We start from the raw sequence: 288358 nt of genomic DNA on the forward strand, positions 1-288358 counted from the left end.
GGGAGGGGAGTGGGGGAGGTGAGTGGGAGGGAGTTGTTGGGGGGAGTTGGGGAGATGAGTGGGGGAGGGGAGTGGGGGAGGGAAGTTGGTGACGTGAGTGGGGTAGGGGAGTGAGGGAGGGGATTTAGGGAGGGGAGTGGGGGAGGTGAGTGGGAGGACTTAGTGAGGGGAGTTGGGGAGGTGAGGGGGAGGGGAGTGGGGGAGGGGAGTTAGGGATGTGAATGGGGCAGGGGAGTAGGGGAGGGGAGTGGGTAAGGGGAGCTGGGGAGGGGATATGGGTAGGGGAATAGGGGAGGGGGTTTGGGGAGCGGAGTGGAGTAGGGAAGTTTGGGAGGCGAGTGGGGGATGGGAGTGGTGTAGGGGAGTGGGGGAGGGGAGCTGGAGAGGGGAGTGGGGTAGGGGAGTGGGGGAGGGGATTGACATAGGGGAGTGGGGAGGGGAGCTGGTGAGGGGAGTGGGGAGGGGTGTGAGGGAGGGAGTTGGGGAGGGGTGTGGGGGAGGGGAGCGGGGGAGGGCTGTGGGGTAGGGGAGTGGTGGAGGGGAATGGGGGATTGGAGTGGGGGAGGGGAGTGGGGGAGGGGAGTGATATTGTGCTGTGGGGAAGTGGAGTGGGAGGAGTGGAGTGGGGGAGGTGAGTGGGGTAGGGGTGTGGGGGAGGGGAGTGGGGGAGGGGTGTTGGGGAGGGGAGTGGCGGAGGGGAGTGGGGTAGGGGTGTTGGGGATGGGAGTGGGGGAGGGGAGTGATATTGCGCTGTGGGGAAGTGGAGTGGGAGGAGTAGAGTGGGGGAGTGGAGTGGGGGAGGGGAGTGGGGTAGGGGTGTTGGGGAGGGGAATGGGGGAGGGGAGTGGTGGAGAGGAGTGGGGGAGTGCAGTGGGGGAGGGGAGTGGGGGAGGGGAGTGGGGTAGGGGTGTTGGGGAGGGGAGTGGGGGAGGGGAGTGGGGGAGGGGAGTGGGGTAGGGGTGTTGGGGAGGGGAGTGGTGGAGAGGAGTGGGGTAGGGGAGTGGGAGGAGTGGAGTGGGGGAGTGGAGTGGGGGAGGGGAGTGGGGTAGGGGTGTTGGGGAGGGGAGTGGGGGAGGGGAGTGGGGGAGGGGAGTGGGGGAGGGAGTTTGGGGAGTGGAGTGGGGGAGGGGAGTGGGGGAGGGGAGTGGGGTCGGGGTGTTGGGGAGGGGAGTGGGCGAGGGGAGTGGTGGAGAGGCGTGGGGGAGGGGAGTGGGGGAGGGGAGTGGGGTAGGGGTGTTGGGGAGGGGAGTGGGGGAGGGGAATGGGGTAGGGGTGTTGGGGAGGGGGGTGGGGGAGGGGAGTGGTGGAGAGGAGTGGGGGAGGGGAGTGGTGTAGGGGTGTTGGGGAGGGGAGTGGGGGAGGGGAGTGAGGTAGGGGTGTTGGGGAGGGGAGTGTGTGAGGGGAGTGGGGGAGTGGAGTGGGTGAGGGGAGTGGGGGAGGGGAGTGGGGGAGGGGAGTGAGGAGGGGAGTGGGGTAGGGGTGTTGGGGAGGGGAGTGGGGGAGGGGAGTGGGGGAGGGGAGTGGGGTAGGGGTGTTGGGGAGGGGAGTGGGGGAGGGGAGTGGAGTGGGGGAGGGGAGTGGGGGAGGGGAGTGGGGTAGGGGTGTTGGGGAGGGGAGTGGGGGAGGGGAGTGGTGGAGAGGAGTGGGGGAGTGGAGTGGGGGAGTGGAGTGGGGGAGGGGAGTGGGGGAGGGGAGTGGGGTAGGGGTGTTGGGGAGGGGAGTGGGGGAGGGGAGTGGGGGAGGGGAGTGGGGTAGGGGTGTTGGGGAGGGGAGTGGGGGAGTGGAGTGGGGGAGGGGAGTGGGGGAGGGGAGTGGGGTAGGTGTGTTGGGGAGGGGAGTGGGGGAGTGGAGTGGGGGAGTGGAGTGGGGGAGGGGTGTTGGGGAGGGGAGTGGGGGAGGGGAGTGGGGTAGGGGTGTTGGGGAGGGGAGTGGGGGAGGGGAGTGGGGGAGTGGAGTGGGGGAGTGGAGTGGGGGAGGGGAGTGGGGGAGGGGAGTGGGGTAGGGGAGTGGGGGAGGGGAGTGGGGTAGGGGTGTTGGGGAGGGGAGTGGGGGAGGGGAGTGGAGGAGGGGAGTGGGGGAGGGGAGTGGGGTAGGGGTGTTGGGGAGGGGAGTGGGGGAGGGGAGTGGTGGAGAGGAGTGGAGGAGTGGAGTGGGGGAGTGGAGTGGGGGAGTGGAGTGGGGGAGGGGAATGGGGAGGGGAGTGGGGTAGGGGTGTTGGGGAGGGGAGTGGGGGAGGGGAGTGGGGGAGGGGAGTGGGGTAGGGGTGTTGGGGAGGGGAGTGGGGGAGGGGAGTGGGGTAGGGGTGTTGGGGAGGGGAGTGGGCTAGGGGTGTTGGGTAGGGGTGTTGGGGAGGGGAGTGGGGGAGTGGAGTGGGGTAGGGGAGTGGGGGAGGGGAGTGGGGGAGGGAGTTTGGGGAGGGGAGTGGGGGAGGGGAGTGGGGTAGGGGTGTTGGGGAGGGGAGTGGGGGAGGGGAGTGGGGGAGTGGAGTGGGGTAGGGGTGTTGGGGAGGGGAGTGGGGGAGGGGAGTGGTGGAGAGGAGTGCCTTGGAACATGTACTGACATTAATGGTGCTATATAAATACAAGTTGTTGTTGTGTTGGACATATATCACCTTTCCTTCATCATGACTGGGTGAAAATGCTGTAACTCCTTCTCCAACACCATTGTGAGATGACCTTCACCACACAGACTGCAGAGGTTCAAGGTAATGGACCAGCATCACCTTCTCAATGGACAACTGGGGATGGACAATATCTGCTGGTCTAGTGACAGACACATCCTAACAATGAAGACAAATATCTGTCTGTGTAAAATGGATGAAAAGTCTTTACACAAAGAGAATCATAGAGAGATACTGCACTGAAACAGACCCTTTGGCCCATCGAGTCTGTGCTGACCAACAGCCACCCATTTATATATCCGACATTAATCCCATATTCCCTACCACATCCCCACCATCCTCCAACCACCTAACGAGACTAGGGACATTTACAATGGCCAATTTATCAATCAAACTGCAAGTCTTTGTCTGTGGGAGGAAACCAGAGCACCCGGCAGAAACCCACATGGTCACAGGGAAAACTTGCAAACTCCACACAGGCAGCACCCAGAACAGAACCCGAGACACTGGAGCTGTGAGGCTGTGGCAGCAAACAGAACCGAACCTAGGTCACTGGAGCTGTGAGACTGTGGCAGTAAACAGAACTGAACCCGGGACACTGGAGCTGTGAGGCTGTGGCAGTAAACAGAACCGAACCCGGGACACTGGAGCTGTGAGACTGTGGCAGTAAACAGAACCGAACCCGGGACACTGGAGCTGTGAGACTGTGGCAGTAAACAGAACCGAACCCAGGTCACTGGAGCAGTGAGACTGTGGCAGCAAACAGAACCGAACCTCGGTCACTGGAGCTGTGAGGCTGTGGCAGTAAACAGAACCGAACCCGGGACACTGGAGCTGTGAGACTGTGGCAGAAAACAGAACAGAACCCAGGTCACTGGAGCTGTGAGGCTGTGGCAGTAAACAGAACCGAACCCGGGACACTGGAGCTGTGAGGCTGTGGCAGTACGCAGAACCGAACCCAGGTCACTGGAGCAGTGAGACTGTGGCAGTAAACAGAACAGAACCCAGGTCACTGGAGCTGTGAGACTGTGGCAGTAAACAGAACTGAACCCAGGTCACTGGAGCTGTGAGACTGTGGCAGTAAACAGAACCGAGCCCAGGTCACTGGAGCTGTGAGACTGTGGCAGTAAACAGAACCGAACCCGGGACACTGGAGCTGTGAGACTGTGGCAGTAAACAGAACCGAACCCGGGTCACTGGAGCTGTGAGACTGTGGCAGTAAACAGAACCGAACCCGGGCCACTGGAGCTGTGAGACTGTGGCAGTAAACAGAACCGAACCCGGGTCACTGGAGCTGTGAGGCTGTGGCAGTAAACAGAACAGAACCCGGGTCACTGGAGCTGTGAGACTGTGGCAGTACGCAGAACCGAACCCAGGTCACTGGAGCAGTGAGACTGTGGTAGTAAACAGAACCGAACCCGGGTCACTGGAGCTGTGAGACTGTGGCAGTAAACAGAACCGAACCCGGGCCACTGGAGCTGTGAGGCTGTGGCAGTAAACAGAACCGAACCCAGGTCACTGGAGCTGTGAGACTGTGGCAGTAAACAGAACCGAACCCGGGTCACTGGAGCTGTGAGGCTGTGGCAGTAAACAGAACCGAACCCAGGTCACTGGAGCTGTGAGACTGTGGCAGTAAACAGAACCGAACCCGGGACAATGGAGCTGTGAGACTGTGGCAGTAAACAGAACCGAACCCAGGTCACTGGAGCTGTGAGACTGTGGCAGTAAACAGAACAGAACCCGGGTCACTGGAGCTGTGAGACTGTGGCAGTAAACAGAACCGAACCCGGGTCACTGGAGCTGTGAGACTGTGGCAGTACGCAGAACCGAACCCAGGTCACTGGAGCTGTGAGGTTGCGGTACTAATACCTGTTACAAAAACAATACTCTGTTACATTGAGAGGCTGATTGACAGCGTCTCCAGACAGAGTTCATAAAAACAGCGAGTGCTGGAAATACTCAGCAGGTCGGGCAACATCTGTGGAGAGAGAAACAGAGTTTTTAAAAACAGAGAGTGCTGGAAATACTCAGCAGGTCGGGCAGCATCTGTGGAGAGAGAAACAGAGTTAATAAAAACAGAGAGTGCTGGAAATATTCAGCAGGTCGGGCAACATCTGTGCAGAGAGAAACGGAGTTAACGTTTCAGGTCTGTGACCCTTCATCAGAACTAACAGATATAAGAAATGTAAAAGATTTTAAGCAAGTAAAGCGGGGGTGGGGTAAGAGATAACAAAAGAGAAGGTGTTGATAGGACAAGGTCACAGACTAACAGACCAGAAGGTCATGGAGCAAAGACAAACAATATGTTAATGTTTTGCTGAAAGACACTTTAATGTAAAGCTCTGTTATCTTGTACCTCCTGGAAGCAGACACTCTGCTCTCTGACCCATGGTGACTGCACTGTGACCCAGAATATGGTGACTTCACATCTTCTTTCTTTCAGTAGGAGATATTCAATTCAGGAATGTTTTAGCATGGTATAGGATGTGTTCATTTGACACCTGTTAGCTTTGACCATTTGTCCTTTGTCCTTGTCAGACAGTTTCAACACACAAAGACCAAGATTTGTTTTCTTTCAATGCCATTTTGGATACATTGTTCATTTTGTAAATTAAAGGCTGATTTTTTTTCCTTAAAGACAAAGATGGTTTCTGGAGCTCTTTGGAGTTATTTTCAAGATTGTTGTATTATCACAGCTGTGGTTTGTGTGACAACTCCATGTGGATGTTAAACTGCAAGGGTGATTGCACTGTCAAAGGCCTCTCCAGTCCTTAAACTGTCATTGTATCCTGCATTGCAAGGTGCTGTCACCGTGCAAGAGGTGATTGAATTACAAAGGACTATTAAACTGTCAGTGTATCCTGCATTGCAAGGTGCTGTCACCGTGCAAGAGGTGATTGAATTACAAAGGACTATTAAACTGTCAGTGTATCCTGCATTGCAAGGTGCTGTCACCGTGCAAGAGGTGATTGAATTACAAAGGACTATTAAACTGTCAGTGTATCCTGCATTGCAAGGTGCTGTCACCGTGCAAGAGGTGATTGAATTACAAAGGACTATTAAACTGTCAGTGTATCCTGCATTGCAAGGTGCTGTCACCGTGCAAGAGGTGATTGAATTACAAAGGACTATTAAACTGTCAGTGTATCCTGCATTGCAAGGTGCTGTCACCGTGCAAGAGGTGATTGAATTACAAAGGACTATTAAACTGTCAGTGTATCCTGCATTGCAAGGTGCTGTCACCGTGCAAGAGGTGATTGAATTACAAAGGACTATTAAACTGTCAGTGTATCCTGCATTGCAAGGTGCTGTCACCGTGCAAGAGGTGATTGAATTACAAAGGACTATTAAACTGTCAGTGTATCCTGCATTGCAAGGTGCTGTCACCGTGCAAGAGGTGATTGAATTACAAAGGACTATTAAACTGTCATTGTATCCTGCATTGCAAGGTGCTGTCACCGTGCAAGAGGTGATTGAATTATAAAGGACTATTAAACTGTCAGTGTATCCTGCATTGCAAGGTGCTGTCACCGTGCAAGAGGTGATTGAATTATAAAGGACTATTAAACTGTCAGTGTATCCTGCATTGCAAGGTGCTGTCACCGTGGAAGAGGTGATTGAATTACAAAGGACTATTAAACTGTTCGTGTATCCTGCATTGCAAGGTGCTGTCACCGTGCAAGAGGTGATTGAATTACAAAGGACTATTAAACTGTCAGTGTATCCTGCATTGCAAGGTGCTGTCACCGTGCAAGAGGTGATTGAATTACAAAGGACTATTAAACTGTCAGTGTATCCTGCATTGCAAGGTGCTGTCACCGTGCAAGAGGTGATTGAATTACAAAGGACTATTAAACTGTCAGTGTATCCTGCATTGCAAGGTGCTGTCACCGTGCAAGAGGTGATTGAATTATAAAGGACTATTAAACTGTCAGTGTATCCTGCATTGCAAGGTGCTGTCACCGTGCAAGAGGTGATTGAATTACAAAGGACTATTAAACTGTCATTGTATCCTGCATTGCAAGGTGCTGTCACCGTGCAAGAGGTGATTGAATTACAAAGAACTATTAAACTGTCATTGTATCCTGCATTGCAAGGTGCTGTCACCGTGCAAGAGGTGATTGAATTACAAAGGACTATTAAACTGTCAGTGTATCCTGCATTGCAAGGTGCTGTCACCGTGCAAGAGGTGATTGAATTACAAAGGACTATTAAACTGTCAGTGTATCCTGCATTGCAAGGTGCTGTCACCGTGCAAGAGGTGATTGAATTACAAAGGACTATTAAACTGTCAGTGTATCCTGCATTGCAAGGTGCTGTCACTGTGCAAGAGGTGATTGAATTACAAAGGACTATTAAACTGTCAGTGTATCCTGCATTGCAAGGTGCTGTCACCGTGCAAGAGGTGATTGAATTACAAAGGGCTATTAAACTGTCAGTGTATCCTGCATTGCAAGGTGCTGTCACCGTGCAAGAGGTGATTGAATTACAAAGGGTATTTCTTTGCAAGAGGCTTCTGCTTTCCAGCACGTAGCTATTGAACTGCAAGAGTGTTCACACTACAAGAAGATATTACAGTGTAAGAGGCCATTGTAATACAAAGTGTTATTGTATTAATTATGGATGCTGTATTGTAAGCCCCCAATGTACTGCTTCAGGTTATTGCATTGCAAAGGGCAATTGCACTCCGATGAGCTATTGCTCTGTAAAAGTCCATTACTTTGCCAGTGTGCAATGTTATCAATGGGCGATTGCATGACTTAGCCCTATTGCATTGCAAGTAGTTGTTTCAGTTCATTGCCAAACATTCTTGGTTTTCTTGCGTTGCATGTGGATGTTGTATTGAAAGGGGCCATTGCATTGAAAGGGGCTCTGACATTGCAAGGATAATAGTCTGCAAGGGAGGGACTGTTGGACTGCAAGTGCTATTGCAATGAAATGCGTGTTGCATTGCTGGAGTTTTTGCTCTGCAAATAGTTCTTGTATTGCAAGGTGCCTTTGCATTTTCATTGCAAGTGGATGTTGCACACCACGCTCCATTGCAAACTCAAAGATCTTTGCATTGGAAGGAGTTATTGCACTACCAAAGGTCCCTGCATTGCAAGCTGCTATTGCACTGCAAGAGACTATTACAATACAAGGATCATGCACACTAATGGTTCCATTACATTGCAACTGGATGTTACATGGCAAGTGCCTATTGCATTGAAAGTCACAATTGCAAAACAAATAGCTATTGCACTGCCGGGAAATTTTGTATTGCGAGATGGTTTCCATTGTGAGAGGATATTATATTTCAATAGGGTATCAAAAGGCAAATTTGCTCTTGGACTGCACCTGGCTTTTGTACCATAAGCATGTTATGCAAAGCATTGAACTGTTGCACTGTAAGGGGAAAATACATTGTCAGGGTCTATTGCACACCAAAGAGCTTTTGCACTGCAAGAGGCTATTGAATTGTCATGGTCTGTTGTGTTCAAAAGGCTATAGCATTTCTTCACGTTATTGCTATGTCACTCTTAGAGACTATTACATTGCATGTTGTTTTTACACTGTGAGTGGAGATTGCACTGCATGGGGCTATTGCTTTGTTAGTGGATGTTGTACTGCAAAGGCTATTGTACGACAAGTTTTTGTGTTGCATTGTAAGGGTCTAGTGCACCATAACTTCAATGGGATTTCAAATGCTTGTTGCATTGCAACATTCTATGACATCTCAAGGTGCTTTTTGCACTACAAGGGGCTGCAGCACTGCATGGGAAATTTGCATTACAATTGGATTTTACACAGCAAGTCCCATTGCATTACATGGGCAAATGCACAGGAAAGACCTCTGCATTGCAAGATGCTATTGTGCAGCGAGAGGTTCCTGCACTGAGAGGGACAATTACACTGTCAGAGGTTCCTGCACTGCGAGGGACAATTACCCTGTCAGAGGTTCCTGTACTGCGAGGTACAATTACCCTGTCAGAGGTTCCTGCACTGCGAGGTACAATTACCCTGTCAGAGGTTCCTGTACTGCGAGGTACAATTACCCTGTCAGAGGTTCCTGCACTGCGAGGTACAATTACCCTGTCAGAGGTTCCTGTACTGCGAGGGACAATTACCCTGTCAGAGGTTCCTGTACTGCGAGGTACAATTACCCTGTCAGAGGTTCCTGTACTGCGAGGTACAATTACCCTGTCAGAGGTTCCTGCACTGTGAGGTACAATTACCCTGTCAGAGGTTCCTGCACTGCGAGGTACAATTACCCTGTCGGAGGTTCCTGCACTGCGAGGTACAATTACCCTGTCAGAGGTTCCTGTACTGCGAGGTACAATTACACTGTCAGAGGTTCCTGTACTGCGAGGTACAATTACACTGTCAGAGGTTCCTGCACTGCGAGGTACAATTACCCTGTCAGAGGTTCCTGTACTGCGAGGTACAATTACCCTGTCAGAGGTTCCTGCACTGCGAGGTACAATTACCCTGTCAGAGGTTCCTGCACTGCGAGGTACAATTACCCTGTCAGAGGTTCCTGTACTGCGAGGTACAATTACCCTGTCAGAGGTTCCTGTACTGCGAGGTACAATTACCCTGTCAGAGGTTCCTGTACTGCGAGGTACAATTACCCTGTCAGAGGTTCCTGTACTGCGAGGTACAATTACCCTGTCAGAGGTTCCTGTACTGCGAGGTACTATTACCCTGTCAGAGGTTCCTGTACTGCGAGGTACAATTACACTGTCAGAGGTTCCTGTACTGCGAGGTACAATTACCCTGTCAGAGGTTCCTGTACTGCGAGGTACAATTACCCTGTCAGAGGTTCCTGTACTGCGAGGTACAATTACACTGTCAGAGGTTCCTGTACTGCGAGGTACAATTACACTGTCAGAGGTTCCTGTACTGCGAGGGACAATTACCCTGTCAGAGGTTCCTGCACTGTGAGGTACAATTACCCTGTCAGAGGTTCCTGCACTGTGAGGTACAATTACCCTGTCAGAGGTTCCTGTACTGCGAGGTATAATTACACTGTCAGAGGTTCCTGCACTGCGAGGTACAATTACCCTGTCAGAGGTTCCTGTACTGCGAGGTACAATTACCCTGTCAGAGGTTCCTGCACTGCGAGGTACAATTACCCTGTCAGAGGTTCCTGTACTGTGAGGTACAATTACCCTGTCAGAGGTTCCTGCACTGCGAGGTACAATTACCCTGTCAGAGGTTCCTGTACTGCGAGGTACAATTACCCTGTCAGAGGTTCCTGCACTGCGAGGTACAATTACACTGTCAGAGGTACCTGTACTGCGAGGTACAATTACCCTGTCAGAGCTTCCTGCACTGCGAGGTACAATTACCCTGTCAGAGGTTCCTGTACTGCGAGGTACAATTACCCTGTCAGAGGTTCCTGCACTGCGAGGTACAATTACCCTGTCAGAGGTTCCTGCACTGCGAGGTACAATTACCCTGTCAGAGGTTCCTGTACTGCGAGGTACAATTACCCTGTCAGAGGTTCCTGTACTGCGAGGTACAATTACCCTGTCAGAGGTTCCTGTACTGTGAGGTACAATTACCCTGTCAGAGGTTCCTGTACTGCGAGGTACAATTACCCTGTCAGAGGTTCCTGTACTGCGAGGTACAATTACCCTGTCAGAGGTTCCTGCACTGCGAGGTACAATTACCCTGTCAGAGGTTCCTGTACTGCGAGGTACAATTACCCTGTCAGAGGTTCCTGTACTGCGAGGTACAATTACCCTGTCAGAGGTTCCTGTACTGCGAGGTACAATTACACTGTCAGAGGTTCCTGCACTGCGAGGTACAATTACCCTGTCAGAGGTTCCTGTACTGCGAGGTACAATTACCCTGTCAGAGGTTCCTGTATTGCGAGGTACAATTACCCTGTCAGAGGTTCCTGCACTGCGAGGTACAATTACCCTGTCAGAGGTTCCTGTACTGCGAGGTACAATTACCCTGTCAGAGGTTCCTGCACTGCGAGGTACAATTACCCTGTCAGAGGTTCCTGTACTGCGAGGGACAATTACCCTGTCAGAGGTTCCTGTACTGCGAGGTACAATTACCCTGTCAGAGGTTCCTGTACTGCGAGGTACAATTACCCTGTCAGAGGTTCCTGCACTGTGAGGTACAATTACCCTGTCAGAGGTTCCTGCACTGCGAGGTACAATTACCCTGTCGGAGGTTCCTGCACTGCGAGGTACAATTACCCTGTCAGAGGTTCCTGTACTGCGAGGTACAATTACACTGTCAGAGGTTCCTGTACTGCGAGGTACAATTACACTGTCAGAGGTTCCTGCACTGCGAGGTACAATTACCCTGTCAGAGGTTCCTGTACTGCGAGGTACAATTACCCTGTCAGAGGTTCCTGCACTGCGAGGTACAATTACCCTGTCAGAGGTTCCTGCACTGCGAGGTACAATTACCCTGTCAGAGGTTCCTGTACTGCGAGGTACAATTACCCTGTCAGAGGTTCCTGTACTGCGAGGTACAATTACCCTGTCAGAGGTTCCTGTACTGCGAGGTACAATTACCCTGTCAGAGGTTCCTGTACTGCGAGGTACAATTACCCTGTCAGAGGTTCCTGTACTGCGAGGTACTATTACCCTGTCAGAGGTTCCTGTACTGCGAGGTACAATTACCCTGTCAGAGGTTCCTGTACTGCGAGGTACAATTACCCTGTCAGAGGTTCCTGTACTGCGAGGTACAATTACCCTGTCAGAGGTTCCTGCACTGTGAGGTACAATTACACTGTCAGAGGTTCCTGTACTGCGAGGTACAATTACCCTGTCAGAGGTTCCTGTACTGCGAGGTACAATTACCCTGTCAGAGGTTCCTGTACTGCGAGGTACAATTACCCTGTCAGAGGTTCCTGTACTGCGAGGTACAATTACACTGTCAGAGGTTCCTGTACTGCGAGGTACAATTACCCTGTCAGAGGTTCCTGTACTGCGAGGTACAATTACCCTGTCAGAGGTTCCTGTACTGCGAGGTACAATTACACTGTCAGAGGTTCCTGTACTGCGAGGTACAATTACACTGTCAGAGGTTCCTGTACTGCGAGGGACAATTACCCTGTCAGAGGTTCCTGCACTGTGAGGTACAATTACCCTGTCAGAGGTTCCTGCACTGTGAGGTACAATTACCCTGTCAGAGGTTCCTGTACTGCGAGGTATAATTACACTGTCAGAGGTTCCTGCACTGCGAGGTACAATTACCCTGTCAGAGGTTCCTGTACTGCGAGGTACAATTACCCTGTCAGAGGTTCCTGCACTGCGAGGTACAATTACCCTGTCAGAGGTTCCTGTACTGTGAGGTACAATTACCCTGTCAGAGGTTCCTGCACTGCGAGGTACAATTACCCTGTCAGAGGTTCCTGCACTGCGAGGTACAATTACACTGTCAGAGGTTCCTGTACTGCGAGGTACAATTACCCTGTCAGAGGTTCCTGTACTGCGAGGTACAATTACCCTGTCAGAGGTTCCTGTACTGCGAGGTACAATTACCCTGTCAGAGGTTCCTGCACTGCGAGGTACAATTACCCTGTCAGAGGTTCCTGTACTGCGAGGTACAATTACCCTGTCAGAGGTTCCTGTACTGTGAGGTACAATTACCCTGTCAGAGGTTCCTGTACTGCGAGGTACAATTACCCTGTCAGAGGTTCCTGTACTGCGAGGTACAATTACCCTGTCAGAGGTTCCTGCACTGCGAGGTACAATTACCCTGTCAGAGGTTCCTGTACTGCGAGGTACAATTACCCTGTCAGAGGTTCCTGTACTGCGAGGTACAATTACCCTGTCAGAGGTTCCTGTACTGCGAGGTACAATTACCCTGTCAGAGGTTCCTGCACTGCGAGGTACAATTACCCTGTCAGAGGTTCCTGTACTGCGAGGTACAATTACCCTGTCAGAGGTTCCTGTATTGCGAGGTACAATTACCCTGTCAGAGGTTCCTGTACTGCGAGGTACAATTACCCTGTCAGAGGTTCCTGTACTGCGAGGTACAATTACACTGTCAGAGGTTCCTGCACTGCGAGGTACAATTACCCTGTCAGAGGTTCCTGTACTGCGAGGTACAATTACCCTGTCAGAGGTTCCTGTACTGCGAGGTACAATTACCCTGTCAGAGGTTCCTGTACTGCGAGGTACAATTACCCTGTCAGAGGTTCCTGTACTGCGAGGTACAATTACACTGTCAGAGGTTCCTGTACTGCGAGGTACAATTACCCTGTCAGAGGTTCCTGTACTGCGAGGTACAATTACCCTGTCAGAGGTTCCTGTACTGCGAGGTACAATTACCCTGTCAGAGGTTCCTGCACTGCGAGGTACAACTACCCTGTCAGAGGTTCCTGTACTGCGAGGTACAATTACCCTGTCAGAGGTTCCTGTACTGCGAGGTACAATTACCCTGTCAGAGGTTCCTGTACTGTGAGGTACAATTACCCTGTCAGAGGTTCCTGCACTGCGAGGTACAATTATCCTGTCAGAGGTTCCTGCACTGCGAGGTACAATTACCCTGTCAGAGGTTCCTGTACTGCGAGGTACAATTACCCTGTCAGAGGTTCCTGTACTGCGAGGTACAATTACACTGTCAGAGGTTCCTGTACTGCGAGGTACAATTACACTGTCAGAGGTTCCTGTACTGCGAGGGACAATTACCCTGTCAGAGGTTCCTGCACTGTGAGGTACAATTACCCTGTCAGAGGTTCCTGCACTGTGAGGTACAATTACCCTGTCAGAGGTTCCTGTACTGCGAGGTATAATTACACTGTCAGAGGTTCCTGCACTGCGAGGTACAATTACCCTGTCAGAGGTTCCTGTACTGCGAGGTACAATTACCCTGTCAGAGGTTCCTGCACTGCGAGGTACAATTACCCTGTCAGAGGTTCCTGTACTGTGAGGTACAATTACCCTGTCAGAGGTTCCTGCACTGCGAGGTACAATTACCCTGTCAGAGGTTCCTGCACTGCGAGGTACAATTACACTGTCAGAGGTTCCTGTACTGCGAGGTACAATTACCCTGTCAGAGGTTCCTGTACTGCGAGGTACAATTACCCTGTCAGAGGTTCCTGTACTGCGAGGTACAATTACCCTGTCAGAGGTTCCTGCACTGCGAGGTACAATTACCCTGTCAGAGGTTCCTGCACTGCGAGGTACAATTACCCTGTCAGAGGTTCCTGTACTGTGAGGTACAATTACCCTGTCAGAGGTTCCTGTACTGCGAGGTACAATTACCCTGTCAGAGGTTCCTGTACTGCGAGGTACAATTACCCTGTCAGAGGTTCCTGCACTGCGAGGTACAATTACCCTGTCAGAGGTTCCTGTACTGCGAGGTACAATTACCCTGTCAGAGGTTCCTGTACTGCGAGGTACAATTACCCTGTCAGAGGTTCCTGTACTGCGAGGTACAATTACACTGTCAGAGGTTCCTGCACTGCGAGGTACAATTACCCTGTCAGAGGTTCCTGTACTGCGAGGTACAATTACCCTGTCAGAGGTTCCTGTATTGCGAGGTACAATTACCCTGTCAGAGGTTCCTGTACTGCGAGGTACAATTACCCTGTCAGAGGTTCCTGTACTGCGAGGTACAATTACCCTGTCAGAGGTTCCTGCACTGCGAGGTACAATTACCCTGTCAGAGGTTCCTGTACTGCGAGGTACAATTACCCTGTCAGAGGTTCCTGCACTGCGAGGTACAATTACCCTGTCAGAGGTTCCTGTACTGCGAGGTACAATTACCCTGTCAGAGGTTCCTGTACTGCGAGGTACAATTACCCTGTCAGAGGTTCCTGCACTGCGAGGTACAACTACCCTGTCAGAGGTTCCTGTACTGCGAGGTACAATTACCCTGTCAGAGGTTCCTGTACTGCGAGGTACAATTACCCTGTCAGAGGTTCCTGTACTGTGAGGTACAATTACCCTGTCAGAGGTTCCTGCACTGCGAGGTACAATTATCCTGTCAGAGGTTCCTGCACTGCGAGGTACAATTACCCTGTCAGAGGTTCCTGTACTGCGAGGTACAATTACCCTGTCAGAGGTTCCTGTACTGCGAGGTACAATTACCCTGTCAGAGGTTCCTGTACTGCGAGGTACAATTACCCTGTCAGAGGTTCCTGTACTGCGAGGTACAATTACCCTGTCAGAGGTTCCTGCACTGCGAGGTACAATTACCCTGTCAGAGGTTCCTGTACTGCGAGGTACAATTACCCTGTCAGAGGTTCCTGTACTGCGAGGTACAATTACCCTGTCAGAGGTTCCTGGACTGCGAGGTACAATTACACTGTCAGAGGTTCCTGTACTGCGAGGTACAATTACCCTGTCAGAGGTTCCTGCACTGCGAGGTACAATTACCCTGTCAGAGGTTCCTGTACTGCGAGGTACGATTACCCTGTCAGAGGTTCCTGTACTGTGAGGTACGATTACCCTGTCAGAGGTTCCTGTACTGCGAGGTACAATTACCCTGTCAGAGGTTCCTGTACTGCGAGGTACAATTACACTGTCAGAGGTTCCTGTACTGCGAGGTACAATTACCCTGTCAGAGGTTCCTGCACTGCGAGGTACAATTACCCTGTCTGAGGTTCCTGTACTGCGAGGTACAATTACCCTGTCAGAGGTTCCTGTACTGCGAGGTACAATTACCCTGTCAGAGGTTCCTGTACTGCGAGGTACAATTACCCTGTCAGAGGTTCCTGCACTGCGAGGTACAATTACCCTGTCAGAGGTTCCTGCACTGCGAGGTACAATTACCCTGTCAGAGGTTCCTGCACTGCGAGGTACAATTACCCTGTCAGAGGTTCCTGCACTGTGAGGTACAATTACCCTGTCAGAGGTTCCTGCACTGCGAGGTACAATTACACTGTCAGAGGTTCCTGTACTGCGAGGTACAATTACCCTGTCAGAGGTTCCTGTACTGCGAGGTACAATTACCCTGTCAGAGGTTCCTGCACTGCGAGGTACAATTACACTGTCAGAGGTTCCTGTACTGCGAGGTACAATTACCCTGTCAGAGGTTCCTGCACTGCGAGGTACAATTACCCTGTCAGAGGTTCCTGTACTGTGAGGTACAATTACACTGTCAGAGGTTCCTGTACTGCGAGGTACAATTACACTGTCAGAGGTTCCTGTACTGCGAGGTACAATTACCCTGTCAGAGGTTCCTGCACTGCGAGGTACAATTACCCTGTCAGAGGTTCCTGCACTGCGAGGTACAATTACCCTGTCAGAGGTTCCTGTACTGTGAGGTACAATTACACTGTCAGAGGTTCCTGTACTGCGAGGTACAATTACCCTGTCAGAGGTTCCTGTACTGCGAGGTACAATTACCCTGTCAGAGGTTCCTGTACTGTGAGGTACAATTACCCTGTCAGAGGTTCCTGCACTGCGAGGTACAATTACCCTGTCAGAGGTTCCTGTACTGTGAGGTACAATTACCCTGTCAGCGGTTCCTGTACTGCGAGGTACAATTACCCTGTCAGAGGTTCCTGCACTGCGAGGTACAATTACCCTGTCAGAGGTTCCTGCACTGCGAGGTACAATTACCCTGTCAGAGGTTCCTGCACTGTGAGGTACAATTACCCTGTCAGAGGTTCCTGTACTGCGAGGTACAATTACACTGTCAGAGGTTCCTGCACTGCGAGGTACAATTACCCTTTCAGAGGTTCCTGTACTGCGAGGTACAATTACCCTGTCAGAGGTTCCTGCACTGCGAGGTACAATTACCCTGTCAGAGGTTCCTGTACTGCGAGGTACAATTACCCTGTCAGAGGTTCCTGCACTGCGAGGTACAATTACACTGTCAGAGGTTCCTGTACTGCGAGGTACAATTACCCTGTCAGAGGTTCCTGTACTGCGAGGTACAATTACACTGTCAGAGGTTCCTGCACTGCGAGGTACAATTACACTGTCAGAGGTTCCTGTACTGCGAGGTACAATTACCCTGTCAGAGGTTCCTGTACTGCGAGGTACAATTACCCTGTCAGAGGTTCCTGCACTGCGAGGTACAATTACCCTGTCAGAGGTTCCTGTACTGCGAGGTACTATTACACTGTCAGAGGTTCCTGTACTGCGAGGTACAATTACACTGTCAGAGGTTCCTGTACTGCGAGGTACAATTACCCTGTCAGAGGTTCCTGCACTGCGAGGTACAATTACCCTGTCAGAGGTTCCTGCACTGCGAGGTACAATTACCCTGTCAGAGGTTCCTGTACTGCGAGGTACAATTACCCTGTCAGAGGTTCCTGCACTGCGAGGTACAATTACACTGCAATAGGCCTTTGCATTCCAATAGTCAAGCATGCTAAAAAGGTCCAGGGCATTGTAAGTGAATGGTGTGTTAAACGTTTCTATTACTTTGCACTTATAAATGTCTATGGCACTGCCAGAGTGAGCGTGTTAATATTAATCTGTGTTCTCTGTCAGTGTGTTAATATTCCTGAGGACAGTGGGGGTGTTTTACACTTCACCGGGTTTATCTGACTGTGGGTCATGATGTACACAGTGTATCAGTGAGTGTGTTAATATTAATCTGTGTTCTCTGTCAGTGTGTAATTATTCCTGAGGACAGTGGGGGTGTTTTACACTTCACCGGGTGTATCTGACTGTGGGTCATGATATACACAGTGTGTAAGTGAGTGTGTTAATATTAATCTGTGTTCTCTGTCAGTGTGTTAATATTACTGAGGACAGTGGGGGTGTTTTACACTTCACAGGGTGTATCTGACTGTGGGTCATGATGTACACAGTGTGTCAGTGAGAGTGTTAATATTAATCTGTGTTCTCTGTCAGTGTGTTAATATTCCTGAGGACAGTGGGGGTGTTTTACACTTCACAGGGTGTATCTGACTGTGGGTCATGATATACACAGTGTGTCAGTGAGTGTGTTAATATTAATCTGTGTTCTCTGTCAGTTTGTTAATATTCCTGAGGACAGTGGGGGTGTTTTACACTTCACAGGGTTTATCTGACTGTGGGTCATGATGTACACAGTGTGTCAGTGAGTGTGTTAATATTAATCTATGTTCTCTGTCAGTGTGTTAATATTCCTGAGGACAGTGGGGGTGTTTTACACTTCACAGGGTGTATCTGACTGTGGATCATGATATACACAGTGTGTCAGTGAGTGTGTTAATATTAATCTGTGTTCTCTGTCAGTATGTTAATATTCCTGAGGACAGTGGGGATGTTTTACACTTCACAGGGTGTATCTGACTGTGGGTCATGATATACACAGTGTGTCAGTGAGTGTGTTAATATTAATCTGTGTTCTCTGTCAGTGTGTTAATATTCCTGAGGACAGTGGGGGTGTTTTACACTTCACCGGGTTTATCTGACTGTGGGTCATGATGTACACAGTGTGTCAGTGAGTGTGTTAATATTAATCTGTGTTCTCTGTCAGTGTGTTAATATTCCTGAGGACAGTGGGGGTGTTTTACACTTCACCGGGTGTATCTGACTGTGGGTCATGATATACACAGTGTGTCAGTGAGTGTGTTAATATTAATCTGTGTTCTCTGTCAGTGTGTTAATATTACTGAGGACAGTGGGGGTGTTTTACACTTCACAGGGTGTATCTGACTGTGGGTCATGATGTACACAGTGTGTCAGTGAGAGTGTTAATATTAATCTGTGTTCTCTGTCAGTGTGTTAATATTCCTGAGGACAGTGGGGGTGTTTTACACTTCACAGGGTGTATCTGACTGTGGGTCATGATATACACAGTGTGTCAGTGAGTGTGTTAATATTAATCTGTGTTCTCTGTCAGTTTGTTAATATTCCTGAGGACAGTGGGGGTGTTTTACACTTCACAGGGTTTATCTGACTGTGGGTCATGATGTACACAGTGTGTCAGTGAGTGTGTTAATATTAATCTGTGTTCTCTGTCAGTGTGTTAATATTCCTGAGGACAGTGGGGGTGTTTTACACTTCACAGGGTGTATCTGACTGTGGATCATGATATACACAGTGTGTCAGTGAGTGTGTTAATATTAATCTGTGTTCTCTGTCAGTATGTTAATATTCCTGAGGACAGTGGGGATGTTTTACACTTCACAGGGTGTATCTGACTGTGGGTCATGATATACACAGTGTGTCAGTGAGTGTGTTAATATTAATCTGTGTTCTCTGTCAGTGTGTTAACATTCCTGAGGACAGTGGGGGTGTTTTACACTTCACAGGGTGTATCTGACTGTGGGTCATGATGTACACAGTGTGTCAGTGAGTGTGTTAATATTAATCTGTGTTCTCTGTCAGTGTGTTAATATTACTGAGGACAGTGGGGGTGATTTACACTTCACAGGGTGTATCTGACTGTGGGTCATGAGGTACACAGTGTGTCAGTGAGTGTGTTAATATTAATCTGTGTTCTCTGTCAGTGTGTTAATATTACTGAGGACAGTGGGGGTGTTTTACACTTCACAGGGTGTATCTGACTGTGGGTCATGATGTACACAGTGTGTCAGTGAGTGTGTGAATATTAATCTGTGTTCTCTGTCAGTGTGTTAATATTACTGAGGACAGTGGGGGTGTTTTACACTTCACAGGGTGTATCTGACTGTGGGTCATGATATACACTGTGTGTCAGTGAGTGTGTTAATATTAATCTGTGTTCTCTGTCAGGTGTTAATATTACTGAGGACAGTGGGGGTGTTTTACACTTCACAGGGTGTATCTGATTGTGGGTCATGATGTACACAGTGTGTCAGTGAGTGTGTTAATATTAATCTGTGTTCTCTGTCAGGGTGTTAATATTCCTGAGGACAGTGGGGGTGTTTTACACTTCACAGGATTTATCTGACTGTGGGTCATGATATACACAGCGTGTCAGTGTGTGTGTTAATATTAATCTGTGTTCTCTGTCAATGTGTTAATATTACTGAGGACAGTGGGGGTGTTTTACACTTCACAGGGTGTATCTGACTGTGGGTCATGATATACACAGTGTGTCAGTGAGTGTGTTAATATTAATCTGTGTTCTCTGTCAGGTGTTAATATTACTGAGGACAGTGGGGGTGTTTTACACTTCACAGGGTGTATCTGACGGTGGGTCATGATATACACAGTGTGTCAGTGAGTGTGTTAATATTAATCTGTGTTCTCTGTCAGTGTGTTAATATTCCTGAGGACAGTGGGGGTGTTTTACACTTCACAGGGTGTATCTGACTGTGGGTCATGATATACACAGTGTGTCAGTGAGTGTGTTAATATTAATCTGTGTTCTCTGTCAGTGTGTTAATATTACTGAGGACAGTGGGGGTGTTTTGCACTTCACAGGGTGTATCTGACTGTGGGTCATGATGTACACAGTGTGTCAGTGAGTGTGTTAATATTAATCTGTGTTCTCTGTCAGTGTGTTAATATTCCTGAGGACAGTGGGGGTGTTTTACACTTCACAGGGTGTATCTGACTGTGGGTCATGATATACACAGTGTGTCAGTGAGAGTGTTAATATTAATCTGTGTTCTCTGTCAGTGTGTTAATATTCCTGAGGACAGTGGGGGTGTTTTACACTTCACAGGGTTTATCTGACTGTGGGTCATGATATACACAGTGTGTCAGTGAGTGTGTTAATATTAATCTGTGTTCTCTGTCAATGTGTTAATATTACTGAGGACAGTGGGGGTGTTTTACACTTCACAGGGTGTATCTGACTGTGGGTCATGATGTACACAGTGTGTCAGTGAGTGTGTTAATATTAATCTGTGTTCTCTGTCAGTGTGTTAATATTACTGAGGACAGTGGGGATGTTTTACACTTCACAGGGTGTATCTGACTGTGGGTCATGATATACACAGTGTGTCAGTGAGTGTGTTAATATTAATCTTTGTTCTCTGTCAGTGTGTTAATATTGCTGAGGACAGTGGGAATGTTTTACACTTCACAGGGTGTATCTGACTGTGGGTCATGATGTACACAGTGTGTCAGTGAGTGTGTTAATATTAATCTGTGTTCTCTGTCAGTGTGTTAATATTACTGAGGACAGTGGGGGTGTTTTACACTTCACCGGGTGTATCTGACTCTGGGTCATGATATACACAGTGTGTCAGTGAGTGTGTTAATATTAATCTGTGTTCTCTGTCAGTGTGTTAATATTCCTGAGGACAGTGGGGATGTTTTACACTTCACCGGGTGTATCTGACTGTGGGTCATGATATACACAGTGTGTCAGTGAGTGTGTTAATATTAATCTGTGTTCTCTGTCAGTGTGTTAATATTCCTGAGGACAGTGGGGATGTTTTACACTTCACAGGGTTTATCTGACTGTGGGTCATGATGTACACAGTGTGTCAGTGAGTGTGTTAATATTAATCTGTGTCCTCTGTCAGTGTGTTAATATTCCTGTGGACAGTGGGGGTGTTTTACACTTCACAGGGTGTATCTGACTGTGGGTCATGATATACACAGTGTGTCAGTGAGTGTGTTAATATTAATCTGTGTACTCTGTCAGTGTGTTAATATTACTGAGGACAGTGGGGATGTTTTACACTTCACAGGGTGTATCTGACTGTGGGTCATGATGTACACAGTGTGTCAGTGAGTGTGTTAATATTAATCTGTGTACTCTGTCAGTGTGTTAATATTACTGAGGATAGTGGGGATGTTTTACACTTCACAGGGTGTATCTGACTGTGGGTCATGATGTACACAGTGTGTCAGTGAGTGTGATAATATTAATCTGTGTTCTCTGTCAGTGTGTTAATATTCCTGAGGACAGTGGGGGTGTTTTACACTTCACAGGGTTTATCTGACTGTGGGTCATGATATACACAGTGTGTCAGTGAGTGTGTTAATATTAATCTGTGTTCTCTGTCAATGTGTTAATATTACTGAGGACAGTGGGGGTGTTTTACACTTCACAGGGTGTATCTGACTGTGGGTCATGATGTACACAGTGTGTCAGTGAGTGTGTTAATATTAATCTGTGTTCTCTGTCAGTGTGTTAATATTACTGAGGACAGTGGGGATGTTTTACACTTCACAGGGTGTATCTGACTGTGGGTCATGATATACACAGTGTGTCAGTGAGTGTGTTAATATTAATCTTTGTTCTCTGTCAGTGTGTTAATATTGCTGAGGACAGTGGGAATGTTTTACACTTCACAGGGTGTATCTGACTGTGGGTCATGATGTACACAGTGTGTCAGTGAGTGTGTTAATATTAATCTGTGTTCTCTGTCAGTGTGTTAATATTACTGAGGACAGTGGGGGTGTTTTACACTTCACCGGGTGTATCTGACTCTGGGTCATGATATACACAGTGTGTCAGTGAGTGTGTTAATATTAATCTGTGTTCTCTGTCAGTGTGTTAATATTCCTGAGGACAGTGGGGATGTTTTACACTTCACCGGGTGTATCTGACTGTGGGTCATGATATACACAGTGTGTCAGTGAGTGTGTTAATATTAATCTGTGTTCTCTGTCAGTGTGTTAATATTCCTGAGGACAGTGGGGGTGTTTTACACTTCACAGGGTGTATCTGACTGTGGGTCATGATATACACAGTGTGTCAGTGAGAGTGTTAATATTAATCTGTGTTCTCTGTCAGTGTGTTAATATTCCTGAGGACAGTGGGGGTGTTTTACACTTCACAGGGTTTATCTGACTGTGGGTCATGATATACACAGTGTGTCAGTGAGTGTGTTAATATTAATCTGTGTTCTCTGTCAATGTGTTAATATTACTGAGGACAGTGGGGGTGTTTTACACTTCACAGGGTGTATCTGACTGTGGGTCATGATGTACACAGTGTGTCAGTGAGTGTGTTAATATTAATCTGTGTTCTCTGTCAGTGTGTTAATATTACTGAGGACAGTGGGGATGTTTTACACTTCACAGGGTGTATCTGACTGTGGGTCATGATATACACAGTGTGTCAGTGAGTGTGTTAATATTAATCTTTGTTCTCTGTCAGTGTGTTAATATTGCTGAGGACAGTGGGAATGTTTTACACTTCACAGGGTGTATCTGACTGTGGGTCATGATGTACACAGTGTGTCAGTGAGTGTGTTAATATTAATCTGTGTTCTCTGTCAGTGTGTTAATATTACTGAGGACAGTGGGGGTGTTTTACACTTCACCGGGTGTATCTGACTCTGGGTCATGATATACACAGTGTGTCAGTGAGTGTGTTAATATTAATCTGTGTTCTCTGTCAGTGTGTTAATATTCCTGAGGACAGTGGGGATGTTTTACACTTCACCGGGTGTATCTGACTGTGGGTCATGATATACACAGTGTGTCAGTGAGTGTGTTAATATTAATCTGTGTTCTCTGTCAGTGTGTTAATATTCCTGAGGACAGTGGGGATGTTTTACACTTCACAGGGTTTATCTGACTGTGGGTCATGATGTACACAGTGTGTCAGTGAGTGTGTTAATATTAATCTGTGTCCTCTGTCAGTGTGTTAATATTCCTGTGGACAGTGGGGGTGTTTTACACTTCACAGGGTGTATCTGACTGTGGGTCATGATATACACAGTGTGTCAGTGAGTGTGTTAATATTAATCTGTGTACTCTGTCAGTGTGTTAATATTACTGAGGACAGTGGGGATGTTTTACACTTCACAGGGTGTATCTGACTGTGGGTCATGATGTACACAGTGTGTCAGTGAGTGTGTTAATATTAATCTGTGTACTCTGTCAGTGTGTTAATATTACTGAGGATAGTGGGGATGTTTTACACTTCACAGGGTGTATCTGACTGTGGGTCATGATGTACACAGTGTGTCAGTGAGTGTGATAATATTAATCTGTGTTCTCTGTCAATGTGTTAATATTACTGAGGACAGTGGGGGTGTTTTACACTTCACAGGGTGTATCTGACTGTGGGTCATGATATACACAGTGTGTCAGTGAGTGTGTTAATATTAATCTGTGTTCTCTGTCAGTGTGTTAATATTCCTGAGGACAGTGGGGGTGTTTTACACTTCACAGGGTGTATCTGACTGTGGGTCATGATATACACAGTGTGTCAGTGAGTGTGTTAATATTAATCTGTGTACTCTGTCAGTGTGTTAATATTACTGAGGACAGTGGGGGTGTTTTACACTTCACAGGGTGTATCTGACGGTGGGTCATGATATACACAGTGTGTCAGTGAGTGTGTTAATATTAATCTGTGTTCTCTGTCAGTGTGTTAATATTCCTGAGGACAGTGGGGGTGTTTTACACTTCACAGGGTGTATCTGACTGTGGGTCATGATATACACAGTGTGTCAGTGAGTGTGTTAATATTAATCTGTGTTCTCTGTCAGTGTGTTAATATTACTGAGGACAGTGGGGGTGTTTTGCACTTCACAGGGTGTATCTGACTGTGGGTCATGATGTACACAGTGTGTCAGTGAGTGTGTTAATATTAATCTGTGTTCTCTGTCAGTGTGTTAATATTCCTGAGGACAGTGGGGGTGTTTTACACTTCACAGGGTGTATCTGACTGTGGGTCATGATATACACAGTGTGTCAGTGAGAGTGTTAATATTAATCTGTGTTCTCTGTCAGTGTGTTAATATTCCTGAGGACAGTGGGGGTGTTTTACACTTCACAGGGTTTATCTGACTGTGGGTCATGATATACACAGTGTGTCAGTGAGTGTGTTAATATTAATCTGTGTTCTCTGTCAATGTGTTAATATTACTGAGGACAGTGGGGGTGTTTTACACTTCACAGGGTGTATCTGACTGTGGGTCATGATGTACACAGTGTGTCAGTGAGTGTGTTAATATTAATCTGTGTTCTCTGTCAGTGTGTTAATATTACTGAGGACAGTGGGGATGTTTTACACTTCACAGGGTGTATCTGACTGTGGGTCATGATATACACAGTGTGTCAGTGAGTGTGTTAATATTAATCTTTGTTCTCTGTCAGTGTGTTAATATTGCTGAGGACAGTGGGAATGTTTTACACTTCACAGGGTGTATCTGACTGTGGGTCATGATGTACACAGTGTGTCAGTGAGTGTGTTAATATTAATCTGTGTTCTCTGTCAGTGTGTTAATATTACTGAGGACAGTGGGGGTGTTTTACACTTCACCGGGTGTATCTGACTCTGGGTCATGATATACACAGTGTGTCAGTGAGTGTGTTAATATTAATCTGTGTTCTCTGTCAGTGTGTTAATATTCCTGAGGACAGTGGGGATGTTTTACACTTCACCGGGTGTATCTGACTGTGGGTCATGATATACACAGTGTGTCAGTGAGTGTGTTAATATTAATCTGTGTTCTCTGTCAGTGTGTTAATATTCCTGAGGACAGTGGGGATGTTTTACACTTCACAGGGTTTATCTGACTGTGGGTCATGATGTACACAGTGTGTCAGTGAGTGTGTTAATATTAATCTGTGTCCTCTGTCAGTGTGTTAATATTCCTGTGGACAGTGGGGGTGTTTTACACTTCACAGGGTGTATCTGACTGTGGGTCATGATATACACAGTGTGTCAGTGAGTGTGTTAATATTAATCTGTGTACTCTGTCAGTGTGTTAATATTACTGAGGACAGTGGGGATGTTTTACACTTCACAGGGTGTATCTGACTGTGGGTCATGATGTACACAGTGTGTCAGTGAGTGTGTTAATATTAATCTGTGTACTCTGTCAGTGTGTTAATATTACTGAGGATAGTGGGGATGTTTTACACTTCACAGGGTGTATCTGACTGTGGGTCATGATGTACACAGTGTGTCAGTGAGTGTGATAATATTAATCTGTGTTCTCTGTCAATGTGTTAATATTACTGAGGACAGTGGGGGTGTTTTACACTTCACAGGGTGTATCTGACTGTGGGTCATGATATACACAGTGTGTCAGTGAGTGTGTTAATATTAATCTGTGTTCTCTGTCAGTGTGTTAATATTCCTGAGGACAGTGGGGGTGTTTTACACTTCACAGGGTGTATCTGACTGTGGGTCATGATATACACAGTGTGTCAGTGAGTGTGTTAATATTAATCTGTGTACTCTGACAGTGTGTTAATATTACTGAGGACAGTGGGGGTGTTTTACACTTCACAGGGTGTATCTGACTGTGGGTCATGATATACACAGTGTGTCAGTGAGTGTGTTAATATGAATCTGTGTACTCTGTCAGTGTGTTAATACTCCTGAAGACATTGGGGGTGTTTTACACTTCACAGGGTGTATCTGACTGTGAGTCATGATATACACAGTGTGTCAGTGAGTGTGTTAATATTAATCTGTGTTCTCTGTCAGTGTGTTAATATTACTGAGGACAGTGGGGGTGTTTTACACTTCACAGGGTTTATCTGACTGTGGGTCATGATATACACAGTGTGTCAGTGAGTGTGTTAATATTAATCTGTGTTCTCTGTCAGGTGTTAATATTCCTGAGGACAGTGGGGGTGTTTTACACTTCACCGGGTGTATCTGACTGTGGGTCATGATATACACAGTGTATCAGTGAGTGTGTTAATATTAATCTGTGTTCTCTGTCAGTGTGTTAATATTACTGAGAACAGTGGGGGTGTTTTGCACTTCACAGGGTGTATCTGACTGTGGGTCATGATATACACAGTGTGTCAGTGAGAGTGTTAATATTAATCTGTGTTCTCTGTCAGTGTGTTAATATTCCTGAGGACAGTGGGGGTGTTTTACACTTCACAGGGTTTATCTGACTGTGGGTCATGATATACACAGTGTGTCAGTGAGTGTGTTAATATTAATCTGTGTTCTCTGTCAATGTGTTAATATTACTGAGGACAGTGGGGGTGTTTTACACTTCACAGGGTGTATCTGACTGTGGGTCATGATGTACACAGTGTGTCAGTGAGTGTGTTAATATTAATCTGTGTTCTCTGTCAGTGTGTTAATATTGCTGAGGACAGTGGGGGTGTTTTACACTTCACCGGGTGTATCTGACTGTGGGTCATGATGTACACAGTGTGTCAGTGAGTGTGTTAATATTAATCTGTGTTCTCTGTCAGTGTGTTAATATTACTGAGGACAGTGGGGGTGTTTTACACTTCACAGGGTGTATCTGACTGTGGGTCATGATATACACAGTGTGTCAGTGAGTGTGTTAATATTAATCTGTGTTCTCTGTCAGTGTGTTAATATTCCTGAGGACAGTGGGGGTGTTTTACACTTCACAGGGTGTATCTGACTGTGGGTCATGATATACACAGTGTGTCAGTGAGTGTGTTAATATGAATCTGTGTACTCTGTCAGTGTGTTAATACTCCTGAAGACATTGGGGGTGTTTTACACTTCACAGGGTGTATCTGACTGTGAGTCATGATATACACAGTGTGTCAGTGAGTGTGTTAATATTAATCTGTGTTCTCTGTCAGTGTGTTAATATTACTGAGGACAGTGGGGGTGTTTTACACTTCACAGGGTTTATCTGACTGTGGGTCATGATATACACAGTGTGTCAGTGAGTGTGTTAATATTAATCTGTGTTCTCTGTCAGGTGTTAATATTCCTGAGGACAGTGGGGGTGTTTTACACTTCACCGGGTGTATCTGACTGTGGGTCATGATATACACAGTGTATCAGTGAGTGTGTTAATATTAATCTGTGTTCTCTGTCAGTGTGTTAATATTACTGAGAACAGTGGGGGTGTTTTGCACTTCACAGGGTGTATCTGACTGTGGGTCATGATATACACAGTGTGTCAGTGAGAGTGTTAATATTAATCTGTGTTCTCTGTCAGTGTGTTAATATTCCTGAGGACAGTGGGGGTGTTTTGCACTTCACAGGGTGTATCTGACTGTGGGTCATGATATACACAGTGTGTCAGTGAGAGTGTTAATATTAATCTGTGTTCTCTGTCAGTGTGTTAATATTCCTGAGGACAGTGGGGGTGTTTTACACTTCACAGGGTTTATCTGACTGTGGGTCATGATATACACAGTGTGTCAGTGAGTGTGTTAATATTAATCTGTGTTCTCTGTCAATGTGTTAATATTACTGAGGACAGTGGGGGTGTTTTACACTTCACAGGGTGTATCTGACTGTGGGTCATGATGTACACAGTGTGTCAGTGAGTGTGTTAATATTAATCTGTGTTCTCTGTCAGTGTGTTAATATTGCTGAGGACAGTGGGGGTGTTTTACACTTCACCGGGTGTATCTGACTGTGGGTCATGATGTACACAGTGTGTCAGTGAGTGTGTTAATATTAATCTGTGTTCTCTGTCAGTGTGTTAATATTACTGAGGACAGTGGGGGTGTTTTACACTTCACAGGGTGTATCTGACTGTGGGTCATGATATACACAGTGTGTCAGTGAGTGTGTTAATATTAATCTGTGTTCTCTGTCAGTGTGTTAATATTCCTGAGGACAGTGGGGGTGTTTTACACTTCACAGGGTGTATCTGACTGTGGGTCATGATATACACAGTGTGTCAGTGAGTGTGTTAATATGAATCTGTGTACTCTGTCAGTGTGTTAATACTCCTGAAGACATTGGGGGTGTTTTACACTTCACAGGGTGTATCTGACTGTGAGTCATGATATACACAGTGTGTCAGTGAGTGTGTTAATATTAATCTGTGTTCTCTGTCAGTGTGTTAATATTACTGAGGACAGTGGGGGTGTTTTACACTTCACAGGGTTTATCTGACTGTGGGTCATGATATACACAGTGTGTCAGTGAGTGTGTTAATATTAATCTGTGTTCTCTGTCAGGTGTTAATATTCCTGAGGACAGTGGGGGTGTTTTACACTTCACCGGGTGTATCTGACTGTGGGTCATGATATACACAGTGTATCAGTGAGTGTGTTAATATTAATCTGTGTTCTCTGTCAGTGTGTTAATATTACTGAGAACAGTGGGGGTGTTTTGCACTTCACAGGGTGTATCTGACTGTGGGTCATGATATACACAGTGTGTCAGTGAGAGTGTTAATATTAATCTGTGTTCTCTGTCAGTGTGTTAATATTCCTGAGGACAGTGGGGGTGTTTTACACTTCACAGGGTTTATCTGACTGTGGGTCATGATATACACAGTGTGTCAGTGAGTGTGTTAATATTAATCTGTGTTCTCTGTCAATGTGTTAATATTACTGAGGACAGTGGGGGTGTTTTACACTTCACAGGGTGTATCTGACTGTGGGTCATGATGTACACAGTGTGTCAGTGAGTGTGTTAATATTAATCTGTGTTCTCTGTCAGTGTGTTAATATTGCTGAGGACAGTGGGGGTGTTTTACACTTCACCGGGTGTATCTGACTGTGGGTCATGATGTACACAGTGTGTCAGTGAGTGTGTTAATATTAATCTGTGTTCTCTGTCAGTGTGTTAATATTGCTGCGGACAGTGGGGGTGTTTTACACTTCACCGGGTGTATCTGACTGTGGGTCATGATATACACAGTGTGTCAGTGAGTGTGTTAATATTAATCTGTGTTCTCTGTCAGTGTGTTAATATTACTGAGGACAGTGGGGGTGTTTTACACTTCACAGGGTGTATCTGACTGTGGGTCATGATGTACACAGTGTGTCAGTGAGTGTGTTAATATTAATCTGTGTTCTCTGTCAGTGTGTTAATATTACTGAGGACAGTGGGGATGTTTTACACTTCACAGGGTGTATCTGACTGTGGGTCATGATATACACAGTGTGTCAGTGAGTGTGTTAATATTAATCTGTGTTCTCTGTCAGTGTGTTAATATTACTGAGGACAGTGGGAATGTTTTACACTTCACAGGGTGTATCTGACTGTGGGTCATGATGTACACAGTGTGTCAGTGAGTGTGTGAATATTAATCTGTGTTCTCTGTCAGTGTGTTAATATTACTGAGGACAGTGGGGGTGTTTTACACTTCACCGGGTGTATCTGACTCTGGGTCATGATATACACAGTGTGTCAGTGAGTGTGTTAATATTAATCTGTGTTCTCTGTCAGTGTGTTAATATTCCTGAGGACAGTGGGGATGTTTTACACTTCACCGGGTGTATCTGACTGTGGGTCATGATATACACAGTGTGTCAGTGAGTGTGTTAATATTAATCTGTGTTCTCTGTCAGTGTGTTAATATTCCTGAGGACAGTGGGGATGTTTTACACTTCACAGGGTTTATCTGACTGTGGGTCATGATGTACACAGTGTGTCAGTGAGAGTGTTAATATTAATCTGTGTTCTCTGTCAGTGTGTTAATATTCCTGAGGACAGTGGGGGTGTTTTACACTTCACAGGGTTTATCTGACTGTGGGTCATGATATACACAGTGTGTCAGTGAGTGTGTTAATATTAATCTGTGTTCTCTGTCAATGTGTTAATATTACTGAGGACAGTGGGGGTGTTTTACACTTCACAGGGTGTATCTGACTGTGGGTCATGATGTACACAGTGTGTCAGTGAGTGTGTTAATATTAATCTGTGTTCTCTGTCAGTGTGTTAATATTGCTGAGGACAGTGGGGGTGTTTTACACTTCACCGGGTGTTTCTGACTGTGGGTCATGATATACACAGTGTGTCAGTGAGTGTGTTAATATTAATCTGTGTTCTCTGTCAGGTGTTAATATTCCTGAGGACAGTGGGGGTGTTTTACACTTCACAGGGTGTATCTGACTGTGGGTCATGATGTACACAGTGTGTCAGTGAGTGTGTTAATATTAATCTGTGTTCTCTGTCAGTGTGTTAATATTACTGAGGACAGTGGGAATGTTTTACACTTCACAGGGTGTATCTGACTGTGGGTCATGATGTACACAGTGTGTCAGTGAGTGTGTGAATATTAATCTGTGTTCTCTGTCAGTGTGTTAATATTACTGAGGACAGTGGGGGTGTTTTACACTTCACCGGGTGTATCTGACTCTGGGTCATGATATACACAGTGTGTCAGTGAGTGTGTTAATATTAATCTGTGTTCTCTGTCAGTGTGTTAATATTCCTGAGGACAGTGGGGATGTTTTACACTTCACCGGGTGTATCTGACTGTGGGTCATGATATACACAGTGTGTCAGTGAGTGTGTTAATATTAATCTGTGTTCTCTGTCAGTGTGTTAATATTCCTGAGGACAGTGGGGATGTTTTACACTTCACAGGGTTTATCTGACTGTGGGTCATGATGTACACAGTGTGTCAGTGAGTGTGTTAATATTAATCTGTGTCCTCTGTCAGTGTGTTAATATTCCTGTGGACAGTGGGGGTGTTTTACACTTCACAGGGTTTATCTGACTGTGGGTCATGATGTACACAGTGTGTCAGTGAGTGTGTTAATATTAATCTGTGTACTCTGTCAGTGTGTTAATATTACTGAGGACTGTGGGGATGTTTTACACTTCACAGGGTGTATCTGACTGTGGGTCATGATGTACACAGTGTGTCAGTGAGTGTGTTAATATTAATCTGTGTACTCTGTCAGTGTGTTAATATTACTGAGGATAGTGGGGATGTTTTACACTTCACAGGGTGTATCTGACTGTGGGTCATGATGTACACAGTGTGTCAGTGAGTGTGATAGTATTAATCTGTGTTCTCTGTCAATGTGTTAATATTACTGAGGACAGTGGGGGTGTTTTTCACTTCACAGGGTGTATCTGACTGTGGGTCATGATACACACAGTGTGTCAGTGAGTGTGTTAATATTAATCTGTGTTCTCTGTCAGTGTGTTAATATTCCTGAGGACAGTGGGGGTGTTTTACACTTCACAGGGTGTATCTGACTGTGGGTCATGATATACACAGTGTGTCAGTGAGTGTGTTAATATTAATCTGTGTACTCTGTCAGTGTGTTAATATTACTGAGGACAGTGGGGATGTTTTACACTTCACAGGGTGTATCTGACTGTGGGTCATGATATACAAAGTGTGTCAGTGAGTGTGTTAATATTAATCTGTGTTCTCTGTCAGTGTGTTAATATTACTGAGGACAGTGGGGTGTTTTACACTTCACAGGGTGTATCTGACTGTGGGTCATGATATACACAGTGTGTCAGTGAGTGTGTTAATATTAATCTGTGTTCTCTGTCAGTGTGTTAATATTCCTGAGGACAGTGGGGGTGTTTCACACTTCACAGGGTGTATCTGACTGTGGGTCATGATATACACAGTGTGTCAGTGAGTGTGTTAATATTAATCTGTGTTCTCTCTCAGTGTGTTAATATTCCTGATGACAGTGGGGGTGTTTTACACTTCACAGGGTGTATCTGACTGGGGGTCATGATATACACAGTGTGTCAGTGAGAGTGTTAATATTAATCTGTGTTCTCTGTCAGTGTGTTAATATTACTGAGGACAGTGGGGGTGTTTTACACTTCACCGGGTGTATCTGACTGTGGGTCATGATGTACACAGTGTGTCAGTGAGTGTGTTAATATTAATCTGTGTTCTCTGTCAGTGTGTTAATATTCCTGAGGACAGTGGGGGTGTTTTACACTTCACAGGGTGTATCTGACTGTGGGTCATGATATACACAGTGTGTCAGTGAGTGTGTTAATATTAATCTGTGTTCTCTGTCAGTGTGTTAATATTACTGAGGACAGTGGGGGTGTTTTACACTTCACAGGGTGTATCTGACTGTGGGTCATGATGTACACAGTGTGTCAGTGAGAGTGTTAATATTAATCTGTGTTCTCTGTCAGTGTGTTAATATTCCTGAGGACAGTGGGGGTGTTTTAAACTTCACAGGGTGTATCTGACTGTGGGTGATGATATACACAGTGTGTCAGTGAGTGTGTTAATATTAATCTGTGTTCTCTGTCAGTGTGTTAATATTCCTGAGGACAGTGGGGGTGTTTTACACTTCACAGGGTGTATCTGACTGTGGGTCATGATATACACAGTGTGTCAGTGAGTGTGTTAATATTAATCTGTGTTCTCTGTCAGTGTGTTAATATTACTGAGGACAGTGGGGGTGTTTTACACTTCACAGGGTGTATCTGACTGTGGGTCATGATGTACACAGTGTGTCAGTGAGTGTGTTAATATTAATCTGTGTTCTCTGTCAGTGTGTTAATATTACCGAGGACAGTGGGGGTGTTTTACACTTCACAGGGTGTATCTGACTGTGGGTCATGATATACACAGTGTGTCAGTGAGTGTGTTAATGTTAATCTGTGTTCTCTGTCAGTGTGTTAATATTCCTGAGGACAGTGGGGGTGTTTTACACTTCACAGGGTGTATCTGACTGTGGGTCATGATGTACACAGTGTGTCAGTGAGTGTGTTAATATTAATCTGTGTTCTCTGTCAGTGTGTTAATATTACTGAGGACAGTGGGGGTGTTTTACACTTCACAGGGTGTATCTGACTGTGGGTCATGATATACACAGTGTGTCAGTGAGTGTGTTAATGTTAATCTGTGTTCTCTGTCAGTGTGTTAATATTCCTGAGGACAGTGGGGGTGTTTTACACTTCACAGGGTGTATCTGACTGTGGGTCATGATATACACAGTGTGTCAGTGAGTGTGTTAATATTAATCTGTGTACTCTGTCAGTGTGTTAATATTACTGAGGACAGTGGGGATGTTTTACACTTCACAGGGTGTATCTGACTGTGGGTCATGATATACAAAGTGTGTCAGTGAGTGTGTTAATATTAATCTGTGTTCTCTGTCAGTGTGTTAATATTACTGAGGACAGTGGGGTGTTTTACACTTCACAGGGTGTATCTGACTGTGGGTCATGATATACACAGTGTGTCAGTGAGTGTGTTAATATTAATCTGTGTTCTCTGTCAGTGTGTTAATATTCCTGAGGACAGTGGGGGTGTTTCACACTTCACAGGGTGTATCTGACTGTGGGTCATGATATACACAGTGTGTCAGTGAGTGTGTTAATATTAATCTGTGTTCTCTCTCAGTGTGTTAATATTCCTGATGACAGTGGGGGTGTTTTACACTTCACAGGGTGTATCTGACTGGGGGTCATGATATACACAGTGTGTCAGTGAGAGTGTTAATATTAATCTGTGTTCTCTGTCAGTGTGTTAATATTACTGAGGACAGTGGGGGTGTTTTACACTTCACCGGGTGTATCTGACTGTGGGTCATGATGTACACAGTGTGTCAGTGAGTGTGTTAATATTAATCTGTGTTCTCTGTCAGTGTGTTAATATTCCTGAGGACAGTGGGGGTGTTTTACACTTCACAGGGTGTATCTGACTGTGGGTCATGATATACACAGTGTGTCAGTGAGTGTGTTAATATTAATCTGTGTTCTCTGTCAGTGTGTTAATATTACTGAGGACAGTGGGGGTGTTTTACACTTCACAGGGTGTATCTGACTGTGGGTCATGATGTACACAGTGTGTCAGTGAGTGTGTTAATATTAATCTGTGTTCTCTGTCAGTGTGTTAATATTCCTGAGGACAGTGGGGGTGTTTTAAACTTCACAGGGTGTATCTGACTGTGGGTGATGATATACACAGTGTGTCAGTGAGTGTGTTAATATTAATCTGTGTTCTCTGTCAGTGTGTTAATATTCCTGAGGACAGTGGGGGTGTTTTACACTTCACAGGGTGTATCTGACTGTGGGTCATGATATACACAGTGTGTCAGTGAGTGTGTTAATATTAATCTGTGTTCTCTGTCAGTGTGTTAATATTACTGAGGACAGTGGGGGTGTTTTACACTTCACAGGGTGTATCTGACTGTGGGTCATGATGTACACAGTGTGTCAGTGAGTGTGTTAATATTAATCTGTGTTCTCTGTCAGTGTGTTAATATTACCGAGGACAGTGGGGGTGTTTTACACTTCACAGGGTGTATCTGACTGTGGGTCATGATATACACAGTGTGTCAGTGAGTGTGTTAATGTTAATCTGTGTTCTCTGTCAGTGTGTTAATATTCCTGAGGACAGTGGGGGTGTTTTACACTTCACAGGGTGTATCTGACTGTGGGTCATGATGTACACAGTGTGTCAGTGAGTGTGTTAATATTAATCTGTGTTCTCTGTCAGTGTGTTAATATTACTGAGGACAGTGGGGGTGTTTTACACTTCACAGGGTGTATCTGACTGTGGGTCATGATATACACAGTGTGTCAGTGAGTGTGTTAATGTTAATCTGTGTTCTCTGTCAGTGTGTTAATATTCCTGAGGACAGTGGGGGTGTTTTACACTTCACAGGGTGTATCTGACTGTGGGTCATGATGTACACAGTGTGTCAGTGAGTGTGTTAATATTAATCTGTGTTCTCTGTCAGTGTGTTAATATTACTGAGGACAGTGGGGGTGTTTTACACTTCACAGGGTGTATCTGACTGTGGGTCATGATATACACAGTGTGTCAGTGAGTGTGTTAATGTTAATCTGTGTTCTCTGTCAGTGTGTTAATATTCCTGAGGACAGTGGGGGTGTTTTACACTTCACAGGGTGTATCTGACTGTGGGTCATGATGTACACAGTGTGTCAGTGAGTGTGTTAATATTAATCTGTGTTCTCTGTCAGGGTGTTAATATTCCTGAGGACAGTGGGGGTGTTTTACACTTCACAGGGTGTATCTGACTGTGGGTCATGATATACACAGTGTGTCAGTGAGTGTGTTAATATTAATCTGTGTTCTCTGTCAGTGTGTTAATATTCCTGAGGACAGTGGGGGTGTTTTACACTTCACAGGGTGTATCTGACTGTGGGTCATGATGTACACAGTGTGTCAGTGAGTGTGTTAATATTAATCTGTGTTCTCTGTCAGTGTCTTAATATTACTGAGGACAGTGGGGGTGTTTTACACTTCACTGGGTTTATCTGACTGTGAGTCATGATGTACACAGTGTGTCAGTGAGTGTGTTAATATTAATCTGTGTTCTCTGTCAGTGTGTTAATATTCCTGAGGACAGTGGGGATGTTTTACACTTCACAGGCTGTATCTGACTGTGGGTCATGATGTACACAGTGTGTCAGTGAGTGTGTTAATATTAATCTGTGTTCTCTGTCAGTGTGTTAATATTGCTGAGGACAGTGGGGATGTTTTACACTTCACAGGGTGTATCTGACTCTGGGTCATGATATACACAGTGTGTCAGTGAGAGTGTTAATATTAATCTGTGTTCTCTGTCAGTGTGTTAATATTCCTGAGGACAGTGGGGGTGTTTTACACTTCACAGGGTGTATCTGACTGTGGGTCATGATGTACACAGTGTGTCAGTGAGTGTGTTAATATTAATCTGTGTTCTCTGTCAGTGTGTTAATATTCCTGAGGACAGTGGGGGTGTTTTACACTTCACAGGCTGTATCTGACTGTGGGTCATGATGTACACAGTGTGTCAGTGAGTGTGTTAATATTAATCTGTGTTCTCTGTCAGTGTGTTAATATTACTGAGGACAGTGGGGATGTTTTACACTTCACAGGGTGTATCTGACTGTGGGTCATGATGTACACAGTGTGTCAGTGAGTGTGTTAATATTTATCTGTGTTCTCTGTCAGTGTGTTAATATTACTGAGGACAGTGGGGGTGTTTTACACTTCACAGGGTGTATCTGACTGTGGGTCATGATATACACAGTGTGTCAGTGAGTGTGTTAATATTAATCTGTGTTCTCTGTCAGTGTGTTAATATTACTGAGGACAGTGGTGGTGTTTTACACTTCACAGGGTGTATCTGACTGTGGGTCATGATATACACAGTGTGTCAGTGAGTGTGTTAATATTAATCTGTGTTCTCTGTCAGTGTGTTAATATTACTGAGGACAGTGGGGTGTTTTACACTTCACAGGGTGTATCTGACTGTGGGTCATGATATACACAGTGTGTCAGTGAGTGTGTTAATATTAATCTGTGTTCTCTGTCAGTGTGTTAATATTCCTGAGGACAGTGGGGGTGTTTTACACTTCACAGGGTGTATCTGACTGTGGGTCATGATATACACAGTGTGTCAGTGAGTGTGTTAATATTAATCTGTGTTCTCTGTCAGTGTGTTAATATTACTGAGGACAGCGGGGGTGTTTTACACTTCACAGGGTGTATCTGACTGTGGATCATGATGTACACAGTGTGTCAGTGAGTGTGTTAATATTAATCTGTGTTCTCTGTCAGTGTGTTAATATTACTGAGGACAGTGCGGGTGTTTTACACTTCACAGGGTGTATCTGACTGTGGGTCATGATGTACACAGTGTGTCAGTGAGTGTGTTAATATTAATCTGTGTTCTCTGTCAGTGTGTTAATATTACTGAGGACAGTGGGGTGTTTTACACTTCACAGGGTGTATCTGACTGTGGGTCATGATATACACAGTGTGTCAGTGAGAGTGTTAATATTAATCTGTGTTCTCTGTCAGTGTGTTAATATTACTGAGGACAGTGGGGGTGTTTTACACTTCACCGGGTGTATCTGACTGTGGGTCATGATGTGCACAGTGTGTCAGTGAGTGTGTTAATATTAATCTGTGTTCTCTGTCAGTGTGTTAATATTCCTGAGGACAGTGGGGGTGTTTTAAACTTCACAGGGTGTATCTGACTGTGGGTGATGATATACACAGTGTGTCAGTGAGTGTGTTAATATTAATCTGTGTTCTCTGTCAGTGTGTTAATATTCCTGAGGACAGTGGGGGTGTTTTACACTTCACAGGGTGTATCTGACTGTGGTTCATGATATACACAGTGTGTCAGTGAGTGTGTTAATATTAATCTGTGTTCTCTGTCAGTGTGTTAATATTACTGAGGACAGTGGGGGTGTTTTACACTTCACAGGGTGTATCTGACTGTGGGTCATGATGTACACAGTGTGTCAGTGAGTGTGTTAATATTAATCTGTGTTCTCTGTCAGTGTGTTAATATTACCGAGGACAGTGGGGGTGTTTTACACTTCACAGGGTGTATCTGACTGTGGGTCATGATATACACAGTGTGTCAGTGAGTGTGTTAATATTAATCTGTGTTCTCTGTCAGTGTGTTAATATTACTGAGGACAGTGGGGGTGTTTTACACTTCACAGGGTGTATCTGACTGTGGGTCATGATATACACAGTGTGTCAGTGAGTGTGTTAATGTTAATCTGTGTTCTCTGTCAGTGTGTTAATATTCCTGAGGACAGTGGGGGTGTTTTACACTTCACAGGGTGTATCTGACTGTGGGTCATGATGTACACAGTGTGTCAGTGAGTGTGTTAATGTTAATCTGTGTTCTCTGTCAGTGTGTTAATATTACTGAGGACAGTGGGGGTGTTTTACACTTCACAGGGTGTATCTGACTGTGGGTCATGATATACACAGTGTGTCAGTGAGTGTGTTAATGTTAATCTGTGTTCTCTGTCAGTGTGTTAATATTGCTGAGGACAGTGGGGGTGTTTTACACTTCACAGGGTGTATCTGACTGTGGGTCATGATGTACACAGTGTGTCAGTGAGTGTGTTAATATTAATCTGTGTTCTCTGTCAGTGTGTTAATATTACTGAGGACAGTGGGGGTGTTTTACACTTCACCGGGTGTATCTGACTGTGGGTCATGATATACACCATGTGTCAGTGAGTGTGTTAATATTAATCTGTGTTCTCTGTCAGTGTGTTAATATTACTGGGGACAGTGGGGGTGTTTTACACTTCACAGGGTTTATCTGACTGTGGGTCATGATATACACAGTGTGTCAGTGAGGTTGTTAATATTAATCTGTGTTCTCTGTCAGGTGTTAATATTCCTGAGGACAGCGGGGGTGTTTTACACTTCACCGGGTGTATCTGACTGTGGGTCATGATATACACAGTGTGTCAGTGAGTGTGTTAATATTAATCTGTGTTCTCTGTCAGTGTGTTAATATTACTGAGGACAGTGGGGGTGTTTTACACTTCACCGGGTGTATCTGACTGTGGGTCATGATGTACACAGTGTGTCAGTGAGTGTGCTAATATTAATCTGCGTTCTCTGTCAGTGTGTTAATATTCCTGAGGACAGTGGGGGTGTTTTAAACTTCACAGGGTGTATCTGACTGTGGGTGATGATATACACAGTGTGTCAGTGAGTGTGTTAATATTAATCTGTGTTCTCTGTCAGTGTGTTAATATTCCTGAGGACATTGGGGGTGTTTTACACTTCACAGAGTGTATCTGACTGTGGGTCATGATATACACAGTGTGTCAGTGAGTGTGTTAATATTAATCTGTGTTCTCTGTCAGTGTGTTAATATTACTGAGGACAGTGGGGGTGTTTTACACTTCACAGGGTGTATCTGACTGTGGGTCATGATGTACACAGTGTGTCAGTGAGTGTGTTAATATTAATCTGTGTTCTCTGTCAGTGTGTTAATATTACCGAGGACAGTGGGGGTGTTTTGCACTTCACAGGGTGTATCTGACTGAGGGTCATGATATACACAGTGTGTCAGTGAGAGTGTTAATATTAATCTGTGTTCTCTGTCAGTGTGTTAATATTACTGAGGACAGTGGGGGTGTTTTACACTTCACAGTGTTTATCTTACTGTGGGTCATGATGCAGACAGTGTGTCAGTGAGTGTGTTAATATTAATCTGTGTCCTCTGTCAGTGTGTTAATATTACTGAGGACAGTGGGGGTGTTTTACTCTTCACAGGGTTTATCTGACTGTGGGTCATGATATACACAGTGTGTCTGTGAGTGTGTTAATATTAATCTGTGTTCTCTGTCAGTGTGTTAATATTACTGAGGACAGTGGGGGTGTTTTACACTTCACAGGGTGTATCTGACTGTGGGTCATGATATACACAGTGTGTCAGTGAGTGTGTTAATGTTAATCTGTGTTCTCTGTCAGTGTGTTAATATTCCTGAGGACAGTGGGGGTGTTTTGCACTTCACAGGGTGTATCTGACTGTGGGTCATGATGTACACAGTGTGTCAGTGAGTGTGTTAATATTAATCTGTGTTCTCTGTCAGGGTGTTAATATTCCTGAGGACAGTGGGGGTGTTTTACACTTCACAGGGTGTATCTGACTGTGGGTGATGATGTACACAGTGTGTCAGTGAGTGTGTTAATATTAATCTGTGTTCTCTGTCAGTGTGTTAATATTACCGAGGACAGTGGGGGTGTTTTACACTTCACAGGGTGTATCTGACTGTGGGTCATGATATACACAGTGTGTCAGTGAGTGTGTTAATATTAATCTGTGTACTCTGTCAGTGTGTTAATACTCCTGAGGACAGTGGGGGTGTTTTACACTTCACAGGGTGTATCTGACTGTGTGTCATGATATACACAGTGTGTCAGTGAGTGTGTTAATATTAATCTGTGTTCTCTGTCAGTGTGTTAATATTACTGAGGACAGTGGGGATGTTTTACACTTCACAGGGTTTTTCTGACTGTGAGTCATGATATACACAGTGTGTCAGTGAGTGTGTTAATATTAATCTGTGTTCTCTGTCAGTGTGTTAATATTCCTGAGGACAGTGGGGGTGTTTTACACTTCACAGGGTGTATCTGACTGTGGGTCATGATATACACAGTGTGTCAGTGAGTGTGTTAATATTAATCTGTGTTCTCTGTCAGTGTGTTAATATTCCTGAGGACAGTGGGGGTGTTTTACACTTCACTGGGTTTATCTGACTGTGGGTCATGATATACACAGTGTGTCAGTGAGTGTGTTAATATTAATCTGTGTTCTCTGTCAGTGTGTTAATATTACTGAGGACAGTGGGGGTGCTTTACACTTCACCGGGTGTATCTGACTGTGGGTCATGATGTACACAGTGTGTCAGTGAGTGTGTTAATATTAATCTGTGTTCTCTGTCAGTGTGTTAATATTACTGAGGACAGTGGGGATGTTTTACACTTCACCGGGTGTATCTGACTGTGGGTCATGATATACACCATGTGTCAGTGAGTGTGTTAATATTAATCTGTGTTCTCTGTCAGTGTGTTAATATTACTGAGGACAGTGGGGATGTTTTACACTTCACCGGGTGTATCTGACTGTGGGTCATGATATACACAGTGTGTCAGTGAGTGTGTTAACATTAATCTGTGTTCTCTGTCAGTGTGTTAATATTACTGAGGACAGTGGGGGTGTTTTACACTTCACTGGGTTTATCTGACTGTGGGTCATGATATACACAGTGTGTCAGTGAGTGTGTTAATATTAATCTGTGTTCTCTGTCAGTGTGTTAATATTACTGAGGACAGTGGGGGTGCTTTACACTTCACCGGGTGTATCTGACTGTGGGTCATGATGTACACAGTGTGTCAGTGAGTGTGTGAATATTAATCTGTGTTCTCTGTCAGTGTGTTAATATTACTGAGGACAGTGGGGATGTTTTACACTTCACCGGGTGTATCTGACTGTGGGTCATGATATACACCATGTGTCAGTGAGTGTGTTAATATTAATCTGTGTTCTCTGTCAGTGTGTTAATATTACTGGGGACAGTGGGGGTGTTTTACACTTCACAGGGTTTATCTGACTGTGGGTCATGATATACACAGTGTGTCAGTGAGGTTGTTAATATTAATCTGTGTTCTCTGTCAGGTGTTAATATTCCTGAGGACAGCGTGGGTGTTTTACACTTCACCGGGTGTATCTGACTGTGGGTAATGATATACACAGTGTGTCAGTGAGTGTGTTAATATTAATCTGTGTTCTCTGTCAGTGTGTTAATATTACTGAGGACAGTGGGGGTGTTTTACACTTCACCGGGTGTATCTGACTGTGGGTCATGATGTACACAGTGTGTCAGTGAGTGTGTTAATATTAATCTGTGTTCTCTGTCAGTGTGTTAATATTCCTGAGGACAGTGGGGGTGTTTTAAACTTCACAGGGTGTATCTGACTGTGGGTGATGATATACACAGTGTGTCAGTGAGTGTGTTAATATTAATCTGTGTTCTCTGTCAGTGTGTTAATATTCCTGAGGACAGTGGGGGTGTTTTACACTTCACAGAGTGTATCTGACTGTGGGTCATGATATACACAGTGTGTCAGTGAGTGTGTTAATATTAATCTGTGTTCTCTGTCAGTGTGTTAATATTACTGAGGACAGTGGGGGTGTTTTACACTTCACAGGGTGTATCTGACTGTGGGTCATGATGTACACAGTGTGTCAGTGAGTGTGTTAATATTAATCTGTGTTCTCTGTCAGTGTGTTAATATTACCGAGGACAGTGGGGGTGTTTTGCACTTCACAGGGTGTATCTGACTGAGGGTCATGATATACACAGTGTGTCAGTGAGAGTGTTAATATTAATCTGTGTTCTCTGTCAGTGTGTTAATATTACTGAGGACAGTGGGGGTGTTTTACACTTCACAGTGTGTATCTTACTGTGGGTCATGATGCACACAGTGTGTCAGTGAGTGTGTTAATATTAATCTGTGTCCTCTGTCAGTGTGTTAATATTACTGAGGACAGTGGGGGTGTTTTACACTTCACAGGGTTTATCTGACTGTGAGTCATGATATACACAGTGTGTCAGTGAGTGTGTTAATATTAATCTGTGTTCTCTGTCAGTGTGTTAATATTACTGAGGACAGTGGGGGTGTTTTACACTTCACAGGGTGTATCTGACTGTGGGTCATGATATACACAGTGTGTCAGTGAGTGTGTTAATGTTAATCTGTGTTCTCTGTCAGTGTGTTAATATTCCTGAGGACAGTGGGGGTGTTTTGCACTTCACAGGGTGTATCTGACTGTGGGTCATGATGTACACAGTGTGTCAGTGAGTGTGTTAATATTAATCTGTGTTCTCTGTCAGGGTGTTAATATTCCTGAGGACAGTGGGGGTGTTTTACACTTCACAGGGTGTATCTGACTGTGGGTGATGATGTACTCAGTGTGTCAGTGAGTGTGTTAATATTAATCTGTGTTCTCTGTCAGTGTGTTAATATTACCGAGGACAGTGGGGGTGTTTTACACTTCACAGGGTGTATCTGACTGTGGGTCATGATATACACAGTGTGTCAGTGAGTGTGTTAATATTAATCTGTGTTCTCTGTCAGTGTGTTAATATTCCTGAGGACAGTGGGGGTGTTTTACACTTCACAGGGTGTATCTGACTGTGGGTCATGATGTACACAGTGTGTCAGTGAGAGTGTTAATATTAATCTGTGTTCTCTGTCAGTGTGTTAATATTACTGAGGACAGTGGGGATGTTTTACACTTCACAGGGTTTATCTGACTGTGGGTCATGATATACACAGTGTGTCAGTGAGTGTGTTAATATTAATCTGTGTTCTCTGTCAGTGTGTTAATATTCCTGAGGACAATGGGGGTGTTTTACACTTCACAGGGTGTATCTGACTGTGGGTCATGATATACACAGTGTGTCAGTGAGTGTGTTAATATTAATCTGTGTTCTCTGTCAGTGTGTTAATATTCCTGAGGACAGTGGGGGTGTTTTACACTTCACAGGGTGTATCTGACTGTGGGTCATGATGTACACAGTGTGTCAGTGAGTGTGTTAATATTAATCTGTGTTCTCTGTCAGTGTGTTAATATTACTGAGGACAGTGGGGGTGTTTTACACTTCACTGGGTTTATCTGACTGTGAGTCATGATGTACACAGTGTGTCAGTGAGTGTGTTAATATTAATCTGTGTTCTCTGTCAGTGTGTTAATATTCCTGAGGACAGTGGGGATGTTTTACACTTCACAGGCTGTATCTGACTGTGGGTCATGATGTACACAGTGTGTCAGTGAGTGTGTTAATATTAATCTGTGTTCTCTGTCAGTGTGTTAATATTCCTGAGGACAGTGGGGGTGTTTTACACTTCACAGGCTGTATCTGACTGTGGGTCATGATGTACACAGTGTGTCAGTGAGTGTGTTAATATTAATCTGTGTTCTCTGTCAGTGTGTTAATATTACTGAGGACAGTGGGGATGTTTTACACTTCACAGGGTGTATCTGACTGTGGGTCATGATATACACAGTGTGTCAGTGAGTGTGTTAATATTAATCTGTGTTCTCTGTCAGTGTGTTAATATTACTGAGGACAGTGGGGGTGTTTTACACTTCACAGGGTGTATCTGACTGTGGGTCATGATATACACAGTGTGTCAGTGAGTGTGTTAATATTAATCTGTGTTCTCTGTCAGTGTGTTAATATTACTGAGGACAGTGGTGGTGTTTTACACTTCACAGGGTGTATCTGACTGTGGGTCATGATATACACAGTGTGTCAGTGAGTGTGTTAATATTAATCTGTGTTCTCTGTCAGTGTGTTAATATTACTTAGGACTGTGGTGGTGTTTTACACTTCACAGGGTGTATCTGACTGTGGGTCATGATATTCACAGTGTGTCAGTGAGTGTGTTAATATTAATCTGTGTTCTCTGTCAGTGTGTTAATATTACTGAGGACAGTGGGGGTGTTTTACACTTCACTGGGTTTATCTGACTGTGAGTCATGATGTACACAGTGTGTCAGTGAGTGTGTTAATATTAATCTGTGTTCTCTGTCAGTGTGTTAATATTCCTGAGGACAGTGGGGATGTTTTACACTTCACAGGCTGTATCTGACTGTGGGTCATGATGGACACAGTGTGTCAGTGAGTGTGTTAATATTAATCTGTGTTCTCTGTCAGTGTGTTAATATTCCTGAGGACAGTGGGGGTGTTTTACACTTCACAGGCTGTATCTGACTGTGGGTCATGATGTACACAGTGTGTCAGTGAGTGTGTTAATATTAATCTGTGTTCTCTGTCAGTGTGTTAATATTACTGAGGACAGTGGGGATGTTTTACACTTCACAGGGTGTATCTGACTGTCGGTCATGATATACACAGTGTGTCAGTGAGTGTGTTAATATTAATCTGTGTTCTCTGTCAGTGTGTTAATATTACTGAGGACAGTGGGGGTGTTTTACACTTCACAGGGTGTATCTGACTGTGGGTCATGATATACACAGTGTGTCAGTGAGTGTGTTAATATTAATCTGTGTTCTCTGTCAGTGTGTTAATATTACTGAGGACAGTGGTGGTGTTTTACACTTCACAGGGTGTATCTGACTGTGGGTCATGATATACACAGTGTGTCAGTGAGTGTGTTAATATTAATCTGTGTTCTCTGTCAGTGTGTTAATATTACTTAGGACTGTGGTGGTGTTTTACACTTCACAGGGTGTATCTGACTGTGGGTCATGATATTCACAGTGTGTCAGTGAGTGTGTTAATATTAATCTGTGTTCTCTGTCACTGTGTTAATATTACTGAGGACAGTGGGGGTGTTTTACACTTCACAGGGTGTATCTGACTGTGGGTCATGATGTACACAGTGTGTCAGTGAGTGTGTTAATATTAATCTGTGTTCTCTGTCAGTGTGTTAATATTACTGAGGACAGTGGGGTGTTTTACACTTCACAGGGTGTATCTGACTGTGGGTCATGATATACACAGTGTGTCAGTGAGTGTGTTAATATTAATCTGTGTTCTCTGTCAGTGTGTTAATATTCCTGAGGACAGTGGGGGTGTTTTACACTTCACAGGGTGTATCTGACTGTGGGTCATGATATACACAGTGTGTCAGTGAGTGTGTAAAAATTAATCTGTGTTCTCTGTCAGTGTGTTAATATTACTGAGGACAGTGGGGGTGTTTTACACTTCACAGGGTGTATCTGACTGTGGATCATGATGTACACAGTGTGTCAGTGAGTGTGTTAATATTAATCTGTGTTCTCTGTCAGTGTGTTAATATTGCTGAGGACAGTGGGGGTGTTTTACACTTCACAGGGTGTATCTGACTGTGGGTCATGATGTACACAGTGTGTCAGTGAGTGTGTTAATATTAATCTGTGTTCTCTGTCAGTGTGTTAATATTACTGAGGACAGTGGGGGTGTTTTACACTTCACAGGGTGTATCTGACTGTGGGTCATGATATACACAGTGTGTCAGTGAGTGTGTTAATATTAATCTGTGTTCTCTGTCAGTGTGTTAATATTACTGAGGACAGTGGGGTGTTTTACACTTCACAGGGTGTATCTGACTGTGGGTCATGATATACACAGTGTGTCAGTGAGAGTGTTAATATTAATCTGTGTTCTCTGTCAGTGTGTTAATATTACTGAGGACAGTGGGGGTGTTTTACACTTCACCGGGTGTATCTGACTGTGGGTCATGATGTACACAGTGTGTCAGTGAGTGTGTTAATATTAATCTGTGTTCTCTGTCAGTGTGTTAATATTCCTGAGGACAGTGGGGGTGTTTTAAACTTCACAGGGTGTATCTGACTGTGGGTGATGATATACACAGTGTGTCAGTGAGTGTGTTAATATTAATCTGTGTTCTCTGTCAGTGTGTTAATATTCCTGAGGACAGTGGGGGTGTTTTACACTTCACAGGGTGTATCTGACTGTGGGTCATGATATACACAGTGTGTCAGTGAGTGTGTTAATATTAATCTGTGTTCTCTGTCAGTGTGTTAATATTACTGAGGACAGTGGGGGTGTTTTACACTTCACAGGGTGTATCTGACTGTGGGTCATGATGTACACAGTGTGTCAGTGAGTGTGTTAATATTAATCTGTGTTCTCTGTTAGTGTGTTAATATTACCGAGGACAGTGGGGGTGTTTTACACTTCACAGGGTGTATCTGACTGTGGGTCATGATATACACAGTGTGTCAGTGAGAGTGTTAATATTAATCTGTGTTCTCTGTCAGTGTGTTAATATTACTGAGGACAGTGGGGGTGTTTTACACTTCACAGGGTGTATCTGACTGTGGGTCATGATATACACAGTGTGTCAGTGAGTGTGTTAATGTTAATCTGTGTTCTCTGTCAGTGTGTTAATATTCCTGAGGACAGTGGGGGTGTTTTACACTTCACAGGGTGTATCTGACTGTGGGTCATGATGTACACAGTGTGTCAGTGAGTGTGTTAATATTAATCTGTGTTCTCTGTCAGTGTGTTAATATTCCTGAGGACAGTGGGGGTGTTTTACACTTCACAGGGTGTATCTGACTGTGGGTCATGATATACACAGTGTGTCAGTGAGTGTGTTAATGTTAATCTGTGTTCTCTGTCAGTGTGTTAATATTGCTGAGGACAGTGGGGGTGTTTTACACTTCACAGGGTGTATCTGACTGTGGGTCATGATGTACACAGTGTGTCAGTGAGTGTGTTAATATTAATCTGTGTTCTCTGTCAGGGTGTTAATATTCCTGAGGACAGTGGGGGTGTTTTACACTTCACAGGGTGTATCTGACTGTGGGTGATGATGTACACAGTGTGTCAGTGAGTGTGTTAATATTAATCTGTGTTCTCTGTCAGTGTGTTAATATTACCGAGGACAGTGGGGGTGTTTTACACTTCACAGGGTGTATCTGACTGTGGGTCATGATATACACAGTGTGTCAGTGAGTGTGTTAATATTAATCTGTGTTCTCTGTCAGTGTGTTAATATTCCTGAGGACAGTGGGGGTGTTTTACACTTCACAGGGTGTATCTGACTGTGGGTCATGATGTACACAGTGTGTCAGTGAGAGTGTTAATATTAATCTGTGTTCTCTGTCAGTGTGTTAATATTACTGAAGACAGTGGGGATGTTTTACACTTCACAGGGTTTATCTGACTGTGGGTCATGATATACACAGTGTGTCAGTGAGTGTGTTAATATTAATCTGTGTTCTCTGTCAGTGTGTTAATATTCCTGAGGACAGTGGGGGTGTTTTACACTTCACAGGGTGTATCTGACTGTGGGTCATGATATACACAGTGTGTCAGTGAGTGTGTTAATATTAATCTGTGTTCTCTGTCAGTGTGTTAATATTCCTGAGGACAGTGGGGGTGTTTTACACTTCACAGGGTGTATCTGACTGTGGGTCATGATGTACACAGTGTGTCAGTGAGTGTGTTAATATTAATCTGTGTTCTCTGTCAGTGTGTTAATATTACTGAGGACAGTGGGGGTGTTTTACACTTCACAGGGTGTATCTGACTGTGAGTCATGATGTACACAGTGTGTCAGTGAGTGTGTTAATATTAATCTGTGTTCTCTGTCAGTGTGTTAATATTCCTGAGGACAGTGGGGATGTTTTATACTTCACAGGCTGTATCTGACTGTGGGTCATGATATACACAGTGTGTCAGTGAGTGTGTTAATATTAATCTGTGTTCTCTGTCAGTGTGTTAATATTCCTGAGGACAGTGGGGGTGTTTTACACTTCACAGGGTGTATCTGACTGTGGGTCATGATATACACAGTGTGTCAGTGAGTGTGTTAATATTAATCTGTGTTCTCTGTCAGTGTGTTAATATTACTGAGGACAGTGGGGGTGTTTTACACTTCACAGGGTGTATCTGACTGTGGATCATGATGTACACAGTGTGTCAGTGAGTGTGTTAATATTAATCTGTGTTCACTGTCAGTGTGTTAATATTGCTGAGGACAGTGGGGGTGTTTTACACTTCACAGGGTGTATCTGACTGTGGGTCATGATGTACACAGTGTGTCAGTGAGTGTGTTAATATTAATCTGTGTTCTCTGTCAGTGTGTTAATATTACTGAGGACAGTGGGGGTGTTTTACACTTCACAGGGTGTATCTGACTGTGGGTCATGATATACACAGTGTGTCAGTGAGTGTGTTAATATTAATCTGTGTTCTCTGTCAGTGTGTTAATATTACTGAGGACAGTGGGGTGTTTTACACTTTACAGGGTGTATCTGACTGTGGGTCATGATATACACAGTGTGTCAGTGAGAGTGTTAATATTAATCTGTGTTCTCTGTCAGTGTGTTAATATTACTGAGGACAGTGGGGGTGTTTTACACTTCACCGGGTGTATCTGACTGTGGGTCATGATGTACACAGTGTGTCAGTGAGTGTGTTAATATTAATCTGTGTTCTCTGTCAGTGTGTTAATATTCCTGAGGACAGTGGGGGTGTTTTAAACTTCACAGGGTGTATCTGACTGTGGGTGATGATATACACAGTGTGTCAGTGAGTGTGTTAATATTAATCTGTGTTCTCTGTCAGTGTGTTAATATTCCTGAGGACAGTGGGGGTGTTTTACACTTCACAGGGTGTATCTGACTGTGGGTCATGATATACACAGTGTGTCAGTGAGTGTGTTAATATTAATCTGTGTTCTCTGTCAGTGTGTTAATATTACTGAGGACAGTGGGGGTGTTTTACACTTCACAGGGTGTATCTGACTGTGGGTCATGATGTACACAGTGTGTCAGTGAGTGTGTTAATATTAATCTGTGTTCTCTGTTAGTGTGTTAATATTACCGAGGACAGTGGGGGTGTTTTACACTTCACAGGGTGTATCTGACTGTGGGTCATGATATACACAGTGTGTCAGTGAGAGTGTTAATATTAATCTGTGTTCTCTGTCAGTGTGTTAATATTACTGAGGACAGTGGGGGTGTTTTACACTTCACAGGGTGTATCTGACTGTGGGTCATGATATACACAGTGTGTCAGTGAGTGTGTTAATGTTAATCTGTGTTCTCTGTCAGTGTGTTAATATTCCTGAGGACAGTGGGGGTGTTTTACACTTCACAGGGTGTATCTGACTGTGGGTCATGATGTACACAGTGTGTCAGTGAGTGTGTTAATATTAATCTGTGTTCTCTGTCAGTGTGTTAATATTACTGAGGACAGTGGGGGTGTTTTACACTTCACAGGGTGTATCTGACTGTGGGTCATGATATACACAGTGTGTCAGTGAGTGTGTTAATGTTAATCTGTGTTCTCTGTCAGTGTGTTAATATTCCTGAGGACAGTGGGGGTGTTTTACACTTCACAGGGTGTATCTGACTGTGGGTCATGATGTACACAGTGTGTCAGTGAGAGTGTTAATATTAATCTGTGTTCTCTGTCAGTGTGTTAATATTACTGAAGACAGTGGGTTGTTTTACACTTCACAGGGTTTATCTGACTGTGGGTCATGATATACACAGTGTGTCAGTGAGTGTGTTAATATTAATCTGTGTTCTCTGTCAGTGTGTTAATATTCCTGAGGACAGTGGGGGTGTTTTACACTTCACAGGGTGTATCTGACTGTGGGTCATGATATACACAGTGTGTCAGTGAGTGTGTTAATATTAATCTGTGTTCTCCGTCAGTGTGTTAATATTGCTGAGGACAGTGGGGGTGTTTTACACTTCACAGGGTGTATCTGACTGTGGGTCATGATGTACACAGTGTGTCAGTGAGTGTGTTAATATTAATCTGTGTTCTCTGTCAGTGTGTTAATATTACTGAGGACAGTGGGGGTGTTTTACACTTCACTGGGTTTATCTGACTGTGAGTCATGATGTACACAGTGTGTCAGTGAGTGTGTTAATATTAATCTGTGTTCTCTGTCAGTGTGTTAATATTCCTGAGGACAGTGGGGATGTTTTATACTTCACAGGCTGTATCTGACTGTGGGTCATGATGTACACAGTGTGTCAGTGAGTGTGTTAATATTAATCTGTGTTCTCTGTCAGTGTGTTAATATTACTGAGGACAGTGGGGATGTTTTACACTTCACAGGGTGTATCTGACTGTGGGTCATGATATACACAGTGTGTCAGTGAGTGTGTTAATATTAATCTGTGTTCTCTGTCAGTGTGTTAATATTACTGAGGACAGTGGTGGTGTTTTACACTTCACCGGGTGTATCTGACTGTGGGTCATGATATTCACAGTGTGTCAGTGAGTGTGTTAATATTAATCTGTGTTCTCTGTCAATGTGTTAATATTACTGAGGACAGTGGTGGTGTTTTACACTTCACAGGGTGTATCTGACTGTGGGTCATGATGTACACAGTGTGTCAGTGAGTGTGTTAATATTAATCTGTGTTCTCTGTCAGTGTGTTAATATTGCTGAGGACAGTGGGGGTGTTTTACACTTCACCGGGTGTATCTGACTGTGGGTCATGATATACACAGTGTGTCAGTGAGTGTGTTAATATTAATCTGTGTTCTCTGTCAGTGTGTTAATATTACTGAGGACAGTGGGGTGTTTTACACTTCACAGGGTGTATCTGACTGTGGGTCATGATATACACAGTGTGTCAGTGAGTGTGTTAATATTAATCTGTGTTCTCTGTCAGTGTGTTAATATTCCTGAGGACATTGGGGGTGTTTTACACTTCACAGGGTGTATCTGACTGTGGGTCATGATATACACAGTGTGTCAGTGAGTGTGTTAATATTAATCTGTGTTCTCTGTCAGTGTGTTAATATTACTGAGGACAGTGGGGCTGTTTTACACTTCACAGGGTGTATCTGACTGTGGGTCATGATGTACACAGTGTGTCAGTGAGTGTGTTAATATTAATCTGTGTTCTCTGTCAGTGTGTTAATATTACTGAGGACAGTGGGGGTGTTTTACACTTCACAGGGTGTATCTGACTGTGGGTCATGATGTACACAGTGTGTCAGTGAGTGTGTTAATATTAATCTGTGTTCTTTGTCAGTGTGTTAATATTCCTGAGGACAGTGGGGGTGTTTTACACTTCACAGGGTGTATCTGACTGTGGGTCATGATATACACAGTGTGTCAGTGAGTGTGTTAATATTAATCTGTGTTCTCTGTCAGTGTGTTAATATTACTGAGGACAGTGGGGGTGTTTTACACTTCACAGGGTGTATCTGACTGTGGGTCATGATATAAACAGTGTGTCAGTGAGTGTGTTAATATTAATCTGTGTTCTCTGTCAGTGTGTTAATATTCCTGAGGACAGTGGGGGTGTTTTACACTTCACAGGGTGTATCTGACTGTGGGTCATGATATACACAGTGTGTCAGTGAGTGTGTTAATATTAATCTGTGTTCTCTGTCAGTGTGTTAATATTCCTGAGGACAGTGGGGGTGTTTTACACTTCACAGGGTGTATCTGACTGTGGATCATGATATACACAGTGTGTCAGTGAGTGTGTTAATATTAATCTGTGTTCTCTGTCAGTGTGTTAATATTACTGAGGACAGTGGGGGTGTTTTACACTTCACAGTGTGTATCTGACTGTGGGTCATGATGTACACAGTGTGTCAGTGAGTGTGTTAATATTAATCTGTGTCCTCTGTCAGTGTGTTAATATTACTGAGGACAGTGGGGGTGTTTTACACTTCACAGGGTTTATCTGACTGTGGGTCATGATATACACAGTGTGTCAGTGAGTGTGTTAATATTAATCTGTGTTCTCTGTCAGTGTGTTAATATTACCGAGGACAGTGGGGGTGTTTTACACTTCACAGGGTGTATCTGACTGTGGGTCATGATATACACAGTGTGTCAGTGAGTGTGTTAATATTAATCTGTGTTCTCTGTCAGTGTGTTAATATTCCTGAGGACAGTGGGGGTGTTTTACACTTCACCGGGTGTATCTGACTGTGGGTCATGATGTACACAGTGTGTCAGTGAGTGTGTTAATATTAATCTGTGTTCTCTGTCAGGTGTTAATATTACTGAGGACAGTGGGGATGTTTTACACTTCACAGGGTGTATCTGACTGTGGGTCATGATATACACAGTGTGTCAGTGAGTGTGTTAATATTAATCTGTGTTCTCTGTCAGTGTGTTAATATTGCTGAGGACAGTGGGGGTGTTTTAAACTTCACAGGGTTTATCTGACTGTGGGTCATGATGTACACAGTGTGTCAGTGAGTGTGTTAATATTAATCTGTGTTCTCTGTCAGTGTGTTAATATTCCTGAGGACAGTGGGGGTGTTTTACACTTCACAGGGTGTATCTGACTGTGGGTCATGATGTACACAGTGTGTCAGTGAGTGTGTTAATATTAATCTGTGTTCTCTGTCAGTGTGTTAATATTGCTGAGGACAGTGGGGTGTTTTACACTTCACAGGGTGTATCTGACTGTGGGTCATGATATACACAGTGTGTCAGTGAGTGTGTTAATATTAATCTGTGTTCTCTGTCAGTGTGTTAATATTCCTGAGGACAGTGGGGGTGTTTTACACTTCACCGGGTGTATCTGACTGTGGGTCATGATGTACACAGTGTGTCAGTGAGTGTGTTAATATTAATCTGTGTTCTCTGTCAGGTGTTAATATTACTGAGGACAGTGGGGATGTTTTACACTTCACAGGGTGTATCTGACTGTGGGTCATGATATACACAGTGTGTCAGTGAGTGTGTTAATATTAATCTGTGTTCTCTGTCAATGTGTTAATATTACTGAGGACAGTGGGGGTGTTTTACACTTCACAGGGTGTATCTGACTGTGGGTAATGATGTACACAGTGTGTCAGTGAGTGTGTTAATATTAATCTGTGTTCTCTGTCAATGTGTTAATATTACTGAGGACAGTGGGGGTGTTTTACACTTCACAGGGTGTATCTGACTGTGGGTCATGATATACACAGTGTGTCAGTGAGTGTGTTAATATTAATCTGTGTTCTCTGTCAGTGTGTTAATATTCCTGATGACAGTGGGGATGTTTTACACTTCACAGGGTTTATCTGACTGTGGGTCATGATGTGCACAGTGTGTCAGTGAGTGTGTTAATATTAATCTGTGTTCTCTGTCAGGTGTTAATATTACTGAGGACAGTGGGGATGTTTTACACTTCACAGGGTGTATCTGACTGTGGGTCATGATATACACAGTGTGTCAGTGAGTGTGTTAATATTAATCTGTGTTCTCTGTCAATGTGTTAATATTACTGAGGACAGTGGGGGTGTTTTACACTTCACAGGGTGTATCTGACTGTGGGTCATGATATACACAGTGTGTCAGTGAGTGTGTTAATATTAATCTGTGTTCTCTGTCAGGTGTTAATATTACTGAGGACATTGGGGGTGTTTTACACTTCACAGGGTGTATCTGACTGTGGGTCATGATATACACAGTGTGTCAGTGAGTGTGTTAATATGAATCTGTGTTCTCTGTCAGTGTGTTAATATTTCTGAGGACAGTGGGGGTGTTTTACACTTCACAGGGTGTAATTGACTGTGGGTCATGATATACACAGTGTGTCAGTGAGAGTGTTAATATTAATCTGTGTTCTCTGTCAGTGTGTTAATATTACTGAGGACAGTGGGGGTGTTTTACACTTCACAGGGTGTATCTGACTGTGGGTCATGATATACACAGTGTGTCAGTGAGAGTGTTAATATTAATCTGTGTTCTCTGTCAGTGTGTTAATATTCCTGAGGACAGTGGGGATGTTTTACACTTCACAGGGTGTATCTGACTGTGGGTCATGATACACACAGTGTGTCAGTGAGTGTGTTAATATTAATCTGTGTTCTCTGTCAGTGTGTTAATATTACTGAGGACAGTGGGGTGTTTTACACTTCACAGGGTGTATCTGACTGTGGGTCATGATATACACAGTGTGTCAGTGAGTGTGTTAATATTACTCTGTGTTCTCTGTCAGTGTGTTAATATTCCTGAGGACAGTGGGGGTGTTTTACACTTCACAGGGTGTATCTGGCTGTGGGTCATGATATACACAGTGTGTCAGTGAGTGTGTTAATATTAATCTGTGTTCCCTGTCAGTGTGTTAATATTCCTGAGGACAGTGGGGATGTTTTACACTTCACAGGGTGTATCTGACTGTGGGTCATGATATACACAGTGTGTCAGTGAGTGTGTTAATATTAATCTGTGTTCTCTGTCAGTGTGTTAATATTACTGAGGACAGTGGGGTGTTTTACACTTCACAGGGTGTATCTGACTGTGGGTCATGATATACACAGTGTGTCAGTGAGTGTGTTAATATTACTCTGTGTTCTCTGTCAGTGTGTTAATATTCCTGAGGACAGTGGGGGTGTTTTACACTTCACAGGGTGTATCTGGCTGTGGGTCATGATATACACAGTGTGTCAGTGAGTGTGTTAATATTAATCTGTGTTCTCTGTCAGTGTGTTAATATTCCTGAGGACAGTGGGGATGTTTTACACTTCACAGGGTGTATCTGACTGTGGGTCATGATATACACAGTGTGTCAGTTAGTGTGTTAATATTAATCTGTGTTCTCTGTCAGTGTGTTAATATTACTGAGGACAGTGGGGTGTTTTACACTTCACAGGGTGTATCTGACTGTGGGTCATGATATACACAGTGTGTCAGTGAGTGTGTTAATATTACTCTGTGTTCTCTGTCAGTGTGTTAATATTCCTGAGGACAGTGGGGGTGTTTTACACTTCACAGGGTGTATCTGGCTGTGGGTCATGATATACACAGTGTGTCAGTGAGTGTGTTAATATTCATCTGTGTTCTCTGTCAGTGTGTTAATATTACTGAGGACAGTGGGGGTGTTTTACACTTCACAGGGTGTATCTGGCTGTGGGTCATGATATACACAGTGTGTCAGTGAGTGTGTTAATATTAATCTGTGTTCTCTGTCAGTGTGTTAATATTCCTGAGGACAGTGGGGATGTTTTACACTTCACAGGGTGTATCTGACTGTGGGTCATGATATACACAGTGTGTCAGTGAGTGTGTTAATATTAATCTGTGTTCTCTGTCAGTGTGTTAATATTACTGAGGACAGTGGGGTGTTTTACACTTCACAGGGTGTATCTGACTGTGGGTCATGATATACACAGTGTGTCAGTGAGTGTGTTGATATTACTCTGTGTTCTCTGTCAGTGTGTTAATATTCCTGAGGACAGTGGGGGTGTTTTACACTTCACAGGGTGTATCTGGCTGTGGGTCATGATATACACAGTGTGTCAGTGAGTGTGTTAATATTAATCTGTGTTCTCTGTCAGTGTGTTAATATTGCTGAGGACAGTGGGGGTGTTTTACACTTCACAGGGTGTATCTGACTGTGGGTCATGATATACACAGTGTGTCAGTGAGTGTGTTAATATTCATCTGTGTTCTCTGTCAGTGTGTTAATATTACTGAGGACAGTGGGGGTGTTTTACACTTTTCAGGGTGTATCTGACTGTGGGTCATGATATACACAGTGTGTCAGTGAGTGTGTTAATATTAATCTGTGTTCTCTGTCAGTGTGTTAATATTGCTGAGGACAGTGGGGGTGTTTTACACTTCACAGGGTGTATCTGACTGTGGGTCATGATATACACAGTGTGTCAGTGAGTGTGTTAATATTAATCTGTGTTCTCTGTCAGTGTGTTAATATTGCTGAGGACAGTGGGGGTGTTTTACACTTCACAGGGTGTATCTGACTGTGGGTCATGATATACACAGTGTGTCAGTGAGTGTGTTAATATTAATCTGTGTTCTCTGTCAGTGTGTTAATATTGCTGAGGACAGTGGGGGTGTTTTACACTTCACAGGGTGTATCTGACTGTGGGTCATGATGTACACAGTGTGTCAGTGAGTGTGTTAATATTAATCTGTGTACTCTGTCAGTGTGTTAATATTGCTGAGGACAGTGGGGGTGTTTTACACTTCACAGGGTGTATCTGACTGTGGGTCATGATGTACACAGTGTGTCAGTGAGTGTGTTAATATTAATCTGTGTTCTCTGTCAGTGTGTTAATATTACTGAGGACAGTGGGGGTGTTTTACACTTCACAGTGTGTATCTGACTGTGGGTCATGATATACACAGTGTGTCAGTGAGTGTGTTAATATTAATCTCTGTTCTCTGTCAGTGTGTTAATATTGCTGAGGACAGTGGGGGTGTTTTACACTTCACAGGGTGTATCTGACTGTGGGTGATGATATACACAGTGTGTCAGTGAGTGTGTTAATATTAATCTGTGTTCTCTGTCAGTGTGTTAATATTACTGAGGACAGTGGGGGTGTTTTACACTTGACAGGGTGTATCTGACTGTGGGTCATGATATACACAGTGTGTCAGTGAGTGTGTTAATATTAATCTGTGTTCTCTGTCAGTGTGTTAATATTCCTGAGGACAGTGGGGATGTTTTACACTTCACCGGGTGTATCTGACTGTGGGTCATGATGTACACAGTGTGTCAGTGAGTGTGTTAATATTAATCTGTGTTCTCTGTCAGTGTGTTAATATTGCTGAGGACAGTGGGGGTGTTTTACACTTCACAGGGTGTATCTGACTGTGGGTCATGATATACACAGTGTGTCAGTGAGTGTGTTAATATTAATCTGTGTTCTCTGTCAGTGTGTTAATATTGCTGAGGACAGTGGGGGTGTTTTACACTTCACAGGGTGTATCTGACTGTGGGTCATGATGTACACAGTGTGTCAGTGAGTGTGTTAATATTAATCTGTGTTCTCTGTCAGGTGTTAATATTACTGAGGACAGTGGGGATGTTTTACACTTCACAGGGTGTATCTGACTGTGGGTCATGATATACACAGTGTGTCAGTGAGTGTGTTAATATTAATCTGTGTTCTCTGTCAGTGTGTTAATATTCCTGAGGACAGTGGGGGTGTTTTAAACCTCACAGGGTTTATCTGACTGTGGGTCATGATGTACACAGTGTGTCAGTGAGTGTGTTAATATTAATCTGTGTTCTCTGTCAGTGTGTTAATATTCCTGAGGACAGTGGGGGTGTTTTACACTTCACAGGGTGTATCTGATTGTGGGTCATGATGTACACAGTGTGTCAGTGAGTGTGTTAATATTAATCTGTGTTCTCTGTCAGTGTGTTAATATTGCTGAGGACAGTGGGGTGTTTTACACTTCACAGGGTGTATCTGACTGTGGGTCATGATATACACAGTGTGTCAGTGAGTGTGTTAATATTAATCTGTGTTCTCTGTCAGTGTGTTAATATTCCTGAGGACAGTGGGGGTGTTTTACACTTCACCGGGTGTATCTGACTGTGGGTCATGATGTACACAGTGTGTCAGTGAGTGTGTTAATATTAATCTGTGTTCTCTGTCAGGTGTTAATATTACTGAGGACAGTGGGGATGTTTTACACTTCACAGGGTGTATCTGACTGTGGGTCATGATATACACAGTGTGTCAGTGAGTGTGTTAATATTAATCTGTGTTCTCTGTCAATGTGTTAATATTACTGAGGACAGTGGGGGTGTTTTACACTTCACAGGGTGTATCTGACTGTGGGTAATGATGTACACAGTGTGTCAGTGAGTGTGTTAATATTAATCTGTGTTCTCTGTCAATGTGTTAATATTACTGAGGACAGTGGGGGTGTTTTACACTTCACAGGGTGTATCTGACTGTGGGTCATGATATACACAGTGTGTCAGTGAGTGTGTTAATATTAATCTGTGTTCTCTGTCAGTGTGTTAATATTCCTGATGACAGTGGTGATGTTTTACACTTCACAGGGTTTATCTGACTGTGGGTCATGATGTGCACAGTGTGTCAGTGAGTGTGTTAATATTAATCTGTGTTCTCTGTCAGGTGTTAATATTACTGAGGACAGTGGGGATGTTTTACACTTCACAGGGTGTATCTGACTGTGGGTCATGATATACACAGTGTGTCAGTGAGTGTGTTAATATTAATCTGTGTTCTCTGTCAATGTGTTAATATTACTGAGGACAGTGGGGGTGTTTTACACTTCACAGGGTGTATCTGACTGTGGGTCATGATATACACAGTGTGTCAGTGAGTGTGTTAATATTAATCTGTGTTCTCTGTCAGGTGTTAATATTACTGAGGACATTGGGGGTGTTTTACACTTCACAGGGTGTATCTGACTGTGGGTCATGATATACACAGTGTGTCAGTGAGTGTGTTAATATGAATCTGTGTTCTCTGTCAGTGTGTTAATATTTCTGAGGACAGTGGGGGTGTTTTACACTTCACAGGGTGTAATTGACTGTGGGTCATGATATACACAGTGTGTCAGTGAGAGTGTTAATATTAATCTGTGTTCTCTATCAGTGTGTTAATATTACTGAGGACAGTGGGGGTGTTTTACACTTCACAGGGTGTATCTGACTGTGGGTCATGATATACACAGTGTGTCAGTGAGAGTGTTAATATTAATCTGTGTTCTCTGTCAGTGTGTTAATATTCCTGAGGACAGTGGGGATGTTTTACACTTCACAGGGTGTATCTGACTGTGGGTCATGATACACACAGTGTGTCAGTGAGTGTGTTAATATTAATCTGTGTTCTCTGTCAGTGTGTTAATATTACTGAGGACAGTGGGGTGTTTTACACTTCACAGGGTGTATCTGACTGTGGGTCATGATATACACAGTGTGTCAGTGAGTGTGTTAATATTACTCTGTGTTCTCTGTCAGTGTGTTAATATTCCTGAGGACAGTGGGGGTGTTTTACACTTCACAGGGTGTATCTGGCTGTGGGTCATGATATACACAGTGTGTCAGTGAGTGTGTTAATATTAATCTGTGTTCTCTGTCAGTGTGTTAATATTCCTGAGGACAGTGGGGATGTTTTACACTTCACAGGGTGTATCTGACTGTGGGTCATGATATACACAGTGTGTCAGTGAGTGTGTTAATATTAATCTGTGTTCTCTGTCAGTGTGTTAATATTACTGAGGACAGTGGGGTGTTTTACACTTCACAGGGTGTATCTGACTGTGGGTCATGATATACACAGTGTGTCAGTGAGTGTGTTAATATTACTCTGTGTTCTCTGTCAGTGTGTTAATATTCCTGAGGACAGTGGGGGTGTTTTACACTTCACAGGTTGTATCTGGCTGTGGGTCATGATATACACAGTGTGTCAGTGAGTGTGTTAATATTAATCTGTGTTCTCTGTCAGTGTGTTAATATTCCTGAGGACAGTGGGGATGTTTTACACTTCACAGGGTGTATCTGACTGTGGGTCATGATATACACAGTGTGTCAGTTAGTGTGTTAATATTAATCTGTGTTCTCTGTCAGTGTGTTAATATTACTGAGGACAGTGGGGTGTTTTACACTTCACAGGGTGTATCTGACTGTGGGTCATGATATACACAGTGTGTCAGTGAGTGTGTTAATATTACTCTGTGTTCTCTGTCAGTGTGTTAATATTCCTGAGGACAGTGGGGGTGTTTTACACTTCACAGGGTGTATCTGGCTGTGGGTCATGATATACACAGTGTGTCAGTGAGTGTGTTAATATTCATCTGTGTTCTCTGTCAGTGTGTTAATATTACTGAGGACAGTGGGGGTGTTTTACACTTCACAGGGTGTATCTGGCTGTGGGTCATGATATACACAGTGTGTCAGTGAGTGTGTTAATATTAATCTGTGTTCTCTGTCAGTGTGTTAATATTCCTGAGGACAGTGGGGATGTTTTACACTTCACAGGGTGTATCTGACTGTGGGTCATGATATACACAGTGTGTCAGTGAGTGTGTTAATATTAATCTGTGTTCTCTGTCAGTGTGTTAATATTACTGAGGACAGTGGGGTGTTTTACACTTCACAGGGTGTATCTGACTGTGGGTCATGATATACACAGTGTGTCAGTGAGTGTGTTGATATTACTCTGTGTTCTCTGTCAGTGTGTTAATATTCCTGAGGACAGTGGGGGTGTTTTACACTTCACAGGGTGTATCTGGCTGTGGGTCATGATATACACAGTGTGTCAGTGAGTGTGTTAATATTAATCTGTGTTCTCTGTCAGTGTGTTAATATTGCTGAGGACAGTGGGGGTGTTTTACACTTCACAGGGTGTATCTGACTGTGGGTCATGATATACACAGTGTGTCAGTGAGTGTGTTAATATTCATCTGTGTTCTCTGTCAGTGTGTTAATATTACTGAGGACAGTGGGGGTGTTTTACACTTTTCAGGGTGTATCTGACTGTGGGTCATGATATACACAGTGTGTCAGTGAGTGTGTTAATATTAATCTGTGTTCTCTGTCAGTGTGTTAATATTGCTGAGGACAGTGGGGGTGTTTTACACTTCACAGGGTGTATCTGACTGTGGGTCATGATATACACAGTGTGTCAGTGAGTGTGTTAATATTAATCTGTGTTCTCTGTCAGTGTGTTAATATTGCTGAGGACAGTGGGGGTGTTTTACACTTCACAGGGTGTATCTGACTGTGGGTCATGATATACACAGTGTGTCAGTGAGTGTGTTAATATTAATCTGTGTTCTCTGTCAGTGTGTTAATATTGCTGAGGACAGTGGGGGTGTTTTACACTTCACAGGGTGTATCTGACTGTGGGTCATGATGTACACAGTGTGTCAGTGAGTGTGTTAATATTAATCTGTGTACTCTGTCAGTGTGTTAATATTGCTGAGGACAGTGGGGGTGTTTTACACTTCACAGGGTGTATCTGACTGTGGGTCATGATGTACACAGTGTGTCAGTGAGTGTGTTAATATTAATCTGTGTTCTCTGTCAGTGTGTTAATATTACTGAGGACAGTGGGGGTGTTTTACACTTCACAGTGTGTATCTGACTGTGGGTCATGATATACACAGTGTGTCAGTGAGTGTGTTAATATTAATCTCTGTTCTCTGTCAGTGTGTTAATATTGCTGAGGACAGTGGGGGTGTTTTACACTTCACAGGGTGTATCTGACTGTGGGTGATGATATACACAGTGTGTCAGTGAGTGTGTTAATATTAATCTGTGTTCTCTGTCAGTGTGTTAATATTACTGAGGACAGTGGGGGTGTTTTACACTTCACAGGGTGTATCTGACTGTGGGTCATGATATACACAGTGTGTCAGTGAGTGTGTTAATATTAATCTGTGTTCTCTGTCAGTGTGTTAATATTCCTGAGGACAGTGGGGATGTTTTACACTTCACCGGGTGTATCTGACTGTGGGTCATGATGTACACAGTGTGTCAGTGAGTGTGTTAATATTAATCTGTGTTCTCTGTCAGTGTGTTAATATTGCTGAGGACAGTGGGGGTGTTTTACACTTCACAGGGTGTATCTGACTGTGGGTCATGATATACACAGTGTGTCAGTGAGTGTGTTAATATTAATCTGTGTTCTCTGTCAGTGTGTTAATATTGCTGAGGACAGTGGGGGTGTTTTACACTTCACAGGGTGTATCTGACTGTGGGTCATGATATACACAGTGTGTCAGTGAGTGTGTTAATATTAATCTGTGTTCTCTGTCAGTGTGTTAATATTGCTGAGGACAGTGGGGGTGTTTTACACTTCACAGGGTGTATCTGACTGTGGGTCATGATATACACAGTGTGTCAGTGAGTGTGTTAATATTAATCTGTGTTCTCTGTCAGTGTGTTAATATTGCTGAGGACAGTGGGGGTGTTTTACACTTCACAAGGTGTATCTGACTGTGGGTCATGATGTACACAGTGTGTCAGTGAGTGTGTTAATATTAATCTGTGTACTCTGTTTGTGTGTTAATATTGCTGAGGACAGTGGGGGTGTTTTACACTTCACAGGGTGTATCTGACTGTGGGTCATGATGTACACAGTGTGTCAGTGAGTGTGTTAATATTAATCTGTGTTCTCTGTCAGTGTGTTAATATTACTGAGGACAGTGGGGGTGTTTTACACTTCACAGTGTGTATCTGACTGTGGGTCATGATATACAAAGTGTGTCAGTGAGTGTGTTAATATTAATCTGTGTTCTCTGTCAGTGTGTTAATATTGCTGAGGACAGTGGGGGTGTTTTACACTTCACAGGGTGTATCTGACTGTGGGTGATGATATACACAGTGTGTCAGTGAGTGTGTTAATATTAATCTGTGTTCTCTGTCAGTGTGTTAATATTACTGAGGACAGTGGGGGTGTTTTACACTTTACAGGGTGTATCTGACTGTGGGTCATGATATACACAGTGTGTCAGTGAGTGTGTTAATATTAATCTATGTTCTCTGTCAGTGTGTTAATATTACTGAGGACAGTGGGGTGTTTTACACTTCACAGGGTGTATCTGACTGTGGGTCATGATGTACACAGTGTGTCAGGGAGAGTGTTAATATTAATCTGTGTTCTCTGTCAGTGTGTTAATATTCCTGAGGACAGTGGGGATGTTTTACACTTCACAGGGTTTATCTGACTGTGGGTCATGATATACACAGTGTGTCAGTGAGTGTGTTAATATTAATCTGTGTTCTCTGTCAGTGTGTTAATATTACTGAGGACAGTGGGGATGTTTTACACTTCACAGGGTGTATCTGACTGTGGGTCATGATATACACAGTGTGTCAGTGAGTGTGTTAATATTAATCTGTGTTCTCTGTCAGTGTGTTAATATTACTGAGGACAGTGGGGATGTTTTACACTTCACAGGGTGTATCTGACTGTGGGTCATGATATACACTGTGTGTCAGTGAGTGTGTTAATATTAATCTGTGTTCTCTGTCAGTGTGTTAATATTACTGAGGACAGTGGGGTGTTTTACACTTCACAGGGTGTATCTGACTGTGGGTCATGATATACACAGTGTGTCAGTGAGTGTGTTAATATTAATCTGTGTTCTCTGTCAGTGTGTTAATATTACTGAGGACAGTGGGGGTGTTTTACACTTCACAGGGTGTATCTGACTGTGGGTCATGATATACACAGTGTGTCAGTGAGTGTGTTAATATTAATCTGTGTTCTCTGTCAGTGTGTTAATATTCCTGAGGACAGTGGGGGTGTTTTACACTTCACTGGGTTTATCTGACTGTGAGTCATGATATACACAGTGTGTCAGTGAGTGTGTTAATATTAATCTGTGTTCTCTGTCAATGTGTTAATATTCCTGAGGACAGTGGGGGTGTTTTACACTTCACAGGGTGTATCTGACTGTGGGTCATGATGTACACAGTGTGTCAGTGAGTGTGTTAATATTAATCTGTGTTCTCTGTCAGTGTGTTAATATTACTGAGGACAGTGGGGGTGTTTTACACTTCACAGGGTGTATCGGACTGTGGGTCATGATATACACAGTGTGTCAGTGAGTGTGTTAATATTAATCTGTGTTCTCTGTCAGTGTGTTAATATTGCTGAGGACAGTGGTGTGTTTTTCACTTCACAGGGTGTATCTGACTGTGGGTCATGATATACACAGTGTGTCAGTGAGTGTGTTAATATTAATCTGTGTTCTCTGTCAGTGTGTTAATATTCCTGAGGACAGTGGGGGTGTTTTACACTTCACAGGGTGTATCTGACTGTGGGTCATGATGTACACAGTGTGTCAGTGAGTGTGTTAATATTAATCTGTGTTCTCTGTCAGGTGTTAATATTACTGAGGACAGTGGGGATGTTTTACACTTCACAGGGTGTATCTGACTGTGGGTCATGATATACACAGTGTGTCAGTGAGAGTGTTAATATTAATCTGTGTTCTCTGTCAATGTGTTAATATTACTGAGGACAGTGGGGGTGTTTTACACTTCACAGGGTGTATCTGACTGTGGGTCATGATGTACACAGTGTGTCAGTGAGTGTGTTAATATTAATCTGTGTTCTCTGTCAATGTGTTAATATTACTGAGGACAGTGGGGGTGTTTTACACTTCACAGGGTGTATCTGACTGTGGGTCATGATATACACAGTGTGTCAGTGAGTGTGTTAATATTAATCTGTGTTCTCTGTCATTGTGTTAATATTCCTGAGGACAGTGGGGATGTTTTACACTTCACAGGGTTTATCTGACTGTGGGTCATGATGTACACAGTGTGTCAGTGAGTGTGTTAATATTAATCTGTGTTCTCTGTCAGGTGTTAATATTACTGAGGACAGTGGGGATGTTTTCCACTTCACAGGGTGTATCTGACTGTGGGTCATGATGTACACAGTGTGTCAGTGAGAGTGTTAATATTAATCTGTGTTCTCTGTCAATGTGTTAATATTACTGAGGACAGTGGGGGTGCTTTACACTTGACAGGGTGTATCTGACTGTGGGTCATGATATACACAGTGTGTCAGTGAGTGTGTTAATATTAATCTGTGTTCTCTGTCAGGTGTTAATATTACTGAGCACAGTGGGGGTTGTTTTACACTTCACAGGGTTTATCTGACTGTGGATCATGATATACGCAGTGTGTCAGTGAGTGTGTTAATAGTAATCTGTGTTCTCTGTCAGTGTGTTAATATTCCTGAGGACAGTGGTAGTGTTTTACACTTCACAGGGTGTATCTGGCTGTGGGTCATGATATACGCAGTGTGTCAGTGAGTGTGTTAATATTAATCTGTGTTCTCTGTCAATGTGTTAATATTACTGAGGACAGTGGGGGTGTTTTACACTTCACAGGGTGTATCTGACTGTGGGTCATGATATACACAGTGTGTCAGTGAGTGTGTTAATATTAATCTGTGTTCTCTGTCAGGTGTTAATATTACTGAGGACAGTGGGGGTGTTTTACACTTCACAGGGTGTATCTGACTGTGGGTCATGATGTACACAGTGTGTCAGTGAGTGTGTTAATATTAATCTGTGTTCTCTGTCAGGTGTTAATATTACTGAGGACAGTGGGGGTGTTTTACACTTCACAGGGTGTATCTGACTGTGGGTCATGATGTACACAGTGTGTCAGTGAGTGTGTTAATATTAATCTGTGTTCTCTGTCAGTGTGCTAATATTACTGAGGACAGTGGGGGTGTTTTACACTTCACAGGGTGTATCTGACTGTGGGTCATGATGTACACAGTGTGTCAGTGAGTGTGTTAATATTAATCTGTGTTCTCTGTCAGTGTGTTAATATTACTGAGGACAGTGGGGGTGTTTTACACTTCACAGGGTGTATCTGACTGTGGGTCATGATATACACAGTGTGTCAGTGAGTGTGTTAATATTAATCTGTGTTCTCTGTCAGTGTGTTAATATTGCTGAGGACAGTGGGGATGTTTTGCACTTCACAGGGTGTATCTGACTGTGGGTCATGATGTACACAGTGTGTCAGTGAGTGTGTTAATATTAATCTGTGTTCTCTGTCAGTGTGTTAATATTACTGAGGACAGTGGGGATGTTTTACACTTCACAGGGTGTATCTGACTGTGGGTCATGATATACACAGTGTGTCAGTGAGTGTGTTAATATTAATCTGTGTTCTCTGTCAGTGTGTTAATATTACTGAGGACAGTGGGGATGTTTTACACTTCACAGGGTGTATCTGACTGTGGGTCATGATATACACAGTGTGTCAGTGAGTGTGTTAATATTAATCTGTGTTCTCTGTCAGTGTGTTAATATTACTGAGGACAGTGGGGTGTTTTACACTTCACAGGGTGTATCTGACTGTGGGTCATGATATACACAGTGTATCAGTGAGAGTGTTAATATTAATCTGTGTTCTCTGTCAGTGTGTTAATATTCCTGAGGACAGTGGGGATGTTTTACACTTCACAGGGTTTATCTGACTGTGGGTCATGATATACACAGTGTGTCAGTGAGTGTGTTAATATTAATCTGTGTTCTCTGTCAGTGTGTTAATATTCCTGAGGACAGTGGGGGTGTTTTACACTTCACTGGGTTTATCTGACTGTGAGTCATGATATACACAGTGTGTCAGTGAGTGTGTTAATATTAATCTGTGTTCTCTGTCAATGTGTTAATATTCCTGAGGACAGTGGGGGTGTTGTACACTTCACAGGGTGTATCTGACTGTGGGTCATGATGTACACAGTGTGTCAGTGAGAGTGTTAATATTAATCTGTGTTCTCTGTCAATGTGTTAATATTACTGAGGACAGTGGGGGTGCTTTACACTTGACAGGGTGTATCTGACTGTGGGTCATGATATACACAGTGTGTCAGTGAGTGTGTTAATATTAATCTGTGTTCTCTGTCAGGTGTTAATATTACTGAGCACAGTGGGGGTTGTTTTACACTTCACAGGGTTTATCTGACTGTGGATCATGATATACGCAGTGTGTCAGTGAGTGTGTTAATAGTAATCTGTGTTCTCTGTCAGTGTGTTAATATTCCTGAGGACAGTGGTAGTGTTTTACACTTCACAGGGTGTATCTGGCTGTGGGTCATGATATACGCAGTGTGTCAGTGAGTGTGTTAATATTAATCTGTGTTCTCTGTCAATGTGTTAATATTACTGAGGACAGTGGGGGTGTTTTACACTTCACAGGGTGTATCTGACTGTGGGTCATGATATACACAGTGTGTCAGTGAGTGTGTTAATATTAATCTGTGTTCTCTGTCAGGTGTTAATATTACTGAGGACAGTGGGGGTGTTTTACACTTCACAGGGTGTATCTGACTGTGGGTCATGATGTACACAGTGTGTCAGTGAGTGTGTTAATATTAATCTGTGTTCTCTGTCAGGTGTTAATATTACTGAGGACAGTGGGGGTGTTTTACACTTCACAGGGTGTATCTGACTGTGGGTCATGATGTACACAGTGTGTCAGTGAGTGTGTTAATATTAATCTGTGTTCTCTGTCAGTGTGCTAATATTACTGAGGACAGTGGGGGTGTTTTACACTTCACAGGGTGTATCTGACTGTGGGTCATGATGTACACAGTGTGTCAGTGAGTGTGTTAATATTAATCTGTGTTCTCTGTCAGTGTGTTAATATTACTGAGGACAGTGGGGGTGTTTTACACTTCACAGGGTGTATCTGACTGTGGGTCATGATATACACAGTGTGTCAGTGAGTGTGTTAATATTAATCTGTGTTCTCTGTCAGTGTGTTAATATTGCTGAGGACAGTGGGGATGTTTTGCACTTCACAGGGTGTATCTGACTGTGGGTCATGATGTACACAGTGTGTCAGTGAGTGTGTTAATATTAATCTGTGTTCTCTGTCAGTGTGTTAATATTACTGAGGACAGTGGGGATGTTTTACACTTCACAGGGTGTATCTGACTGTGGGTCATGATATACACAGTGTGTCAGTGAGTGTGTTAATATTAATCTGTGTTCTCTGTCAGTGTGTTAATATTACTGAGGACAGTGGGGATGTTTTACACTTCACAGGGTGTATCTGACTGTGGGTCATGATATACACAGTGTGTCAGTGAGTGTGTTAATATTAATCTGTGTTCTCTGTCAGTGTGTTAATATTACTGAGGACAGTGGGGGTGTTTTACACTTCACAGGGTGTATCTGACTGTGGGTCATGATATACACAGTGTGTCAGTGAGTGTGTTAATATTAATCTGTGTTCTCTGTCAGGTGTTAATATTACTGAGCACAGTGGGGGTTGTTTTACACTTCACAGGGTTTATCTGACTGTGGATCATGATATACGCAGTGTGTCAGTGAGTGTGTTAATAGTAATCTGTGTTCTCTGTCAGTGTGTTAATATTCCTGAGGACAGTGGTAGTGTTTTACACTTCACAGGGTGTATCTGGCTGTGGGTCATGATATACGCAGTGTGTCAGTGAGTGTGTTAATATTAATCTGTGTTCTCTGTCAATGTGTTAATATTACTGAGGACAGTGGGGGTGTTTTACACTTCACAGGGTGTATCTGACTGTGGGTCATGATATACACAGTGTGTCAGTGAGTGTGTTAATATTAATCTGTGTTCTCTGTCAGGTGTTAATATTACTGAGGACAGTGGGGGTGTTTTACACTTCACAGGGTGTATCTGACTGTGGGTCATGATGTACACAGTGTGTCAGTGAGTGTGTTAATATTAATCTGTGTTCTCTGTCAGGTGTTAATATTACTGAGGACAGTGGGGGTGTTTTACACTTCACAGGGTGTATCTGACTGTGGGTCATGATGTACACAGTGTGTCAGTGAGTGTGTTAATATTAATCTGTGTTCTCTGTCAGTGTGCTAATATTACTGAGGACAGTGGGGGTGTTTTACACTTCACAGGGTGTATCTGACTGTGGGTCATGATGTACACAGTGTGTCAGTGAGTGTGTTAATATTAATCTGTGTTCTCTGTCAGTGTGTTAATATTACTGAGGACAGTGGGGGTGTTTTACACTTCACAGGGTGTATCTGACTGTGGGTCATGATATACACAGTGTGTCAGTGAGTGTGTTAATATTAATCTGTGTTCTCTGTCAGTGTGTTAATATTGCTGAGGACAGTGGGGATGTTTTGCACTTCACAGGGTGTATCTGACTGTGGGTCATGATGTACACAGTGTGTCAGTGAGTGTGTTAATATTAATCTGTGTTCTCTGTCAGTGTGTTAATATTACTGAGGACAGTGGGGATGTTTTACACTTCACAGGGTGTATCTGACTGTGGGTCATGATATACACAGTGTGTCAGTGAGTGTGTTAATATTAATCTGTGTTCTCTGTCAGTGTGTTAATATTACTGAGGACAGTGGGGATGTTTTACACTTCACAGGGTGTATCTGACTGTGGGTCATGATATACACAGTGTGTCAGTGAGTGTGTTAATATTAATCTGTGTTCTCTGTCAGTGTGTTAATATTACTGAGGACAGTGGGGTGTTTTACACTTCACAGGGTGTATCTGACTGTGGGTCATGATATACACAGTGTATCAGTGAGAGTGTTAATATTAATCTGTGTTCTCTGTCAGTGTGTTAATATTCCTGAGGACAGTGGGGATGTTTTACACTTCACAGGGTTTATCTGACTGTGGGTCATGATATACACAGTGTGTCAGTGAGTGTGTTAATATTAATCTGTGTTCTCTGTCAGTGTGTTAATATTCCTGAGGACAGTGGGGGTGTTTTACACTTCACTGGGTTTATCTGACTGTGAGTCATGATATACACAGTGTGTCAGTGAGTGTGTTAATATTAATCTGTGTTCTCTGTCAATGTGTTAATATTCCTGAGGACAGTGGGGGTGTTGTACACTTCACAGGGTGTATCTGACTGTGGGTCATGATGTACACAGTGTGTCAGTGAGTGTGTTAATATTAATCTGTGTTCTCTGTCAGTGTGTTAATATTACTGAGGACAGTGGGGGTGTTTTACACTTCACAGGGTGTATCTGACTGTGGGTCATGATATACACAGTGTGTCAGTGAGTGTGTTAATATTAATCTGTGTTCTCTGTCAGTGTGTTAATATTGCTGAGGACAGTGGGGTGTTTTTCACTTCACAGGGTGTATCTGACTGTGGGTCATGATATACACAGTGTGTCAGTGAGTGTGTTAATATTAATCTGTGTTCTCTGTCAGTGTGTTAATATTCCTGAGGACAGTGGGGGTGTTTTACACTTCACAGGGTGTATCTGACTGTGGGTCATGATGTACACAGTGTGTCAGTGAGTGTGTTAATATTAATCTGTGTTCTCTGTCAGGTGTTAATATTACTGAGGACAGTGGGGATGTTTTACACTTCACAGGGTGTATCTGACTGTGGGTCATGATATACACAGTGTGTCAGTGAGAGTGTTAATATTAATCTGTGTTCTCTGTCAATGTGTTAATATTACTGAGGACAGTGGGGGTGTTTTACACTTCACAGGGTGTATCTGACTGTGGGTCATGATGTACACAGTGTGTCAGTGAGTGTGTTAATATTAATCTGTGTTCTCTGTCAATGTGTTAATATTACTGAGGACAGTGGGGGTGTTTTACACTTCACAGGGTGTATCTGACTGTGGATCATGATATACACAGTGTGTCAGTGAGTGTGTTAATATTAATCTGTGTTCTCTGTCAGTGTGTTAATATTCCTGAGGACAGTGGGGATGTTTTACACTTCACAGGGTTTATCTGACTGTGGGTCATGATGTACACAGTGTGTCAGTGAGTGTGTTAATATTAATCTGTGTTCTCTGTCAGGTGTTAATATTACTGAGGACAGTGCGGATGTTTTACACTTCACAGGGTGTATCTGACTGTGGGTCATGATGTACACAGTGTGTCAGTGAGAGTGTTAATATTAATCTGTGTTCTCTGTCAATGTGTTAATATTACTGAGGACAGTGGGGGTGCTTTACACTTCACAGGGTGTATCTGACTGTGGGTCATGATATACACAGTGTGTCAGTGAGTGTGTTAATATTAATCTGTGTTCTCTGTCAGGTGTTAATATTACTGAGGACAGTGGGGGTGTTTTACACTTCACAGGGTTTATCTGACTGTGGGTCATGATATACGCAGTGTGTCAGTGAGTGTGTTAATATTAATCTGTGTTCTCTGTCAGTGTGTTAATATTCCTGAGGACAGTGGGGGTGTTTTACACTTCACAGGGTGTATCTGGCTGTGGGTCATGATATACGCAGTGTGTCAGTGAGTGTGTTAATATTAATCTGTGTTCTCTGTCAATGTGTTAATATTACTGAGGACAGTGGGGGTGTTTTACACTTCACAGGGTGTATCTGACTGTGGGTCATGATATACACAGTGTGTCAGTGAGTGTGTTAATATTAATCTGTGTTCTCTGTCAGGTGTTAATATTACTGAGGACAGTGGGGGTGTTTTACACTTCACAGGGTGTATCTGACTGTGGGTCATGATGTACACAGTGTGTCAGTGAGTGTGTTAATATTAATCTGTGTTCTCTGTCAGGTGTTAATATTACTGAGGACAGTGGGGGTGTTTTACACTTCACATGGTGTATCTGACTGTGGGTCATGATGTACACAGTGTGTCAGTGAGTGTGTTAATATTAATCTGTGTTCTCTGTCAGTGTGTTAATATTACTGAGGACAGTGGGGGTGTTTTACACTTCACAGGGTGTATCTGACTGTGGGTCATGATGTACACAGTGTGTCAGTGAGTGTGTTAATATTAATCTGTGTTCTCTGTCAGTGTGTTAATATTACTGAGGACAGTGGGGGTGTTTTACACTTCACAGGGTGTATCTGACTGTGGGTCATGATATACACAGTGTGTCAGTGAGTGTGTTAATATTAATCTGTGTTCTCTGTCAGTGTGTTAATATTGCTGAGGACAGTGGGGGTGTTTTACACTTCACAGGGTGTATCTGACTGTGGGTCATGATATACACAGTGTGTCAGTGAGTGTGTTAATATTAATCTGTGTTCTCTGTCAGTGTGTTAATATTCCTGAGGACAGTGGGGGTGTTTTACACTTCTCAGGGTGTATCTGACTGTGGGTGATGATGTACATAGTGTGTCAGTGAGTGTGTTAATATTAATCTGTGTTCCCTGTCAGTGTGTTAATATTACTGAGGACAGTGGGGGTGTTTTACACTTCACAGGGTGTATCTGACTGTGGGTCATGATATACACAGTGTGTCAGTGAGTGTGTTAATATTAATCTGTGTTCTCTGTCAGTGTGTTAATATTACTGAGGACAGTGGGGGTGTTTTACACTTCACAGGGTGTATCTGACTGTGGGTCATGATATACACAGTGTGTCAGTGAGTCTGTTAATATTAATCTGTGTTCTCTGTCAGTGTGTTAATATTGCTGAGGACAGTGGGGATGTTTTACACTTCACAGGGTGTATCTGACTGTGGGTCATGATGTACACAGTGTGTCAGTGAGTGTGTTAATATTAATCTGTGTTCTCTGTCAGTGTGTTAATATTCCTGAGGACAGTGGGCGTGTTTTACACTTCACAGGGTTTATCTGACTGTGGGTCATGATATACACAGTGTGTCAGTGAGTGTGTTAATATTAATCTGTGTTCTCTGTCAGTGTGTTAATATTCCTGAGGACAGTGGGGATGTTTTACACTTCACAGGGTTTATCTGACTGTGGGTCATGATATACACAGTGTGTCAGTGAGTGTGTTAATATTAATCTGTGTACTCTGTCAGTGTGTTAATATTCCTGAGGACAGTGGGGATGTTTTACACTTCACCGGGTGTATCTGACTGTGGGTCATGATGTACACAGTGTGTCAGTGAGTGTGTTAATATTAATCTGTGTACTCTGTCAGTGTGTTAATATTCCTGAGGACAGTGGGGATGTTTTACACTTCACAGGGTGTATCTGACTGTGGGTCATGATGTACACAGTGTGTCAGTGAGTGTGTTAATATTAATCTGTGTTCTCTGTCAGGTGTTAATATTACTGAGGACAGTGGGGATGTTTTACACTTCACAGGGTGTATCTGACTGTGGGTCATGATATACACAGTGTGTCAGTGAGTGTGTTAATATTAATCTGTGTTCTCTGTCAATGTGTTAATATTACTGAGGACAGTGGGGGTGTTTTACACTTCACAGGGTGTATCTGACTGTGGGTAATGATGTACACAGTGTGTCAGTGAGTGTGTTAATATTAATCTGTCATCTCTGTCAATGTGTTAATATTACTGAGGACAGTGGGGGTGTTTTACACTTCACAGGGTGTATCTGACTGTGGGTCATGATATACACACTGTGTCAGTGAGTGTGTTAATATTAATCTGTGTTCTCTGTCAGTGTGTTAATATTCCTGAGGACAGTGGGGATGTTTTACACTTCACAGGGTTTATCTGACTGTGGGTCATGATGTACACAGTGTGTCAGTGAGTGTGTTAATATTAATCTGTGTTCTCTGTCAGGTGTTAATATTACTGAGGACAGTGGGGATGTTTTACACTTCACAGGGTGTATCTGACTGTGGGTCATGATATACACAGTGTGTCAGTGAGTGTGTTAATATTAATCTGTGTTCTCTGTCAATGTGTTAATATTACTGAGGACAGTGGGGGTGTTTTACACTTCACAGGGTGTATCTGACTGTGGGTCATGATATACACAGTGTGTCAGTGAGTGTGTTAATATTAATCTGTGTTCTCTGTCAGGTGTTAATATTACTGAGGACATTGGGGGTGTTTTACACTTCACAGGGTGTATCTGACTGTGGGTCATGATATACACAGTGTGTCAGTGAGTGTGTTAATATGAATCTGTGTTCTCTGTCAGTGTGTTAATATTTCTGAGGACAGTGGGGGTGTTTTACACTTCACAGGGTGTAATTGACTGTGGGTCATGATATACACAGTGTGTCAGTGAGAGTGTTAATATTAATCTGTGTTCTCTGTCAGTGTGTTAATATTACTGAGGACAGTGGGGGTGTTTTACACTTCACAGGGTGTATCTGACTGTGGGTCATGATATACACAGTGTGTCAGTGAGAGTGTTAATATTAATCTGTGTTCTCTGTCAGTGTGTTAATATTCCTGAGGACAGTGGGGATGTTTTACACTTCACAGGGTGTATCTGACTGTGGGTCATGATATACACAGTGTGTCAGTGAGTGTGTTAATATTAATCTGTGTTCTCTGTCAGTGTGTTAATATTACTGAGGACAGTGGGGTGTTTTACACTTCACAGGGTGTATCTGACTGTGGGTCATGATATACACAGTGTGTCAGTGAGTGTGTTAATATTGCTCTGTGTTCTCTGTCAGTGTGTTAATATTCCTGAGGACAGTGGGGGTGTTTTACACTTCACAGGGTGTATCTGACTGTGGGTCATGATATACACAGTGTGTCAGTGAGTGTGTTAATATTAATCTGTGTTCTCTGTCAGTGTGTTAATATTCCTGAGGACAGTGGGGATGTTTTACACTTCACAGGGTGTATCTGACTTTGGGTCATGATATACACAGTGTGTCAGTGAGTGTGTTAATATTAATCTGTGTTCTCTGTCAGTGTGTTAATATTACTGAGGACAGTGGGGGTGTTTTACACTTCACAGGGTGTATCTGACTGTGGGTCATGATATACACAGTGTGTCAGTGAGTGTGTTAATATTACTCTGTGTTCTCTGTCAGTGTGTTAATATTCCTGAGGACAGTGGGGGTGTTTTACACTTCACAGGGTGTATCTGGCTGTGGGTCATGATATACACAGTGTGTCAGTGAGTGTGTTAATATTAATCTGTGTTCTCTGTCAGTGTGTTAATATTCCTGAGGACAGTGGGGATGTTTTACACTTCACAGGGTGTATCTGGCTGTGGGTCATGATATACACAGTGTGTCAGTGAGTGTGTTAATATTCATCTGTGTTCTCTGTCAGTGTGTTAATATTACTGAGGACAGTGGGGGTGTTTTACACTTCACAGGGTGTATCTGACTGTGGGTCATGATACACACAGTGTGTCAGTGAGTGTGTTAATATTAATCTGTGTTCTCTGTCAGTGTGTTAATATTGCTGAGGACAGTGGGGGTGTTTTGCACTTCACAGGGTGTATCTGACTGTGGGTCATGATATACACAGTGTGTCAGTGAGTGTGTTAATATTAATCTGTGTTCTCTGTCAGTGTGTTAATATTGCTGAGGACAGTGGGGGTGTTTTACACTTCACAGGATGTATCTGACTGTGGGTCATGAAATACACAGTGTGTCAGTGAGTGTGTTAATATTAATCTGTGTTCTCTGTCAGTGTGTTAATATTGCTGAGGACAGTGGGGGTGTTTTACACTTCACAGGGTGTATCTGACTGTGGGTCATGATGTACACAGTGTGTCAGTGAGTGTGTTAATATTAATCTGTGTACTCTGTCAGTGTGTTAATATTGCTGAGGACAGTGGGGGTGTTTTACACTTCACAGGGTGTATCTGACTGTGGGTCATGATATACACAGTGTGTCAGTGAGAGTGTTAATATTAATCTGTGTTCTCTGTCAATGTGTTAATATTACTGAGGACAGTGGGGGTGTTTTACACTTCACAGGGTGTATCTGACTGTGGGTCATGATGTACACAGTGTGTCAGTGAGTGTGTTAATATTAATCTGTGTTCTCTGTCAATGTGTTAATATTACTGAGGACAGTGGGGGTGTTTTACACTTCACAGGGTGTATCTGACTGTGGATCATGATATACACAGTGTGTCAGTGAGTGTGTTAATATTAATCTGTGTTCTCTGTCAGTGTGTTAATATTCCTGAGGACAGTGGGGATGTTTTACACTTCACAGGGTTTATCTGACTGTGGGTCATGATGTACACAGTGTGTCAGTGAGTGTGTTAATATTAATCTGTGTTCTCTGTCAGGTGTTAATATTACTGAGGACAGTGCGGATGTTTTACACTTCACAGGGTGTATCTGACTGTGGGTCATGATGTACACAGTGTGTCAGTGAGAGTGTTAATATTAATCTGTGTTCTCTGTCAATGTGTTAATATTACTGAGGACAGTGGGGGTGCTTTACACTTCACAGGGTGTATCTGACTGTGGGTCATGATATACACAGTGTGTCAGTGAGTGTGTTAATATTAATCTGTGTTCTCTGTCAGGTGTTAATATTACTGAGGACAGTGGGGGTGTTTTACACTTCACAGGGTTTATCTGACTGTGGGTCATGATATACGCAGTGTGTCAGTGAGTGTGTTAATATTAATCTGTGTTCTCTGTCAGTGTGTTAATATTCCTGAGGACAGTGGGGGTGTTTTACACTTCACAGGGTGTATCTGGCTGTGGGTCATGATATACGCAGTGTGTCAGTGAGTGTGTTAATATTAATCTGTGTTCTCTGTCAATGTGTTAATATTACTGAGGACAGTGGGGGTGTTTTACACTTCACAGGGTGTATCTGACTGTGGGTCATGATATACACAGTGTGTCAGTGAGTGTGTTAATATTAATCTGTGTTCTCTGTCAGGTGTTAATATTACTGAGGACAGTGGGGGTGTTTTACACTTCACAGGGTGTATCTGACTGTGGGTCATGATGTACACAGTGTGTCAGTGAGTGTGTTAATATTAATCTGTGTTCTCTGTCAGGTGTTAATATTACTGAGGACAGTGGGGGTGTTTTACACTTCACATGGTGTATCTGACTGTGGGTCATGATGTACACAGTGTGTCAGTGAGTGTATAGAACATAGAACATAGAACATAGAACATACAGCACAGAACAGGCCCTTCGGCCCACAATGTTGTGCCGATCCTTTGTCCTCTGTCAAGGACAATTTAATCTATACCCCATCATTCTCCTTTATCCATATACCTATCCAAAAGCCTTTTGAAAGTCCCTAAAGTTTCTGACTCAACAACTTCCCCGGGCAAGGCATTCCATGCCTCGACCACTCTCTGGGTAAAGAACCTTCCCCTGACATCCCCCTTATATCTCCCACCCTTCACCTTAAATTTATGACCCCTTGTAACGCTTTGCTCCACCCGGGGAAAAAGTTTCTGACTGTCTACCCTATCTATTCCCCTGATCATCTTATAAACCTCTATCATGTCACCCCTCATCCTTCTCCTTTCTAATGAGAAGAGGCCTAGAATGTTCAGCCTTTCCTCGTAAGACTTATTCTCCATTCCAGGCAACATCCTGGTAAATCTCCTCTGCACCCTCTCCAAGGCTTCCACATCCTTCCTAAAATGAGGCGACCAGAACTGCACACAGTACTCCAAATGAGGCCTTACCAAGGTCCTGTACAGCTGCATCATCACCTCACGGCTCTTAAATTCAATCCCTCTGCTAATGAACGCTAACACCCCATATGCCTTCTTCACAGCCCTATCCACTTGAGTTGCAACTTTCAATGATCTATGCACATAGACCCCAAGGTCTCTCTGCTCCTCCACATGCCCAAGAACCCTACCGTTAACCCAGTATTTTGCATTCATGTTTGTCCTTCCAAAATGGACGACCTCACACTTTTCAGGGTTAAACTCCATCTGCCACTTTTCAGCCCAGCACTGCAACCTATCCAAGTCCCTTTGCAGACGACAATAGCCCTCCTCGGTATCCACAACTCCACCAACCTTTGTATCATCTGCAAATTTACTGACCCACCCTTCGACTTCCTCATCCAAGTCGTTAATAAAAATCACAAACAGGAGAGGACCCAGAACTGATCCCTGCGGCACGCCACTGGTAACTGGGCTCCAGGCTGAGTATTTACCATCTAAGACCACTCTCTGCCTTCTATCAGTTAGCCAATTCTTAATCCAACTGGCCACATTCCCCACTATCCCATGCCTCCTGACTTTCTCCATAAGTCTACCATGGGGGACCTTATCAAATGCCTTACTAAAATCCATGTACACCACATCCACTGGTTTACCCTCATCCACTTGCTTGGTCACCTGCTCAAAGAATTCAATCAGGCTTGTGAGGCAAGACCTACCCCTCACAAAACCGTGCTGACTGTCCCGAATCAAGCAGTGTCTTTCCAGATGCTCAGAAATCCTATCCCTCAGCACCTTTTCCATCAACTTGCCTACCACCGAAGTAAGACTAACTGGCCTGTAATTCCCAGGGTTGTTCCTATTCCCTTTCTTGAACAGGGGCACAACATTTGCCACCCTCCAATCACCTGGTACCACCCCCGTCAGCAGAGAAGATGAAAAGATCATTGCCAGCGGCTCTGCAATTTCATCCCTTGCTTCCCATAACATCCTTGGATATACCCCGTCAGGCCCGGGAGACTTGTCTATCTTCAAGTTATTCAAAAACCCCAACACATCTTCCCTCCTAACGAGCACTTCCTCGAGCTTACCAGTCTGCTTCCCACCGTCCTCTTCAGTAATACACCCCTTCTCATTCGTAAATACCGAAGAGAAGTACTCATTCAAAACCTCACTTATCTCTTCCGGCTCAACACACAGTCTCCCGCTATTGTCCTTGACCGGACCTACGGTCCCCCTAGTCATCCTCATATTTCTGACATACGCGTAAAAGGCCTTGGGGTTTTCTTTTATCCTACCCGCCAAGCATTTTTCATGCCCTCTCTTAGCTCTCCTAATCCCTTTCTTCAGATCCTTCCTGGCCATCTTGTATCCCTCCAGAGCTATGCCTGTGCCCTTTTTCCTCAACTTTATATACGCATCCTTCTTCTTCCTAACAAGACTCTCAACCTCTCTTGTCAACCACGGTTCCCTCACATGACCATCCCTTCCCTGTCTGACAGGGACATGCTTATCAATGGCCCCTACTATCTGCTCCTTGAAAAAGTTCCACATTTCGACCGTGCCCTTCCCTGCCAGCATATGCTCCCAACTTATGCTCCTCAGTTCCTGCCTGACAGCATCATATCTACCCTTCCCCCAATTGTAAACCTTGCCCTGTTGCACATACCTATCCCTCTCCATTACCACAGTGAATGCTACAGAATTGTGATCACTATCTCCAAAGTGCTCGCCCACCAACAGCTCTATCACTTGCCCTGGTTCATTACCTAGTACCAAATCCAATATTGCCTCCCCTCTGGTCGGGCAGTCTACATACTGAGTCAGAAAAGCTTCCTGGACATACTGCACAAACACTACCCCATCCAAACTATTCGATCTAAAGAGTTGCCAATCAATATTTGGGAAGTTGAAATCCCCCATAATTACTACCCTGTGACTTCTGCTCCTTTCCAAAATCTGTTTCCCAATCTGCTCTTCCACCTCCCTGCTGCTATTGGGGGGCCTATAGAAAACTCCCATCAAGGTGACTGCTCCTTTCCTGTTCCTGACCTCAACCCACAGTGCCTCAGTCGGCAGATCCTCCTCGAAAATTCTTTCAGCAGTTGTTACACTATTTCTAACTAACAATGCCACCCCCCCACCTCTTTTACCACCATTCCTAATCTTATGAAAACATCTATAACCAGGTACCTCCAAAAACCATTCCTCCCCCTCACCTATCCACGTTTCAGTGATGGCCACAACATCGTAGTCCCAAGTGCCCATCCACGCCTTCAATTCACTCACCTTATTCCTGATGCTTCTTGCGTTGAAGTATACGCACTTTAACCCTTCTCCGTGCCCATCTGTCCTCTGTGACAGTGCTACCTTCCCCAATACCTCACTACACTCTTTGTCTTTCTGAGTGGACCCACTGGTCCCTGGATTACAAGTCCGGTTCCCATCCCCCTCCCAAACTAGTTTAAACCCTCCCGAACAGTACTAGCAAACCTCCCTCCCAGGATATTGGTGCCCCTCTGGTTCAGATGCAGCCCGTCCTGTTTGAACAGGTCCCATCTTCCCCAGAATGCAGTCCAATTATCCAAGAACTGGAAGCCCTCCCTCCTACACCATTCCTGCAGCCACGTGTTCAGCTGTGCTCTCTCCCTATTCCTAGCCTCACTATCACGTGGCGCCGGCAACAAACCAGAGATAACAACTCTGTCCGTCCGAGCTTTCAGCTTCCAGCCTAACTCCCTAAACTCACTTCTAACATCTGTGCCACCCTTCCTTCCTACGTCGTTGGTGCCAATGTGCACCACGACCTCTGGCTGCTCCCCCTCCCCTTTAAGGATCCTGAAGACGCGATCACAAACATCACGGACCCTGGCACCAGGGAGGCAACAAACCATCCGTGCGTCTCGCCTGCGCCCACAGAACCGCCTGTCCGTACTCCTCACCATCGAGTCCCCGATGACCAGTGCTCTCCCATTCTCCCTCCTTCCCTTCTGAGCCACAGTGCAGGACCCCGTGCCAGAGGCCCGGTCACTGCAGCCTGCCCCCGATAGGCCGTCCCCCCCAACAGTATCTAAAACTGTATACTTGTTGTTGAGGGGAACGACCACAGGAGATCCCTGCACTGACCTCTTCCCACCTCTAACTGTTACCCAGCTGCCTTTGATTTGTGGAGTAACGACCTCCGTGTAGCTTCTATCTATCAACCCCTCAGCTTCCCGAATGATCCTCAGTTCATCCAGCTCCAGCTCCAATTCCCTAACACGGTCTGATAGGAGCTGGAGACGGATGCACTTCCAGCAGGTGAAGTCGGCAGGGCCACCGGAGGTTTCCCTCACCTCGAACATTCTGCAGGAGGAGCAAGACACTACACTGGCTGCCATTTCTTTTATTCAATTACCCCTTAGTTAAGTACAACTATAGATATTAACAAAAACAGTAAATAGCTTACCTGTTCAGTCCTTTTTGGCTAGAGGAGGAGGGTAAAAAGGGTCTTATTATTAGGTTAGAGGAGGAGGATGGGTGGGAGACACTACATGTGTAGTGGCTCGGGTTTACTCAGCTCCGCACCTTTAAGGAAAATACCCACCCAGGAGTCCTCGCTGCCGACCAGCTTCCGGTTCCTCCGGCGCCAAAAGAAACTCAAAGACAAGGAAAACAGTAAGTAAAACAGTAAGTACTTACTTTTAAAACACAGCTCCTGATGCCTTCACTCACCCACCGAAGAGGCGCTACCTTCTCCTGCTGCTCCGCCGGGAAATGAGTGTGTTAATGTTAATCTGTGTTCTCTGTCAGTGTGTTAATATTACTGAGGACAGTGGGGGTGTTTTACACTTCACAGGGTGTATCTGACTGTGGGTCATGATGTACACAGTGTGTCAGTGAGTGTGTTAATATTAATCTGTGTTCTCTGTCAGTGTGTTAATATTACTGAGGACAGTGGGGGTGTTTTACACTTCACAGGGTGTATCTGACTGTGGGTCATGATATACACAGTGTGTCAGTGAGTGTGTTAATATTAATCTGTGTTCTCTGTCAGTGTGTTAATATTGCTGAGGACAGTGGGGGTGTTTTACACTTCACAGGGTGTATCTGACTGTGGGTCATGATATACACAGTGTGTCAGTGAGTGTGTTAATATTAATCTGTGTTCTCTGTCAGTGTGTTAATATTCCTGAGGACAGTGGGGGTGTTTTACACTTCTCAGGGTGTATCTGACTGTGGGTGATGATGTACATAGTGTGTCAGTGAGTGTGTTAATATTAATCTGTGTTCCCTGTCAGTGTGTTAATATTACTGAGGACAGTGGGGGTGTTTTACACTTCACAGGGTGTATCTGACTGTGGGTCATGATATACACAGTGTGTCAGTGAGTGTGTTAATATTAATCTGTGTTCTCTGTCAGTGTGTTAATATTACTGAGGACAGTGGGGGTGTTTTACACTTCACAGGGTGTATCTGACTGTGGGTCATGATATACACAGTGTGTCAGTGAGTCTGTTAATATTAATCTGTGTTCTCTGTCAGTGTGTTAATATTGCTGAGGACAGTGGGGATGTTTTACACTTCACAGGGTGTATCTGACTGTGGGTCATGATGTACACAGTGTGTCAGTGAGTGTGTTAATATTAATCTGTGTTCTCTGTCAGTGTGTTAATATTCCTGAGGACAGTGGGGGTGTTTTACACTTCACAGGGTTTATCTGACTGTGGGTCATGATATACACAGTGTGTCAGTGAGTGTGTTAATATTAATCTGTGTTCTCTGTCAGTGTGTTAATATTCCTGAGGACAGTGGGGATGTTTTACACTTCACAGGGTTTATCTGACTGTGGGTCATGATATACACAGTGTGTCAGTGAGTGTGTTAATATTAATCTGTGTACTCTGTCAGTGTGTTAATATTCCTGAGGACAGTGGGGATGTTTTACACTTCACCGGGTGTATCTGACTGTGGGTCATGATGTACACAGTGTGTCAGTGAGTGTGTTAATATTAATCTGTGTACTCTGTCAGTGTGTTAATATTCCTGAGGACAGTGGGGATGTTTTACACTTCACAGGGTGTATCTGACTGTGGGTCATGATGTACACAGTGTGTCAGTGAGTGTGTTAATATTAATCTGTGTTCTCTGTCAGGTGTTAATATTACTGAGGACAGTGGGGATGTTTTACACTTCACAGGGTGTATCTGACTGTGGGTCATGATATACACAGTGTGTCAGTGAGTGTGTTAATATTAATCTGTGTTCTCTGTCAATGTGTTAATATTACTGAGGACAGTGGGGGTGTTTTACACTTCACAGGGTGTATCTGACTGTGGGTAATGATGTACACAGTGTGTCAGTGAGTGTGTTAATATTAATCTGTCATCTCTGTCAATGTGTTAATATTACTGAGGACAGTGGGGGTGTTTTACACTTCACAGGGTGTATCTGACTGTGGGTCATGATATACACACTGTGTCAGTGAGTGTGTTAATATTAATCTGTGTTCTCTGTCAGTGTGTTAATATTCCTGAGGACAGTGGGGATGTTTTACACTTCACAGGGTTTATCTGACTGTGGGTCATGATGTACACAGTGTGTCAGTGAGTGTGTTAATATTAATCTGTGTTCTCTGTCAGGTGTTAATATTACTGAGGACAGTGGGGATGTTTTACACTTCACAGGGTGTATCTGACTGTGGGTCATGATATACACAGTGTGTCAGTGAGTGTGTTAATATTAATCTGTGTTCTCTGTCAATGTGTTAATATTACTGAGGACAGTGGGGGTGTTTTACACTTCACAGGGTGTATCTGACTGTGGGTCATGATATACACAGTGTGTCAGTGAGTGTGTTAATATTAATCTGTGTTCTCTGTCAGGTGTTAATATTACTGAGGACATTGGGGGTGTTTTACACTTCACAGGGTGTATCTGACTGTGGGTCATGATATACACAGTGTGTCAGTGAGTGTGTTAATATGAATCTGTGTTCTCTGTCAGTGTGTTAATATTTCTGAGGACAGTGGGGGTGTTTTACACTTCACAGGGTGTAATTGACTGTGGGTCATGATATACACAGTGTGTCAGTGAGAGTGTTAATATTAATCTGTGTTCTCTGTCAGTGTGTTAATATTACTGAGGACAGTGGGGGTGTTTTACACTTCACAGGGTGTATCTGACTGTGGGTCATGATATACACAGTGTGTCAGTGAGAGTGTTAATATTAATCTGTGTTCTCTGTCAGTGTGTTAATATTCCTGAGGACAGTGGGGATGTTTTACACTTCACAGGGTGTATCTGACTGTGGGTCATGATATACACAGTGTGTCAGTGAGTGTGTTAATATTAATCTGTGTTCTCTGTCAGTGTGTTAATATTACTGAGGACAGTGGGGTGTTTTACACTTCACAGGGTGTATCTGACTGTGGGTCATGATATACACAGTGTGTCAGTGAGTGTGTTAATATTACTCTGTGTTCTCTGTCAGTGTGTTAATATTCCTGAGGACAGTGGGGGTGTTTTACACTTCACAGGGTGTATCTGACTGTGGGTCATGATATACACAGTGTGTCAGTGAGTGTGTTAATATTAATCTGTGTTCTCTGTCAGTGTGTTAATATTCCTGAGGACAGTGGGGATGTTTTACACTTCACAGGGTTTATCTGACTGTGGGTCATGATATACACAGTGTGTCAGTGAGTGTGTTAATATTAATCTGTGTACTCTGTCAGTGTGTTAATATTCCTGAGGACAGTGGGGATGTTTTACACTTCACCGGGTGTATCTGACTGTGGGTCATGATGTACACAGTGTGTCAGTGAGTGTGTTAATATTAATCTGTGTACTCTGTCAGTGTGTTAATATTCCTGAGGACAGTGGGGATGTTTTACACTTCACAGGGTGTATCTGACTGTGGGTCATGATGTACACAGTGTGTCAGTGAGTGTGTTAATATTAATCTGTGTTCTCTGTCAGGTGTTAATATTACTGAGGACAGTGGGGATGTTTTACACTTCACAGGGTGTATCTGACTGTGGGTCATGATATACACAGTGTGTCAGTGAGTGTGTTAATATTAATCTGTGTTCTCTGTCAATGTGTTAATATTACTGAGGACAGTGGGGGTGTTTTACACTTCACAGGGTGTATCTGACTGTGGGTAATGATGTACACAGTGTGTCAGTGAGTGTGTTAATATTAATCTGTCATCTCTGTCAATGTGTTAATATTACTGAGGACAGTGGGGGTGTTTTACACTTCACAGGGTGTATCTGACTGTGGGTCATGATATACACACTGTGTCAGTGAGTGTGTTAATATTAATCTGTGTTCTCTGTCAGTGTGTTAATATTCCTGAGGACAGTGGGGATGTTTTACACTTCACAGGGTTTATCTGACTGTGGGTCATGATGTACACAGTGTGTCAGTGAGTGTGTTAATATTAATCTGTGTTCTCTGTCAGGTGTTAATATTACTGAGGACAGTGGGGATGTTTTACACTTCACAGGGTGTATCTGACTGTGGGTCATGATATACACAGTGTGTCAGTGAGTGTGTTAATATTACTCTGTGTTCTCTGTCAATGTGTTAATATTACTGAGGACAGTGGGGGTGTTTTACACTTCACAGGGTGTATCTGACTGTGGGTCATGATATACACAGTGTGTCAGTGAGTGTGTTAATATTAATCTGTGTTCTCTGTCAGGTGTTAATATTACTGAGGACATTGGGGGTGTTTTACACTTCACAGGGTGTATCTGACTGTGGGTCATGATATACACAGTGTGTCAGTGAGTGTGTTAATATGAATCTGTGTTCTCTGTCAGTGTGTTAATATTTCTGAGGACAGTGGGGGTGTTTTACACTTCACAGGGTGTAATTGACTGTGGGTCATGATATACACAGTGTGTCAGTGAGACTGTTAATATTAATCTGTGTTCTCTGTCAGTGTGTTAATATTACTGAGGACAGTGGGGGTGTTTTACACTTCACAGGGTGTATCTGACTGTGGGTCATGATATACACAGTGTGTCAGTGAGAGTGTTAATATTAATCTGTGTTCTCTGTCAGTGTGTTAATATTCCTGAGGACAGTGGGGATGTTTTACACTTCACAGGGTGTATCTGACTGTGGGTCATGATATACACAGTGTGTCAGTGAGTGTGTTAATATTAATCTGTGTTCTCTGTCAGTGTGTTAATATTACTGAGGACAGTGGGGTGTTTTACACTTCACAGGGTGTATCTGACTGTGGGTCATGATATACACAGTGTGTCAGTGAGTGTGTTAATATTACTCTGTGTTCTCTGTCAGTGTGTTAATATTCCTGAGGACAGTGGGGGTGTTTTACACTTCACAGGGTGTATCTGACTGTGGGTCATGATATACACAGTGTGTCAGTGAGTGTGTTAATATTAATCTGTGTTCTCTGTCAGTGTGTTAATATTCCTGAGGACAGTGGGGATGTTTTACACTTCACAGGGTGTATCTGACTTTGGGTCATGATATACACAGTGTGTCAGTGAGTGTGTTAATATTAATCTGTGTTCTCTGTCAGTGTGTTAATATTACTGAGGACAGTGGGGGTGTTTTACACTTCACAGGGTGTATCTGACTGTGGGTCATGATATACACAGTGTGTCAGTGAGTGTGTTAATATTACTCTGTGTTCTCTGTCAGTGTGTTAATATTCCTGAGGACAGTGGGGGTGTTTTACACTTCACAGGGTGTATCTGGCTGTGGGTCATGATATACACAGTGTGTCAGTGAGTGTGTTAATATTAATCTGTGTTCTCTGTCAGTGTGTTAATATTCCTGAGGACAGTGGGGATGTTTTACACTTCACAGGGTGTATCTGGTTGTGGGTCATGATATACACAGTGTGTCAGTGAGTGTGTTAATATTCATCTGTGTTCTCTGTCAGTGTGTTAATATTACTGAGGACAGTGGGGGTGTTTTACACTTCACAGGGTGTATCTGACTGTGGGTCATGATACACACAGTGTGTCAGTGAGTGTGTTAATATTAATCTGTGTTCTCTGTCAGTGTGTTAATATTGCTGAGGACAGTGGGGGTGTTTTGCACTTCACAGGGTGTATCTGACTGTGGGTCATGATATACACAGTGTGTCAGTGAGTGTGTTAATATTAATCTGTGTTCTCTGTCAGTGTGTTAATATTGCTGAGGACAGTGGGGGTGTTTTACACTTCACAGGATGTATCTGACTGTGGGTCATGAAATACACAGTGTGTCAGTGAGTGTGTTAATATTAATCTGTGTTCTCTGTCAGTGTGTTAATATTGCTGAGGACAGTGGGGGTGTTTTACACTTCACAGGGTGTATCTGACTGTGGGTCATGATGTACACAGTGTGTCAGTGAGTGTGTTAATATTAATCTGTGTACTCTGTCAGTGTGTTAATATTGCTGAGGACAGTGGGGGTGTTTTACACTTCACAGGGTGTATCTGACTGTGGGTCATGATGTACACAGTGTGTCAGTGAGTGTGTTAATATTAATCTGTGTTCTCTGTCAGTGTGTTAATATTGCTGAGGACAGTGGGGGTGTTTTACACTTCACAGGGTGTATCTGACTGTGGGTGATGATATACACAGTGTGTCAGTGAGTGTGTTAATATTAATCTGTGTTCTCTGTCAGTGTGTTAATATTACTGAGGACAGTGGGGGTGTTTTACACTTCACAGGGTGTATCTGACTGTGGGTCATGATATACACAGTGTGTCAGTGAGTGTGTTAATATTAATCTGTGTTCTCTGTCAGTGTGTTAATATTCCTGAGGACAGTGGGGATGTTTTACACTTCACCGGGTGTATCTGACTGTGGGTCATGATGTACACAGTGTGTCAGTGAGTGTGTTAATATTAATCTGTGTTCTCTGTCAGTGTGTTAATATTGCTGAGGACAGTGGGGGTGTTTTACACTTCACAGGGTTTATCTGACTGTGGGTCATGATATACACAGTGTGTCAGTGAGTGTGTTAATATTAATCTGTGTTCTCTGTCAGTGTGTTAATATTGCTGAGGACAGTGGGGGTGTTTTACACTTCACAAGGTGTATCTGACTGTGGGTCATGATGTACACAGTGTGTCAGTGAGTGTGTTAATATTAATCTGTGTACTCTGTCAGTGTGTTAATATTGCTGAGGACAGTGGGGGTGTTTTACACTTCACAGGGTGTATCTGACTGTGGGTCATGATGTACACAGTGTGTCAGTGAGTGTGTTAATATTAATCTGTGTTCTCTGTCAGTGTGTTAATATTACTGAGGACAGTGGGGGTGTTTTACACTTCACAGTGTGTATCTGACTGTGGGTCATGATATACACAGTGTGTCAGTGAGTGTGTTAATATTAATCTGTGTTCTCTGTCAGTGTGTTAATATTGCTGAGGACAGTGGGGGTGTTTTACACTTCACAGGGTGTATCTGACTGTGGGTGATGATATACACAGTGTGTCAGTGAGTGTGTTAATATTAATCTGTGTTCTCTGTCAGTGTGTTAATATTACTGAGGACAGTGGGGGTGTTGTACACTTCACAGGGTGTATCTGACTGTGGGTCATGATATACACAGTGTGTCAGTGAGTGTGTTAATATTAATCTGTGTTCTCTGTCAGTGTGTTAATATTACTGAGGACAGTGGGGTGTTTTAAACTTCACAGGGTGTATCTGACTGTGGGTCATGATGTACACAGTGTGTCAGTGAGAGTGTTAATATTAATCTGTGTTCTCTGTCAGTGTGTTAATATTACTGAGGACAGTGGGGATGTTCTACACTTCACAGGGTGTATCTGACTGTGGGTCATGATATCCACAGTGTGTCAGTGAGTGTGTTAATATTAATCTGTGTTCTCTGTCAGTGTGTTAATATTACTGAGGACAGTGGGGATGTTTTACACTTCACAGGGTGTATCTGACTGTGGGTCATGATATACACAGTGTGTCAGTGAGTGTGTTAATATTAATCTGTGTTCTCTGTCAGTGTGTTAATATTACTGAGGACAGTGGGGTGTTTTACACTTCACAGGGTGTATCTGACTGTGGGTCATGATATACACAGTGTGTCAGTGAGAGTGTTAATATTAATCTGTGTTCTCTGTCAGTGTGTTAATATTCCTGAGGACAGTGGGGATGTTTTACACTTCACAGGGTTTATCTGACTGTGGGTCATGATATACACAGTGTGTCAGTGAGTGTGTTAATATTAATCTGTGTTCTCTGTCAGTGTGTTAATATTCCTGAGGACAGTGGGGGTGTTTTACACTTCACAGGGTGTATCTGACTGTGGGTCATGATGGACACAGTGTGTCAGTGAGTGTGTTAATATTAATCTGTGTTCTCTGTCAGTGTGTTAATATTCCTGAGGACAGTGGGGGTGTTTTACACTTCACAGGGTGTATCTGACTGTGGGTCATGATGTACACAGTGTGTCAGAGAGTGTGTTAATATTAATCTGTGTTCTCTGTCAGGTGTTAATATTACTGAGGACAGTGGGGATGTTTTACACTTCACAGGGTGGATCTGACTGTGGGTCATGATATACACAGTGTGTCAGTGAGAGTGTTAATATTAATCTGTGTTCTCTGTCAATGTGTTAATATTACTGAGGACAGTGGGGGTGTTTTACACTTCACAGTGTGTATCTGACTGTGGGTCATGATGTACACAGTGTGTCAGTGAGTGTGTTAATATTAATCTGTGTTCTCTGTCAGTGTGTTAATATTCCTGAGGACAGTGGGGGTGTTTTACACTTCACAGGGTGTATCTGACTGTGGGTCATGATATACACAGTGTGTCAGTGAGTGTGTTAATATTAATCTGTGTTCTCTGTCAGTGTGTTAATATTCCTGAGGACAGTGGGGGTGTTTTACACTTCACAGGGTGTATCTGACTGTGGGTCATGATGTACACAGTGTGTCAGTGAGTGTGTTAATATTAATCTGTGTTCTCTGTCAATGTGTTAATATTACTGAGGACAGTGGGGGTGTTTTACACTTCACAGGGTGTATCTGACTGTGGATCATGATATACACAGTGTGTCAGTGAGTGTGTTAATATTAATCTGTGTTCTCTGTCAGTGTGTTAATATTCCTGAGGACAGTGGGGGTGTTTTACACTTCACAGGGTTTATCTGACTGTGGGTCATGATGTACACAGTGTGTCAGTGAGTGTGTTAATATTAATCTGTGTTCTCTGTCAGTGTGTTAATATTACTGAGGACAGTGGGGGTGTTTTACACTTCACAGGGTGTATCTGACTGTGGGTCATGATGTACACAGTGTGTCAGTGAGTGTGTTAATATTAATCTGTGTTCTCTGTCAGTGTGTTAATATTACTGAGGACAGTGGGGGTGTTTTACACTTCACAGTGTGTATCTGACTGTGGGTCATGATATACACAGTGTGTCAGAGAGTGTGTTAATATTAATCTGTGTTCTCTGTCAGTGTGTTAATATTGCTGAGGACAGTGGGGGTGTTTTACACTTCACAGGGTGTATCTGACTGTGGGTGATGATATACACAGTGTGTCAGTGAGTGTGTTAATATTAATCTGTGTTCTCTGTCAGTGTGTTAATATTACTGAGGACAGTGGGGTGTTTTACACTTCACAGGGTGTATCTGACTGTGGGTCATGATGTACACAGTGTGTCAGTGAGAGTGTTAATATTAATCTGTGTTCTCTGTCAGTGTGTTAATATTCCTGAGGACAGTGGGGATGTTTTACACTTCACAGGGTTTATCTGACTGTGGGTCATGATATACACAGTGTGTCAGTGAGTGTGTTAATATTAATCTGTGTTCTCTGTCAGTGTGTTAATATTACTGAGGACAGTGGGGATGTTTTACACTTCACAGGGTGTATCTGACTGTGGGTCATGATTTACACAGTGTGTCAGTGAGTGTGTTAATATTAATCTGTGTTCTCTGTCAGTGTGTTAATATTACTGAGGACAGTGGGGATGTTTTACACTTCACAGGGTGTATCTGACTGTGGGTCATGATATACACAGTGTGTCAGTGAGTGTGTTAATATTAATCTGTGTTCTCTGTCAGTGTGTTAATATTACTGAGGACAGTGGGGTGTTTTACACTTCACAGGGTGTATCTGACTGTGGGTCATGATATACACAGTGTGTCAGTGAGAGTGTTAATATTAATCTGTGTTCTCTGTCAGTGTGTTAATATTCCTGAGGACAGTGGGGATGTTTTACACTTCACAGGGTTTATCTGACTGTGGGTCATGATATACACAGTGTGTCAGTGAGTGTGTTAATATTAATCTGTGTTCTCTGTCAGTGTGTTAATATTCCTGAGGACAGTGGGGGTGTTTTACACTTCACAGGGTGTATCTGACTGTGGGTCATGATGTACACAGTGTGTCAGTGAGTGTGTTAATATTAATCTGTGTTCTCTGTCAGTGTGTTAATATTCCTGAGGACAGTGGGGCTGTTTTACACTTCACAGGGTGTATCTGACTGTGGGTCATGATGTACACAGTGTGTCAGAGAGTGTGTTAATATTAATCTGTGTTCTCTGTCAGGTGTTAATATTACTGAGGACAGTGGGGATGTTTTACACTTCACAGGGTGTATCTGACTGTGGGTCATGATATACACAGTGTGTCAGTGAGAGTGTTAATATTAATCTGTGTTCTCTGTCAATGTGTTAATATTACTGAGGACAGTGGGGGTGTTTTACACTTCACAGGGTGTATCTGACTGTGGGTCATGATGTACACAGTGTGTCAGTGAGTGTGTTAATATTAATCTGTGTTCTCTGTCAATGTGTTAATATTACTGAGGACAGTGGGGGTGTTTTACACTTCACAGGGTGTATCTGACTGTGGATCATGATATACACAGTGTGTCAGTGAGTGTGTTAATATTAATCTGTGTTCTCTGTCAGTGTGTTAATATTCCTGAGGACAGTGGGGGTGTTTTACACTTCACAGGGTTTATCTGACTGTGGGTCATGATGTACACAGTGTGTCAGTGAGTGTGTTAATATTAATCTGTGTTCTCTGTCAGTGTGTTAATATTACTGAGGACAGTGGGGGTGTTTTACACTTCACAGGGTGTATCTGACTGTGGGTCATGATGTACACAGTGTGTCAGTGAGTGTGTTAATATTAATCTGTGTTCTCTGTCAGTGTGTTAATATTACTGAGGACAGTGGGGGTGTTTTACACTTCACAGGGTGTATCTGACTGTGGGTCATGATGTACACAGTGTGTCAGTGAGTGTGTTAATATTAATCTGTGTTCTCTGTCAGTGTGTTAATATTGCTGAGGACAGTGGGGATGTTTTACACTTCACAGGGTGTATCTGACTGTGGGTCATGATATACACAGTGTGTCAGTGAGTGTGTTAATATTAATCTGTGTTCTCTGTCAGTGTGTTAATATTCCTGAGGACAGTGGGGGTGTTTTACACTTCACAGGGTGTATCTGACTGTGGGTCATGATGGACACAGTGTGTCAGTGAGTGTGTTAATATTAATCTGTGTTCTCTGTCAGTGTGTTAATATTCCTGAGGACAGTGGGGGTGTTTTACACTTCACAGGGTGTATCTGACTGTGGGTCATGATGTACACAGTGTGTCAGAGAGTGTGTTAATATTAATCTGTGTTCTCTGTCAGGTGTTAATATTACTGAGGACAGTGGGGATGTTTTACACTTCACAGGGTTTATCTGACTGTGGGTCATGATATACACAGTGTGTCAGTGAGAGTGTTAATATTAATCTGTGTTCTCTGTCAATGTGTTAATATTACTGAGGACAGTGGGGGTGTTTTACACTTCACAGTGTGTATCTGACTGTGGGTCATGATGTACACAGTGTGTCAGTGAGTGTGTTAATATTAATCTGTGTTCTCTGTCAGTGTGTTAATATTCCTGAGGACAGTGGGGGTGTTTTACACTTCACAGGGTGTATCTGACTGTGGGTCATGATATACACAGTGTGTCAGTGAGTGTGTTAATATTAATCTGTGTTCTCTGTCAGTGTGTTAATATTCCTGAGGACAGTGGGGGTGTTTTACACTTCACAGGGTGTATCTGACTGTGGGTCATGATGTACACAGTGTGTCAGTGAGTGTGTTAATATTAATCTGTGTTCTCTGTCAATGTGTTAATATTACTGAGGACAGTGGGGGTGTTTTACACTTCACAGGGTGTATCTGACTGTGGATCATGATATACACAGTGTGTCAGTGAGTGTGTTAATATTAATCTGTGTTCTCTGTCAGTGTGTTAATATTCCTGAGGACAGTGGGGGTGTTTTACACTTCACAGGGTTTATCTGACTGTGGGTCATGATGTACACAGTGTGTCAGTGAGTGTGTTAATATTAATCTGTGTTCTCTGTCAGTGTGTTAATATTACTGAGGACAGTGGGGGTGTTTTACACTTCACAGGGTGTATCTGACTGTGGGTCATGATGTACACAGTGTGTCAGTGAGTGTGTTAATATTAATCTGTGTTCTCTGTCAGTGTGTTAATATTACTGAGGACAGTGGGGGTGTTTTACACTTCACAGTGTGTATCTGACTGTGGGTCATGATATACACAGTGTGTCAGAGAGTGTGTTAATATTAATCTGTGTTCTCTGTCAGTGTGTTAATATTGCTGAGGACAGTGGGGGTGTTTTACACTTCACAGGGTGTATCTGACTGTGGGTGATGATATACACAGTGTGTCAGTGAGTGTGTTAATATTAATCTGTGTTCTCTGTCAGTGTGTTAATATTACTGAGGACAGTGGGGTGTTTTACACTTCACAGGGTGTATCTGACTGTGGGTCATGATGTACACAGTGTGTCAGTGAGAGTGTTAATATTAATCTGTGTTCTCTGTCAGTGTGTTAATATTCCTGAGGACAGTGGGGATGTTTTACACTTCACAGGGTTTATCTGACTGTGGGTCATGATATACACAGTGTGTCAGTGAGTGTGTTAATATTAATCTGTGTTCTCTGTCAGTGTGTTAATATTACTGAGGACAGTGGGGATGTTTTACACTTCACAGGGTGTATCTGACTGTGGGTCATGATTTACACAGTGTGTCAGTGAGTGTGTTAATATTAATCTGTTTTCTCTGTCAGTGTGTTAATATTACTGAGGACAGTGGGGATGTTTTACACTTCACAGGGTGTATCTGACTGTGGGTCATGATATACACAGTGTGTCAGTGAGTGTGTTAATATTAATCTGTGTTCTCTGTCAGTGTGTTAATATTACTGAGGACAGTGGGGTGTTTTACACTTCACAGGGTGTATCTGACTGTGGGTCATGATATACACAGTGTGTCAGTGAGAGTGTTAATATTAATCTGTGTTCTCTGTCAGTGTGTTAATATTCCTGAGGACAGTGGGGATGTTTTACACTTCACAGGGTTTATCTGACTGTGGGTCATGATATACACAGTGTGTCAGTGAGTGTGTTAATATTAATCTGTGTTCTCTGTCAGTGTGTTAATATTCCTGAGGACAGTGGGGGTGTTTTACACTTCACAGGGTGTATCTGACTGTGGGTCATGATGTACACAGTGTGTCAGAGAGTGTGTTAATATTAATCTGTGTTCTCTGTCAGGTGTTAATATTACTGAGGACAGTGGGGATGTTTTACACTTCACAGGGTGTATCTGACTGTGGGTCATGATATACACAGTGTGTCAGTGAGAGTGTTAATATTAATCTGTGTTCTCTGTCAATGTGTTAATATTACTGAGGACAGTGGGGGTGTTTTACACTTCACAGGGTGTATCTGACTGTGGGTCATGATGTACACAGTGTGTCAGTGAGTGTGTTAATATTAATCTGTGTTCTCTGTCAATGTGTTAATATTACTGAGGACAGTGGGGGTGTTTTACACTTCACAGGGTGTATCTGACTGTGGATCATGATATACACAGTGTGTCAGTGAGTGTGTTAATATTAATCTGTGTTCTCTGTCAGTGTGTTAATATTCCTGAGGACAGTGGGGGTGTTTTACACTTCACAGGGTTTATCTGACTGTGGGTCATGATGTACACAGTGTGTCAGTGAGTGTGTTAATATTAATCTGTGTTCTCTGTCAGTGTGTTAATATTACTGAGGACAGTGGGGGTGTTTTACACTTCACAGGGTGTATCTGACTGTGGGTCATGATGTACACAGTGTGTCAGTGAGTGTGTTAATATTAATCTGTGTTCTCTGTCAGTGTGTTAATATTACTGAGGACAGTGGGGGTGTTTTACACTTCACAGGGTGTATCTGACTGTGGGTCATGATGTACACAGTGTGTCAGTGAGTGTGTTAATATTAATCTGTGTTCTCTGTCAGTGTGTTAATATTGCTGAGGACAGTGGGGATGTTTTACACTTCACAGGGTGTATCTGACTGTGGGTCATGATATACACAGTGTGTCAGTGAGTGTGTTAGTATTAATCTGTGTTCTCTGTCAGTGTGTTAATATTACTGAGGACAGTGGGGATGTTTTACACTTCACAGGGTGTATCTGACTGTGGGTCATGATATACACAGTGTGTCAGTGAGTGTGTTAATATTAATCTGTGTTCTCTGTCAGTGTGTTAATATTCCTGAGGACAGTGGGGGTGTTTTACACTTCTCAGGGTGTATCTGACTGTCGGTCATGATGTACATAGTGTGTCAGTGAGAGAGTTAATATTAATCTGTGTTCCCTGTCAGTGTGTTAATATTACTGAGGACAGTGGGGGTGTTTTACACTTCACAGGGTGTATCTGACTGTGGGTCATGATATACACAGTGTGTCAGTGAGTGTGTTAATATTAATCTGTGTTCTCTGTCAGTGTGTTAATATTACTGAGGACAGTGGGGGTGTTTTACACTTCACAGGGTGTATCTGACTGTGGGTCATGATATACACAGTGTGTCAGTGAGTCTGTTAATATTAATCTGTGTTCTCTGTCAGTGTGTTAATATTGCTGAGGACAGTGGGGATGTTTTACACTTCACAGGGTGTATCTGACTGTGGGTCATGATGTACACAGTGTGTCAGTGAGTGTGTTAATATTAATCTGTGTTCTCTGTCAGTGTGTTAATATTCCTGAGGACAGTGGGGGTGTTTTACACTTCACAGGGTTTATCTGACTGTGGGTCATGATATACACAGTGTGTCAGTGAGTGTGTTAATATTAATCTGTGTTCTCTGTCTGTGTGTTAATATTCCTGAGGACAGTGGGGATGTTTTACACTTCACAGTGTTTATCTGACTGTGGGTCATGATGTGCACAGTGTGTCAGTGAGTGTGTTAATATTAATCTGTGTTCTCTGTCAGTGTGTTAATATTCCTGAGGACAGTGGGGGTGTTTTACACTTCACAGGGTGTATCTGGCTGTGGGTCATGATATACACAGTGTGTCAGTGAGTGTGTTAATATTAATCTGTGTTCTCTGTCAATGTGTTAATATTACTGAGGACAGTGGGGGTGTTTTACACTTCACAGGGTGTATCTGACTGTCGGTCATGATATACACAGTGTGTCAGTGAGTGTGTTAATATGAATCTGTGTTCTCTGTCAGTGTGTTAATATTTCTGAGGACAGTGGGGGTGTTTTACACTTCACAGGGTGTAATTGACTGTGGGTCATGATATACACAGTGTGTCACTGAGAGTGTTAATATTAATCTGTGTTCTCTGTCAGTGTGTTAATATTACTGAGGACAGTGGGGGTGTTTTACACTTCACAGGGTGTATCTGACTGTGGGTCATGATATACACAGTGTGTCAGTGAGAGTGTTAATATTAATCTGTGTTCTCTGTCAGTGTGTTAATATTCCTGAGGACAGTGGGGATGTTTTACACTTCACAGGGTTTATCTGACTGTGGGTCATGATATACACAGTGTGTCAGTGAGTGTGTTAATATTAATCTGTGTTCTCTGTCAGTGTGTTAATATTCCTGAGGACAGTGGGGATGTTTTACACTTCACAGGGTGTATCTGACTGTGGGTCATGATATACACAGTGTGTCAGTGAGTGTGTTAATATTAATCTGTGTTCTCTGTCAGTGTGTTAATATTCCTGAGGACAGTGGGGGTGTTTTACACTTCACAGGGTGTATCTGACTGTGGGTCATGATATACACAGTGTGTCAGTGAGAGTGTTAATATTAATCTGTGTTCTCTGTCAGTGTGTTAATATTCCTGAGGACAGTGGGGATGTTTTACACTTCACAGGGTGTATCTGACTGTGGGTCATGATATACACAGTGTGTCAGTGAGTGTGTTAGTATTAATCTGTGTTCTCTGTCAGTGTGTTAATATTACTGAGGACAGTTGGGGTGTTTTACACTTCACAGGGTGTATCTGACTGTGGGTCATGATATACACAGTGTGTCAGTGAGTGTGTTAATATTACTCTGTGTTCTCTGTCAGTGTGTTAATATTCCTGAGGACAGTGGGGGTGTTTTACACTTCACAGGGTGTATCTGGCTGTGGGTCATGATATACACAGTGTGTCAGTGAGTGTGTTAATATTAATCTGTGTTCTCTGTCAGTGTGTTAATATTCCTGAGGACAGTGGGGATGTTTTACACTTCACAGGGTGTATCTGACTTTGGGTCATGATATACACAGTGTGTCAGTGAGTGTGTTAATATTAATCTGTGTTCTCTGTCAGTGTGTTAATATTACTGAGGACAGTGGGGGTGTTTTACACTTCACAGGGTGTATCTGACTGTGGGTCATGATATACACAGTGTGTCAGTGAGTGTGTTAATATTACTCTGTGTTCTCTGTCAGTGTGTTAATATTCCTGAGGACAGTGGGGGTGTTTTACACTTCACAGGGTGTATCTGGCTGTGGGTCATGATATACACAGTGTGTCAGTGAGTGTGTTAATATTAATCTGTGTTCTCTGTCAGTGTGTTAATATTCCTGAGGACAGTGGGGATGTTTTACACTTCACAGGGTGTATCTGGCTGTGGGTCATGATATACACAGTGTGTCAGTGAGTGTGTTAATATTCATCTGTGTTCTCTGTCAGTGTGTTAATATTACTGAGGACAGTGGGGGTGTTTTACACTTCACAGGGTGTATCTGACTGTGGGTCATGATATACACAGTGTGTCAGTGAGTGTGTTAATATTAATCTGTGTTCTCTGTCAGTGTGTTAATATTGCTGAGGACAGTGGGGGTGTTTTACACTTCACAGGGTGTATCTGACTGTGGGTCATGATATACACAGTGTGTCAGTGAGTGTGTTAATATTAATCTGTGTTCTCTGTCAGTGTGTTAATATTGCTGAGGACAGTGGGGGTGTTTTACACTTCACAGGATGTATCTGACTGTGGGTCATGATATACACAGTGTGTCAGTGAGTGTGTTAATATTAATCTGTGTTCTCTGTCAGTGTGTTAATATTACTGAGGACAGTGGGGGTGTTTTACACTTCACAGGGTGTATCTGACTGTGGGTCATGATGTACACAGTGTGTCAGTGAGTGTGTTAATATTAATCTGTGTAATCTGTCAGTGTGTTAATATTGCTGAGGACAGTGGGGGTGTTTTACACTTCACAGGGTGTATCTGACTGTGGGTCATGATGTACACAGTGTGTCAGTGAGTGTGTTAATATTAATCTGTGTTCTCTGTCAGTGTGTTAATATTACTGAGGACAGTGGGGGTGTTTTACACTTCACAGTGTGTATCTGACTGTGGGTCATGATATACACAGTGTGTCAGTGAGTGTGTTAATATTAATCTGTGTTCTCTGTCAGTGTGTTAATTTTGCTGAGGACAGTGGGGGTGTTTTACACTTCACAGGGTGTATCTGACTGTGGGTGATGTTATACCCAGTGTGTCAGTGAGTGTGTTAATATTAATCTGTGTTCTCTGTCAGTGTGTTAATATTACTGAGGACAGTGGGGGTGTTTTACACTTCACAGGGTGTATCTGACTGTGGCTCATGATATACACAGTGTGTCAGTGAGTGTGTTAATATTAATCTGTGTTCTCTGTCAGTGTGTTAATATTCCTGAGGACAGTGGGGATGTTTTACACTTCACCGGGTGTATCTGACTGTGGGTCATGATGTACACAGTGTGTCAGTGAGTGTGTTAATATTAATCTGTGTTCTCTGTCAGTGTGTTAATATTGCTGAGGACAGTGGGGGTGTTTTACACTTCACAGGGTTTATCTGACTGTGGGTCATGATATACACACTGTGTCAGTGAGTGTGTTAATATTAATCTGTGTTCTCTGTCAGTGTGTTAATATTGCTGAGGACAGTGGGGGTGTTTTACACTTCACAAGGTGTATCTGACTGTGGGTCATGATGTACACAGTGTGTCAGTGAGTGTGTTAATATTAATCTGTGTACTCTGTCAGTGTGTTAATATTGCTGAGGACAGTGGGGGTGTTTTACACTTCACAGGGTGTATCTGACTGTGGGTCATGATGTACACAGTGTGTCAGTGAGTGTGTTAATATTAATCTGTGTTCTCTGTCAGTGTGTTAATATTACTGAGGACAGTGGGGGTGTTTTACACTTCACAGTGTGTATCTGACTGTGGGTCATGATATACACAGTGTGTCAGTGAGTGTGTTAATATTAATCTGTGTTCTCTGTCAGTGTGTTAATATTGCTGAGGACAGTGGGGGTGTTTTACACTTCACAGGGTGTATCTGACTGTGGGTGATGATATACACAGTGTGTCAGTGAGTGTGTTAATATTAATCTGTGTTCTCTGTCAGTGTGTTAATATTACTGAGGACAGTGGGGGTGTTGTACACTTCACAGGGTGTATCTGACTGTGGGTCATGATATACACAGTGTGTCAGTGAGTGTGTTAATATTAATCTGTGTTCTCTGTCAGTGTGTTAATATTACTGAGGACAGTGGGGTGTTTTACACTTCACAGGGTGTATCTGACTGTGGGTCATGATGTACACAGTGTGTCAGTGAGAGTGTTAATATTAATCTGTGTTCTCTGTCAGTGTGTTAATATTCCTGAGGACAGTGGGGATGTTTTACACTTCACAGGGTTTATCTGACTGTGGGTCATGATATACACAGTGTGTCAGTGAGTGTGTTAATATTAATCTGTGTTCTCTGTCAGTGTGTTAATATTACTGAGGACAGTGGGGATGTTTTACACTTCACAGGGTGTATCTGACTGTGGGTCATGATATACACAGTGTGTCAGTGAGTGTGTTAATATTAATCTGTGTTCTCTGTCAGTGTGTTAATATTACTGAGGACAGTGGGGATGTTTTACACTTCACAGGGTGTATCTGACTGTGGGTCATGATATACACAGTGTGTCAGTGAGTGTGTTAATATTAATCTGTGTTCTCTGTCAGTGTGTTAATATTACTGAGGACAGTGGGGTGTTTTACACTTCACAGGATGTATCTGACTGTGGGTCATGATATACACAGTGTGTCAGTGAGAGTGTTAATATTAATCTGTGTTCTCTGTCAGTGTGTTAATATTCCTGAGGACAGTGGGGATGTTTTACACTTCACAGGGTTTATCTGACTGTGGGTCATGATATACACAGTGTGTCAGTGAGTGTGTTAATATTAATCTGTGTTCTCTGTCAGTGTGTTAATATTCCTGAGGACAGTGGGGGTGTTTTACACTTCACAGGGTGTATCTGTCTGTGGTTCATGATGTACACAGTGTGTCAGTGAGTGTGTTAATATTAATCTGTGTTCTCTGTCAGTGTGTTAATATTCCTGAGGACAGTGGGGGTGTTTTACACTTCACAGGGTGTATCTGACTGTGGGTCATGATGTACACAGTGTGTCAGAGAGTGTGTTAATATTAATCTGTGTTCTCTGTCAGGTGTTAATATTACTGAGGACAGTGGGGATGTTTTACACTTCACAGGGTGTATCTGACTGTGGGTCATGATATACACAGTGTGTCAGTGAGAGTGTTAATATTGATCTGTGTTCTCTGTCAATGTGTTAATATTACTGAGGACAGTGGGGATGTTTTACACTTCACAGGGTGTATCTGACTGTGGATCATGATATACACAGTGTGTCAGTGAGTGTGTTAATATTAATCTGTGTTCTCTGTCAGTGTGTTAATATTACTGAGGACAGTGGGGGTGTTTTACACTTCACAGGGTGTATCTGACTGTGGGTCATGATATACACAGTGTGTCAGTGAGTGTGTTAATATTAATCTGTGTTCTCTGTCAGTGTGTTAATATTCCTGAGGACAGTGGGGGTGTTTTACACTTCACAGGGTGTATCTGACTGTGGGTCATGATGTACACAGTGTGTCAGTGAGTGTGTTAATATTAATCTGTGTTCTCTGTCAATGTGTTAATATTACTGAGGACAGTGGGGGTGTTTTACACTTCACAGGGTGTATCTGACTGTGGATCATGATATACACAGTGTGTCAGTGAGTGTGTTAATATTAATCTGTGTTCTCTGTCAGTGTGTTAATATTACTGAGGACAGTGGGGGTGTTTTACACTTCACAGGGTGTATCTGACTGTGGGTCATGATATACACAGTGTGTCAGTGAGTGTGTTAATATTAATCTGTGTTCTCTGTCAGTGTGTTAATATTGCTGAGGACAGTGGGGGTGTTTTACACTTCACAGGGTGTATCTGACTGTGGGTGATGATATACACAGTGTGTCAGTGAGTGTGTTAATATTAATCTGTGTTCTCTGTCAGTGTGTTAATATTACTGAGGACAGTGGTGGTGTTGTACACTTCACAGGGTGTATCTGACTGTGGGTCATGATATACACAGTGTGTCAGTGAGTGTGTTAATATTAATCTGTGTTCTCTGTCAGTGTGTTAATATTACTGAGGACAGTGGGGTGTTTTACACTTCACAGGGTGTATCTGACTGTGGGTCATGATGTACACAGTGTGTCAGTGAGAGTGTTAATATTAATCTGTGTTCTCTGTCAGTGTGTTAATATTCCTGAGGACAGTGGGGATGTTTTACACTTCACAGGGTTTATCTGACTGTGGGTCATGATATACACAGTGTGTCAGTGAGTGTGTTAATATTAATCTGTGTTCTCTGTCAGTGTGTTAATATTACTGAGGACAGTGGGGATGTTTTACACTTCACAGGGTGTATCTGACTGTGGGTCATGATATACACAGTGTGTCAGTGAGTGTGTTAATATTAATCTGTGTTCTCTGTCAGTGTGTTAATATTACTGAGGACAGTGGGGATGTTTTACACTTCACAGGGTGTATCTGACTGTGGGTCATGATATACACAGTGTGTCAGTGAGTGTGTTAATATTAATCTGTGTTCTCTGTCAGTGTGTTAATATTACTGAGGACAGTGGGGTGTTTTACACTTCACAGGGTTTATCTGACTGTGGGTCATGATATACACAGTGTGTCAGTGAGTGTGTTAATATTAATCTGTGTTCTCTGTCAGTGTGTTAATATTACTGAGGACAGTGGGGGTGTTTTACACTTCACAGGGTGTATCTGACTGTGGGTCATGATATACACAGTGTGTCAGTGAGAGTGTTAATATTAATCTGTGTTCTCTGTCAGTGTGTTAATATTCCTGAGGACAGTGGGGATGTTTTACACTTCACAGGGTTTATCTGACTGTGGGTCATGATGTACACAGTGTGTCAGTGAGTGTGTTAATATTAATCTGTGTTCTCTGTCAGTGTGTTAATATTACTGAGGACAGTGGGGGTGTTTTACACTTCACAGGGTGTATCTGACTGTGGGTCATGATGTACACAGTGTGTCAGTGAGTGTGTTAATATTAATCTGTGTTCTCTGTCAGTGTGTTAATATTACTGAGGACAGTGGGGGTGTTTTACACTTCACAGGGTGTATCTGACTGTGGGTCATGATGTACACAGTGTGTCAGTGAGTGTGTTAATATTAATCTGTGTTCTCTGTCAGTGTGTTAATATTGCTGAGGACAGTGGGGGTGTTTTACACTTCACAGGGTGTATCTGACTGTGGGTCATGATATACACAGTGTGTCAGTGAGTGTGTTAATATTAATCTGTGTTCTCTGTCAGTGTGTTAATATTACTGAGGACAGTGGGGGTGTTGTACACTTCACAGGGTGTATCTGACTGTGGGTCATGATATACACAGTGTGTCAGTGAGTGTGTTAATATTAATCTGTGTTCTCTGTCAGTGTGTTAATATTACTGAGGACAGTGGGATGTTTTACACTTCACAGGGTGTATCTGACTGTGGGTCATGATGTACACAGTGTGTCAGTGAGAGTGTTAATATTAATCTGTGTTCTCTGTCAGTGTGTTAATATTACTGAGGACAGTGGGGATGTTTTACACTTCACAGGGTTTATCTGACTGTGGGTCATGATATACACAGTGTGTCAGTGAGTGTGTTAATATTAATCTGTGTTCTCTGTCAGTGTGTTAATATTACTGAGGACAGTGGGGATGTTTTACACTTCACAGGGTGTATCTGACTGTGGGTCATGATATACACAGTGTGTCAGTGAGTGTGTTAATATTAATCTGTGTTCTCTGTCAGTGTGTTAATATTCCTGAGGACAGTGGGGATGTTTTACACTTCACAGGGTGTATCTGACTGTGGGTCATGATATATACAGTGTGTCAGTGAGTGTGTTAATATTAATCTGTGTTCTCTGTCAGTGTGTTAATATTACTGAGGACAGTGGGGTGTTTTACACTTCACAGGGTGTATCTGACTGTGGGTCATGATATACACAGTGTGTCAGTGAGAGTGTTAATATTAATCTGTGTTCTCTGTCAGTGTGTTAATATTCCTGAGGACAGTGGGGATGTTTTACACTTCACAGGGTTTATCTGACTGTGGGTCATGATATACACAGTGTGTCAGTGAGTGTGTTAATATTAATCTGTGTTCTCTGTCAGTGTGTTAATATTCCTGAGGACAGTGGGGGTGTTTTACACTTCACAGGGTGTATCTGACTGTGGGTCATGATGTACACAGTGTGTCAGTGAGTGTGTTAATATTAATCTGTGTTCTCTGTCAGTGTGTTAATATTCCTGAGGACAGTGGGGGTGTTTTACACTTCACAGGGTGTATCTGACTGTGGGTCATGATGTACACAGTGTGTCAGAGAGTGTGTTAATATTAATCTGTGTTCTCTGTCAGGTGTTAATATTACTGAGGACAGTGGGGATGTTTTACACTTCACAGGGTGTATCTGACTGTGGGTCATGATATACACAGTGTGTCAGTGAGAGTGTTAATATTAATCTGTGTTCTCTGTCAATGTGTTAATATTACTGAGGACAGTGGGGGTGTTTTACACTTCACAGGGTGTATCTGACTGTGGGTCATGATGTACGCAGTGTGTCAGTGAGTGTGTTAATATTAATCTGTGTTCTCTGTCAATGTGTTAATATTACTGAGGACAGTGGGGGTGTTTTACACTTCACAGGGTGTATCTGACTGTGGATCATGATATACACAGTGTGTCAGTGAGTGTGTTAATATTAATCTGTGTTCTCTGTCAGTGTGTTAATATTCCTGAGGACAGTGGGGGTGTTTTACACTTCACAGGGTTTATCTGACTGTGGGTCATGATGTACACAGTGTGTCAGTGAGTGTGTTAATATTAATCTGTGTTCTCTGTCAGTGTGTTAATATTACTGAGGACAGTGGGGGTGTTTTACACTTCACAGGGTGTATCTGACTGTGGGTCATGATGTACACAGTGTGTCAGTGTGTGTGTTAATATTAATCTGTGTTCTCTGTCAGTGTGTTAATATTACTGAGGACAGTGGGGGTGTTTTACACTTCACAGGGTGTATCTGACTGTGGGTCATGATATACACAGTGTGTCAGTGAGTGTGTTAATATTAATCTGTGTTCTCTGTCAGTGTGTTAATATTGCTGAGGACAGTGGGGATGTTTTACACTTCACAGGGTGTATCTGACTGTGGGTCATGATATACACAGTGTGTCAGTGAGTGTGTTAATATTAATCTGTGTTCTCTGTCAGTGTGTTAATATTCCTGAGGACAGTGGGGGTGTTTTACACTTCTCAGGGTGTATCTGACTGTCGGTCATGATGTACATAGTGTGTCAGTGAGAGTGTTAATATTAATCTGTGTTCCCTGTCAGTGTGTTAATATTCCTGAGGACAGTGGGGGTGTTTTACACTTCACAGGGTGTATCTGACTGTGGGTCATGATATACACAGTGTGTCAGTGAGTGTGTTAATATTAATCTGTGTTCTCTGTCAGTGTGTTAATATTACTGAGGACAGTGGGGGTGTTTTACACTTCACAGGGTGTATCTGACTGTGGGTCATGATATACACAGTGTGTCAGTGAGTCTGTTAATATTAATCTGTGTTCTCTGTCAGTGTGTTAATATTGCTGAGGACAGTGGGGATGTTTTACACTTCACAGGGTGTATCTGACTGTGGGTCATGATGTACACAGTGTGTCAGTGAGTGTGTTAATATTAATCTGTGTTCTCTGTCAGTGTGTTAATATTCCTGAGGACAGTGGGGGTGTTTTACACTTCACAGGGTTTATCTGACTGTGGGTCATGATATACACAGTGTGTCAGTGAGTGTGTTAATATTAATCTGTGTTCTCTGTCAGTGTGTTAATATTCCTGAGGACAGTGGGGATGTTTTACACTTCACAGGGTTTATCTGACTGTGGGTCATGATGTACACAGTGTGTCAGTGAGTGTGTTAATATTAATCTGTGTTCTCTGTCAGTGTGTTAATATTCCTGAGGACAGTGGGGGTGTTTTACACTTCACAGGGTGTATCTGGCTGTGGGTCATGATATACACAGTGTGTCAGTGAGTGTGTTAATATTAATCTGTGTACTCTGTCAATGTGTTAATATTACTGAGGACAGTGGGGGTGTTTTACACTTCACAGGGTGTATCTGACTGTGGGTCATGATATACACAGTGTGTCAGTGAGTGTGTTAATATGAATCTGTGTTCTCTGTCAGTGTGTTAATATTTCTGAGGACAGTGGGGGTGGTTTACACTTCACAGGGTGTAATTGACTGTGGGTCATGATATACACAGTGTGTCACTGAGAGTGTTAATATTAATCTGTGTTCTCTGTCAGTGTGTTAATATTACTGAGGACAGTGGGGGTGTTTTACACTTCACAGGGTGTATCTGACTGTGGGTCATGATATACACAGTGTGTCAGTGAGAGTGTTAATATTAATCTGTGTTCTCTGTCAGTGTGTTAATATTCCTGAGGACAGTGGGGATGTTTTACACTTCACAGGGTTTATCTGACTGTGGGTCATGATATACACAGTGTGTCAGTGAGTGTGTTAATATTAATCTGTGTTCTCTGTCAGTGTGTTAATATTCCTGAGGACAGTGGGGATGTTTTACACTTCACAGGGTGTATCTGACTGTGGGTCATGATATACACAGTGTGTCAGTGAGTGTGTTAATATTAATCTGTGTTCTCTGTCAGTGTGTTAATATTCCTGAGGACAGTGGGGGTGTTTTACACTTCACAGGGAGTATCTGACTGTGGGTCATGATGTACACAGTGTGTCAGTGAGTGTGTTAATATTAATCTGTGTACTCTGTCAGTGTGTTAATATTGCTGAGGACAGTGGGGGTGTTTTACACTTCACAGGGTGTATCTGACTGTGGGTCATGATGTACACAGTGTGTCAGTGAGTGTGTTAATATTAATCTGTGTTCTCTGTCAGTGTGTTAATATTACTGAGGACAGTGGGGGTGTTTTACACTTCACAGTGTGTATCTGACTGTGGGTCATGATATACACAGTGTGTCAGTGAGTGTGTTAATATTAATCTGTGTTCTCTGTCAGTGTGTTAATATTGCTGAGGACAGTGGGGGTGTTTTACACTTCACAGGGTGTATCTGACTGTGGGTGATGATATACACAGTGTGTCAGTGAGTGTGTTAATATTAATCTGTGTTCTCTGTCAGTGTGTTAATATTACTGAGGATAGTGGGGGTGTTTTACACTTCACAGGGTGTATCTGACTGTGGGTCATGATATACACAGTGTGTCAGTGAGTGTGTTAATATTAATCTGTGTTCTCTGTCAGTGTGTTAATATTCCTGAGGACAGTGGTGATGTTTTACACTTCACCGGGTGTATCTGACTGTGGGTCATGATGTACACAGTGTGTCAGTGAGTGTGTTAATATTAATCTGTGTTCTCTGTCAGTGTGTTAATATTGCTGAGGACAGTGGGGGTGTTTTACACTTCACAGGGTGTATCTGACTGTGGGTCATGATATACACAGTGTGTCAGTGAGTGTGTTAATATTAATCTGTGTTCTCTGTCAGTGTGTTAATATTGCTGAGGACAGTGGGGGTGTTTTACACTTCACAGGGTGTATCTGACTGTGGGTCATGATATACACAGTGTGTCAGTGAGTGTGTTAATATTAATCTGTGTTCTCTGTCAGTGTGTTAATATTGCTGAGGACAGTGGGGGTGTTTTACACTTCACAGGGTGTATCTGACTGTGGGTCATGATATACACAGTGTGTCAGTGAGTGTGTTAATATTAATCTGTGTTCTCTGTCAGTGTGTTAATATTGCTGAGGACAGTGGGGGTGTTTTACACTTCACAAGGTGTATCTGACTGTGGGTCATGATGCACACAGTGTGTCAGTGAGTGTGTTAATATTAATCTGTGTACTCTGTCAGTGTGTTAATATTGCTGAGGACAGTGGGGGTGTTTTACACTTCACAGGCTGTATCTGACTGTGGGTCATGATGTACACAGTGTGTCAGTGAGTGTGTTAATATTAATCTGTGTTCTCTGTCAGTGTGTTAATATTACTGAGGACAGTGGGGGTGTTTTACACTTCACAGGGTGTATCTGACTGTGGGTCATGATATACACAGTGTGTCAGTGAGTGTGTTAATATTAATCTGTGTTCTCTGTCAGTGTGTTAATATTACTGAGGACAGTGGGCTGTTTTACACTTCACAGGGTGTATCTGACTGTGGGTCATGATGTACACAGTGTGTCAGTGAGAGTGTTAATATTAATCTGTGTTCTCTGTCAGTGTGTTAATATTCCTGAGGACAGTGGGGATGTTTTACACTTCACAGGGTTTATCTGACTGTGGGTCATGATATACACAGTGTGTCAGTGAGTGTGTTAATATTAATCTGTGTTCTCTGTCAGTGTGTTAATATTACTGAGGATAGTGGGGATGTTTTACACTTCACAGGGTGTATCTGACTGTGGGTCATGATATACACAGTGTGTCAGTGAGTGTGTTAATATTAATCTGTGTTCTCTGTCAGTGTGTTAATATTACTGAGGACAGTGGGGTGTTTTACACTTCACAGGGTGTATCTGACTGTGGTCATGATGTACACAGTGTGTCAGTGAGTGTGTTAATATTAATCTGTGTTCTCTGTCAGTGTGTTAATATTGCTGAGGACAGTGGGGTGTTTTACACTTCACAGGGTGTATCTGACTGTGGGTCATGATATACACAGTGTGTCAGTGAGTGTGTTAATATTAATCTGTGTTCTCTGTCAGTGTGTTAATATTCCTGAGGACAGTGGGGGTGTTTTACACTTCACCGGGTGTATCTGACTGTGGGTCATGATGTACACAGTGTGTCAGTGAGTGTGTTAATATTAATCTGTGTTCTCTGTCAGGTGTTAATATTACTGAGGACAGTGGGGATGTTTTACACTTCACATGGTGTATCTGACTGTGGGTCATGATATACACAGTGTGTCAGTGAGAGTTTTAATATTAATCTGTGTTCTCTGTCAATGTGTTAATATTACTGAGGACAGTGGGGGTGTTTTACACTTCACAGGGTGTATCTGACTGTGGGTCATGATGTACACAGTGTGTCAGTGAGTGTGTTAATATTAATCTGTGTTCTCTGTCAATGTGTTAATATTACTGAGGACAGTGGGGGTGTTTTACACTTCACAGGGTGTATCTGACTGTGGATCATGATATACACAGTGTGTCAGTGAGTGTGTTAATATTAATCTGTGTTCTCTGTCAGTGTGTTAATATTCCTGAGGACAGTGGGGATGTTTTACAATTCACAGGGTTTATCTGACTGTGGGTCATGATGTACACAGTGTGTCAGTGAGTGTGTTAATATTAATCTGTGTTCTCTGTCAGGTGTTAATATTACTGAGGACAGTGGGGATGTTTTACACTTCACAGGGTGTATCTGACTGTGGGTCATGATGTACACAGTGTGTCAGTGAGAGTGTTAATATTAATCTGTGTTCTCTGTCAATGTGTTAATATTACTGAGGACAGTGGGGGTGTTTTACACTTCACAGGGTGTATCTGACTGTGGGTCATGATATACACAGTGTGTCAGTGAGTGTGTTAATATGAATCTGTGTTCTCTGTCAGTGTGTTAATATTTCTGAGGACAGTGGGGGTGTTTTACACTTCACAGGGTGTAATTGACTGTGGGTCATGATATACACAGTGTGTCAGTGAGAGTGTTAATATTAATCTGTGTTCTCTGTCAGTGTGTTAATATTACTGAGGACAGTGGGGGTGTTTTACACTTCACAGGGTGTATCTGACTGTGGGTCATGATATACACAGTGCGTCAGTGAGAGTGTTAATATTAATCTGTGTTCTCTGTCAGTGTGTTAATATTCCTGAGGACAGTGGGGGTGTTTTACACTTCACAGGGTGTATCTGACTGTGGGTCATGATGTACACAGTGTGTCAGTGAGTGTGTTAATATTAATCTGTGTACTCTGTCAGTGTGTTAATATTGCTGAGGACAGTGGGGGTGTTTTACACTTCACAGGGTGTATCTGACTGTGGGTCATGATATACACAGTGCGTCAGTGAGAGTGTTAATATTAATCTGTGTTCTCTGTCAGTGTGTTAATATTCCTGAGGACAGTGGGGGTGTTTTACACTTCACAGGGTGTATCTGACTGTGGGTCATGATGTACACAGTGTGTCAGTGAGTGTGTTAATATTAATCTGTGTACTCTGTCAGTGTGTTAATATTGCTGAGGACAGTGGGGGTGTTTTACACTTCACAGGGTGTATCTGACTGTGGGTCATGATGTACACAGTGTGTCAGTGAGTGTGTTAATATTAATCTGTGTTCTCTGTCAGTGTGTTAATATTACTGAGGACAGTGGGGGTGTTTTACACTTCACAGTGTGTATCTGACTGTGGGTCATGATATACACAGTGTGTCAGTGAGTGTGTTAATATTAATCTGTGTTCTCTGTCAGTGTGTTAATATTGCTGAGGACAGTGGGGGTGTTTTACACTTCACAGGGTGTATCTGACTGTGGGTGATGATATACACAGTGTGTCAGTGAGTGTGTTAATATTAATCTGTGTTCTCTGTCAGTGTGTTAATATTACTGAGGACAGTGGGGGTGTTTTACACTTCACAGGGTGTATCTGACTGTGGGTCATGATATACACAGTGTGTCAGCGAGTGTGTTAATATTAATCTGTGTTCTCTGTCAGTGTGTTAATATTCCTGAGGACAGTGGGGATGTTTTACACTTCACCGGGTGTATCTGACTGTGGGCCATGATGTACACAGTGTGTCAGTGAGTGTGTTAATATTAATCTGTGTTCTCTGTCAGTGTGTTAATATTGCTGAGGACAGTGGGGGTGTTTTACACTTCACAGGGTGTATCTGACTGTGGGTCATGATATACACAGTGTGTCAGTGAGTGTGTTAATATTTATCTGTGTTCTCTGTCAGTGTGTTAATATTGCTGAGGACAGTGGGGGTGTTTTACACTTCACAGGGTGTATCTGACTGTGGGTCATGATATACACAGTGCGTCAGTGAGAGTGTTAATATTAATCTGTGTTCTCTGTCAGTGTGTTAATATTCCTGAGGACAGTGGGGGTGTTTTACACTTCACAGGGTGTATCTGACTGTGGGTCATGATGTACACAGTGTGTCAGTGAGTGTGTTAATATTAATCTGTGTACTCTGTCAGTGTGTTAATATTGCTGAGGACAGTGGGGGTGTTTTACACTTCACAGGGTGTATCTGACTGTGGGTCATGATGTACACAGTGTGTCAGTGAGTGTGTTAATATTAATCTGTGTTCTCTGTCAGTGTGTTAATATTACTGAGGACAGTGGGGGTGTTTTACACTTCACAGTGTGTATCTGACTGTGGGTCATGATATACACAGTGTGTCAGTGAGTGTGTTAATATTAATCTGTGTTCTCTGTCAGTGTGTTAATATTGCTGAGGACAGTGGGGGTGTTTTACACTTCACAGGGTGTATCTGACTGTGGGTGATGATATACACAGTGTGTCAGTGAGTGTGTTAATATTAATCTGTGTTCTCTGTCAGTGTGTTAATATTACTGAGGACAGTGTGGGTGTTTTACACTTCACAAGGTGTATCTGACTGTGGGTCATGATGTACACAGTGTGTCAGTGAGAGTGTTAATATTAATCTGTGTTCTCTGTCAGTGTGTTAATATTCCTGAGGACAGTGGGGGTGTTTTACACTTCACAGGGTGTATCTGACTGTGGGTCATGATGTACACAGCGTGTCAGTGAGTGTGTTAATATTAATCTGTGTTCTCTGTCAGTGTGTTAATATTACTGAGGACAGTGGGGGTGTTTTACACTTCACAGTGTGTATCTGACTGTGGGTCATGATATACACAGTGTGTCAGTGAGAGTGTTAATATTAATCTGTGTACTCTGTCAGTGTGTTAATATTGCTGAGGACAGTCGGGGTGTTTTACACTTCACAGGGTGTATCTGACTGTGGGTCATGATGTACACAGCGTGTCAGTGAGTGTGTTAATATTAATCTGTGTACTCTGTCAGTGTGTTAATATTGCTGAGGACAGTCGGGGTGTTTTACACTTCACAGGGTGTATCTGACTGTGGGTCATGATGTACACAGCGTGTCAGTGAGTGTGTTAATATTAATCTGTGTTCTCTGTCAGTGTGTTAATATTACTGAGGACAGTGGGGGTGTTTTACACTTCACAGTGTGTATCTGACTGTGGGTCATGATATACACAGTGTGTCAGTGAGTGTGTTAATATTAATCTGTGTTCTCTGTCAGTGTGTTAATATTGCTGAGGACAGTGGGGGTGTTTTACACTTCACAGGGTGTATCTGACTGTGGGTGATGATATACACAGTGTGTCAGTGAGTGTGTTAATATTAATCTGTGTTCTCTGTCAGTGTGTTAATATTACTGAGGACAGTGGGGGTGTTTTACACTTCACAGGGTGTATCTGACTGTGGGTGATGATATACACAGTGTGTCAGTGAGTGTGTTAATATTAATCTGTGTTCTCTGTCAGTGTGTTAATATTACTGAGGACAGTGGGGTGTTTTACACTTCACAGGGTGTATCTGACTGTGGGTCATGATGTACACAGTGTGTCAGTGAGAGTGTTAATATTAATCTGTGTTCTCTTTCAGTGTGTTAATATTCCTGAGGACAGTGGGGATGTTTTCCACTCCACAGGGTTTATCTGACTGTGGGTCATGATATACACAGCGTGTCAGTGAGTGTGTTAATATTAATCTGTGTTCTCTGTCAGTGTGTTAATATTACTGAGGACAGTGGGGATGTTTTACACTTCACAGGGTGTATCTGACTGTGGGTCATGATATACACAGTGTGTCAGTGAGTGTGTTAATATTAATCTGTGTTCTCTCTCAGTGTGTTAATATTACTGAGGACAGTGGGGATGTTTTACACTTCACAGGGTGTATCTGACTGTGGGTCATGATATACACAGTGTGTCAGTGAGTGTGTTAATATTAATCTGTGTTCTCTGTCAGTGTGTTAATATTACTGAGGACAGTGGGGTGTTTTACACTTCACAGGGTGTATCTGACTGTGGGTCATGATATACACAGTGTGTCAGTGAGAGTGTTAATATTAATCTGTGTTCTCTGTCAGTGTGTTAATATTCCTGAGGACAGTGGGGATGTTTTACACTTCACAGGGTTTATCTGACTGTGGGTCATGATATACACAGTGTGTCAGTGAGTGTGTTAATATTAATCTGTGTTCTCTGTCAGTGTGTTAATATTCCTGAGGACAGTGGGGGTGCTTTACACTTCACTGGGTTTATCTGACTGTGAGTCATGATATACACAGTGTGTCAGTGAGTGTGTTAATATTAATCTGTGTTCTCTGTCAATGTGTTAATATTCCTGAGGACAGTGGGGGTGTTTTACACTTCACAGGGTGTATCTGACTGTGGGTCATGATGTACACAGTGTGTCAGTGAGTGTGTTAATATTAATCTGTGTTCTCTGTCAGTGTGTTAATATTACTGAGGACAGTGGGGGTGTTTTACACTTCACAGGGTGTATCTGACTGTGGGTCATGATATACACAGTGTGTCAGTGAGTGTGTTAATATTAATCTGTGTTCTCTGTCAGTGTGTTAATATTGCTGAGGACAGTGGGGTGTTTTACACTTCACAGGGTGTATCTGACTGTGGGTCATGATATACACAGTGTGTCAGTGAGTGTGTTAATATTAATCTGTGTTCTCTGTCAGTGTGTTAATATTCCTGAGGACAGTGGGGGTGTTTTACACTTCACCGGGTGTATCGGACTGTGGGTCATGATGTACACAGTGTGTCAGTGAGTGTGTTAATATTAATCTGTGTTCTCTGTCAGGTGTTAATATTACTGAGGACAGTGGGGATGTTTTACACTTCACAGGGTGTATCTGACTGTGGGTCATGATATACACAGTGTGTCAGTGAGAGTGTTAATATTAATCTGTGTTCTCTGTCAATGTGTTAATATTACTGAGGACAGTGGGGGTGTTTTACACTTCACAGGGTCTATCTGACTGTGGGTCATGATGTACACAGTGTGTCAGTGAGTGTGTTAATATTAATCTGTGTTCTCTGTCAGTGTGTTAATATTACTGAGGACAGTGGGGGTGTTTTACACTTCACAGGGTGTATCTGACTGTGGGTCATGATATACACAGTGTGTCAGTGAGTGTGTTAATATTAATCTGTGTTCTCTGTCAGTGTGTTAATATTGCTGAGGACAGTGGGGTGTTTTACACTTCACAGGGTGTATCTGACTGTGGGTCATGATATACACAGTGTGTCAGTGAGTGTGTTAATATTAATCTGTGTTCTCTGTCAGTGTGTTAATATTCCTGAGGACAGTGGGGGTGTTTTACACTTCACCGGGTGTATCTGACTGTGGGTCATGATGTACACAGTGTGTCAGTGAGTGTGTAAATATTAATCTGTGTTCTCTGTCAGGTGTTAATATTACTGAGGACAGTGGGGATGTTTTACACTTCACAGGGTGTATCTGACTGTGGGTCATGATATACACAGTGTGTCAGTGAGAGTGTTAATATTAATCTGTGTTCTCTGTCAATGTGTTAATATTACTGAGGACAGTGGGGGTGTTTTACACTTCACAGGGTGTATCTGACTGTGGGTCATGATGTACACAGTGTGTCAGTGAGTGTGTTAATATTAATCTGTGTTCTCTGTCAGTGTGTTAATATTACTGAGGACAGTGGGGGTGTTTTACACTTCACAGGGTGTATCTGACTGTGGATCATGATATACACAGTGTGTCAGTGAGTGTGTTAATATTAATCTGTGTTCTCTGTCAGTGTGTTAATATTCCTGAGGACAGTGGGGATGTTTTACACTTCACAGGGTTTATCTGACTGTGGGTCATGATGTACACAGTGTGTCAGTGAGTGTGTTAATATTAATCTGTGTTCTCTGTCAGGTGTTAATATTACTGAGGACAGTGGGGATGTTTTACACTTCACAGGGTGTATCTGACTGTGGGTCATGATGTACACAGTGTGTCAGTGAGAGTGTTAATATTAATCTGTGTTCTCTGTCAATGTGTTAATATTACTGAGGACAGTGGGGGTGTTTTACACTTCACAGGGTGTATCTGACTGTGGGTCATGATATACACAGTGTGTCAGTGAGTGTGTTAATATGAATCTGTGTTCTCTGTCAGTGTGTTAATATTTCTGAGGACAGTGGGGGTGTTTTACACTTCACAGGGTGTAATTGACTGTGGGTCATGATATACACAGTGTGTCAGTGAGAGTGTTAATATTAATCTGTGTTCTCTGTCAGTGTGTTAATATTACTGAGGACAGTGGGGGTGTTTTACACTTCACAGGGTGTATCTGACTGTGGGTCATGATATACACAGTGCGTCAGTGAGAGTGTTAATATTAATCTGTGTTCTCTGTCAGTGTGTTAATATTCCTGAGGACAGTGGGGGTGTTTTACACTTCACAGGGTGTATCTGACTGTGGGTCATGATGTACACAGTGTGTCAGTGAGTGTGTTAATATTAATCTGTGTACTCTGTCAGTGTGTTAATATTGCTGAGGACAGTGGGGGTGTTTTACACTTCACAGGGTGTATCTGACTGTGGGTCATGATATACACAGTGCGTCAGTGAGAGTGTTAATATTAATCTGTGTTCTCTGTCAGTGTGTTAATATTCCTGAGGACAGTGGGGGTGTTTTACACTTCACAGGGTGTATCTGACTGTGGGTCATGATGTACACAGTGTGTCAGTGAGTGTGTTAATATTAATCTGTGTTCTCTGTCAGTGTGCTAATATTACTGAGGACAGTGGGGGTGTTTTACACTTCACAGGGTGTATCTGACTGTGGGTCATGATATACACAGTGTGTCAGTGATTGTGTTAATATTAATCTGTGTTCTCTGTCAGTGTGTTAATATTACTGAGGACAGTGGGGGTGTTTTACACTTCACAGGGTGTATCTGACTGTGGGTCATGATGTACACAGTGTGTCAGTGAGTGTGTTAATATTAATCTGTGTTCTCTGTCAGTGTGTTAATATTACTGAGGACAGTGGGGGTGTTTTACACTTCACAGGGTGTATCTGACTGTGGGTCATGATATACACAGTGTGTCAGTGAGTGTGTTAATATTAATCTGTGTTCTCTGTCAGTGTGTTAATATTGCTGAGGACAGTGGGGGTGTTTTACACTTCACAGGGTGTATCTGACTGTGGGTCATGATATACACAGTGTGTCAGTGAGTGTGTTAATATTAACCTGTGTTCTCTGTCAGTGTGTTAATATTCCTGAGGACAGTGGGGGTGTTTTACACTTCTCAGGGTGTATCTGACTGTGGGTCATGATGTACATAGTGTGTCAGTGAGAGTGTTAATATTAATCTGTGTTCCCTGTCAGTGTGTTAATATTACTGAGGACAGTGGGGGTGTTTTACACTTCACAGGGTGTATCTGACTGTGGGTCATGATATACACAGTGTGTCAGTGAGTGTGTTAATATTAATCTGTGTTCTCTGTCAGTGTGTTAATATTGCTGAGGACAGTGGGGTGTTTTACACTTCACAGGGTGTATCTGACTGTGGGTCATGATATACACAGTGTGTCAGTGAGTGTGTTAATATTAATCTGTGTTCTCTGTCAGTGTGTTAATATTCCTGAGGACAGTGGGGGTGTTTTACACTTCACCGGGTGTATCGGACTGTGGGTCATGATGTACACAGTGTGTCAGTGAGTGTGTTAATATTAATCTGTGTTCTCTGTCAGGTGTTAATATTACTGAGGACAGTGGGGATGTTTTACACTTCACAGGGTGTATCTGACTGTGGGTCATGATATACACAGTGTGTCAGTGAGAGTGTTAATATTAATCTGTGTTCTCTGTCAATGTGTTAATATTACTGAGGACAGTGGGGGTGTTTTACACTTCACAGGGTGTATCTGACTGTGGGTCATGATGTACACAGTGTGTCAGTGAGTGTGTTAATATTAATCTGTGTTCTCTGTCAGTGTGTTAATATTACTGAGGACAGTGGGGGTGTTTTACACTTCACAGGGTGTATCTGACTGTGGGTCATGATATACACAGTGTGTCAGTGAGTGTGTTAATATTAATCTGTGTTCTCTGTCAGTGTGTTAATATTGGTGAGGACAGTGTGGTGTTTTACACTTCACAGGGTGTATCTGACTGTGGGTCATGATATACACAGTGTGTCAGTGAGTGTGTTAATATTAATCTGTGTTCTCTGTCAGTGTGTTAATATTCCTGAGGACAGTGGGGGTGTTTTACACTTCACCGGGTGTATCTGACTGTGGGTCATGATGTACACAGTGTGTCAGTGAGTGTGTTAATATTAATCTGTGTTCTCTGTCAGGTGTTAATATTACTGAGGACAGTGGGGATGTTTTACACTTCACAGGGTGTATCTGACTGTGGGTCATGATATACACAGTGTGTCAGTGAGAGTGTTAATATTAATCTGTGTTCTCTGTCAATGTGTTAATATTACTGAGGACAGTGGGGGTGTTTTACACTTCACAGGGTGTATCTGACTGTGGGTCATGATGTACACAGTGTGTCAGTGAGTGTGTTAATATTAATCTGTGTTCTCTGTCAATGTGTTAATATTACTGAGGACAGTGGGGGTGTTTTACACTTCACAGGGTGTATCTGACTGTGGGTCATGATATACACAGTGTGTCAGTGAGTGTGTTAATATTAATCTGTGTTCTCTGTCAGTGTGTTAATATTCCTGAGGACAGTGGGGATGTTTTACACTTCACAGGGTTTATCTGACTGTGGGTCATGATGTACACAGTGTGTCAGTGAGTGTGTTAATATTAATCTGTGTTCTCTGTCAGGTGTTAATATTACTGAGGACAGTGGGGATGTTTTACACTTCACAGGGTGTATCTGACTGTGGGTCATGATATACACAGTGTGTCAGTGAGTGTGTTAATATTAATCTGTGTTCTCTGTCAGTGTGTTAATATTCCTGAGGACAGTGGGGATGTTTTACACTTCACAGGGTTTATCTGACTGTGGGTCATGATGTACACAGTGTGTCAGTGAGTGTGTTAATATTAATCTGTGTTCTCTGTCAGGTGTTAATATTCCTGAGGACAGTGGGGATGTTTTACACTTCACAGGGTGTATCTGACTGTGGGTCATGATATACACAGTGTGTCAGTGAGTGTGTTAATATTAATCTGTGTTCTCTGTCAGTGTGTTAATATTACTGAGGACAGTGGGGGTGTTTTACACTTCACAGGGTGTATCTGACTGTGGGTCATGATATACACAGTGTGTCAGTGAGTGTGTTAATATTAATCTGTGTTCTCTGTCAGTGTGTTAATATTACTGAGGACAGTGGGGGTGTTTTACACTTCACAGGGTGTATCTGACTGTGGGTCATGATATACACAGTGTGTCAGTGAGTGTGTTAATATTAATCTGTGTTCTCTGTCAGTGTGTTAATATTCCTGAGGACAGTGGGGGTGTTTTACACTTCACAGGGTGTATCTGGCTGTGGGTCATGATATACGCAGTGTGTCAGTGAGTGTGTTAATATTAATCTGTGTTCTCTGTCAATGTGTTAATATTACTGAGGACAGTGGGGGTGTTTTACACTTCACAGGGTGTATCTGACTGTGGGTCATGATATACACAGTGTGTCAGTGAGTGTGTTAATATTAATCTGTGTTCTCTGTCAGGTGTTAATATTACTGAGGACAGTGGGGGTGTTTTACACTTCACAGGGTGTATCTGACTGTGGGTCATGATGTACACAGTGTGTCAGTGAGTGTGTTAATATTAATCTGTGTTCTCTGTCAGTGTGTTAATATTAATGAGGACAGTGGGGGTGTTTTACACTTCACAGGGTGTATCTGACTGTGGGTCATGATGTACACAGTGTGTCAGTGAGTGTGTTAATATTAATCTGTGTTCTCTGTCAGTGTGCTAATATTACTGAGGACAGTGGGGGTGTTTTACACTTCACAGGGTGTATCTGACTGTGGGTCATGATATACACAGTGTGTCAGTGATTGTGTTAATATTAATCTGTGTTCTCTGTCAGTGTGTTAATATTACTGAGGACAGTGGGGGTGTTTTACACTTCACAGGGTGTATCTGACTGTGGGTCATGATGTACACAGTGTGTCAGTGAGTGTGTTAATATTAATCTGTGTTCTCTGTCAGTGTGTTAATATTACTGAGGACAGTGGGGGTGTTTTACACTTCACAGGGTGTATCTGACTGTGGGTCATGATATACACAGTGTGTCAGTGAGTGTGTTAATATTAATCTGTGTTCTCTGTCAGTGTGTTAATATTGCTGAGGACAGTGGGGGTGTTTTTCACTTCACAGGGTGTATCTGACTGTGGTTCATGATATACACAGTGTGTCAGTGAGTGTGTTAATATTAATCTGTGTTCTCTGTCAGTGTGTTAATATTCCTGAGGACAGTGGGGGTGTTTTACACTTCTCAGGGTGTATCTGACTGTTGGTCATGATGTACATAGTGTGTCAGTGAGAGTGTTAATATTAATCTGTGTTCCCTGTCAGTGTGTTAATATTACTGAGGACAGTGGGGGTGTTTTACACTTCACAGGGTGTATCTGACTGTGGGTCATGATATACACAGTGTGTCAGTGAGTGTGTTAATATTAATCTGTGTTCTCTGTCAGTGTGTTAATATTACTGAGGACAGTGGGGTTGTTTTACACTTCACAGGGTGTATCTGACTGTGGGTCATGATATACACAGTGTGTCAGTGAGTCTGTTAATATTAATCTGTGTTCTCTGTCAGTGTGTTAATATTGCTGAGGACAGTGGGGATGTTTTACACTTCACAGGGTGTATCTGACTGTGGGTCATGATGTACACAGTGTGTCAGTGAGTGTGTTAATATTAATCTGTGTTCTCTGTCAGTGTGTTAATATTCCTGAGGACAGTGGGGGTGTTTTACACTTCACAGGGTTTATCTGACTGTGGGTCATGATATACACAGTGTGTCAGTGAGTGTGTTAATATTAATCTGTGTTCTCTGTCAGTGTGTTAATATTCCTGAGGACAGTGGGGATGTTTTACACTTCACAGGGTTTATCTGACTGTCGGTCATGATGTACACAGTGTGTCAGTGAGTGTGTTAATATTAATCTGTGTTCTCTGTCAGTGTGTTAATATTCCTGAGGACAGTGGGGGTGTTTTACACTTCACAGGGTGTATCTGGCTGTGGGTCATGATATACACAGTGTGTCAGTGAGTGTGTTAATATTAATCTGTGTTCTCTGTCAATGTGCTAATATAACTGAGGACAGTGGGGGTGTTTTACACTTCACAGGGTGTATCTGACTGTGGGTCATGATATACACAGTGTGTCAGTGAGAGTGTTAATATGAATCTGTGTTCTCTGTCAGTGTGTTAATATTTCTGAGGACAGTGGGGGTGTTTTACACTTCACAGGGTGTAATTGACTGTGGGTCATGATATACACAGTGTGTCAGTGAGAGTGTTAATATTAATCTGTGTTCTCTGTCAGTGTGTTAATATTACTGAGGACAGTGGGGGTGTTTTACACTTCACATGGTGTATCTGACTGTGGGTCATGATATACACAGTGTGTCAGTGAGAGTGTTAATATTAATCTGTGTTCTCTGTCAGTGTGTTAATATTCCTGAGGACAGTGGGGATGTTTTACACTTCACAGGGTTTATCTGACTGTGGGTCATGATATACACAGTGTGTCAGTGAGTGTGTTAATATTAATCTGTGTTCTCTGTCAGTGTGTTAATATTCCTGAGTACAGTGGGGATGTTTTACACTTCACAGGGTGTATCTGACTGTGGGTCATGATATACACAGTGTGTCAGTGAGTGTGTTAATATTACTCTGTGTTCTCTGTCAGTGTGTTAATATTCCTGAGGACAGTGGGGGTGTTTTACACTTCACAGGGTGTATCTGGCTGTGGGTCATGATATACACAGTGTGTCAGTGAGTGTGTTAATATTAATCTGTGTTCTCTGTCAGTGTGTTAATATTCCTGAGGACAGTGGGGATGTTTTACACTTCACAGGGTGTATCTGACTGTGGGTCATGATATACACAGTGTGTCAGTGAGTGTGTTAATATTAATCTGTGTTCTCTGTCAGTGTGTTAATATTACTGAGGACAGTGGGGTGTTTTACACTTCACAGGGTGTATCTGACTGTGGGTCATGATATACACAGTGTGTCAGTGAGTGTGTTAATATTACTCTGTGTTCTCTGTCAGTGTGTTAATATTCCTGAGGACAGTGGGGGTGTTTTACACTTCACAGGGTGTATCTGGCTGTGGGTCATGATATACACAGTGTGTCAGTGAGTGTGTTAATATTAATCTGTGTTCTCTGTCAGTGTGTTAATATTGCTGAGGACAGTGGGGGTGTTTTACACTTCACCGGGTCTATCTGACTGTGGGTCATGATATACACAGTGTGTCAGTGAGTGTGCTAATATTAATCTGTGTTCTCTGTTAGTGTGTTAATATTACTGAGGACAGTGGGAATGTTTTACACTTCACAGGGTTTATCTGACTGTGGGTCATGATATACACAGTGTGTCAGTGAGTGTGTTAATATTAATCTGTGTTCTCTGTCAATGTGTTAATATTCCTGAGGACAGTGGGGATGTTTTACACTTCACAGGGTTTATCTGACTGTGGGTCATGATATACACAGTGTGTCAGTGAGTGTGTTAATATTAATCTGTGTTCTCTGTCAGTGTGTTAATATTCCTGAGGACAGTGGGGATGTTTTACACTTCACAGGGTGTATCTGACTGTGGGTCATGATATACACAGTGTGTCAGTGAGTGTGTTAATATTACTCTGTGTTCTCTGTCAGTGTGTTAATATTCCTGAGGACAGTGGGGGTGTTTTACACTTCACAGGGTGTTTCTGACTGTGGGTCATGATATACACAGTGTGTCAGTGAGTGTGTTAATATTACTCTGTGTTCTCTGTCAGTGTGTTAATATTCCTGAGGACAGTGGGGATGTTTTACACTTCACAGGGTTTATCTGACTGTGGGTCATGATGTACACAGTGTGTCAGTGAGTGTGTTAATATTAATCTGTGTTCTCTGTCAGTGTGTTAATATTACTGAGGACAGTGGGGGTGTTTTACACTTCACAGGGTGTATCTGACTGTGGGTCATGATATACACAGTGTGTCAGTGAGTGTGTTAATATTAATCTGTGTTCTCTGTCAGTGTGTTAATATTCCTGAGGACAGTGGGGATGTTTTACACTTCACCAGGTGTATCTGACTGTGGGTCATGATATACACAGTGTGTCAGTGAGTGTGTTAATATTAATCTGTGTTCTCTGTCAGTGTGTTAATATTACTGAGGACAGTGGGGGTGTTTTACACTTCACAGGGTGTATCTGACTGTGGGTCATGATGTACACAGTGTGTCAGTGAGTGTGTTAATATTAATCTGTGTTCTCTGTCAGTGTGTTAATATTACTGAGGACAGTGGGAGTGTTTTACACTTCACAGGGTGTATCTGACTGTGGCTCATGATGTACACAGTGTGTCAGTGAGTGTGTTAATATTAATCTGTGTTCTCTGTCAGTGTGTTAATATTACTGAGGACAGTGGGGATGTTTTACACTTCACCGGGTGTATCTGACTGTGGATCATGATGTACACAGTGTGTCAGTGAGTGTGTTAATATTAATCTGTGTTCTCTGTCAGTGTGTTAATATTGCTGAGGACAGTGGGGGTGTTTTACACTTCACAGGGTGTATCTGACTGTGGGTCATGATATACACAGTGTGTCAGTGAGTGTGTTAATATTAATCTGTGTTCTCTGTCAGTGTGTTAATATTCCTGAGGACAGTGGGGGTGTTTTACACTTCTCAGGGTGTATCTGACTGTGGGTCATGATGTACATAGTGTGTCAGTGAGAGTGTTAATATTAATCTGTGTTCCCTGTCAGTGTGTTAATATTACTGAGGACAGTGGGGGTGTTTTACACTTCACAGGGTGTATCTGACTGTGGGTCATGATATACACAGTGTGTCAGTGAGTGTGTTAATATTAATCTGTGTTCTCTGTCAGTGTGTTAATATTACTGAGGACAGTGGGGTTGTTTTACACATCACAGGGTGTATCTGACTGTGGGTCATGATATACACAGTGTGTCAGTGAGTCTGTTAATATTAATCTGTGTTCTCTGTCAGTGTGTTAATATTGCTGAGGACAGTGGGGATGTTTTACACTTCACAGGGTGTATCTGACTGTGGGTCATGATGTACACAGTGTGTCAGTGAGTGTGTTAATATTAATCTGTGTTCTCTGTCAGTGTGTTAATATTCCTGAGGACAGTGGGGGTGTTTTACACTTCACAGGGTTTATCTGACTGTGGGTCATGATATACACAGTGTGTCAGTGAGTGTGTTAATATTAATCTGTGTTCTCTGTCAGTGTGTTAATATTCCTGAGGACAGTGGGGATGTTTTACACTTCACAGGGTTTATCTGACTGTCGGTCATGATGTACACAGTGTGTCAGTGAGTGTGTTAATATTAATCTGTGTTCTCTGTCAGTGTGTTAATATTCCTGAGGACAGTGGGGGTGTTTTACACTTCACAGGGTGTATCTGGCTGTGGGTCATGATATACACAGTGTGTCAGTGAGTGTGTTAATATTAATCTGTGTTCTCTGTCAATGTGCTAATATAACTGAGGACAGTGGGGTTGTTTTACACTTCACAGGGTGTATCTGACTGTGGGTCATGATATACACAGTGTGTCAGTGAGTGTGTTAATATGAATCTGTGTTCTCTGTCAGTGTGTTAATATTTCTGAGGACAGTGGGGGTGTTTTACACTTCACAGGGTGTAATTGACTGTGGGTCATGATATACACAGTGTGTCAGTGAGAGTGTTAATATTAATCTGTGTTCTCTGTCAGTGTGTTAATATTACTGAGGACAGTGGGGGTGTTTTACACTTCACATGGTGTATCTGACTGTGGGTCATGATATACACAGTGTGTCAGTGAGAGTGTTAATATTAATCTGTGTTCTCTGTCAGTGTGTTAATATTCCTGAGGACAGTGGGGATGTTTTACACTTCACAGGGTTTATCTGACTGTGGGTCATGATATACACAGTGTGTCAGTGAGTGTGTTAATATTAATCTGTGTTCTCTGTCAGTGTGTTAATATTCCTGAGTACAGTGGGGATGTTTTACACTTCACAGGGTGTATCTGACTGTGGGTCATGATATACACAGTGTGTCAGTGAGTGTGTTAATATTACTCTGTGTTCTCTGTCAGTGTGTTAATATTCCTGAGGACAGTGGGGGTGTTTTACACTTGACAGGGTGTATCTGGCTGTGGGTCATGATATACACAGTGTGTCAGTGAGTGTGTTAATATTAATCTGTGTTCTCTGTCAGTGTGTTAATATTCCTGAGGACAGTGGGGATGTTTTACACTTCACAGGGTGTATCTGACTGTGGGTCATGATATACACAGTGTGTCAGTGAGTGTGTTAATATTACTCTGTGTTCTCTGTCAGTGTGTTAATATTCCTGAGGACAGTGGGGGTGTTTTACACTTCACAGGGTGTATCTGGCTGTGGGTCATGATATACACAGTGTGTCAGTGAGTGTGTTAATATTAATCTGTGTTCTCTGTCAGTGTGTTAATATTGCTGAGGACAGTGGGGGTGTTTTACACTTCACCGGGTCTATCTGACTGTGGGTCATGATATACACAGTGTGTCAGTGAGTGTGTTAATATTACTCTGTGTTCTCTGTCAGTGTGTTAATATTCCTGAGGACAGTGGGGGTGTTTTACACTTCACAGGGTGTATCTGGCTGTGGGTCATGATATACACAGTGTGTCAGTGAGTGTGTTAATATTAATCTGTGTTCTCTGTCAGTGTGTTAATATTGCTGAGGACAGTGGGGGTGTTTTACACTTCACCGGGTCTATCTGACTGTGGGTCATGATATACACAGTGTGTCAGTGAGTGTGCTAATATTAATCTGTGTTCTCTGTTAGTGTGTTAATATTACTGAGGACAGTGGGAATGTTTTACACTTCACAGGGTTTATCTGACTGTGGGTCATGATATACACAGTGTGTCAGTGAGTGTGTTAATATTAATCTGTGTTCTCTGTCAATGTGTTAATATTCCTGAGGACAGTGGGGATGTTTTACACTTCACAGGGTTTATCTGACTGTGGGTCATGATATACACAGTGTGTCAGTGAGTGTGTTAATATTAATCTGTGTTCTCTGTCAGTGTGTTAATATTCCTGAGGACAGTGGGGATGTTTTACACTTCACAGGGTGTATCTGACTGTGGGTCATGATATACACAGTGTGTCAGTGAGTGTGTTAATATTACTCTGTGTTCTCTGTCAGTGTGTTAATATTCCTGAGGACAGTGGGGGTGTTTTACACTTCACAGGGTGTTTCTGACTGTGGGTCATGATATACACAGTGTGTCAGTGAGTGTGTTAATATTACTCTGTGTTCTCTGTCAGTGTGTTAATATTCCTGAGGACAGTGGGGATGTTTTACACTTCACAGGGTTTATCTGACTGTGGGTCATGATGTACACAGTGTGTCAGTGAGTGTGTTAATATTAATCTGTGTTCTCTGTCAGTGTGTTAATATTACTGAGGACAGTGGGGGTGTTTTACACTTCACAGGGTGTATCTGACTGTGGGTCATGATATACACAGTGTGTCAGTGAGTGTGTTAATATTAATCTGTGTTCTCTGTCAGTGTGTTAATATTCCTGAGGACAGTGGGGATGTTTTACACTTCACCAGGTGTATCTGACTCTGGGTCATGATATACACAGTGTGTCAGTGAGTGTGTTAATATTAATCTGTGTTCTCTGTCAGTGTGTTAATATTACTGAGGACAGTGGGGGTGTTTTACACTTCACAGGGTGTATCTGACTGTGGGTCATGATGTACACAGTGTGTCAGTGAGTGTGTTAATATTAATCTGTGTTCTCTGTCAGTGTGTTAATATTACAGAGGACAGTGGGAGTGTTTTACACTTCACAGGGTGTATCTGACTGTGGCTCATGATGTACACAGTGTGTCAGTGAGTGTGTTAATATTAATCTGTGTTCTCTGTCAGTGTGTTAATATTACTGAGGACAGTGGGGATGTTTTACACTTCACAGGGTGTATCTGACTGTGGATCATGATGTACACAGTGTGTCAGTGAGTGTGTTAATATTAATCTGTGTTCTCTGTCAGTGTGTTAATATTGCTGAGGACAGTGGGGGTGTTTTACACTTCACAGGGTGTATCTGACTGTGGGTCATGATATACACAGTGTGTCAGTGAGTGTGTTAATATTAATCTGTGTTCTCTGTCAGTGTGTTAATATTCCTGAGGACAGTGGGGGTGTTTTACACTTCTCAGGGTGTATCTGACTGTGGGTCATGATGTACATAGTGTGTCAGTGAGAGTGTTAATATTAATCTGTGTTCCCTGTCAGTGTGTTAATATTACTGAGGACAGTGGGGGTGTTTTACACTTCACAGGGTGTATCTGACTGTGGGTCATGATATACACAGTGTGTCAGTGAGTGTGTTAATATTAATCTGTGTTCTCTGTCAGTGTGTTAATATTACTGAGGACAGTGGGGTTGTTTTACACATCACAGGGTGTATCTGACTGTGGGTCATGATATACACAGTGTGTCAGTGAGTCTGTTAATATTAATCTGTGTTCTCTGTCAGTGTGTTAATATTGCTGAGGACAGTGGGGATGTTTTACACTTCACAGGGTGTATCTGACTGTGGGTCATGATGTACACAGTGTGTCAGTGAGTGTGTTAATATTAATCTGTGTTCTCTGTCAGTGTGTTAATATTCCTGAGGACAGTGGGGGTGTTTTACACTTCACAGGGTTTATCTGACTGTGGGTCATGATATACACAGTGTGTCAGTGAGTGTGTTAATATTAATCTGTGTTCTCTGTCAGTGTGTTAATATTCCTGAGGACAGTGGGGATGTTTTACACTTCACAGGGTTTATCTGACTGTCGGTCATGATGTACACAGTGTGTCAGTGAGTGTGTTAATATTAATCTGTGTTCTCTGTCAGTGTGTTAATATTCCTGAGGACAGTGGGGGTGTTTTACACTTCACAGGGTGTATCTGGCTGTGGGTCATGATATACACAGTGTGTCAGTGAGTGTGTTAATATTAATCTGTGTTCTCTGTCAATGTGCTAATATAACTGAGGACAGTGGGGTTGTTTTACACTTCACAGGGTGTATCTGACTGTGGGTCATGATATACACAGTGTGTCAGTGAGTGTGTTAATATGAATCTGTGTTCTCTGTCAGTGTGTTAATATTTCTGAGGACAGTGGGGGTGTTTTACACTTCACAGGGTGTATCTGACTGTGGGTCATGATGTACACAGTGTGTCAGTGAGTGTGTTAATATTAATCTGTGTTCTCTGTCAGTGTGTTAATATTCCTGAGGACAGTGGGGGTGTTTTACACTTCACAGGGTGTAATTGACTGTGGGTCATGATATACACAGTGTGTCAGTGAGAGTGTTAATATTAATCTGTGTTCTCTGTCAGTGTGTTAATATTCCTGAGGACAGTGGGGGTATTTTACACTTCACAGGGTGTAATTGACTGTGGGTCATGATATACACAGTGTGTCAGTGAGAGTGTTAATATTAATCTGTGTTCTCTGTCAGTGTGTTAATATTACTGAGGACTGTGGGGGTGTTTTACACTTCACAGGGTGTAATTGACTGTGGGTCATGATATACACAGTGTGTCAGTGAGAGTGTTAATATTAATCTGTGTTCTCTGTCAGTGTGTTAATATTCCTGAGGACAGTGGGGATGTTTTACACTTCACAGGGTTTATCTGACTGTGGGTCATGATATACACAGTGTGTCAGTGAGTGTGTTAATATTAATCTGTGTTCTCTGTCAGTGTGTTAATATTCCTGAGTACAGTGGGGATGTTTTACACTTCACAGGGTGTATCTGACTGTGGGTCATGATATACACAGTGTGTCAGTGAGTGTGTTAATATTACTCTGTGTTCTCTGTCAGTGTGTTAATATTCCTGAGGACAGTGGGGGTGTTTTACACTTCACAGGGTGTATCTGGCTGTGGGTCATGATATACACAGTGTGTCAGTGAGTGTGTTAATATTAATCTGTGTTCTCTGTCAGTGTGTTAATATTCCTGAGGACAGTGGGGATGTTTTACACTTCACAGGGTGTATCTGACTGTGGGTCATGATATACACAGTGTGTCAGTGAGTGTGTTAATATTAATCTGTGTTCTCTGTCAGTGTGTTAATATTACTGAGGACAGTGGGGTGTTTTACACTTCACAGGGTGTATCTGACTGTGGGTCATGATATACACAGTGTGTCAGTGAGTGTGTTAATATTACTCTGTGTTCTCTGTCAGTGTGTTAATATTCCTGAGGACAGTGGGGGTGTTTTACACTTCACAGGGTGTATCTGGCTGTGGGTCATGATATACACAGTGTGTCAGTGAGTGTGTTAATATTAATCTGTGTTCTCTGTCAGTGTGTTAATATTGCTGAGGACAGTGGGGGTGTTTTACACTTCACCGGGTCTATCTGACTGTGGGTCATGATATACACAGTGTGTCAGTGAGTGTGCTAATATTAATCTGTGTTCTCTGTTAGTGTGTTAATATTACTGAGGACAGTGGGAATGTTTTACACTTCACAGGGTTTATCTGACTGTGGGTCATGATATACACAGTGTGTCAGTGAGTGTGTTAATATTAATCTGTGTTCTCTGTCAATGTGTTAATATTCCTGAGGACAGTGGGGATGTTTTACACTTCACAGGGTTTATCTGACTGTGGGTCATGATATACACAGTGTGTCAGTGAGTGTGTTAATATTAATCTGTGTTCTCTGTCAGTGTGTTAATATTCCTGAGGACAGTGGGGATGTTTTACACTTCACAGGGTGTATCTGACTGTGGGTCATGATATACACAGTGTGTCAGTGAGTGTGTTAATATTACTCTGTGTTCTCTGTCAGTGTGTTAATATTCCTGAGGAAAGTGGGGGTGTTTTACACTTCACAGGGTGTTTCTGACTGTGGGTCATGATATACACAGTGTGTCAGTGAGTGTGTTAATATTACTCTGTGTTCTCTGTCAGTGTGTTAATATTCCTGAGGACAGTGGGGATGTTTTACACTTCACAGGGTTTATCTGACTGTGGGTCATGATGTACACAGTGTGTCAGTGAGTGTGTTAATATTAATCTGTGTTCTCTGTCAGTGTGTTAATATTACTGAGGACAGTGGGGGTGTTTTACACTTCACAGGGTGTATCTGACTGTAGGTCATGATATACACAGTGTGTCAGTGAGTGTGTTAATATTAATCTGTGTTCTCTGTCAGTGTGTTAATATTCCTGAGGACAGTGGGGATGTTTTACACTTCACCAGGTGTATCTGACTCTGGGTCATGATATACACAGTGTGTCAGTGAGTGTGTTAATATTAATCTGTGTTCTCTGTCAGTGTGTTAATATTACTGAGGACAGTGGGGGTGTTTTACACTTCACAGGGTGTATCTGACTGTGGGTCATGATGTACACAGTGTGTCAGTGAGTGTGTTAATATTAATCTGTGTTCTCTGTCAGTGTGTTAATATTACTGAGGACAGTGGGAGTGTTTTACACTTCACAGGGTGTATCTGACTGTGGGTCATGATGTACACAGTGTGTCAGTGAGTGTGTTAATATTAATCTGTGTTCTCTGTCAGTGTGTTAATATTACTGAGGACAGTGGGGATGTTTTACACTTCACCGGGTGTATCTGACTGTGGATCATGATATACACAGTGTGTCAGTGAGTGTGTTAATATTAATCTGTGTTCTCTGTCAGTGTGTTAATATTACTGAGGACAGTGGGGGTGTTTTACACTTCACAGGGTGTATCTGCCTGTGAGTCATGATGTACACAGTGTGTCAGTGAGTGTGTTAATTTTAATCTGTGTTCTCTGTCAGTGTGTTAATATTGCTGAGGACAGTGGGGATGTTTTACACTTCACAGGGTTTATCTGACTGTGGGTCATGATGTACACAGTGTGTCAGTGAGTGTGTTAATATTAATCTGTGTTCTCTGTCAGTGTGTTAATATTCCTGAGGACAGTGGGGGTGTTTTACACTTCACAGGGTGTATCTGACTGTGGGTCATGATATACACAGTGTGTCAGTGAGTGTGTTAATATTAATCTGTGTTCTCTGTCAGGTGTTAATATTCCTGAGGACAGTGGGGGTGTTTTACACTTCACAGGGTGTATCTGACTGTGGGTCATGATGTACACAGTGCGTCAGTGAGTGTGTTAATATTAATCTGTGTTCTCTGTCAGTGTGTTAATATTCCTGAGGACAGTGGGGGTGTTTTACACTTCACAGGGTGTATCTGACTGTGGGTCATGATATACACAGTGTGTCAGTGAGTGTGTTAATATTAATCTGTGTTCTCTGTCAGTGTGTTAATATTACTGAGGACAGTGGGGGTGTTTTACACTTCACAGGGTTTATCTGACTGTGGGTCATGATATACACAGTGTGTCAGTGAGAGTGTTAATATTAATCTGTGTTCTCTGTCAGTGTGTTAATATTCCTGAGGACAGTGGGGGTGTTTTACACTTCACCGGGTGTATCTGGCTGTGGGTCATGATATACACAGTGTGTCAGTGAGTGTGTTAATATTAATCTGTGTTCTCTGTCAGTGTGTTAATATTGCTGAGGACAGTGGGGGTGTTTTACACTTCTCAGGGTTTATCTGACTGTGGGTCATGATATACACAGTGTGTCAGTGAGTGTGTTAATATTAATCTGTGTTCTCTGTCAGTGTGTTAATATTCCTGAGGACAGTGGGGGTGTTTTACACTTCCGAGGGTGTATCTGACTGTGGGTCATGATATACACAGTGTGTCAGTGAGTGTGTTAATATTAATCTGTGTTCTCTGTCAGTGTGTTAATATTCCTGAGGACAGTGGGGGTGTTTTACACTTCACAGGGTGTATCTGACTGTGGGTCATGATATACACAGTGTGTCAGTGAGTGTGTTAATATTAATCTGTGTTCTCTGTCAGTGTGTTAATATTACTGAGGACAGTGGGGATGTTTTACACTTCACAGGGTGTATCTGACTGTGGGTCATGATATACACAGTGTCTCAGTGAGTGTGTTAATATTAATCTGTGTTCTCTGTCAGTGTGTTAATATTACTGAGGATAGTGGGGATGTTTTACACTTCACAGTGTGTATCTGACTGTGGGTCATGATATACACAGTGTGTCAGTGAGAGTGTTAATATTAATCTGTGTTCTCTGTCAGTGTGTTAATATTCCTGAGGACAGTGGGGGTGTTTTACACTTCACCGGGTGTATCTGGCTGTGGGTCATGATATACACAGTGTGTCAGTGAGTGTATTAATATTAATCTGTGTTCTCTGTCAGTGTGTTAATATTACTGAGGACAGTGGGGATGTTTTACACTTCACAGGGTGTATCTGACTGTGGGTCATGATATACACAGTGTGTCAGTGAGTGTGTTAATATTAATCTGTGTTCTCTGTCAGTGTGTTAATATTACTGAGGACAGTGGGGATGTTTTACACTTCACAGGGTGTATCTGACTGTGGGTCATGATATACACAGTGTGTCAGTGAGTGTGTTAATATTAATCTGTGTTCTCTGTCAGTGTGTTAATATTACTGAGGACAGTGGGGGTGTTTTACACTTCACAGGGTGTATCTGACTGTGGGTCATGATATACACAGTGTGTCAGTGAGTGTGTTAATATTAATCTGTGTTCTCTGTCAGTGTGTTAATATTACTGAGGACAGTGGGGATGTTTTACACTTCACAGGGTGTATCTGACTGTGGGTCATGATATACACAGTGTGTCAGTGAGTGTGTTAATATTAATCTGTGTTCTCTGTCAGTGTGTTAATATTACTGAGGACAGTGGGGATGTTTTACACTTCACAGGGTGTATCTGACTGTGGGTCATGATATACACAGTGTGTCAGTGAGTGTGTTAATATTAATCTGTGTTCTCTGTCAGTGTGTTAATATTACTGAGGACAGTGGGGATGTTTTACACTTCACAGGGTGTATCTGACTGTGGGTCATGATATACACAGTGTGTCAGTGAGTGTGTTAATATTAATCTGTGTTCTCTGTCAGTGTGTTAATATTACTGAGGACAGTGGGGATGTTTTACACTTCACCGGGTGTATCTGACTGTGGGTCATGATATACACAGTGTGTCAGTGAGTGTGTTAATATTAATCTGTGTTCTCTGTCAGTGTGTTAATATTACTGAGGACAGTGGGGATGTTTTACACTTCACAGGGTTTATCTGACTGTGGGTCATGATATACACAGTGTGTCAGTGAGTGTGTTAATATTAATCTGTGTTCTCTGTCAGTGTGTTAATATTGCTGAGGACAGTGGGGGTGTTTTACACTTCACCGGGTCTATCTGACTGTGGGTCATGATATACACAGTGTGTCAGTGAGTGTGCTAATATTAATCTGTGTTCTCTGTCAGTGTGTTAATATTACTGAGGACAGTGGGAATGTTTTACACTTCACAGGGTGTATCTGACTGTGGGTCATGATATACACAATGTGTCAGTGAGTGTGTTAATATTAATCTGTGTTCTCTGTCAGCGTGTTAATATTCCTGAGGACAGTGGGGGTGTTTAACACTGCACAGGGTTTATCTGACTGTGGGTCATGATATACACAGTGTGTCAGTGAGTGTGTTAATATTAATCTGTGTTCTCTGTCAATGTGTTAATATTCCTGAGGACAGTGGGGATGTTTTACACTTCACAGGGTGTATCTGACTGTGGGTCATGATATACACAGTGTGTCAGTGAGTGTGTTAATATTACTCTGTGTTCTCTGTCAGTGTGTTAATATTCCTGAGGACAGTGGGGGTGTTTTACACTTCACAGGGTGTTTCTGACTGTGGGTCATGATATACACAGTGTGTCAGTGAGTGTGTTAATATTACTCTGTGTTCTCTGTCAGTGTGTTAATATTCCTGAGGACAGTGGGGATGTTTTACACTTCACAGGGTTTATCTGACTGTGGGTCATGATGTGCACAGTGTGTCAGTGAGTGTGTTAATATTAATCTGTGTTCTCTGTCAGTGTGTTAATATTACTGAGGACAGTGGGGGTGTTTTACACTTCACAGGGTGTATCTGACTGTGGGTCATGATATGCACAGTGTGTCAGTGAGTGTGTTAATATTAATCTGTGTTCTCTGTCAGTGTGTTAATATTCCTGAGGACAGTGGGGATGTTTTACACTTCACCAGGTGTATCTGACTCTGGGTCATGATATACACAGTGTGTCAGTGAGTGTGTTAATATTAATCTGTGTTCTCTGTCAATGTGTTAATATTACTGAGGACAGTGGGGGTGTTTTACACTTCACAGGGTGTATCTGACTGTGGGTCATGATGTACACAGTGTGTCAGTGAGTGTGTTAATATTAATCTGTGTTCTCTGTCAGTGTGTTAATATTACTGAGGACAGTGGGAGTGTTTTACACTTCACAGGGTGTATCTGACTGTGGGTCATGATGTACACAGTGTGTCAGTGAGTGTGTTAATATTAATCTGTGTTCTCTGTCAGTGTGTTAATATTACTGAGGACAGTGGGGATGTTTTACACTTCACCGGGTGTATCTGACCATGGATCATGATGTACACAGTGTGTCAGTGTGTGTGTTAATATTAATCTGTGTTCTCTGTCAGTGTGTTAATATTACTGAGGACAGTGGGGGTGTTTTACACTTCACAGGGTGTATCTGCCTGTGAGTCATGATGTACACAGTGTGTCAGTGAGTGTGTTAATATTAATCTGTGTTCTCTGTCAGTGTGTTAATATTGCTGAGGACAGTGGGGATGTTTTACACTTCACAGGGTTTATCTGACTGTGGGTCATGATGTACACAGTGTGTCAGTGAGTGTGTTAATATTAATCTGTGTTCTCTGTCAGTGTGTTAATATTCCTGAGGACAGTGGGGGTGTTTTACACTTCACAGGGTGTATCTGACTGTGGGTCATGATATACACAGTGTGTCAGTGAGTGTGTTAATATTAATCTGTGTTCTCTGTCAGGTGTTAATATTCCTGAGGACAGTGGGGGTGTTTTACACTTCACAGGGTGTATCTGACTGTGGGTCATGATGTACACAGTGCGTCAGTGAGTGTGTTAATATTAATCTGTGTTCTCTGTCAGTGTGTTAATATTCCTGAGGACAGTGGGTTTGTTTTACACTTCACAGGGTGTATCTGACTGTGGGTCATGATATACACAGTGTGTCAGTGAGTGTGTTAATATTAATCTGTGTTCTCTGTCAGTGTGTTAATATTACTGAGGACAGTGGGGGTGTTTTACACTTCACCGGGTGTATCTGACAGTGGGTCATGATATACACAGTGTGTCAGTGAGAGTGTTAATATTAATCTGTGTTCTCTGTCAGTGTGTTAATATTCCTGAGGACAGTGGGGGTGTTTTACACTTCACCGGGTGTATCTGGCTGTGGTTCATGATATACACAGTGTGTCAGTGAGTGTGTTAATATTAATCTGTGTTCTCTGTCAGTGTGTTAATATTGCTGAGGACAGTGGGGGTGTTTTACACTTCTCAGGGTTTATCTGACTGTGGGTCATGATATACACAGTGTGTCAGTGAGTGTGTTAATATTAATCTGTGTTCTCTGTCAGTGTGTTAATATTCCTGAGGACAGTGGGGGTGTTTTACACTTCAGAGGGTGTATCTGACTGTGGGTCATGATATACACAGTGTGTCAGTGAGTGTGTTAATATTAATCTGTGTTCTCTGTCAGTGTGTTAATATTCCTGAGGACAGTGGGGGTGTTTTACACTTCACAGGGTGTATCTGACTGTGGGTCATGATATACACAGTGTGTCAGTGAGTGTGTTAATATTAATCTGTGTTCTCTGTCAGAGTGTTAATATTACTGAGGACAGTGGGGATGTTTTACACTTCACAGGGTGTATCTGACTGTGGGTCATGATATACACAGTGTGTCAGTGAGTGTGTTAATATTAATCTGTGTTCTCTGTCAGTGTGTTAATATTACTGAGGACAGTGGGGATGTTTTACACTTCACAGGGTGTATCTGACTGTGGGTCATGATATACACAGTGTGTCAGTGAGTGTGTTAATATTAATCTGTGTTCTCTGTCAGTGTGTTAATATTACTGAGGACAGTGGGGATGTTTTACACTTCACCGGGTGTATCTGACTGTGGGTCATGATATACACAGTGTGTCAGTGAGTGTGTTAATATTAATCTGTGTTCTCTGTCAGTGTGTTAATATTCCTGAGGACAGTGGGGGTGTTTTACACTTCACAGGGTTTATCTGACTGTGGGTCATGATATACACAGTGTATCAGTGAGTGTGTTAATATTAATCTGTGTTCTCTGTCAGTGTGTTAATATTCCTGAGGACAGTGGGGGTGTTTTACACTTCACAGGGTGTATCTGACTGTGGGTCATGATATACACAGTGTGTCAGTGAGTGTGTTAATATTAATCTGTGTTCTCTGTCAGTGTGTTAATATTCCTGAGGACAGTGGGGGTGTTTTACACTTCACAGGGTTTATCTGACTGTGGGTCATGATATACACAGTGTGTCAGTGAGTGTGTTAATATTAATCTGTGTTCTCTGTCAGTGTGTTAATATTACTGAGGACATTGGGGGTGTTTTACACTTCACAGGGTGTATCTGACTGTGGGTCATGATGTACACAGTGTGTCAGTGAGTGTGTTTTTATTAATCTGTGTTCTCTGTCTGTGTGTTAATATTGCTGAGGACAGTGGGGGTGTTTTACACTTCACAGGGTGTATCTGACTGTGGGTCATGATATACACAGTGTGTCAGTGAGTGTGTTAATATTAATCTGTGTTCTCTGTCAGTGTGTTAATATTACTGAGGACAGTGGGGGAGTTTTACACTTCACAGGGTGTATCTGACTGTGGGTCATGATATACACAGTGTGTCAGTGAGTGTGTTAATATTAATCTGTGTTCTCTGTCAGTGTGTTAATATTCCTGAGGACAGTGGGGGAGTTTTACACTTCACAGGGTGTATCTGACTGTGGGTCATGATATACACAGTGTGTCAGTGAGAGTGTTAATATTAATCTGTGTTCTCTGTCAGTGTGTTAATATTACTGAGGACAGTGGGGGTGTTTTACACTTCACAGGGTGTATCTGACTGTGGGTCATGATATACACAGTGTGTCAGTGAGTGTGTTAATATTAATCTGTGTTCTCTGTCAGTGTGTTAATATTCCTGAGGACAGTGGGGGTGTTTTACACTTCACAGGGTGTATCTGACTGTGGGTCATGATGTACACAGTGTGTCAGTGAGTGTGTTAATATTAATCTGTGTTCTCTGTCAGTGTGTTAATATTACTGAGGACAGTGGGGGTGTTTTACACTTCACAGGGTGTATCTGACTGTGGGTCATGATATACATAGTGTGTCAGTGAGTGTGTTAATATTAATCTGTGTTCTCTGTCAGTGTGTTAATATTACTGAGGACAGTGGGGATGTTTTACACTTCACAGGGTGTATCTGACTGTGGGTCATGATATACACAGTGTGTCAGTGAGTGTGTTAATATTAATCTGTGTTCTCTGTCAGTGTGTTAATATTCCTGAGGACAGTGGGGGTGTTTTACACTTCACAGGGTGTATCTGACTGTGGGTCATGATATACACAGTGTGTCAGTGAGTGTGTTAATATTAATCTGTGTTCTCTGTCAGTGTGTTAATATTCCTGAGGACAGTGGGGGTGTTTTACACTTCACAGGGTGTATCTGACTGTGGGTCATGATATACACAGTGTGTCAGTGAGTGTGTTAATATTAATCTGTGTTCTCTGTCAGTGTGTTAATATTACTGAGGACAGTGGGGGTGTTTTACACTTCACAGGGTGTATCTGACTGTGGGTCATGATATACACAGTGTATCAGTGAGTGTGTTAATATTAATCTGTGTTCTCTGTCAGTGTGTTAATATTCCTGAGGACAGTGGGGGTGTTTTACACTTCACAGGGTGTATCTGACTGTGGGTCATGATATACACAGTGTGTCAGTGAGTGTGTTAATATTAATCTGTGTTCTCTGTCAGTGTGTTAATATTCCTGAGGACAGTGGGGGTGTTTTACACTTCACAGGGTTTATCTGACTGTGGGTCATGATATACACAGTGTGTCAGTGAGTGTGTTAATATTAATCTGTGTTCTCTGTCAGTGTGTTAATATTACTGAGGACATTGTGGGTGTTTTACACTTCACAGGGTGTATCTGACTGTGGGTCATGATGTACACAGTGTGTCAGTGAGTGTGTTAATATTAATCTGTGTTCTCTGTCTGTGTGTTAATATTGCTGAGGACAGTGGGGGTGTTTTACACTTCACAGGGTGTATCTGACTGTGGGTCATGATATACACAGTGTGTCAGTGAGTGTGTTAATATTAATCTGTGTTCTCTGTCAGTGTGTTAATATTACTGAGGACAGTGGGGGAGTTTTACACTTCACAGGGTGTATCTGACTGTGGGTCATGATATACACAGTGTGTCAGTGAGTGTGTTAATATTAATCTGTGTTCTCTGTCAGTGTGTTAATATTCCTGAGGACAGTGGGGGAGTTTTACACTTCACAGGGTGTATCTGACTGTGGGTCATGATATACACAGTGTGTCAGTGAGAGTGTTAATATTAATCTGTGTTCTCTGTCAGTGTGTTAATATTACTGAGGACAGTGGGGGTGTTTTACACTTCACAGGGTGTATCTGACTGTGGGTCATGATATACACAGTGTGTCAGTGAGTGTGTTAATATTAATCTGTGTTCTCTGTCAGTGTGTTAATATTCCTGAGGACAGTGGGGTTGTTTTACACTTCACAGGGTGTATCTGACTGTGGGTCATGATGTACACAGTGTGTCAGTGAGTGTGTTAATATTAATCTGTGTTCTCTGTCAGTGTGTTAATATTACTGAGGACAGTGGGGGTGTTTTACACTTCACAGGGTGTATCTGACTGTGGGTCATGATATACATAGTGTGTCAGTGAGTGTGTTAATATTAATCTGTGTTCTCTGTCAGTGTGTTAATATTACTGAGGACAGTGGGGATGTTTTACACTTCACAGGGTGTATCTGACTGTGGGTCATGATATACACAGTGTGTCAGTGAGTGTGTTAATATTAATCTGTGTTCTCTGTCAGTGTGTTAATATTCCTGAGGACAGTGGGGGTGTTTTACACTTCACAGGGTGTATCTGACTGTGGGTCATGATATACACAGTGTGTCAGTGAGTGTGTTAATATTAATCTGTGTTCTCTGTCAGTGTGTTAATATTACTGAGGACAGTGGGGGTGTTTTACACTTCACCGGGTGTATCTGACAGTGGGTCATGATATACACAGTGTGTCAGTGAGAGTGTTAATATTAATCTGTGTTCTCTGTCAGTGTGTTAATATTCCTGATGACAGTGGGGGTGTTTTACACTTCACCGGGTGTATCTGGCTGTGGGCCATGATATACACAGTGTGTCAGTGAGTGTGTTAATATTAATCTGTGTTCTCTGTCAGTGTGTTAATATTGCTGAGGACAGTGGGGGTGTTTTACACTTCACAGGGTTTATCTGACTGTGGGTCATGATATACACAGTGTGTCAGTGAGTGTGTTAATATTAATCTGTGTTCTCTGTCAGTGTGTTAATATTCCTGAGGACAGTGGGGGTGTTTTACACTTCAGAGGGTGTATCTGACTGTGGGTCATGATATACACAGTGTGTCAGTGAGTGTGTTAATATTAATCTGTGTTCTCTGTCAGTGTGTTAATATTCCTGAGGACAGTGGGGGTGTTTTACACTTCACAGGGTGTATCTGACTGTGGGTCATGATATACACAGTGTGTCAGTGAGTGTGTTAATATTAATCTGTGTTCTCTGTCAGTGTGTTAATATTACTAAGGACAGTGGGGATGTTTTACACTTCACAGGGTGTATCTGACTGTGGGTCATGATATACACAGTGTGTCAGTGAGTGTGTTAATATTAATCTGTGTTCTCTGTCAGTGTGTTAATATTACTGAGGACAGTGGGGATGTTTTACACTTCACCGGGTGTATCTGACTGTGGGTCATGATATACACAGTGTGTCAGTGAGTGTGTTAATATTAATCTGTGTTCTCTGTCAGTGTGTTAATATTCCTGAGGACAGTGGGGGTGTTTTACACTTCACAGGGTGTATCTGACTGTGGGTCATGATATACACAGTGTGTCAGTGAGTGTGTTAATATTAATCTGTGTTCTCTGTCAGTGTGTTAATATTACTGAGGACAGTGGGGATGTTTTACACTTCACAGGGTGTATCTGACTGTGGGTCATGATATACACAGTGTGTCAGTGAGTGTGTTAATATTAATCTGTGTTCTCTGTCAGTGTGTTAATATTACTGAGGACAGTGGGGATGTTTTACACTTCACAGTGTGTATCTGACTGTGGGTCATGATATACACAGTGTGTCAGTGAGAGTGTTAATATTAATCTGTGTTCTCTGTCAGTGTGTTAATATTCCTGAGGACAGTGGGGGTGTTTTACACTTCACCGGGTGTATCTGGCTGTGGGTCATGATATACACAGTGTGTCAGTGAGTGTATTAATATTAATCTGTGTTCTCTGTCAGTGTGTTAATATTACTGAGGACAGTGGGGATGTTTTACACTTCACCGGGTGTATCTGACTGTGGGTCATGATATACACAGTGTGTCAGTGAGTGTGTTAATATTAATCTGTGTTCTCTGTCAGTGTGTTAATATTCCTGAGGACAGTGGGGGTGTTTTACACTTCACAGGGTGTATCTGACTGTGGGTCATGATATACACAGTGTGTCAGTGAGTGTGTTAATATTAATCTGTGTTCTCTGTCAGTGTGTTAATATTACTGAGGACAGTGGGGATGTTTTACACTTCACAGGGTGTATCTGACTGTGGGTCATGATATACACAGTGTGTCAGTGAGTGTGTTAATATTAATCTGTGTTCTCTGTCAGTGTGTTAATATTACTGAGGACAGTGGGGGTGTTTTACACTTCACAGGGTGTATCTGACTGTGGGTCATGATATACACAGTGTGTCAGTGAGTGTGTTAATATTAATCTGTGTTCTCTGTCAGTGTGTTAATATTACTGAGGACAGTGGGGATGTTTTACACTTCACAGGGTGTATCTGACTGTGGGTCATGATATACACAGTGTGTCAGTGAGTGTGTTAATATTAATCTGTGTTCTCTGTCAGTGTGTTAATATTACTGAGGACAGTGGGGGTGTTTTACACTTCACAGTGTGTATCTGACTGTGGGTCATGATATACACAGTGTGTCAGTGAGAGTGTTAATATTAATCTGTGTTCTCTGTCAGTGTGTTAATATTCCTGAGGACAGTGGGGGTGTTTTACACTTCACCGGGTGTATCTGGCTGTGGGTCATGATATACACAGTGTGTCAGTGAGTGTATTAATATTAATCTGTGTTCTCTGTCAGTGTGTTAATATTACTGAGGACAGTGGGGATGTTTTACACTTCACCGGGTGTATCTGACTGTGGGTCATGATATACACAGTGTGTCAGTGAGTGTGTTAATATTAATCTGTGTTCTCTGTCAGTGTGTTAATATTCCTGAGGACAGTGGGGGTGTTTTACACTTCACAGGGTGTATCTGACTGTGGGTCATGATATACACAGTGTGTCAGTGAGTGTGTTAATATTAATCTGTGTTCTCTGTCAGTGTGTTAATATTACTGAGGACAGTGGGGATGTTTTACACTTCACAGGGTGTATCTGACTGTGGGTCATGATATACACAGTGTGTCAGTGAGTGTGTTAATATTAATCTGTGTTCTCTGTCAGTGTGTTAATATTACTGAGGACAGTGGGGATGTTTTACACTTCACAGTGTGTATCTGACTGTGGGTCATGATATACACAGTGTGTCAGTGAGAGTGTTAATATTAATCTGTGTTCTCTGTCAGTGTGTTAATATTCCTGAGGACAGTGGGGGTGTTTTACACTTCACCGGGTGTATCTGGCTGTGGTTCATGATATACACAGTGTGTCAGTGAGTGTATTAATATTAATCTGTGTTCTCTGTCAGTGTGTTAATATTACTGAGGACAGTGGGGATGTTTTACACTTCACAGGGTGTATCTGACTGTGGGTCATGATGTACACAGTGTGTCAGTGAGTGTGTTAATATTAGTCTGTGTTCTCTGTCAGTGTGTTAATATTACTGAGGACAGTGGGGGTGTTTTACACTTCACAGGGTGTATCTGACTGTGGGTCATGATATACACAGTGTGTCAGTGAGTGTGTTAATATTAATCTGTGTTCTCTGTCAGTGTGTTAATATTACTGAGGACAGTGGGGATGTTTTACACTTCACAGGGTGTATCTGACTGTGGGTCATGATATACACAGTGTGTCAGTGAGTGTGTTAATATTAATCTGTGTTCTCTGTCAGTGTGTTAATATTACTGAGGACAGTGGGGATGTTTTACACTTCACCGGGTGTATCTGACTGTGGGTCATGATATACAAAGTGTGTCAGTGAGTGTGTTAATATTAATCTGTGTTCTCTGTCAGTGTGTTAATATTACTGAGGACAGTGGGGATGTTTTACACTTCACAGGGTTTATCTGACTGTGGGTCATGATATACACAGTGTGTCAGTGAGTGTGTTAATATTAATCTGTTCTCTGTCAGTGTGTTAATATTCCTGAGGACAGTGGGGGTGTTTTACACTTCACAGGGTTTATCTGACTGTGGGTCATGATATACACAGTGTATCAGTGAGTGTGTTAATATTAATCTGTGTTCTCTGTCAGTGTGTTAATATTCCTGAGGACAGTGGGGGTGTTTTACACTTCACAGGGTGTATCTGACTGTGGGTCATGATATACACAGTGTGTCAGTGAGTGTGTTAATATTAATCTGTGTTCTCTGTCAGTGTGTTAATATTCCTGAGGACAGTGGGGGTGTTTTACACTTCACAGGGTTTATCTGACTGTGGGTCATGATATACACAGTGTGTCAGTGAGTGTGTTAATATTAATCTGTGTTCTCTGTCAGTGTGTTAATATTACTGAGGACATTGGGGGTGTTTTACACTTCACAGGGTGTATCTGACTGTGGGTCATGATGTACTCAGTGTGTCAGTGAGTGTGTTAATATTAATCTGTGTTCTCTGTCTGTGTGTTAATATTGCTGAGGACAGTGGGGGTGTTTTACACTTCACAGGGTGTATCTGACTGTGGGTCATGATATACACAGTGTGTCAGTGAGTGTGTTAATATTAATCTGTGTTCTCTGTCAGTGTGTTAATATTACTGAGGACAGTGGGGGAGTTTTACACTTCACAGGGTTTATCTGACTGTGGGTCATGATATGCACAGTGTGTCAGTGAGTGTGTTAATATTAATCTGTGTTCTCTGTCAGTGTGTTAATATTCCTGAGGACAGTGGGGGTGTTTTACACTTCAGAGGGTGTATCTGACTGTGGGTCATGATATACACAGTGTGTCAGTGAGTGTGTCAATATTAATCTGTGTTCTCTGTCAGTGTGTTAATATTCCTGAGGACAGTGGGGGTGTTTTACACTTCACAGGGTGTATCTGACTGTGGGTCATGATATACACAGTGTGTCAGTGAGTGTGTTAATATTAATCTGTGTTCTCTGTCAGTGTGTTAATATTACTAAGGACAGTGGGGATGTTTTACACTTCACAGGGTGTATCTGACTGTGGGTCATGATATACACAGTGTGTCAGTGAGTGTGTTAATATTAATCTGTGTTCTCTGTCAGTGTGTTAATATTACTGAGGACAGTGGGGATGTTTTACACTTCACCGGGTGTATCTGACTGTGGGTCATGATATACACAGTGTGTCAGTGAGTGTGTTAATATTAATCTGTGTTCTCTGTCAGTGTGTTAATATTCCTGAGGACAGTGGGGGTGTTTTACACTTCACAGGGTGTATCTGACTGTGGGTCATGATATGCACAGTGTGTCAGTGAGTGTGTTAATATTAATCTGTGTTCTCTGTCAGTGTGTTAATATTACTGAGGACAGTGGGGATGTTTTACACTTCACAGGGTGTATCTGACTGTGGGTCATGATAAACACAGTGTGTCAGTGAGTGTGTTAATATTAATCTGTGTTCTCTGTCAGTGTGTTAATATTACTGAGGACAGTGTGGATGTTTTACACTTCACAGTGTGTATCTGACTGTGGGTCATGATATACACAGTGTGTCAGTGAGAGTGTTAATATTAATCTGTGTTCTCTGTCAGTGTGTTAATATTCCTGAGGACAGTGGGGGTGTTTTACACTTCACAGGGTGTATCTGACTGTGGGTCATGATATACACAGTGTGTCAGTGAGTGTGTTAATATTAATCTGTGTTCTCTGTCAGTGTGTTAATATTACTGAGGACAGTGGGGGAGTTTTACACTTCACAGGGTTTATCTGACTGTGGGTCATGATATACACAGTGTGTCAGTGAGTGTGTTAATATTAATCTGTGTTCTCTGTCAGTGTGTTAATATTCCTGAGGACAGTGGGGGTGTTTTACACTTCACAGGGTTTATCTGACTGTGTGTCATGATATACACAGTGTGTCAGTGAGTGTGTTAATATTAATCTGTGTTCTCTGTCAGTGTGTTAATATTCCTGAGGACAGTGGGGGAGTTTTACACTTCACAGGGTGTATCTGACTGTGGGTCATGATATACACAGTGTGTCAGTGAGTGTGTTAATATTAATCTGTGTTCTCTGTCAGTGTGTTAATATTGCTGAGGACAGTGGGGATGTTTTACACTTCACAGCGTGTATCTGATTGTGAGTCATGATGTACACAGTGTGTCAGTGAGTGTGTTAATATTAATCTGTGTTCTCTGTCAGTGTGTTAATATTGCTGAGGACAGTGGGGATGTTTTACACTTCACAGGGTTTATCTGACTGTGGGTCATGATGTACACAGTGTGTCAGTGAGTGTGTTAATATTAATCTGTGTTCTCTGTCAGTGTGTTAATATTCCTGAGGACAGTGGGGGTGATTTACACTTCACCGGGTGTATCTGACTGTGGGTCATGATGTACACAGTGTGTCAGTGAGCGTGTTAATATTAATCTGTGTTCTCTGTCAGTGTGTTAATATTCCTGAGGACAGCGGGGGTGTTTTACACTTCACAGGGTGTATCTGACTGTGGGTCATGATGGACACAGTCTGTCAGTGAGTGTGTTAATATTAATCTGTGTTCTCTGTCAGTGTGTTAATATTACTGAGGACAGTGGGGGTGTTTTACACTTCACAGGGTGTATCTGACTGTGGGTCATGATATACACAGTGTGTCAGTGAGTGTGTTAATATTAATCTGTGTTCTCTGTCAGGTGTTAATATTCCTGAGGACAGTGGGGGTGTTTTACACTTCACAGGGTGTATCTGACTGTGGGTCATGATGTACACAGTGTGTCAGTGAGTGTGTTAATATTAATCTGTGTTCTCTGTCAGTGTGTTAATATTCCTGAGGACAGTGGGGGTGTTTTACACTTCACAGGGTGTATCTGACTGTGTGTCATGATATACACAGTGTGTCAGTGAGTGTGTTAATATTAATCTGTGTTCTGTGTCAGTGTGTTAATATTACTGAGGACAGTGGGGGTGTTTTACACTTCACCGGGTGTATCTGACAGTGGGTCATGATATACACAGTGTGTCAGTGAGAGTGTTAATATTAATCTGTGTTCTCTGTCAGTGTGTTAATATTCCTGAGGACAGTGGGGGTGTTTAACACTTCACCGGGTGTATCTGGCTGTGTGTCATGATATACACAGTGTGTCAGTGAGTGTGTTAATATTAATCTGTGTTCTCTGTCAGTGTGTTAATATTCCTGAGGACAGTGGGGGTGATTTACACTTCACCGGGTGTATCTGACTGTGGGTCATGATGTACACAGTGTGTCAGTGAGCGTGTTAATATTAATCTGTGTTCTCTGTCAGTGTGTTAATATTCCTGAGGACAGCGGGGGTGTTTTACACTTCACAGGGTGTATCTGACTGTGGGTCATGATGGACACAGTCTGTCAGTGAGTGTGTTAATATTAATCTGTGTTCTCTGTCAGTGTGTTAATATTACTGAGGACAGTGGGGGTGTTTTACACTTCACAGGGTGTATCTGACTGTGGGTCATGATATACACAGTGTGTCAGTGAGTGTGTTAATATTAATCTGTGTTCTCTGTCAGGTGTTAATATTCCTGAGGACAGTGGGGGTGTTTTACACTTCACAGGGTGTATCTGACTGTGGGTCATGATGTACACAGTGTGTCAGTGAGTGTGTTAATATTAATCTGTGTTCTCTGTCAGTGTGTTAATATTCCTGAGGACAGTGGGGGTGTTTTACACTTCACAGGGTGTATCTGACTGTGTGTCATGATATACACAGTGTGTCAGTGAGTGTGTTAATATTAATCTGTGTTCTGTGTCAGTGTGTTAATATTACTGAGGACAGTGGGGGTGTTTTACACTTCACCGGGTGTATCTGACAGTGGGTCATGATATACACAGTGTGTCAGTGAGAGTGTTAATATTAATCTGTGTTCTCTGTCAGTGTGTTAATATTCCTGAGGACAGTGGGGGTGTTTAACACTTCACCGGGTGTATCTGGCTGTGGGTCATGATATACACAGTGTGTCAGTGAGTGTGTTAATATTAATCTGTGTTCTCTGTCAGTGTGTTAATATTGCTGAGGACAGTGGGGGTGTTTTGCACTTCACAGGGTTTATCTGACTGTGGGTCATGATATACACAGTGTGTCAGTGAGTGTGTTAATATTAATCTGTGTTCTCTGTCAGTGTGTTAATATTCCTGAGGACAGTGGGGGTGTTTTACACTTCAGAGGGTGTATCTGACTGTGGGTCATGATATACACAGTGTGTCAGTGAGTGTGTTAATATTAATCTGTGTTCTCTGTCAGTGTGTTAATATTCCTGAGGACAGTGGGGGTGTTTTACACTTCACAGGGTGTATCTGACTGTGGGTCATGATATACACAGTGTGTCAGTGAGTGTGTTAATATTAATCTGTGTTCTCTGTCAGTGTGTTAGAGAACACAGATTAATATTAACACACTCACTGACACACTGTGTATATCATGACCCACAGTCAGATACACCCTGTGAAGTGTAAAACATCGCCACTGTCCTTAGTAATAATATTACGAAGGACAGTGGGGATGTTTTACACTTCACAGGGTGTATCTGACTGTGGGTCATGATATACACAGTGTGTCAGTGAGTGTGTTAATATTAATCTGTGTTCTCTGTCAGTGTGTTAATATTACTGAGGACAGTGGGGATGTTTTACACTTCACAGGGTGTATCTGACTGTGGGTCATGATATACACAGTGTGTCAGTGAGTGTGTTAATATCAATCTGTGTTCTCTGTCAGTGTGTTAATATTACTGAGGACAGTGGGGATGTTTTACACTTCACCGGGTGTATCTGACTGTGGGTCATGATGTACACAGTGTGTCAGTGAGTGTGTTAATATTAATCTGTGTTCTCTGTCAGTGTGTTAATATTACTGAGGACAGTGGGGATGTTTTACACTTCACAGGGTGTATCTGACTGTGGGTCATGATATACACAGTGTGTCAGTGAGTGTGTTAATATTAATCTGTGTTCTCTGTCAGTGTGTTAATATTACTGAGGACAGTGGGGATGTTTTACACTTCACAGGGTTTATCTGACTGTGGGTCATGATGTCCACAGTGTGTCAGTGAGTGTGTTAATATTAATCTGTGTTCTCTGTCAGTGTGTTAATATTACTGAGGACAGTGGGGATGCTTTACACTTCACAGGGTTTATCTGACTGTGGGTCATGATATACACAGTGTGTCAGTGAGTGTGTTAATATTAATCTGTGTTCTCTGTCAGTGTGTTAATATTCCTGAGGACAGTGGGGGTGTTTTACACTTCACAGGTTTTATCTGACTGTGGGTCATGATATACACAGTGTGTCAGTGAGTGTGTTAATATTAATCTGTGTTCTCTGTCAGTGTGTTAATATTCCTGAGGACAGTGGGGGTGTTTTACACTTCACAGGGTGTATCTGACTGTGGGTCATGATATACACAGTGTGTCAGTGAGTGTGTTAATATTAATCTGTGTTCTCTGTCAGTGTGTTAATATTGCTGAGGACAGTGGGGATGTTTTCCACTTCACAGGGTGTATCTGACTGTGAGTCATGATGTACACAGTGTGTCAGTGAGTGTGTTAATATTAATCTGTGTTCTCTGTCAGTGTGTTAATATTGCTGAGGACAGTGGGGATGTTTTACACTTCACAGGGTTTATCTGACTGTGGGTCATGATGTACACAGTGTGTCAGTGAGTGTGTTAATATTAATCTGTGTTCTCTGTCAGTGTGTTAATATTCCTGAGGACAGTGGGGGTGTTTTACACTTCACCGGGTGTATCTGACTGTGGGTCATGATGTACACAGTGTGTCAGTGAGCGTGTTAATATTAATCTGTGTTCTCTGTCAGTGTGTTAATATTCCTGAGGACAGCGGGGGTGTTTTACACTTCACAGGGTGTATCTGACTGTGGGTCATGATGGACACAGTCTGTCAGTGAGTGTGTTAATATTAATCTGTGTTCTCTGTCAGTGTGTTAATATTACTGAGGACAGTGGGGGTGTTTTACACTTCACAGGGTGTATCTGACTGTGGGTCATGATATGCACAGTGTGTCAGTGAGTGTGTTAATATTAATCTGTGTTCTCTGTCAGGTGTTAATATTCCTGAGGACAGTGGGGGTGTTTTACACTTCACAGGGTGTATCTGACTGTGGTCATGATGTACACAGTGTGTCAGTGAGTGTGTTAATATTAATCTGTGTTCTCTGTCAGTGTGTTAATATTCCTGAGGACAGTGGGGGTGTTTTACACTTCACAGGGTGTATCTGACTGTGGGTCATGATATACACAGTGTGTCAGTGAGTGTGTTAATATTAATCTGTGTTCTGTGTCAGTGTGTTAATATTACTGAGGACAGTGGGGGTGTTTTACACTTCACCGGGTGTATCTGACAGTGGGTCATGATATACACAGTGTGTCAGTGAGAGTGTTAATATTAATCTGTGTTCTCTGTCAGTGTGTTAATATTCCTGAGGACAGTGGGGGTGTTTTACACTTCACCGGGTGTATCTGGCTATGGGTCATGATATACACAGTGTGTCAGTGAGTGTGTTAATATTAATCTGTGTTCTCTGTCAGTGTGTTAATATTACTGAGGACAGTGGGGATGTTTTACACTTCACAGGGTGTATCTGACTGTGGGTCATGATATACACAGTGTGTCAGTGAGTGTGTTAATATTAATCTGTGTTCTCTGTCAGTGTGTTAATATTACTGAGGACAGTGGGGATGTTTTGCACTTCACAGGGTGTATCTGACTGTGGGTCATGATATACACAGAGTGTCAGTGAGTGTGTTAATATTAATCTGTGTTCTCTGTCAGTGTGTTAATATTACTGAGGACAGTGGGGATGTTTTACACTTCACCGGGTGTATCTGACTGTGGGTCATGATATACACAGTGTGTCAGTGAGTGTGTTAATATTAATCTGTGTTCTCTGTCAGTGTGTTAATATTACTGAGGACAGTGGGGATGTTTTACACTTCACAGGGTTTATCTGACTGTGGGTCATGATATACACAGTGTGTCAGTGAGTGTGTTAATATTAATCTGTGTTCTCTGTCAGTGTGTTTATATTCCTGAGGACAGTGGGGGTGTTTTACACTTCACAGGGTTTATCTGACTGTGGGTCATGAAATACACAGTGTGTCAGTGAGTGTGTTAATATTAATCTGTGTTCTCTGTCAGTGTGTTAATATTCCTGAGGACAGTGGGGGTGTTTTACACTTCACAGGGTGTATCTGACTGTGGGTCATGATATACACAGTGTGTCAGTGAGTGTGTTAATATTAATCTGTGTTCTCTGTCAGTGTGTTAATATTCCTGAGGACAGTGGGGGTGTTTTACACTTCACAGGGTTTATCTGACTGTGGGTCATGATATACACAGTGTGTCAGTGAGTGTGTTAATATTAATCTGTGTTCTGTGTCAGTGTGTTAATATTACTGAGGACATTGGGGGTGTTTTACACTTCACAGGGTGTATCTGACTGTGGGTCATGATGTACACAGTGTGTCAGTGAGTGTGTTAATATTAATCTGTGTTCTCTGTCAGTGTGTTAATATTGCTGAGGACAGTGGGGGAGTTTTACACTTCACAGGGTGTATCTGACTGTGGGTCATGATATACACAGTGTGTCAGTGAGAGTGTTAATATTAATCTGTGTTCTCTGTCAGTGTGTTAATATTACTGAGGACAGTGGGGGTGTTTTACACTTCACAGGGTGTATCTGACTGTGAGTCATGATGTACACAGTGTGTCAGTGAGTGTGTTAATATTAATCTGTGTTCTCTGTCAGTGTGTTAATATTGCTGAGGACAGTGGGGATGTTTTACACTTCACAGGGTTTATCTGACTGTGGGTCATGATGTACACAGTGTGTCAGTGAGTGTGTTAATATTAATCTGTGTTCTCTGTCAGTGTGTTAATATTCCTGAGGACAGTGGGGGTGTTTTACACTTCACAGGGTGTATCTGACTGTGGGTCATGATATACACAGTGTGTCAGTGAGTGTGTTAATATTAATCTGTGTTCTCTGTCAGTGTGTTAATATTCCTGAGGACAGTGGGGGTGTTTTACACTTCACAGGGTTTATCTGACTGTGGGTCATGATATACACAGTGTGTCAGTGAGTGTGTTAATATTAATCTGTGTTCTCTGTCAGTGTGTTAATATTACTGAGGACATTGGGGGTGTTTTACACTTCACAGGGTGTATCTGACTGTGGGTCATGATGTACACAGTGTGTCAGTGAGTGTGTTAATATTAATCTGTGTTCTCTGTCAGTGTGTTAATATTGCTGAGGACAGTGGGGGTGTTTTACACTTCACAGGGTGTATCTCACTGTGGGTCATGATATACACAGTGTGTCAGTGAGTGTGTTAATATTAATCTGTGTTCTCTGTCAGTGTGTTAATATTACTGAGGACAGTGGGGGAGTTTTACACTTCACAGGGTGTATCTGACTGTGGGTCATGATATACACAGTGTGTTAGTGAGTGTGTTAATATTAATCTGTGTTCTCTGTCAGTGTGTTAATATTCCTGAGGACAGTGGGGGAGTTTTACACTTCACAGGGTGTATCTGACTGTGGGTCATGATATACACAGTGTGTCAGTGAGAGTGTTAATATTAATCTGTGTTCTCTGTCAGTGTGTTAATATTACTGAGGACAGTGGGGGTGTTTTACACTTCACAGGGTGTATCTGACTGTGAGTCATGATGTACACAGTGTGTCAGTGAGTGTGTTAATATTAATCTGTTTTCTCTGTCAGTGTGTTAATATTGCTGAGGACAGTGGGGATGTTTTACACTTCACAGGGTTTATCTGACTGTGGGTCATGATGTACACAGTGTGTCAGTGAGTGTGTTAATATTAATCTGTGTTCTCTGTCAGTGTGTTAATATTCCTGAGGACAGTGGGGGTGTTTTACACTTCACCGGGTGTATCTGACTGTGGGTCATGATGTACACAGTGTGTCAGTGAGCGTGTTAATATTAATCTGTGTTCTCTGTCAGTGTGTTAATATTCCTGAGGACAGCGGGGGTGTTTTACACTTCACAGGGTGTATCTGACTGTGGGTCATGATGGACACAGTCTGTCAGTGAGTGTGTTAATATTAATCTGTGTTCTCTGTCAGTGTGTTAATATTACTGAGGACAGTGGGGGTGTTTTACACTTCACTGGGTGTATCTGACTGTGGGTCATGATATACACAGTGTGTCAGTGAGTGTGTTAATATTAATCTGTGTTCTCTGTCAGGTGTTAATATTCCTGAGGACAGTGGGGGTGTTTTACACTTCACAGGGTGTATCTGACTATGGGTCATGATGGACACAGTCTGTCAGTGAGTGGGTTAATATTAATCTGTGTTCTCTGTCAGTGTGTTAATATTACTGAGGACAGTGGGGGTGTTTTACACTTCACAGGGTGTATCTGACTGTGGGTCATGATGTACACAGTGTGTCAGTGAGTGTGTTAATATTAATCTGTGTTCTCTGTCAGTGTGTTAATATTCCTGAGGACAGTGGGGGTGTTTTACACTTCACAGGGTGTATCTGACTGTGGGTCATGATATACACAGTGTGTCAGTGAGTGTGTTAATATTAATCTGTGTTCTGTGTCAGTGTGTTAATATTACTGAGGACAGTGGGGGTGTTTTACACTTCACCGGGTGTATCTGACAGTGGGTCATGATATACACAGTGTGTCAGTGAGAGTGTTAATATTAATCTGTGTTCTCTGTCAGTGTGTTAATATTCCTGAGGACAGTGGGGGTGTTTTACACTTCACCGGGTGTATCTGGCTGTGGGTCATGATATACACAGTGTGTCAGTGAGTGTGTTAATATTAATCTGTGTTCTCTGTCAGTGTGTTAATATTACTGAGGACAGTGGGGATGTTTTACACTTCACAGGGTGTATCTGACTGTGGGTCATGATATACACAGTGTGTCAGTGAGTGTGTTAATATTAATCTGTGTTCTCTGTCAGTGTGTTAATATTACTGAGGACAGTGGGGATGTTTTACACTTCACAGGGTTTATCTGACTGTGGGTCATGATGTCCACAGTGTGTCAGTGAGTGTGTTAATATTAATCTGTGTTCTCTGTCAGTGTGTTAATATTACTGAGGACAGTGGGGATGCTTTACACTTCACAGGGTTTATCTGACTGTGGGTCATGATATACACAGTGTGTCAGTGAGTGTGTTAATATTAATCTGTGTTCTCTGTCAGTGTGTTAATATTCCTGAGGACAGTGGGGGTGTTTTACACTTCACAGGTTTTATCTGACTGTGGGTCATGATATACACAGTGTGTCAGTGAGTGTGTTAATATTAATCTGTGTTCTCTGTCAGTGTGTTAATATTCCTGAGGACAGTGGGGGTGTTTTACACTTCACAGGGTGTATCTGACTGTGGGTCATGATATACACAGTGTGTCAGTGAGTGTGTTAATATTAATCTGTGTTCTCTGTCAGTGTGTTAATATTGCTGAGGACAGTGGGGATGTTTTCCACTTCACAGGGTGTATCTGACTGTGAGTCATGATGTACACAGTGTGTCAGTGAGTGTGTTAATATTAATCTGTGTTCTCTGTCAGTGTGTTAATATTGCTGAGGACAGTGGGGATGTTTTACACTTCACAGGGTTTATCTGACTGTGGGTCATGATGTACACAGTGTGTCAGTGAGTGTGTTAATATTAATCTGTGTTCTCTGTCAGTGTGTTAATATTCCTGAGGACAGTGGGGGTGTTTTACACTTCACCGGGTGTATCTGACTGTGGGTCATGATGTACACAGTGTGTCAGTGAGCGTGTTAATATTAATCTGTGTTCTCTGTCAGTGTGTTAATATTCCTGAGGACAGCGGGGGTGTTTTACACTTCACAGGGTGTATCTGACTGTGGGTCATGATGGACACAGTCTGTCAGTGAGTGTGTTAATATTAATCTGTGTTCTCTGTCAGTGTGTTAATATTACTGAGGACAGTGGGGGTGTTTTACACTTCACAGGGTGTATCTGACTGTGGGTCATGATATGCACAGTGTGTCAGTGAGTGTGTTAATATTAATCTGTGTTCTCTGTCAGGTGTTAATATTCCTGAGGACAGTGGGGGTGTTTTACACTTCACAGGGTGTATCTGACTGTGGTCATGATGTACACAGTGTGTCAGTGAGTGTGTTAATATTAATCTGTGTTCTCTGTCAGTGTGTTAATATTCCTGAGGACAGTGGGGGTGTTTTACACTTCACAGGGTGTATCTGACTGTGGGTCATGATATACACAGTGTGTCAGTGAGTGTGTTAATATTAATCTGTGTTCTGTGTCAGTGTGTTAATATTACTGAGGACAGTGGGGGTGTTTTACACTTCACCGGGTGTATCTGACAGTGGGTCATGATATACACAGTGTGTCAGTGAGAGTGTTAATATTAATCTGTGTTCTCTGTCAGTGTGTTAATATTCCTGAGGACAGTGGGGGTGTTTTACACTTCACCGGGTGTATCTGGCTATGGGTCATGATATACACAGTGTGTCAGTGAGTGTGTTAATATTAATCTGTGTTCTCTGTCAGTGTGTTAATATTACTGAGGACAGTGGGGATGTTTTACACTTCACAGGGTGTATCTGACTGTGGGTCATGATATACACAGTGTGTCAGTGAGTGTGTTAATATTAATCTGTGTTCTCTGTCAGTGTGTTAATATTACTGAGGACAGTGGGGATGTTTTGCACTTCACAGGGTGTATCTGACTGTGGGTCATGATATACACAGAGTGTCAGTGAGTGTGTTAATATTAATCTGTGTTCTCTGTCAGTGTGTTAATATTACTGAGGACAGTGGGGATGTTTTACACTTCACCGGGTGTATCTGACTGTGGGTCATGATATACACAGTGTGTCAGTGAGTGTGTTAATATTAATCTGTGTTCTCTGTCAGTGTGTTAATATTACTGAGGACAGTGGGGATGTTTTACACTTCACAGGGTTTATCTGACTGTGGGTCATGATATACACAGTGTGTCAGTGAGTGTGTTAATATTAATCTGTGTTCTCTGTCAGTGTGTTAATATTCCTGAGGACAGTGGGGGTGTTTTACACTTCACAGGGTTTATCTGACTGTGGGTCATGAAATACACAGTGTGTCAGTGAGTGTGTTAATATTAATCTGTGTTCTCTGTCAGTGTGTTAATATTCCTGAGGACAGTGGGGGTGTTTTACACTTCACAGGGTGTATCTGACTGTGGGTCATGATATACACAGTGTGTCAGTGAGTGTGTTAATATTAATCTGTGTTCTCTGTCAGTGTGTTAATATTCCTGAGGACAGTGGGGGTGTTTTACACTTCACAGGGTTTATCTGACTGTGGGTCATGATATACACAGTGTGTCAGTGAGTGTGTTAATATTAATCTGTGTTCTGTGTCAGTGTGTTAATATTACTGAGGACATTGGGGGTGTTTTACACTTCACAGGGTGTATCTGACTGTGGGTCATGATGTACACAGTGTGTCAGTGAGTGTGTTAATATTAATCTGTGTTCTCTGTCAGTGTGTTAATATTGCTGAGGACAGTGGGGGAGTTTTACACTTCACAGGGTGTATCTGACTGTGGGTCATGATATACACAGTGTGTCAGTGAGAGTGTTAATATTAATCTGTGTTCTCTGTCAGTGTGTTAATATTACTGAGGACAGTGGGGGTGTTTTACACTTCACAGGGTGTATCTGACTGTGAGTCATGATGTACACAGTGTGTCAGTGAGTGTGTTAATATTAATCTGTGTTCTCTGTCAGTGTGTTAATATTGCTGAGGACAGTGGGGATGTTTTACACTTCACAGGGTTTATCTGACTGTGGGTCATGATGTACACAGTGTGTCAGTGAGTGTGTTAATATTAATCTGTGTTCTCTGTCAGTGTGTTAATATTCCTGAGGACAGTGGGGGTGTTTTACACTTCACAGGGTGTATCTGACTGTGGGTCATGATATACACAGTGTGTCAGTGAGTGTGTTAATATTAATCTGTGTTCTCTGTCAGTGTGTTAATATTCCTGAGGACAGTGGGGGTGTTTTACACTTCACAGGGTTTATCTGACTGTGGGTCATGATATACACAGTGTGTCAGTGAGTGTGTTAATATTAATCTGTGTTCTCTGTCAGTGTGTTAATATTACTGAGGACATTGGGGGTGTTTTACACTTCACAGGGTGTATCTGACTGTGGGTCATGATGTACACAGTGTGTCAGTGAGTGTGTTAATATTAATCTGTGTTCTCTGTCAGTGTGTTAATATTGCTGAGGACAGTGGGGGTGTTTTACACTTCACAGGGTGTATCTCACTGTGGGTCATGATATACACAGTGTGTCAGTGAGTGTGTTAATATTAATCTGTGTTCTCTGTCAGTGTGTTAATATTACTGAGGACAGTGGGGGAGTTTTACACTTCACAGGGTGTATCTGACTGTGGGTCATGATATACACAGTGTGTTAGTGAGTGTGTTAATATTAATCTGTGTTCTCTGTCAGTGTGTTAATATTCCTGAGGACAGTGGGGGAGTTTTACACTTCACAGGGTGTATCTGACTGTGGGTCATGATATACACAGTGTGTCAGTGAGAGTGTTAATATTAATCTGTGTTCTCTGTCAGTGTGTTAATATTACTGAGGACAGTGGGGGTGTTTTACACTTCACAGGGTGTATCTGACTGTGAGTCATGATGTACACAGTGTGTCAGTGAGTGTGTTAATATTAATCTGTTTTCTCTGTCAGTGTGTTAATATTGCTGAGGACAGTGGGGATGTTTTACACTTCACAGGGTTTATCTGACTGTGGGTCATGATGTACACAGTGTGTCAGTGAGTGTGTTAATATTAATCTGTGTTCTCTGTCAGTGTGTTAATATTCCTGAGGACAGTGGGGGTGTTTTACACTTCACCGGGTGTATCTGACTGTGGGTCATGATGTACACAGTGTGTCAGTGAGCGTGTTAATATTAATCTGTGTTCTCTGTCAGTGTGTTAATATTCCTGAGGACAGCGGGGGTGTTTTACACTTCACAGGGTGTATCTGACTGTGGGTCATGATGGACACAGTCTGTCAGTGAGTGTGTTAATATTAATCTGTGTTCTCTGTCAGTGTGTTAATATTACTGAGGACAGTGGGGGTGTTTTACACTTCACTGGGTGTATCTGACTGTGGGTCATGATATACACAGTGTGTCAGTGAGTGTGTTAATATTAATCTGTGTTCTCTGTCAGGTGTTAATATTCCTGAGGACAGTGGGGGTGTTTTACACTTCACAGGGTGTATCTGACTGTGGGTCATGATGTACACAGTGTGTCAGTGAGTGTGTTAATATAAATCTGTGTTCTCTGTCAGTGTGTTAATATTCCTGAGGACAGTGGGGGTGTTTTACACTTCACAGGGTGTATCTGACTGTGGGTCATGATATACACAGTGTGTCAGTGAGTGTGTTAATATTAATCTGTGTTCTGTGTCAGTGTGTTAATATTACTGAGGACAGTGGGGGTGTTTTACACTTCACCGGGTGTATCTGACAGTGGGTCATGATATACACAGTGTGTCAGTGAGAGTGTTAATATTAATCTGTGTTCTCTGTCAGTGTGTTAATATTCCTGAGGACAGTGGGGGTGTTTTACACTTCACCGGGTGTATCTGGCTGTGGGTCATGATATACACAGTGTGTCAGTGAGTGTGTTAATATTAATCTGTATTCTCTGTCAGTGTGTTAATATTACTGAGGACAGTGGGGATGTTTTACACTTCACAGAGTGTATCTGACTTTGGGTCATGATATACACAGTGTGTCAGTGAGTGTGTTAATATTAATCTGTGTTCTCTGTCAGTGTGTTAATATTACTGAGGACAGTGGGGATGTTTTACACTTCACAGGGTGTATCTGACTGTGGGTCATGATATACACAGTGTGTCAGTGAGTGTGTTAATATTAATCTGTGTTCTCTGTCAGTGTGTTAATATTACTGAGGACAGTGGGGATGTTCTACACTTCACCGGGTGTATCTGACTGTGGGTCATGATATACACAGTGTGTCAGTGAGTGTGTTAATATTAATCTGTGTTCTCTGTCAGTGTGTTAATATTACTGAGGACAGTGGGGATGCTTTACACTTCACAGGGTTTATCTGACTGTGGGTCATGATATACACAGTGTGTCAGTGAGTGTGTTAATATTAATCTGTGTTCTCTGTCAGTGTGTTAATATTCCTGAGGACAGTGGGGGTGTTTTACACTTCACAGGGTTTATCTGACTGTGGGTCATGATATACACAGTGTGTCAGTGAGTGTGTTAATATTAATCTGTGTTCTCTGTCAGTGTGTTAATATTCCTGAGGACAGTGGGGGTGTTTTACACTTCACAGGGTGTATCTGACTGTGGGTCATGATATACACAGTGTGTCAGTGAGTGTGTTAATATTAATCTGTGTTCTCTGTCAGTGTGTTAATATTGCTGAGGACAGTGGGGATGTTTTACACTTCACAGGGTGTATCTGACTGTGAGTCATGATGTACACAGTGTGTCAGTGAGTGTGTTAATATTAATCTGTGTTCTCTGTCAGTGTGTTAATATTGCTGAGGACAGTGGGGATGTTTTACACTTCACAGTGTTTATCTGACTGTGGGTCATGATGTACACAGTGTGTCAGTGAGTGTGTTAATATTAATCTGTGTTCTCTGTCAGTGTGTTAATATTCCTGAGGACAGTGGGGGTGTTTTACACTTCACCGGGTGTATCTGACTGTGGGTCATGATGTACACAGTGTGTCAGTGAGCGTGTTAATATTAATCTGTGTTCTCTGTCAGTGTGTTAATATTCCTGAGGACAGCGGGGGTGTTTTACACTTCACAGGGTGTATCTGACTGTGGGTCATGATGGACACAGTCTGTCAGTGAGTGGGTTAATATTAATCTGTGTTCTCTGTCAGTGTGTTAATATTACTGAGGACAGTGGGGGTGTTTTACACTTCACCGGGTGTATCTGACTGTGGGTCATGATGTACACAGTGTGTCAGTGAGCGTGTTAATATTAATCTGTGTTCTCTGTCAGTGTGTTAATATTCCTGAGGACAGCGGGGGTGTTTTACACTTCACAGGGTGTATCTGACTGTGGGTCATGATGGACACAGTCTGTCAGTGAGTGGGTTAATATTAATCTGTGTTCTCTGTCAGTGTGTTAATATTACTGAGGACAGTGGGGGTGTTTTACACTTCACAGGGTGTATCTGACTGTGGGTCATGATATGCACAGTGTGTCAGTGAGTAGTGTGTTAATATTAATCTGTGTTCTCTGTCAGGTGTTAATATTCCTGAGGACAGTGGGGGTGTTTTACACTTCACAGGGTGTATCTGACTGTGGGTCATGATATACACAGTGTGTCAGTGAGTGTGTTAATATTAATCTGTGTTCTCTGTCAGTGTGTTAATATTACTGAGGACAGTGGGGATGCTTTACACTTCACAGGGTTTATCTGACTGTGGGTCATGATATACACAGTGTGTCAGTGAGTGTGTTAATATTAATCTGTGTTCTCTGTCAGTGTGTTAATATTCCTGAGGACAGTGGGGGTGTTTTACACTTCACAGGGTTTATCTGACTGTGGGTCATGATATACACAGTGTGTCAGTGAGTGTGTTAATATTAATCTGTGTTCTCTGTCAGTGTGTTAATATTCCTGAGGACAGTGGGGGTGTTTTACACTTCACAGGGTGTATCTGACTGTGGGTCATGATATACACAGTGTGTCAGTGAGTGTGTTAATATTAATCTGTGTTCTCTGTCAGTGTGTTAATATTCCTGAGGACAGTGGGGGTGTTTTACACTTCACAGGGTGTATCTGACTGTGGGTCATGATATACACAGTGTGTCAGTGAGTGTGTTAATATTAATCTGTGTTCTCTGTCAGTGTGTTAATATTGCTGAGGACAGTGGGGATGTTTTACACTTCACAGGGTTTATCTGACTGTGGGTCATGATGTACACAGTGTGTCAGTGAGTGTGTTAATATTAATCTGTGTTCTCTGTCAGTGTGTTAATATTCCTGAGGACAGTGGGGGTGTTTTACACTTCACCGGGTGTATCTGACTGTGGGTCATGATGTACACAGTGTGTCAGTGAGCGTGTTAATATTAATCTGTGTTCTCTGTCAGTGTGTTAATATTCCTGAGGACAGCGGGGGTGTTTTACACTTCACAGGGTGTATCTGACTGTGGGTCATGATGGACACAGTCTGTCAGTGAGTTGGTTAATATTAATCTGTGTTCTCTGTCAGTGTGTTAATATTACTGAGGACAGTGGGGGTGTTTTACACTTCACAGGGTGTATCTGACTGTGGGTCATGATATGCACAGTGTGTCAGTGAGTGTGTTAATATTAATCTGTGTTCTCTGTCAGGTGTTAATATTCCTGAGGACATTGGGGGTGTTTTACACTTCACAGGGTGTATCTGACTGTGGGTCATGATGTACACAGTGTGTCAGTGAGTGTGTTAATATTAATCTGTGTTCTCTGTCAGTGTGTTAATATTCCTGAGGACAGTGGGGGTGTTTTACACTTCACAGGGTGTATCTGACTGTGGGTCATGATATACACAGTGTGTCAGTGAGTGTGTTAATATTAATCTGTGTTCTGTGTCAGTGTGTTAATATTACTGAGGACAGTGGGGGTGTTTTACACTTCACCGGGTGTATCTGACAGTGGGTCATGATATACACAGTGTGTCAGTGAGAGTGTTAATATTAATCTGTGTTCTCTGTCAGTGTGTTAATATTCCTGAGGACAGTGGGGGTGTTTTACACTTCACAGGGTGTATCTGGCTGTGGGTCATGATATACACAGTGTGTCAGTGAGTGTGTTAATATTAATCTGTGTTCTCTGTCAGTGTGTTAATATTCCTGAGGACAGTGGGGGTGTTTTACACTTCACAGGGTGTATCTGACTGTGGGTTATGATATACACAGTGTGTCACTGAGTGTGTTAATATTAATCTGTGTTCTCTGTCAGTGTGTTAATATTACAAAGGACAGTGGGGATGTTTTACACTTCACAGGGTGTATCTGACTGTGGGTCATGATATACACAGTGTGTCAGTGAGTGTGTTAATATTAATCTGTGTTCTCTGTCAGTGTGTTAATATTACTGAGGACAGTGGGGGTGTTTTACACTTCACAGGGTGTATCTGACTGTGGGTCATGATATACACAGTGTGTCAGTGAGTGTGTTAATATTAATCTGTGTTCTCTGTCAGTGTGTTAATATTACTGAGGAAAGTGGGGATGTTTTACACTTCACAGGGTTTATCTGACTGTGGGTCATGATGTACACAGTGTGTCAGTGAGTGTGTTAATATTAATCTGTGTTCTCTGTCAGTGTGTTAATATTACTGAGGACAGTGGGGATGTTTTACACTTCACCGGGTGTATCTGACTGTGGGTCATGATATACACAGTGTGTCAGTGAGTGTGTTAATATTAATCTGTGTTCTCTGTCAGTGTGTTAATATTACTGAGGACAGTGGGGATGCTTTACACTTCACAGGGTTTATCTGACTGTGGGTCATGATATACACAGTGTGTCAGTGAGTGTGTTAATATTAATCTGTGTTCTCTGTCAGTGTGTTAATATTCCTGAGGACAGTGGGGGTGTTTTACACTTCACTGGGTTTATCTGACTGTGGGTCTTGATATACACAGTGTGTCAGTGAGTGTGTTAATATTAATCTGTGTTCTCTGTCAGTGTGTTAATATTCCTGAGGACAGTGGGGGTGTTTTACACTTCACAGGGTGTATCTGACTGTGGGTCATGATATACACAGTGTGTCAGTGAGTGTGTTAATATTAATCTGTGTTCTCTGTCAGTGTGTTAATATTCCTGAGGACAGTGGGGGTGTTTTACACTTCACAGGGTGTATCTGACTGTGGGTTATGATATACACAGTGTGTCACTGAGTGTGTTAATATTAATCTGTGTTCTCTGTCAGTGTGTTAATATTACAAAGGACAGTGGGGATGTTTTACACTTCACAGGGTGTATCTGACTGTGGGTCATGATATACACAGTGTGTCAGTGAGTGTGTTAATATTAATCTGTGTTCTCTGTCAGTGTGTTAATATTACTGAGGACAGTGGGGGTGTTTTACACTTCACAGGGTGTATCTGACTGTGGGTCATGATATACACAGTGTGTCAGTGAGTGTGTTAATATTAATCTGTGTTCTCTGTCAGTGTGTTAATATTACTGAGGAAAGTGGGGATGTTTTACACTTCACAGGGTTTATCTGACTGTGGGTCATGATGTACACAGTGTGTCAGTGAGTGTGTTAATATTAATCTGTGTTCTCTGTCAGTGTGTTAATATTACTGAGGACAGTGGGGATGTTTTACACTTCACCGGGTGTATCTGACTGTGGGTCATGATATACACAGTGTGTCAGTGAGTGTGTTAATATTAATCTGTGTTCTCTGTCAGTGTGTTAATATTACTGAGGACAGTGGGGATGCTTTACACTTCACAGGGTTTATCTGACTGTGGGTCATGATATACACAGTGTGTCAGTGAGTGTGTTAATATTAATCTGTGTTCTCTGTCAGTGTGTTAATATTCCTGAGGACAGTGGGGGTGTTTTACACTTCACTGGGTTTATCTGACTGTGGGTCTTGATATACACAGTGTGTCAGTGAGTGTGTTAATATTAATCTGTGTTCTCTGTCAGTGTGTTAATATTCCTGAGGACAGTGGGGGTGTTTTACACTTCACAGGGTGTATCTGACTGTGGGTCATGATATACACAGTGTGTCAGTGAGTGTGTTAATATTAATCTGTGTTCTCTGTCAGTGTGTTAATATTGCTGAGGACAGTGGGGATGTTTTACACTTCACAGGGTGTATCTGACTGTGAGTCATGATGTACACAGTGTGTCAGTGAGTGTGTTAATATTAATCTGTGTTCTCTGTCAGTGTGTTAATATTGCTGAGGACAGTGGGGATGTTTTACACTTCACAGGGTTTATCTGACTGTGGGTCATGATGTACACAGTGTGTCAGTGAGTGTGTTAATATTAATCTGTGTTCTCTGTCAGTGTGTTAATATTCCTGAGGACAGTGGGGGTGTTTTACACTTCACCGGGTGTATCTGACTGTGGGTCATGATGTACACAGTGTGTCAGTGAGCGTGTTAATATTAATCTGTGTTCTCTGTCAGTGTGTTAATATTCCTGAGGACAGCGGGGGTGTTTTACACTTCACAGGGTGTATCTGACTGTGGGTCATGATGGACACAGTCTGTCAGTGAGTGTGTTAATATTAATCTGTGTTCTCTGTCAGTGTGTTAATATTACTGAGGACAGTGGGGGTGTTTTACACTTCACAGGGTGTATCTGACTGTGGGTCATGATATGCACAGTGTGTCAGTGAGTGTGTTAATATTAATCTGTGTTCTCTGTCAGGTGTTAATATTCCTGAGGACAGTGGGGGTGTTTTACACTTCACAGGGTGTATCTGACTGTGGTCATGATGTACACAGTGTGTCAGTGAGTGTGTTAATATTAATCTGTGTTCTCTGTCAGTGTGTTAATATTCCTGAGGACAGTGGGGGTGTTTTACACTTCACCGGGTGTATCTGGCTGTGGGTCATGATATACACAGTGTGTCAGTGAGTGTGTTAATATTAATCTGTGTTCTCTGTCAGTGTGTTAATATTACTGAGGACAGTGGGGATGTTTTACACTTCACAGGGTGTATCTGACTGTGGGTCATGATATACACAGTGTGTCAGTGAGAGTGTTAATATTAATCTGTGTTCTCTGTCAGTGTGTTAATATTCCTGAGGACAGTGGGGGTGTTTTACACTTCACCGGGTGTATCTGGCTGTGGGTCATGATATACACAGTGTGTCAGTGAGTGTGTTAATATTAATCTGTGTTCTCTGTCAGTGTGTTAATATTACTGAGGACAGTGGGGATGTTTTACACTTCACAGGGTGTATCTGACTGTGGGTCATGATATACACAGTGTGTCAGTGAGTGTGTTAATATTAATCTGTGTTCTCTGTCAGTGTGTTAATATTACTGAGGACAGTGGGGATGTTTTACACTTCACAGGGTGTATCTGACTGTGGGTCATGATATACACAGAGTGTCAGTGAGTGTGTTAATATTAATCTGTGTTCTCTGTCAGTGTGTTAATATTACTGAGGACAGTGGGGATGTTTTACACTTCACCGGGTGTATCTGACTGTGGGTCATGATATACACAGTGTGTCAGTGAGTGTGTTAATATTAATCTGTGTTCTCTGTCAGTGTGTTAATATTACTGAGGACAGTGGGGATGTTTTACACTTCACAGGGTTTATCTGACTGTGGGTCATGATATACACAGTGTGTCAGTGAGTGTGTTAATATTAATCTGTGTTCTCTGTCAGTGTGTTAATATTCCTGAGGACAGTGGGGGTGTTTTACACTTCACAGGGTTTATCTGACTGTGGGTCATGAAATACACAGTGTGTCAGTGAGTGTGTTAATATTAATCTGTGTTCTCTGTCAGTGTGTTAATATTCCTGAGGACAGTGGGGGTGTTTTACACTTCACAGGGTGTATCTGACTGTGGGTCATGATATACACAGTGTGTCAGTGAGTGTGTTAATATTAATCTGTGTTCTCTGTCAGTGTGTTAATATTCCTGAGGACAGTGGGGGTGTTTTACACTTCACAGGGTTTATCTGACTGTGGGTCATGATATACACAGTGTGTCAGTGAGTGTGTTAATATTAATCTGTGTTCTCTGTCAGTGTGTTAATATTACTGAGGACATTGGGGGTGTTTTACACTTCACAGGGTGTATCTGACTGTGGGTCATGATGTACACAGTGTGTCAGTGAGTGTGTTAATATTAATCTGTGTTCTCTGTCAGTGTGTTAATATTGCTGAGGACAGTGGGGGTGTTTTACACTTCACAGGGTGTATCTGACTGTGGGTCATGATATACACAGTGTGTCAGTGAGTGTGTTAATATTAATCTGTGTTCTCTGTCAGTGTGTTAATATTACTGAGGACAGTGGGGATGCTTTACACTTCACAGGGTTTATCTGACTGTGGGTCATGATATACACAGTGTGTCAGTGAGTGTGTTAATATTAATCTGTGTTCTCTGTCAGTGTGTTAATATTCCTGAGGACAGTGGGGGTGTTTTACACTTCACTGGGTTTATCTGACTGTGGGTCTTGATATACACAGTGTGTCAGTGAGTGTGTTAATATTAATCTGTGTTCTCTGTCAGTGTGTTAATATTCCTGAGGACAGTGGGGGTGTTTTACACTTCACAGGGTGTATCTGACTGTGGGTCATGATATACACAGTGTGTCAGTGAGTGTGTTAATATTAATCTGTGTTCTCTGTCAGTGTGTTAATATTGCTGAGGACAGTGGGGATGTTTTACACTTCACAGGGTGTATCTGACTGTGAGTCATGATGTACACAGTGTGTCAGTGAGTGTGTTAATATTAATCTGTGTTCTCTGTCAGTGTGTTAATATTGCTGAGGACAGTGGGGATGTTTTACACTTCACAGGGTTTATCTGACTGTGGGTCATGATGTACACAGTGTGTCAGTGAGTGTGTTAATATTAATCTGTGTTCTCTGTCAGTGTGTTAATATTCCTGAGGACAGTGGGGGTGTTTTACACTTCACCGGGTGTATCTGACTGTGGGTCATGATGTACACAGTGTGTCAGTGAGCGTGTTAATATTAATCTGTGTTCTCTGTCAGTGTGTTAATATTCCTGAGGACAGCGGGGGTGTTTTACACTTCACAGGGTGTATCTGACTGTGGGTCATGATGGACACAGTCTGTCAGTGAGTGTGTTAATATTAATCTGTGTTCTCTGTCAGTGTGTTAATATTACTGAGGACAGTGGGGGTGTTTTACACTTCACAGGGTGTATCTGACTGTGGGTCATGATATGCACAGTGTGTCAGTGAGTGTGTTAATATTAATCTGTGTTCTCTGTCAGGTGTTAATATTCCTGAGGACAGTGGGGGTGTTTTACACTTCACAGGGTGTATCTGACTGTGGTCATGATGTACACAGTGTGTCAGTGAGTGTGTTAATATTAATCTGTGTTCTCTGTCAGTGTGTTAATATTCCTGAGGACAGTGGGGGTGTTTTACACTTCACCGGGTGTATCTGGCTGTGGGTCATGATATACACAGTGTGTCAGTGAGAGTGTTAATATTAATCTGTGTTCTCTGTCAGTGTGTTAATATTCCTGAGGACAGTGGGGGTGTTTTACACTTCACCGGGTGTATCTGGCTGTGGGTCATGATATACACAGTGTGTCAGTGAGTGTGTTAATATTAATCTGTGTTCTCTGTCAGTGTGTTAATATTACTGAGGACAGTGGGGATGTTTTACACTTCACAGGGTGTATCTGACTGTGGGTCATGATATACACAGTGTGTCAGTGAGTGTGTTAATATTAATCTGTGTTCTCTGTCAGTGTGTTAATATTACTGAGGACAGTGGGGATGTTTTACACTTCACAGGGTGTATCTGACTGTGGGTCATGATATACACAGAGTGTCAGTGAGTGTGTTAATATTAATCTGTGTTCTCTGTCAGTGTGTTAATATTACTGAGGACAGTGGGGATGTTTTACACTTCACCGGGTGTATCTGACTGTGGGTCATGATATACACAGTGTGTCAGTGAGTGTGTTAATATTAATCTGTGTTCTCTGTCAGTGTGTTAATATTACTGAGGACAGTGGGGATGTTTTACACTTCACAGGGTTTATCTGACTGTGGGTCATGATATACACAGTGTGTCAGTGAGTGTGTTAATATTAATCTGTGTTCTCTGTCAGTGTGTTAATATTCCTGAGGACAGTGGGGGTGTTTTACACTTCACAGGGTTTATCTGACTGTGGGTCATGAAATACACAGTGTGTCAGTGAGTGTGTTAATATTAATCTGTGTTCTCTGTCAGTGTGTTAATATTCCTGAGGACAGTGGGGGTGTTTTACACTTCACAGGGTGTATCTGACTGTGGGTCATGATATACACAGTGTGTCAGTGAGTGTGTTAATATTAATCTGTGTTCTCTGTCAGTGTGTTAATATTCCTGAGGACAGTGGGGGTGTTTTACACTTCACAGGGTTTATCTGACTGTGGGTCATGATATACACAGTGTGTCAGTGAGTGTGTTAATATTAATCTGTGTTCTCTGTCAGTGTGTTAATATTACTGAGGACATTGGGGGTGTTTTACACTTCACAGGGTGTATCTGACTGTGGGTCATGATGTACACAGTGTGTCAGTGAGTGTGTTAATATTAATCTGTGTTCTCTGTCAGTGTGTTAATATTGCTGAGGACAGTGGGGGTGTTTTACACTTCACAGGGTGTATCTGACTGTGGGTCATGATATACACAGTGTGTCAGTGAGTGTGTTAATATTAATCTGTGTTCTCTGTCAGTGTGTTAATATTACTGAGGACAGTGGGGGTGTTTTACACTTCACAGGGTGTATCTGACTGTGGGTCATGATATACACAGTGTGTCAGTGAGTGTGTTAATATTAATCTGTGTTCTCTGTCAGTGTGTTAATATTCCTGAGAACAGTGGGGGAGTTTTACACTTCACAGGGTGTATCTGACTGTGGGTCATGATATACACAGTGTGTCAGTGAGAGTGTTAATATTAATCTGTGCTCTCTGTCAGTGTGTTAATATTACTGAGGACAGTGGGGGTGTTTTACACTTCACAGGGTGTATCTGACTGTGAGTCATGATGTACACAGTGTGTCAGTGAGTGTGTTAATATTAATCTGTGTTCTCTGTCAGTGTGTTAATATTGCTGAGGACAGTGGGGATGTTTTACACTTCACAGGGTTTATCTGACTGTGGGTCATGATGTACACAGTGTGTCAGTGAGTGTGTTAATATTAATCTGTGTTCTCTGTCAGTGTGTTAATATTCCTGAGGACAGTGGGGGTGTTTTACACTTCACCGGGTGTATCTGACTGTGGGTCATGATGTACACAGTGTGTCAGTGAGCGTGTTAATATTAATCTGTGTTCTCTGTCAGTGTGTTAATATTCCTGAGGACAGCGGGGGTGTTTTACACTTCACAGGGTGTATCTGACTGTGGGTCATGATGGACACAGTCTGTCAGTGAGTGTGTTAATATTAATCTGTGTTCTCTGTCAGTGTGTTAATATTACTGAGGACAGTGGGGGTTTTTTACACTTCACAGGGTGTATCTGACTGTGGGTCATGATATACACAGTGTGTCAGTGAGTGTGTTAATATTAATCTGTGTTCTCTGTCAGGTGTTAATATTCCTGAGGACAGTGGGGGTGTTTTACACTTCACAGGGTGTATCTGACTGTGGGTCATGATGTACACAGTGTGTCAGTGAGTGTGTTAATATAAATCTGTGTTCTCTGTCAGTGTGTTAATATTCCTGAGGACAGTGGGGGTGTTTTACACTTCACAGGGTGTATCTGACTGTAGGTCATGATATACACAGTGTGTCAGTGAGTGTGTTAATATTAATCTGTGTTCTGTGTCAGTGTGTTAATATTACTGAGGACAGTGGGGGTGTTTTACACTTCACCGGGTGTATCTGACAGTGGGTCATGATATACACAGTGTGTCAGTGAGAGTGTTAATATTAATCTGTGTTCTCTGTCAGTGTGTTAATATTCCTGAGGACAGTGGGGGTGTTTTACACTTCACCGGGTGTATCTGACTGTGGGTCATGATATACACAGTGTGTCAGTGAGTGTGTTAATATTAATCTGTGTTCTCTGTCAGTGTGTTAATATTCCTGAGGACAGTGGGGGTGTTTTACACTTCACAGGGTTTATCTGACTGTGGGTCATGATATACACAGTGTGTCAGTGAGTGTGTTAATATTAATCTGTGTTCTCTGTCAGTGTGTTAATATTCCTGAGGACAGTGGGGGTGTTTTACACTTCACAGGGTGTATCTGACTGTGACTCATGATATACACAGTGTGTCAGTGAGTGTGTTAATATTAATCTGTGTACTCTGTCAGTGTGTTAATATTCCTGAGGACAGTGGGGGTGTTTTACACTTCACAGGGTTTATCTGACTGTGGGTCATGATATACACAGTGTGTCAGTGAGTGTGTTAATATTAATCTGTGATCTCTGTCAGTGTGTTAATATTACTGAGGACATTGGGGGTGTTTTACACTTCACAGGGTGTATCTGACTGTGGGTCATGATGTACACAGTGTGTCAGTGAGTGTGTTAATATTAATCTGTGTTCTCTGTCAGTGTGTTAATATTGCTGAGGACAGTGGGGGTGTTTTACACTTCACAGGGTGTATCTGACTGTGGGTCATGATATACACAGTGTGTCAGTGAGTGTGTTAATATTAATCTGTGTTCTCTGTCAGTGTGTTAATATTCCTGAGGACAGTGGGGTTGTTTTACACTTCACAGGGTGTATCTGACTGTGGGTCATGATATACACAGTGTGTCAGTGAGTGTGTTAATATTAATCTGTGTTCTCTGTCAGTGTGTTAATATTCCTGAGGACAGTGGGGGAGTTTTACACTTCACAGGGTGTATCTGACTGTGGGTCATGATATACACAGTGTGTCAGTGAGAGTGTTAATATTAATCTGTGTTCTCTGTCAGTGTGTTAATATTACTGAGGACAGTGGGGGTGTTTTACACTTCACAGGGTGTATCTGACTGTGAGTCATGATGTACACAGTGTGTCAGTGAGTGTGTTAATATTAATCTGTGTTCTCTGTCAGTGTGTTAATATTGCTGAGGACAGTGGGGATGTTTTACACTTCACAGGGTTTATCTGACTGTGGGTCATGATGTACACAGTGTGTCAGTGAGTGTGTTAATATTAATCTGTGTTCTCTGTCAGTGTGTTAATTTTCCTGAGGACAGTGGGGGTGTTTTACACTTCACCGGGTGTATCTGACTGTGGGTCATGATGTACACAGTGTGTCAGTGAGCGTGTTAATATTAATCTGTGTTCTCTGTCAGTGTGTTAATATTCCTGAGGACAGCGGGGGTGTTTTACACTTCACAGGGTGTATCTGACTGTGGGTCATGATGGACACAGTCTGTCAGTGAGTGTGTTAATATTAATCTGTGTTCTCTGTCAGTGTGTTAATATTACTGAGGACAGTGGGGGTGTTTTACACTTCACAGGGTGTATCTGACTGTGGGTCATGATATACACAGTGTGTCAGTGAGTGTGTTAATATTAATCTGTGTTCTCTGTCAGGTGTTAATATTCCTGAGGACAGTGGGGGTGTTTTACACTTCACAGGGTGTATCTGACTGTGGGTCATGATGTACACAGTGTGTCAGTGAGTGTGTTAATATAAATCTGTGTTCTCTGTCAGTGTGTTAATATTCCTGAGGACAGTGGGGGTGTTTTACACTTCACAGGGTGTATCTGACTGTGGGTCATGATATACACAGTGTGTCAGTGAGTGTGTTAATATTAATCTGTGTTCTGTGTCAGTGTGTTAATATTACTGAGGACAGTGGGGGTGTTTTACACTTCACCGGGTGTATCTGACAGTGGGTCATGATATACACAGTGTGTCAGTGAGAGTGTTAATATTAATCTGTGTTCTCTGTCAGTGTGTTAATATTCCTGAGGACAGTGGGGGTGTTTTACACTTCACCGGGTGTATCTGGCTGTGGGTCATGATATACACAGTGTGTCAGTGAGTGTGTTAATATTAATCTGTGTTCTCTGTCAGTGTGTTAATATTACTGAGGACAGTGGGGATGTTTTACACTTCACAGGGTGTATCTGACTGTGGGTCATGATATACACAGTGTGTCAGTGAGTGTGTTAATATTAATCTGTGTTCTCTGTCAGTGTGTTAATATTACTGAGGACAGTGGGGATGTTTTACACTTCACAGGGTGTATCTGACTGTGGGTCATGATATACACAGTGTGTCAGTGAGTGTGTTAATATTAATCTGTGTTCTCTGTCAGTGTGTTAATATTACTGAGGACAGTGGGGATGTTTTACACTTCACCGGGTGTATCTGACTGTGGGTCATGATATACACAGTGTGTCAGTGAGTGTGTTAATATTAACCTGTGTTCTCTGTCAGTGTGTTAATATTACTGAGGACAGTGGGGATGTTTTACACTTCACAGGGTTTATCTGACTGTGGGTCATGATATACACAGTGTGTCAGTGAGTGTGTTAATATTAATCTGTGTTCTCTGTCAGTGTGTTAATATTCCTGAGGACAGTGGGGGTGTTTTACACTTCACAGGGTTTATCTGACTGTGGGTCATGATATACACAGTGTGTCAGTGAGTGTGTTAATATTAATCTGTGTTCTCTGTCAGTGTGTTAATATTCCTGAGGACAGTGGGGGTGTTTTACACTTCACAGGGTGTATCTGACTGTGGGTCATGATATACACAGTGTGTCAGTGAGTGTGTTAATATTAATCTGTGTTCTCTGTCAGTGTGTTAATATTCCTGAGGACAGTGGGGGTGTTTTACACTTCACAGGGTTTATCTGACTGTGGGTCATGTTATACACAGTGTGTCAGTGAGTGTGTTAATATTAATCTGTGTTCTCTGTCAGTGTGTTAATATTACTGAGGACATTGGGGGTGTTTTACACTTCACAGGGTGTATCTGACTGTGGGTCATGATGTACACAGTGTGTCAGTGAGTGTGTTAATATTAATCTGTGTTCTCTGTCAGTGTGTTAATATTGCTGAGGACAGTGGGGGTGTTTTACACTTCACAGGGTGTATCTGACTGTGGGTCATGATATACACAGTGTGTCAGTGAGTGTGTTAATATTAATCTGTGTTCTCTGTCAGTGTGTTAATATTACTGAGGACATTGGGGGTGTTTTACACTTCACAGGGTGTATCTGACTGTGGGTCATGATGTACACAGTGTGTCAGTGAGTGTGTTAATATTAATCTGCGTTCTCTGTCAGTGTGTTAATATTGCTGAGGACAGTGGGGGTGTTTTACACTTCACAGGGTGTATCTGACTGTGGGTCATGATATACACAGTGTGTCAGTGAGTGTGTTAATATTAATCTGTGTTCTCTGTCAGTGTGTTAATATTACTGAGGACAGTGGGGGAGTTTTACACTTCACAGGGTGTTTCTGACTGTGGGTCATGATATACACAGTGTGTCAGTGAGTGTGTTAATATTAATCTGTGTTCTCTGTCAGTGTGTTAATATTCCTGAGGACAGTGGGGGAGTTTTAAACTTCACAGGGTGTATCTGACTGTGGGTCATGATATACACAGTGTGTCAGTGAGAGTGTTAATATTAATCTGTGTTCTCTGTCAGTGTGTTAATATTACTGAGGACAGTGGGGGTGCTTTACACTTCACAGGGTGTATCTGACTGTGGGTCATGATATACACAGTGTGTCAGTGAGTGTGTTAATATTAATCTGTGTTCTCTGTCAGTGTGTTAATATTCCTGAGGACAGTGGGGGTGTTTTACACTTCACAGGGTGTATCTGACTGTGGCTCATGATGTACACAGTGTGTCAGTGAGTGTGTTAATATTAATCTGTGTTCTCTGTCAGTGTGTTAATATTACTGAGGACAGTGGGGGTGTTTTACACTTCACAGGGTGTATCTGACTGTGGGTCATGATATACACAGTGTGTCAGTGAGTGTGTTAATATTAATCTGTCTTCTCTGTCAGTGTGTTAATATTCCTGAGGACAGTGGGGGTGTTTTACACTTCACAGGGTGTATCTGACTGTGAGTCATGATGTACACAGTGTGTCAGTGAGTGTGTTAATATTAATCTGTGTTCTCTGTCAGTGTGTTAATATTGCTGAGGACAGTGGGGATGTTTTACACTTCACAGGGTTTATCTGACTGTGGGTCATGATGTACACAGTGTGTCAGTGAGTGTGTTAATATTAATCTGTGTTCTCTGTCAGTGTGTTAATATTCCTGAGGACAGTGGGGGTGTTTTACACTTCACCGGGTGTATCTGACTGTGGGTCATGATGTACACAGTGTGTCAGTGAGCGTGTTAATATTAATCTGTGTTCTCTGTCAGTGTGTTAATATTCCTGAGGACAGCGGGGGTGTTTTACACTTCACAGGGTGTATCTGACTGTGGGTCATGATGGACACAGTCTGTCAGTGAGTGTGTTAATATTAATCTGTGTTCTCTGTCAGTGTGTTAATATTACTGAGGACAGTGGGGGTGTTTTACACTTCACAGGGTGTATCTGACTGTGGGTCATGATATACACAGTGTGTCAGTGAGTGTGTTAATATTAATCTGTGTTCTCTGTCAGGTGTTAATATTCCTGAGGACAGTGGGGGTGTTTTACACTTCACAGGGTGTATCTGACTGTGGGTCATGATGTACACAGTGTGTCAGTGAGTGTGTTAATATAAATCTGTGTTCTCTGTCAGTGTGTTAATATTCCTGAGGACAGTGGGGGTGTTTTACACTTCACAGGGTGTATCTGACTGTGGGTCATGATATACACAGTGTGTCAGTGAGTGTGTTAATATTAATCTGTGTTCTGTGTCAGTGTGTTAATATTACTGAGGACAGTGGGGGTGTTTTACACTTCACCGGGTGTATCTGACAGTGGGTCATGATATACACAGTGTGTCAGTGAGAGTGTTAATATTAATCTGTGTTCTCTGTCAGTGTGTTAATATTCCTGAGGACAGTGGGGGTGTTTTACACTTCACCGGGTGTATCTGGCTGTGGGTCATGATATACACAGTGTGTCAGTGAGTGTGTTAATATTAATCTGTGTTCTCTGTCAGTGTGTTAATATTACTGAGGACAGTGGGGATGTTTTACACTTCACAGGGTGTATCTGACTGTGGGTCATGATATACACAGTGTGTCAGTGAGTGTGTTAATATTAATCTGTGTTCTCTGTCAGTGTGTTAATATTACTGAGGACAGTGGGGATGTTTTACACTTCACAGGGTGTATCTGACTGTGGGTCATGATATACACAGTGTGTCAGTGAGTGTGTTAATATTAATCTGTGTTCTCTGTCAGTGTGTTAATATTACTGAGGACAGTGGGGATGTTTTACACTTCACCGGGTGTATCTGACTGTGGGTCATGATATACACAGTGTGTCAGTGAGTGTGTTAATATTAACCTGTGTTCTCTGTCAGTGTGTTAATATTACTGAGGACAGTGGGGATGTTTTACACTTCACAGGGTTTATCTGACTGTGGGTCATGATATACACAGTGTGTCAGTGAGTGTGTTAATATTAATCTGTGTTCTCTGTCAGTGTGTTAATATTCCTGAGGACAGTGGGGGTGTTTTACACTTCACAGGGTTTATCTGACTGTGGGTCATGATATACACAGTGTGTCAGTGAGTGTGTTAATATTAATCTGTGTTCTCTGTCAGTGTGTTAATATTCCTGAGGACAGTGGGGGTGTTTTACACTTCACAGGGTGTATCTGACTGTGGGTCATGATATACACAGTGTGTCAGTGAGTGTGTTAATATTAATCTGTGTTCTCTGTCAGTGTGTTAATATTCCTGAGGACAGTGGGGGTGTTTTACACTTCACAGGGTTTATCTGACTGTGGGTCATGATATACACAGTGTGTCAGTGAGTGTGTTAATATTAATCTGTGTTCTCTGTCAGTGTGTTAATATTACTGAGGACATTGGGGGTGTTTTACACTTCACAGGGTGTATCTGACTGTGGGTCATGATGTACACAGTGTGTCAGTGAGTGTGTTAATATTAATCTGTGTTCTCTGTCAGTGTGTTAATATTGCTGAGGACAGTGGGGGTGTTTTACACTTCACAGGGTGTATCTGACTGTGGGTCATGATATACACAGTGTGTCAGTGAGTGTGTTAATATTAATCTGTGTTCTCTGTCAGTGTGTTAATATTACTGAGGACATTGGGGGTGTTTTACACTTCACAGGGTGTATCTGACTGTGGGTCATGATGTACACAGTGTGTCAGTGAGTGTGTTAATATTAATCTGCGTTCTCTGTCAGTGTGTTAATATTGCTGAGGACAGTGGGGGTGTTTTACACTTCACAGGGTGTATCTGACTGTGGGTCATGATATACACAGTGTGTCAGTGAGTGTGTTAATATTAATCTGTGTTCTCTGTCAGTGTGTTAATATTACTGAGGACAGTGGGGGAGTTTTACACTTCACAGGGTGTATCTGACTGTGGGTCATGATATACACAGTGTGTCAGTGAGTGTGTTAATATTAATCTGTGTTCTCTGTCAGTGTGTTAATATTCCTGAGGACAGTGGGGGAGTTTTAAACTTCACAGGGTGTATCTGACTGTGGGTCATGATATACACAGTGTGTCAGTGAGAGTGTTAATATTAATCTGTGTTCTCTGTCAGTGTGTTAATATTACTGAGGACAGTGGGGGTGCTTTACACTTCACAGGGTGTATCTGACTGTGGGTCATGATATACACAGTGTGTCAGTGAGTGTGTTAATATTAATCTGTGTTCTCTGTCAGTGTGTTAATATTCCTGAGGACAGTGGGGGTGTTTTACACTTCACAGGGTGTATCTGACTGTGGCTCATGATGTACACAGTGTGTCAGTGAGTGTGTTAATATTAATCTGTGTTCTCTGTCAGTGTGTTAATATTACTGAGGACAGTGGGGGTGTTTTACACTTCACAGGGTGTATCTGACTGTGGGTCATGATATACACAGTGTGTCAGTGAGTGTGTTAATATTAATCTGTCTTCTCTGTCAGTGTGTTAATATTCCTGAGGACAGTGGGGGTGTTTTACACTTCACAGGGTGTATCTGACTGTGGGTCATGATATACACAGTGTGTCAGTGAGAGTGTTAATATTAATCTGTGTTCTCTGTCAGTGTGTTAATATTACTGAGGACAGTGGGGATGTTTTACACTTCACAGGGTGTATCTGACTGTGGGTCATGATATACACAGTGTGTCAGTGAGTGTGTTAATATTAATCTGTGTTCTCTGTCAGTGTGTTAATATTACTGAGGACAGTGGGGGTGTTTTACACTTCACAGGGTGTATCTGACTGTGGGTCATGATGTACACAGTGTGTCAGTGAGTGTGTTAATATTAATCTGTGTTCTCTGTCAGTGTGTTAATATTCCTGAGGACAGTGGGGGTGTTTTACACTTCACAGGGTGTATCTGACTGTGGGTCATGATATACACAGTGTGTCAGTGAGTGTGTTAATATTAATCTGTGTTCTCTGTCAGTGTGTTAATATTACTGAGGACAGTGGGGGTGTTTTACACTTCACAGGGTTTATCTGACTGTGGGTCATGATATACACAGTGTGTCAGTGAGTGTGTTAATATTAATCTGTGTTCTCTGTCAGTGTGTTAATATTCCTGAGGACAGTGGGGATGTTTTACACTTCACAGGGTTTATCTGACTGTGGGTGATGATATACACAGTGTGTCAGTGAGTGTGTTAATATTAATCTGTGTTCTCTGTCAGTGTGTTAATATTACTGAGGATAGTGGGGGTGTTTTACACTTCACAGGGTGTATCTGACTGTGGGTCATGATATACACAGTGTGTCAGTGAGTGTGTTAATATTAATCTGTGTTCTCTGTCAGTGTGTTAATATTCCTGAGGACAGTGGGGGTGTTTTACACTTCACAGGGTGTATCTGACTGTGGGTCATGATATACACAGTGTGTCAGTGAGTGTGTTAATATTAATCTGTGTTCTCTGTCAGTGTGTTAATATTACTGAGGACAGTGGGGGTGTTTTACACTTCACAGGGTGTATCTGACTGTGGGTCATGATGTACACAGTGTGTCAGTGAGTGTGTTAATATTAATCTGTGTTCTCTGTCAGTGTGTTAATATTCCTGAGGACAGTGGGGGTGTTTTACACTTCACAGGGTGTATCTGACTGTGGGTCATGATATACACAGTGTGTCAGTGAGTGTGTTAATATTAATCTGTGTTTTCTGTCAGTGTGTTAATATTGCTGAGGACAGTGGGGGTGTTTTACACTTCACAGGGTGTATCTGACTGTGGGTCATGATATACACAGTGTGTCAGTGAGTGTGTTAATATTAATCTGTGTTCTCTGTCAGTGTGTTAATATTCCTGAGGACAGTGGGGATGTTTTACACTTCACAGGGTTTATCTGACTGTGGGTGATGATATACACAGTGTGTCAGTGAGTGTGTTAATATTAATCTGTGTTCTCTGTCAGTGTGTTAATATTACTGAGGATAGTGGGGGTGTTTTACACTTCACAGGGTGTATCTGACTGTGGGTCATGATATACACAGTGTGTCAGTGAGTGTGTTAATATGAATCTGTGTTCTCTGTCAGTGTGTTAATATTCCTGAGGACAGTGGGGGTGTTTTACACTTCACAGGGTGTATCTGACTGTGGGTCATGATGTACACAGTGTGTCAGTGAGTGTGTTAATATTAATCTGTGTTCTCTGTCAGTGTGTTAATATTACTGAGGACAGTGGGGGTGTTTTACACTTCACAGGGTGTATCTGACTGTGGGTCATGATGTACACAGTGTGTCAGTGAGTGTGTTAATATTAATCTGTGTTCTCTGTCAGTGTGTTAATATTCCTGAGGACAGTGGGGGTGTTTTACACTTCACAGGGTGTATCTGACTGTGGGTCATGATATACACAGTGTGTCAGTGAGTGTGTTAATATGAATCTGTGTTTTCTGTCAGTGTGTTAATATTGCTGAGGACAGTGGGGGTGTTTTACACTTCACAGGGTGTATCTGACTGTGGGTCACGATGGACACAGTGTGTCAGTGAGTGTGTTAATATTAATCTGTGTTCTCTGTCAGTGTGTTAATATTACTGAGGACAGTGGGGGTGTTTTACACTTCACAGTGTTTATCTGACTGTGGGTCATGATATACACAGTGTGTCAGTGAGTGTGTTAATATTAATCTGTGTTCTCTGTCAGTGTGTTAATATTCCTGAGGACATTGGGGGTGTTTTACACTTAACAGGGTGTATCTGACTGTGGGTCATGATGTACACAGTGTGTCAGTGAGTGTGTTAATATTAATCTGTGTTCTCTGTCAGTGTGTTAATATTACTGAGGACAGTGGGGATGTTTTACACTTCACAGGGTGTATCTGACTGTGGGTCATGATGTACACAGTGTGTCAGTGAGTGTGTTAATATTAATCTGTGTTCTCTGTCAGTGTGTTAATATTACTGAGGACAGTGGGGGTGTTTTACACTTCACAGGGTGTATCTGACTGTGGGTCATGATATACACAGTGTGTCAGTGAGTGTGTTAATATTAATCTGTGTTCTCTGTCAGTGTGTTAATATTGCTGAGGACAGTGGGGGTGTTTTACACTTCACAGGGTGTATCTGACTGTGGGTCATGATGTCCACAGTGTGTCAGTGAGTGTGTTAATATTAATCTGTGTTCTCTGTCAGTGTGTTAATATTACTGAGGACAGTGGGGGTGGTTTACACTTCACAGGGTTTATCTGACTGTGGGTCATGATGTACACAGTGTGTCAGTGAGTGTGTTAATATTAATCTGTGTTCTCTGTCAGTGTGTTAATATTCCTGAGGACAGTGGGGGTGTTTTACACTTCACAGGGTGTATCTGACTGTGGGTCATGATGTACACAGTGTGTCAGTGAGTGTGTTAATATTAATCTGTGTTCTCTGTCAGTGTGTTAATATTACTGAGGACAGTGGGGATGTTTTACACTTCACAGGGTTTATCTGACTGTGGGTCATGATATACACAGTGTGTCAGTGAGTGTGTTAATATTAATCTGTGTTCTCTGTCAGTGTGTTAATATTCCTGAGGACAGTGGGGATGTTTTACACTTCACAGGGTTTATCTGACTGTGGGTGATGATATACACAGTGTGTCAGTGAGTGTGTTAATATTAATCTGTGTTCTCTGTCAGTGTGTTAATATTCCTGAGGACAGTGGGCGTGTTTTACACTTCACAGGGTGTATCTGACTGTGGGTCATGATATACACAGTGTGTCAGTGAGTGTGTTAATATTAATCTGTGTTCTCTGTCAGTGTGTTAATATTACTGAGGACAGTGGGGGTGTTTTACACTTCACAGGGTGTATCTGACTGTGGGTCATGATGTACACAGTGTGTCAGTGAGTGTGTTAATATTAATCTGTGTTCTCTGTCAGTGTGTTAATATTCCTGAGGACAGTGGGGGTGTTTTACACTTCACAGGGTGTATCTGACTGTGGGTCATGATATACACAGTGTGTCAGTGAGTGTGTTAATATTAATCTGTGTTTTCTGTCAGTGTGTTAATATTGCTGAGGACAGTGGGGGTGTTTTACACTTCACAGGGTGTATCTGACTGTCGGTCACGATGGACACAGTGTGTCAGTGAGTGTGTTAATATTAATCTGTGTTCTCTGTCAGTGTGTTAATATTACTGAGGACAGTGGGGGTGTTTTACACTTCACAGGGTTTATCTGACTGTGGGTCATGATATACACAGTGTGTCAGTGAGTGTGTTAATATTAATCTGTGTTCACTGTCAGTGTGTTAATATTACTGAGGACAGTGGGGGTGTTTTACACTTCACAGGGTGTATCTGACTGTGGGTCATGATATACACAGTGTGTCAGTGAGTGTGTTAATATTAATCTGTGTTCTCTGTCAGTGTGTTAATATTACTGAGGACAGTGGGGGTGTTTTACACTTCACAGGGTGTATCTGACTGTGGGTCATGATATACACAGTGTGTCAGTGAGTGTGTTAATATTAATCTGTGTTCTCTGTCAGTGTGTTAATATTCCTGAGGACAGTGGGGATGTTTTACACTTCACAGGGTTTATCTGACTGTGGGTCACGATGTACACAGTGTGTCAGTGAGTGTGTTAATATTAATCTGTGTTCTCTGTCAGTGTGTTAATATTACTGAGGACAGTTGGGGTGTTTTACACTTCACAGGGTGTATCTGACTGTGGGTCATGATATACACAGTGTGTCAGTGAGTGTGTTAATATTAATCTGTGTTCTCTGTCAGTGTGTTAATATTGCTGAGGACAGTGAGGATGTTTTACACTTCACAGGGTTTATCTGACTGTGGGTCACGATGTACACAGTGTGTCAGTGAGTGTGTTAATATTAATCTGTGTTCTCTGTCAGTGTGTTAATATTACTGAGGACAGTGGGGGTGGTTTACACTTCACAGGGTTTATCTGACTGTGGGTCATGATGTACACAGTGTGTCAGTGAGTGTGTTAATATTAATCTGTGTTCTCTGTCAGTGTGTTAATATTCCTGAGGACAGTGGGGGTGTTTTACACTTCACAGGGTGTATCTGACTGTGGGTCATGATGTACACAGTGTGTCAGTGAGTGTGTTAATATTAATCTGTGTTCTCTGTCAGTGTGTTAATATTACTGAGGACAGTGGGGGTGTTTTACACTTCACAGGGTTTATCTGACTGTGGGTCATGATATACACAGTGTGTCAGTGAGTGTGTTAATATTAATCTGTGTTCTCTGTCAGTGTGTTAATGTTACTGAGGACAGTGGGGATGTTTTACACTTCACAGGGTTTATCTGACTGTGGGTCACGATGTACACAGTGTGTCAGTGAGTGTGTTAATATTAATCTGTGTTCTCTGTCAGTGTGTTAATATTCCTGAGGACAGTGGGGGTGTTTTACACTTCACAGGGTGTATCTGACTGTGGGTCATGATATACACAGTGTGTCAGTGAGTGTGTTATTATTAATCTGTGTTTTCTGTCAGTGTGTTAATATTGCTGAGGACAGTGGGGGTGTTTTACACTTCACAGGGTGTATCTGACTGTCGGTCACGATGGACACAGTGTGTCAGTGAGTGTGTTAATATTAATCTGTGTTCTCTGTCAGTGTGTTAATATTACTGAGGACAGTGGGGGTGTTTTACACTTCACAGGGTTTATCTGACTGTGGGTCATGATATACACAGTGTGTCAGTGAGTGTGTTAATATTAATCTGTGTTCACTGTCAGTGTGTTAATATTACTGAGGACATTGGGGTTTTTTACACTTCACAGGGTGTATCTGACTGTGGGTCATGATATACACAGTGTGTCAGTGAGTGTGTTAATATTAATCTGTGTTCTCTGTCAGTGTGTTAATATTACTGAGGACAGTGGGGGTGTTTTACACTTCACAGGGTGTATCTGACTGTGGGTCATGATATACACAGTGTGTCAGTGAGTGTGTTAATATTAATCTGTGTTCTCTGTCAGTGTGTTAATATTCCTGAGGACAGTGGGGATGTTTTACACTTCACAGGGTTTATCTGACTGTGGGTCACGATGTACACAGTGTGTCAGTGAGTGTGTTAATATTAATCTGTGTTCTCTGTCAGTGTGTTAATATTACTGAGGACAGTTGGGGTGTTTTACACTTCACAGGGTGTATCTGACTGTGGGTCATGATATACACAGTGTGTCAGTGAGTGTGTTAATATTAATCTGTGTTCTCTGTCAGTGTGTTAATATTGCTGAGGACAGTGAGGATGTTTTACACTTCACCGGGTTTATCTGACTGTGGGTCACGATGTACACAGTGTGTCAGTGAGTGTGTTAATATGAATCTGTGTTCTCTGTCAGTGTCTTAATATTCCTGAGGACAGTGGGGGTGTTTTACACTTCACAGGGTGTATCTGACTGTGGGTCATGATATACACAGTGTGTCAGTGAGTGTGTTAATATTAATCTGTGTTCTCTGTCAGTGTGTTAATATTACTGAGGACAGTTGGGGTGTTTTACACTTCACAGGGTGTATCTGACTGTGGGTCATGATATACACAGTGTGTCAGTGAGTGTGTTAATATTAATCTGTGTTCTCTGTCAGTGTGTTAATATTGCTGAGGACAGTGAGGATGTTTTACACTTCACAGGGTGTATCTGACTGTGGGTCATGATGTACATAGTGTGTCAGTGAGTGTGTTAATATTAATCTGTGCTCTCTGTCAGTGTGTTAATATTACTGAGGACAGTGGGGGTGTTTTACACTTCACAGGGTGTATCTGACTGTGGGTCATGATATACACAGTGTGTCAGTGAGTGTGTTAATATTAATCTGTGTTCTCTGTCAGTGTGTTAATATTCCTGATGACAGTGGGGGTGTTTTACACTCCACAGGGTGTATCTGACTGTGGGTCATGATATACACAGTGTGTCAGTGAGTGTGTTAATATTAATCTGTGTTCTCTGTCAGTGTGTTAATATTACTGAGGACATTGGGGGTGTTTTACACTTAACAGGGTGTATCTGACTGTGGGTCATGATGTACACAGTGTGTCAGTGAGTGTGTTAATATTAATCTGTGTTCTCTGTCAGTGTGTTAATATTGCTGAGGACAGTGGGGGTGTTTTACACTTCACAGGGTGTATCTGACTGTGGGTCATGATGTACACAGTGTGTCAGTGAGTGTGTTAATATTAATCTGTGTTCTCTGTCAGTGTGTTAATATTCCTGAGGACAGTGGGGATGTTTTACACTTCACAGGGTGTATCTGACTGTGGGTCATGATATACACAGTGTGTCAGTGAGTGTGTTAATATTAATCTGTGTTCTCTGTCAGTGTGTTAATATTACTGAGGACAGTGGGGGTGTTTTACACTTCACAGGGTGTATCTGACTGTGGGTCATGATGTCCACAGTGTGTCAGTGAGTGTGTTAATATTAATCTGTGTTCTCTGTCAGTGTGTTAATATTACTGAGGACAGTGGGGGTGGTTTACACTTCACAGGGTTTATCTGACTGTGGGTCATGATGTACACAGTGTGTCAGTGAGTGTGTTAATATTAATCTGTGTTCTCTGTCAGTGTGTTAATATTCCTGAGGACAGTGGGGGTGTTTTACACTTCACAGGGTGTATCTGACTGTGGGTCATGATGTACACAGTGTGTCAGTGAGTGTGTTAATATTAAACTGTGTTCTCTGTCAGTGTGTTAATATTACTGAGGACAGTGGGTAGTTTTACACTTCACAGGGTTTATCTGACTGTGGGTCATGATATACACAGTGTGTCAGTGAGTGTGTTAATATCAATCTGTGTTCTCTGGCAGTGTGTTAATATTCCTGAGGACAGTGGGGATGTTTTACACTTCACAGGGTTTATCTGACTGTGGGTGATGATATACACAGTGTGTCAGTGAGTGTGTTAATATTAATCTGTGTTCTCTGTCAGTGTGTTAATATTACTGAGGACAGTGGGGGTGTTTTACACTTCACAGGGTGTATCTGACTGTGGGTCATGATATACACAGTGTGTCAGTGAGTGTGTTAATATTAATCTGTGTTCTCTGTCAGTGTGTTAATATTCCTGAGGACAGTGGGGGTGTTTTACACTTCACAGGGTGTATCTGACTGTGGGTCATGATATACACAGTGTGTCAGTGAGTGTGTTAATATTAATCTGTGTTCTCTGTCAGTGTGTTAATATTACTGAGGACAGTGGGGGTGTTTTACACTTCACAGGGTGTATCTGACTGTGGGTCATGATGTACACAGTGTGTCAGTGAGTGTGTTAATATTAATCTGTGTTCTCTGTCAGTGTGTTAATATTCCTGAGGACAGTGGGGGTGTTTTACACTTCACAGGGTGTATCTGACTGTGGGTCATGATATACACAGTGTGTCAGTGAGTGTGTTAATATTAATCTGTGTTTTCTGTCAGTGTGTTAATATTGCTGAGGACAGTGGGGGTGTTTTACACTTCACAGGGTGTATCTGACTGTGGGTCACGATGGACACAGTTTGTCAGTGAGTGTGTTAATATTAATCTGTGTTCTCTGTCAGTGTGTTAATATTACTGAGGACAGTGGGGGTGTTTTACACTTCACAGGGTTTATCTGACTGTGGGTCATGATATACACAGTGTGTCAGTGAGTGTGTTAATATTAATCTGTGTTCTCTGTCAGTGTGTTAATATTACTGAGGACAGTGGGGGTGTTTTACACTTCACAGGGTGTATCTGACTGTGGGTCATGATATACACAGTGTGTCAGTGAGTGTGTTAATATTAATCTGTGTTCTCTGTCAGTGTGTTAATATTCCTGAGGACAGTGGGGATGTTTTACACTTCACAGGGTTTATCTGACTGTGGGTCACGATGTACACAGTGTGTCAGTGAGTGTGTTAATATTAATCTGTGTTCTCTGTCAGTGTGTTAATATTACTGAGGACAGTTGGGGTGTTTTACACTTCACAGGGTGTATCTGACTGTGGGTCATGATATACACAGTGTGTCAGTGAGTGTGTTAATATTAATCTGTGTTCTCTGTCAGTGTGTTAATATTACTGAGGACAGTGGGGGTGTTTTACACTTAACAGGGTGTATCTGACTGTGGGTCATGATATACACAGTGTGTCAGTGAGTGTGTTAATATTAATCTGTGTTCTCTGTCAGTGTGTTAATATTGCTGAGGACAGTGAGGATGTTTTACACTTCACAGGGTTTATCTGACTGTGGGTCACGATGTACACAGTGTGTCAGTGAGTGTGTTAATATGAATCTGTGTTCTCTGTCAGTGTGTTAATATTCCTGAGGACAGTGGGGGTGTTTTACACTTCACAGGGTGTATCTGACTGTGGGTGATGATGTACACAGTGTGTCAGTGAGTGTGTTAATATTAATCTGTGTTCTCTGTCAGTGTGTTAATATTACTGAGGACAGTGGGGGTGTTTTACACTTCACAGGGTGTATCTAACTGTGGGTCATGATATACACAGTGTGTCAGTGAATGTGTTAATATTAATCTGTGTTCTCTGTCAGTGTGTTAATATTACTGAGGACAGTGGGGGTGTTTTACACTTCACAGGGTGTATGTAACTGTGGGTCATGATATACACAGTGTGTCAGTGAGTGTGTTAATATTAATCTGTGTTCTCTGTCAGTGTGTTAATATTACTGAGGACAGTTGGGGTGTTTTACACTTCACAGGGTTTTTCTGACTGTGGGTCATGATATACACAGTGTGTCAGTGAGTGTGTTAATATTAATCTGTGTTTTCTGTCAGTGTGTTAATATTGCTGAGGACAGTGGGGGTGTTTTACACTTCACAGGGTGTATCTGACTGTGGGTCATGATGGACACAGTGTGTCAGTGAGTGTGTTAATATTAATCTGTGTTCTCTGTCAGTGTGTTAATATTACTGAGGACAGTGGGGCTGTTTTACACTTCACAGGGTGTATCTGACTGTGGGTCATGATGTACACAGTGTGTCAGTGAGTGTGTTAATATTAATCTGTGTTCTCTGTCAGTGTGTTAATATTCCTGAGGACAGTGGGGGTGTTTTACACTTCACAGGGTGTATCTGACTGTGGGTCATGATGTACACAGTGTGTCAGTGAGTGTGTTAATATTAAACTGTGTTCTCTGTCAGTGTGTTAATATTACTGAGGACAGTGGGGGTGTTTTACACTTCACAGGGTTTATCTGACTGTGGGTCATGATATACACAGTGTGTCAGTGAGTGTGTTAATATCAATCTGTGTTCTCTGTCAGTGTGTTAATATTCCTGAGGACAGTGGGGATGTTTTACACTTCACAGGGTTTATCTGACTGTGGGTGATGATATACACAGTGTGTCAGTGAGTGTGTTAATATTAATCTGTGTTCTCTGTCAGTGTGTTAATATTACTGAGGACAGTGGGGGTGTTTTACACTTCACAGGGTGTATCTGACTGTGGGTCATGATATACACAGTGTGTCAGTGAGTGTGTTAATATTAATCTGTGTTCTCTGTCAGTGTGTTAATATTCCTGAGGACAGTGGGGGTGTTTTACACTTCACAGGGTGTATCTGACTGTGGGTCATGATATACACAGTGTGTCAGTGAGTGTGTTAATATTAATCTGTGTTCTCTGTCAGTGTGTTAATATTACTGAGGACAGTGGGGGTGTTTTACACTTCACAGGGTGTATCTGACTGTGGGTCATGATGTACACAGTGTGTCAGTGAGTGTGTTAATATTAATCTGTGTTCTCTGTCAGTGTGTTAATATTCCTGAGGACAGTGGGGGTGTTTTACACTTCACAGGGTGTATCTGACTGTGGGTCATGATATACACAGTGTGTCAGTGAGTGTGTTAATATTAATCTGTATTTTCTGTCAGTGTGTTAATATTGCTGAGGACAGTGGGGGTGTTTTACACTTCACAGGGTGTATCTGACTGTGAGTCATGATGTACACAGTGTGTCAGTGAGTGTGTTAATATTAATCTGTGTTCTCTGTCAGTGTGTTAATATTCCTGAGGACAGTGGGGGTGTTTTACACTTCACAGGGTTTATCTGACTGTGGGTCATGATATACACAGTGTGTCAGTGAGTGTGTTAATATTAATCTGTGTTCTCTGTCAGTGTGTTAATATTACTGAGGACAGTGGGGGTGTTTTACACTTCACAGGGTGTATCTGACTGTGGGTCATGATATACACAGTGTGTCAGTGAGTGTGTTAATATTAATCTGTGTTCTCTGTCAGTGTGTTAATATTCCTGAAGGCAGTGGGGGTGTTTTACACTTCACAGGGTGTATCTGACTGTGGGTCATGATGTACACAGTGTGTCAGTGAGTGTGTTAATATTAATCTGTGTTCTCTGTCAGTGTGTTAATATTACTGAGGACAGTGGGGGTGTTTTACACTTCACCGGGTGTATCTGACTCTGGGTCATGATGTACACAGTGTGTCAGTGAGTGTGTTAATATTAATCTGTGTTCTCTGTCAATGTGTTAATATTACTGAGGACAGTGGGGATGTTTTACACTTCACAGGGTGTATCTGACTGTGGGTCACGATGGACACAGTGTGTCAGTGAGTGTGTTAATATTAATCTGTGTTCTCTGTCAGTGTGTTAATATTACTGAGGACAGTGGGGGTGTTTTACACTTCACAGGGTTTATCTGACTGTGGGTCATGATATACACAGTGTGTCAGTGAGTGTGTTAATATTAATCTGTGTTCTCTGTCAGTGTGTTAATATTACTGAGGACAGTGGGGGTGTTTTACACTTCACAGGGTGTATCTGACTGTGGGTCATGATATACACAGTGTGTCAGTGAGTGTGTTAATATTAATCTGTGTTCTCTGTCAGTGTGTTAATATTCCTGAGGACAGTGGGGAAGTTTTACACTTCACAGGGTTTATCTGACTGTGGGTCACGATGTACACAGTGTGTCAGTGAGTGTGTTAATATTAATCTGTGTTCTCTGTCAGTGTGTTAATATTACTGAGGACAGTTGGGGTGTTTTACACTTCACAGGGTGTATCTGACTGTGGGTCATGATATACACAGTGTGTCAGTGAGTGTGTTAATATTAATCTGTGTTCTCTGTCAGTGTGTTAATATTGCTGAGGACAGTGAGGATGTTTTACACTTCACAGGGTTTATCTGACTGTGGGTCACGATGTACACAGTGTGTCAGTGAGTGTGTTAATATGAATCTGTGTTCTCTGTCAGTGTGTTAATATTCCTGAGGACAGTGGGGGTGTTTTACACTTCACAGGGTGTATCTGACTGTGGGTGATGATGTACACAGTGTGTCAGTGAGTGTGTTAATATTAATCTGTGTTCTCTGTCAGTGTGTTAATATTACTGAGGACAGTGGGGGTGTTTTACACTTCACAGGGTGTATCTAACTGTGGGTCATGATATACACAGTGTGTCAGTGAATGTGTTAATATTAATCTGTGTACTCTGTCAGTGTGTTAATATTACTGAGGACAGTGGGGGTGTTTTACACTTCACAGGGTGTATGTAACTGTGGGTCATGATATACACAGTGTGTCAGTGAGTGTGTTAATATTAATCTGTGTTCTCTGTCAGTGTGTTAATATTACTGAGGACAGTTGGGGTGTTTTACACTTCACAGGGTTTTTCTGACTGTGGGTCATGATATACACAGTGTGTCAGTGAGTGTGTTAATATTAATCTGTGTTTTCTGTCAGTGTGTTAATATTGCTGAGGACAGTGGGGGTGTTTTACACTTCACAGGGTGTATCTGACTGTGGGTCATGATGGACACAGTGTGTCAGTGAGTGTGTTAATATTAATCTGTGTTCTCTGTCAGTGTGTTAATATTACTGAGGACAGTGGGGCTGTTTTACACTTCACAGGGTGTATCTGACTGTGGGTCATGATGTACACAGTGTGTCAGTGAGTGTGTTAATATTAATCTGTGTTCTCTGTCAGTGTGTTAATATTCCTGAGGACAGTGGGGGTGTTTTACACTTCACAGGGTGTATCTGACTGTGGGTCATGATGTACACAGTGTGTCAGTGAGTGTGTTAATATTAAACTGTGTTCTCTGTCAGTGTGTTAATATTACTGAGGACAGTGGGGGTGTTTTACACTTCACAGGGTTTATCTGACTGTGGGTCATGATATACACAGTGTGTCAGTGAGTGTGTTAATATCAATCTGTGTTCTCTGTCAGTGTGTTAATATTCCAGAGGACAGTGGGGATGTTTTACACTTCACAGGGTTTATCTGACTGTGGGTGATGATATACACAGTGTGTCAGTGAGTGTGTTAATATTAATCTGTGTTCTCTGTCAGTGTGTTAATATTACTGAGGACAGTGGGGGTGTTTTACACTTCACAGGGTGTATCTGACTGTGGGTCATGATATACACAGTGTGTCAGTGAGTGTGTTAATATTAATCTGTGTTCTCTGTCAGTGTGTTAATATTCCTGAGGACAGTGGGGGTGTTTTACACTTCACAGGGTGTATCTGACTGTGGGTCATGATATACACAGTGTGTCAGTGAGTGTGTTAATATTAATCTGTGTTCTCTGTCAGTGTGTTAATATTACTGAGGACAGTGGGGGTGTTTTACACTTCACAGGGTGTATCTGACTGTGGGTCATGATGTACACAGTGTGTCAGTGAGTGTGTTAATATTAATCTGTGTTCTCTGTCAGTGTGTTAATATTCCTGAGGACAGTGGGGGTGTTTTACACTTCACAGGATGTATCTGACTGTGGGTCATGATATACACAGTGTGTCAGTGAGTGTGTTAATATTAATCTGTATTTTCTGTCAGTGTGTTAATATTGCTGAGGACAGTGGGGGTGTTTTACACTTCACAGGGTGTATCTGACTGTGAGTCATGATGTACACAGTGTGTCAGTGAGTGTGTTAATATTAATCTGTGTTCTCTGTCAGTGTGTTAATATTCCTGAGGACAGTGGGGGTGTTTTACACTTCACAGGGTTTATCTGACTGTGGGTCATGATATACACAGTGTGTCAGTGAGTGTGTTAATATTAATCTGTGTTCTCTGTCAGTGTGTTAATATTACTGAGGACAGTGGGGGTGTTTTACACTTCACAGGGTGTATCTGACTGTGGGTCATGATATACACAGTGTGTCAGTGAGTGTGTTAATATTAATCTGTGTTCTCTGTCAGTGTGTTAATATTCCTGAAGGCAGTGGGGGTGTTTTACACTTCACAGGGTGTATCTGACTGTGGGTCATGATGTACACAGTGTGTCAGTGAGTGTGTTAATATTAATCTGTGTTCTCTGTCAGTGTGTTAATATTACTGAGGACAGTGGGGGTGTTTTACACTTCACCGGGTGTATCTGACTCTGGGTCATGATGTACACAGTGTGTCAGTGAGTGTGTTAATATTAATCTGTGTTCTCTGTCAATGTGTTAATATTACTGAGGACAGTGGGGATGTTTTACACTTCACAGGGTGTATCTGACTGTGGGTCACGATGGACACAGTGTGTCAGTGAGTGTGTTAATATTAATCTGTGTTCTCTGTCAGTGTGTTAATATTACTGAGGACAGTGGGGGTGTTTTACACTTCACAGGGTTTATCTGACTGTGGGTCATGATATACACAGTGTGTCAGTGAGTGTGTTAATATTAATCTGTGTTCTCTGTCAGTGTGTTAATATTACTGAGGACAGTGGGGGTGTTTTACACTTCACAGGGTGTATCTGACTGTGGGTCATGATATACACAGTGTGTCAGTGAGTGTGTTAATATTAATCTGTGTTCTCTGTCAGTGTGTTAATATTCCTGAGGACAGTGGGGAAGTTTTACACTTCACAGGGTTTATCTGACTGTGGGTCACGATGTACACAGTGTGTCAGTGAGTGTGTTAATATTAATCTGTGTTCTCTGTCAGTGTGTTAATATTACTGAGGACAGTTGGGGTGTTTTACACTTCACAGGGTGTATCTGACTGTGGGTCATGATATACACAGTGTGTCAGTGAGTGTGTTAATATTAATCTGTGTTCTCTGTCAGTGTGTTAATATTGCTGAGGACAGTGAGGATGTTTTACACTTCACAGGGTTTATCTGACTGTGGGTCACGATGTACACAGTGTGTCAGTGAGTGTGTTAATATGAATCTGTGTTCTCTGTCAGTGTGTTAATATTCCTGAGGACAGTGGGGGTGTTTTACACTTCACAGGGTGTATCTGACTGTGGGTGATGATGTACACAGTGTGTCAGTGAGTGTGTTAATATTAATCTGTGTTCTCTGTCAGTGTGTTAATATTACTGAGGACAGTGGGGGTGTTTTACACTTCACAGGGTGTATCTAACTGTGGGTCATGATATACACAGTGTGTCAGTGAATGTGTTAATATTAATCTGTGTACTCTGTCAGTGTGTTAATATTACTGAGGACAGTGGGGGTGTTTTACACTTCACAGGGTGTATGTAACTGTGGGTCATGATATACACAGTGTGTCAGTGAGTGTGTTAATATTAATCTGTGTTCTCTGTCAGTGTGTTAATATTACTGAGGACAGTTGGGGTGTTTTACACTTCACAGGGTTTTTCTGACTGTGGGTCATGATATACACAGTGTGTCAGTGAGTGTGTTAATATTAATCTGTGTTTTCTGTCAGTGTGTTAATATTGCTGAGGACAGTGGGGGTGTTTTACACTTCACAGGGTGTATCTGACTGTGGGTCACGATGGACACAGTGTGTCAGTGAGTGTGTTAATATTAATCTGTGTTCTCTGTCAGTGTGTTAATATTGCTGAGGACAGTGGGGGTGTTTTACACTTCACAGGGTTTATCTGACTGTGGGTCATGATATACACAGTGTGTCAGTGAGTGTGTTAATATTAATCTGTGTCCTCTGTCAGTGTGTTAATATTACTGAGGACAGTGGGGGTGTTTTACACTTCACAGGGTGTATCTGACTGTGGGTCATGATATACACAGTGTGTCAGTGAGTGTGTTAATATTAATCTGTGTTCTCTGTCAGTGTGTTAATATTACTGAGGACAGTGGGGCTGTTTTACACTTCACAGGGTGTATCTGACTGTGGGTCATGATATACACAGTGTGTCAGTGAGTGTGTTAATATTAATCTGTGTTCTCTGTCAGTGTGTTAATATTCCTGAGGACAGTGGGGATGTTTTACACTTCACAGGGTTTATCTGACTGTGGGTCACGATGTACACAGTGTGTCAGTGAGTGTGTTAATATTAATCTGTGTTCTCTGTCAGTGTGTTAATATTACTGAGGACAGTTGGGGTGTTTTACACTTCACAGGGTGTATCTGACTGTGGGTCATGATATACACAGTGTGTCAGTGAGTGTGTTAATATTAATCTGTGTTCTCTGTCAGTGTGTTAATATTGCTGAGGACAGTGAGGATGTTTTACACTTCACAGGGTTTATCTGACTGTGGGTCACGATGTACACAGTGTGTCAGTGAGTGTGTTAATATGAATCTGTGTTCTCTGTCAGTGTGTTAATATTCCTGAGGACAGTGGGGGTGTTTTACACTTCACAGGGTGTATCTGACTGTGGGTCATGATATACACAGTGTGTCAGTGAGTGTGTTAATATTAATCTGTGTTCTCTGTCAGTGTGTTAATATTACTGAGGACAGTGGGGGTGTTTTACACTTCACAGGGTGTATCTGACTGTGGGTCATGATGTACACAGTGTGTCAGTGAGTGTGTTAATATTAATCTGTGTTCTCTGTCAGTGTGTTAATATTGCTGAGGACAGTGAGAATGTTTTACACTTCACAGGGTGTATCTGACTGTGGGTCATGATGTACATAGTGTGTCAGTGAGTGTGTTAATATTAATCTGTGTTCTCTGTCAGTGTGTTAATATTCCTGAGGACAGTGGGGGTGTTTTAAACTCCACAGGGTGTATCTGACTGTGGGTCATGATATACACAGTGTGTCAGTGAGTGTGTTAATATTAATCTGTGTTCTATGTCAGTGTATTAATATTACTGAGGACAGCGGGGGTGTTTTACACTTCACAGGGTGTATCTGACTGTGGGTCATGATATACACAGTGTGTCAGTGAGAGTGTTAATATTAATCTGTGTTCTCTGTCAGTCTGTTAATATTACTGAGGACAGTGGGGGTGTTTCGCACTTCACAGGGTGTATCTGACTGTGGGTGATGATGTACACAGTGTGTCAGTGAGTGTGTTAATATTAATCTGTGTTCTCTGTCAGTGTGTTAATATTCCTGAGGACAGTGGGGGTGTTTTACACTTCACAGGGTGTATCTGACTGTGGGTGATGATGTACACAGTGTGTCAGTGAGTGTGTTAATATTAATCTGTGTTCTCTGTCAGTGTGTTAATATTACTGAGGACAGTGGGGGTGCTTTACACTTCACAGGGTGTATCTAACTGTGGGTCATGATATACACAGTGTGTCAGTGAATGTGTTAATATTAATCTGTGTACTCTGTCAGTGTGTTAATATTACTGAGGACAGTGGGGGTGTTTTACACTTCACAGGGTGTATGTAACTGTGGGTCATGATATACACAGTGTGTCAGTGAGTGTGTTAATATTAATCTGTGTTCTCTGTCAGTGTGTTAATATTACTGAGGACAGTTGGGGTGTTTTACACTTCACAGGGTGTATCTGACTGTGGGTCATGATATACACAGTGTGTCAGTGAGTGTGTTAATATTAATCTGTGTTCTCTGTCAGTGTGTTAATATTGCTGAGGACAGTGAGGATGTTTTACACTTCACAGGGTTTATCTGACTGTGGGTCACGATGTACACAGTGTGTCAGTGAGTGTGTTAATATTAATCTGTGTTCTCTGTCAGTGTGTTAATATTCCTGAGGACAGTGGGGGTGTTTTACACTTCACAGGGTGTATCTGACTGTGGGTCATGATATACACAGTGTGTCAGTGAGTGTGTTAATATTAATCTGTGTTCTCTGTCAGTGTGTTAATATTACTGAGGACAGTTGGGGTGTTTTACACTTCACAGGGTGTATCTGACTGTGGGTCATGATATACACAGTGTGTCAGTGAGTGTGTTAATATTAATCTGTGTTCTCTGTCAGTGTGTTAATATTCCTGATGACAGTGGGGGTGTTTTACACTCCACAGGGTGTATCTGACTGTGGGTCATGATATACATAGTGTGTCAGTGAGTGTGTTAATATTAATCTGTGTTCTCTGTCAGTGTGTTAATATTACTGAGGACATTGGGGGTGTTCTACACTTCACAGGGTGTATCTGACTGTGGGTCATGATGTACACAGTGTGTCAGTGAGTGTGTTAATATTAATCTGTGTTCTCTGTCAGTGTGTTAATATTGCTGAGGACAGTGGGGGTGTTTTACACTTCACAGGGTGTATCTGACTGTGGGTCATGATGTCCACAGTGTGTCAGTGAGTGTGTTAATATTGATCTGTGTTCTCTGTCAGTGTGTTAATATTACTGAGGACAGTGGGGGTGGTTTACACTTCACAGGGTTTATCTGACTGTGGGTCATGATGTACACAGTGTGTCAGTGAGTGTGTTAATATTAATCTGTGTTCTCTGTCAGTGTGTTAATATTCCTGAGGACAGTGGGGGTGTTTTACACTTCACAGGGTGTATCTGACTGTGGGTCATGATGTACACAGTGTGTCAGTGAGTGTGTTAATATTAAACTGTGTTCTCTGTCAGTGTGTTAATATTACTGAGGACAGTGGGGGTGTTTTACACTTCACAGGGATTATCTGACTGTGGGTCATGATATACACAGTGTGTCAGTGAGTGTGTTAATATCAATCTGTGTTCTCTGTCAGTGTGTTAATATTCCTGAGGACAGTGGGGATGTTTTACACTTCACAGGGTTTATCTGACTGTGGGTGATGATATACACAGTGTGACAGTGAGTGTGTTAATATTAATCTGTGTTCTCTGTCAGTGTGTTAATATTATTGAGGACAGTGGGGGTGTTTTACACTTCACAGGGTGTATCTGACTGTGGGTCATGATATACACAGTGTGTCAGTGAGTGTGTTAATATTAATCTGTGTTCTCTGTCAGTGTGTTAATATTCCTGAGGACAGTGGGGGTGTTTTACACTTCACAGGGTGTATCTGACTGTGGGTCATGATATACACAGTGTGTCAGTGAGTGTGTTAATATTAATCTGTGTTCTCTGTCAGTGTGTTAATATTACTGAGGACAGTGGGGGTGTTTTACACTTCACAGGGTGTATCTGACTGTGGGTCATGATGTACACAGTGTGTCAGTGAGTGTGTTAATATTAATCTGTGTTCTCTGTCAGTGTGTTAATATTTCTGAGGACAGTGGGGGTGTTTTACACTTCACAGGGTGTATCTGACTGTGCGTCATGATGTACACAGTGTGTCAGTGAGTGTGTTAATATTTATCTGTGTTCTCTGTCAGTGTGTTAATATTGCTGAGCACAGTGGGGGTGTTTTACACTTCACAGGGTGTATCTGACTGTGGGTCACGATGGACACAGTGTGTCAGTGAGTGTGTTAATATTAATCTGTGTTCTCTGTCAGCGTGTTAATATTACTGAGGACAGTGGGGGTGTTTTACACTTCACAGGGTTTATCTGACTGTGGGTCATGATATACACAGTGTGTCAGTGAGTGTGTTAATATTAATCTGTGTTCTCTGTCAGTGTGTTAATATTACTGAGGACAGTGGGGGTATTTTACACTTCACAGGGTGTATCTGACTGTGGGTCATGATGTACACAGTGTGTCAGTGAGTGTGTTAATATTAATCTGTGTTCTCTGTCAGTGTGTTAATATTCCTGAGGACAGTGGGGGTGTTTTACACTTCACAGGGTGTATCTGACTGTGGGTGATGATGTACACAGTGTGTCAGTGAGTGTGTTAATATTAATCTGTGTTCTCTGTCAGTGTGTTAATATTCCTGAGGACAGTGGGGGTGTTTTACACTTCACAGGGTGTATCTGACTGTGGGTGATGATGTACACAGTGTGTCAGTGAGTGTGTTAATATTAATCTGTGTTCTCTGTCAGTGTGTTAATATTACTGAGGACAGTGGGGGTGTTTTACACTTCACAGGGTGTATCTAACTGTGGGTCATGATATACACAGTGTGTCAGTGAATGTGTTAATATTAATCTGTGTACTCTGTCAGTGTGTTAATATTACTGAGGACAGTGGGGGTGTTTTACACTTCACAGGGTGTATGTAACTGTGGGTCATGATATACACAGTGTGTCAGTGAGTGTGTTAATATTAATCTGTGTTCTCTGTCAGTGTGTTAATATTACTGAGGACAGTTGGGGTGTTTTACACTTCACAGGGTGTATCTGACTGTGGGTCATGATATACACAGTGTGTCAGTGAGTGTGTTAATATTAATCTGTGTTCTCTGTCAGTGTGTTAATATTGCTGAGGACAGTGAGGATGTTTTACACTTCACAGGGTTTATCTGACTGTGGGTCACGATGTACACAGTGTGTCAGTGAGTGTGTTAATATTAATCTGTGTTCTCTGTCAGTGTGTTAATATTCCTGAGGACAGTGGGGGTGTTTTACACTTCACAGGGTGTATCTGACTGTGGGTCATGATATACACAGTGTGTCAGTGAGTGTGTTAATATTAATCTGTGTTCTCTGTCAGTGTGTTAATATTACTGAGGACAGTTGGGGTGTTTTACACTTCACAGGGTGTATCTGACTGTGGGTCATGATATACACAGTGTGTCAGTGAGTGTGTTAATATTAATCTGTGTTCTCTGTCAGTGTGTTAATATTCCTGATGACAGTGGGGGTGTTTTACACTCCACAGGGTGTATCTGACTGTGGGTCATGATATACACAGTGTGTCAGTGAGTGTGTTAATATTAATCTGTGTTCTCTGTCAGTGTGTTAATATTACTGAGGACATTGGGGGTGTTTTACACTTCACAGGGTGTATCTGACTGTGGGTCATGATGTACACAGTGTGTCAGTGAGTGTGTTAATATTAATCTGTGTTCTCTGTCAGTGTGTTAATATTGCTGAGGACAGTGGGGGTGTTTTACACTTCACAGGGTGTATCTGACTGTGGGTCATGATGTCCACAGTGTGTCAGTGAGTGTGTTAATATTGATCTGTGTTCTCTGTCAGTGTGTTAATATTACTGAGGACAGTGGGGGTGGTTTACACTTCACAGGGTTTATCTGTCTGTGGGTCATGATGTACACAGTGTGTCAGTGAGTGTGTTAATATTAATCTGTGTTCTCTGTCAGTGTGTTAATATTCCTGAGGACAGTGGGGGTGTTTTACACTTCACAGGGTGTATCTGACTGTGGGTCATGATGTACACAGTGTGTCAGTGAGTGTGTTAATATTAATCTGTGTTCTCTGTCAGTGTGTTAATATTCCTGAGGACAGTGGGGGTGTTTTACACTTCACAGGGTGTATCTGACTGTGGGTCATGATGTACACAGTGTGTCAGTGAGTGTGATAATATTAAACTGTGTTCTCTGTCAGTGTGTTAATATTACTGAGGACAGTGGGGGTGTTTTACACTTCACAGGGTTTATCTGACTGTGGGTCATGATATACACAGTGTGTCAGTGAGTGTGTTAATATCAATCTGTGTTCTCTGTCAGTGTGTTAATATTCCTGAGGACAGTGGGGATGTTTTACACTTCACAGGGTGTATCTGACTGTGGGTCATGATATACACAGTGTGTCAGTGAGTGTGTTAATATTAATCTGTGTTCTCTGTCAGTGTGTTAATATTACTGAGGACAGTGGGGGTGTTTTACACTTCACAGGGTGTATCTGACTGTGGGTCACGATGGACACAGTGTGTCAGTGAGTGTGTTAATATTAATCTGTGTTCTCTGTCAGCGTGTTAATATTACTGAGGACAGTGGGGGTGTTTTACACTTCACAGGGTTTATCTGACTGTGGGTCATGATATACACAGTGTGTCAGTGAGTGTGTTAATATTAATCTGTGTTCTCTGTCAGTGTGTTAATATTCCTGAGGACAGTGGGGGTGTTTTACACTTCACAGGGTGTATCTGACTGTGGGTCATGATATACACAGTGTGTCAGTGAGTGTGTTCATATTAAACTGTGTTCTCTGTCAGTGTGTTAATATTACTGAGGACAGTGGGGGTGTTTTACACTTCACAGGGTGTATCTGACTGTGGGTCATGATATACACAGTGTGTCAGTGAGTGTGTTAATATTAATCTGTGTTCTCTGTCAGTGTGTTAATATTCCTGAGGACAGTGGGGATGTTTTACACTTCACAGGGTTTATCTGACTGTGGGTCACGATGTACACAGTGTGTCAGTGAGTGTGTTAATATTAATCTGTGTTCTCTGTCAGTGTGTTAATATTACTGAGGACAGTTGGGGTGTTTTACACTTCACAGGGTGTATCTGACTGTGGGTCATGATATACACAGTGTGTCAGTGAGTGTATTAATATTAATCTGTTTTCTCTGTCAGTGTGTAAATATTGCTGAGGACAGTGAGGATGTTTTACACTTCACAGGGTTTATCTGACTGTGGGTCACGATGTACACAGTGTGTCAGTGAGTGTGTTAATATGAATCTGTGTTCTCTGTCAGTGTGTTAATATTCCTGAGGACAGTCGGGGTGTTTTACACTTCACAGGGTGTATCTGACTGTGGGTCATGATATACACAGTGTGTCAGTGAGTGTGTTAATATTAATCTGTGTTCTCTGTCAGTGTGTTAATATTACTGAGGACAGTTGGGGTGTCTTACACTTCACAGGGTGTATCTGTCTGTGGGTCATGATATACACAGTGTGTCAGTGAGTGTGTTAATATTAATCTGTGTTCTCTGTCAGTGTGTTAATATTGCTGAGGACAGTGAGGATGTTTTACACTTCACAGAGTGTATCTGACTGTGGGTCATGATGTACATAGTGTGTCAGTGAGTGTGTTAATATTAATCTGTGTTCTCTGTCAGTGTGTTAATATTCCTGAGGACAGTGGGGGTGTTTTACACTCCACAGGGTGTATCTGACTTTGGGTCATGATATACACAGTGTGTCAGTGAGTGTGTTAATATTAATCTGTGTTCTCTGTCAGTGTGTTAATATTCCTGAGGACAGTGGGGGTGTTTTACACTCCACAGGGTGTATCTGACTGTGGGTCATGATATACACAGTGTGTCAGTGAGTGTGTTAATATTAATCTGTGTTCTCTGTCAGTGTATTAATATTACTGAGGACAGCGGGGGTGTTTTACACTTCACAGGGTGTATCTGACTGTGGGTCATGATATACACAGTGTGTCAGTGAGAGTGTTAATATTAATCTGTGTTCTCTGTCAGTGTGTTATTATTACTGAGGACAGTGGGGGTGTTTTGCACTTCACAGGGTGTATCTGACTGTGGGTCATGATATACACAGTGTGTCAGTGAGTGTGTTAATATTAATCTGTGTTCTCTGTCAGTGTGTTAATATTTCTGAGGACAGTGGGGGTGTTTTACACTTCACAGGGTTTATCTGACTGTGGGTCATGATATACACAGTGTGTCAGTGAGTGTGTTAATATTAATCTGTGTTCTCTGTCAGTGTGTTAATATTCCTGAGGACAGTGGGGGTGCTTTACACTTCACAGGGTGTATCTGACTGTGGGTCATGATATACATAGTGTGTCAGTGAGTGTGTTAATATTAATCTGTGTTCTCTGTCAGTGTGTTAATATTCCTGAGGACAGTGGGGGTATTTTACACTTCACAGGGTGTATCTGACTGTGGGTCATGATGTACACAGTGTGTCAGTGAGTGTGTTAATATTAATCTGTGTTCTCTGTCAGTGTGTTAATATTCCTGAGGACAGTGGGGGTGTTTTACACTTCACAGGGTGTATCTGACTGTGGGTGATGATGTACACAGTGTGTCAGTGAGTGTGTTAATATTAATCTGTGTTCTCTGTCAGTGTGTTAATATTCCTGAGGACAGTGGGGGTGTTTTACACTTCACAGGGTGTATCTGACTGTGGGTGATGATGTACACAGTGTGTCAGTGAGTGTGTTAATATTAATCTGTGTTCTCTGTCAGTGTGTTAATATTACTGAGGACAGTGGGGGTGTTTTACACTTCACAGGGTGTATCTAACTGTGGGTCATGATATACACAGTGTGTCAGTGAATGTGTTAATATTAATCTGTGTACTCTGTCAGTGTGTTAATATTACTGAGGACAGTGGGGGTGTTTTACACTTCACAGGGTGTATGTAACTGTGGGTCATGATATACACAGTGTGTCAGTGAGTGTGTTAATATTAATCTGTGTTCTCTGTCAGTGTGTTAATATTACTGAGGACAGTTGGGGTGTTTTACACTTCACAGGGTGTATCTGACTGTGGGTCATGATATACACAGTGTATCAGTGAGTGTGTTAATATTAATCTGTGTTCTCTGTCAGTGTGTTAATATTGCTGAGGACAGTGAGGATGTTTTACACTTCACAGCGTTTATCTGACTGTGGGTCACGATGTACACAGTGTGTCAGTGAGTGTGTTAATATTAATCTGTGTTCTCTGTCAGTGTGTTAATATTCCTGAGGACAGTGGGGGTGTTTTACACTTCACAGGGTGTATCTGACTGTGGGTCATGATATACACAGTGTGTCAGTGAGTGTGTTAATATTAATCTGTGTTCTCTGTCAGTGTGTTAATATTACTGAGGACAGTTGGGGTGTTTTACACTTCACAGGGTGTATCTGACTGTGGGTCATGATATACACAGTGTGTCAGTGAGTGTGTTAATATTAATCTGTGTTCTCTGTCAGTGTGTTAATATTCCTGATGACAGTGGGGGTGTTTTACACTCCACAGGGTGTATCTGACTGTGGGTCATGATATACACAGTGTGTCAGTGAGTGTGTTAATATTAATCTGTGTTCTCTGTCAGTGTGTTAATATTACTGAGGACATTGGGGGTGTTTTACACTTCACAGGGTGTATCTGACTGTGGGTCATGATGTACACAGTGTGTCAGTGAGTGTGTTAATATTAATCTGTGTTCTCTGTCAGTGTGTTAATATTGCTGAGGACAGTGGGGGTGTTTTACACTTCACAGGGTTTATCTGACTGTGGGTCATGATATACACAGTGTGTCAGTGAGTGTGTTAATATTAATCTGTGTTCTCTGTCAGTGTGTTAATATTCCTGAGGACAGTGGGGATGTTTTACACTTCACAGGGTTTATCTGACTGTGGGTGATGATATACACAGTGTGTCAGTGAGTGTGTTAATATTAATCTGTGTTCTCTGTCAGTGTGTTAATATTACTGAGGACAGTGGGGGTGTTTTACACTTCACAGGGTGTATCTGACTGTGGGTCATGATATACACAGTGTGTCAGTGAGTGTGTTAATATTAATCTGTGTTCTCTGTCAGTGTGTTAATATTCCTGAGGACAGTGGGGGTGTTTTACACTTCACAGGGTGTATCTGACTGTGGGTCATGATATACACAGTGTGTCAGTGAGTGTGTTAATATTAATCTGTGTTCTCTGTCAGTGTGTTAATATTACTGAGGACAGTGGGGGTGTTTTACACTTCACAGGGTGTATCTGACTGTGGGTCATGATGTACACAGTGTGTCAGTGAGTGTGTTAATATTAATCTGTGTTCTCTGTCAGTGTGTTAATATTCCTGAGGACAGTGGGGGTGTTTTACACTTCACAGGGTGTATCTGACTGTGGGTCATGATATACACAGTGTGTCAGTGAGTGTGTTAATATTAATCTGTGTTTTCTGTCAGTGTGTTAATATTGCTGAGGACAGTGGGGGTGTTTTACACTTCACAGGGTGTATCTGTCTGTGGGTCACGATGGACACAGTGTGTCAGTGAGTGTGTTAATATTAATCTGTGTTCTCTGTCAGCGTGTTAATATTACTGAGGACAGTGGGGGTGTTTTACACTTCACAGGGTTTATCTGACTGTGGGTCATGATATACACAGTGTGTCAGTGAGTGTGTTAATATTAATCTGTGTTCTCTGTCAGTGTGTTAATATTACTGAGGACAGTGGGGGTGTTTTACACTTCACAGGGTGTATCTGACTGTGGGTCATGATATACACAGTGTGTCAGTGAGTGTGTTAATATTAATCTGTGTTCTCTGTCAGTGTGTTAATATTCCTGAGGACAGTGGGGATGTTTTACACTTCACAGGGTTTATCTGACTGTGGGTCACGATGTACACAGTGTGTCAGTGAGTGTGTTAATATTAATCTGTGTTCTCTGTCAGTGTGTTAATATTACTGAGGACAGTTGGGGTGTTTTACACTTCACAGGGTGTATCTGACTGTGGGTCATGATATACACAGTGTGTCAGTGAGTGTGTTAATATTAATCTGTGTTCTCTGTCAGTGTGTAAATATTGCTGAGGACAGTGAGGATGTTTTACACTTCACAGGGTTTATCTGACTGTGGGTCACGATGTACACAGTGTGTCAGTGAGTGTGTTAATATGAATCTGTGTTCTCTGTCAGTGTGTTAATATTCCTGAGGACAGTCGGGGTGTTTTACACTTCACAGGGTGTATCTGACTGTGGGTCATGATATACACAGTGTGTCAGTGAGTGTGTTAATATTAATCTGTGTTCTCTGTCAGTGTGTTAATATTACTGAGGACAGTTGGGGTGTCTTACACTTCACAGGGTGTATCTGACTGTGGGTCATGATATACACAGTGTGTCAGTGAGTGTGTTAATATTAATCTGTGTTCTCTGTCAGTGTGTTAATATTGCTGAGGACAGTGAGGATGTTTTACACTTCACAGAGTGTATCTGACTGTGGGTCATGATGTACATAGTGTGTCAGTGAGTGTGTTAATATTAATCTGTGTTCTCTGTCAGTGTGTTAATATTCCTGAGGACAGTGGGGGTGTTTTACACTCCACAGGGTGTATCTGACTTTGGGTCATGATATACACAGTGTGTCAGTGAGTGTGTTAATATTAATCTGTGTTCTCTGTCAGTGTGTTAATATTACTGAGGACAGCGGGGGTGTTTTACACTTCACAGGGTGTATCTGACTGTGGGTCATGATATACACAGTGTGTCAGTGAGAGTGTTAATATTAATCTGTGTTCTCTGTCAGTGTGTTAATATTACTGAGGACAGTGGGGGTGTTTTACACTTCACAGGGTGTATCTGACTGTGGGTCATGATATACACAGTGTGTCAGTGAGTGTGTTAATATTAATCTGTGTTCCCTGTCAGTGTGTTAATATTTCTGAGGACAGTGGGGGTGTTTTACACTTCACAGGGTTTATCTGACTGTGGGTCATGATATACACAGTGTGTCAGTGAGTGTGTTAATATTAATCTGTGTTCTCTGTCAGTGTGTTAATATTCCTGAGGACAGTGGGGGAGCTTTACACTTCACAGGGTGTATCTGACTGTGGGTCATGATATACATAGTGTGTCAGTGAGTGTGTTAATATTAATCTGTGTTCTCTGTCAGTGTGTTAATATTCCTGAGGACAGTGGGGGTGTTTTACACTTCACAGGGTGTATCTGACTCTGGGTCATGATGTACACAGTGTGTCAGTGAGTGTGTTAATATTAATCTGTGTTCTCTGTCAGTGTGTTAATATTCCTGAGGACAGTGGGGGTGTTTTACACTTCACAGGGTGTATCTGACTGTGGGTGATGATGTACACAGTGTGTCAGTGAGTGTGTTGATATTAATCTGTGTTCTCTGTCAGTGTGTTAATATTCCTGAGGACAGTGGGGGTGTTTTACACTTCACAGGGTGTATCTGACTGTGGGTGATGATGTATACAGTGTGTCAGTGAGTGTGTTAATATTAATCTGTGTTCTCTGTCAGTGTGTTAATATTACTGAGGACAGTGGGGGTGTTTTACACTTCACAGGGTGTATCCAACTGTGGGTCATGATATACACAGTGTTTCAGAGAATGTGTTAATATTAATCTGTGTACTCTGTCAGTGTGTTAATATTAGTGAGGACAGTGGGGGTGTTTTACACTTCACAGGGTGTATGTAACTGTGGGTCATGATATACACAGTGTGTCAGTGAGTGTGTTAATATTAATCTGTGTTCTCTGTCAGTGTGTTAATATTACTGAGGACAGTTGGGGTGTTTTACACTTCACAGGGTGTATCTGACTGTGGGTCATGATATACACAGTGTGTCAGTGAGTGTGTTAATATTAATCTGTGTTCTCTGTCAGTGTGTTAATATTTCTGAGGACAGTGAGGATGTTTTACACTTCACAGGGTTTATCTGAATGTGGGTCACGATGTACACAGTGTGTCAGTGAGTGTGTTAATATTAATCTGTGTTCTCTGTCAGTATGTTAATATTCCTGAGGACAGTGGGGGTGTTTTACACTTCACAGGGTGTATCTGACTGTGGGTCATGATATACACAGTGTGTCAGTGAGTGTGTTAATATTAATCTGTGTTCTCTGTCAGTGTGTTAATATTACTGAGGACAGTTGGGGTGTTTTACACTTCACAGGGTGTATCTGACTGTGGGTCATGATATACACAGTGTGTCAGTGAGTGTGTTAATATTAATCTGTGTTCTCTGTCAGTGTGTTAATATTGCTGAGGACAGTGAGGATGTTTTACACTTCACAGGGTTTATCTGAATGTGGGTCACGATGTACACAGTGTGTCAGTGAGTGTGTTAATATTAATCTGTGTTCTCTGTCAGTATGTTAATATTCCTGAGGACAGTGGGGGTGTTTTACACTTCACAGGGTGTATCTGACTGTGGGTCATGATATACACAGTGTGTCAGTGAGTGTGTTAATATTAATCTGTGTTCTCTGTCAGTGTGTTAATATTACTGAGGACAGTTGGGGTGTTTTACACTTCACAGGGTGTATCTGACTGTGGGTCATGATATACACAGTGTGTCAGTGAGTGTGTTAATATTAATCTGTGTTCTCTGTCAGTGTGTTAATATTGCTGAGGACAGTGAGGATGGTTTGCACTTCACAGGGTGTATCTGACTGTGGGTCATGATGTACATAGTGTGTCAGTGAGTGTGTTAATATTAATCTGTGTTCTCTGTCAGTGTGTTAATATTCCTGAGGACAGTGGGGGTGTTTTACATTTCACAGGGTGTATCTGACTGTGGGTCATGATATACCCAGTGTGTCAGTGAGTGTGTTAATATTAATCTGTGTTCTCTGTCAGTGTGTTAATATTACTGAGGACAGCGGGGGTGTTTTACACTTCACAGGGTGTATCTGACTGTGGGTCATGATATACACAGTGTGTCAGTGAGAGTGTTAATATTAATCTGTGTTCTCTGTCAGTGTGTTAATATTACTGAGGACAGTGGGGGTGTTTTGCACTTCAGAGCGTGTATCTGACTGTGGGTCATGATATACACAGTGTGTCAGTGAGTGTGTTAATATTAATCTGTGTTCTCTGTCAGTGTGTTAATATTTCTGAGGACAGTGGGGGTGTTTTACACTTCACAGGGTTTATCTGACTCTGGGTCATGATATACACAGTGTGTCAGTGAGTGTGTTAATATTAATCTGTGTTCTCTGTCAGTGTGTTAATATTCCTGAGGACAGTGGGGGTGTTTTACACTTCACAGGGTGTATCTGACTGTGGGTCATGATATACATAGTGTGTCAGTGAGGGTGTTAATATTAATCTGTGTTCTCTGTCAGTGTGTTAATATTCCTGAGGACAGTGGGGGTATTTTACACTTCACAGGGTGTATCTGACTGTGGGTCATGATGTACACAGTGTGTCAGTGAGTGTGTTAATATTAATCTGTGTTCTCTGTCAGTGTGTTAATATTCCTGAGGACAGTGGGGGTGTTTTACACTTCACAGGGTGTATCTGACTGTGGGTCATGATGTACACAGTGTGTCAGTGAGTGTGTTAATATTAATCTGTGTTCTCTGTCAGTGTGTAAATATTGCTGAGGACAGTGGGGATGCTTTACACTTCACAGGGTTTATCTGACTGTGGGTCATGATATACACAGTGTGTCAGTGAGTGTGTTAATAATAATCTGTGTTCTCTGTCAGTGTGTTAATATTACTGAGGACAGTGGGGATGTTTTACACTTCACAGGGTGTATCTGACTGTGGGTCATGATGTACACAGTGTGTCAGTGAGTGTGTTAATATTAATCTGTGTTCTCTGTCAGTGTGTTAATATTAGTGAGGACAGTTGGGGTGTTTTACACTTCACAGGGTGTATCTGACTGTGGGTCATGATATACACAGTGTGTCAGTGAGTGTGTTAATATTAATCTGTGTTCTCTGTCAGTGTGTTAGTATTGCTGAGGACAGTGAGGATGTTTTACACTTCACAGGGTTTATCTGACTGTGGGTCATGATGTACACAGTGTGTCAGTGAGTGTGTTAATATTAATCTGTGTTCTCTGTCAGTGTGTTAATATTCCTGAGGACAGTGGGGGTGTTTTACACTTCACAGGGTGTATCTGACTGTGGGTCATGATATACACAGTGTGTCAGTGAGTGTGTTAATATTAATCTGTGTTCTCTGTCAGTGTGTTAATATTACTGAGGACAGTTGGGGTGTTTTACACTTCACAGGGTGTATCTGACTGTGGGTCATGATATACACAGTGTGTCAGTGAGTGTGTTAATATTAATCTGTGTTCTCTGTCAGTGTGTTAATATTGCTGAGGACAGTGAGGATGTTTTACACTTCACAGGGTGTATCTGACTGTGGGTCATGATGTACATAGTGTGTCAGTGAGTGTGTTAATATTAATCTGTGTTCTCTGTCAGTGTGTTAATATTCCTGAGGACAGTGGGGGTGTTTTACACTTCACAGGGTGTATCTGACTGTGGGTCATGATATACACAGTGTGTCAGTGAGTGTGTTAATATTAATCTGTGTTCTCTGTCAGTGTGTTAATATTACTGAGGACAGTGGTGGTGTTTTACACTTCACAGGGTGTATCTGACTGTGGGTCATGATATACACAGTGTGTCAGTGAGTGTGTTAATATTAATCTGTGTTCTCTGTCAGTGTGTTAATATTCCTGAGGACAGTGGGGATGTTTTACACTTCACAGGGTTTATCTGACTGTGGGTCACGATGTACACAGTGTGTCAGTGAGTGTGTTAATATTAATCTGTGTTCTCTGTCAGTGTGTTAATATTACTGAGGACAGTTGGGGTGTTTTACACTTCACAGTGTGTATCTGAATGTGGGTCATGATATACACAGTGTGTCCGTGAGTGTGTTAATGTTAATCTGTGTTCTCTGTCAGTGTGTTAATATTACTGAGGACAGTTGGGGTGTTTTACACTTCACAGGGTGTATCTGACTGTGGGTCATGATATACACAGTGTGTCAGTGAGTGTGTTAATATTAATCTGTGTTCTCTGTCAGTGTGTTAATATTGCTGAGGACAGTGAGGATGTTTTACACTTCACAGGGTGTATCTGACTGTGGGTCATGATGTACATAGTGTGTCAGTGAGTGTGTTAATATTAATCTGTGTTCTCTGTCAGTGTGTTAATATTCCTGAGGACAGTGGGGGTGTTTTACACTTCACAGGGTGTATCTGACTGTGGGTCATGATATACACAGTGTGTCAGTGAGTGTGTTAATATTAATCTGTGTTCTCTGTCAGTGTGTTAATATTACTGAGGACAGTGGTGGTGTTTTACACTTCACAGGGTGTATCTGACTGTGGGTCATGATATACACAGTGTGTCAGTGAGTGTGTTAATATTAATCTGTGTTCTCTGTCAGTGTGTTAATATTCCTGAGGACAGTGGGGATGTTTTACACTTCACAGGGTTTATCTGACTGTGGGTCACGATGTACACAGTGTGTCAGTGAGTGTGTTAATATTAATCTGTGTTCTCTGTCAGTGTGTTAATATTACTGAGGACAGTTGGGGTGTTTTACACTTCACAGTGTGTATCTGAATGTGGGTCATGATATACACAGTGTGTCCGTGAGTGTGTTAATGTTAATCTGTGTTCTCTGTCAGTGTGTTAATATTGCTGAGGACAGTGAGGATGTTTTACACTTCACAGGGTTTATCTGACTGTGGGTCACGATGTACACAGTGTGTCAGTGAGTGTGTTATTATGAATCTGTGTTCTCTGTCAGTGTGTTAATATTCCTGAGGACAGTGGGGGTGTTTTACACTTCACAGGGTGTATCTGACTGTGGGTCATGATATACACAGTGTGTCAGTGAGTGTGTTAATATTAATCTGTGTTCTCTGTCAGTGTGTTAATATTACTGAGGACAGTGGGGGTGTTTTACACTTCACAGGGTGTATCTGACTGTGGGTCATGATATACACAGTGTGTCAGTGAGTGTGTTAATATTAATCTGTGTTCTCTGTCAGTGTGTTAATATTGCTGAGGACACTGAGGATGTTTTACACTTCACAGGGTGTATCTGACTGTGGGTCATGATGTACATAGTGTGTCAGTGAGTGTGTTAATATTAATCTGTGTTCTCTGTCAGTGTGTTAATATTACTGAGGACAGTGGGGGTGTTTTACACTTCACAGGGTGTATCTGACTGTGGGTCATGATATACACAGTGTGTCAGTGAGAGTGTTAATATTAATCTGTGTTCTCTGTCAGTGTGTTAATATTACTGAGGACAGTGGGGATGTTTTACACTTCACAGGGTGTATCTGACTGTGGGTCATGATGTACACAGTGTGTCAGTGAGTGTGTTCATATTAATCTGTGTTCTCTGTCAGTGTGTTAATATTACTGAGGACAGTGGGGGTGTTTTGCACTTCACAGGGTGTATCTGACTGTGGGTCATGATATACACAGTGTGTCAGTGAGTGTGTTAATATTAATCTGTGTTCTCTGTCAGTGTGTTAATATTTCTGAGGACAGTGGGGGTGTTTTACACTTCACAGGGTTTATCTGACTGTGGGTCATGATATACACAGTGTGTCAGTGAGTGTGTTAATATTAATCTGTGTTCTCTGTCAGTGTGTTAATATTCCTGAGGACAGTGGGGGTGCTTTACACTTCACAGGGTGTATCTGACTGTGGGTCATGATATACATAGTGTGTCAGTGAGTGTGTTAATATTAATCTGTGTTTTCTGTCAATGTGTTAATATTCCTGAGGACAGTGGGGGTATTTTACACTTCACAGGGTGTATCTGACTGTGGGTCATGATGTACACAGTGTGTCAGTGAGAGTGTTAATATTAATCTGTGTTCTCTGTCAGTGTGTTAATATTATTGAGGACAGTGGGGGTGTTTTGCACTTCACAGGGTGTATCTGACTGTGGGTCATGATATACACAGTGTGTCAGTGAGTGTGTTAATATTAATCTGTGTTCTCTGTCAGTGTGTTAATATTTCTGAGGACAGTGGGGGTGTTTTACACTTCACAGGGTGTATCTGACTGTGGGTCATGATATACACAGTGTGTCAGTGAGTGTGTTAATATTAATCTGTGTTCTCTGTCAGTGTGTTAATATTGCTGAGGACAGTGAGGATGTTTTACACTTCACAGGGTTTATCTGACTGTGGGTCATGATATACACAGTGTGTCAGTGAGTGTGTTAATATTAATCTGTGTTCTCTGTCAGTGTGTTAATATTGCTGAGGACAGTGAGGATGTTTTACACTTCACCGGGTGTATCTGACTGTGCTTCATGATGTACATAGTGTGTCAGTGAGTGTGTTAATATTAATCTGTGTTCTCTGTCAGTGTGTTAATATTCCTGAGGACAGTGGGGGTGTTTTACACTTCACAGGGTTTATCTGACTGTGGGTCATGATATACACAGTGTGTCAGTGAGTGTGTTAATATTAATCTGTGTTCTCTGTCAGTGTGTTAATATTGCTGAGGACAGTGAGGATGTTTTACACTTCACAGGGTTTATCTGACTGTGGGTCATGATATACACAGTGTGTCAGTGAGTGTGTTAATATTAATCTGTGTTCTCTGTCAGTGTGTTAATATTGCTGAGGACAGTGAGGATGTTTTACACTTCACAGGGTGTATCTGACTGTGGGTCATGATGTACATAGTGTGTCAGTGAGTGTGTTAATATTAACCTGTGTTCTCTGTCAGTGTGTTAATATTCCTGAGGACAGTGGGGGTGTTTTACACTCCACAGGGTGTATCTGACTGTGGGTCATGATATACACAGTGTGTCAGTGAGTGTGTTAATATTAATCTGTGTTCTCTGTCAGTGTGTTAATATTACTGAGGACAGCGGGGGTGTTTTACACTTCACAGGGTGTATCTGACTGTGGGTCATGATATACACAGTGTGTCAGTGAGAGTGTTAATATTAATCTGTGTTCTCTGTCAGTGTGTTAATATTACTGAGGACAGTGGGGGTGTTTTGCACTTCACAGGGTGTATCTGACTGTGGGTCATGATATACACAGTGTGTCAGTGAGTGTGTTAATATTAATCTGTGTTCTCTGTCAGTGTGTTAATATTGCTGAGGACAGTGAGGATGTTTTACACTTCACAGGGTTTATCTGACTGTGGGTCATGATATACACAGTGTGTCAGTGAGTGTGTTAATATTAATCTGTGTTCTCTGTCAGTGTGTTAATATTGCTGAGGACAGTGAGGATGTTTTACACTTCACCGGGTGTATCTGACTGTGGTTCATGATGTACATAGTGTGTCAGTGAGTGTGTTAATATTAATCTGTGTTCTCTGTCAGTGTGTTAATATTCCTGAGGACAGTGGGGGTGTTTTACACTTCACAGGGTTTATCTGACTGTGGGTCATGATACACACAGTGTGTCAGTGAGTGTGTTAATATTAATCTGTGTTCTCTGTCAGTGTGTTAATATTGCTGAGGACAGTGAGGATGTTTTGCACTTCACAGGGTTTATCTGACTGTGGGTCATGATATACACAGTGTGTCAGTGAGTGTGTTAATATTAATCTGTGTTCTCTGTCAGTGTGTTAATATTGCTGAGGACAGTGAGGATGTTTTACACTTCACAGGGTGTATCTGACTGTGGGTCATGATGTACATAGTGTGTCAGTGAGTGTGTTAATATTAACCTGTGTTCTCTGTCAGTGTGTTAATATTCCTGAGGACAGTGGGGGTGTTTTACACTCCACAGGGTGTATCTGACTGTGGGTCATGATATACACAGTGTGTCAGTGAGTGTGTTAATATTAATCTGTGTTCTCTGTCAGTGTGTTAATATTACTGAGGAGAGCGGGGGTGTTTTACACTTCACAGGGTGTATCTGACTGTGGGTCATGATATACACAGTGTGTCAGTGAGAGTGTTAATATTAATCTGTGTTCTCTGTCAGTGTGTTAATATTACTGAGGACAGTGGGGGTGTTTTGCACTTCACAGGGTGTATCTGACTGTGGGTCATGATGTACACAGTGTGTCAGTGAGTGTGTTAATATTAATCTGTGTTCTCTGTCAGTGTGTTAATATTTCTGAGGACAGTGGGGGTGTTTTACACTTCACAGGGTTTATCTGACTGTGGGTCATGATATACACAGTGTGTCAGTGAGTGTGTTAATATTAATCTGTGTTCTCTGTCAGTGTGTTAATATTCCTGAGGACAGTGGGGGTGCTTTACACTTCACAGGGTGTATCTGACTGTGGGTCATGATATACATAGTGTGTCAGTGAGTGTGTTAATATTAATCTGTGTTCTCTGTCAATGTGTTAATATTGCTGAGGACAGTGAGGATGTTTTACACTTCACAGGGTGTATCTGACTGTGGGTCATGATGTACATAGTGTGTCAGTGAGTGTGTTAATATTAACCTGTGTTCTCTGTCAGTGTGTTAATATTCCTGAGGACAGTGGGGGTGTTTTACACTCCACAGGGTGTATCTGACTGTGGGTCATGATATACACAGTGTGTCAGTGAGTGTGTTAATATTAATCTGTGTTCTCTGTCAGTGTGTTAATATTACTGAGGAGAGCGGGGGTGTTTTACACTTCACAGGGTGTATCTGACTGTGGGTCATGATATACACAGTGTGTCAGTGAGAGTGTTAATATTAATCTGTGTTCTCTGTCAGTGTGTTAATATTACTGAGGACAGTGGGGGTGTTTTGCACTTCACAGGGTGTATCTGACTGTGGGTCATGATGTACACAGTGTGTCAGTGAGTGTGTTAATATTAATCTGTGTTCTCTGTCAGTGTGTTAATATTTCTGAGGTCAGTGGGGGTGTTTTACACTTCACAGGGTTTATCTGACTGTGGGTCATGATATACACAGTGTGTCAGTGAGTGTGTTAATATTAATCTGTGTTCTCTGTCAGTGTGTTAATATTCCTGAGGACAGTGGGGGTGCTTTACACTTCACAGGGTGTATCTGACTGTGGGTCATGATATACATAGTGTGTCAGTGAGTGTGTTAATATTAATCTGTGTTCTCTGTCAATGTGTTAATATTCCTGAGGACAGTGGGGGTATTTTACACTTCACAGGGTGTATCTGACTGTGGGTCATGATGTACACAGTGTGTCAGTGAGTGTGTTAATATTAATCTGTGTTCTCTGTCAGTGTGTTAATATTCCTGAGGACAGTGGGGGTGTTTTACACTTCACAGGTTGTATCTGACTGTGGGTGATGATGTACACAGTGTGTTAGTGAGTGTGTTAATATTAAACTGTGTTCTCTGTCAGTGTGTTAATATTCCTGAGGACAGTGGGGGTGTTTTACACTTCACAGGGTGTATCTGACTGTGGGTGATGATGTACACAGTGTGTCAGTGAGTGTGTTAATATTAATCTGTGTTCTCTGTCAGTGTGTTAATATTACTGAGGAGAGCGGGGGTGTTTTACACTTCACAGGGTGTATCTGACTGTGGGTCATGATATACACAGTGTGTCAGTGAGAGTGTTAATATTAATCTGTGTTCTCTGTCAGTGTGTTAATATTACTGAGGACAGTGGGGGTGTTTTGCACTTCACAGGGTGTATCTGACTGTGGGTCATGATGTACACAGTGTGTCAGTGAGTGTGTTAATATTAATCTGTGTTCTCTGTCAGTGTGTTAATATTTCTGAGGTCAGTGGGGGTGTTTTACACTTCACAGGGTTTATCTGACTGTGGGTCATGATATACACAGTGTGTCAGTGAGTGTGTTAATATTAATCTGTGTTCTCTGTCAGTGTGTTAATATTCCTGAGGACAGTGGGGGTGCTTTACACTTCACAGGGTGTATCTGACTGTGGGTCATGATATACATAGTGTGTCAGTGAGTGTGTTAATATTAATCTGTGTTCTCTGTCAATGTGTTAATATTCCTGAGGACAGTGGGGGTATTTTACACTTCACAGGGTGTATCTGACTGTGGGTCATGATGTACACAGTGTGTCAGTGAGTGTGTTAATATTAATCTGTGTTCTCTGTCAGTGTGTTAATATTCCTGAGGACAGTGGGGGTGTTTTACACTTCACAGGTTGTATCTGACTGTGGGTGATGATGTACACAGTGTGTTAGTGAGTGTGTTAATATTAAACTGTGTTCTCTGTCAGTGTGTTAATATTCCTGAGGACAGTGGGGGTGTTTTACACTTCACAGGGTGTATCTGACTGTGGGTGATGATGTACACAGTGTGTCAGTGAGTGTGTTAATATTAATCTGTGTTCTCTGTCAGTGTGTTAATATTACTGAGGACAGTGGGGGTGTTTTACACTTCACAGGGTGTATCTAACTGTGGGTCATGATATACACAGTGTGTCAGTGAATGTGTTAATATTAATCTGTGTACTCTGTCAGTGTGTTAATATTACTGAGGACAGTGGGGGTGTTTTACACTTCACAGGGTGTATGTAACTGTGGGTCATGATATACACAGTGTGTCAGTGAGTGTGTTAATATTAATCTGTGTTCTCTGTCAGTGTGTTAATATTACTGAGGACAGTTGGGGTGTTTTACACTTCACAGGGTGTATCTGACTGTGGGTCATGATATACACAGTGTGTCAGTGAGTGTGTTAATATTAATCTGTGTTCTCTGTCAGTGTGTTAATATTGCTGAGGACAGTGAGGATGTTTTACACTTCACAGGGTTTATCTGACTGTGGGTCACGATGTACACAGTGTGTCAGTGAGTGTGTTAATATTAATCTGTGTTCTCTGTCAGTGTGTTAATATTCCTGAGGACAGTGGGGGTGTTTTACACTTCACAGGGTGTATCTGACTGTGGGTCATGATATACACAGTGTGTCAGTGAGTGTGTTAATATTAATCTGTGTTCTCTGTCAGTGTGTTAATATTACTGAGGACAGTTGGGGTGTTTTACACTTCACAGGGTGTATCTGACTGTGGGTCATGATATACACAGTGTGTCAGTGAGTGTGTTAATATTAATCTGTGTTCTCTGTCAGTGTGTTAATATTGCTGAGGACAGTGAGGATGGTTTACACTTCACAGGGTGTATCTGACTGTGGGTCATGATGTACATAGTGTGTCAGTGAGTGTGTTAATATTGATCTGTGTTCTCTGTCAGTGTGTTAATATTCCTGAGGACAGTGGGGGTGTTTTGCACTTCACAGGGTGTATCTGACTGTGGGTCATGATATACACAGTGTGTCAGTGAGTGTGTTAATATTAATCTGTGTTCTCTGTCAGTGTGTTAATATTTCTGAGGACAGTGGGGGTGTTTTACACTTCACAGGGTTTATCTGACTGTGGGTCATGATATACACAGTGTGTCAGTGAGTGTGTTAATATTAATCTGTGTTCTCTGTCAGTGTGTTAATATTCCTGAGGACAGTGGTGGTGTTTTACACTTCACAGGGTGTATCTGACTGTGGGTCATGATATACATAGTGTGTCAGTGAGTGTGTTAATATTAATCTGTGTTCTCTGTCAGTGTGTTAATATTCCTGAGGACAGTCGGGGTATTTTACACTTCACAGGGTGTATCTGACTGTGGGTGATGATGTACACAGTGTGTCAGTGAGTGTGTTAATATTAATCTGTGTTCTCTGTCAGTGTGTTAATATTCCTGAGGACAGTGGGGGTGTTTTACACTTCACAGGGTGTATCTGACTGTGGGTGATGATGTACACAGTGTGTCAGTGAGTGTGTTAATATTAATCTGTGTTCTCTGTCAGTGTGTTAATATTACTGATGACAGTGGGGGTGTTTTACACTTCACAGGGTTTATCTAACTGTGGGTCATGATATACACAGTGTGTCAGTGAGTGTGTTAATATTAATCTGTGTACTCTGTCAGTGTGTTAATATTCCTGAGGACAGTGGGGGTGTTTTACACTTCACAGGGTGTATCTGACTGTGGGTCATGATATACACAGTGTGTCAGTGAGTGTGTTAATATTAATCTGTGTTCTCTGTCAGTGTGTTAATATTCCTGAGGACAGTGGGGGTGTTTTACACTTCACAGGGTGTATCTGACTGTGGGTCATGATATACACAGTGTGTCAGTGAATGTGTTAATATTAATCTGTGTTCTCTGTCAGTGTGTTAATATAACTGAGGACAGTGGGGGTGTTTTACACTTCACAGGGTTTATCTGACTGTGGGTGATGATGTACACAGTGTGTCAGTGAGTGTGTTAATATTAATCTGTGTACTCTGTCAGTGTGTTAATATTACTGAGGACAGTGGGGGTGTTTTACACTTCACAGGGTTTATCTGACTGTGGGTGATGATGTACACAGTGTGTCAGTGAGTGTGTTAATATTAATCTGTGTTCTCTGTCAGTGTGTTAATATTCCTGAGGACAGTGGGGGTGTTTTACACTTCACAGGGTGTATCTGACTGTGGGTGATGATGTACACAGTGTGTCAGTGAGTGTGTTAATATTAATCTGTGTTCTCTGTCAGTGTGTTAATATTACTGAGGACAGTGGGGGTGTTTTACACTTCACAGGGTGTATCTGACTGTGGGTCATGATATACACAGTGTGTCAGTGAGTGTGTTAATATTAATCTGTGTTCTCTGTCAGTGTGTTAATATTACTGAGGACAGTTGGGGTGTTTTACACTTCACAGGGTGTATCTGACTGTGGGTCATGATATACACAGTGTGTCAGTGAGTGTGTTAATATTAATCTGTGTTCTCTGTCAGTGTGTTAATATTCCTGAGGACAGTGGGGGTGTTTTACACTTCACAGGGTTTATCTGACTGTGGGTCATGATGTACATCGTGTGTCAGTGAGTGTGTTAATATTAATCTGTGTTCTCTGTCAGTGTGTTAATATTACTGAGGACAGTGGGGTGTTTTACACTTCACAGGGTGTATCTGACTGTGGGTCATGATATACACAGTGTGTCAGTGAGTGTGTTAATATTAATCTGTGTTCTCTGTCAGTGTGTTAATATTACTGAGGACAGTGGGGGTGTTTTACACTTCACAGGGTGTATCTGACTGTGGGTCATGATATACACAGTGTGTCAGTGAGTGTGTTAATATTAATCTGTGTTCTCTGTCAGTGTGTTAATATTACTGAGGACAGTGGGGGTGTTTTACACTTCACAGGGTGTATCTGACTGTGGGTAATGATATACACAGTGTGTCAGTGAGTGTGTTAATATTAATCTGTGTTCTCTGTCAGTGTGTTAATATTCCTGAGGACAGTGGGATGTTTTACACTTCACAGGGTGTATCTGACTCTGGGTCATGATGTACACAGTGTGTCAGTGAGTGTGTTAATATTAATCTGTGTTCTCTGTCAGTGTGTTAATATTACTGAGGACAGCGGGGGTATTTTACACTTCACAGGGTGTATCTGACTGTGGGTCATGATATACACAGTGTGTCAGTGAGTGTGTTAATATTAATCTGTGTTCTCTGTCAGTGTGTTAATATTCCTGAGGACAGTGGGGGTATTTTACACTTCACAGGGTGTATCTGACTGTGGGTCATGATGTACACAGTGTGTCAGTGAGTGTGTTAATATTAATCTGTGTTCTCTGTCAGTGTGTTAATATTCCTGAGGACAGTGGGGGTGTTTTACACTTCACAGGGTGTATCTGACTGTGGGTGATGATGTACACAGTGTGTCAGTGAGTGTGTTAATATTAATCTGTGTTCTCTGTCAGTGTGTTAATATTCCTGAGGACAGTGGGGGTGTTTTACACTTCACAGGGTGTATCTGACTGTGGGTGATGATGTACACAGTGTGTCAGTGAGTGTGTTAATATTAATCTGTGTTCTCTGTCAGTGTGTTAATATTACTGAGGACAGTGGGGGTGTTTTACACTTCACAGGGTGTATCTAACTGTGGGTCATGATATCCACAGTGTGTCAGTGAGTGTGTTAATATTAATCTGTGTTCTCTGTCAGTGTGTTAATATTACTGAGGACAGTGGGGGTGTTTTACACTTCACAGGGTGTATCTGACTGTGGGTCATGATATACACAGTGTGTCAGTGAGTGTGTTAATATTAATCTGTGTTCTCCGTCAGTGTGTTAATATTACTGAGGTCAGTGGGGGTGTTTTACACTTCACAGGGTGTATCTGACTGTGGGTCATGATATACACAGTGTGTCAGTGAGTGTGTTAATATTAATCTGTGTTCTCTGTCAGTGTGTTAATATTACTGAGGACAGTGGGGGTGTTTTACACTTCACAGGGTGTATCTGACTGTGGGTCATGATATACACAGTGTGTCAGTGAGTGTGTTAATATTAATCTGTGTTCTCTGTCAGTGTGTTAATATTACTGAGGACAGTGGGGGTGTTTTACACTTCACAGGGTGTATCTGACTGTGGGTCATGATATACACAGTGTGTCAGTGAGTGTGTTAATATTAATCTGTGTTCTCTGTCAGTGTGTTAATATTCCTGAGGACAGTGGGATGTTTTACACTTCACAGGGTGTATCTGACTCTGGGTCATGATGTACACAGTGTGTCAGTGAGTGTGTTAATATTAATCTGTGTTCTCTGTCAGTGTGTTAATATTACTGAGGACAGCGGGGGTATTTTACACTTCACAGGGTGTATCTGACTGTGGGTCATGATATACACAGTGTGTCAGTGAGAGTGTTAATATTAATCTGTGTTCTCTGTCAGTGTGTTAATATTGCTGAGGACAGTGAGGATGTTTTACACTTCACAGGGTGTATCTGACTGTGGGTCATGATGTACATAGTGTGTCAGTGAGTGTGTTAATATTAATCTGTGTTCTCTGTCAGTGTGTTAATATTCCTGAGGACAGTGGGGGTGTTTTACACTTCACAGGGTGTATCTGACTGTGGGTCATGATATACACAGTGTGTCAGTGAGAGTGTTAATATTAATCTGTGTTCTCTGTCAGTGTGTTAATATTACTGAGGACAGTGGGGGTGTTTTGCACTTCACAGGGTGTATCTGACTGTGGGTCATGATATACACAGTGTGTCAGTGAGTGTGTTAATATTAATCTGTGTTCTCTGTCAGTGTGTTAATATTTCTGAGGACAGTGGGGGTGTTTTACACTTCACAGGGTTTATCTGACTGTGGGTCATGATATACACAGTGTGTCAGTGAGTGTGTTAATATTTATCTGTGTTCTCTGTCAGTGTGTTAATATTCCTGAGGACAGTGGGGGTATTTTACACTTCACAGGGTGTATCTGACTGTGGGTCATGATGTACACAGTGTGTCAGTGAGTGTGTTAATATTAATCTGTGTTCTCTGTCAGTGTGTTAATATTCCTGAGGACAGTGGGGGTGTTTTACACTTCACAGGGTGTATCTGACTGTGGGTGATGATGTACACAGTGTGTCAGTGAGTGTGTTAATATTAATCTGTGTTCTCTGTCAGTGTGTTAATATTCCTGAGGACAGTGGGGGTGTTTTACACTTCACAGGGTGTATCTGACTGTGGGTGATGATGTACACAGTGTGTCAGTGAGTGTGTTAATATTAATCTGTGTTCTCTGTCAGTGTGTTAATATTACTGAGGACAGTGGGGGTGTTTTACACTTCACAGGGTGTATCTAACTGTGGGTCATGATATACACAGTGTGTCAGTGAGTGTGTTAATATTAATCTGTGTTCTCTGTCAGTGTGTTAATATTCCTGAGGACAGTGGGGGTGTTTTACACTTCACAGGGTGTATCTGACTGTGGGTCATGATATACACAGTGTGTCAGTGAGTGTGTTAATATTAATCTGTGTTCTCTGTCAGTGTGTTAATATTCCTGATGACAGTGGGGTGTTTTACACTTCACAGGGTGTATCTGACTGTGGGTCATGATGTACACAGTGTGTCAGTGAGTGTGTTAATATTAATCTGTGTTCTCTGTCAGTGTGTTAATATTGCTGAGGACAGTGGGGATGTTTTACACTTCACAGGGTTTATCTGACTGTGGGTCATGATATACACAGTGTGTCAGTGAGTGTGTTAATATTAATCTGTGTTCTCTGTCAGTGTGTTAATATTACTGAGGACAGTGGGGATGTTTTACACTTCACAGGGTGTATCTGACTGTGGGTCATGATGTACACAGTGTGTCAGTGAGTGTGGTAATATTAATCTGTGTTCTCTGTCAGTGTGTTAATATTCCTGAGGACAGTGGGGGTGTTTTACACTTCACAGGTTGTATCTGACTGTGGGTCATGATGTACACAGTGTGTCAGTGAGTGTGTTAATATTAATCTGTGTTCTCTGTCAGTGTGCTAATATTACTGAGGACAGTGGGGGTGTTTTACACTTCACAGGGTGTATCTGACTGTGAGTCATGATATACACAGTGTGTCAGTGAGTGTGTTAATATTAATCTGTGTTCTCTGTCAGTGTGTTAATATTACTGAGGACAGTGGGGGTGTTTTACACTTCACCGGGTGTATCTGACTGTGGGTCATGATATACACAGTGTGTCAGTGAGTGTGTTAATATTAATCTGTGTTCTCTGTCAGTGTGTTAATATTGCTGAGGACAGTGGGGGTGTTTTACACTTCACAGGGTTTATCTGACTGTGGGTCATGATATACACAGTGTGTCAGTGAGTGTGTTAATATTAATCTGTGTTCTCTGTCAGTGTGTTAATATTACTGAGGACAGTGGGGGTGTTTTACACTTCACAGGGTTTATCTGACTGTGGGTCATGATATACACAGTGTGTCAGTGAGTGTGTTAATATTAATCTGTGTTCTCTGTCAGTGTGTTAATATTGCTGAGGACAGCGGGGGTGTTTTACACTTCACAGGGTTTATCTGACTGTGGGTCATGATGTACATCGTGTGTCAGTGAGTGTGTTAATATTAATCTGTGTTCTCTGTCAGTGTGTTAATATTCCTGAGGACAGTGGGGATGTTTTACACTTCACAGGGTGTATCTGACTGTGGGTCATGATATACACAGTGTGTCAGTGAGTGTGTTAAGATTAATCTGTGTTCTCTGTCAGTGTGTTAATATTCCTGAGGACAGTGGGGATGTTTTACACTTCACAGGGTGTATCTGACTGTGGATCATGATATACACAGTGTGTCAGTGAGTGTGTTAATATTAATCTGTGTTCTCTGTCAGTGTGTTAATATTCCTGAGGACAGTGGGGGTGTTTTACACTTCACAGGGTGTATCTGACTGTGAGTCATGATATACACAGTGTGTCAGTGAGTGTGTTAATATTAATCTGTGTTCTCTGTCAGTGTGTTAATATTCCTGAGGACAGTGGGGGTGTTTTACACTTCACAGGGTGTATCTGACTGTGGATCATGATATACACAGTGTGTCAGTGAGTGTGTTAATATTAATCTGTGTTCTCTGTCAGTGTGTTAATATTCCTGAGGACAGTGGGGGTGTTTTACACTTCACAGGGTGTATCTGACTGTGAGTCATGATATACACAGTGTGTCAGTGAGTGTGTTAATATTAATCTGTGTTCTCTGTCAGTGTGTTAATATTCCTGAGGACAGTGGGGGTGTTTTACACTTCACAGGGAGTATCTGACTGTGGGTCATGATATACACAGTGTGTCAGTGAGTGTGTTAATATTAATCTGTGTTCTCTGTCAGTGTGTTAATATTCCTGAGGACAGTGGGGGTGTTTTACACTTCACAGGGTGTATCTGACTGTGGGTCATGATGTACACAGTGTGTCAGTGAGTGTGTTAATATTAATCTGTGTTCTCTGTCAGTGTGTTAATATTACTGAGGACAGTGGGGGTGTTTTACACTTCACAGGGTGTATCTGACTGTGGGTCATGATATACACAGTGTGTCAGTGATTGTGTTAATATTAATCTGTGTTCTCTGTCAGGTGTTAATATTACTGAGGACAGTGGGGGTGTTTTACACTTCACCGGGTGTATCTGACTGTGGGTCATGATATACTCAGTGTGTCAGTGAGTGTGTTAATATTAATCTGTGTTCTCTGTCAGTGTGTTAATATTCCTGAGGACAGTGGGGGTGTTTTACACTTCACAGGGTGTATCTGACTGTGGGTCATGATATACACAGTGTGTCAGTGAGTGTGTTAATATTAATCTGTATTCTCTGTCAGTGTGTTAATATTACTGAGCACAGTGGGGGTGTTTTACACTTCACAGGGTGTATCTGACTGTGGGTCATGATATACACAGTGTGTCAGTGAGTGTGTTAATATTAATCTGTGTTCTCTGTCAGTGTGTTAATATTACTGAGGACAGTGGGGGTGTTTTACACTTCACAGGGTGTATCTGACTGTGGGTCATGATATACACAGTGTGTCAGTGAGTGTGTTAATATTAATCTGTGTTCTCTGTCAGTGTGTTAATATTCCTGAGGACAGTGGGGGTGTTTTACACTTCTCCGGGTGTATCTGACTGTGGGTCATGATATACACAGTGTGTCAGTGAGTGTGTTAATATTAATCTGTGTTCTCTGTCAGTGTGTTAATATTACTGAGGACAGTGCGGGTGTTTTACACTTCACAGGGTGTATCTGACTCTGGGTCATGATGTACACAGTGCGTCAGTGAGTGTGTTAATATTAATCTGTGTTCTCTGTCAGTGTGTTAATATTACTGAGGACAGTGGGGGTGTTTTACACTTCACAGGGTGTATCTGACTGTGGATCATGATATACACAGTGTGTCAGTGAGTGTGTTAATATTAATCTGTGTTCTCTGTCAGTGTGTTAATATTGCTGAGGACAGTGGGGGTGTTTTACACTTCACAGGGTTTATCTGACTGTGGGTCATGATATACACAGTGTGTCAGTGAGTGTGTTAATATTAATCTGTGTTCTCTGTCAGTGTGTTAATATTACTGAGGACAGTGGGGATGTTTTACACTTCACCGGGTGTATCTGACTGTGGGTCATGATATACACAGTGTGTCAGTGAGTGTGTTAATATTAATCTGTGTTCTCTGTCAGTGTGTTAATATTCCTGAGGACAGTGGGGGTGTTTTACACTTCACAGGGTTTATCTGACTGTGGGTCATGATATACACAGTGTGTCAGTGAGTGTGTTAATATTAATCTGTGTTCTCTGTCAGTGTGTTAATATTACTGAGGACAGTGGGGATGTTTTACACTTCACAGGGTGTATCTGACTGTGGGTCATGATATACACAGTGTGTCAGTGAGTGTGTTAATATTAATCTGTGTTCTCTGTCAGTGTGTTAATATTACTGAGGACAGTGGGGATGTTTTACACTTCACAGGGTGTATCTGACTGTGGGTCATGATGAACACAGTGTGTCAGTGAGTGTGTTAATATTAATCTGTGTTCTCTGTCAGTGTGCTAATATTACTGAGGACAGTGGGGGTGTTTTACACTTCACAGGGTGTATCTGACTGTGAGTCATGATATACACAGTGTGTCAGTGAGTGTGTTAATATTAATCTGTGTTCTCTGTCAGTGTGTTAATATTACTGAGGACAGTGGGGGTGTTTTACACTTCACTGGGTGTATCTGACTGTGGGTCATGATATACACACTGTGTCAGTGAGTGTGTTAATATTAATCTGTGTTCTCTGTCAGTGTGTTAATATTGCTGAGGACAGTGGGGGTGTTTTACACTTCACAGGGTTTATCTGACTGTGGGTCATGATATACACAGTGTGTCAGTGAGTGTGTTAATATTAATCTGTGTTCTCTGTCAGTGTGTTAATATTACTGAGGACAGTGGGGGTGTTTTACACTTCACAGGGTTTATCTGACTGTGGGTCATGATATACACAGTGTGTCAGTGAGTGTGTTAATATTAATCTGTGTTCTCTGTCAGTGTGTTAATATTCCTGAGGACAGTGGGGATGTTTTACACTTCACAGGGTGTATCTGACTGTGGATCATGATATACACAGTGTGTCAGTGAGTGTGTTAATATTAATCTGTGTTCTCTGTCAGTGTGTTAATATTCCTGAGGACAGTGGGGGTGTTTTACACTTCACAGGGTGTATCTGACTGTGAGTCATGATGTACACAGTGTGTCAGTGAGTGTGTTAATATTAATCTGTGTTCTCTGTCAGTGTGTTAATATTCCTGAGGACAGTGGGGGTGTTTTACACTTCACAGGGTGTATCTGACTGTGGGTCATGATGTACACAGTGTGTCAGTGAGTGTGTTAATATTAATCTGTGTTCTCTGTCAGTGTGTTAACATTCCTGAGGACAGTGGGGGTGTTTTACACTTCACAGGGTGTATCTGACTGTGGGTCATGATATACACAGTGTGTCAGTGAGTGTGTTAATATTAATCTGTGTTCTCTGTCAGTGTGTTAATATTGCTGAGGACAGTGGGGGTGTTTTACACTTCACAGGGTGTATCTGACTGTGGGTCATGATGTACACAGTGTGTCAGTGAGTGTGTTAATATTAATCTGTGTTCTCTGTCAGTGTGTTAATATTACTGAGGACAGTGGGGGTGTTTTACACTTCACAGGGTGTATCTGACTGTGGGTCATGATATACACAGTGTGTCAGTGAGTGTGTTAATATTAATCTGTGTTCTCTGTCAGGTGTTAATATTACTGAGGACAGTGGGGGTGTTTTACACTTCACCGGGTGTATCTGACTGTGGTTCATGATATACTCAGTGTGTCAGTGAGTGTGTTAATATTAATCTGTGTTCTCTGTCAGTGTGTTAATATTCCTGAGGACAGTGGGGGTGTTTTACACTTCACAGGGTGTATCTGACTGTGGGTCATGATATACACAGTGTGTCAGTGAGTGTGTTAATATTAATCTGTGTTCTCTGTCAGTGTGTTAATATTACTGAGCACAGTGGGGGTGTTTTACACTTCACAGGGTGTATCTGACTCTGGGTCATGATGTACACAGTGCGTCAGTGAGTGTGTTAATATTAATCTGTGTTCTCTGTCAGTGTGTTAATATTACTGAGGACAGTGGGGGTGTTTTACACTTCACAGGGTGTATCTGACTGTGGGTCATGATATACACAGTGTGTCAGTGAGTGTGTTAATATTAATCTGTGTTCTCTGTCAGTGTGTTAATATTCCTGAGGACAGTGGGGGTGTTTTACACTTCACAGGGTTTATCTGACTGTGGGTCATGATATACACAGTGTGTCAGTGAGTGTGTTAATATTAATCTGTGTTCTCTGTCAGTGTGTTAATATTACTGAGGACAGTGGGGGTGTTTTACACTTCACAGGGTGTATCTGACTGTGGGTGATGATATACACAGTGTGTCAGTGAGTGTGTTAATATTAATCTGTGTTCTCTGTCAGTGTGTTAATATTACTGAGGACAGTGGGGATGTTTTACACTTCACAGGGTGTATCTGACTGTGGGTCATGATATACACAGTGTGTCAGTGAGTGTGTTAATATTAATCTGTGTTCTCTGTCAGTGTGTTAATATTCCTGAGGACAGTGGGGGTGTTTTACACTTCACAGGGTGTATCTGACTGTTGGTCATGATGTACACAGTGTGTCAGTGAGTGTGTTAATATTAATCTGTGTTCTCTGTCAGTGTGTTAATATTACTGAGGACAGCGGGGGTGTTTTACACTTCACAGGGTGTATCTGACTGTGGGTCATGATATACACAGTGTGTCAGTGAGTGTGTTAATATTAGTCTGTGTTCTCTGTCAGTGTGTTAATATTACTGAGGACAGTGGGGGTGTTTTACACTTCACATGGTGTATCTGACTGTGGGTCATGATATACACAGTGTGTCAGTGATTGTGTTAATATTAATCTGTGTTCTCTGTCAGTGTGTTAATATTCCTGAGGACAGTGGGGGTGTTTTACACTTCACAGGGTGTATCTGACTGTGGGTCATGATATACACAGTGTGTCAGTGATTGTGTTAATATTAATCTGTGTTCTCTGTCAGTGTGCTAATATTACTGAGGACAGTGGGGGTGTTTTACACTTCACAGGGTGTATCTGACTGTGGGTCATGATGTACACAGTGTGTCAGTGAGTGTGTTAATATTAATCTGTGTTCTCTGTCAGTGTGTTAATATTCCTGAGGACAGTGGGGATGTTTTACACTTCACAGGGTGTATCTGACTGTGGGTCATGATATACACAGTGTGTCAGTGAGTGTGTTAATATTAATCTGTGTTCTCTGTCAGTGTGTTAATATTACTGAGGACAGTGGGGGTGTTTTAAACTTCACAGGGTGTATCTGACTGTGGGTCATGATATACACAGTGTGTCAGTGAGTGTGTTAATATTAATCTGTGTTCTCTGTCAGTGTGTTAATATTACTGAGGACAGTGGGGATGTTTTTCACTTCACAGGGTGTATCTGACTGTGGGTCATGATGTACACAGTGTCTCAGTGAGTGTGTTAATATTAATCTGTGCTCTCTGTCAGTGTGTTAATATTACTGAGGACAGTGGGGGTGTTTTACACTTCACAGGGTGTATCTGACTGTGGGTCATGATATACACAGTGTGTCAGTGAGTGTGTTAATATTAATCTGTGTTCTCTGTCAGTGTGTTAATATTACTGAGGACAGTGGGGGTGTTTTACACTTCACAGGGTGTATCTGACTCTGGGTCATGATGTACACAGTGCGTCAGTGAGTGTGTTAATATTAATCTGTGTTCTCTGTCAGTGTGTTAATATTACTGAGGGCAGTGGGGGTTTTTTACACTTCACAGGGTGTATCTGACTGTGGGTCATGATATACACAGTGTGTCAACGAGTGTGTTAATATTAATCTGTGTTGTCTGTCAGTGTGTTAATATTCCTAAGGACAGTGGGGGTGTTTTACACTTCACAGGGTTTATCTGACTGTGGGTCATGAAATACACAGTGTGTCAGTGAGTGTGTTAATATTAATCTGTGTTCTCTGTCAGTGTGTTAATATTACTGAGGACAGTGGGGGTGTTTTACACTTCACAGGGTGTATCTGACTGTGGGTCATGATATACACAGTGTGTCAGTGAGTGTGTTAATATTAATCTGTGTTCTCTGTCAGTGTGTTAATATTACTGAGGACAGTGGGGATGTTTTACACTTCACAGGGTGTATCTGACTGTGGTTCATGATATACACAGTGTGTCAGTGAGTGTGTTAATATTAATCTGTGTTCTCTGTCAGTGTGTTAATATTCCTGAGGACAGTGGGGGTGTTTTACACTTCACAGGGTGTATCTGACTGTTGGTCATGATGTACACAGTGTGTCAGTGAGTGTGTTAATATTAATCTGTGTTCTCTGTCAGTGTGTTAATATTACTGAGGACAGCGGGGGTGTTTTACACTTCACAGGGTGTATCTGACTGTGGGTCATGATATACACAGTGTGTCAGTGAGTGTGTTAATATTAATCTGTGTTCTCTGTCAGTGTGTTAATATTACTGAGGACAGTGGGGGTGTTTTACACTTCACATGGTGTATCTGACTGTGGGTCATGATATACACAGTGTGTCAGTGATTGTCTTAATATTAATCTGTGTTCTCTGTCAGTATGCTAATATTACTGAGGACAGTGGGGGTGTTTTACACTTCACAGGGTGTATCTGACTGTGGGTCATGATATACACAGTGTGTCAGTGATTGTGTTAATATTAATCTGTGTTCTCTGTCAGTGTGCTAATATTACTGAGGACAGTGGGGGTGTTTTACACTTCACAGGGTGTATCTGACTGTGGGTCATGATGTACACAGTGTGTCAGTGAGTGTGTTAATATTAATCTGTGTTCTCTGTCAGTGTGTTAATATTCCTGAGGACAGTGGGGATGTTTTACACTTCACAGGGTGTATCTGACTGTGGGTCATGATATACACAGTGTGTCAGTGAGTGTGTTAATATTAATCTGTGTTCTCTGTCAGTGTGTTAATATTACTGAGGACAGTGGGGGTGTTTTACACTTCACAGGGTGTATCTGACTGTGGGTCATGATATACACAGTGTGTCAGTGAGTGTGTTAATATTAATCTGTGTTCTCTGTCAGTGTGTTAATATTACTGAGGACAGTGGGGATGTTTTACACTTCACAGGGTGTATCTGACTGTGGGTCATGATGTACACAGTGTGTCAGTGAGTGTGTTAATATTAATCTGTGCTCTCTGTCAGTGTGTTAATATTACTGAGGACAGTGGGGGTGTTTTACACTTCACAGGGTGTATCTGACTGTGGGTCATGATGTACACAGTGTGTCAGTGAGTGTGTTAATATTAATCTGTGTTCTCTGTCAGTGTGTTAATATTACTGAGGACAGTGGGGGTGTTTTACACTTCACAGGGTGTATCTGACTGTGGGTCATGATATATACAGTGTGTCAGTGAGTGTGTTAATATTAATCTGTGTTCTCTGTCAGTGTGTTAATATTACTGAGGACAGTGGGGGTGTTTTACACTTCACAGGGTGTATCTGACTGTGGGTCATGATGTACACAGTGTGTCAGTGAGTGTGTTAATATTAATCTGTATTCTCTGTCAGTGTGTTAATATTCCTGAGGACAGTGGGGATGTTTTACACTTCACAGGGTGTATCTGACTCTGGGTCATGATATACACAGTGTGTCAGTGAGTGTGTTAATATTAATCTGTGTTCTCTGTCAGTGTGTTAATATTCCTGAGGACAGTGGGGATGTTTTACACTTCACAGGGTGTATCTGACTCTGGGTCATGATATACACAGTGTGGCAGTGAGTGTGTTAATATTAATCTGTGTTCTCTGTCGGTGTGTTAATATTACTGAGGACAGTGGGGGTGTTTTACACTTCACAGGGTGTATCTGACTGTGGGTCATGATATACACAGTGTGTCAGTGAGTGTGTTAATATTAATCTGTGTTCTCTGTCAGTGTGCAAATATTACTGAGGACAGTGGGGGTGTTTTACACTTCACAGGGTGTATCTGACTGTGGGTCATGATATACACAGTGTGTCAGTGAGTGTGTTAATATTAATCTGTGTTCTCTGTCAGTGTGCTAATATTACTGAGGACAGTGGGGGTGTTTTAGACTTCACAGGGTGTATCTGACTGTGGGTCATGATGTACACAGTGTGTCAGTGAGTGTGTTAATATTAATCTGTGTTCTCTATCAGTGTGTTAATATTCCTGAGGACAGTGGGGGTGTTTTACACTTCACAGGGTGTATCTGACTGTGCGTCATGATATACACAGTGTGTCAGTGATTGTGTTAATATTAATCTGTGTTCTCTGTCAGTGTGTTAATATTCCTGAGGACAGTGGGGGTGTTTTACACTTCACAGGGTTTATCTGACTGTGGGTCATGATATACACAGTGTGTCAGTGATTGTGTTAATATTAATCTGTGTTCTCTGTCAGTGTGTTAATATTCCTGAGGACAGTGGGGGTGTTTTACACTTCACAGGGTGTATCTGACTGTGGGTCATGATGTACACAGTGTGTCAGTGAGTGTGTTAATATTAATCTGTGTTCTCTGTCAGTGTGTTAATATTACTGAGGACAGTGGGGGTGTTTTACACTTCACAGGGTGTATCTGACTGTGGGTCATGATATACACAGTGTGTCAGTGAGTGTGTTAATATTAATCTGTGTTCTCTGTCAGTGTGTTAATATTGCTGAGGACAGTGGGGGTGTTTTACACTTCACAGGGTGTATCTGACTCTGGGTCATGATATACACAGTGTGTCAGTGAGTGTGTTAATATTAATCTGTGTTCTCTGTCAGTGTGTTAATATTCCTGAGGACAGTGGGGGTGTTTTACACTTCACAGGGTGTATCTGACTGTGGGTCATGATATGCACAGTGTGTCAGTGAGTGTATTAATATTAATCTGTGTTCTCTGTCAGTGTGTTAATATTACTGAGGACAGTGGGGGTGTTTTACACTTCACAGGGTGTATCTGACTGTGGGTCATGATATACACAGTGTGTCAGTGAGTGTGTTAATATTAATCTGTGTTCTCTGTCAGTGTGTTAATATTCCTGAGGACAGTGGGGGTGTTTTACACTTCACAGGGTGTATCTGACTGTGGGTCATGATATACACAGTGTGTCAGTGAGTGTGTTAATATTAATCTGTGTTCTCTGTCAGTGTGTTAATATTACTGAGGAAAGTGGGGGTGTTTTACACTTCACAGGGTGTATCTGACTGTGGGTCATGATATACACAGTGTGTCAGTGAGTGTGTTAATATTAATCTGTGTTCTCTGTCAGTGTGTTAATATTACTGAGGACAGTGGGGGTGTTTTACACTTCACAGGGTGTATCTGACTTTGGGTCATGATGTACACAGTGTGTCAGTGAGTGTGTTAATATTAATCTGTGTTCTCTGTCAGGTGTTAATATTCCTGAGGACAGTGGCGGTGTTTTACACTTCACAGGGTGTATCTGACTGTGGGTCATGATATACACAGTGTGTCAGTGAGTGTGTTAATATTAATCTGTGTTCTCTGTCAGTGTGTTAATATTACTGAGGACAGTGGGGGTGTTTTACACTTCACAGGGTGTATCTGACTGTGGGTCATGATATACACAGTGTGTCAGTGAGTGTGTTAATATTAATCTGTGTACTCTGTCAGTGTGTTAATATTACTGAGGACAGTGGGGGTGTTTTACACTTCACAGGGTTTATCTGACTGTGGGTCATGATATCCACAGTGTGTCAGTGAGTGTGCTAATATTAATCTGTGTACTCTGTCAGTGTGTTAATATTCCTGAGGACAGTGGGGGTGTTTTACACTTCACAGGGTGTATCTGACGGTGGGTCATGATATACACAGTGTGTCAGTGAGTGTGTTAATATTAATCTGTGTTCTCTGTCAGTGTGTTAATATTACTGAGGACAGTGGGGGTGTTTTACACTTCACAGGGTGGATCTGACTGTGGGTCATGATGTACACAGTGTGTCAGTGAGTGTGTTAATATTAATCTGTGTTCTCTGTCAGTGTGTTAATATTCCTGAGGACAGTGGGGATGTTTTACACTTCACAGGGTGTATCTGACTGTGGGTCATGATGTACACAGTGTGTCAGTGAGTGTTTTAATATTAATCTGTGTTCTCTGTCAGTGTGTTAATATTGCTGAGGACAGTGGGGGTGTTTTACACTTCACAGGGTGTATCTGACTGTGGGTCATGATGTACACAGTGTGTCAGTGAGTGTGTTAATATTAATCTTTGTTCTCTGTCAGTGTGTTAATATTCCTGAGGACAGTGGGGATGTTTTACACTTCAAAGAGTGTATCTGACTGTGGGTCATGATGTACACAGTGTGTCAGTGAGTGTGTTAATATTAATCTGTGTTCTCTGTCAGTGTGTTAATATTACTGAGGACAGTGGGGGTGTTTTACACTTCACAGGGTGTATCTGACTGTGGGTCATGATATACACAGTGTGTCAGTGAGTGTGTTAATATTAATCTGTGTTCTCTGTCAGTGTGTTAATATTGCTGAGGACAGTGGGGGTGTTTTACACTTCACAGGGTGTATCTAACTGTGGGTCATGATATACACAGTGTGTCAGTGAGTGTGTTAATATTAATCTGTGTTCTCTGTCAGTGTGTTAATATTACTGAGGACAGTGGGGGTGTTTTACACTTCACAGGGTGTATCTGACTGTGGGTGATGATATACACAGTGTGTCAGTGAGTGTGTTAATATTAATCTGTGTTCTCTGTCAGTGTGCTAATATTACTGAGGACAGTGGGGGTGTTTTACACTTCACAGGGTGTATCTGACTGTGGGTCATGATGTACACAGTGTGTCAGTGAGTGTGTTAATATTTATCTGTGTTCTCTGTCAGTGTGTTAATATTCCTGAGGACAGTGGGGATGTTTTACACTTCACAGGGTGTATCTGACTGTGGGTCATGATATACACAGTGTGTCAGTGAGTGTGTTAATATTAATCTGTGTTCTCTGTCAGTGTGTTAATATTACTGAGGACAGTGGGGGTGTTTTACACTTCACAGGGTGGATCTGACTGTGGGTCATGATATACACAGTGTGTCAGTGAGTGTGTTAATATTAATCTGTGTTCTCTGTCAGTGTGTTAATATTACTGAGGACAGTGGGGATGTTTTACACTTCACCGGGTGTATCTGACTGTGGGTCATGATGTACACAGTGTGTCAGTGAGTGTGTTAATATTAATCTGTGTTCTCTGTCACTGTGTTAATATTACTGAGGACAGTGGGGGTGTTTTACACTTCACAGGGTGTATCTGACTGTGGGTCATGATGTACACAGTGTGTCAGTGAGTGTGTTAATATTAATCTGTATTCTCTGTCAGTGTGTTAATATTCCTGAGGACAGTGGGGATGTTTTACACTTCACAGGGTGTATCTGACTGTGGGTCATGATATACACAGTGTGTCAGTGAGTGTGTTAATATTAATCTGTGTTCTCTGTCAGTGTGTTAATATTGCTGAGGACAGTGGGGGTGTTTTACACTTCACAGGGTGTATCTAACTGTGGGTCATGATATACACAGTGTGTCAGTGAGTGTGTTAATATTAATCTGTGTTCTCTGTCAGTGTGTTAATATTACTGAGGACAGTGGGGGTGTTTTACACTTCACAGGGTGTATCTGACTGTGGGTGATGATATACACAGTGTGTCAGTGAGTGTGTTAATATTAATCTGTGTTCTCTGTCAGTGTGTTAATATTACTGAGGACAGTGGGGGTGTTTTACACTTCACAGGGTGTATCTGACTGTGGGTCATGATATACACAGTGTGTCAGTGAGTGTGTTAATATTAATCTGTGTACTCTGTCAGTGTGTTAATATTACTGAGGACAGTGGGGGTGTTTTACACTTCACAGGGTTTATCTGACTGTGGGTCATGATATCCACAGTGTGTCAGTGAGTGTGCTAATATTAATCTGTGTACTCTGTCAGTGTGTTAATATTCCTGAGGACAGTGGGGGTGTTTTACACTTCACAGGGTGTATCTGACGGTGGGTCATGATATACACAGTGTGTCAGTGAGTGTGTTAATATTAATCTGTGTTCTCTGTCAGTGTGTTAATATTACTGAGGACAGTGGGGGTGTTTTACACTTCACAGGGTGGATCTGACTGTGGGTCATGATGTACACAGTGTGTCAGTGAGTGTGTTAATATTAATCTGTGTTCTCTGTCAGTGTGTTAATATTCCTGAGGACAGTGGGGATGTTTTACACTTCACAGGGTGTATCTGACTGTGGGTCATGATGTACACAGTGTGTCAGTGAGTGTTTTAATATTAATCTGTGTTCTCTGTCAGTGTGTTAATATTGCTGAGGACAGTGGGGGTGTTTTACACTTCACAGGGTGTATCTGACTGTGGGTCATGATGTACACAGTGTGTCAGTGAGTGTGTTAATATTAATCTTTGTTCTCTGTCAGTGTGTTAATATTCCTGAGGACAGTGGGGATGTTTTACACTTCAAAGAGTGTATCTGACTGTGGGTCATGATGTACACAGTGTGTCAGTGAGTGTGTTAATATTAATCTGTGTTCTCTGTCAGTGTGTTAATATTACTGAGGACAGTGGGGGTGTTTTACACTTCACAGGGTGTATCTGACTGTGGGTCATGATATACACAGTGTGTCAGTGAGTGTGTTAATATTAATCTGTGTTCTCTGTCAGTGTGTTAATATTGCTGAGGACAGTGGGGGTGTTTTACACTTCACAGGGTGTATCTAACTGTGGGTCATGATATACACAGTGTGTCAGTGAGTGTGTTAATATTAATCTGTGTTCTCTGTCAGTGTGTTAATATTACTGAGGACAGTGGGGGTGTTTTACACTTCACAGGGTGTATCTGACTGTGGGTGATGATATACACAGTGTGTCAGTGAGTGTGTTAATATTAATCTGTGTTCTCTGTCAGTGTGCTAATATTACTGAGGACAGTGGGGGTGTTTTACACTTCACAGGGTGTATCTGACTGTGGGTCATGATGTACACAGTGTGTCAGTGAGTGTGTTAATATTTATCTGTGTTCTCTGTCAGTGTGTTAATATTCCTGAGGACAGTGGGGATGTTTTACACTTCACAGGGTGTATCTGACTGTGGGTCATGATATACACAGTGTGTCAGTGAGTGTGTTAATATTAATCTGTGTTCTCTGTCAGTGTGTTAATATTACTGAGGACAGTGGGGGTGTTTTACACTTCACAGGGTGGATCTGACTGTGGGTCATGATATACACAGTGTGTCAGTGAGTGTGTTAATATTAATCTGTGTTCTCTGTCAGTGTGTTAATATTACTGAGGACAGTGGGGATGTTTTACACTTCACCGGGTGTATCTGACTGTGGGTCATGATGTACACAGTGTGTCAGTGAGTGTGTTAATATTAATCTGTGTTCTCTGTCACTGTGTTAATATTACTGAGGACAGTGGGGGTGTTTTACACTTCACAGGGTGTATCTGACTGTGGGTCATGATGTACACAGTGTGTCAGTGAGTGTGTTAATATTAATCTGTATTCTCTGTCAGTGTGTTAATATTCCTGAGGACAGTGGGGATGTTTTACACTTCACAGGGTGTATCTGACTGTGGGTCATGATATACACAGTGTGTCAGTGAGTGTGTTAATATTAATCTGTGTTCTCTGTCAGTGTGTTAATATTGCTGAGGACAGTGGGGGTGTTTTACACTTCACAGGGTGTATCTAACTGTGGGTCATGATATACACAGTGTGTCAGTGAGTGTGTTAATATTAATCTGTGTTCTCTGTCAGTGTGTTAATATTACTGAGGACAGTGGGGGTGTTTTACACTTCACAGGGTGTATCTGACTGTGGGTGATGATATACACAGTGTGTCAGTGAGTGTGTTAATATTAATCTGTGTTCTCTGTCAGTGTGCTAATATTACTGAGGACAGTGGGGGTGTTTTACACTTCACAGGGTGTATCTGACTGTGGGTCATGATGTACACAGTGTGTCAGTGAGTGTGTTAATATTTATCTGTGTTCTCTGTCAGTGTGTTAATATTCCTGAGGACAGTGGGGATGTTTTACACTTCACAGGGTGTATCTGACTGTGGGTCATGATATACACAGTGTGTCAGTGAGTGTGTTAATATTAATCTGTGTTCTCTGTCAGTGTGTTAATATTACTGAGGACAGTGGGGGTGTTTTACACTTCACAGGGTGGATCTGACTGTGGGTCATGATATACACAGTGTGTCAGTGAGTGTGTTAATATTAATCTGTGTTCTCTGTCAGTGTGTTAATATTACTGAGGACAGTGGGGATGTTTTACACTTCACCGGGTGTATCTGACTGTGGGTCATGATGTACACAGTGTGTCAGTGAGTGTGTTAATATTAATCTGTGTTCTCTGTCACTGTGTTAATATTACTGAGGACAGTGGGGGTGTTTTACACTTCACAGGGTGTATCTGACTGTGGGTCATGATGTACACAGTGTGTCAGTGAGTGTGTTAATATTAATCTGTATTCTCTGTCAGTGTGTTAATATTCCTGAGGACAGTGGGGATGTTTTACACTTCACAGGGTGTATCTGACTGTGGGTCATGATATACACAGTGTGTCAGTGAGTGTGTTAATATTAATCTGTGTTCTCTGTCAGTGTGCAAATATTACTGAGGACAGTGGGGGTGTTTTACACTTCACAGGGTGTATCTGACTGTGGGTCATGATATACACAGTGTGTCAGTGAGTGTGTTAATATTAATCTTTGTTCTCTGTCAGTGTGTTAATATTCCTGAGGACAGTGGGGGTGTTTTACACTTCACAGGGTTTATCTGACTGTGGGTCATGATATACACAGTGTGTCAGTGAGTGTGTTAATATTAATCTGTGTTCTCTGTCAGTGTGTTAATATTACTGAGGACAGTGGGGGTGTTTTACACTTCACAGGGTGTATCTGACTGTGGGTCATGATGTACACAGTGTGTCAGTGAGTGTGTTAATATTAATCTGTGTTCTCTGTCAGTGTGTTAATATTACTGAGGACAGTGGGGGTGTTTTACACTTCACAGGGTGTATCTGACTGTGGGTCATGATGTACACAGTGTGTCAGTGAGTGTGTTAATATTAATCTGTGTACTCTGTCAGTGTGTTAATATTCCTGAGGACAGTGGGGATGTTTTACACTTCACAGGGTGTATCTGACTCTGGGTCATGATGTACACAGTGTGTCAGTGAGTGTGTTAATATTAATCTGTGTTCTCTGTCAGTGTGTTAATATTCCTGAGGACAGTGGGGGTGTTTTACACTTCACAGGGTGTATCTGACTGTGGGTCATGATATACACAGTGTGTCAGTGAGAGTGTTAATATTAATCTGTGTTCTCTGTCAGTGTGTTAATATTACTGAGGACAGTGGGGGTGTTTTACACTTCACAGGGTGTATCTGACTGTGGGTCATGATATACACAGTGTGTCAGTGAGTGTGTTAATATTAATCTGTGTTCTCTGTCAGTGTGTTAATATTTCTGAGGACAGTGGGGGTGTTTTACACTTCACAGGGTGTATCTGACTGTGGGTCATGATATACACAGTGTGTCAGTGAGTGTGTTAATATTAATCTGTGTTCTCTGTCAGTGTGTTAATATTCCTGAGGACAGTGGGGATGTTTTACACATCACAGGGTGTATGTAACTGTGGGTCATGTTATACACAGTGTGTCAGTGAGAGTGTTAATATTAATCTGTGTTCTCTGTCAGTGTGTTAATATTTCTGAGGACAGTGGGGGTGTTTTACACTTCACAGGGTGTATCTGACTGTGGGTCATGATGTACACAGTGTGTCAGTGAGTGTGTTAATATTAATCTGTATTCTCTGTCAGTGTGTTAATATTCCTGAGGACAGTGGGGATGTTTTACACTTCACAGGGTGTATCTGACTGTGGGTCATGATATACACAGTGTGTCAGTGAGTGTGTTAATATTAATCTGTGTTCTCTGTCAGTGTGCAAATATTACTGAGGACAGTGGGGGTGTTTTACACTTCACAGGGTGTATCTGACTGTGGGTCATGATATACACAGTGTGTCAGTGAGTGTGTTAATATTAATCTTTGTTCTCTGTCAGTGTGTTAATATTCCTGAGGACAGTGGGGGTGTTTTACACTTCACAGGGTTTATCTGACTGTGGGTCATGATATACACAGTGTGTCAGTGAGTGTGTTAATATTAATCTGTGTTCTCTGTCAGTGTGTTAATATTACTGAGGACAGTGGGGGTGTTTTACACTTCACAGGGTGTATCTGACTGTGGGTCATGATGTACACAGTGTGTCAGTGAGTGTGTTAATATTAATCTGTGTTCTCTGTCAGTGTGTTAATATTACTGAGGACAGTGGGGGTGTTTTACACTTCACAGGGTGTATCTGACTGTGGGTCATGATGTACACAGTGTGTCAGTGAGTGTGTTAATATTAATCTGTGTACTCTGTCAGTGTGTTAATATTCCTGAGGACAGTGGGGATGTTTTACACTTCACAGGGTGTATCTGACTCTGGGTCATGATGTACACAGTGTGTCAGTGAGTGTGTTAATATTAATCTGTGTTCTCTGTCAGTGTGTTAATATTCCTGAGGACAGTGGGGGTGTTTTACACTTCACAGGGTGTATCTGACTGTGGGTCATGATATACACAGTGTGTCAGTGAGAGTGTTAATATTAATCTGTGTTCTCTGTCAGTGTGTTAATATTACTGAGGACAGTGGGGGTGTTTTACACTTCACAGGGTGTATCTGACTGTGGGTCATGATATACACAGTGTGTCAGTGAGTGTGTTAATATTAATCTGTGTTCTCTGTCAGTGTGTTAATATTTCTGAGGACAGTGGGGGTGTTTTACACTTCACAGGGTGTATCTGACTGTGGGTCATGATATACACAGTGTGTCAGTGAGTGTGTTAATATTAATCTGTGTTCTCTGTCAGTGTGTTAATATTCCTGAGGACAGTGGGGATGTTTTACACATCACAGGGTGTATGTAACTGTGGGTCATGTTATACACAGTGTGTCAGTGAGAGTGTTAATATTAATCTGTGTTCTCTGTCAGTGTGTTAATATTTCTGAGGACAGTGGGGGTGTTTTACACTTCACAGGGTGTATCTGACTGTGGGTCATGATATACACAGTGTGTCAGTGAGTGTGTTAATATTAATCTGTGTTCTCTGTCAGTGTGTTAATATTACTGAGGACAGTGGGGGTGTTTTACACTTCAAAGGGTGTATCTGACTTTGGGTCATGATGTACACAGTGTGTCAGTGAGTGTGTTAATATTAATCTGTGTTCTCTGTCAGGTGTTAATATTCCTGAGGACAGTGGCGGTGTTTTACACTTCACAGGGTGTATCTGACTGTGGGTCATGATATACACAGTGTGTCAGTGAGTGTGTTAATATTAATCTGTGTTCTCTGTCAGTGTGTTAATATTGCTGAGGACAGTGGGGGTGTTTTACACTTCACAGGGTGTATCTGACTGTGGGTCATGATATACACAGTGTGTCAGTGAGTGTGTTAATATTAATCTGTGTTCTCTGTCAGTGTGTTAATATTGCTGAGGACAGTGGGGGTGTTTTACACTTCACAGGGTGTATCTGACTGTGGGTCATGATATACACAGTGTGTCAGTGAGTGTGTTAATATTAATCTGTGTTCTCTGTCAGTGTGTTAATATTCCTGAGGACAGTGGGGATGTTTTACACTTCACAGGGTGTATCTGACTGTGGGTCATGATGTACACAGTGTGTCAGTGAGTGTGTTAATATTAATCTGTGTTCTCTGTCAGTGTGTTAATATTCCTGAGGACAGTGGGGGTGTTTTACACTTCACAGGGTGTATCTGACTGTGGGTCATGATATACACAGTGTGTCAGTGAGTGTGTTAATATTAATCTGTGTTCTCTGTCAGTGTGTTAATATTACTGAGGAAAGTGGGGGTGTTTTACACTTCACAGGGTGTATCTGACTGTGGGTCATGATATACACAGTGTGTCAGTGAGTGTGTTAATATTAATCTGTGTTCTCTGTCAGTGTGTTAATATTACTGAGGACAGTGGGGGTGTTTTACACTTCACAGGGTGTATCTGACTTTGGGTCATGATGTACACAGTGTGTCAGTGAGTGTGTTAATATTAATCTGTGTTCTCTGTCAGGTGTTAATATTCCTGAGGACAGTGGCGGTGTTTTACACTTCACAGGGTGTATCTGACTGTGGGTCATGATATACACAGTGTGTCAGTGAGTGTGTTAATATTAATCTGTGTTCTCTGTCAGTGTGTTAATATTACTGAGGACAGTGGGGGTGTTTTACACTTCACAGGGTGTATCTGACTGTGGGTCATGATATACACAGTGTGTCAGTGAGTGTGTTAATATTAATCTGTGTACTCTGTCAGTGTGTTAATATTACTGAGGACAGTGGGGGTGTTTTACACTTCACAGGGTTTATCTGACTGTGGGTCATGATATCCACAGTGTGTCAGTGAGTGTGCTAATATTAATCTGTGTACTCTGTCAGTGTGTTAATATTCCTGAGGACAGTGGGGGTGTTTTACACTTCACAGGGTGTATCTGACTGTGGGTCATGATATACACAGTGTGTCAGTGAGTGTGTTAATATTAATCTGTGTTCTCTGTCAGTGTGTTAATATTACTGAGGACAGTGGGGGTGTTTTACACTTCACAGGGTGGATCTGACTGTGGGTCATGATGTACACAGTGTGTCAGTGAGTGTGTTAATATTAATCTGTGTTCTCTGTCAGTGTGTTAATATTCCTGAGGACAGTGGGGATGTTTTACACTTCACAGGGTGTATCTGACTGTGGGTCATGATGTACACAGTGTGTCAGTGAGTGTTTTAATATTAATCTGTGTTCTCTGTCAGTGTGTTAATATTGCTGAGGACAGTGGGGGTGTTTTACACTTCACAGGGTGTATCTGACTGTGGGTCATGATGTACACAGTGTGTCAGTGAGTGTGTTAATATTAATCTGTGTTCTCTGTCAGTGTGTTAATATTCCTGAGGACAGTGGGGATGTTTTACACTTCAAAGAGTGTATCTGACTGTGGGTCATGATGTACACAGTGTGTCAGTGAGTGTGTTAATATTAATCTGTGTTCTCTGTCAGTGTGTTAATATTACTGAGGACAGTGGGGGTGTTTTACACTTCACAGGGTGTATCTGACTGTGGGTCATGATATACACAGTGTGTCAGTGAGTGTGTTAATATTAATCTGTGTTCTCTGTCAGTGTGTTAATATTGCTGAGGACAGTGGGGGTGTTTTACACTTCACAGGGTGTATCTAACTGTGGGTCATGATATACACAGTGTGTCAGTGAGTGTGTTAATATTAATCTGTGTTCTCTGTCAGTGTGTTAATATTACTGAGGACAGTGGGGGTGTTTTACACTTCACAGGGTGTATCTGACTGTGGGTGATGATATACACAGTGTGTCAGTGAGTGTGTTAATATTAATCTGTGTTCTCTGTCAGTGTGTTAATATTACTGAGGACAGTGGGGGTGTTTTACACTTCACAGGGTTTATCTGACTGTGGGTCATGATATACACAGTGCGTCAGTGAGTGTGTTAATATTAATCTGTGTTCTCTGTCAGTGTGTTAATATTACTGAGGACAGTGGGGGTGTTTTACACTTCACAGGGTGTATCTGACTGTGGGTCATGATGTACACAGTGTGTCAGTGAGTGTGTTAATATTTATCTGTGTTCTCTGTCAGTGTGTTAATATTCCTGAGGACAGTGGGGATGTTTTACACTTCACAGGGTGTATCTGACTGTGGGTCATGATATACACAGTGTGTCAGTGAGTGTGTTAATATTAATCTGTGTTCTCTGTCAGTGTGTTAATATTACTGAGGACAGTGGGGGTGTTTTACACTTCACAGGGTGGATCTGACTGTGGGTCATGATATACACAGTGTGTCAGTGAGTGTGTTAATATTAATCTGTGTTCTCTGTCAGTGTGTTAATATTACTGAGGACAGTGGGGATGTTTTACACTTCACCGGGTGTATCTGACTGTGGGTCATGATGTACACAGTGTGTCAGTGAGTGTGTTAATATTAATCTGTGTTCTCTGTCACTGTGTTAATATTACTGAGGACAGTGGGGGTGTTTTACACTTCACAGGGTGTATCTGACTGTGGGTCATGATGTACACAGTGTGTCAGTGAGTGTGTTAATATTAATCTGTATTCTCTGTCAGTGTGTTAATATTCCTGAGGACAGTGGGGATGTTTTACACTTCACAGGGTGTATCTGACTGTGGGTCATGATATACACAGTGTGTCAGTGAGTGTGTTAATATTAATCTGTGTTCTCTGTCAGTGTGTTAATATTGCTGAGGACAGTGTGGGTGTTTTACACTTCACAGGGTGTATCTAACTGTGGGTCATGATATACACAGTGTGTCAGTGAGTGTGTTAATATTAATCTGTGTTCTTTGTCAGTGTGTTAATATTACTGAGGACAGTGGGGGTGTTTTACACTTCACAGGGTGTATCTGACTGTGGGTGATGATATACACAGTGTGTCAGTGAGTGTGTTAATATTAATCTGTGTTCTCTGTCAGTGTGCTAATATTACTGAGGACAGTGGGGGTGTTTTACACTTCACAGGGTGTATCTGACTGTGGGTCATGATGTACACAGTGTGTCAGTGAGTGTGTTAATATTTATCTGTGTTCTCTGTCAGTGTGTTAATATTCCTGAGGACAGTGGGGATGTTTTACACTTCACAGGGTGTATCTGACTGTGGGTCATGATATACACAGTGTGTCAGTGAGTGTGTTAATATTAATCTGTGTTCTCTGTCAGTGTGTTAATATTACTGAGGACAGTGGGGGTGTTTTACACTTCACAGGGTGGATCTGACTGTGGGTCATGATATACACAGTGTGTCAGTGAGTGTGTTAATATTAATCTGTGTTCTCTGTCAGTGTGTTAATATTACTGAGGACAGTGGGGATGTTTTACACTTCACCGGGTGTATCTGACTGTGGGTCATGATGTACACAGTGTGTCAGTGAGTGTGTTAATATTAATCTGTGTTCTCTGTCACTGTGTTAATATTACTGAGGACAGTGGGGGTGTTTTACACTTCACAGGGTGTATCTGACTGTGGGTCATGATGTACACAGTGTGTCAGTGAGTGTGTTAATATTAATCTGTATTCTCTGTCAGTGTGTTAATATTCCTGAGGACAGTGGGGATGTTTTACACTTCACAGGGTGTATCTGACTGTGGGTCATGATATACACAGTGTGTCAGTGAGTGTGTTAATATTAATCTGTGTTCTCTGTCAGTGTGCAAATATTACTGAGGACAGTGGGGGTGTTTTACACTTCACAGGGTGTATCTGACTGTGGGTCATGATATACACAGTGTGTCAGTGAGTGTGTTAATATTAATCTGTGTTCTCTGTCAGTGTGTTAATATTCCTGAGGACAGTGGGGGTGTTTTACACTTCACAGGGTTTATCTGACTGTGGGTCATGATATACACAGTGTGTCAGTGAGTGTGTTAATATTAATCTGTGTTCTCTGTCAGTGTGTTAATATTACTGAGGACAGTGGGGGTGTTTTACACTTCACAGGGTGTATCTGACTGTGGGTCATGATGTACACAGTGTGTCAGTGAGTGTGTTAATATTAATCTGTGTTCTCTGTCAGTGTGTTAATATTACTGAGGACAGTGGGGGTGTTTTACACTTCACAGGGTGTATCTGACTGTGGGTCATGATGTACACAGTGTGTCAGTGAGTGTGTTAATATTAATCTGTGTACTCTGTCAGTGTGTTAATATTCCTGAGGACAGTGGGGATGTTTTACACTTCACAGGGTGTATCTGACTCTGGGTCATGATGTACACAGTGTGTCAGTGAGTGTGTTAATATTAATCTGTGTTCTCTGTCAGTGTGTTAATATTCCTGAGGACAGTGGGGGTGTTTTACACTTCACAGGGTGTATCTGACTGTGGGTCATGATATACACAGTGTGTCAGTGAGAGTGTTAATATTAATCTGTGTTCTCTGTCAGTGTGTTAATATTACTGAGGACAGTGGGGGTGTTTTACACTTCACAGGGTGTATCTGACTGTGGGTCATGATATACACAGTGTGTCAGTGAGTGTGTTAATATTTATCTGTGTTCTCTGTCAGTGTGTTAATATTCCTGAGGACAGTGGGGATGTTTTACACTTCACAGGGTGTATCTGACTGTGGGTCATGATATACACAGTGTGTCAGTGAGTGTGTTAATATTAATCTGTGTTCTCTGTCAGTGTGTTAATATTACTGAGGACAGTGGGGGTGTTTTACACTTCACAGGGTGGATCTGACTGTGGGTCATGATATACACAGTGTGTCAGTGAGTGTGTTAATATTAATCTGTGTTCTCTGTCAGTGTGTTAATATTACTGAGGACAGTGGGGATGTTTTACACTTCACCGGGTGTATCTGACTGTGGGTCATGATGTACACAGTGTGTCAGTGAGTGTGTTAATATTAATCTGTGTTCTCTGTCACTGTGTTAATATTACTGAGGACAGTGGGGGTGTTTTACACTTCACAGGGTGTATCTGACTGTGGGTCATGATGTACACAGTGTGTCAGTGAGTGTGTTAATATTAATCTGTATTCTCTGTCAGTGTGTTAATATTCCTGAGGACAGTGGGGATGTTTTACACTTCACAGGGTGTATCTGACTGTGGGTCATGATATACACAGTGTGTCAGTGAGTGTGTTAATATTAATCTGTGTTCTCTGTCAGTGTGCAAATATTACTGAGGACAGTGGGGGTGTTTTACACTTCACAGGGTGTATCTGACTGTGGGTCATGATATACACAGTGTGTCAGTGAGTGTGTTAATATTAATCTGTGTTCTCTGTCAGTGTGTTAATATTCCTGAGGACAGTGGGGGTGTTTTACACTTCACAGGGTTTATCTGACTGTGGGTCATGATATACACAGTGTGTCAGTGAGTGTGTTAATATTAATCTGTGTTCTCTGTCAGTGTGTTAATATTACTGAGGACAGTGGGGGTGTTTTACACTTCACAGGGTGTATCTGACTGTGGGTCATGATGTACACAGTGTGTCAGTGAGTGTGTTAATATTAATCTGTGTTCTCTGTCAGTGTGTTAATATTACTGAGGACAGTGGGGGTGTTTTACACTTCACAGGGTGTATCTGACTGTGGGTCATGATGTACACAGTGTGTCAGTGAGTGTGTTAATATTAATCTGTGTACTCTGTCAGTGTGTTAATATTCCTGAGGACAGTGGGGATGTTTTACACTTCACAGGGTGTATCTGACTCTGGGTCATGATGTACACAGTGTGTCAGTGAGTGTGTTAATATTAATCTGTGTTCTCTGTCAGTGTGTTAATATTCCTGAGGACAGTGGGGGTGTTTTACACTTCACAGGGTGTATCTGACTGTGGGTCATGATATACACAGTGTGTCAGTGAGAGTGTTAATATTAATCTGTGTTCTCTGTCAGTGTGTTAATATTACTGAGGACAGTGGGGGTGTTTTACACTTCACAGGGTGTATCTGACTGTGGGTCATGATATACACAGTGTGTCAGTGAGTGTGTTAATATTAATCTGTGTTCTCTGTCAGTGTGTTAATATTTCTGAGGACAGTGGGGGTGTTTTACACTTCACAGGGTGTATCTGACTTTGGGTCATGATATACACAGTGTGTCAGTGAGTGTGTTAATATTAATCTGTGTTCTCTGTCAGTGTGCAAATATTACTGAGGACAGTGGGGGTGTTTTACACTTCACAGGGTGTATCTGACTGTGGGTCATGATATACACAGTGTGTCAGTGAGTGTGTTAATATTAATCTGTGTTCTCTGTCAGTGTGTTAATATTCCTGAGGACAGTGGGGGTGTTTTACACTTCACAGGGTTTATCTGACTGTGGGTCATGATATACACAGTGTGTCAGTGAGTGTGTTAATATTAATCTGTGTTCTCTGTCAGTGTGTTAATATTACTGAGGACAGTGGGGGTGTTTTACACTTCACAGGGTGTATCTGACTGTGGGTCATGATGTACACAGTGTGTCAGTGAGTGTGTTAATATTAATCTGTGTTCTCTGTCAGTGTGTTAATATTACTGAGGACAGTGGGGGTGTTTTACACTTCACAGGGTGTATCTGACTGTGGGTCATGATGTACACAGTGTGTCAGTGAGTGTGTTAATATTAATCTGTGTACTCTGTCAGTGTGTTAATATTCCTGAGGACAGTGGGGATGTTTTACACTTCACAGGGTGTATCTGACTCTGGGTCATGATGTACACAGTGTGTCAGTGAGTGTGTTAATATTAATCTGTGTTCTCTGTCAGTGTGTTAATATTCCTGAGGACAGTGGGGGTGTTTTACACTTCACAGGGTGTATCTGACTGTGGGTCATGATATACACAGTGTGTCAGTGAGAGTGTTAATATTAATCTGTGTTCTCTGTCAGTGTGTTAATATTACTGAGGACAGTGGGGGTGTTTTACACTTCACAGGGTGTATCTGACTGTGGGTCATGATATACACAGTGTGTCAGTGAGTGTGTTAATATTAATCTGTGTTCTCTGTCAGTGTGTTAATATTTCTGAGGACAGTGGGGGTGTTTTACACTTCACAGGGTGTATCTGACTGTGGGTCATGATATACACAGTGTGTCAGTGAGTGTGTTAATATTAATCTGTGTTCTCTGTCAGTGTGTTAATATTCCTGAGGACAGTGGGGATGTTTTACACATCACAGGGTGTATGTAACTGTGGGTCATGTTATACACAGTGTGTCAGTGAGTGTGTTAATATTAATCTGTGTTCTCTGTCAGTGTGTTAATATTTCTGAGGACAGTGGGGGTGTTTTACACTTCACAGGGTGTATCTGACTGTGGGTCATGATATACACAGTGTGTCAGTGAGTGTGTTAATATTAATCTGTGTTCTCTGTCAGTGTGTTAATATTACTGAGGACAGTGGGGGTGTTTTACACTTCACAGGGTGTATCTGACTTTGGGTCATGATGTACACAGTGTGTCAGTGAGTGTGTTAATATTAATCTGTGTTCTCTGTCAGGTGTTAATATTCCTGAGGACAGTGGCGGTGTTTTACACTTCACAGGGTGTATCTGACTGTGGGTCATGATATACACAGTGTGTCAGTGAGTGTGTTAATATTAATCTGTGTTCTCTGTCAGTGTGTTAATATTGCTGAGGACAGTGGGGGTGTTTTACACTTCACAGGGTGTATCTGACTGTGGGTCATGATATACACAGTGTGTCAGTGAGTGTGTTAATATTAATCTGTGTTCTCTGTCAGTGTGTTAATATTGCTGAGGACAGTGGGGGTATTTTACACTTCACAGGGTGTATCTGACTGTGGGTCATGATATACACAGTGTGTCAGTGAGTGTGTTAATATTAATCTGTGTTCTCTGTCAGTGTGTTAATATTCCTGAGGACAGTGGGGATGTTTTACACTTCACAGGGTGTATCTGACTGTGGGTCATGATGTACACAGTGTGTCAGTGAGTGTGTTAATATTAATCTGTGTTCTCTGTCAGTGTGTTAATATTACTGAGGACAGTGGGGGTGTTTTACACTTCACAGGGTGTATCTGACTGTGGGTCATGATATACACAGTGTGTCAGTGAGTGTGTTAATATTAATCTGTGTACTCTGTCAGTGTGTTAATATTCCTGAGGACAGTGGGGGTGTTTTACACTTCACAGGGTGTATCTGACTGTGGGTCATGATGTACACAGTGTGTCAGTGAGTGTGTTAATATTAATCTGTATTCTCTGTCAGTGTGTTAATATTCCTGAGGACAGTGGGGATGTTTTACACTTCACAGGGTGTATCTGACTGTGGGTCATGATATACACAGTGTGTCAGTGAGTGTGTTAATATTAATCTGTGTTCTCTGTCAGTGTGTTAATATTGCTGAGGACAGTGGGGGTGTTTTACACTTCACAGGGTGTATCTAACTGTGGGTCATGATATACACAGTGTGTCAGTGAGTGTGTTAATATTAATCTGTGTTCTCTGTCAGTGTGTTAATATTACTGAGGACAGTGGGGGTGTTTTACACTTCACAGGGTGTATCTGACTGTGGGTGATGATATACACAGTGTGTCAGTGAGTGTGTTAATATTAATCTGTGTTCTCTGTCAGTGTGCTCATATTACTGAGGACAGTGGGGGTGTTTTACACTTCACAGGGTGTATCTGACTGTGGGTCATGATGTACACAGTGTGTCAGTGAGTGTGTTAATATTTATCTGTGTTCTCTGTCAGTGTGTTAATATTCCTGAGGACAGTGGGGATGTTTTACAATTCACAGGGTGTATCTGACTGTGGGTCATGATATACACAGTGTGTCAGTGAGTGTGTTAATATTAATCTGTGTTCTCTGTCAGTGTGTTAATATTACTGAGGACAGTGGGGGTGTTTTACACTTCACAGGGTGGATCTGACTGTGGGTCATGATATACACAGTGTGTCAGTGAGTGTGTTAATATTAATCTGTGTTCTCTGTCAGTGTGTTAATATTACTGAGGACAGTGGGGATGTTTTACACTTCACCGGGTGTATCTGACTGTGGGTCATGATGTACACAGTGTGTCAGTGAGTGTGTTAATATTAATCTGTGTTCTCTGTCACTGTGTTAATATTACTGAGGACAGTGGGGGTGTTTTACACTTCACAGGGTGTATCTGACTGTGGGTCATGATGTACACAGTGTGTCAGTGAGTGTGTTAATATTAATCTGTATTCTCTGTCAGTGTGTTAATATTCCTGAGGACAGTGGGGATGTTTTACACTTCACAGGGTGTATCTGACTGTGGGTCATGATATACACAGTGTGTCAGTGAGTGTGTTAATATTAATCTGTGTTCTCTGTCAGTGTGCAAATATTACTGAGGACAGTGGGGGTGTTTTACACTTCACAGGGTGTATCTGACTGTGGGTCATGATATACACAGTGTGTCAGTGAGTGTGTTAATATTAATCTGTGTTCTCTGTCAGTGTGTTAATATTCCTGAGGACAGTGGGGGTGTTTTACACTTCACAGGGTTTATCTGACTGTGGGTCATGATATACACAGTGTGTCAGTGAGTGTGTTAATATTAATCTGTGTTCTCTGTCAGTGTGTTAATATTACTGAGGACAGTGGGGGTGTTTTACACTTCACAGGGTGTATCTGACTGTGGGTCATGATGTACACAGTGTGTCAGTGAGTGTGTTAATATTAATCTGTGTTCTCTGTCAGTGTGTTAATATTACTGAGGACAGTGGGGGTGTTTTACACTTCACAGGGTGTATCTGACTGTGGGTCATGATGTACACAGTGTGTCAGTGAGTGTGTTAATATTAATCTGTGTACTCTGTCAGTGTGTTAATATTCCTGAGGACAGTGGGGATGTTTTACACTTCACAGGGTGTATCTGACTCTGGGTCATGATGTACACAGTGTGTCAGTGAGTGTGTTAATATTAATCTGTGTTCTCTGTCAGTGTGTTAATATTCCTGAGGACAGTGGGGGTGTTTTACACTTCACAGGGTGTATCTGACTGTGGGTCATGATATACACAGTGTGTCAGTGAGAGTGTTAATATTAATCTGTGTTCTCTGTCAGTGTGTTAATATTACTGAGGACAGTGGGGGTGTTTTACACTTCACAGGGTGTATCTGACTGTGGGTCATGATATACACAGTGTGTCAGTGAGTGTGTTAATATTAATCTGTGTTCTCTGTCAGTGTGTTAATATTTCTGAGGACAGTGGGGGTGTTTTACACTTCACAGGGTGTATCTGACTGTGGGTCATGATATACACAGTGTGTCAGTGAGTGTGTTAATATTAATCTGTGTTCTCTGTCAGTGTGTTAATATTGCTGAGGACAGTGGGGATGTTTTACACATCACAGGGTGTATGTAACTGTGGGTCATGTTATACACAGTGTGTCAGTGAGTGTGTTAATATTAATCTGTGTTCTCTGTCAGTGTGTTAATATTACTGAGGACAGTGGGGGTGTTTTACACTTCACAGGGTGTATCTGACTTTGGGTCATGATGTACACAGTGTGTCAGTGAGTGTGTTAATATTAATCTGTGTTCTCTGTCAGGTGTTAATATTCCTGAGGACAGTGGCGGTGTTTTACACTTCACAGGGTGTATCTGACTGTGGGTCATGATATACACAGTGTGTCAGTGAGTGTGTTAATATTAATCTGTGTTCTCTGTCAGTGTGTTAATATTGCTGAGGACAGTGGGGGTGTTTTACACTTCACAGGGTGTATCTGACTGTGGGTCATGATATACACAGTGTGTCAGTGAGTGTGTTAATATTAATCTGTGTTCTCTGTCAGTGTGTTAATATTGCTGAGGACAGTGGGGGTGTTTTACACTTCACAGGGTGTATCTGACTGTGGGTCATGATATACACAGTGTGTCAGTGAGTGTGTTAATATTAATCTGTGTTCTCTGTCAGTGTGCAAATATTACTGAGGACAGTGGGGGTGTTTTACACTTCACAGGGTGTATCTGACTGTGGGTCATGATATACACAGTGTGTCAGTGAGTGTGTTAATATTAATCTGTGTACTCTGTCAGTGTGTTAATATTCCTGAGGACAGTGGGGGTGTTTTACACTTCACAGGGTGTATCTGACTGTGGGTCATGATATACACAGTGTGTCAGTGAGTGTGTTAATATTAATCTGTGTTCTCTGTCAGTGTGTTAATATTCCTGAGGACAGTGGGGATGTTTTACACTTCAGAGGGTGTATCTGACTGTGGGTCATGATGTACACAGTGTGTCAGTGAGTGTGTTAATATTAATCTGTGTTCTCTGTCAGTGTGTTAATATTACTGAGGACAGTGGGGGTGTTTTACACTTCACAGGGTGTATCTGACTGTGGGTCATGATATACACAGTGTGTCAGTGAGTGTGTTAATATTAATCTGTGTTCTCTGTCATTGTGTTAATATTACTGAGGACAGTGGGGGTGTTTTACACTTCACAGGGTGTATCTGACTGTGGGTCATGATATACACAGTGTGTCAGTGAGTGTGTTAATATTAATCTGTGTTCTCTGTCAGTGTGTTAATATTGCTGAGGACAGTGGGGGTGTTTTACACTTCACCGGGTGTATCTGACTGTGGGTCATGATGTACACAGTGTGTCAGTGAGTGTGTTAATATTAATCTGTGTTCTCTGTCAGTGTGTTGATATTACTGAGGACAGTGGGGGTGTTGTACACTTCACAGGGTGTATCTGACTGTGGGTCATGATATACACAGTGTGTCAGTGAGAGTGTTAATATTAATCTGTGTTCTCTGTCAGTGTGTTAATATTACTGAGGACAGTGGGGGTGTTTTACACTTCACCGGGTGTATCTGACTGTGGGTCATGATGTACACAGTGTGTCAGTGAGTGTGTTAATATTAATCTGTGTACTCTGTCATTGTGTTAATATTCCTGAGGACAGTGGGGGTGTTTTACACTTCACAGGGTGTATCTGACTGTGGGTCATGATATACAGAGTGTGTCAGTGAGTCTGTTAATATTAATCTGTGTTCTCTGTCAGTGTGCTAATATTACTGAGGACAGTGGGGGTGTTTTACACTTCACAGGGTGTATCTGACTGTGGGTCATGATGTACACAGTGTGTCAGTGAGTGTGTTAATATTAATCTGTGTTCTCTGTCAGTGTGTTAATATTCCTGAGGACAGTGGGGATGTTTTACACTTCACAGGGTGTATCTGACTGTGGGTCATGATATACACAGTGTGTCAGTGAGTGTGTTAATATTAATCTGTGTTCTCTGTCAGTGTGTTAATATTACTGAGGACAGTGGGGGTGTTTTACACTTCACAGGGTGGATCTGACTGTGGGTCATGATATACACAGTGTGTCAGTGAGTGTGTTAATATTAATCTGTGTTCTCTGTCAGTGTGTTAATATTACTGAGGACAGTGGGGATGTTTTACACTTCACCGGGTGTATCTGACTGTGGGTCATGATGTACACAGTGTGTCAGTGAGTGTGTTAATATTAATCTGTGTTCTCTGTCACTGTGTTAATATTACTGAGGACAGTGGGGGTGTTTTACACTTCACAGGGTGTATCTGACTGTGGGTCATGATGTACACAGTGTGTCAGTGAGTGTGTTAATATTAATCTCTATACTCTGTCAGTGTGTTAATATTCCTGAGGACAGTGGGGATGTTTTACACTTCACAGGGTGTATCTGACTGTGGGTCATGATATACACAGTGTGTCAGTGAGTGTGTTAATATTAATCTGTGTTCTCTGTCAGTGTGCAAATATTACTGAGGACAGTGGGGGTGTTTTACACTTCACAGGGTGTATCTGACTGTGGGTCATGATGTACACAGTGTGTCAGTGAGTGTGTTAATATTAATCTGTGTTCTCTGTCAGTGTGTTAATATTACTGAGGACAGTGGGGGTGTTTTACACTTCACAGGGTGTATCTGACTGTGGGTCATGATATACACAGTGTGTCAGTGAGTGTGTTAATATTAATCTGTGTTCTCTGTCAGTGTGTTAATATTGCTGAGGACAGTGGGGGTGTTTTACACTTCACAGGGTGTATCTGACTGTGGGTCATGATGTACACAGTGTGTCAGTGAGTGTGTTAATATTAATCTGTGTTCTCTGTCAGTGTGTTAATATTCCTGAGGACAGTGGGGATGTTTTACACATCACAGGGTGTATCTGACTGTGGGTCATGATATACACAGTGTGTCAGTGAGTGTGTTAATATTAATCTGTGTTCTCTGTCAGTGTGTTAATATTACTGAGGACAGTGGGGGTGTTTTACACTTCACAGGGTGTATCTGACTTTGGGTCATGATGTACACAGTGTGTCAGTGAGTGTGTTAATATTAATCTGTGTTCTCTGTCAGGTGTTAATATTCCTGAGGACAGTGGCGGTGTTTTACACTTCACAGGGTGTATCTGACTGTGGGTCATGATATACACAGTGTGTCAGTGAGTGTGTTAATATTAATCTGTGTTCTCTGTCAGTGTGTTAATATTACTGAGGACAGTGGGGGTGTTTTACACTTCACAGGGTGTATCTGACTTTGGGTCATGATGTACACAGTGTGTCAGTGAGTGTGTTAATATTAATCTGTGTTCTCTGTCAGGTGTTAATATTCCTGAGGACAGTGGCGGTGTTTTACACTTCACAGGGTGTATCTGACTGTGGGTCATGATATACACAGTGTGTCAGTGAGTGTGTTAATATTAATCTGTGTTCTCTGTCAGTGTGTTAATATTGCTGAGGACAGTGGGGGTGTTTTACACTTCACAGGGTGTATCTGACTGTGGGTCATGATATACACAGTGTGTCAGTGAGTGTGTTAATATTAATCTGTGTTCTCTGTCAGTGTGTTAATATTGCTGAGGACAGTGGGGGTGTTTTACACTTCACAGGGTGTATCTGACTGTGGGTCATGATATACACAGTGTGTCAGTGAGTGTGTTAATATTAATCTGTGTTCTCTGTCAGTGTGTTAATATTCCTGAGGACAGTGGGGATGTTTTACACTTCACAGGGTGTATCTGACTGTGGGTCATGATGTACACAGTGTGTCAGTGAGTGTGTTAATATTAATCTGTGTTCTCTGTCAGTGTGTTAATATTACTGAGGACAGTGGGGGTGTTTTACACTTCACAGGGTGTATCTGACTGTGGGTCATGATATACACAGTGTGTCAGTGAGTGTGTTAATATTAATCTGTGTACTCTGTCAGTGTGTTAATATTCCTGAGGACAGTGGGGGTGTTTTACACTTCACAGGGTGTATCTGACTGTGGGTCATGATATACACAGTGTGTCAGTGAGTGTGTTAATATTAATCTGTGTTCTCTGTCAGTGTGTTAATATTCCTGAGGACAGTGGGGATGTTTTACACTTCAGAGGGTGTATCTGACTGTGGGTCATGATGTACACAGTGTGTCAGTGAGTGTGTTAATATTAATCTGTGTTCTCTGTCAGTGTGTTAATATTACTGAGGACAGCGGGGGTGTTTTACTCTTCACAGGGTGTATCTGACTCTGGGTCATGATATACACAGTGTGTCAGTGAGTGTGTTAATATTAATCTGTGTTCTCTGTCAGTGTGTTAATATTACTGAGGACAGTGGGGGTGTTTTACACTTCACAGGGTGTATCTGACTGTGGGTGATGATATACACAGTATGTCAGTGAGTGTGTTAATATTAATCTGTGTTCTCTGTCAGTGTGTTAATATTGCGGAGGACAGTGGGGGTGTTTTACACTTCACAGGGTGTATCTGGCTGTGGGTCATGATATACACAGTGTGTCAGTGAGTGTGTTAATATTAATCTGTGTACTCTGTCAGTGTGTTAATATTACTGAGGGCAGTGGGGGTGTTTTACACTTCACAGGGTGTATCTGACTGTGGGTCATGATATACACAGTGTGTCAGTGAGTGTGTTAATATTAATCTGTGTTCTCTGTCATTGTGTTAATATTACTGAGGACAGTGGGGGTGTTTTACACTTCACAGGGTGTGTCTGACTGTGGGTCATGATATACACAGTGTGTCAGTGAGTGTGTTAATATTAATCTGTGTTCTCTGTCAGTGTGTTAATATTGCTGAGGACAGTGGGGGTGTTTTACACTTCACCGGGTGTATCTGACTGTGGGTCATGATGTACACAGTGTGTCAGTGAGTGTGGTAATATTAATCTGTGTTCTCTGTCAGTGTGTTGATATTACTGAGGACAGTGGGGGTGTTGTACACTTCACAGGGTGTATCTGACTGTGGGTCATGATATACACAGTGTGTCAGTGAGAGTGTTAATATTAATCTGTGTTCTCTGTCAGTGTGTTAATATTACTGAGGACAGTGGGGGTGTTTTACACTTCACCGGGTGTATCTGACTGTGGGTCATGATGTACACAGTGTGTCAGTGAGTGTGTTAATATTAATCTGTGTACTCTGTCAGTGTGTTAATATTCCTGAGGACAGTGGGGGTGTTTTACACTTCACAGGGTGTATCTGACTGTGGGTCATGATATACAGAGTGTGTCAGTGAGTGTGTTAATATTAATCTGTGTTCTCTGTCAGTGTGCTAATATTACTGAGGACAGTGGGGGTGTTTTACACTTCACAGGGTGTATCTGACTGTGGGTCATGATGTACACAGTGTGTCAGTGAGTGTGTTAATATTAATCTGTGTTCTCTGTCAGTGTGTTAATATTCCTGAGGACAGTGGGGATGTTTTACACTTCACAGGGTGTATCTGACTGTGGGTCATGATATACACAGTGTGTCAGTGAGTGTGTTAATATTAATCTGTGTTCTCTGTCAGTGTGTTAATATTACTGAGGACAGTGGGGGTGTTTTACACTTCACAGGGTGGATCTGACTGTGGGTCATGATATACACAGTGTGTCAGTGAGTGTGTTAATATTAATCTGTGTTCTCTGTCAGTGTGTTAATATTACTGAGGACAGTGGGGATGTTTTACACTTCACCGGGTGTATCTGACTGTGGGTAATGATGTACACAGTGTGTCAGTGAGTGTGTTAATATTAATCTGTGTTCTCTGTCACTGTGTTAATATTACTGAGGACAGTGGGGGTGTTTTACACTTCACAGGGTGTATCTGACTGTGGGTCATGATGTACACAGTGTGTCAGTGAGTGTGTTAATATTAATCTGTATTCTCTGTCAGTGTGTTAATATTCCTGAGGACAGTGGGAATGTTTTACACTTCACAGGGTGTATCTGACTGTGGGTCATGATATACACAGTGTGTCAGTGAGTGTGTTAATATTAATCTGTGTTCTCTGTCAGTGTGCAAATATTACTGAGGACAGTGGGGGTGTTTTACACTTCACAGGGTGTATCTGACTGTGGGTCATGATATACATAGTGTGTCAGTGAGTGTGTTAATATTAATCTGTGTTCTCTGTCAGTGTGTTAATATTCCTGAGGACAGTGGGGGTGTTTTACACTTCACAGGGTTTATCTGACTGTGGATCATGATATAAACAGTGTGTCAGTGAGTGTGTTAATATTAATCTGTGTTCTCTGTCAGTGTGTTAATATTACTGAGGACAGTGGGGGTGTTTTACACTTCACAGGGTGTATCTGACTGTGGGTCATGATGTACACAGTGTGTCAGTGAGTGTGTTAATATTAATCTGTGTTCTCTGTCAGTGTGTTAATATTACTGAGGACAGTGGGGGTGTTTTCCACTTCACAGGGTGTATCTGACTGTGGGTCATGATGTACACAGTGTGTCAGTGAGTGTGTTAATATTAATCTGTGTACTCTGTCAGTGTGTTAATATTCCTGAGGACAGTGGGGATGTTTTACACTTAACAGGGTGTATCTGACTCTGGGTCATGATGTACACAGTGTGTCAGTGAGTGTGTTAATATTAATCTGTGTTCTCTGTCAGTGTGTTAATATTCCTGAGGACAGTGGGGGTGTTTTACACTTCACAGGGTGTATCTGACTGTGGGTCATGATATACACAGTGTGTCAGTGAGAGTGTTAATATTAATCTGTGTTCTCTGTCAGTGTGTTAATATTACTGAGGACAGTGGGGGTGTTTTACACTTCACAGGGTGTATCTGACTGTGGGTCATGATATACACAGTGTGTCAGTGAGTGTGTTAATATTAATCTGTGTTCTCTGTCAGTGTGTTAATATTCCTGAGGACAGTGGGGGTGTTTTACACTTCACAGGGTGTATCTGACTGTGGGTCATGATATACACAGTGTGTCAGTGAGTGTGTTAATATTAATCTGTGTTCTCTGTCAGTGTGTTAATATTCCTGAGGACAGTGGGGGTGTTTTACACTTCACAGGGTGTATCTGACTGTGGGTCATGATATACACAGTGTGTCAGTGAGTGTGTTAATATTAATCTGTGTTCTCTGTCAGTGTGTTAATATTTCTGAGGACATTGGGGGTGTTTTACACTTCACAGGGTGTATCTGACTGTGGGTCATGATATACACAGTGTGTCAGTGAGTGTGTTAATATTAATCTGTGTTCTCTGTCAGTGTGTTAATATTCCTGAGGACAGTGGGGATGTTTTACACATCACAGGGTGTATCTGACTGTGGGTCATGATATACACAGTGTGTCAGTGAGTGTGTTAATATTAATCTGTGTTCTCTGTCAGTGTTTTAATATTACTGAGGACAGTGGGGGTGTTTTACACTTCACAGGGTGTATCTGACTGTGGGTCATGATATACACAGTGTGTCAGTGAGTGTGTTAATATTAATCTGTGTTCTCTGTCAGTGTGTTAATATTACTGAGGACAGTGGGGGTGTTTTACACTTCACAGGGTGTATCTGACTTTGGGTCATGATGTACACAGTGTGTCAGTGAGTGTGTTAATATTAATCTGTGTTCTCTGTCAGTGTGTTAATATTCCTGAGGACAGTGGCGGTGTTTTACACTTCACAGGGTGTATCTGACTGTGGGTCATGATATACACAGTGTGTCAGTGAGTGTGTTAATATTAATCTGTGTTCTCTGTCAGTGTGTTAATATTGCTGAGGACAGTGGGGGTGTTTTACACTTCACAGGGTGTATCTGACTGTGGGTCATGATATACACAGTGTGTCAGTGAGTGTGTTAATATTAATCTGTGTTCTCTGTCAGTGTGTTAATATTGCTGAGGACAGTGGGGGTGTTTTACACTTCACAGGGTGTATCTGACTGTGGGTCATGATATACACAGTGTGTCAGTGAGTGTGTTAATATTAATCTGTGTTCTCTGTCAGTGTGTTAATATTCCTGAGGACAGTGGGGATGTTTTACACTTCACAGGGTGTATCTGACTGTGGGTCATGATATACACAGTGTGTCAGTGAGTGTGTTAATATTAATCTGTGTTCTCTGTCAGTGTCTTAATATTCCTGAGGACAGTGGGGATGTTTTACACTTCAGAGGGTGTATCTGACTGTGGGTCATGATGTACACAGTGTGTCAGTGAGTGTGTTAATATTAATCTGTGTTCTCTGTCAGTCTGTTAATATTACTGAGGACAGTGGGGGTGTTTTACACTTCACAGGGTGTATCTGACTGTGGGTCATGATATACACAGTGTGTCAGTGAGTGTGTTAATATTAATCTGTGTTCTCTGTCATTGTGTTAATATCACTGAGGACAGTGGGGGTGTTTTACACTTCACAGGGTGTATCTGACTGTGGGTCATGATATACACAGTGTGTCAGTGAGTGTGTTAATATTAATCTGTGTTCTCTGTCAGTGTGTTAATATTACTGAGGACAGTGGGGGTGTTTTACACTTCACCGGGTGTATCTGACTGTGGGTCATGATGTACACAGTGTGTCAGTGAGTGTGGTAATATTAATCTGTGTTCTCTGTCAGTGTGTTGATATTACTGAGGACAGTGGGGGTGTTGTACACTTCACAGGGTGTATCTGACTGTGGGTCATGATATACACAGTGTGTCAGTGAGAGTGTTAATATTAATCTGTGTTCTCTGTCAGTGTGTTAATATTACTGAGGACAGTGGGGGTGTTTTACACTTCACCGGGTGTATCTGACTGTGGGTCATGATGTACACAGTGTGTCAGTGAGTGTGTTAATATTAATCAGTGTACTCTGTCAGTGTGTTAATATTCCTGAGGACAGTGGGGGTGTTTTACACTTCACAGGGTGTATCTGACTGTGGGTCATGATATACAGAGTGTGTCAGTGAGTGTGTTAATATTAATCTGTGTTCTCTGTCAGTGTGTTAATATTCCTGAGGACAGTGGAGGTGTTTTACACTTCACCGGGTGTATCTGGCTGTGAGTCATGATGTACACAGTGTGTCAGTGAGTGTGTTAATATTAATCTGTGTTCTCTGTCAGTGTGTTAATATTACTGAGGACAGTGGGGGTGTTTTACACTTCACAGGGTGTATCTAACTGTGGGTCATGATATACACAGTGTGTCAGTGAGTGTGTTAATATTAATCTGTGTTCTCTGTCAGTGTGTTAATATTACTGAGGACAGTGGGGGTGTTTTACACTTCACAGGGTGTATCTGACTCTGGGTCATGATATACACAGTGTGTCAGTGAGTGTGTTAATATTAATCTGTGTTCTCTGTCAGTGTTTTAATATTACTGAGGACAGTGGGGGTGTTTTACACTTCACAGGGTGTATCTGACTGTGGGTCATGATATACACAGTGTGTCAGTGAGTGTGTTAATATTAATCTGTGTTCTCTGTCAGTGTGTTAATATTACTGAGGACAGTGGGGGTGTTTTACACTTCACAGGGTGTATCTGACTTTGGGTCATGATGTACACAGTGTGTCAGTGAGTGTGTTAATATTAATCTGTGTTCTCTGTCAGTGTGTTAATATTCCTGAGGACAGTGGCGGTGTTTTACACTTCACAGGGTGTATCTGACTGTGGGTCATGATATACACAGTGTGTCAGTGAGTGTGTTAATATTAATCTGTGTTCCCTGTCAGTGTGTTAATATTGCTGAGGACAGTGGGGGTGTTTTACACTTCACAGGGTGTATCTGACTGTGGGTCATGATATACACAGTGTGTCAGTGAGTGTGTTAATATTAATCTGTGTTCTCTGTCAGTGTGTTAATATTGCTGAGGACAGTGGGGGTGTTTTACACTTCACAGGGTGTATCTGACTGTGGGTCATGATATACACAGTGTGTCAGTGAGTGTGTTAATATTAATCTGTGTTCTCTGTCAGTGTGTTAATATTCCTGAGGACAGTGGGGATGTTTTACACTTCACAGGGTGTATCTGACTGTGGGTCATGATATACACAGTGTGTCAGTGAGTGTGTTAATATTAATCTGTGTTCTCTGTCAGTGTCTTAATATTCCTGAGGACAGTGGGGATGTTTTACACTTCAGAGGGTGTATCTGACTGTGGGTCATGATGTACACAGTGTGTCAGTGAGTGTGTTAATATTAATCTGTGTTCTCTGTCAGTCTGTTAATATTACTGAGGACAGTGGGGGTGTTTTACACTTCACAGGGTGTATCTGACTGTGGGTCATGATATACACAGTGTGTCAGTGAGTGTGTTAATATTAATCTGTGTTCTCTGTCATTGTGTTAATATTACTGAGGACAGTGGGGGTGTTTTACACTTCACAGGGTGTATCTGACTGTGGGTCATGATATACACAGTGTGTCAGTGAGTGTGTTAATATTAATCTGTGTTCTCTGTCAGTGTGTTAATATTACTGAGGACAGTGGGGGTGTTTTACACTTCACCGGGTGTATCTGACTGTGGGTCATGATGTACACAGTGTGTCAGTGAGTGTGGTAATATTAATCTGTGTTCTCTGTCAGTGTGTTGATATTACTGAGGACAGTGGGGGTGTTGTACACTTCACAGGGTGTATCTGACTGTGGGTCATGATATACACAGTGTGTCAGTGAGAGTGTTAATATTAATCTGTGTTCTCTGTCAGTGTGTTAATATTACTGAGGACAGTGGGGGTGTTTTACACTTCACCGGGTGTATCTGACTGTGGGTCATGATGTACACAGTGTGTCAGTGAGTGTGTTAATATTAATCAGTGTACTCTGTCAGTGTGTTAATATTCCTGAGGACAGTGGGGGTGTTTTACACTTCACAGGGTGTATCTGACTGTGGGTCATGATATACAGAGTGTGTCAGTGAGTGTGTTAATATTAATCTGTGTTCTCTGTCAGTGTGTTAATATTCCTGAGGACAGTGGAGGTGTTTTACACTTCACCGGGTGTATCTGGCTGTGAGTCATGATGTACACAGTGTGTCAGTGAGTGTGTTAATATTAATCTGTGTTCTCTGTCAGTGTGTTAATATTACTGAGGACAGTGGGGGTGTTTTACACTTCACAGGGTGTATCTAACTGTGGGTCATGATATACACAGTGTGTCAGTGAGTGTGTTAATATTAATCTGTGTTCTCTGTCAGTGTGTTAATATTACTGAGGACAGTGGGGGTGTTTTACACTTCACAGGGTGTATCTGACTCTGGGTCATGATATACACAGTGTGTCAGTGAGTGTGTTAATATTAATCTGTGTTCTCTGTCAGTGTGTTAATATTCCTGAGGACAGTGGGGGTGTTTTACACTTCACAGGGTGTATCTGACTGTGGGTCATGATATACACAGTGTGTCAGTGAGTGTGTTAATATTAATCTGTGTTCTCTGTCAGTGTGTTAATATTGCTGAGGACAGTGGGGGTGTTTTACACTTCACAGGGTGTATCTGACTGTGGGTCATGATATACACAGTGTGTCAGTGAGTGTGTTAATATTAATCTGTGTACTCTGTCAGTGTGTTAATATTACTGAGGACAGTGGGGGTGTTTTACACTTCACAGGGTGTATCTGACTGTGGGTCATGATATACACAGTGTGTCAGTGATTGTGTTAATATTAATCTGTGTTCTCTGTCAGTGTGTTAATATTCCTGAGGACAGTGGGGGTGTTTTACACTTCACAGGGTTTATCTGACTGTGGGTCATGATGTACACAGTGTGTCAGTGAGTGTGTTAATATTAATCTGTGTTCTCTGTCAGTGTGTTAATATTCCTGAGGACAGTGGCGATGTTTTACACTTCACAGAGTGTATCTGACCGTGGGTCATGATATACACAGTGTGTCGGTGAGTGTGTTAATATTAATCTGTGTTCTCTGTCAGTGTGTTAAAATTACTGAGGACAGTGGGGGTGTTTTACACTTCACAGGGTGTATCTGACTGTGGGTCATGATATACACAGTGTGTCAGTGAGTGTGTTAATATTTATCTGAGTTCTCTGTCAGTGTGTTAATATTGCTGAGGACAGTGGGCATGTTTTACACTTCACGGGGTGTATCTGACTGTGGGTCATGATATACACAGTATGTCAGTGAGTGTGTTAATATTAATCTGTGTTCTCTGTCAGTGTGTTAATATTACTGAGGACAGTGGGGATGTTTTACACTTCACAGGGTGTATCTGACTGTGGGTCATGATGTACACAGTGTGTCAGTGAGTGTGTTAATATTAATCTGTGTTCTCTGTCAGTGTGTTAATATTCCTGAGGACAGTGGGGGTGTTTTACACTTCACAGGGTGTATCTGGCTGTGGGTCATGATATACACAGTGTGTCAGTGAGTGTGTTAATATTAATCTGTGTTCTCTGTCAGTGTGTTAATATTCCTGAGGACAGTGGGGGTGTTTTACACTTCACAGGTTGTATCTAACTGTGGGTCATGATATACACAGTGTGTCAGTGAGTGTGTTAATATTAATCTGTGTTCTCTGTCAGTGTGTTAATATTACTGAGGACAGTGGGGGTGTTTTACACTTCACAGGGTGTATCTGACTGTGGGTGATGATATACACAGTGTGTCAGTGAGTGTGTTAATATTAATCTGTGTTCTCTGTCAGTGTGCTAATATTACTGAGGACAGTGGGGGTGTTTTACACTTCACAGGGTGTATCTGACTGTGGGTCATGATGTACACAGTGTGTCAGTGAGTGTGTTAATATTAATCTGTGTTCTCTGTCAGTGTGTTAATATTCCTGAGGACAGTGGGGATGTTTTACACTTCACAGGGTGTATCTGACTGTGGGTCATGATATACACAGTGTGTCAGTGAGTGTGTTAATATTAATCTGTGTTCTCTGTCAGTGTGTTAATATTACTGAGGACAGTGGGGGTGTTTTACACTTCACAGGGTGGATCTGACTGTGGGTCATGATGTACACAGTGTGTCAGTGAGTGTGTTAATATTAATCTGTGTTCTCTGTCAGTGTGTTAATATTACTGAGGACAGTGGGGATGTTTTACACTTCACCGGGTGTATCTGACTGTGGGTCATGATGTACACAGTGTGTCAGTGAGTGTGTTAATATTAAACTGTGTTCTCTGTCACTGTGTTAATATTACTGAGGACAGTGGGGGTGTTTTACACTTCACAGGGTGTATCTGACTGTGGGTCATGATGTACACAGTGTGTCAGTGAGTGTGTTAATATTAATCTGTATTCTCTGTCAGTGTGTTAATATTTCTGAGGACAGTGGGGATGTTTTACACTTCACAGGGTGTATCTGACTGTGGGTCATGATATACACAGTGTGTCAGTGAGTGTGTTAATATTAATCTGTGTTCTCTGTCAGTGTGCAAATATTACTGAGGACAGTGGGGGTGTTTTACACTTCACAGGGTGTATCTGACTGTGGGTCATGATATACACAGTGTGTCAGTGAGTGTGTTAATATTAATCTGTGTTCTCTGTCAGTGTGTTAATATTCCTGAGGACAGTGGGGGTGTTTTACACTTCACAGGGTTTATCTGACTGTGGGTCATGATATACACAGTGTGTCAGTGAGTGTGTTAATATTAATCTGTGTTCTCTGTCAGTGTGTTAATATTACTGAGGACAGTGGGGGTGTTTTACACTTCACAGGGTGTATCTGACTGTGGGTCATGATGTACACAGTGTGTCAGTGAGTGTGTTAATATTAATCTGTGTTCTCTGTCAGTGTGTTAATATTACTGTGGACAGTGGGGGTGTTTTACACTTCACAGGGTGTATCTGACTGTGGGTCATGATATACACAGTGTGTCAGTGAGTGTGTTAATATTAATCTGTGTTCTCTGTCAGTGTGTTAATATTCCTGAGGACAGTGGGGGTGTTTTACACTTCACAGGGTTTATCTGACTGTGGGTCATGATATACACAGTGTGTCAGTGAGTGTGTTAATATTAATCTGTGTTCTCTGTCAGTGTGTTAATATTACTGAGGACAGTGGGGGTGTTTTACACTTCACAGGGTGTATCTGACTGTGGGTCATGATGTACACAGTGTGTCAGTGAGTGTGTTAATATTAATATGTGTTCTCTGTCAGTGTGTTAATATTACTGAGGACAGTGGGGGTGTTTTACACTTCACAGGGTGTATCTGACTGTGGGTCATGATATACACAGTGTGTCAGTGAGTGTGTTAATATTAATCTGTGTTCTCTGTCAGTGTGTTAATATTGCTGAGGACAGTGGTGGTGTTTTACACTTCACAGGGTGTATCTGACTGTGGGTCATGATATACACAGTGTGTCAGTGAGTGTGTTAATATTAATCTGTGTTCTCTGTCAGTGTGTTAATATTCCTGAGGACAGTGGGGATGTTTTACACTTCACAGGGTGTATCTGACTGTGGGTCATGATGTACACAGTGTGTCAGTGAGTGTGTTAATATTAATCTGTGTTCTCTGTCAGTGTGTTAATATTGCTGAGGACAGTGGGGGTGTTTTACACTTCACAGGGTGTATCTGACTGTGGGTCATGATATACACAGTGTGTCAGTGAGTGTGTTAATATTAATCTGTGTTCTCTGTCAGTGTGTTAATATTGCTGAGGACAGTGGGGGTGTTTTACCCTTCACAGGGTGTATCTGACTGTGGGTCATGATGTACACAGTGTGTCAGTGAGTGTGTTAATATTAATCTGTGTTCTCTGTCAGTGTGTTAATATTCCTGAGGACAGTGGGGATGTTTTACACTTCACAGGGTGTATCTTTCTCTGGGTCATGATGTACACAGTGTGTCAGTGAGTGTGTTAATATTAATCTGTGTTCTCTGTCAGTGTGTTAATATTACTGAGGACAGTGGGGTGTTTTACACTTCACAGGGTGTATCTGACTGTGGGTCATGATATACACAGTGTGTCAGTGAGTGTGTTAATATTAATCTGTGTTCTCTGTCAGTGTGTTAATATTACTGAGGACAGTGGGGGTGTTTTACACTTCACAGGGTGTATCTGACTGTGGGTCATGATATACACAGTGTGTCAGTGAGAGTGTTAATATTAATCTGTGTTCTCTGTCAGTGTGTTAATATTACTGAGGACAGTGGGGGTGTTTTACACTTCACAGGGTGTATCTGACTGTGGGTCATGATATACACAGTGTGTCAGTGAGTGTGTTAATATTAATCTGTGTTCTCTGTCAGTGTGTTAATATTTCTGAGGACAGTGGGGGTGTTTTACACTTCACAGGGTGTATCTGACTGTGGGTCATGATGTACACAGTGTGTCAGTGAGTGTGTTAATATTAATCTGTGTTCTCTGTCACTGTGTTAATATTACTGAGGACAGTGGGGGTGTTTTACACTTCACAGGGTGTATCTGACTGTGGGTCATGATGTACACAGTGTGTCAGTGAGTGTGTTAATATTAATCTGTATTCTCTGTCAGTGTGTTAATATTCTGAGGACAGTGGGGATGTTTTACACTTCACAGGGTGTATCTGACTGTGGGTCATGATATACACAGTGTGTCAGTGAGTGTGTTAATATTAATCTGTGTTCTCTGTCAGTGTGCAAATATTACTGAGGACAGTGGGGGTGTTTTACACTTCACAGGGTGTATCTGACTGTGGGTCATGATATACACAGTGTGTCAGTGAGTGTGTTAATATTAATCTGTGTTCTCTGTCAGTGTGTTAATATTCCTGAGGACAGTGGGGGTGTTTTACACTTCACAGGGTTTATCTGACTGTGGGTCATGATATACACAGTGTGTCAGTGAGTGTGTTAATATTAATCTGTGTTCTCTGTCAGTGTGTTAATATTACTGTGGACAGTGGGGGTGTTTTACACTTCACAGGGTGTATCTGACTGTGGGTCATGATATACACAGTGTGTCAGTGAGTGTGTTAATATTAATCTGTGTTCTCTGTCAGTGTGTTAATATTCCTGAGGACAGTGGGGGTGTTTTACACTTCACAGGGTTTATCTGACTGTGGGTCATGATATACACAGTGTGTCAGTGAGTGTGTTAATATTAATCTGTGTTCTCTGTCAGTGTGTTAATATTACTGAGGACAGTGGGGGTGTTTTACACTTCACAGGGTGTATCTGACTGTGGGTCATGATATACACAGTGTGTCAGTGAGTGTGTTAAAATTAATCTGTGTTCTCTGTCAGTGTGTTAATATTTCTGAGGACAGTGGGGGTGTTTTACACTTCACAGGGTGTATCTGACTGTGGGTCATGATGTACACAGTGTGTCAGTGAGTGTGTTAATATTAATCTGTGTTCTCTGTCACTGTGTTAATATTACTGAGGACAGTGGGGGTGTTTTACACTTCACAGGGTGTATCTGACTGTGGGTCATGATGTACACAGTGTGTCAGTGAGTGTGTTAATATTAATCTGTATTCTCTGTCAGTGTGTTAATATTCCTGAGGACAGTGGGGATGTTTTACACTTCACAGGGTGTATCTGACTGTGGGTCATGATATACACAGTGTGTCAGTGAGTGTGTTAATATTAATCTGTGTTCTCTGTCAGTGTGCAAATATTACTGAGGACAGTGGGGGTGTTTTACACTTCACAGGGTGTATCTGACTGTGGGTCATGATATACACAGTGTGTCAGTGAGTGTGTTAATATTAATCTGTGTTCTCTGTCAGTGTGTTAATATTCCTGAGGACAGTGGGGGTGTTTTACACTTCACAGGGTTTATCTGACTGTGGGTCATGATATACACAGTGTGTCAGTGAGTGTGTTAATATTAATCTGTGTTCTCTGTCAGTGTGTTAATATTACTGAGGACAGTGGGGGTGTTTTACACTTCACAGGGTGTATCTGACTGTGGGTCATGATGTACACAGTGTGTCAGTGAGTGTGTTAATATTAATCTGTGTTCTCTGTCAGTGTGTTAATATTACTGTGGACAGTGGGGGTGTTTTACACTTCACAGGGTGTATCTGACTGTGGGTCATGATATACCCAGTGTGTCAGTGAGTGTGTTAATATTAATCTGTGTTCTCTGTCAGTGTGTTAATATTCCTGAGGACAGTGGGGGTGTTTTACACTTCACAGGGTTTATCTGACTGTGGGTCATGATATACACAGTGTGTCAGTGAGTGTGTTAATATTAATCTGTGTTCTCTGTCAGTGTGTTAATATTACTGAGGACAGTGGGGGTGTTTTACACTTCACAGGGTGTATCTGACTGTGGGTCATGATGTACACAGTGTGTCAGTGAGTGTGTTAATATTAATATGTGTTCTCTGTCAGTGTGTTAATATTACTGAGGACATTGGGGGTGTTTTACACTTCACAGGGTGTATCTGACTATGGGTCATGATATACACAGTGTGTCAGTGAGTGTGTTAATATTAATCTGTGTTCTCTGTCAGTGTGTTAATATTGCTGAGGACAGTGGTGGTGTTTTACACTTCACAGGGTGTATCTGACTGTGGGTCATGATATACACAGTGTGTCAGTGAGTGTGTTAATATTAATCTGTGTTCTCTGTCAGTGTGTTAATATTACTGAGGACAGTGGGGATGTTTTACACTTCACAGGGTGTATCTGACTGTGGGTCATGATGTACACAGTGTGTCAGTGAGTGTGTTAATATTAATCTGTGTTCTCTGTCAGTGTGTTAATATTGCTGAGGACAGTGGGGATGTTTTACACTTCACAGGGTGGATCTGACTGTGGGTCATGATATACACAGTGTGTCAGTGAGTGTGTTAATATTAATCTGTGTTCTCTGTCAGTGTGTTAATATTGCTGAGGACAGTGGGGGTGTTTTACCCTTCACAGGGTGTATCTGACTGTGGGTCATGATGTACACAGTGTGTCAGTGAGTGTGTTAATATTAATCTGTGTTCTCTGTCAGTGTGTTAATATTGCTGAGGACAGTGGGGATGTTTTACACTTCACAGGGTGTATCTGACTCTGCGTCATGATGTACACAGTGTGTCAGTGAGTGTGTTAATATTAATCTGTGTTCTCTGTCAGTGTGTTAATATTACTGAGGACAGTGGGGTGTTTTACACTTCACAGGGTGTATCTGACTGTGGGTCATGATATACACAGTGTGTCAGTGAGTGTGTTAATATTAATCTGTGTTCTCTGTCAGTGTGTTAATATTCCTGAGGACAGTGGGGGTGTTTTACACTTCACAGGGTGTATCTGACTGTGGGTCATGATATACACAGTGTGTCAGTGAGAGTGTTAATATTAATCTGTGTTCTCTGTCAGTGTGTTAATATTACTGAGGACAGTGGGGGTGTTTTACACTTCTCAGGGTGTATCTGACTGTGGGTCATGATATACACAGTGTGTCAGTGAGTGTGTTAATATTAATCTGTGTTCTCTGTCAGTGTGTTAATATTTCTGAGGACAGTGGGGGTATTTTACACTTCACAGGGTGTATCTGACTGTGGGTCATGATATACACAGTGTGTCAGTGAGTGTGTTAATATTAATCTGTGTTCTCTGTCACTGTGTTAATATTCCTGAGGACAGTGGGGATGTTTTACACATCACAGGGTGTATCTGACTGTGGGTCATGATATACACAGTGTGTCAGTGAGTGTGTTAATATTAATCTGTGTTCTCTGTCAGTGTGTTAATATTACTGAGGACAGTGGGGGTGTTTTACACTTCACAGTGTGTAACTGACTGTGGGTCATGATATACACAGTGTGTCAGTGAGTGTGTTAATATTAATCTGTGTTCTCTGTCAGTGTGTTAATATTACTGAGGACAGTGGGGGTGTTTTACACTTTACAGGGTGTATCTGACTTTGGGTCATGATGTACACAGTGGGTCAGTGAGTGTGTTAATATTAATCTGTGTTCTCTGTCAGGTGTTAATATTCCTGAGGACAGTGGGGGTGTTTTACACTTCACAGGGTGTATCTGACTGTGGGTCATGATATACACAGTGTGTCAGTGAGTGTGTTCATATTAATCTGTGTTCTCTGTCAGTGTGTTAATGTTGCTGAGGACAGTGGGGGTGTTTTACACTTCACAGGGTGAATCTGACTGTGGGTCATGATATACACAGTGTGTCAGTGAGTGTGTTAATATTAATCTGTGTTCTCTGTCAGTGTGTTAATATTGCTGAGGACAGTGGGGGTGTTTTACACTTCACAGGGTGTATCTGACTGTGGGTCATGATATACACAGTGTGTCAGTGAGTGTGTTAATATTAATCTGTGTTCTCTGTCAGTGTGTTAATATTCCTGAGGACAGTGGGGATGTTTTACACTTCACAGGGTGTATCTGACTGTGGGTCATGATGTACACAGTGTGTCAGTGAGTGTGTTAATATTAATCTGTGTTCTCTGTCAGTGTGTTAATATTACTGAGGACAGTGGGGGTGTTTTACACTTCACAGGGTGTATCTGACTGTGGGTCATGATATACACAGTGTGACAGTGAGTGTGTTAATATTAATCTGTGTACTCTGTCAGTGTGTTAATATTCCTGAGGACAGTGGGGGTGTTTTACACTTCACAGGGTGTATCTGACTGTGGGTCATGATATACACAGTGTGTCAGTGAGTGTGTTAATATTAATCTGTGTTCTCTGTCAGTGTGTTAATATTCCTGAGGACAGTGGGGATGTTTTACACTTCAGAGGGTGTATCTGACTGTGGGTCATGATGTACACAGTGTGTCAGTGAGTGTGTTAACATTAATCTGTGTTCTCTGTCAGTGTGTTAATATTACTGAGGACAGTGGGGGTGTTTTACACTTCACAGGGTGTATCTGACTGTGGGTCATGATATACACAGTGTGTCAGTGAGTGTGTTAATATTAATCTGTGTTCTCTGTCATTGTGTTAATATTACTGAGGACAGTGGGGGTGTTTTACACTTCACAGGGTGTATCTGAATGTGGGTCATGATATACACAGTGTGTCAGTGAGTGTGTTAATATTAATCTGTGTTCTCTGTCAGTGTGTTAATATTGCTGAGGACAGTGGGGGTGTTTTACACTTCACCGGGTGTATCTGACTGTGGGTCATGATGTACACAGTGTGTCAGTGAGTGTGGTAATATTAATCTGTGTTCTCTGTCAGTGTGTTGATATTACTGAGGACAGTGGGGGTGTTGTACACTTCACAGGGTGTATCTGACTGTGGGTCATGATATACACAGTGTGTCAGTGAGAGTGTTAATATTAATCTGTGTTCTCTGTCAGTGTGTTAATATTACTGAGGACAGTGGGGGTGTTTTACACTTCACCGGGTGTATCTGACTGTGGGTCATGATGTACACAGTGTGTCAGTGAGTGTGTTAATATTAATCAGTGTACTCTGTCAGTGTGTTAATATTCCTGAGGACAGTGGGGGTGTTTTACACTTCACAGGGTGTATCTGACTGTGGGTCATGATATACAGAGTGTGTCAGTGAGTGTGTTAATATTAATCTGTGTTCTCTGTCAGTGTGTTAATATTCCTGAGGACAGTGGAGGTGTTTTACACCTCACCGGGTGTATCTGGCTGTGAGTCATGATGTACACAGTGTGTCAGTGAGTGTGTTAATATTAATCTGTGTTCTCTGTCAGTGTGTTAATATTACTGAGGACAGTGGTGGTGTTTTACACTTCACAGGGTGTATCTGACTGTGGGTCATGATATACACAGTGTGTCAGTGAGTGTGTTAATATTAATCTGTGTTCTCTGTCAGTGTGTTAATATTACTGAGGACAGTGGGGATGTTTTACACTTCACAGGGTGTATCTGACTGTGGGTCATGATGTACACAGTGTGTCAGTGAGTGTGTTAATATTAATCTGTGTTCTCTGTCAGTGTGTTAATATTGCTGAGGACAGTGGGGATGTTTTACACTTCACAGGGTGGATCTGACTGTGGGTCATGATATACACAGTGTGTCAGTGAGTGTGTTAATATTAATCTGTGTTCTCTGTCAGTGTGTTAATATTGCTGAGGACAGTGGGGGTGTTTTACCCTTCACAGGGTGTATCTGACTGTGGGTCATGATGTACACAGTGTGTCAGTGAGTGTGTTAATATTAATCTGTGTTCTCTGTCAGTGTGTTAATATTGCTGAGGACAGTGGGGATGTTTTACACTTCACAGGGTGTATCTGACTCTGCGTCATGATGTACACAGTGTGTCAGTGAGTGTGTTAATATTAATCTGTGTTCTCTGTCAGTGTGTTAATATTACTGAGGACAGTGGGGTGTTTTACACTTCACAGGGTGTATCTGACTGTGGGTCATGATATACACAGTGTGTCAGTGAGTGTGTTAATATTAATCTGTGTTCTCTGTCAGTGTGTTAATATTCCTGAGGACAGTGGGGGTGTTTTACACTTCACAGGGTGTATCTGACTGTGGGTCATGATATACACAGTGTGTCAGTGAGAGTGTTAATATTAATCTGTGTTCTCTGTCAGTGTGTTAATATTACTGAGGACAGTGGGGGTGTTTTACACTTCACAGGGTGTATCTGACTGTGGGTCATGATATACACAGTGTGTCAGTGAGTGTGTTAATATTAATCTGTGTTCTCTGTCAGTGTGTTAATATTTCTGAGGACAGTGGGGGTGTTTTACACTTCACAGGGTGTATCTGACTGTGGGTCATGATATACACAGTGTGTCAGTGAGTGTGTTAATATTAATCTGTGTTCTCTGTCACTGTGTTAATATTCCTGAGGACAGTGGGGATGTTTTACACATCACAGGGTGTATCTGACTGTGGGTCATGATATACACAGTGTGTCAGTGAGTGTGTTAATATTAATCTGTGTTCTCTGTCAGTGTGTTAATATTACTGAGGACAGTGGGGGTGTTTTACACTTCACAGGGTGTAACTGACTGTGGGTCATGATATACACAGTGTGTCAGTGAGTGTGTTAATATTAATCTGTGTTCTCTGTCAGTGTGTTAATATTACTGAGGACAGTGGGGGTGTTTTACACTTCACAGGGTGTATCTGACTTTGGGTCATGATGTACACAGTGGGTCAGTGAGTGTGTTAATATTAATCTGTGTTCTCTGTCAGGTGTTAATATTCCTGAGGACAGTGGGGGTGTTTTACACTTCACAGGGTGTATCTGACTGTGGGTCATGATATACACAGTGTGTCAGTGAGTGTGTTCATATTAATCTGTGTTCTCTGTCAGTGTGTTAATGTTGCTGAGGACAGTGGGGGTGTTTTACACTTCACAGGGTGAATCTGACTGTGGGTCATGATATACACAGTGTGTCAGTGAGTGTGTTAATATTAATCTGTGTTCTCTGTCAGTGTGTTAATATTGCTGAGGACAGTGGGGGTGTTTTACACTTCACAGGGTGTATCTGACTGTGGGTCATGATATACACAGTGTGTCAGTGAGTGTGTTAATATTAATCTGTGTTCTCTGTCAGTGTGTTAATATTCCTGAGGACAGTGGGGATGTTTTACACTTCACAGGGTGTATCTGACTGTGGGTCATGATGTACACAGTGTGTCAGTGAGTGTGTTAATATTAATCTGTGTTCTCTGTCAGTGTGTTAATATTACTGAGGACAGTGGGGGTGTTTTACACTTCACAGGGTGTATCTGACTGTGGGTCATGATATACACAGTGTGACAGTGAGTGTGTTAATATTAATCTGTGTACTCTGTCAGTGTGTTAATATTCCTGAGGACAGTGGGGGTGTTTTACACTTCACAGGGTGTATCTGACTGTGGGTCATGATATACACAGTGTGTCAGTGAGTGTGTTAATATTAATCTGTGTTCTCTGTCAGTGTGTTAATATTCCTGAGGACAGTGGGGATGTTTTACACTTCAGAGGGTGTATCTGACTGTGGGTCATGATGTACACAGTGTGTCAGTGAGTGTGTTAACATTAATCTGTGTTCTCTGTCAGTGTGTTAATATTACTGAGGACAGTGGGGGTGTTTTACACTTCACAGGGTGTATCTGACTGTGGGTCATGATATACACAGTGTGTCAGTGAGTGTGTTAATATTAATCTGTGTTCTCTGTCATTGTGTTAATATTACTGAGGACAGTGGGGGTGTTTTACACTTCACAGGGTGTATCTGAATGTGGGTCATGATATACACAGTGTGTCAGTGAGTGTGTTAATATTAATCTGTGTTCTCTGTCAGTGTGTTAATATTGCTGAGGACAGTGGGGGTGTTTTACACTTCACCGGGTGTATCTGACTGTGGGTCATGATGTACACAGTGTGTCAGTGAGTGTGGTAATATTAATCTGTGTTCTCTGTCAGTGTGTTGATATTACTGAGGACAGTGGGGGTGTTGTACACTTCACAGGGTGTATCTGACTGTGGGTCATGATATACACAGTGTGTCAGTGAGAGTGTTAATATTAATCTGTGTTCTCTGTCAGTGTGTTAATATTACTGAGGACAGTGGGGGTGTTTTACACTTCACCGGGTGTATCTGACTGTGGGTCATGATGTACACAGTGTGTCAGTGAGTGTGTTAATATTAATCAGTGTACTCTGTCAGTGTGTTAATATTCCTGAGGACAGTGGGGGTGTTTTACACTTCACAGGGTGTATCTGACTGTGGGTCATGATATACAGAGTGTGTCAGTGAGTGTGTTAATATTAATCTGTGTTCTCTGTCAGTGTGTTAATATTCCTGAGGACAGTGGAGGTGTTTTACACCTCACCGGGTGTATCTGGCTGTGAGTCATGATGTACACAGTGTGTCAGTGAGTGTGTTAATATTAATCTGTGTTCTCTGTCAGTGTGTTAATATTACTGAGGACAGTGGGGGTGTTTTACACTTCACAGGGTGTATCTAACTGTGGGTCATGATATACACAGTGTGTCAGTGAGTGTGTTAATATTAATCTGTGTTCTCTGTCAGTGTGTTAATATTACTGAGGACAGTGGGGGTGTTTTACACTTCACAGGGTGTATCTGACTCTGGGTCATGATATACACAGTGTGTCAGTGAGTGTGTTAATATTAATCTGTGTTCTCTGTCAGTGTGTTAATATTCATGAGGACAGTGGGGGTGTTTTACACTTCACAGGGTGTATCTGACTGTGGGTCATGATATACACAGTGTGTCAGTGAGTGTGTTAATATTAATCTGTGTTCTCTGTCAGTGTGTTAATATTGCTGAGGACAGTGGGGGTGTTTTACACTTCACAGGGTGTATCTGACTGTGGGTCATGATATACACAGTGTGTCAGTGAGTGTGTTAATATTAATCTGTGTACTCTGTCAGTGTGTTAATATGACTGAGGACAGTGGGGGTGTTTTACACTTCACAGGGTGTATCTGACTGTGGGTCATGATATACACAGTGTGTCAGTGAGTGTGTTAATATTAATCTGTGTTCTCTGTCAGTGTGTTAATATTGCTGAGGACAGTGGGCATGTTTTACACTTCACAGGGTGTATCTGACTGTGGGTCATGATATACACAGTATGTCAGTGAGTGTGTTAATATTAATCTGTGTTCTCTGTCAGTGTGTTAATATTACTGAGGACAGTGGGGATGTTTTACACTTCACAGGGTGTATCTGACTGTGGGTCATGATATACACAGTGTGTCAGTGAGTGTGTTAATATTAATCTGTGTTCTCTGTCAGTGTGTTAATATTCCTGAGGACAGTGGGGGTGTTTTACACTTCACAGGGTGTATCTGGCTGTGGGTCATGATATACACAGTGTGTCAGTGAGTGTGTTAATATTAATCTGTGTTCTCTGTCAGTGTGTTAATATTCCTGAGGACAGTGGGGGTGTTTTACACTTCACAGGGTGTATCTGACTGTGGGTGATGATATACACAGTGTGTCAGTGAGTGTGTTAATATTAATCTGTGTTCTCTGTCAGTGTGTTAATATTACTGAGGACAGTGGGGGTGTTTTACACTTCACAGGGTGTATCTGACTGTGGGTCATGATATGCACAGTGTGTCAGTGAGTGTGTTAATATTAATCTGTGTTCTCTGTCAGTGTGTTAATATTACTGAGGACAGTGGGGGTGTTTTACACTTCACCGGGTGTATCTGGCTGTGGGTCATGATATACACAGTGTGTCTGTGAGTGTGTTAATATTAATCTGTGTTCTCTGTCAGTGTGTTAATATTCCTGAGGACAGTGGGGGTGTTTTACACTTCACAGGGTGTATCTGACTGTGGGTCATGATATACACAGTGTGTCAGTGAGTGTGTTAATATTAATCTGTGTTCTCTGTCAGTGTGTTAATATTACTGAGGACAGTGGGGGTGTTTTACACTTCACAGGGTGTATCTGACTGTGGGTCATGATATACACAGTGTGTCAGTGAGTGTGTTAATATTAATCTGTGTTCTCTGTCAGTGTGTTAATATTACTGAGGACAGTGGGGGTGTTTTACACTTCACAGGGTGTATCTGACTTTGGGTCATGATGTACACAGTGTGTCAGTGAGTGTGTTAATATTAATCTGTGTTCTCTGTCAGGTGTTAATATTCCTGAGGACAGTGGCGGTGTTTTACACTTCACAGGGTGTATCTGACTGTGGGTCATGATATACACAGTGTGTCAGTGAGTGTGTTAATATTAATCTGTGTTCTCTGTCAGTGTGTTAATATTGCTGAAGACAGTGGGGGTGTTTTACACTTCACAGGGAGTATCTGACTGTGGGTCATGATATACACAGTGTGTCAGTGAGTGTGTTAATATTAATCTGTGTTCTCTGTCAGTGTGTTAATATTGCTGAGGACAGTGGGGGTGTTTTACACTTCACAGGGTGTATCTGACTGAGGGTCATGATATACACAGTGTGTCAGTGAGTGTGTTAATATTAATCTGTGTTCTCTGTCAGTGTGTTAATATTCCTGAGGACAGTGGGGATGTTTTACACTTCACAGGGTGTATCTGACTGTGGGTCATGATGTACACAGTGTGTCAGTGAGTGTGTTAATATTAATCTGTGTTCTCTGTCAGTGTGTTAATATTACTGAGGACAGTGGGGGTGTTTTTCACTTCACAGGGTGTATCTGACTGTGGGTCATGATATACACAGTGTGTCAGTGAGTGTGTTAATATTAATCTGTGTACTCTGTCAGTGTGTTAATATTCCGGAGGACAGTGGGGGTGTTTTACACTTCACAGGGTGTATCTGACTGTGGGTCATGATATACACAGTGTGTCAGTGAGTGTGTTAATATTAATCTGTGTTCTCTGTCAGTGTGTTAATATTCCTGAGGACAGTGGGGATGTTTTACACTTCAGAGGGTGTATCTGACTGTGGGTCATGATGTACACAGTGTGTCAGTGAGTGTGTTAATATTAATCTGTGTTCTCTGTCAGTGTGTTAATATTACTGAGGACAGTGGGGGTGTTTTACACTTCACAGGGTGTATCTGACTGTGGGTCATGATATACACAGTGTGTCAGTGAGTGTGTTAATATTAATCTGTGTTCTCTATCATTGTGTTAATATTACTGAGGACAGTGGGGGTGTTTTACACTTCACAGGGTGTATCTGACTGTGGGTCATGATATACACAGTGTGTCAGTGAGTGTGTTAATATTAATCTGTGTTCTCTGTCAGTGTGTTAATATTGCTGAGGACAGTGGGGGTGTTTTACACTTCAACGTGTGTATCTGACTGTGGGTCATGATATACACAGTGTGTCAGTGAGAGTGTTAATATTAATCTGTGTTCTCTGTCAGTGTGTTAATATTACTGAGGACAGTGGGGGTGTTTTACACTTCACCGGCATGTATCTGACTGTGGGTCATGATGTACACAGTGTGTCAGTGAGTGTGTTAATATTAATCTGTGTACTCTGTCAGTGTGTTAATATTCCTGAGGACAGTGGGGGTGTTTTATACTTCACAGGGTGTATCTGACTGTGGGTCATGATATACAGAGTGTGTCAGTGAGTGTGTTAATATTAATCTGTGTTCTCTGTCAGTGTGTTAATATTCCTGAGGACAGTCGAGGTGTTTTACACTTCACCGGGTGTATCTGGCTGTGAGTCATGATGTACACAGTGTGTCAGTGAGTGTGTTAATATTAATCTGTGTTCTCTGTCAGTGTGTTAATATTACTGAGGACAGTGGGGGTGTTTTACACTTCACAGGGTGTATCTAACTGTGGGTCATGATATACACAGTGTGTCAGTGAGTGTGTTAATATTAATCTGTGTTCTCTGTCAGTGTGTTAATATTACTGAGGACAGTGGGGGTGTTTTACACTTCACAGGGAGTATCTGACTGTGGGTCATGATATACACAGTGTGTCAGTGAGTGTGTTAATATTAATCTGTGTTCTCTGTCAGTGTGTTAATATTGCTGAGGACAGTGGGGGTGTTTTACACTTCACAGGGTGTATCTGACTGTGGGTCATGATATACACAGTGTGTCAGTGAGTGTGTTAATATTAATCTGTGTACTCTGTCAGTGTGTTAATATTACTGAGGACAGTGGGGGTGTTTTACACTTCACAGGGTGTATCTGACTGTGGGTCATGATGTACACAGTGTGTCAGTGATTGTGTTAATATTAATCTGTGTTCTCTGTCAGTGTGTTAATATTCCTGAGGACAGTGGGGATGTTTTACACTTCACAGAGTGTATCTGACCGTGGGTCATGATATACACAGTGTGTCGGTGAGTGTGTTAATATTAATCTGTGTTCTCTGTCAGTGTGTTAAAATTACTGAGGACAGTGGGGGTGTTTTACACTTCACAGGGTGTATCTGACTGTGGGTCATGATATACACAGTGTGTCAGTGAGTGTGTTAATATTAATCTGTGTTCTCTGTCAGTGTGTTAATATTGCTGAGGACAGTGGGCATGTTTTACACTTCACAGGGTGTATCTGACTGTGGGTCATGATATACACAGTATGTCAGTGAGTGTGTTAATATTAATCTTTGTTCTCTGTCAGTGTGTTAATATTACTGAGGACAGTGGGGATGTTTTACACTTCACAGGGTGTATCTGACTGTGGGTCATGATGTACACAGTGTGTCAGTGAGTGTGTTAATATTAATCTGTGTTCTCTGTCAGTGTGTTAATATTCCTGAGGACAGTGGGGGTGTTTTACACTTCACAGGGTGTATCTGGCTGTGGGTCATGATATACACAGTGTGTCAGTGAGTGTGTTAATATTAATCTGTGTTCTCTGTCAGTGTGTTAATATTCCTGAGGACAGTGGGGGTGTTTTACACTTCACAGGGTGTATCTGACTGTGGGTGATGATATACACAGTGTGTCAGTGAGTGTGTTAATATTAATCTGTGTTCTCTGTCAGTGTGTTAATATTACTGAGGACAGTGGGGGTGTTTTACACTTCACAGGGTGTATCTGACTGTGGGTCATGATATGCACAGTGTGTCAGTGAGTGTGTTAATATTAATCTGTGTTCTCTGTCAGTGTGTTAATATTACTGAGGACAGTGGGGGTGTTTTACACTTCACCGGGTGTATCTGGCTGTGGGTCATGATATACACAGTGTGTCAGTGAGTGTGTTAATATTAATCTGTGTTCTCTGCCAGTGTGTTAATATTACTGAGGACAGTGGGGGTGTTTTACACTTCACAGGGTTTATCTGACTGTGGGTCATGATATACACAGTGTGTCAGTGAGTGTGTTAATATTAATCTGTGTTCTCTGTCAGTGTGTTAATATTCCTGAGGACAGTGGGGGTGTTTTACACTTCACAGGGTGTATCTGACTGTGGGTCATGATATACACAGTGTGTCAGTGATTGTGTTAATATTAATCTGTGTTCTCTGTCAGTGTGTTAATATCCCTGAGGACAGTGGGGGTGTTTTACACTTCACAGGGTTTATCTGACTGTGGGTCATGATGTACACAGTGTGTCAGTGAGTGTGTTAATATTAATCTGTGTTCTCTGTCAGTGTGTTAATATTCCTGAGGACAGTGGGGATGTTTTGCACTTCACAGAGTGTATCTGACCGTGGGTCATGATATACACAGTGTGTCGGTGTGTGTGTTAATATTAATCTGTGTTCTCTGTCAGTGTGTTAAAATTACTGAGGACAGTGGGGGTGTTTTACACTTCACAGGGTGTATCTGACTGTGGGTCATGATATACACAGTGTGTCAGTGAGTGTGTTAATATTAATCTGTGTTCTCTGTCAGTGTGTTAATATTGCTGAGGACAGTGGGCATGTTTTACACTTCACAGGGTGTATCTGACTGTGGGTCATGATATACACAGTATGTCAGTGAGTGTGTTAATATTAATCTGTGTTCTCTGTCAGTGTGTTAATATTACTGAGGACAGTGGGGATGTTTTACACTTCACAGGGTGTATCTGACTGTGGGTCATGATGTACACAGTGTGTCAGTGAGTGTGTTAATATTAATCTGTGTTCTCTGTCAGTGTGTTAATATTCCTGAGGACAGTGGGGGTGTTTTACACTTCACAGGGTGTATCTGGCTGTGGGTCATGATATACACAGTGTGTCAGTGAGTGTGTTAATATTAATCTGTGTTCTCTGTCAGTGTGTTAATATTCCTGAGGACAGTGGGGGTGTTTTACACTTCACAGGGTGTATCTGACTGTGGGTGATGATATACACAGTGTGTCAGTGAGTGTGTTAATATTAATCTGTGTTCTCTGTCAGTGTGTTAATATTACTGAGGACAGTGGGGGTGTTTTACACTTCACAGGGTGTATCTGACTGTGGGTCATGATATGCACAGTGTGTCAGTGAGTGTGTTAATATTAATCTGTGTTCTCTGTCAGTGTGTTAATATTACTGAGGACAGTGGGGGTGTTTTACACTTCACCGGGTGTATCTGGCTGTGGGTCATGATATACACAGTGTGTCAGTGAGTGTGTTAATATTAATCTGTGTTCTCTGTCAGTGTGTTAATATTCCTGAGGACAGTGGGGGTGTTTTACACTTCACAGGGTGTATCTGACTGTGGGTCATGATATCCACAGTGTGTCAGTGAGTGTGTTAATATTAATCTGTGTTCTCTGTCAGTGTGTTAATATTACTGAGGACAGTGGGGGTGTTTTACACTTCACAGGGTGTATCTGACTGTGGGTCATGATGTACACAGTGTGTCAGTGAGTGTGTTAATATTAATCTGTGTTCTCTGTCAGTGTGTTAATATTCCTGAGGACAGTGGGGATGTTTTACACTTCACCGGGTGTATCTGACTGTGGGTCATGATGTACACAGTGTGTCAGTGAGTGTGTTAATATTAATCTGTGTTCTCTGTCAGTGTGTTAATATTACTGAGGACAGTGGGGGTGTTTTACACTTCACAGGGTGTATCTGACTGTGGGTCATGATATACACAGTGTGTCAGTGAGTGTGTTAATATTAATCTGTGTTCTCTATCATTGTGTTAATATTACTGAGGACAGTGGGGGTGTTTTACACTTCACAGGGTGTATCTGACTGTGGGTCATGATATACACAGTGTGTCAGTGAGTGTGTTAATATTAATCTGTGTTCTCTGTCAGTGTGTTAATATTGCTGAGGACAGTGGGGGTGTTTTACACTTCACCGGGTGTATCTGACTGTGGGTCATGATATACACAGTGTGTCAGTGAGAGTGTTAATATTAATCTGTGTTCTCTGTCAGTGTGTTAATATTACTGAGGACAGTGGGGGTGTTTTACACTTCACCGGGTGTATCTGACTGTGGGTCATGATGTACACAGTGTGTCAGTGAGTGTGTTAATATTAATCTGTGTACTCTGTCAGTGTGTTAATATTCCTGAGGACAGTGGGGGTGTTTTACACTTCACAGGGTGTATCTGACTGTGGGTCATGATATACAGAGTGTGTCAGTGAGTGTGTTAATATTAATCTGTGTTCTCTGTCAGTGTGTTAATATTCCTGAGGACAGTCGAGGTGTTTTACACTTCACCGGGTGTATCTGGCTGTGAGTCATGATGTACACAGTGTGTCAGTGAGTGTGTTAATATTAATCTGTGTTCTCTGTCAGTGTGTTAATATTACTGAGGACAGTGGGGGTGTTTTACACTTCACAGGGTGTATCTAACTGTGGGTCATGATATACACAGTGTGTCAGTGAGTGTGTTAATATTAATCTGTGTTCTCTGTCAGTGTGTTAATATTACTGAGGACAGTGGGGGTGTTTTACACTTCACAGGGTGTATCTGACTGTGGGTCATGATATACACAGTGTGTCAGTGAGTGTGTTAATATTAATCTGTGTTCTCTGTCAGTGTGTTAATATTGCTGAGGACAGTGGGGGTGTTTTACACTTCACAGGGTGTATCTGACTGTGGGTCATGATATACACAGTGTGTCAGTGAGTGTGTTAATATTAATCTGTGTACTCTGTCAGTGTGTTAATATTACTGAGGACAGTGGGGGTGTTTTACACTTCACAGGGTGTATCTGACTGTGGGTCATGATGTACACAGTGTGTCAGTGATTGTGTTAATATTAATCTGTGTTCTCTGTCAGTGTGTTAATATTCCTGAGGACAGTGGGGATGTTTTACACTTCACAGAGTGTATCTGACCGTGGGTCATGATATACACAGTGTGTCGGTGAGTGTGTTAATATTAATCTGTGTTCTCTGTCAGTGTGTTAATATTCCTGAGGACAGTGGGGGTGTTTTACACTTCACAGGGTGTATCTGGCTGTGGGTCATGATATACACAGTGTGTCAGTGAGTGTGTTAATATTAATCTGTGTTCTCTGTCAGTGTGTTAATATTCCTGAGGACAGTGGGGGTGTTTTACACTTCACAGGGTGTATCTGACTGTGGGTGATGATATACACAGTGTGTCAGTGAGTGTGTTAATATTAATCTGTGTTCTCTGTCAGTGTGTTAATATTACTGAGGACAGTGGGGGTGTTTTACACTTCACAGGGTGTATCTGACTGTGGGTCATGATATGCACAGTGTGTCAGTGAGTGTGTTAATATTAATCTGTGTTCTCTGTCAGTGTGTTAATATTACTGAGGACAGTGGGGGTGTTTTACACTTCACCGGGTGTATCTGGCTGTGGGTCATGATATACACAGTGTGTCAGTGAGTGTGTTAATATTAATCTGTGTTCTCTGCCAGTGTGTTAATATTACTGAGGACTGTGGGGGTGTTTTACACTTCACAGGGTTTATCTGACTGTGGGTCATGATATACACAGTGTGTCAGTGAGTGTGTTAATATTAATCTGTGTTCTCTGTCAGTGTGTTAATATTCCTGAGGACAGTGGGGGTGTTTTACACTTCACAGGGTGTATCTGACTGTGGGTCATGATATACACAGTGTGTCAGTGATTGTGTTAATATTAATCTGTGTTCTCTGTCAGTGTGTTAATATCCCTGAGGACAGTGGGGGTGTTTTACACTTCACAGGGTTTATCTGACTGTGGGTCATGATGTACACAGTGTGTCAGTGAGTGTGTTAATATTAATCTGTGTTCTCTGTCAGTGTGTTAATATTCCTGAGGACAGTGGGGATGTTTTACACTTCACAGAGTGTATCTGACCGTGGGTCATGATATACACAGTGTGTCGGTGTGTGTGTTAATATTAATCTGTGTTCTCTGTCAGTGTGTTAAAATTACTGAGGACAGTGGGGGTGTTTTACACTTCACAGGGTGTATCTGACTGTGGGTCATGATATACACAGTGTGTCAGTGAGTGTGTTAATATTAATCTGTGTTCTCTGTCAGTGTGTTAATATTGCTGAGGACAGTGGGCATGTTTTACACTTCACAGGGTGTATCTGACTGTGGGTCATGATATACACAGTATGTCAGTGAGTGTGTTAATATTAATCTGTGTTCTCTGTCAGTGTGTTAATATTACTGAGGACAGTGGGGATGTTTTACACTTCACAGGGTGTATCTGACTGTGGGTCATGATGTACACAGTGTGTCAGTGAGTGTGTTAATATTAATCTGTGTTCTCTGTCAGTGTGTTAATATTCCTGAGGACAGTGGGGGTGTTTTACACTTCACAGGGTGTACCTGGCTGTGGGTCATGATATACACAGTGTGTCAGTGAGTGTGTTAATATTAATCTGTGTTCTCTGTCAGTGTGTTAATATTCCTGAGGACAGTGGGGGTGTTTTACACTTCACAGGGTGTATCTGACTGTGGGTGATGATATACACAGTGTGTCAGTGAGTGTGTTAATATTAATCTGTGTTCTCTGTCAGTGTGTTAATATTACTGAGGACAGTGGGGGTGTTTTACACTTCACAGGGTGTATCTGACTGTGGGTCATGATGTGCACAGTGTGTCAGTGAGTGTGTTAATATTAATCTGTGTTCTCTGTCAGTGTGTTAATATTACTGAGGACAGTGGGGGTGTTTTACACTTCACCGGGTGTATCTGGCTGTGGGTCATGATATACACAGTGTGTCAGTGAGTGTGTTAATATTAATCTGTGTTCTCTGTCAGTGTGTTAATATTCCTGAGGACAGTGGGGGTGTTTTACACTTCACAGGGTGTATCTGACTGTGGGTCATGATATCCACAGTGTGTCAGTGAGTGTGTTAATATTAATCTGTGTTCTCTGTCAGTGTGTTAATATTACTGAGGACAGTGGGGGTGTTTTACACTTCACAGGGTGTATCTGACTGTGGGTCATGATGTACACAGTGTGTCAGTGAGTGTGTTAATATTAATCTGTGTTCTCTGTCAGTGTGTTAATATTCCTGAGGACAGTGGGGATGTTTTACACTTCACCGGGTGTATCTGACTGTGGGTCATGATGTACACAGTGTGTCAGTGAGTGTGTTAATATTAATCTGTGTTCTCTGTCAGTGTGTTAATATTACTGAGGACAGTGGGGGTGTTTTACACTTCACAGGGTGTATCTGACTGTGGGTCATGATATACACAGTGTGTCAGTGAGTGTGTTAATATTAATCTGTGTTCTCTGTCAGTGTGTTAATATTACTGAGGACAGTGGGGGTGTTTTACACTTCACCGGGTGTATCTGGCTGTGGGTCATGATATACACAGTGTGTCAGTGAGTGTGTTAATATTAATCTGTGTTCTCTGTCAGTGTGTTAATATTACTGAGGACAGTGGGTTTTTTTTAGACTTCACAGGGTTTATCTGACTGTGGGTCATGATATGCACAGTGTGTCAGTGAGTGTGTTAATATTAATCTGTGTTCTCTGTCAGTGTGTTAATATTACTGAGGACAGTGGGGGTGTTTTACACTTCACCGGGTGTATCTGGCTGTGGGTCATGATATACACAGTGTGTCAGTGAGTGTGTTAATATTAATCTGTGTTCTCTGCCAGTGTGTTAATATTACTGAGGACAGTGGGGGTGTTTTACACTTCACAGGGTTTATCTGACTGTGGGTCATGATATACACAGTGTGTCAGTGAGTGTGTTAATATTAATCTGTGTTCTCTGTCAGTGTGTTAATATTCCTGAGGACAGTGGGGGTGTTTTACACTTCACAGGGTGTATCTGACTCAGGGTCATGATATACACAGTGTGTCAGTGATTGTGTTAATATTAATCTGTGTTCTCTGTCAGTGTGTTAATATCCCTGAGGACAGTGGGGATGTTTTACACTTCACAGGGTTTATCTGACTGTGGGTCATGATATACACAGTGTGTCAGTGAGTGTGTTAATATTAATCTGTGTTCTCTGTCAGTGTGTTAATATTACTGAGGACAGTGGGGGTGTTTTACACTTCACAGGGTTTATCTGACTGTGGGTCATGATGTACACAGTGTGTCAGTGAGTGTGTTAATATTAATCTGTGTTCTCTGTCAGTGTGTTAATATTACTGAGGACAGTGGGGATGTTTTACACTTCACAGGGTGTATCTGACTGTGGGTCATGATATACACAGTGTGTCAGTGAGTGTGTTAATATTACTCTGTGTTCTCTGTCAGTGTGTTAATATTACTGAGGACAGTGGGGGTGTTTTACACTTCACAGGGTGTATCTGACTGTGGGTCATGATATACACAGTGTGTCAGTGAGTGTGTTAATATTAATCTGTGTTCTCTATCATTGTGTTAATATTACTGAGGACAGTGGGGGTGTTTTACACTTCACAGGGTGTATCTGACTGTGGGTCATGATATACACAGTGTGTCAGTGAGTGTGTTAATATTAATCTGTGTTCTCTGTCAGTGTGTTAATATTGCTGAGGACAGTGGGGGTGTTTTACACTTCACCGGGTGTATCTGACTGTGGGTCATGATATACACAGTGTGTCAGTGAGAGTGTTAATATTAATCTGTGTTCTCTGTCAGTGTGTTAATATTACTGAGGACAGTGGGGGTGTTTTACACTTCACCGGGTGTATCTGACTGTGGGTCATGATGTACACAGTGTGTCAGTGAGTGTGTTAATATTAATCTGTGTACTCTGTCAGTGTGTTAATATTCCTGAGGACAGTGGGGGTGTTTTACACTTCACAGGGTGTATCTGACTGTGGGTCATGATATACAGAGTGTGTCAGTGAGTGTGTTAATATTAATCTGTGTTCTCTGTCAGTGTGTTAATATTCCTGAGGACAGTCGAGGTGTTTTACACTTCACCGGGTGTATCTGGCTGTGAGTCATGATGTACACAGTGTGTCAGTGAGTGTGTTAATATTAATCTGTGTTCTCTGTCAGTGTGTTAATATTACTGAGGACAGTGGGGGTGTTTTACACTTCACAGGGTGTATCTAACTGTGGGTCATGATATACACAGTGTGTCAGTGAGTGTGTTAATATTAATCTGTGTTCTCTGTCAGTGTGTTAATATTACTGAGGACAGTGGGGGTGTTTTACACTTCACAGGGTGTATCTGACTGTGGGTCATGATATACACAGTGTGTCAGTGAGTGTGTTAATATTAATCTGTGTTCTCTGTCAGTGTGTTAATATTGCTGAGGACAGTGGGGGTGTTTTACACTTCACAGGGTGTATCTGACTGTGGGTCATGATATACACAGTGTGTCAGTGAGTGTGTTAATATTAATCTGTGTACTCTGTCAGTGTGTTAATATTACTGAGGACAGTGGGGGTGTTTTACACTTCACAGGGTGTATCTGACTGTGGGTCATGATGTACACAGTGTGTCAGTGATTGTGTTAATATTAATCTGTGTTCTCTGTCAGTGTGTTAATATTCCTGAGGACAGTGGGGATGTTTTACACTTCACAGAGTGTATCTGACCGTGGGTCATGATATACACAGTGTGTCGGTGAGTGTGTTAATATTAATCTGTGTTCTCTGTCAGTGTGTTAATATTCCTGAGGACAGTGGGGGTGTTTTACACTTCACAGGGTGTATCTGGCTGTGGGTCATGATATACACAGTGTGTCAGTGAGTGTGTTAATATTAATCTGTGTTCTCTGTCAGTGTGTTAATATTCCTGAGGACAGTGGGGGTGTTTTACACTTCACAGGGTGTATCTGACTGTGGGTGATGATATACACAGTGTGTCAGTGAGTGTGTTAATATTAATCTGTGTTCTCTGTCAGTGTGTTAATATTACTGAGGACAGTGGGGGTGTTTTACACTTCACAGGGTGTATCTGACTGTGGGTCATGATATGCACAGTGTGTCAGTGAGTGTGTTAATATTAATCTGTGTTCTCTGTCAGTGTGTTAATATTACTGAGGACAGTGGGGGTGTTTTACACTTCACCGGGTGTATCTGGCTGTGGGTCATGATATACACAGTGTGTCAGTGAGTGTGTTAATATTAATCTGTGTTCTCTGCCAGTGTGTTAATATTACTGAGGACTGTGGGGGTGTTTTACACTTCACAGGGTTTATCTGACTGTGGGTCATGATATACACAGTGTGTCAGTGAGTGTGTTAATATTAATCTGTGTTCTCTGTCAGTGTGTTAATATTCCTGAGGACAGTGGGGGTGTTTTACACTTCACAGGGTGTATCTGACTGTGGGTCATGATATACACAGTGTGTCAGTGATTGTGTTAATATTAATCTGTGTTCTCTGTCAGTGTGTTAATATCCCTGAGGACAGTGGGGGTGTTTTACACTTCACAGGGTTTATCTGACTGTGGGTCATGATGTACACAGTGTGTCAGTGAGTGTGTTAATATTAATCTGTGTTCTCTGTCAGTGTGTTAATATTCCTGAGGACAGTGGGGATGTTTTACACTTCACAGAGTGTATCTGACCGTGGGTCATGATATACACAGTGTGTCGGTGTGTGTGTTAATATTAATCTGTGTTCTCTGTCAGTGTGTTAAAATTACTGAGGACAGTGGGGGTGTTTTACACTTCACAGGGTGTATCTGACTGTGGGTCATGATATACACAGTGTGTCAGTGAGTGTGTTAATATTAATCTGTGTTCTCTGTCAGTGTGTTAATATTGCTGAGGACAGTGGGCATGTTTTACACTTCACAGGGTGTATCTGACTGTGGGTCATGATATACACAGTATGTCAGTGAGTGTGTTAATATTAATCTGTGTTCTCTGTCAGTGTGTTAATATTACTGAGGACAGTGGGGATGTTTTACACTTCACAGGGTGTATCTGACTGTGGGTCATGATGTACACAGTGTGTCAGTGAGTGTGTTAATATTAATCTGTGTTCTCTGTCAGTGTGTTAATATTCCTGAGGACAGTGGGGGTGTTTTACACTTCACAGGGTGTACCTGGCTGTGGGTCATGATATACACAGTGTGTCAGTGAGTGTGTTAATATTAATCTGTGTTCTCTGTCAGTGTGTTAATATTCCTGAGGACAGTGGGGGTGTTTTACACTTCACAGGGTGTATCTGACTGTGGGTGATGATATACACAGTGTGTCAGTGAGTGTGTTAATATTAATCTGTGTTCTCTGTCAGTGTGTTAATATTACTGAGGACAGTGGGGGTGTTTTACACTTCACAGGGTGTATCTGACTGTGGGTCATGATGTGCACAGTGTGTCAGTGAGTGTGTTAATATTAATCTGTGTTCTCTGTCAGTGTGTTAATATTACTGAGGACAGTGGGGGTGTTTTACACTTCACCGGGTGTATCTGGCTGTGGGTCATGATATACACAGTGTGTCAGTGAGTGTGTTAATATTAATCTGTGTTCTCTGTCAGTGTGTTAATATTCCTGAGGACAGTGGGGGTGTTTTACACTTCACAGGGTGTATCTGACTGTGGGTCATGATATCCACAGTGTGTCAGTGAGTGTGTTAATATTAATCTGTGTTCTCTGTCAGTGTGTTAATATTACTGAGGACAGTGGGGGTGTTTTACACTTCACAGGGTGTATCTGACTGTGGGTCATGATGTACACAGTGTGTCAGTGAGTGTGTTAATATTAATCTGTGTTCTCTGTCAGTGTGTTAATATTCCTGAGGACAGTGGGGATGTTTTACACTTCACCGGGTGTATCTGACTGTGGGTCATGATGTACACAGTGTGTCAGTGAGTGTGTTAATATTAATCTGTGTTCTCTGTCAGTGTGTTAATATTACTGAGGACAGTGGGGGTGTTTTACACTTCACAGGGTGTATCTGACTGTGGGTCATGATATACACAGTGTGTCAGTGAGTGTGTTAATATTAATCTGTGTTCTCTGTCAGTGTGTTAATATTACTGAGGACAGTGGGGGTGTTTTACACTTCACCGGGTGTATCTGGCTGTGGGTCATGATATACACAGTGTGTCAGTGAGTGTGTTAATATTAATCTGTGTTCTCTGTCAGTGTGTTAATATTACTGAGGACAGTGGGTTTTTTTTAGACTTCACAGGGTTTATCTGACTGTGGGTCATGATATGCACAGTGTGTCAGTGAGTGTGTTAATATTAATCTGTGTTCTCTGTCAGTGTGTTAATATTACTGAGGACAGTGGGGGTGTTTTACACTTCACCGGGTGTATCTGGCTGTGGGTCATGATATACACAGTGTGTCAGTGAGTGTGTTAATATTAATCTGTGTTCTCTGCCAGTGTGTTAATATTACTGAGGACAGTGGGGGTGTTTTACACTTCACAGGGTTTATCTGACTGTGGGTCATGATATACACAGTGTGTCAGTGAGTGTGTTAATATTAATCTGTGTTCTCTGTCAGTGTGTTAATATTCCTGAGGACAGTGGGGGTGTTTTACACTTCACAGGGTGTATCTGACTCAGGGTCATGATATACACAGTGTGTCAGTGATTGTGTTAATATTAATCTGTGTTCTCTGTCAGTGTGTTAATATCCCTGAGGACAGTGGGGATGTTTTACACTTCACAGGGTTTATCTGACTGTGGGTCATGATATACACAGTGTGTCAGTGAGTGTGTTAATATTAATCTGTGTTCTCTGTCAGTGTGTTAATATTACTGAGGACAGTGGGGGTGTTTTACACTTCACAGGGTTTATCTGACTGTGGGTCATGATGTACACAGTGTGTCAGTGAGTGTGTTAATATTAATCTGTGTTCTCTGTCAGTGTGTTAATATTACTGAGGACAGTGGGGATGTTTTACACTTCACAGGGTGTATCTGACTGTGGGTCATGATATACACAGTGTGTCAGTGAGTGTGTTAATATTACTCTGTGTTCTCTGTCAGTGTGTTAATATTCCTGAGGACAGTGGGGTGTTTTACACTTCACAGGGTGTATCTGACTGTGGGTCACGATGTACACAGTGTGTCAGTGAGTGTGTTAATATTAATCTGTGTTCTCTGTCAGTGTGTTAATATTCCTGAGGACAGTGGGGATGTTTTACACTTCACAGAGTGTATCTGACCGTGGGTCATGATATACACAGTGTGTCGGTGTGTGTGTTAATATTAATCTGTGTTCTCTGTCAGTGTGTTAAAATTACTGAGGACAGTGGGGGTGTTTTACACTTCACAGGGTGTATCTGACTGTGGGTCATGATATACACAGTGTGTCAGTGAGTGTGTTAATATTAATCTGTGTTCTCTGTCAGTGTGTTAATATTGCTGAGGACAGTGGGCATGTTTTACACTTCACAGGGTGTATCTGACTGTGGGTCATGATATACACAGTATGTCAGTGAGTGTGTTAATATTAATCTGTGTTCTCTGTCAGTGTGTTAATATTACTGAGGACAGTGGGGATGTTTTACACTTCACAGGGTGTATCTGACTGTGGGTCATGATGTACACAGTGTGTCAGTGAGTGTGTTAATATTAATCTGTGTTCTCTGTCAGTGTGTTAATATTCCTGAGGACAGTGGGGGTGTTTTACACTTCACAGGGTGTATCTGGCTGTGGGTCATGATATACACAGTGTGTCAGTGAGTGTGTTAATATTAATCTGTGTTCTCTGTCAGTGTGTTAATATTCCTGAGGACAGTGGGGGTGTTTTACACTTCACAGGGTGTATCTGACTGTGGGTGATGATATACACAGTGTGTCAGTGAGTGTGTTAATATTAATCTGTGTTCTCTGTCAGTGTGTTAATATTACTGAGGACAGTGGGGGTGTTTTACACTTCACAGGGTGTATCTGACTGTGGGTCATGATATACACAGTGTGTCAGTGAGTGTGTTAATATTAATCTGTGTTCTCTGTCATTGTGCTAATATTACTGAGGACAGTGGGGGTGTTTTACACTTCACAGGGTGTATCTGACTGTGGGTCATGATGTACACAGTGTGTCAGTGAGTGTGTTAATATTAATCTGTGTTCTCTGTCAGTGTGTTAATATTCCTGAGGACAGTGGGGATGTTTTACACTTCACAGGGTGTATCTGACTGTGGGTCATGATATACACAGTGTGTCAGTGAGTGTGTTAATATTAATCTGTGTTCTCTGTCAGGTGTTAATATTCCTGAGGACAGTGGCGGTGTTTTACACTTCACAGGGTGTATCTGACTGTGGGTCATGATATACACAGTGTGTCAGTGAGAGTGTTAATATTAATCTGTGTTCTCTGTCAGTGTGTTAATATTCCTGAGGACAGTGGGGATGTTTTACACTTCACAGGCTGTATCTGACTCTGGGTCATGATATACACAGTGTGGCAGTGAGTGTGTTAATATTAATCTGTGTTCTCTGTCAGTGTGTTAATATTACTGAGGACAGTGGGGGTGTTTTACACTTCACAGGGTGTATCTGACTGAGGGTCATGATATACACAGTGTGTCAGTGAGTGTGTTAATATTAATCTGTGTTCTCTGTCAGTGTGCAAATATTACTGAGGACAGTGGGGGTGTTTTACACTTCACAGGGTGTATCTGACTGTGGGTCATGATATACACAGTGTGTCAGTGAGTGTGTTAATATTAATCTGTGTTCTCTGTCAGTGTGCTAATATTACTGAGGACAGTGGGGGTGTTTAACACTTCACAGGGTGTATCTGACTGTGGGTCATGATGTACACAGTGTGTCAGTGAGTGTGTTAATATTAATCTGTGTTCTCTGTCAGTGTGTTAATATTCCTGAGGACAGTGGGTGTGTTTTACACTTCACAGGGTGTATCTGACTGTGGGTCATGATATACACAGTGTGTCAGTGAGTGTGTTAATATTAATCTGTGTTCTCTGTCAGTGTGTTAATATTCCTGAGGACAGTGGGGGTGTATAACACTTCACAGGGTTTATCTGACTGTGAGTCATGATATACACAGTGTGTCAGTGATTGTGTTAATATTAATCTGTGTTCTCTGTCAGTGTGTTAATATTACTGAGGACAGTGGGGGTGTTTTACACTTCACAGGGTGTATCTGACTGTGGGTCATGATGTACACAGTGTGTCAGTGAGTGTGTTAATATTAATCTGTGTTCTCTGTCAGTGTGTTAATATTACTGAGGACAGTGGGGGTGTTTTACACTTCACAGGGTGTATCTGACTGTGGGTCATGATATACACAGTGTGTCAGTGAGTGTGTTAATATTAATCTGTGTTCTCTGTCAGTGTGTTAATATTGCTGAGGACAGTGGGGGTGTTTTACCCTTCACAGGGTGTATCTGACTGTGGGTCATGATGTACACAGTGTGTCAGTGAGTGTGTTAATATTAATCTGTGTTCTCTGTCAGTGTGTTAATATTCCTGAGGACAGTGGGGGTGTTTTACACTTCACAGGGTGTATCTGACTGTGGGTCATGATATACACAGTGTGTCAGTGAGTGTGTTAATATTAATCTGTGTTCTCTGTCAGTGTGTTAATATTACTGAGGACAGTGGGGATGTTTTACACTTCACAGGGTGTATCTGACTCTGGGTCATGATATACACAGTGTGTCAGTGAGTGTGTTAATATTAATCTGTGTTCTCTGTCAGTGTGTTAATATTGCTGAGGACAGTGGGGGTGTTTTACACTTCACAGGGTGTATCTGACTGTGGGTCATGATATACACAGTGTGTCAGTGAGTGTGTTAATATTAATCTGTGTTCTCTGTCAGTGTGTTAATATTACTGAGGACAGTGGGGATGTTTTACACTTCACAGGGTGTATCTGACTGTGGGTCATGATATGCACAGTGTGTCAGTGAGTGTGTTAATATTAATCTGTGTTCTCTGTCAGTGTGTTAATATTACTGAGGACAGTGGGGGTGTTTTACACTTCACAGGGTGTATCTGACTGTGGGTCATGATATACACAGTGTGTCAGTGAGTGTGTTAATATTAATCTGTGTTCTCTGTCAGTGTGTTAATATTTTTGAGGACAGTGGGGGTGTTTTACACTTCACAGGGTGTATCTGACTGTGGGTCATGTTATACACAGTGTGTCAGTGAGTGTGTTAATATTAATCTGTGTTCTCTGTCAGTGTGTTAATATTCCTGAGGACAGTGGGGGTGTTTTACACTTCACAGGGTGTATCTGACTGTGGGTCATGATATACACAGTGTGTCAGTGAGTGTGTTAATATTAATCTGTGTTCTCTGTCAGTGTGTTAATATTACTGAGGACAGTGGGGGTGTTTTACACTTCACAGGGTGTATCTGACTGTGGGTCATGATATACACAGTGTGTCAGTGAGTGTGTTAATATTAATCTGTGTTCTCTGTCAGTGTGTTAATATTACTGAGGACAGTGGGGGTGTTTTACACTTCACAGGGTGTATCTGACTTTGGGTCATGATGTACACAGTGTGTCAGTGAGTGTGTTAATATTAATCTGTGTTCTCTGTCAGGTGTTAATATTCCTGAGGACAGTGGCGGTGTTTTACACTTCACAGGGTGTATCTGACTGTGGGTCATGATATACACAGTGTGTCAGTGAGTGTGTTAATATTAATCTGTGTTCTCTGTCAGTGTGTTAATATTACTGAGGACAGTGGGGGTGTTTTACACTTCACAGGGTGTATCTGACTGTGGGTCATGATATACACAGTGTGTCAGTGAGTGTGTTAATATTAATCTGTGTACTCTGTCAGTGTGTTAATATTGCTGAGGACAGTGGGGGTGTTTTACACTTCACAGGGTTTATCTGACTGTGGGTCATGATATACACAGTGTGTCAGTGAGTGTGTTAATATTAATCTGTGTTCTCTGTCAGTGTGTTAATATTACTGAGGACAGTGGGGGTGTTTTACACTTCACAGGGTGTATCTGACTGTGGGTCATGATATACACAGTGTGTCAGTGAGTGTGTTAATATTAATCTGTGTTCTCTGTCAGTGTGTTAATATTACTGAGGACAGTGGGGGTGTTTTACTCTTCACAGGGTGTATCTGGCTGTGCGTCATGATGTACACAGTGTGTCAGTGAGTGTGTTAATATTAATCTGTGTTCTCTGTCAGTGTGTTAATATTCCTGAGGACAGTGGGGATGTTTTACACTTCACAGGGTGTATCTGACTGTGGGTCATGATGTACACAGTGTGTCAGTGAGTGTGTTAATATTAATCTGTGTTCTCTGTCAGTGTGTTAATATTGCTGAGGACAGTGGGGGTGTTTTACACTTCACAGGGTGTATCTGACAGTGGGTCATGATGTACACAGTTTGTCAGTGAGTGTGTTAATATTAATCTGTGTTCTCTGTCAGTGTGTTAATATTCCTGAGGACAGTGGGGATGTTTTACACTTCACAGGGTGTATCTGACTGTGGGTCATGATGTACACAGTGTGTCAGTGAGTGTGTTAATATTAATCTGTGTTCTCTGTCAGTGTGTTAATATTACTGAGGACAGTGGGGGTGTTTTACACTTCACAGGGTGTATCTGACTGTGGGTCATGATATACGTAGTGTGTCAGTGAGTGTGTTAATATTAATCTGTGTTCTCTGTCAGTGTGTTAATATTACT

Source organism: Heterodontus francisci, unplaced genomic scaffold (assembly GCF_036365525.1).
Source record: "Heterodontus francisci isolate sHetFra1 unplaced genomic scaffold, sHetFra1.hap1 HAP1_SCAFFOLD_87, whole genome shotgun sequence".
NCBI lineage: Eukaryota > Metazoa > Chordata > Chondrichthyes > Heterodontiformes > Heterodontidae > Heterodontus > Heterodontus francisci.